Genomic DNA, 240,784 nt, shown 5'->3' on the forward strand with positions numbered 1-240,784 from the left:
GCCGGACGACGTGGTGGACCAGGAGGTCCGCTGTCTCCTGGGCTGTTGGGAGCTTCGGGAGGGCCACGAAGTGGGCCGCCTTGGAGAATCGGTCCACTATCGTGAGGATGGTGGTGTTACCCTGGGACGGCGGGAGGCCCGTGACAAAATCCAGGCCGATGTGGGACCAGGGGCGATGAGGCACAGGCAGCGGCTGGAGTAGTCCCGATGCCCTGCGGTGGTCAGCCTTGCCCCTGGCGCAGGTGGTACAGGCCTGGATATAATCCCGGACGTCGGCCTCTAGGGACGCCCACCAGAAGCGCTGCCGGACAACTGCCATGGTTATTCGCACCCCTGGATGACAGGAGAGCTTGGAGCCATGACAGAAGTCCAGGACTGCAGCCCTAGCTTCTGGTGGGACGTATAGTTTGTTCTTCGGCCCAGTTCCGGGGTCCGGACTTCGTGCCAGGGCCTCCCGGACGGTTCTCTCTACGTCCCAGGTGAGGGTGGCCACGATAGTGGACTCCGGGATGATGGGTTCCGGTGGATCCGACAACTCCGCTTTGACTTCATCTTCATGTACCCGGGACAAGGCATCCGATCTCTGGTTTTTGGTCCCGGGACGGTAGGTGATCCGGAAGTCAAAACGGCCGAAGAACAGTGACCAGCGGGCTTGCCTGGGGTTCAGCCGCTTGGCGGTCCTGATATACTCCAGGTTCCGGTGGTCAGTGAAAACCGTGAATGGCACAGACGTTCCCTCCAACAGATGTCTCCACTCTTCAAGAGCCTCTTTCACCGCAAGGAGTTCTCGATTGCCGACGTCATAGTTCCGTTCGGCCGGGGTCAACCTGCGGGAAAAATAGGCACACGGGTGAAGGACCTTATCGGTCTTCCCGCTCTAGGAAAGCACAGCTCCTATTCCTGAGTCCGAGGTGTCCACTTCAACCACTAACTGGCGACTAGGATCGGGCTGCACCAGAACGGGTGCAGACGAGAAGCGCCGTTTCAACTCCTTGAACGCGGCATCGCAACGATCCGACCAGGTGAAGGGGACTTTTGGTGAGGTCAGGGCTGTCAGGGGGCTAACTACCTGACTGTAGCCCTTAATGAACCTCCTGTAGAAATTTGCAAAGCCGAGGAACTGTTGCAGCTTCCTACGGCTAGTGGGTTGGGGCCAGTCTCTCACCGCCGCAACCTTGGCCGGATCATGAGCGCCGGAGGTGGGGGAGATGATAAACCCCAGGAAGGACAAAGAGGTGCGGTGAAACTCACACTTCTCGCCCTTCACAAACAGCCGGTTCTCCAACAACCGCTGCAGGACCTGACGTACATGCCGGACATGAGTCTCAGGATCCGGAGAAAAGATGAGTATATCGTCTAGATATACGAAGACGAATCGGTGCAGGAAATCCCGCAAGACATCATTAACTAATGCTTGGAACGTCGCGGGGGCGTTTGTGAGGCCGAACGGCATGACCAGGTACTCAAAGTGACCTAAGGGGGTGTTAAATGCCGTCTTCCACTCGTCTCCCTTCCGGATCCGAACCAGGTGATACGCATTTCTAAGATCTAGCTTAGTGAATATTTGGGCTCCATGCAGGGGCGTGAACACTGAATCCAACAAGGGCAACGGGTATCGATTACGAACCGTGATTTCGTTCAGCCCCCTATAATCAATGCATGGACCAAGTCCGCCGTCTTTTTTACCCACAAAAAAGAAACCTGCACCCATCGGGGAGGTGGAATTCCGGATCAACCCGGCGGCTAAAGAGTCCCGGATGTAGGTCTCCATTGATTCGCGCTCAGGTCGTGAGAGGTTGTACAGCCTGCTGGACGGGAACTCGACGCCTGGAACCAAATCAATGGCACAATCGTACGGACGGTGGGGGGGGAAGGGTGAGCGCCAGATCCTTACTGAACACATCCACAAGGTCATGGTACTCCACCGGCACCGTCCCTAGATTGGGCGGGACTCTGACCTCCTCCTTAGCCTGGGAACCGGGAGGAACCGAGGAACCTAAACATACCCGATGGCAGGTCTCGCTCCACTGAACCACTACCCCGGACGGCCAATCGATCCGGGGATTGTATTTTAACATCCAAGGGAAACCGAGAATCACACGGGAGGTGGCAGGAGTCACAAAAAACTCGATCTCCTCCCGGTGATTTCCTGACACCACCAGAGTTACTGGTGGTGTCTTATGTGTGATTAAAGGGAGTAGGGAGCCATCTAGTGCCCGCACCTGCACAGGCGAGGTAAGCGCCACCAGAGGGAGCCCTACCTCCCTGGCCCATCTGCTGTCTAACAGATTCCCTTCAGAGCCGGTGTCCACCAGTGCTGGGGCCTTCAGGGTTAAATCCTCATAAAGGATTGTAACTGGGAGTCGTGTGGCAATATGGGTATGTCCCACGTGAATGTTTTGGCCTACCCCTAACCCAGTTTCTAGGGGCGGGCATTGGTGTTTTAACCGCTCGGGGTAGTCCCTCACTTGATGCTCTATTGAGCCACAAACAAAGCACGCTCCGCGGGCCAGCCTCCTCTGTCTATCTGGTGCCCTAAATGTGGCCCTGCTCGTGTCCATAGCTTCATCAGCAGGGGGAGCTGTAACCACACGGAGCGTAGAGGCCGTGGAGCGTGGGGAGGGCGGAACTCGGTCGGAACTGGAAGGGAGAGGGACGGCGCGTGCCCGGCCATGCCCTTCGTCTCGTTCCCGACGGCGTTCTTCTAACCGATTGTCTAATCATATAACGAGATCAATAAGCCCGTCTAAATCCCGCGGTTCGTCCTTGGCCACCAGGAGCTCCTTCAGGACCAACGACAGTCCGTTTACGAAGGCGGCACAGAGGGCAGTGTTATTCCAGCCGGACCTCGCAGCCGCGATGCGGAAGTCGACTGCATAAGCAGCTGCGCTCCGGCGCCCCTGTCTCATTGACAGCAGCACGGCTGAAGCGGTCTCTCCTCTATTTGGGTGATCGAACACTGTTCTGAACTCCCTCACAAACCCATCATATGTCAGAAGGAGCCATGAATTTTGCTCCCAAAGTGCTGTAGCCCAAGCGCGTGCCTTGCCGTGAAGCAGATTAATTACATAAGCTATCTTACTAGCATCAGTCGCGTACATGACGGGACGTTGTGCGAAGACGAGCAAACACTGCATAAGAAAGTCCGCGCATGTCTCCACACAATCCCCGTACGGCTCTGGAGGGCTTATGTATGCTTCAGGGGAAGGTGGGAGGGGTCGTTGAACGACCTGTGGAACATCACTGTTGCGCACAGGATCGACAGGAGGGGGAGCCGCAGCAGCGCCCTGAGGGTGCGCTTCCACCTGCGCGGCGAAAGCCTCCACCCTGCGGTTAAGGAGGACGTTCTGCTCGGTCATCAGATCCAGCCGAGCCGTAAAAGCGGTGAGGATTCGCTGCAACTCACCGATCATTCCTCCTGCAGACGCCTGTGCGCCCTGCTCTTCCATTGGCCGTTCAACAGCCGGTTGACGCCCCTCGGGGTCCATGACGTTGGCCGAGATATCCTGTTGGGAAAGTGTAGGAACACGGACCCACAACAGGGGGCGCAAATGAACGGACAATGGAGGAAGTCAAATAACAACACTTTACTGTTGTGAATGGGCACAACAAACACAACAGATTACAACAATAGACAAAAAGCCAAATCACAAAAGGTGTCGTGTGAGCAGGCTCGAAGATAGAAGACGTCTGTCCAAAGCAGAACCGGAACCACACGATTTCCTCCGCCACCAGACCCCGGGAATACTGGAGCCGCCAAGTCCCGAACTCCCAGGTGGCCACTGCCTCCGCGTGTCGGACCTGGTACTGCTGGCGAGGAACAAAAAAACAATTAAATGTGGGCGCGTTTGCACCCAGCAATCCGCACGGCGGGAAAACTACCTCCACCTCTCGTTGGAAAAAGAGTCTGCTATACAATGCACAAAAGTAACAAAAGGTTACTGTCGAAAGATCTCACAGTCTGCTGAGAACGTTACCTTCCAGGTAGAGCGATATCTCGGCAAAGAGGTGGAGACATCGTCCTGCTGATGTACCCCTGCTGATCAGATGATTGGTAACAGCTGTTGCAGGTGATGCGTGACAGCTGTCACCCTGGCTGCTCCTGTGAGGCGGCTGCGCCCTCTGGTGCCTGGAGCCCGCACTCCAGACAGGGCGCCCTCTGGTGGTGGGCCAGCAGTACCTCCTCTTCTGGCGGCCCACACAACAGCTGTCCTTGGTTTATTTGAATGGTTCTCCATCCATCCATCCATCCATTTTCTTCCACTTTATTCGCCATCAGTGCTGGGCCATAATTATACATACATGGTGAAAATATGGCCACAGCACATACAAGTGTTGTGGATCTCTGAGCTTTAAATCTTATAGCTATAGTTGTGTTCTCAGCTTTACATACACAAAATCATGGGCATGACTGTCATGGTAATTTTGGGCTTTTAATGATGTCTTTGAACTGTTTTTTGTCAGGGTGGAATGACTGTACAGCATACATCATTAATGACATTAAAGACAAGAATGTGCTGCACAAGTCTGATTTTTTTTTTTTTTTTTTTGGAGGGGGGTCTTCTCTCAACCGTGCAGGGTCAAAATTATACATACAGGCTGAAATATGTACATACACCCCCACTAATACTTGGTTAAATATCCCTTAGCAATCTACACTTCAACTAAATGCTTTTGGTAGCCATCAACAAGCTTCCAGCATAATTCTGGAACATCCAATTGTGGCCAAGTTACAACTGTCTAGCTCTTTAAGGTGACATTGAGGTGATGTGGAGGCTTGGTGCAATGCAACACTACCACTGGCAGCAAAACAGCTCCAGAGCAAAAAATACCGCTGACCACTGGCACAGTGTTCTTAGGTTTGAAAGCGTCACCTTTACTCCTCCAAACATACCTCTTGTCATTGTGGCCAAATATCTCATTCTTTGTCTCTTCTGAACATAAAACCTTTCTCCAAAAGCCATTTGACTCGTCCATGTGGGCAGCAGCATATTTCAGTTTGGCTTGAAGGTGTCGATTTTGGAGCAGGGGTTTCTTCCTTGGTCGGCACCCTCAGTCTATGGTAATCTGGCTTCACTGAGTTTTGGTGATTCATGGGTTGTTCCTGAACATTCAAACCAATTTCCTCTCATCTGAGGGTGATGTTTGGGTCTTCTTCCACACCTTGGAAAGGTGGTAACACATCTGACTAACTTGCACTTACATACAGTTGTGTAATTGATGATCTTGGAATCTGCAGTTCTTTAAAAAATGGGTCCAAGAGCCCTTCCCAACTTATTTAAACCTACAATTCTCCTTATATCTTCACTGAGTTTGTTTGACTTTTCCATTGTTCCAAGTATTGGTCAGTCCAATGAGTGCTGTCTAACACATCCTTTTTTATGCTGGCAAAGAGAAACTACCAGTTGTAGTCAATCATGATCACTAATGAGGAGTTAATAGGCCTTGACTTTGCCATGCTAAAAGACATTGTATAACCTTCAGTGCCACCTATTAAAAGAGTTAAGTGCATGTATGTATACGAGCCTGCATGTATAGTTTGTGTGGATATAAGACGATCTGAAATAAATTCATACTTGTGCATCCAATGTCTTTTTTATGACATTAATGATGTTTGCAGTGCAATAATTTCTCTCTGTCAAAAGAACAGTTCAAAGACATCATTAAAAGCCCAAAATTACCATGATATTAATGCCCGTGATTTGTGTATGTATGTGTATGTGTTACTGTCAAGAAGAATAGTCAATTTGGATTTGTTATGTCTGCACTCAGTCATCAGCTTTCTCATGTCTTGGACGCCCCCTGTTGTCCAAATCCACAACTGCATCTCTCAATCTTGGTCTGCCTCTGTTGGCATATTTCACAACTGCAATTCTGATTATAATAGCCTTTAATAAATCTCACTGTTACTCTTGTCAGTTTTGGCTGGGTGTGTTTTAACCCTATAACTCCACACTTTTTGATCATACATAATCCAAACTATACTTTTTTGGAATCCTAATAATTTGACAAATAATGTGGTATAATTTTTAGTATGATTGCAGTATTTTATATTTTCACCCCATGTCATCCTTCACTGACCCCTACCTGGCTATAGCTATCTTTATTCACCTTTAAAAGGCAAAGTTGGAATGTAGGAGCTACAGAATAATCACTACAATGTGCTTACTGATTAGACATCTCTGTTCATACACAAACACATCAATGACTGACTTCAGAAGTACAGCAAATACACTTCATGTTGGCAATGCCCAAAACAAAATAGTCTTGGTAAATCTTCCTTTGAAACAACATCATCTTATCCAAGTAGAATTTACTACTTGACAAAAGTTTTTTCTTCTTTTTTCAAGTAACTTCAGGATGAGCCACGGTTGCTTTGATGGCAGGTATAACAACCAAAATATTAGGAGTGTGTTAATCTGGTATTTCAGATTGATATCAGTCTCATATTGGCCATAATTACTGAATTTATATCTAGGGGGAACAAACCAAAACAAAAACCAAATCTGATCGTATCCAAGTCTTCTAATGTACATCGGAGTCATGTTGTGGGCTGTGTCGGTTTCCCTTTAGAAGAATAGGGTGCTTAGTTCACAATTTGAGCTGACATTTAGGTTAGCTGTGTTCAAACAACTGTATTAATGAGCAGATGAGTTATTTTAAGATGGGAAAAGGTGTCAGATTGGTAACAGTACTAGCAGATATTGAAGTATCAGTATCATGTGGTATGTGAAAAATTGGTATCATGCCATCCATAGAAAATATCAGATTATCGTCATGAAATTTAGTGTAAAATGTAGGAAATGCACAAAAGATCTTATGTAATCCACAACCGGGAAGCTGTGTCCATGTGACTGAAAAATTATGATTTTTTTTTATTTTTTTTACTGAAACAAAAAGATGGAAATTCACCTGAAACTTACCATGAGTGTTATTGTAGCCATAACCCTAACATGTTTTTGAATGTTAAATGCAAAAAGTGAGTTGTGCATGCCATCCCTGGTTCTCAAGACCAGGCACCTAAGTGGCTCTACTCTACTCTTTTCTACTCTCCTATTTTACGCTTCCTTTTTAGATATTTTTGTATACTGGCATAGTTCCACCTTAGAATTGGAATATAATATATAAGATATACATTACTGAATTTTCATGCATGCAGAATTCATAGGAATATGCACAAAATATCACGCTTAACTTTTTGTATGCTGTCATGCACAATGGCTCATGAGAGTACCCCCCCCCCCCCCCACACACACACACACAAAAAACAAACAAACAAACAAATCTACAAAAGAAAAACAGTAAAATAAATTTATATATGAGCTAAAGTATTTAAATTTTGAATTTGGGCTCAATTGTGACAGAAAATGATCATTATGTATTGAAAGTCAAAATGTAATTATGAGCTAAAAAAAAAAAAAAAAAAATTGAATTTGAAAGCATATTTGAGAGCACATATCTCAGCTAAGGCCACATACTGGATAAAACCTCTGGATTCAAAATATGTTCCAGCTCAAATTCAAAATACTCCCCTCCCCACCCCTTTGTAGATATTATCCATCTGCTCAGTAAATGTCATCAACATCCTCTTACAGCTTTTGCTAAACATTCTTCTCTATCTTGCTTTAAGAAAACAGTTGTGGTAATTTTGGGCTTTTAATGATGTCCTTGAACTGTTCTTTATTCAGGGTAGAATGATTGCACAGCATCATTAATTACTTTAAAAAACAAGAACTGGTTGCAGAAGTTTGAATTTATTTAGGATCTTCTAATCCACACAGGATCAAAATTATACATACAGGCTGAAATATATGCATGCATTCACTTTAATCTTTTAATCAATGGTGCTGAAGGTTCTATAATCTTCTAATGTGACAAGGCCAAGGCCTATTAATTCCTTGTTAGTGATCATGATTGACTACAACTGGTAGTTTCTCTTTGCCATCATAAAAAGGATGTGTTTGACAGCACTCACTGGACTGACCAATATTCAGAACAATGGGAAAGTCCAAGGAACTCAGTAATGCTGCAAGAAGGAGAATTGTAGATTTACACAAGTTGGGAAGGTTTCTTGGAGCCATTTCTAAACAACTGCAGATGCCAAGGTCATCAGTTAAAACAATTATACGCAAGTACAAGTTAGACAGATGTGTCACCACTTTGCCAAGAAGAATCAAACTGTCACCCTCAGATGAGAGGAAACTGGTGAGGATGTTCAGGAACAACCCAGGAACCACCAAGGCTCAGGACAGGTTTAGAACAAAACCATGTACAGAACTGGGTGGATGCGGGGGGCAGTGATGAGTGTAACAATGAAAACACTCAAAATGAAGCTTCAGCTGATGATGATGATGTAGATGTGTGAATAGGTTCATTTTAGTTTTATAACTCGTGAGTAGTGTTCACATCACACTTGGTCTGACATCTACAATACAAGACCTCCCATCTTTTTTCCATAAGATGCAATGGTTCTTCTACATGTATTGCTGTATAAACAGTACATATAATGTACCCAGGCTTTTGATGAGTTTAGCAGCTCCTGAAATACAACTGATAGACGGTTTAAAAAAAAGACTTATAGTGTTTGTATGTTAAACAGAAATTTATACCTTAAGTGTTGCACTGAGGGTACCAGTACCAATATGTGATTCAGAATACAGATGTAATGCACCACATGACAACCACCACAGGCATTTTCTGTTTGTAGAGAGATTTGTAGAGATGATAAGCTTTCATTTAAGGTATGTTGTGGGTGTGTGACTTTTCAGTTGAATTCTTGAAATTCCATCCTTAGCCTCTTGCCAGGTGTGTTTGGAGGAGTATCGGTGAGGCTTTCAAACCTAAGACCACTGTACCAACTGTCAACCATGGTGGTGGTAGCATAATGCCTAATGAAGGGGTAGGGTTTTGCTGCCAGTGATACTGGTGCATTGCACAAAGTCGATGGAACCTCCAAATTCTTCAAGGTTACCTCAAATCAAGAAGCAGACAGCTGAAAGCTTGGCCACAATTGGGTGTTCCAACAAAGCAGTGATCCCAAACACACATCAAAACTGGTTGTGGGTTGGATAAAGCAGGCTAAATTTAAAATCCTGGAATGCTCTTCCCAAAGCTCCCCTCCGGCAGATGGCGCCCTCGGCGACCGCCTATACATATAGCCTATGCTCAACAACTGTTCAAAGAAATCATTAAAGTTCAAAATTACCATGACATTCAAGCCTAATATGTGTGTATGTAAACTTTCAATTGCAAAGTTATGTTCTGGATCACCTCTAGAACTCAATCACATATTTCTGGAAACATTATCTGTCTGTCCACCACATGTAAGTGACAACCATTCATTACTTTTTTTAGTTATCCTGCCAAACGAGGGTCCTGTCTGCCTCCCTGTTGCATCCCTTAGCCACTTTTACATAATGCCTGAATAGATCCTTGTTATTTGATTGGTGGTTTGTGCGTCATGTGACATGGCTTATTCATACCATTTGCCATTGTATAATTTTGGTACTACAGTATATGTTTTGTGCTATTGCACGCCATGACCACCGGTGTGATGGTGCTTAGCTTAAAAACAAACATGGCGAGGTTTGTTTTGGTGACAGACAACAATTTTCACAAGCTTATTATTATTATTATTATCAGCAAGCCATAAACAGTCTGAAGGCATTTGCAGTCTTCACTGGGATGTCTGTAGCTAAAGTACAAGCACTGTCGGATGAAAAGCTCGACAAATTTCTGTCGTGATTTTTCGTTGGACTGAAGAAAGCACACGGCGGCCTGTACACAAAGAAGTCAGCGCACGGCGTCAGATACTGACAACATCGTCAGGATTGTTTTTTAACTATCTGACTGTTTTTGCAAGCTGACTGAGAACAATTTTGGATTGGACTGCTATTTAATGTTTGTTTAGGACTATTTGGAACCTCTTGACCTCAAAGGACCAGTGACGAACACCAAAATGTAAGTGCCTTTTCTATTGTTTATAAATGAATAAAATATCAAATGACAATGATCTATTTGAGGTAGGAAGAAATAATGAATGTTTTTTTCCATGGGCGTAATTTGGTGGGGGATAAGGGGGACATGTCCCTCCCACCTTTTCAACCAGGGGGGGACAGAATATGGTATGTCCCCCCACCTTCTGACATATATGTGTGTACTTGTGCAAACCATGTCAGTCTTACGTGCAAAACCATGTCAGAATAGTATCTTTGTTTCTGCAAGTTTGTATTTTTAGCAGCATTGACTTGTTTACAACACCTGTTTCTTGTTTGTCACATTCGGAATTTTCTGGGACTGCATTTGCCCAGATTTGAAAACCAAAAATAGTTGCCTCTAGGGATTTGTGTCCACACATAAGTATCAATGGACAATATGCTAATTTACTAAATTCTGAAAGTTAGAAAAGGAAATCACAAAAGCTATCTGGGACCTCAGAAAGCCCATCTGCAATTATTGCATGATCTCCAAAATCAGTCTATGCAAGCGAAATTATGTTCAGTATGAGTGTTGTCATTAGTGCCACTTTGAAAATTAAATTCATGATAAGTAATTTATCCTAAACTTATGATCTGTTGTTTTTTCAAACTTATGCAAAAACAAATCTTGAGGAAAAAAATACAGTATGCGATAGTTAATAATTATTAAGAGCCTCTTCTTTATTTATGAATACATTTTACCACATTGCAGTTGTTTTTTTTAATGAAAACTCAACCTATCATTCTTTTTGAGTTCTGCACATGTGGTGATACCTTATTTACACCAGGATGTTAATAAAATCAATGCTGACTATTCTCAGAATAAAGTACTTATATCCAAAGCTTTAAATTGCATAAGTCAAATAGTGTCCACTTTATGGACTTCTCAAAACATTAAAATTACTGTTCTGGATGCTCAGAATGCATCTGAGAGCGCTTCTGGGGGTCTAAAACGGCCCCCAGAAGCTGACGACCCCGGCCTATGGGCTTCGGCTCTGCGGGCCTCGCACTTTGTCCCCCCACCCCCCAATTTCTAGTTCTAAATTGCGCCTTTGTTTTTTTTCATTCGTGTAATTACCACTTCACTCGTTGACATTCATTATTTGTATAATGAAATACTGTCACTTTAAGGACAGTGGTATAGCACTGTCAAGCTACACATTTGCCCACTAGAAATTCTACATCCGGTTATCACCTTCAAAACAAAATATGTTAGCCCTCTTTTTTCCTGTGTACTCCCTGCAGTCCACGCTCTGCTTTCGTTTTGCGCTTTATTAAAAGAAACTTCCGATTTTCTTGCGCTGTCAGGCAGCTGAAGAAAGGAGGCGGCGTGTTATCGAATGTTTTGTCCGAGGGACGGGGTCGGACACGGAAACCTCCCACTACCCGACTGTCTCCGGGTGGATCTGGATCTACACCCCTCCACCCCCTCTGTCCCCCTCAGGCCCCGTCCTATCCTACAATGGACAGCAGCGGGAGATCGGTTCAGAGCCGCTGTTCTGTCCGGTTGCTCAGCCGATGACAGGAGGAAAAACCTCGGAGTGAGTCCATGTGGCCTGTGCGCTTTTTTTGTCCCGGTGCCTCTGCGGGCGCGCAGTGCGTGCATGCGCCGTGAGTAAAGAAGGCGGGAGGCCTCCCCTCAGTTCTATTTTATTTTATTTTTTTCTTCTACCCTCTTTTATTTCTGAGACATGATCGGTGCACCGAGTCGATTTCTTTAAATGTCCGCTGAGCGGATGGAGTGAATTGCGCAAAAACCAAAAAATAAAGGGGGGGTCAGAGACAGAGCGCAGTTTGGGTGCCGTGTGATGATAGGAGACACAATGACGCTCCTGTCTCTTCTGGGTCGGATCATGCGTTATTTTCTCCTCAGGCCAGAGACACTGTTCCTGCTGTGCATCAGCCTGGCGCTGTGGAGCTACTTCTTCCACACGGACGAGGTGAAGACCATCGTCAAGTCGAGCCGGGATGCGGTGAAGATGGTGAAGGGGAAAGTGGCGGAGATGATGCAGAACGATCGGCTGGGAGGCCTCAGCGTGCTGGACGCCGAGTTCTCCAAAACCTGGGAGTTCAAGAATAAGAACGTAGCTGTTTACTCCATCCAGGGCAGGCGGGACCACATGGAGGACCGCTTCGAGGTGCTCACCGACATCACCAACAAGAGCCACCCGTCCATCTTCGGTATATTTGACGGGCACGGCGGAGAGGTAGGAGATATGATTCGGTGTGGTCGGCAAAAAAGAGCGAAAATCTTAAGGTACTTGGTATTTGGTGCACCAGGTTCTGTCCTGAAATAACTGCAAATATTGAATAACTGCAAATATTTACCCAAGTCTGCACCAGTAAATTCTCCTGATCAGCAGGTACCAGCATGCCTCATCTTAGGAGCTCTGGATCCAAGATAGGGTTGGATAAGGGTCAGAGGTCAGAGCGGACCTGACTGAATAATTTTACCAGCTACCAGCCCTATTAATACGAAAACAATTCATATCCATGTGTAATTAGAGCCTCAGCTCTTAATCAGTTATTGAGTTAAATTGACTGACAACTATTTTGACAAATGATTAATCGTTAAATTGACTGACAACTATTTTGACAAATGATTAATCGTTTTGAGTCATTTAAAAATATTCATATTATCTGATTTCAGTTTTTTATGTATATTTTCTGGTTTGTTTTCATTCATTGTTTCTTTAGTGTTCTCTGGCTATGGACAAAACAAGACATTTGAAGGCATTGTCTTAGGCTTTGGAGGTCACTTATCAACATTTTTCACATTTTTATTTTGACATTTTAAGGCTCTAACAACTAATCCATTGATTATTTCCTTGATTTTCATTTTAAATTGAAGAAAAAAGTAAATAACGCAATGCTAAAATATCCTCGGCTGCATGAGCATTGTCTTCTTCATAATTTTCAGTTGTTTAATTGGTATTCCAGTGCAAAGTATTTTATATATATATATATATATATATATATATATATATATATATATATATATATATATATATATATATATATATATGAGGCGGATTGCAGCGTCGGCTCGCAGCCGCTGCGACACTCCGCCACAGGAAAACCACCTCCATTGGAAGCCTTAAGGACAAGTTGGAACATGTCCAGCTGTTAAACAATTTCTCATATACTCACTCCACTGAAAGCCATCAAAAGCCGCCTGGATTTTACCATTGGTTATCAACACGGAGGTGTTGATAACTGTGCCGCCGCACCGCGCCGGCTGCGTCCCGACGCGCGGACCCGTCCGCACGTCTTTCATTAAAAAAATCTCCTTTAACAGTGGAATATTCGGATAAAATGCTGAAACCGACTTCTTCTGAAACTTCTGTTCTCTCACGACGTCCTGGATCAATAGAGACTGAAATGTGGAGGTTTTCAGCTTGAAACAGGCTGACGACGGCACCTGGGAGTGCTGCAAGATATCTCGCTCCGTGGGAAGTCCTTAAAGCGACAGTATCACCTCAAAATCTCTCATCAGCCGTTAAAATTTTCACCGAAAACCAGCTTAATTTTTCGAACCGTGTCCACTTCGATGTGTCTCACAGGTTTAGAAAAAATTTTGATCAAACAAAGCGCCAGTCTCTCAGCAACTTCTCAGACAAAGGAATTCCGACGAGGGGCTGGACGACTCCTCCCACAAGGAGTGCTCACAGGCGAATGACGTCACCGACAGGCGTGGAAAAACTCACGCATGCGCACGAGGGTTCAAGCATGTCTGACGTAAAATCATATGAATGAAATCCATATAGTTTTTGAAAAAAATAAAAAGGACCTATACTTTATTGACAGACCTCGTGTGTGTATATATAATTTACATTTATTATTTACATTAATTATTAAGAGCCTATTGTCTTATGTACAATTTGTACATGTTCAATTTATTGTCACCATTTTAATATTGTTGTGTCTGTCTATTGTTGATTTTATATATTTTATTTTATTTTATTTTTTTCTCCATGAATTAGGAGGTTCAATAAATCAAATCAAATCAATAAAACCCCGCTATTAATCAGTAAATAAATAATATTTATGTTTTAACAGTGTCTGCGGGAGGGTGTGCGTGTGCGCATACATGAGCTTTTGACAAGCGCAGAAGTTAGCTTTGAGTTAGCGGAAGTTAGCGTGCATGCTGACGTCCACGAAATGTCTTGTAAATCACTTCAGATGTGTTATCAGGTTACAAAAACAGCATTTTCAGTTTTAGAAGTGTTTATTTCTTGCTAGCTTTTACATAATATATGACAAAGAGGTTATATGTACAAACAAACAAAATAGAATTTGCAGCTAGCTAGACCAGCCACTGATGTCATGGTGGCGCTCTACTCTGATTGGCTGTCACACCTGACCCTCAAAAAAAGAGGAACAGAATGAAACAGAATGTGTCTTCTTAACCTCTTAAAATAGGTCAAGGTTAGCCATCTCTGAACTTGACCAAGGTCTGTGTCCCAAGAATGTTCCATGTGACTTTGAAGACTCTAGCAGTCATAGGACTGGACTTATGCAGAGCACAGATGGACATACAGATGGATAAACAGACAGACGGTTGAACGCAAAGTCTTCGCAATACTCGATGACCGTATTTGATGGCCTCGGGTACTAATATGTAGTTGAAGCCTTACATGTACTCTGTTCTGAAACTGGAAGTGCCGCAAGTATAACAATGATGTCATAGTAGAGGTCCAGACCCATGTTTTACTCACTGGACATGTCCAACTATAAGTACTAGTTTATAGTCAAACGTTTGTATGTTGTGAAGGTACTCATGCATTGTGGGAGTCATGGGTTGTGTTTTTCCTTATTTGTACAACCTGCTTTGTGTTTATCCTGCACTGGACACAAACTTACAACCTCTGGTATTTGAGGCTGGCCCTCAAACAAAGAGGCCAGGACCGAAGGCCTTACTTTTAAGATTTTTTTTTTTCCCCTGAGATTTCTAGCTCTAAGACTGACTTATTTCACACTGGTGAATTATCTTGCTTGGTCCTTAACAAAAACCAGTATAGGATCATGTCTGGGCCCATTGGTGTCTTTGGTTATCTCCAGATTTTGTGACATCAAACGTCTCTAACTTTCCCCTGGATGGGATGCCAGTCCCATGCAGGTTACGTCTCCAGCCCAGGCCAGTACCCATTTACAGCTGGGTGGACTGAGACATTCATTTTCATTTTCTGCCACTTATATGTCTCTAGGTCATGGTGGCAGTAGACCAAGCAGCTCAACCCACACTTCCCTATCCTCAGCCAAGTTCTTTCACTGTTCCTGGGAAATCCCGATGCATTCCCACTACAGCTGGAAAAAAATAATACTTCCATTGTGTCCTGGATCTTCCCTGGGACCTCCTTCCTGTTGGATGTGCCTGGAAGACCTACCTAGGGATACAATCAGAGGACATCCTCACCAGATGTCCAAACCACCTCAACTGGCTCCTTTTGATGTAAAGAAGCAGCGGCTATACGCCAAGTCCTTCTCGGAGAGTCAAGCTTCTTATCCCTGTCTCACAGTGTAAGCCCAGATAAACGATGGAGGAATCTCATTTCCGGCGCTTGTATCTGCGACTTTGTTCTTTTGGTCATTAACTAAAGTTCATGACCATAGGTGATGATACGAGTGTAAATCCAGTGGTAAACTGAGTCACGCCTGAGACAGAGACCATGTAGATTAATTGTCTTGTCTCAGGACATAGACAGGTAACATGACCAGGATTTGCATCCAGGTTTACATATTGGCATGCCAATATGCTCCCCCCAACACACACACACTGGCAGCTATTCCTACACTGAAGTAATCCTGACATCTATAAGGGCCTACGACTACTTCATTAGTAAAAATGTTTTGAGGAAATGTTCTTCTGAGACCCCTCACATAACAAAGCTGGAAACCCCTAACCCTCAGGCTTCACCCGGCCTCCGGGCAGCCAATTCAACACCCTCCTTTTATGGAGTTGTTACATTATATGATATATAAGGGTAACTTAAATTAATAAAGGGTACAAATAGCAATGAGTGGAATTGCCACAGAGATTTCAGGTTCTCATAGGAACGTAGAGGCACGAACAAACATCCATTGTCTTGCTGATTTCATACTCCCCTCCCCATCCTGCATTGTATTCTTTTGTGTGAACACGGGCACTCGGTAGTTGCATTGGGATTGATCACACAGTCTTTGTGTGTGTGTGTGTGTGTGTGTGTGTGTGTGCATGTGGTATATGTGTGTGCTGGTTTTTGTCTGTCTTCTTTCCAGTGGCTGTGTTGACAGGGGTCAGTGGTTTCTTATGTGCTTGAAGGCCACGTGCTTCTGGGAGCCATCTGTCCCAGGAGCTTTCTCACTTAATAACATTGTGACCTCTGCTTTAGAATACATGCTTCATGTTTCCAATCGTTTATTATCATGGAATTAATACCACCCAGAAGTGTCTTCCAAGGCATTAAAATGTGCCAAAACATGGATAGTAAGTACACTCAGTTTGTCTGCATTATAAAAGAAAAAGTAAGATGGGATGTGGGTCAGAGTTGTTGAATTTAGGCATTTATTATTCTGGAAATCTAAAAGATGTGACTACCAAATCCTTCGTCAATCCAGCATCCACTAACCATCCAGGTAGGCACATACATCTGTGGGGTAGTCAGCAGGCAAAACAAAGTTACTTTTTCAATTGGCCCAGTTCAAATTTCACCAGATGTGGACAGTCTTGACCTTATATTATACTCTTTTAATTCAGTTTAATTCAGTGAATTACAAGATAATAAGATAAGCATTTATTGATTTTGAGTTATTGGGTTATCCAGCGGGAGGGGTCTGTTTGTTGTTTTCTCGATTAGGCTAGTCTTTAGTGTCATTGTACAGTGGGGGGGCGACTGGGTTGATCCATTAATAAAATGAGTTAATACATCAGTCTATCTCATCTGTTCATTCGTTCCCTGGATTTTACAGCGTACATGCTGAGGTTTTTCCAGAGCCGACTAATAAAATATTATTATTCAGACAATTTTGTTTTTGCCTATTTTAGGTTGGGAAAATGGAAATTTCATCACACAGCATGGTTAGCGGGTAAGAATGTAAATGCATCCATCTCAAAAGTTGTTAATAAAATATAATTTAATGATGTGGCTATTTGGGCAGCACGATGACTTAGTGGTTAGCACTGTTGCCTCACAGCAAGAAGGTCATGGGTTTGATTCCCCCCTGTAGCCTTTCTGTGTGGAGTTTGCATGGATTCTCTCCAGATGCTCTGGCTTCCTCCCTCATCCAAAGACATGCATGTTAGGTGAAATGGAAAATTCAAATTGTGCATAGGTATGTGAATGTCTCAGCCGAGTCTCACGCTTTTTTTCTGCCCCATCACGAAAAGCGTCCCATTTTTGTGACACTTTGTTTTTTTTTTATTTTGCTATTTCCCGCCTCACACCCTTTGATCGCTAGGATGGGCTCCACCCCCGGTGACCCTTAATTGGAGGAAGTGGTTGATGGTGGGTGATCTGGCTATTCATATATATATTATACCAACACAACACAGACTTGTTTACCGCCACTTTATCAGTTGAGTTTGAGTTAAGGTTCTTGGTAATTTGATATTTCAAATCAAAGCATATTCTTAATTATACTGTTGTACTTAATCAACTTACTTAAACAAAACTTACAAAATGAGAGATAAACAACAATTTAAAAAAAAAGTAAAGTCTTATTTTGGAAAATCACTACAAATATTTACCTATAATCTCCAGGGAAGGATTTTAGAGACCTTTGAGTTCCAACATGGCGGCTTAGTGGTTAGCACTGTTGCCTCACAGCAAGAAGGTCATGGGTTCGAGGCCCACCTGTGGTCTTTCTGTGTGGAGTTTGCATGTTGTCCCCGTGTTTGCGTGAGTTTCCTCCCATATTTAAAGACATGCAGGTTAGGTGAATTGGAAACTATATAACTGTCCAGTTCTCTCTTGCAAAAGAGGTTTCGATCTCAATGGGACTAACCTGGTTAAATAAAGATTAATTTAAACTATCTGAGGAAATGATTCATCAAGCAATACATTTTCATGCACCATGAAGGTTAATAAATAAACACAATCACTTTGAAGGTCCAGAGCTGCTGTTGTGTTTCTGCTGCTGTATGATGAAATCACACCAGATTAGTTGCATAATTCCTTGTGGATTTTGTACTTCAAAGACAGACACAACAAACAGAGGGTATTTGCCCGTACAACCGCCCTATTTGTTTCCCAAAAACAAATATTTATATATTTATCCTCCTTCTCTGTCCTGGTGCCTCTTTTTCTCCCTCTTTCCTCCCTTTCAGCTGTTTTCCTCACATTTGGTAAAGTGTTCATGTGTGTTTTTAAAATTTCAGGTCAAAGTCACAAAGGTTATTTGGTAATACAATGAGTCACTTTGACATCGGTATCAGCCACATACAGTGTTTAGAATCAATACACACTCATCTGGACATACGGAATTAAATACACCCATTCTCATGAACAGAAATCCAAATAAAAAGTACACGCTGACGGCAACAGTAAATTAGTGGCACTCGGAGCTAATGCTAAGGCTAATTTATGCTATGAAGTGGGCAAGTTTGAGGGAGGGCAAATAGCCCAGAGAGGAAATGGTTACCCAATAATCCAGCATCGGCTTTAAGGAAAAGGGTAAATAACACGCTTATCAAAATTATATCCAGACTGGATCACATGACCTGGTGATTACAAAGGGGTGGTTCATGGGTGATTGTGAGATCAAACTACCAACAAAACTGTGTAATTTACTTGTACTGTCTTGTTCTCCTGTCCGATTAATGATCTACTATCTCATGAAAATGTCATCCACCTGCATGTCCACAGATTGATGGAAGATTAGTGGCTGTTAGTGCTTGCCTGTCTGCTTGTGTACTTTGGATCAAAGATGAATGCCATCAAAACGGAATGTTGATAGGACTAATATTTTTGGAGAAACTACAGATGTTGGGTAACAACAGTGAACAATGAGTGTTGATAATTACATTGGACTCACACGTCACTCCAAATCATTATCGGGGTGAATGTGAGGCATAATTGTAAAGCGCTTTGAGCATCTGATGCAGATGGAGAAGCGCTATATAAATGCAGTCCATTTACCATTATAGAAACTTTGCATAATTTATTATCACCCTTGAAAAATGTCAGCCACTAATTTTATAAACACTACATAATCTCGAGCCCATGGACCCCCACGGGCAATGTGCTAGTGTGTGTGTGTATATATATGTATATATATATATATATATATAGGAGACAACTGTGTGTGTGTGTGTGTGTACGACCCAATCTCATGCCAAGTTTGTGATAGAATCACGAAAAGTGACTTAATCTATTAGTTTGTGATACCATTACAAAATTATGTCCTGATGGTATTGCATTTGGGGTAACAAAGTGGGACGGGGTGACAAGGAGTTATGGTTAGGATTATGGTTAGGATTTTGGGTTAAAAAAAATAGAGGCTGTAACTTGACCACATCATGAAAATGTGATGCATTTCATCACAGAATCACATCAAAGGCACAAGACTTGGCTGGTGTGTATGTTTTTCCTTCTCCTGTCCAAATGACACCTCAGAACTGAGCCAAACTTGGCACACATATACTTTGGCATTCGGGGCATGACATATGCTGTTGGGCACAGTAGTAGTAACAGCACCTGTCTCTTCTTGAGGCAGTTTTATTCGCACTTAATAGTTCTCTGGTATCCGGGATAGGTGGGAGGTGATAGCTTTGTCAGTGAAGATGAAGATTTCATTTCAATCTCTTCATCAAACCCACCCTGGGGCGAATAATCGGCTTTTTATATATATATATATATATATATATATATATATATATATATATATATATATATATATATATATATATATATATATATATATATATACACATTAAGCATTTTCAGGAACTACAAATAAAATGGGAGACCCACTTCTCCTACTGCTATCCTGACTTGTCCCATATCAGGGGGTTTGGCAATGAGGTGCAGCCAAGTCGACTGAGCGGCAACAATGAGAAATGACCAATTTGAGAAGGATTTCCCCTATATATGTATCTTGAATTCATACAGACATTTTTAAAATAATACACTGCATACTTATGTTTTTAAGTGTATAAAGTTGCTGGATTTTAGGCTAAATTTCTTTATTCTTAAATAATAATAATAATAATAACACGAATAATATATTATTCTTACACAAAAGTCACACTTATGTAAACTGCAAATAATCCTCCGCTCACCTGCACCCGATTCGTGGGAGGCGGTCTGTACGGATCACAGATCAGCCAGGAAAGCTCCGAAAGAGTTAACAACACAAAAAATAAATCATTTCACCTCATTAGAAAGAAAAGTTGAACTTGTCCATTTCAGGCAGGGTTATAGGAGGTCTGCGTTGCCCCCCACACACATATATACAGTTATCACTAATAGGGAAATATTAGGTTCTTTTATGTGGTGAGTGATCTCAAAAAGGATTGGACAGGAAACGGACTTCAAAGTTTAGATGTTGTATTGAAAGGTGCCTACACTGAGAGAGTCATCTATCAGTGCTAGGGTCTTTGAACAGATCACATGCAACATCTAGAACAAAGAGCCCAGATTTTCTCTCTACGCTACCTTTTATTTCTGCGCCTAGGCCGGCCCCATGTGGGCGGTCCTTAGCCTGTTGTGAATCAGTGGCTATGTGATTGGTTGCAAAGTGAAGTAAAGTAGGCAGTTATAGGCGGGTGTCTGTTCACGTTGCGTTCAAGGCTGTATGTAAAAAACATATGGTGTTTGTCTGCGTGTCACGCAGCAAATCAGAATGTTCCATCATGTTGTCCAAATAGATGTGAATATTTTGGCTTTATCAATTAGACAGCTGTAAAAAGATCAGATGGTTTCATCAATTAGACGGCTATAGTCAGGGTCAGAATCAGAAAAAGATCTTCAGGCATTTTTGAGTAAAAGTTGGCAAACAACTTTTTCTAAATGTGTTTTTTGTGCTGAATCCATTTTTTATGTTTCCCAAACTGTACCTCCCATGTGGAACCCAGTAGGGGGCGCTTTTTGTAAAAAAATTGAAGTTTTTCCATTATTTTGAGTATAAAACATGTACATCTTCAAAAAGTGAAATTGCAGAAAGTTGCATATATCCCTTAGCTTGATTAGTACCAAATTTGGCTTTAATTGGATGAAAGAAACTCTCAAAAACAGACCTTGAGGTAATGTACAAATTACCAATTTTGATGATACAATAAAGATTGTAGCCAAAATTAATGGTCTCGGTGACTTTACTGGCCACCCCTTAATGTCTGCTTGTCAGAATATATCCCGCATTGTCATCTGGAATAAATAAGTCACTAGACTGTATAGCCCAGGTCAGAATCACCAAAATGTGTACAGGAGGCATGAAGAGCCTCTGGCATTTCTGAGTGGGCACATAGACTTTTGGCAAAAGCTGGCAAGGGAACTTTTGTAAGGATAATTTTTTTGTGCTGAATCCATTTTTGGTGTTTTGCCAAGCAGTAATACTGGATGTGACAATTATAACTGAAATTTAATTTCTCATTGTAGTCATTAAAATATCTTATTTCATCCCCATATTTCAAGCATACTGTTGTGTGGGCCGCTGAAGAGGAGGTACTGCTGGCTCACCACCACCGGATGGCGCCCTGCTTGGAGTGCGGGCTTCAAGCACAAGAGGGCGCCAGAACCACTGGGAGTGACAGCCGTCAATCATCCTCAACACCAGCTGTCACTCATCATCTCATCATCACCATCACCATAAAGGCCGGGTGGCGACTCCACCTCCTCGCCGAGAAATCTCCTACGATACAAGGTAATCTCTCTGCTGACTTATACGTCAAATAATAATCTGATCTGTTTTGCAGCTGTTTTTTCCTGGTGGTATTTCCTTGACTGGATTTTCGGAGCTGCACGTGTGTATGATTGGAGGTGGAGGCTCTCCCTCCACAAGAATCAATAATCAAGGTTGCTGGGTGTGAGGATTCACACTCACTACCTTCTGTTTTTTCTGCCAGCAGTACCAGGGCCGACAACGGAGGACAGAGACCACCTGGGGACTCGGGGCTTGGCGGCTTCAGTGTTCTTCAGGCCGTTGGTGGTAGAAGCGGTGTGGGTCCCGGCTCTTCGTTCATCTGAGGTCTCCTATCTTCGAGCCTGCCCGCAATCCTCTTGTGTGTGATTGGCAGTACCTTTGTTTATTTTACGTTGTGTTCTTGTGCAACATTAAATTGTTACTCCTTCCCTTATCCATTGTCCGTTCATTAGCGCCCCCTGTTGTGGGTCCGTGTTACGACACCTTCCCAACAGGATTTCTCGGCCATTCGTCATGGATCCCGAGGGGCGTCAACCACAGCTTGAACAGCCAATGGGAGAACAGGGAGCGCAGGCGTCAGCAGGAGGCGTGGTAAGTGATCTGCAGCAAATCCTTACCGCTTTCACTGCTCAGTTACAGCTGGTAACTGAGCAAAATGCAAGCCTCAATCAGAGGATGGAGGCTCTCACCGCCAGAGTGGAAGCACGCGAGTCAAGCGTCGCTGCAGTGTCTCCTCCTGCTGGTCCGGGGCCTAATGTAGATGTTCCACTGGCCGTTCAACTACCCCCCCCACCGTCCCCTGAAGCTTACATAAGTCCTCCTGAACCGTACGGAGGCTGTGTGGAGACGTGCGCAGACTTCTTGATGCAGTGTTCGCTCGTTTTTGCACAGCGTCCAGTCATGTACGCGGCAGACGCCACCCGGGTGGCTTATGTAATTAATCTGCTTCGAGGTGAGGCACGCGCTTGGGCTACAGCGCTCTGGGAACAGCAGTCATGGCTTCTGACGTCATACGCTGGGTTTATACGGGAATTCAAACAGGTGTTTGATCATCCCAACAGAGGCGAGACCGCCTCGACCGTGCTGCTGTCACTGAGACAGGGGCGTCGGAGCGCGGCCGATTACGCTGTCGACTTCCGCATCGCGGCTGCGAGGTCGGGTTGGAATGACGTCGCGCTCCGCGCCGCCTTCATAAGCGGACTGTCTCCAGTACTGAAGGAGCATTTATTGGCTAAGGACGAACCGCAGACTTTCGACGGGCTTGTCACTCTGGTTATACGCTTAGACAACCGTTTGAATGAACACCGTCGGGAGCAGGCCGGGGGGCGTGGCCGGGCACAAGCCGTCCCTCTCTCTTCCGGGTCTGACGGGGTGACGTCGTCCTCACGCTCCATTGCCGGTGGGCTCCGTGTGGCTACAGCTCCCCCTGCTGACGAAGCTATGGACACGAGCAGGGCTAAAGTGAGATCAGATATTAAACAAAGGAGACTGGCCCGCGGGGAATGTTTTTACTGTGGCTCATGTGAGCACCTGTTAAAAGACTGCCCCAAACGGTCAAACACCAACGCCCGTCCTTAGACACTGGGCTAAGGGTGGGCCATAACATGTGCACGGGAAGTTCCCGCAAATCAGCACGAATCCCAGTGGTAATCCTGAGTGGGGATTTAACCCTTCACGCCCCAGCACTGGTGGACACGGGGTCCGAAGGGAATCTGTTGGATAGCAGATGGGCAAAGGAAGTGGGGCTCCCCCTAGTGGCTCTGCCTTCGCCCTTGAAGGTACGGGCACTAGATGGCACTCTACTCCCGCTAATCACACACCGGACCCAGCCTGTGACCCTGGTTGTGTCTGGGAATCACCGGGAGGAGATAGTGTTTTACGTGACATCTTCTACCTCCCGAGTGATTTTGGGTTTTCCTTGGATGGTGAAGCACAATCCCCGGATCGATTGGCCGTCTGGGGTCGTGGTGCAGTGGAGCGAAACCTGCCACCGGGAGTGTTTAGGATCCTCGGTTCCCCCCGGAATGACGGCTAAGGAGGAGGTTAAAACCCCTCCCAATCTGACGGCGGTGCCAGGGGAGTACCATGATCTGGCTGACGTCTTCAGCAAAGATCTGGCGCTCGCCCTTCCACCACACCGACCGTACGATTGTGCCATCGATTTGGTTCCGGGCAGTGAGTTCCCGTCCAGTAGGCTGTACAATCTCTCACGTCCGGAACGCGAATCAATGGAAACCTACATCCGGGACTCCTTGGCCGCCGGGTTGATCCGGAACTCCACCTCCCCGATGGGTGCTGGTTTCTTTTTTGTGGGCAAGAAAGACGGCGGACTTCGTCCATGCATCGATTACAGGGGATTGAACGAGATCACGGTTCGCAATCGATACCCATTGCCCCTCTTGGATTCGGTGTTCACACCCCTGCATGGAGCCAAAATATTCACCAAACTCGATCTTAGGAATGCGTACCATCTAGTTCGGATCCGGAAGGGAGATGAATGGAAGACAGCATTTAACACCCCGTTGGGTCATTTTGAGTACCTGGTCATGCCGTTCGGTCTCACTAACGCCCCCGCGACGTTCCAAGCCTTGGTTAATGACGTCCTGCGGGACTTCCTGCACCGGTTTGTCTTCGTGTATCTGGATGATATACTCATCTTTTCCCCGGATCCTGAGACCCATGTCCGGCATGTACGTCAGGTCCTACAGCGGTTGTTAGAAAACCGGCTGTTTGTGAAGGGCGAGAAGTGTGAGTTTCACCGCACGTCTCTGTCCTTCTTAGGGTTTATCATCTCCTCCAACTCCGTCGCCCCGGATCCGGCCAAGGTTGCGGCGGTGAGGGATTGGCCCCAACCAACGAGCCGTAGGAAGCTGCAACAGTTCCTCGGCTTCGCAAACTTCTACAGGAGGTTCATTAAGGGTTACAGTCAGGTCGTTAGCCCCCTGACCGCCCTGACCTCCACCAAAGTCCCCTTCACCTGGTCGGACCGGTGCGAGGCCGCGTTTAGGGAGTTGAAACGCCGGTTTTCATCTGCTCCAGTTCTGGTGCAGCCTGATCCTACTCGCCAGTTTGTAGTAGAGGTGGACGCCTCAGACTCAGGAATAGGAGCCGTGCTGTCCCAGAGCGGGGAGTCCGATAAGGTTCTCCATCCTTGTGCCTACTTTTCCCGCAGGTTGACCCCCGCTGAACGGAACTATGACGTGGGCAATCGAGAACTCCTCGCGGTGAAGGAGGCTGTAGAAGAGTGGAGACACCTGTTGGAGGGGGCTACGGGGCCTTTCACGGTTTTTACGGACCACCGGAACCTGGAGTACATCCGGACCGCCAAGCGGCTGAACCCCAGGCAAGCCCGCTGGTCCCTGTTCTTCGCACGCTTTGACTTCCGGATCACCTACCGCCCCGGGACCAAAAATCAACGATCTGATGCATTGTCCCGGGTGCACGAAGAGGAAGCCAAGGTCGGGTTGTCGGACCCCATCGACACCATCCTTCCCGAGTCCACTGTCGTGGCTACCCTCACCTGGGACGTGGAGGAGATCGTCCGGGAGGCCCAGACTAAGAACCCGGACCCGGGAAACGGTCCGAAGAATAGACTCTACGTTCCACCAGAGGCTAGGGCTGCCGTCTTGGACTTCTGCCACGGATCCAAGCTCTCCTGTCATCCTGGAGTGCGTAGGACCGTGGCAGTAGTCCAGCAGCGCTTCTGGTGGGCGTCACTGGAAGCCGACGTCCGGGACTACGTCCAGGCCTGCACCACCTGTGCCAGGGGCAAGGCGGACCATCGCAAGACCAGGGGTCTCCTCCAACCCCTGCCTGTGCCTCATCGCCCCTGGTCCCACATCGGTCTGGACTTCGTCACGGGCCTCCCGCCGTCCCAGGGCAACACCGCCATACTGACGATAGTGGACCGGTTCTCCAAGGCGGCCCACTTCGTGGCCCTCCCGAAGCTCCCAACGGCCCAGGAGACGGCAGACCTCCTGGTTCACCACGTCGTGCGTCTGCATGGGATACCGTCGGACATCGTCTCGGATCGTGGTCCCCAGTTTTCCTCGCAGGTCTGGAGGAGTTTTTGTAAGGAACTGGGGGCCACCGTGCGTCTCTCGTCCGGGTACCACCCACAGACGAACGGCCAGGCAGAGCGGGCGAACCAGGAACTTGAACAGGCTCTTCGTTGTGTCACCTCCGCTCACCCGGCGGCCTGGAGTAACCATCTGGCCTGGATCGAGTACGCTCACAACAGCCAAGTATCCTCTGCCACCGGCCTCTCCCCCTTTGAAGCGTGTCTGGGCTACCAGCCCCCGTTGTTCCCACTTGTGGAGGGAGAGGTCGGGGTACCCTCGGTCCAGGCCCACCTGCGGAGGTGCCGCCGGGTGTGGCGGGCCGCCCGCTCTGCCCTGTTGCAGGCCCGGACGAGGGCCAAGGCCCATGCAGACCGCCGGCGTTCCCCGGCCCCTACATACCAACCAGGGCAGGAGGTGTGGCTATCCACCAAAGATATCCCGCTCCAGGTGACCTCCCACAAACTCAAGGACCGCTTCATCGGGCCGTTCCCCATCGCCAAGATCCTCAGTCCGGCCGCAGTGAAGCTAACTCTCCCGGCTTCACTGCGGATCCATCCGGTTTTTCATGTTTCCAAACTCAAGCCATACCACACCTCACCGCTCTGCTCCCCCGGACCCGACCCACCTCCTGCCCGGATCATCGACGGGGAGCCGGCATGGACCGTTCGTCGGCTCCTGGACGTCCGTCGGATGGGTCGGGGCTTTCAGTACTTGGTGGACTGGGAGGGTTACGGACCCGAGGAACGCTCCTGGGTGAAGAGGAGCTTCATCCTGGACCCGGCCCTTTTGGTCGATTTCTACCACCGACACCCAGACAGGCCTGGTCGGGCGCCAGGAGGCGCCCGTTGAGGGGGGGGTCCTGTTGTGTGGGCCGCTGAAGAGGAGGTACTGCTGGCTCACCACCACCGGATGGCGCCCTGCTTGGAGTGCGGGCTTCAAGCACAAGAGGGCGCCAGAACCACTGGGAGTGACAGCCGTCAATCATCCTCAACACCAGCTGTCACTCATCATCTCATCATCACCATCACCATAAAGGCCGGGTGGCGACTCCACCTCCTCGCCGAGAAATCTCCTACGATACAAGGTAATCTCTCTGCTGACTTATACGTCAAATAATAATCTGATCTGTTTTGCAGCTGTTTTTTCCTGGTGGTATTTCCTTGACTGGATTTTCGGAGCTGCACGTGTGTATGATTGGAGGTGGAGGCTCTCCCTCCACAAGAATCAATAATCAAGGTTGCTGGGTGTGAGGATTCACACTCACTACCTTCTGTTTTTTCTGCCAGCAGTACCAGGGCCGACAACGGAGGACAGAGACCACCTGGGGACTCGGGGCTTGGCGGCTTCAGTGTTCTTCAGGCCGTTGGTGGTAGAAGCGGTGTGGGTCCCGGCTCTTCGTTCATCTGAGGTCTCCTATCTTCGAGCCTGCCCGCAATCCTCTTGTGTGTGATTGGCAGTACCTTTGTTTATTTTACGTTGTGTTCTTGTGCAACATTAAATTGTTACTCCTTCCCTTATCCATTGTCCGTTCATTAGCGCCCCCTGTTGTGGGTCCGTGTTACGACACCTTCCCAACACATACGAATAGAATATCTAAAATTCCTGAGTCATTTATTTTGGAGCCACTAGCAGACTATTGTCCTCAGATTAAAGTCTTTAAATAAAGTTCAGAGTTATACAAGAAATTTATTTTTTGAATTCAAAAGTAAATTACTTTCGCCCGTTATTTCCATACATCATTTGAATATTGTTCATCAGAATTAAAGACAAATGTGGGTATTCACTTCTACCATTGAGAATGTCTTAAAACTTTGCAGGAAGTTGAAGAAGAGATTTATAAGCCACATTATGAAAAAAATAGGGGGTCATCGCACTTTTTTTAAAAATTATGAGACTTTTTCTATTTACATGTTAAATGAATGGGAAATTGTTAATATGTAGGTTTTTGACTACAAAAAGTGATATAAAAATAATTCTACCATTGATTTTTGGTCTATATTTGTACAATACTAAGATTACATTTTATACTATAAATTAAAGTGAAAAAAATGGGGGTCACCAGCAAAATGAAAATAGTCCCAGACTATTGTTTGGAATTGATCAGCTGCAGTTGTGCTTCAAGATGTACGAGGTCTGTTAGAAAAGTATCTGACCTTTTTATTTTTTTCAAAAACCTGATGGATTTGAATCACGTGTGCTTGCATGAGCCAACCTTGAACCTTCGTGGGCATGCGTGAATTTTTCACGCCTGTCGATTGCGTCATTTGCTTGTAAGCAGCCTTTGTGTAAGGATGGGTGGAGTCTCTCGTCGTTTTTTCTTTGCAAGGTAATGGCGGAACGACTGGAGCAGCGCGACTGCATCAAATTTTGCCAGAAACTGGGCGACAGCCAGGTGGAAACCATTCGGATTATTCAGACGGCTTTCGGTGACGATCCTATGGGCATCACACAGATTAAGGAGAGGTACAACCGGTTTAAAGACGGCCGCACAACGGTGGAGAGCGTGCCGCGCTCCAGTCGGCCATCAACATGCTGAAATGACCAGATCATTTCAAAGTGAACGCTGTGGTGATGTGGGACCGTTGTGTGACTTAAGGCTGCTCGATTATGGAAAAAATCAGTATCACGATTATTTAGGTAATTACTGAAATCACGATTATTCAAACGATTTTTTTTTTGTTACACAATGCATTTATTCAGCATTTCTCTCACTCTAAAAAAAAAAAAATAGTTATAGACAGTGTGCGCAAAGCCTCCAAATTGAAAATGTACTGTACCTTACCTGTATAAACAAACTCTCAGCCGTTATTGTGCCGAACGCACGTAATCTGTTCTTGAGACTTTTGCAGACTTAACTGGTGATTACTCGCAGCTGGAGCTGGGGTTTGCGGATTGTGGAGGAGTTGACGCTCTTCACTCCTCACATGAAACTCGATAAGTAGTCATTCAGGCGCTGCACGTTACTGTGTTACTGTGTTTGAGGTGGAGGTGGAATCTCCACCATTGTTGTTACTGGGTGTACACACACCCACATCTTACTGTTTCTGCTCCTCGCCAGCAGTACCAGATCCGACACTCGGAGACGGTGGCCACCTGGGGACTCGGGACTTGGCGGCTCCAGTATTCTCCAGGTTCGGTGGCGGAGGAAATCGTGTGGTTCCGGTTCTTCTCAGGACAGACGTCTTCTATCCTCGAGCCTGCCCACACATCACCTTTGTGGATTGACTGTTTGCAAAATTCTGTAGTCCTCTGTATTGTGGTTGTGCTCATTCACAACAGTAAAGTGTTCATATTCGACTCTTTCATTGTCCGTTCATTTACGCCCCCTGTTGTGGGTCCGTGTCACTACACTTTCCCAACAGGATATCTCGGCCAGCGTCATGGATCCCGAGGGGCGTCACCCATCTGTTGAACAGCCAATGGAAGAGCAGGGTGCACGGGCGTCTGCAGGAGGCGTGATTGGTGAGTTGCAGCAAATCCTCACCGCCTTTACCGCTCGGTTGGATCTGATGACCGAGCAAAACGTCATCCTTAATCGCAGGATGGAGGCTCTCACCGCACAGGTGGAAGCGCGCGCTCAGGGCGCTGCTGCAGCTCCTCCTCCTGCCGACCCAGTGCAGAATATAGACGTTCCACTGGTCGTTCAACGACCCCCCCCACCATTCCCTGAAGCATACATAAGTCCCCCAGAGCCGTACGGAGGTTGTGTGGAGACGTGCGCGGACTTTCTTATGCAGTGCTCGCTCGTCTTTGCACAACGTCCCGTCATGTACGCGTCTGACGCCAGTAAGGTGGCTTATGTAATTAACTTGCTTCGTGGTGAGGCACGCGCTTGGGCTACAGCGCTTTGGGAGCAAAATTCTCGGCTCCTTACCACTTATACTGGGTTTGTGAGGGAGTTCAGAACGGTTTTTGATCACCCTAACAGAGGAGAGACCGCTTCAACAGTGCTGCTGTCAATGAGACAGGGGCGCCGGAGCGCAGCCGAATATGCAGTCGACTTCCGCATCGCGGCTGCGAGGTCCGGCTGGAATAAGGTTGCGCTCCGCGCCACCTTCATAAACGGACTGTCGTCGGTCCTGAGGGAGCACCTGGTAGCGAAGGACGAACCGCAGGCTTATTGATCTCGTTATACGGTTAGACAATCGGTTTGAGGAACGCCGTCGGGAGTGAGACGAAGGACGTGGCCGAGTACGCGCCGTCCCTCTCCCTTCCGGGTCCGAAAAGGTTCCGCCCTCCCCACGCTCCACAGCCTCAACGCTCCGTGTGGCTACAGCTCCCCCTGCTGACGAAGCTATGGACACGAGCAGGGCCACATTTTACAGACAGAGGAGGCTGGCCTGCGGGGAGTGCTTTGTCTGCGGCTCGAGTGAGCACCAGCAGAGAGACTGCCCCAAGCGGTTTAAACATCAACACCCGCCCCTAGAAACTGGGCTTAGGGTGGGCCAAGACATTCACGTGGGACACACACATATTTCCACACGACTCCCAGTTACAATCCTGAGCGGGGATTTAACCCTTCAAGCCCCAGCACTGGTGGACACGGGGTCAGAAGGGAATCTGCTAGACAGCAGATGGGCTAGGGAGATAGGGCTCCCTCTGGTGGCGCTCCCTTCGCCATTGCAGGTGCGGGCACTAGATGGCACCCTTCTCCCTTTAATCACGCACAAGACACAACCTGTAACTCTGGTGGTGGTGTCTGGAAATCATCGGGAGGAGATCGAGTTTTTTGTGACTCCTTCTACCTCCAGAGTGATTTTGGGCTTCCCGTGGATGTTGAAACACAATCCCCGGATTGATTGGCCGTCTGGGGTGGTGGTTCAGTGGAGCGAAACCTGCCATCGGATGTGTTTAGGTTCCTCGGTTCCTCCCGGTTTACAGGCTAAAGAGGAGGTCAAAGTCCCTCCCAATCTGACGGCGGTGCCGGTTGAATACCACGATCTTGCTGACGTCTTCAGCAAGGATCTGGCACTCACCCTTCCCCCGCACCGTCCGTACGATTGTGCCATTGATTTGATTCCAGGTGTGGAGTTCCCGTCCAGCAGGCTGTACAACCTCTCACGAACTGAGCGCGAATCAATGGAGACCTACATCCGGGACTCATTAGCTGCCGGGCTGATCCGGAATTCCTCCTCCCCGATGGGTGCAGGTTTCTTTTTTGTGGGCAAGAAAGATGGCGGACTCCGTCCATGCATTGATTACAGGGGGCTGAATGAGATTACGGTTCACAATCGATACCCGTTGCCCTTGTTAGATTCCGTGTTCACCCCCCTGCATGGAGCCAAAATCTTTACAAAGTTGGATCTTAGGAATGCGTATCACCTGGTTCGGGTCCGGAAGGGAGACGAGTGGAAGACGGCATTTAACACCCCATTAGGTCATTTTGAGTACCTGGTCATGTCGTTCGGCCTCACTAACGCCCCCGCGACGTTCCAAGCTTTGGTTAATGATGTCTTGCGGGACTTCCTGCACCGATTCGTCTTCGTATATCTGGACGATATACTCATCTTTTCTCCGGACCCTGAGACTCATGTCCAGCATGTACGTCAGGTCCTGCAGCGGTTGTTGGAGAACCGGCTGTTTGTGAAGGGCGAGAAGTGCGAGTTCCACCGCACTTCTTTGTCCTTCCTGGGGTTTATCATCTCCTCCAACTCAGTCGCCCCTGATCCGGCCAAGGTTGCGGCGGTGAGACATTGGCCCCAACCAACAAGCCGTAGGAAGCTGCAACAGTTCCTCGGCTTTGCAAATTTCTACAGGAGGTTCATTAAGGGCTACAGTCAGGTAGTTAGCCCCCTGACAGCCCTGACCTCTCCAAAAGTCCCCTTCACCTGGTCGGATCGGTGCGAAGCCGCATTCAAGGAGTTGAAACGCCGGTTCTCGACTGCACCAGTTCTGGTGCAGCCCGACCCTAGCCGCCAGTTTGTGGTTGAAGTGGACGCCTCTGACTCAGGGATAGGAGCCGTGCTATCCCAGAGCGGAGAGACCGATAAGGTTCTTCACCCGTGTGCCTACTTTTCTCACAGGTTGACCCCGGCTGAACGGAACTATGACGTCGGCAACCGAGAACTCCTTGCGGTGAAAGAGGCTCTTGAGGAGTGGAGACACCTGTTGGAGGGAGCGTCTGTGCCGTTCACGGTTTTCATTGACCATCGGAACCTGGAGTATATCAGGACCGCCAAGCGGCTGAACCCCAGGCAAGCCCGCTGGTCACTGTTCTTCGGACGTTTTGACTTCCGGATTACCTATTGCCCCGGGACCAAGAACCAGAGATCGGATGCCTTGTCCCGGGTACACGAAGACGAAGTCAAAACAGAGCTGTCGGATCCACCGGAGCCCATCATTCCAGAGTCCACTATCATGGCCACCCTCACCTGGGACGTGGAGAAGACCGTCCGGGAGGCCCTGGCACGGAGCCCGGATCCCGGAACTGGGCCGAAGAACCGACTTTACGTCCCACTAGAGGCCAGAGCTGCAGTCTTGGATTTCTGTCACGGGTCCAAGCTCTCCTGTCATCCAGGGGTGCGAAGGACCGTGGCAGTTGTCCGGCAGCGCTTCTGGTGGGCGTCTATGGAGGCCGACGTCTGGGAGTATATCCAGGCCTGCACCACCTGTGCCAGGGGCAAGGCAGACCACCAAAGGTCCCAAGGACTTCTCCGGCCGCTTCCTGTGCCTCATCGCCCCTGGTCCCATATCGGCCTGGATTTCATCACGGGCCTCCCGCCGTCCCAGGGCAACACCACCATCCTCACGATAGTGGACTGATTTTCCAAGGCGGCCCACTTCGTGGCCCTCCCGAAGCTCCCAACGGCCCAGGAGACAGCAGCCCTCCTGGTCCACCACGTCGTCCGTCTGCATGGGATACCTCCTGACGTTGTCTCGGATCATGGTCCCCAGTTTTCCTCTCAAGTCTGGAGGAGTTTCTGCAGGGAACTGGGGACCACCGTGAGTCTCTCGTCCGGGTACCACCCACAGACGAACGGACAGGCAGAACGGGCCAACCAAGAGTTGGAACAGACCCTCCGCTGTGTGACATCCGCGCACCCGACGGCCTGGAGTAACCATCTGGCCTGGATCGAGTATGCACATAACAGCCAGGTGTCTTCTGCCACCGGCCTCTCCCCGTTTGAGGTGTGTTTGCGGTACCAGCCCCCATTGTTTCCCATGGTGGAGGGAGAGGTCGGTGTGCCCTCAGTCCAGGCCCACCTGCGGAGGTGCCGTCGCGTGTGGCGCACCGCCCGTTCTGCCTTGTTGAAGGCCCGGATGAGGGCTAAGGCCCATGCAGACCGCCGGCGGTCCCCGGCCCCTGCATACCAGCCCGGGCAGGAGGTGTGGTTATCAACGAAGGACATCCCCCTCCAAGTGGACTCCCCTAAGTTGAAGGACAGGTACATTGGACCATTCAAAATCCTCAAGATCCTCAGCCCTGCCGCAGTGAAGCTCCAACTCCCAGCTTCACTGCGGATCCATCCTGTTTTCCATGTGTCCAGACTGAAACCACACCACACCTCACCCCTGTGTGCTCCCGGTCCGGCGCCGCCTCCTGCCCGGATCATTGACGGGGAGCCAGCTTGGACAGTGCGCCGGCTCCTGGACGTCCGTCGAATGGGCCGGGGGTTCCAGTATTTGGTGGACTGGGAGGGGTATGGACCCGAAGAACGCTCCTGGGTGAAGAGGAGCTTCATCCTGGACCCGGCCCTCCTGGCCGATTTCTACCGCCGACACCTGGATAAACCTGGTCGGGCGCCAGGAGGCGCCTGTTGAGGGGGGGGTCCTGTTGTGTGGGCCGCCAGAAGAGGAGGTACTGCTGGCCCACCACCAGAGGGTGCCCTGCCTGAAGTGTGGGCTTCAGGCACGAGAAGTCGCTGCCGCCACGGACACAGCCGGGGGTGACAGCTGTCACTCATTATCTCATGACAGCTGTCACCCATCTTCACTTCATCATACTACTTCATAAAACCTGGACGTCATCTCCACCTCGTTGCCGAGATATCATCGACCTGTTCAGGTAAAACTCTCAGCCGTTATTGTGCCGAACGCACGTAATCTGTTCTTGAGACTTTTGCAGACTTACCTGGTGATTACTCGCAGCTGGAGCTGGGGTTTGCGGATTGTGGAGGAGTTGACGCTCTTCACTCCTCACATGAAACTCGATAAGTAGTCATTCAGGCGCTGTACGTTACTGTGTTACTGTGTTTGAGGTGGAGGTGGAATCTCCACCATTGTTGTTACTGGGTGTACACACACCCACATCTTATTGTTTCTGCTCCTCGCCAGCAGTACCAGATCCGACACTCGGAGACGGTGGCCACCTGGGGACTCGGGACTTGGCGGCTCCAGTATTCTCCAGGTTCGGTGGCGGAGGAAATCGTGTGGTTCCGGTTCTTCTCAGGACAGACGTCTTCTATCCTCAAGCCTGCCCACACGTCACCTTTGTGGATTGACTGTTTGCAAAATTCTGTAGTCCTCTGTATTGTGGTTGTGCTCATTCACAACAGTAAAGTGTTCATATTCGACTCTTTCATTGTCCGTTCATTTACGCCCCCTGTTGTGGGTCCGTGTCACTACACTTTCCCAACAACACCTCCCCCAGTTCCTGTAAGGGAAAGACCCCAAGGCGTTAAAAATATCATATTATATATTATTTTTCTGTTTTCCTCTCCCTTCCCTGTTGTCACTGACCAGTTGGTCAGTATCTTTGGGCATCTCCCTGACTTGTGCTACTAGGACATAGTGTGGCTGCATTGTTTTTGTTTCAATTTATGTTCATTAGTTTGTGTTTTTGTCATCATTCCCTTGACCACGTCTCCTTATCTCCTTTTGGAGAAATTTATCTGTTCATATTGTTAAAATATAAAATGAAAAAGCTTTTTTAAAAATAATAAAATAGTTGCTGTTGAAAGAGCCTTTTATTTAGAAGCAGATGATGTTATGCTGGATTCTCTGGACCAGATGAAGGTCTCTTCTGCAGCTTTGAACTCTGGTGGTGTTGCTGAAAAGCAGAGATGTTTTCTTTCGACTGGACTTCGTGGTGTTCAGCTCATCAATGGAAGTTTGGTTGTCTGCACAGCAAATGTTCCTGATTAGGACAAATAAAAATATTTCTTTAAGTATAAAGAAACACTAAATAGTTTATATATAAAAAAAAGGGGGAAAAAAACGGGGAAAAACGATGGGAAAAAAACCACCCAAAAAAATAAGTTATTTAAAGTTGAGCTTTTGTGGTGTCTGAAAAAATCTGTAGCTTTATTTGGTAAAAATAAAAAAGACTGAACCATTTACAAATTAAAGCGTTCACTCAGATCAACTGTGCTAAAAGGCTAAGCTAACGTTAGCCGATCATTAAACCTTCACAGCAGTTCAGTAAATGTCACGTTTTATTGTTACATTATTCTCACCTCGATAGAGCTGCAGAACTAAACTCTGTTGGGCAAACTAGGACTTCGCATATATCCAAAAAGTGGGAGATTTTGGACTGAGTGGGTTTGCTCCATCACCCCGGCTCCCTGCCTCGCTCTGCCCAGCAATGATGCCTGAAGGCCGGCTTCTCCATGTGGATTGGCTCGCTTTCGTGGTTCGATCGATATCCCACCAAGTCGTCAGTCCTCCCTCGGTCGGCGTCACTCTGAAAAGTAGCTGAAAAAAGCTTCTTCCAGCAGGGTGATGGGAGAATCGCTCTACTGCTGTTTATTAAAGCTTTTTTGTGATTCAGGTGACGCAAATTCAAGAAGGCGATCGCTGAACTTTTTTCAGGTTGTGGAAACAGCCAGAGTGTGATGTAGCAATCCCGCCCCCTTGCCGCTTCCGAAGCAAGCCGTCTGACGTCATGCGTCTTGGGACACGTTGACAGATTGGCCTGATGAAAGGCCCTTAAATCGTTTCACTCGATTATACGAGTTTGGAGATCATTTGATACAAATATCGATATCGCGATAAAAATTCAGTTAATTGCACAGCCCCAGTGTGACTGTCTGAGAAATTGCGGAAGAGGTGGACTTCGGCATGAAGCTGATGGTGCAGCAAAAGCGCCTTTGTGTTGAAGCCTCACAGGACATGCTGGGACATGCCCACCTCTTCCACCATTCGGAAGATTCAGATGGCTTTCGGTGGCTTTTCAGTCGTGTGACTATCCCAGTAATTGTGGACGAGGTGAGCATGTCACAACATGTCCTGTGAGACTTCAACACGGAGGCACTTTTGTTCCGCCATCAGCTTCGTGCCGATGAATTTCGCCGCCACTCTTTTCATGGCAAAATCTTCTGTCGCAGTGGAATGTGCCGAAAAAGTGCTGATGTCCACCTCTTCCACAATTTTCGGATAGTCACACGACGGTCCCACATCACCACAGCGTTCACTTTGGAAATGATCCAGTCATTTCAGCATGTTGATGGGCGCCCGGAGCGCGGCTCACTCTCCACCGTTGTGCGGCCGTCTTTAAACTGGTTGTACCGCTCCTTAATCTGTGTGATGCCCAGAGGATCATCACCGAAAGTCGTCTGAATAATCCGAATAGTTTCCACCTGGCTGTCGCCCAGTTTCTGGCAAAATTTGATGCAGTCGCGCTGCTCCAGTCATTCCACTATTTCCTTGCAAAGAAAATCCGATGAGAGACTCCACCCATCCTCACACAAAGACTGCTTACAAGCAAATGACGCAAATGACAGGCGTGAAAAAATTCACGCATGCGCACGAAGGTTCAAGGTTGGCTCATGCAAGCACACGTGATTCAAATCCATCAGGTTTTTGAAAAAAATAAAAAGGTCGGATACTTTTCTAACAGACTTTGTATGACTGCACAATGTAAGTGTAAAAGGTCTCATCTGTGTTGCTCTGCAGCATGTAAGTGCAATTCAAGTGATGCAGAATGTAGCAATTACTGAACTGAATAAGAGAATTTTCCAGGGCATGATATAACATTCTGTTTAGTGTTGTGAATTTTTATTTGGTGATGAGATCATATTTGAGAATCTCGCTCACCATTGTTTACAGTTTTATGTTAATATGTTCAACTATTATCCTAGTTAAATTACATTATTTACATGTCCATGTGGGTATACAACTAGTTTAAAGATTGTAATTTCATCTAACTAAATGTTTCTTTTAGTTTATTTATGCAAAATATTTTCTAAGAAAGATTGGTTGCATATATGGTATATTGCTGCCTCCAGCATGATGTTAATGTTCTTTTGCGTATGTACAAAATAAAAGGTCAGTGTTCACCAGGAATGTTGTAGGATACTGTATGTCTGATGTGTTTTAATTATTATGTTTGTTTCCTGTACCCAATAAATCTTATATCACAATATAAACAGTTTTTTTTAACCAGAACTGAGATATCTGCTGTATAAATACAGTATTAGCCTATTAGGTGGCCGTTCCGTTGAGATACACATAAGAGTTACAGCTTGGCAAACTGCAAAAATTGATTCAGCAGAAAAAAATACACTTAGAAAAGTCCACTTGCTAACTTTTGCCGAAAGTCTATTTGCTCACTCAGAAATGCCTGAAGCCCCTCATGCCTCCTGTACACATTTTGGTGATTCTGACCTGGGCTATACAGTCTAGTGACTTGTTTATTCCAGATGACAGTGTGGGATATATTCTGACAAGTAGACATTAAGGGGTGGCCAGTAAAGTCACCAAGACCATTAATTTTGGCTACAATCTTTATTTTATCATGGAAATTTGTAATTTGTACATTACCTCAAGGCCTGTTTTTGAGAGTTCCTTTCATCCAATTAAAGCCAAATTTGGTACTAATCTAGTTAAGGGATATATGCAACTTTCTACAATTTCAGGTTTTGAATATGTACAGGTTTTATACTCAAAATAATGGAAAAATGTCAATTTTACAAAAAGCGCCCACTACTTGGTTCCACGGGGGAGGTACAGCTTGGCAAACAGCAAAAATGGATTCAGCACAAAAAATACATTTAGAAAAAGTTGTTTGCCAACTTTTACTCAAAAATGCCTGGGGGTGTCACTTTATCTGAAAATCAACCTATATACTACTATAGAAAGATCAGATAGTCATGCCAAATGCAAGGACATTTTGGATGTGCGTCGGCCATTTTGTATTATGCATCATGGAACACTGACAGAAACTAGCCGTAAAGATAAAATGGTTTAAACATTTTTTGTTAATTTGGAGATTTAAACATGAATTGCTTGATGCTGTGACTCTACTGACAAGCAAGAAGGGAAGATGGAAAAACTTACGATTTAATAGCTGCAGCTATAAGCTACAAGTGATGTGTTTATTTTTGTACAAACTATTCTGTAAATCCACTGTATTGTGTACATAGTTGTAAAACAACACTGGGAATTACATGTTCTAATTTCACATGGTTGTTAGTTTATTAGGATCGTGGTTAAGCTAGCTAGCTCAAATATTAGCTTGTTTAATGAGAGGTTTTTATTTCAACGCAGGTAGCACGCATGTCCCTCCACCTCCTCAGTGCTCCAGTTCAAAGTTCGCACTGCTGGAGACGGTAGAGACCCAAAAATGTCAGTTGGGAACTTGTCTGCAGTTGGAAAACAAACCCAGATTACTAGTGTCATAGTCCAACATGCAAACAATGTATTCAACCAGTATTCGTTTCATAGGTAAGATCAGGTTGCTACCCAGTTTGTGACAGTTATAATTAAAATAATAATTATAATTACTATTATCAAGCTTGCAGTTCACAGGTTAAAGGCTTGTGTGTACTTGTTTGTGCACTGCCAACACAAAAGCTGCCAGTCAGACCAGTTTCAGTCAGATGCATTGCATTCTGAACGTCTGTTTCTTGGATTGCTTAAAAAATAGTACTAAAAATCTGTCTACGTACAAATGTGAAACTAGAAGAGCCCTGAGACAAGTGCATATTTATACCATGGTGCAACACTTTCCATTCATTGGAACTGGTAAGTGTGTCCAAACCTTTGACTGAAGGTGTAACTCCAACCCATATACTCAATTTTAGAATTTATGCGTTATTTCTTAACAAACTGTTGAAAATGCTCATTGATGGAAATGAAAACATTTTCTGCCTTTAGTTGAGGAGCTGCACGAAAACATAATCTTCTTAGTCTCCTGATAATAATGGCCCATTTTTAAGGTTCCTCTTCGAGTTCACTTGTTGTCTCTTCTAGGGATAGACCAATTATCGGCTATGCCGATTATTGGCTAAACCGATTATAATAATAATAAATGTTATTTATAAAGTGCTTTCAATCAAATGCTGCACAGGCAGTAAAAACAAAACACAAACAGTAATATACAAACCAAAAATTACTTAAAATGAATCAAAATAACTCAAGAATCATAACAAAGAGTAAATAAGTGGGTCTTTATCTTTGCTTTAAAAACATCCACAGAACCTGCCAGTTGAATGTCCATAGGAAGATCGTTCCACAGCTTTAGTGCCCGAAAAGAAAAAGCTCGCTCACCAATAGCTTTTTTCTTGACCTGTGGAACAACAAAAAGGCCAGTTCCCTGAGAACGGAGGTTGCGGGAATTGGCTGATTATCGGCTAGACCGATTATTGGCTAAAGCGATTATTGACCGATTATCATCTAAATCAGTTATTGACTGATTATCGGCTAGACTGATTATGGACCGATTATTGGCCAGCCGATAATCAGTCGATTAACTGACCGATCGGCCCTGCTGATGGGATAGACCAATTATCGGCCGATGCTGATCAGCCCAGCCGATTATCGGTCTGTCCCTAGTCTCTTCCATATGTGTACTATTCATGTGCACGTTGCACAGCTTAATCATTGTTGGATCAGATTGCTGCAGTTCCAGTGGGGTTCTAGTCTGGTGGTTCTCTTAATGCCTGCTAAGATCTGACCTTCTGTTGAAGCCTTGGAAACAATGTGCTGAATTACACTCAACAAAAATATAAACGCAACACTTTTGGTTTTGCTCCCATTTGTATGAGATGAACTCAAAAATCTAAAACTTTTTCCACATACACAATATCACCATTTCCCTCAAATATTGTTCACAAACCAGTCTAAATCTGTGATAGTGAGCACTTCTCCTTTGCTGAGATAATCCATCCCACCTCACAGGTGTGCCATATCAAGATGCTGATTAGACACCATGATTAGTGCACAGGTGTGCCAAAACCAAAAGTGTTGCGTTTATATTTTTGTTGAGTATATGTGTTGTACTCTACAATCAGAGAATTTTGTTGACTCGAATCTGAAATGACTGACAGCTGGATCACCTCTGCGTCTTCCGCCCCTCTCCCAGGCAGCAGCTGATTATGTGAAGGCCCACCTGCCAGACACCCTGAAGTACCAGCTGCAGGCATTTGAGAGGGAGAAACGAGAAAGCGCACTCTCTTATGCCAACATCCTTGAGCAGCGGATTTTGGCCGTGGATCGTGAGATGCTGGACAAACTGTCAGCCAACCATGATGAAGCAGGTCAGCAGGGACTGGAGGAGGAGTGATAGCATAACCCGTTATCCCACAGACAGGATGGAATTGTCTTTTATGAGAGAAAGTTTAAGCTATTCAGTTATATTTGGAATAGATTTTAACATACACAAAATGGATAATTTGTGTATATTGGGTTAATTGCAAAATAGCTCCAAAGCTGATCACATTTATGAAACATTTGAGAAACGTACTGTTGTTTTGTATTGTAGGTATTGTTGAGTTGAGGGTTAATGTTTGTCCAAATAGATATGCCATGAACAACGGCTCTGTAATCACATTTTTTTCCCTTAAATTCACTTTTGGTTAGGAACAAAATAAATTCACGATGAATTATCCTGCAATTAAAAAGTTTTTTTTTTTATTTTAAACATGCACTTGGTTTCAGTGCAGAAGGTTCCCGGTTCAAACCTCACCCCTGCTGGTTTCTCCATGTAATGTAGAGTTGTGTCAGGAAGGGTGTAAAACTTCTGCAGATCCAACATGCAGATCCACCTTAGATTTGCTGTGGCGACCCCGAGTGCAAACAAGGGAGCAGCCAAAGAGACTTACTTTAAACATACAAAAACGACTTTGAAAGTCACATTGCTTTAATAAGTACATTGGGCCTGATTTACTACGATCCCATATACAGTGGCTTGCAAAAGTATTGGGCCCCTTGGTATTTCACACATTTCAATTTGCTTATGCCATTTCAAATACAAAAGTAAATCAGGCTTCTCAGTATAAAAATTTCTAAATAATTTTTCTTAAACTCAGTCTCAAAGCAAATCTCTACAATTTGATATAAATTAATTAAAAATATAAAAGCCAAGATGATGGGTTGCGGGCAGCACGGTGGATTAGTGGCTAGCACTGTTGCCTCACAGCGAGAAGGTCGTGGGTTCAATTCCCGTGGTCTTTCTGTGTGGAGTTTGCATGTTCTCCCCGTGTTTGCATGGGTTTCCTCTGGGTGCTCCGGTTTCCTCCCACTTCCAAAGACATGCGGGTTAGGTGGATTGGAATCTTTAAAATTTCCCGTAGGTGTGTGTGTAAGTAAGTAAGTAAGCTTTATTTATAAAGCACTTTTCACAGACCAAGGTCACAAAGTGCTTCACACGATATAAATAGACAATAAAAACAACACATACAAATATAGAACAATAAAATAAATTGACACTAAAATGCCAGTTTAAAAAAATGTGTCTTTAGTTGCTGTCTAAAAACATCCACAGAATCCAGTGAGCGAAGAGAACAGAGAAGCTCATTCCAGAGGCGAGGTGCCACAGCTTTAAAAGATCTGTCCCCTCGAGTTTTAAAACAAGTTCGGGGATTGTGTGGGTGTGTCTGTGTTTGTTTGTCTTTTTGTGGACCTGCGACAGACTGGCATCCTGTCCTGGGTGTACCCCGCCTCATGCTCTATGGCTGCTGGGATAGGCCTAAGCGGTAGAAGATGAATGAATGAATGACTGATGGGTTGCATAAGTAATGGGCCCCTTTGGTATAATACCTGTAAATAATCAGTTTAATTGCCAGCATTCGTCAGAAAAGTCAGGAGATGGATACATAAACATGAATATGTCTTGGAATTTATTTACATAAATTATTAAGAAATACAAACAGTATGGTACTCTGTGGTAAATCTGTATGGAGTAGACAGTTCTCAAAAATTGAGTGACTGTGCAAGAAGGGGAAGCGTAGGGAAAGCCACCAAGACACCCAGACAACCCATCCAAAGTTATAGGCTTTTGTAGCTGTGATTGGAGAAATTGTGCATAGAGCATGTTTTGCATTTCTTTTTATCACCAGTTGTACAGCTTCATGATAAAGTGGTATAGAGGAGGATTTACTTTCAAGAAAACATCAAATCTAGGCTTACATCTCAGATGTACCTTCTCGCAAATTGTAGCTGAACTTTCATGTCTTTTTAAGAAAATTATATATATACACACACACACACATCGGGACAAATACAAAATGTGAAATAAAACACCAACACAAATTGTAGCCACAAAACTGTATCTGATTAAAATTAGATCTCAAGCTAATCTTCTTAAAAAATGTAACAAAAATTAAATTTAACCCATATTTTAATAGTTGTAAACTACTCCAGGGTGTGGGGACAGTTAATAATAAACTGATGGTCACATATGTGCTTTAATGGGAATCTCACAACGACAGACCAAACTATCATCCTCTTCACCTGTTTTCTCGTTTTTGTCTCTATTGTCCCCTGTTACAGGTACTACGTGTCTGGTAGCGCTACTGTCTGACAGAGAGCTTACTGTTGCCAACGTTGGGGACTCGCGTGGCGTATTGTGTGACAAAGACGGGAACGCTGTTGCTCTGTCACATGACCATAAGCCGTACCAGCTGAAAGAACGCAAAAGGATCAAGAGGGCAGGTAGGTAACCAGAGCAGGGACACTGTTTCAACGCAGCGCTGTCAACCTGATTGACCGTCTCATGGTTGCAGTGGGTCAGTGAACTTACCTGCTGATGTGGTTGGTAGAAATGAAAACCTGCGCTCTTTTGATCTATTCTGGAACCAGTTTGAAATTTCTGGTCTAAAGAATGCGGGGTAAATTGTGGGGGGTTTTGCCGCCATCTTCTGGTGTGTTCTGGAATAGCATTGTGTCCTGCATAGTGGCTGTACACTCATACATATGCAATGCATACGACCCGATACATGTAAAATACAAATTACAAGAGGAATGTCATACGGTACATATAAATATATATATATATATATATATATATATATATATATATATATATATATATATATATATATATATATATATATATATATATATATAACTGAATCCATATATATTACTGAATCCATCCATGTTTGCAGTGCATCTCCACATCTCACGATATCTTTGATGGCATCTTTGTATCTAAGAAAACGGTGACTTATCTTTCTTGAACCTTCTGCAAGCTCACAAAAGAGTAGTGCAGGAGTGCCCAACCTTTTCTGAAATGAGATCTACTTTTAAAGTTGACAGTATATCGAGATGTACCAAGACATAGTGTAGCCACAATTTATTGGTGCACCAATATAATAACGCAATTTCTGGTAAAAAGATAAAGTTTTAACAATAATAATGCATTATTGAAGTAAGTGTGCATGGTGAAAAGAATAAGCACAAGTAGGCCTAGGACTGGCCTCAAGTTGGAAAAGTTGTTCCCCTCCCTTAGTGGGACTTCTGGCACTGAGAGGAGCAAGATAGTTCAGACAGTAGGAGCTGCAGGCACTCTCTTTCTGCATTAGCTTCCAGAATTGCACAACGATCATCATAATGTGCACTCTCAAGCTCCACAGTCTTTGTCCTGGTGCTTAGGTTCTGTGTCCATGTGTGGAAAGCTTTGCAGCTCACACTGTTCCAACCTGCTTGATAGCACGTCACTTGCTATTAAACTTGCTTTCAAATTCAAAAGCTGTGCATATTCAGCATGGTTTGAACGTTTCTGAAATTCTTTAATTTCGGGCAACGATTCCGAAAACCATTCCATGAATTGACCTCTCCTGTGCAGCAGATGTGTGTTCTGCACGTTTCTTCCAGCTGCGCACAGAATAAATGCATCATCAGACTTCTGGCCCGAACAGAACATGCACTCTTATTCGTCACACTCATCACTCTTCCATATTTATGGACCGTCGTGCTGCTATCCAACTTTTCAATTCCTGGAATTTTCGAGCGAGCAGAGGGGATTTAGCCGGGTTAGTAGTTAGCATTACAAGTTAGCATCCTATTTCTTGTGAGTTGTCTTGAAATGCTGCTCCAAATTCCCTTTTCAGTAAAGCCACATTTACATAAGACAGATGGATTTGCCATTGGAATAAATGAAAAATGAATCCAAGATTAAAATAATCATTTTTTTGGTTTTGCTTCCTCCACCATAGAAGAAGAGCTTTACTTCTTCTCTGGTGTTTAACAGCAGCCAGCATCCTTATTGGTCCATTGCTGCCACCTGCTGCATCAGTCTGTTCTAGCAGCACTAAATCCTCTTGAATCCAGTGACAGATTTTTTTTTTTTTTCCCACACGATCTGCTGGAACTCGGCCCATGATCGATTGGTTGGGCACGCCAGGCCAGGAGTAGTGTTTTGACTGACCAATCATCTGATAAGTGTGCAATGTGTCCCACCCAACACAGTTTGTTCCTGATTACTGTGTTTTAAGTATCTTCAGTCTTAGCACACTCTAGATCTTAAATCTCAATAGACCATCAGTTTGAAACAATCTGTCTAGCCCAACGAGTACCAACGACCACACCACATTTAAAGTCACTTAATTCACTTTTTGTCTCTATCCATTCTGGTGCTTGGTTTGAACCTCAGCAGATCCTTTTCACCGTGCCTACATGCCTATATATATATATATATATATATATATATATATATACATATATATATATATATATATACACACACGCACACACACGTTAATGAGCAACTGACCAGTTTCACAATATGATGCACCACCATAATTTCCTTTTTTGTGTGTTTTATTTCCAGGAGGCTTCATCAGCTTCAATGGTTCCTGGAGAGTCCAGGGAATACTGGCTATGTCCCGCTCACTGGGTGACTACCCACTGAAGAACCTCAATGTAGTCATTCCCGACCCAGACATCATGACCTTTGACCTGGACAAACTACAGCCAGAGTTCATGATCCTGGCATCTGACGGTTTGTGGGACGCCTTCAGCAACGAGGAGGCTGTCCGGTTTGTCCGTGAACGTCTGGACGAACCCCACTTTGGTGCCAAAAGCATTGTCTTGCAGTCGTTTTATCGGGGTTGCCCTGACAACATCACTGTCATGGTGGTGAAGTTCAAGAGTGGGGCCGGGGGAAGCAACAAGGCAGAGGAGTAAGTCTGGGTGAAGACCAGATGTCATACTCAAATCATGAATTTGTTTTCAACACTGCTCAGTGTCGCCACCTTCTGGATGGAGCTCCACAAAGAACAGACTCTTAATACACACAATTAAAAAACTAAATTACATTAATGGATCTGTATTAGGGGTATGTGCATCTAAACAGAATTCAGATCACATTTCCATCAGTAGAGACTCATGTAAACAGGCTAATCTAGCTAAACTGGATGTCTAGCTAATCCAAATAGTTGATTTCTCTTAAAGGAGAACTCTGGGATTGTTCAACCTTGGCTCTATTCCTATATGTTTTGGCAGTTAGGTTTTGTTTTATTGACCAAAGCATTTTTATTGGTGCATTACTGATTTTGAACGCAAACACCGTCGCAGGCTAATTGGCTGTATAATGCTATTGGGCGGGGCAAGCTACAAATGTTCTCAGCAAACCACTACTTGTTGCCACTGAACAGGACAAAATGTCATTAGAAGTGCCCGATATGACGAAGAGGATCCCTGTGAAGGTAAACATGCATGTGTTTACTTCAATAAATGTAAATAAACTTTTTAAAATATCCAATTATGGTGTTACTCGACTGTCAAGGAGGGGCTCATTCTGCAAAACACAATCCTCATCCACAGTCAACATTCAGTGGGCAGCAGTGCCCACTGGGTGGCTTGGAGGCTAAGGTAAGCGGCTAACTTTACAATCAGTCATTTTAAAACGTTTACTGACATTTAGTAAAATGAACACAGACAGTGCTACTGTTCAGGGGCAACAAGAAGCGGATTACCGTGAGTGTATCTGATTACCCTGTGCCATTACATTAATTAGCTGGTTTATGTCCTAAATTAATAGTTCACCAAAAATTCATTTTGGTCCCGAGTGAAAAGATGACACTTTTACTGTAAATGCACACGAGTGGTACTGCTCCACTGGAGGCTTCAGTTAGTACCTACTCAAGAACTACTGTGAGACAACATGAAAGTTTAAAACAAAAACCCTTGCTCACTACATTTTTTGATTCTCTCACACGTGTCTGATCCATTATTAACCAATGAATATTACCCAAATGTTAGAAAACCTTCAGTGGATCTAAACCCTTTGTACAAGGTATTTCCACTGCAGCCAGAATATGTCAAAGTCTCAGCTTTACCTTGACTAGGTTACCATGGATCACTACAGTGACTATTTTTCACAAAGCATCAAATTGTGCCGCATAATCTGCTTCTCGGTCATCAGTGATATATATATAATATACACATTTATTTTCAGTGTTCCAAACACATTTATGACAAAATGTGACTAAAGGCACAACTTCAAGGTAAGAGATTTCTCCACATGAAGTAAACTTCCATGAGCTACACAGAACTGTCTTCGATCTTGTGTTTGTTTGCCTTGAATAAGATTTTATTTTCATATTCAAGGTTTTAGTAGTAATATGCATATGTCACTGACACGAAGAAGTGAAGCTCCTCACCATTTCATTATGTCATTTAGGTCCTTCACACTTTTTTCAGTAAATGGTTCTGGGGAGCATTAGCATGGCTAAAAACCTTCAGCTTCTGGAGGGTTTGACACCCCCCCACTACAGCCCTGTTAACCCACCACCATTCTGAGCATTTTACTTTATTTTCCTCTAACATGCCTGGAAGCTCCTCAAAATCTAATCATGTCATTTAAGTCCTTCACACTTTTTTCAGTAAATGGTTCTGGGGAGCATTAGCATGGCTAAAACCCTTCAGCTTGTGGGGACCTTTGACCCTCAGAGGAAGAACTCAACATTTGACATTTCCGGTTTCAGTGTCGACTTTCCACTGAATTCCCACGAGATCTCTCTTTGTGCAAGATCTCCTTTTTTAATCTCCTTTTAATTGAGACAAACAAAAAGTTACACAATAACCTTACAGAGATTAGGATTACTCAATAACTAATTGACTTATTTTTTATCAGTTTCACTTAAAAAGTTGGGCCTGGCCTGGAATGCACACAGTTACAGGTTATTTATTTAAAAACTTTCTTAAAAGGTAACTTTATATTTTCCACTTAGAGTCATGTTAAAAAGGAACTATGGGATTGCCCAACTTAGACTCTACTTTTAGATGTTTTGGAGGTTATCTTTTCAAGCGGGGCAAAAATAAAGTCAGTCTTCACATTATTCATTTAGAATGCAAACAGTGTCATAGGCTATCTGGGTAATTATTGGTAATGGACAAAGCAATCTAAAAACACTCATTTAACTGCTTATTGTCACCTCTGAACAGGCAAAATGTCATTAAAAGTGTCCAGTTGCACAGAGAAGGTCTCTGTGGAGGTAAACGTGTGCATGCATACCTCACTAAATTCAAAGAAACTTTTTAAGAGAACTAATTGTACAGTTACTCCCTTACCTTAGCCTAGCTGTCCTCCTCCAGAGCTGCTATCCACTGAGGCATTACACATGCCCTAAGTTGGGCATGCACTCCGAGAGTTTAGTCATGTTTCTGTTAAATTTCTACTCTAAATATAAAAGTTAATTGCATGGAATGTAAAGCCAAAGCTCATGTTTCATGTGTTCACTCTGCCCCACGGCTCTGGCGTATGTGGCCATGCTAACTTACAAGCTAACGCAACTTTAACTTCATCTGCTTCATGCTGCAGAATGTGGGGGATAAGCACGACTGGGCGTCAGGGCCTATATAAATGTTTCTTTTTCTTCTTATCCATCATGGATACCAGTTGATCCTGCTCTTTATTAGCTTACATTCCTCCGTATGAAAATTGTTCAACAATACAATCTTTTGTAAATCGCAAAATCAGAAAAAGACCAGACTGCAGCTACGCACTCTGTAAAGTGCACACAAGCTTTAAAACCTCCTAGAGAGTGAAACTCAAATGATGTTTTGTCGATGCTCAGCAAACAAACACCACTCTGAAAAATGCACTTTTCACATGTTTATTTTTCAGATCAGCAAATTCTTATATATCATGCAAATATAAACACTGTTGTCACGTGCATGGAACTCGACCGCACGGTCTTGACATCCATCTCTGTGCGCTGCAGTTTGAAGGAGCAACTGTTCCATTGAAGTGGTTTTACCGTATAAGGGGGCGTGTGCTTTGGCTGATCCACGCTCACGGACAAAGTACATACCTCCAAGGATATGAATGCCTCCCTTTGATGGGAAGGCCATAAACACAGGGCGCAACAGACTTGTGACACCAACCCCTCTGCTATGAGAAAGTGACTAAAAGATGACGCATCTTGTACTGTACAGCCACGGCTGGAACGCTAGTAGCTCGTAATATGATTTGCTTCTGAAGCAATACAATATGAAGTCATGAAACACGTCACAGTATTGATTTACTACTGTTATCATTTTTTACCACTGTTTAAAAAAATTTTTTTTGAACACCTAAGAGAAACACAGATCCTTTTATTTTAATTTTGAGTTTACTGTACCTAATGCCTTATTTATTGTTGAGTTTTTTATGTGTGAACAAAAGTATTTTTTTTATTTTGTTTTATTATTTTTTTTTTTTTTTTGCCTTCTGTACATGAGCAAAAATTGTCATTAAAGTATATGCTGTGACTTTAATTTGAAGAATAGTCCTCGCTCCTTTTTTAAAATTTCTGCTTAATATATATAAAAAAAAAAACATGTCATGCATCTTTGTCCATTGTTGTAGACATTTAAGGTGTTCCATTTTGCACCACAGTAAATGTACAACACAATCACTACATCATCTTACATTTGGTGCACAGTGGACCCAATTTCAAGTGTATCATCTGTACTTAATTTGAAGACATTTTAATTGATTTTATTTTGCATTCTCGAAAACCAAACAAAACTAATGCTGTTGTAAAAGTGGCACATTTCCCTTCCATGTTTCACCAGTTTCTACAAAAACTCTGTGACCCTTAGATAAAATGAATAAAATCATTTGAACAAACACCTGTCAGTCAGTCAAAGCAGGACTGACTGACAGGTGTTTCAACAATGCAGCGGTGTTTAAAACTGTTCTTATGCATTTTGACATCACACCATTGCAGAAATTTTCCTGTGCATTGTTTCAGACAGACAACAGCAAAATAAATGGCTTTTCTTTTCAAACACATCATCCTATATGAGGAAGTGGGTTGACTAATTTAGTATTTGTCCTCATCATTGTGATCCATTTATCATTTTTAGCTGATGTCTTATCTCCCTCCTATCTGCGGAGGAAATTGGGAAAAACTCAATATGAGCATGTAAGCAAAAATGCAGCAACCTGCCACCAGCACACAGCTCGAGACTGCATGGCGAAAGTGTCCGTATCAGTTATTACATCCGCCATTGTCATTATGGGGTGTTGTGAGTTGAATTTTGAAGAAAAATTAATTTCATCTATTTTGGAATAAAGCTGTAACATAAAATGTGAAAAAAGTTATGAATACTTTGCGAATGCACTTTATGGCAACCCCAACATGGGGCCTGCACAATTTACAATCAAATACAGAAGTTTCGCACCAATCTAGATGTCATATCACATTGCACATCTGGCCAATTAACACAAGAATGGTGCAGCTGCTGAAGTATGATGTAGAAAGGAATAAATGTTGTTGAACACGTGCCCATGGTGGAATCTGAGACTCGGTTGTCCAAACATAAAGGCTGGTTGATGAAGTGTGCATCCTTTACACAGGCTCTAAAGCAGTGTGTGTTACAGTTGTCCCGGACTCCCCTACTGTTTGTTGCCTGCGCTGGAGTCCAATCCTTCGTCCTGCAGCCTCAGTGTCACCAACTTCAGTGACGGTCTGTACCAGGTGGAGGACTCAGAATAACTCTGAGTCTGACGTGGACTGGAACACATGCAGAGGAGCCTGTCGCAGCACTCGGGTTTCCAAAAGCTGCATAATCACGTGCGTCATTGTGCAGCTTTACGAGAAGTCCACTCGCTGGATTTGGCACTTTATAAGTGAGATCAGTGCGTGTTGGCACGAGTGTCAGAAACCTGTTCAGCACAGGACGAACAATAAACAGAACAACAAAAAGCGCTGTGCTCTATCAACGCCTTTGGAAGAATGGGTCACCAAGGCTCCAAATCCTCCGTGGAGGCGCGTGTGATTTTCCAGCGTGTCGGTTCATTTGACAGCTGTCAAAAAAGTGCAGCCTCGTTTGTCCGCATTCAAAAGAAAGTGATCGGTAATCCGACCTTTATACGCGCAGCCGGACGCACGCAGGAGAAATCAGCGGCGCGTTCGTGGCCCCAAAGCCGCCGTCAGGCGGGGGGGCTGGTGTACGTGACGGACAATCCGACCGGCGGCGTCTGGGTGAAGCCGAGAGAGAAATGGACCTGATCCTGATACGAGAACCTATTTTTTTGCAATTCTGGAAGAGGCGCGGCAGGATCCCGCTGATTTGGGCCTCTGGTGCGCTGATGGCGCGCCTCCCGTGGCGCGACAGCGCGTGGAATCAAATGGATTGAACTGGTGTGGACGATAAGTAGGGTGAACGTGAGTTTTTGATTTAGTCCGTTTTGGACACATGATCACCGTCAGCACGTGGGACAGAAGCCAAACGTGAGGAGGAACGAGTGCCGCGTCTGCGCTCCTCTGAAACTGGATCGTCTCTGGATTGTTTATGAAAATATTATTTTGGATTTTGTGGAAGTAAATGAAAAAAAATAGGCCTATCAACGGCGCAATTTAGAACTAGAAATTGGGGGTAGGGGAGTGGGAAGCAGAGTGCGAAGCCCGCAGGGCCGAAGCCCATAGGCCGAGCGTCTGGGGCTGCTTTAGGCCCCCAGAAGCCAACGGTTTCTAGATAAGCTCAGATGCATTCTGAGCATCCAGAACAGTAATTTTAATGTTTTGAGAAGACCATAAAGTGGACACCATTTGACTTATGCAATTTGAAACTGTGGATATAAGTACTTTATTCTGAGAATAGCCAACATTGATTTTATTAACATCCTGGTGTAAATAAGGTATCATCACATGTGCAGAACTCAAAAAGAATGACAGGTTGAGTTTTCATTAAAAAACAACTGCAATGTGGTAAAATGTATTCATAAATATGAAAGAACAGGCTCTTAATAATTATTAACTATCGCATACTGTATTTTTTTTCCTCAAGATTTGTTTTTGCATAAGTTTGAAAAAACAACAGATCATAACTTTAGGATAAATTACTTATCATGAATTTAATTTTCAAAGTGGCACTAATAACAACACTCATACTGAACATAATTTCGCTTGCATAGACTGATTTTGGAGATCAAGCAATAATTGCAGATGGGCTTTCTGAGGTCCCAGATAGCTTTTCTGATTTCCTTTTCTAACTTTCAGAATTTAGTAAATTAGCATATGGTCCATTGATACTTATGTGTAGACACTAGTCCCTAGAGGCAACTATTTTTGGTTTCAAATCTGGGCAAATGCAGTCCCAGAAAATTCCGAATGTGACAAACAAGAAACAGGTGTTGTAAACAAGTCAACGCTGCTAAAAATACAAACTTGCAGAAACAAAGATACTATTCTGACATGGTTTGCACATAAGACTGACATAGCATGTTTCAAGTACACACATATATGTCAGAAGGTGGGGGGACATACCATATTCTGTCCCCCCTGGTTGAAAAGGTGGGGGGGGCATGTCCCCCCATCCCCCACCAAATTGCACCCATGAGGCCTATCGGTTACTTGACATGATGTCAACATGTCTTAATTCACTTGAATAATTGTGTGCCTTAATGATTTTTTTTTAAATGTATGATATTTGTGGCTCACCTTTTACTTTGCCCCTTTACACTTGGTCTTCTCCTGTTGTAATTTTTGATAAAATTTGACTCAGAAGATTGTTGGAGGTCGATTTTGGAAGCCTGATGGAAGGTTTTTTTTTTTTGAACACATGTTCGCAGGACATTTCATATTTCTTTCTTTTTACGCGTACGCTCTTTCCTTTGTTTAAATCAAACTTTGAAACACTTAATTTATCCAGCAGTAAACAGACGCTGCTTCACTGAAACGGCATTACATTGTTTGTTAAAGTTCATTAGTATTGTGTGATCAAATAATGACATAACATTTAAAAAGTATGAGGAGTTAAATGTGAAGTATCACTAAAGTACTGTTGAATGGCGCTTTATTGTGCCTTTTGATTTTTGTTTTATTTTTGGTTTTGTTAATTTTGCTCCATAATTTTGTATTGAACTCAATAAAATATTTTTTATATAATCTGTTCAAAGTGTTTTTACTGCCACATATTCCACCCACTGGCCAAACATCATAAACTCTGTGATTCATTTAATTAATTCATGAAAGAATTTCCCAGTGAACATAATTTTGAATGCATTTTATTTTGTCTGTGAAACAAAATGTATTATTTGATTATATTTATTTATTTTAATAACAAATGTTACATACATTTGGAAAGTATTCACAGCAATTCACTTTTTCCACATTTTGTTACAACCTTATTCCAAAATGGAGTAAATTCATTTTCCCCTCAAAATTCTACTCACAACACCCCATAATGTCAACATGATTTTTAAAAATGATTTTTGCAAACTGATTAAAAATAAGAAACCAAGAAATCACATGTACATAAGTATTTACATAATTTGCTCAATACTTTGTTGATGCATGTTTGGTAGCAATTACAGCCTCAAGTCTTCTTGAATATCAATCAATCAATCAATTTTTTTTTTATATAGCGCCAAATCACAACAAACAGTTGCCCCAAGGCGCTTTATATTGTAAGGCAAGGCCATACAATAATGATGTAAAACCCCAACGGTCAAAACGACCCCCTGTGAGCAAGCACTTGGCTACAGTGGGAAGGAAAAACTCCCTTTTAACAGGAAGAAACCTCCAGCAGAACCAGGCTCAGGGAGGGGCAGTCTTCTGCTGGGACTGGTTGGGGCTGAGGGAGAGAACCAGGAAAAAGACATGCTGTGGAGGGGAGCAGAGATCGATCACTAATGATTAAATGCAGAGTGGTGCATACAGAGCAAAAAGAGAAAGAAACAGTGCATCATGGGCATCATGAATATGATGCCACAAGCTTGGTGCACCTATCTTTGGACTGTTTTGCAAATTCCCCTTTGCAGCACCGCTTAAGCTCTATCAGGTTGGATGGGGAGTGTCAGTGCACAGTCATTTTCAGATCTTTCCAGAGATGTTCAGTCAAATTCAGGTCTGGGCTCTGGCTGGCACTCAAGGACAATCACAGAGTTGTCCTGAAGCCATTCCTTTTATATCATGGTTGAGTGCTTAGAGTCATCGTCCTGCTGAAAGATGAACCATTGCCCCAGTCTGAGGTCTGGAGCAGGTTTTCATCCAGCACATCCCCACAGCATGATGCTGCCACCACCATGCTTCAAAGTAGGGATGGTTGCTGGTTTCCTCCAAACATAACCCCTGGCATTCATGCCATAGAGTTCTATCTTTGTCTCATCAGACCAGAGAATTTTGTTTCTCATGATTTGAGAGTCCTTCAGGTGCCTTTTGGCAAACTCCAGGTGTGCTGCCATGGGAGTGGCTCCCGTCTGGCCACTCTAGCATACAGGTCTGATTGGTGGATTGCTGCAGAGATGGTTGTCCTTCTGGAAGGTTCTCCTCTCTCCACAGAGGAATGCTGGAGCAGAAATGTTTCTGTACCCTTCCCCAAATTTGTGCCTCAAGACAGTCCTATCTGAGAGGTCTACAGACAATTCCTTTGACTTCATGACATGCACTGTCAACTGTGGGACCACATATGTAGACAGGTGTGTGTCTTTCCAATTCATGTCCAATCAACTGAATTTACCTCAGGTGGACTCCAGTTAAGCTGTAGAAACATCTCAAGGATGATCAGTGAAAACAGGATGCATCACAGCTAAATTTTGAGCTTCATGGCAAAGGCTGTGAATAGTTACAGTGAGGAAAATAAGTATTTGAACACCCTGCGGTTTTGCAAGTTCTCCCACTTAGAAATCATGGAGGGGTCTGAAATTTTCATCTTATGCTGTCATGTTTAAAATCCCGCAGGGCAGCAAGATCCCCCTGCTCAAGCCAGCACACGTCCAGGTCCGTTTGAAGCAGGGTCGGACTGGGAACAAATTTCGGCCCTGGCATTTTTCCTCTGGACCAGCCCACTATTGGCCTGACGAATCCACCCCCAAACACGCACACCCACCCATCCATACCGAACCCCCAATGAACAAATACTATACACCTAAACACCATGAACACACACCTAAACACACACTTTCATTGTTATTTCACCTTGATCATAGTACAAAACGCGGACCCGGCACCACAAGGGGGTGTCCTGATAACATTAAAGACAATTACATATTTTGACAAAATTACAAGTTTAAATGACATATATATATAAAAAACATCATGAGGTTTATGTCACAGAAATCCTACTTTACAATCACACTGCAGTCATTGTTAAATTATTTCCTTTTGCATTTCTAATAAACATTTGTATTTATTTAGTGTTTGTTTTTCTGGTTGAAATAAGATATAAATAATCTACCAGACTTCAAAAAATATACAAGTTTCCATGTTATTTTATTTGTCTAAAAATAAATGTCTGAGGTTCCTTATATTAAAAAAGAATTTGTCTAATCTGAAATAACAGGTGGTTTTAATTTACAGATGAAAGGTTTCTAAAGAACCATTTATTGATTTATTTACCTGTTTTAATTACAAGTGTTCTAAACTTTTTTTTAACAGTAATCAGAAATTTTGAGGTAACAATAACAAAAAACATTTCCAATGATTTTTCTTCAGAAAACTGCTCTCTAAATGAGCAGTCGTGTCACACGTTAATGTTTTGTACAGATCAGTGGTTTCTGCACCAATCGGATTGGTCCAATCCATTTTGTAGAGATCAGTGGTTTCTGCACCAATCGGATTGGTCCAATCCATTTTGTACAGATCAGTGGTTTCTGCACCAATCGGATTGGTCCAATCCATTTTGTAGAGGTCAGTGGTTTCTGCCATGAGTCTTCCGTGTTTTGGCCCGACGCGTCGTTCCTATTGGACAATGCAAAGGTACGTCACAGTTCAGAGTGTTGAAAGTTGGCGCATCTCATCTCGACAGAACACCGGCTCTGTGGTATGCAGGAGATCACTTGACCGAGGGTCTATACGTTCAAATAATAATTTAAAAAAAATACTGTCATCACTCTTCACTCCGGTGCTATTGCCCAACAGGGTGCCGGTGGAAATTGGGCAACTACTGGGCGAAGACGACGAAGAAGAGGAGGAAAACGTTGCCACGAACAACGGGAGAAGAAGAAAACTAGAAGGGTGGAAATGAGAGTGGGGACTTTGAATGTTGGTAGTATGACTGGTAAAGGGAGAGAGCTGGCTGATATGATGGAGAGGAGAAAGGTAGACATATTGTGTGTGCAAGAGACCAAGTGGAAGGGAAGTAAGAGCAGGAGCATCGGCAGTGGGTACAAGTTGTTGTACCATGGTGAGGACAGGAAGAGAAATGGTGTTGGGGTCATTTTAAAGGAAGAGTATGTTAAAAGTGTGTTGGAGGTTAAGCGAGTGTCTGACGGGGTGATGAGTGTGAAGTTGGAAATTGAAGGGGTGATGATGAATATCATCAGTGCATATGCCCCACAGGTAGGTTGTGAGATGAAGGAGAAAGAAGATTTCTGGAGTGTATTAGATGAGGTGGTGGAGAGTGTGCCCAAGCATGAAAGAGTGGTGATAGGAGCAGACTTCAATGGGCATGTTGGTGGTGGAAGCTGAAGGAGGAAGACTGTTGTGTGAAATTTAGCGAGCAGGTGAGAGAAGCACTAGTTGGAGGGGAAGCAATTTTGGACAACTGGAAAAGTACTGCAGATGTGGTGAGGGAGACAGCTAGGGCAGTACTGGGTGTGACATCTGGACAGTGGAAGGAAGACAAGGAGACTTGGTGGTGGAATGAAGAGGTCCAGGAAAGCATAAAGAGAAAGAGGTTGGCGAAAAAGTTTTGGGATAGTCAGAGAGATGAAGAAAGTAGACAGGAGTACAAGGAGATGCGGCGTAAGGCGAGAAGAGAAGTGGCAAAAGCAAAGGAAAAGGCATATTGCGAGCTGTACAAGAAGTTGAATAGTAAGGAAGGAGAAAAGGACTTGTACCGATTGGCCAGACAAAGGGACAGAGCTGGAAAGGATGTGCAGCAGGTTAGGGTGGTAAAAGATGCACATGGTAATGTGCTGACAAGTGAGGAGTGTGTGCTGAGAAGGTGGAGGGAATATTTTGAAGAGTTGATGAATAAAGAAAATGAGCGAGAGAAAAGGCTGGATGATGTGGCGAGAGTAAATCAGGAAGTAAAAGAGATTAGCAAGGAAGAACTGAGGGCTGCTATGAAGAGGATGAAGAGTGGAAAGGCAGTTGGTCCAGATGACATTCCAATGGAGGGATGGAAATGTCTAGGAGAGATGACAGTACAGTTTCTAACCAGAGTGTTTAATAAAATCTTGGAAAGTGAGAGGATGCCTGAGGAGTGGAGACGAAGTGTGCTGGTTCCTATTTTCAAGAACAAGGGTGATGTGCAGAGCTGCAGTAACTACAGAGGCATAAAGCTGATCAGCCACAGCATGAAGTTATGGGAAAGAGTAGTAGAAACTAGGCTTAGAAAACAGTTGAAGATCTGTGAGCAGCAATATGGTTTCATGCCGAGAAAGAGCACTACAGATGCAATGTTTGCTCTGAGAATACTGTTGGAAAAGTACAGAGAAGGACAGAAAGAGTTACATTGTGTGTTTGTGGACTTAGAAAAAGCTTATGGTAGGGTGCCAAGAGAAGAGTTGTGGCATTGTATGAGGAAGTCTGGAGTGGCAGTATGTTAGGGTAGTGCAGGACATGTACAAGAATAGTGTGACAGCGGTGAGATGCGTAGTCGGAATGACAGACTCATTCAAGGTGGAGGTGGGATTACACCAAGGATCAGCTCTGAGTCCTTTCTTGTTTGCAGTGGTGATGGACAGGTTGGCAGATGAGATCAGACAGGAGTCCCCATGGACTATGATGTTTGCAGATGACATTGTGATCTGTAGTGAGAGTAGAGAGCAAGTTGAGTCTAGTCTGTATTCTGTTGTGCACAATTCGCAACATTAAATTGTTATATTTTGGCTTATCCATTGTCCGTTCATTTACGCCCCCTGTTGTGGGTCAGTGTCACTACACTTTCCCAACAGGATATCTCGGCCAACATCATGGATCCCGAGGGGCGTCAACCATCAGATGAACCACCAATGGAAATGCTAGGTGCACAGGCGCCAGCAGGAGGCGTGTTAGGTAAGCTGCAGCAAATCTTAACCGCCTTCACTGCTCGGTTGGACTTGATAACAGAGCAGAACGTCGTACTCAGATAGAGGCTCTCACCGCTCGGGTGGAAGTGCACGCACAGGGTGCTGCTGCAGCGCCTCCTCCTGCTGACTGAGTGCCAAATACAGACAGACATTCCAGTGGTCGTTCAACGAACCCTCCCCCCCCCCCCCCCGTCCCCTGAAGCATACATAAGCCCTCCGGAGCCGTACGGAGGTTGTGTCGAGACGTGCGCAGACTTCTTAATGCAGTGTTCGCTCGTCTTTTCACAGCGTCCCGTCATGTACGCATCAGATGCAAGCCGGGTGGCTTATGTAATAAATCTGCTTCGAGGAGAGGCACGCGCCTGGGCTATGGCGCTCTGGGAGCAGAATTCACGGCTCCTAACAACATATGCTGGGTTTGTGCGGGAGTTCAAGCAAGTGTTTGATCACCCCAATAGAGGCGAGACTGCTTCGAACGTGCTGCTGTCAATGAGACAGGGGCGTCGGAGTGCAGCTGAGTATGCAGTCGACTTCTGCATCGTGGCAGCGAGGTCCGGCTGGAATACTGTTGTACTCCGCGCCGCCTTTGTAAACGGACTGTCTCCGGTCCTGAAGGAGCATCTGCTGGCTAAGGACGAACCGCGGGATTTTGACGGGCTTATCGACCTGGTTATACGGTTAGACAACCGACTAGAAGAACATCGTCGGGAGCGGGGCGAAGGGCATGGCCGGGCACGAGCCTCCCTCTTCCTTCCGGGTCCGAAAGGGTGCCGCCGTCCCAACGCTCCACAGCCAGAGAGCTCCGTCTGGCAACCGCTATGGACACGAGCAGGGCCAAAGTCAAATCAGATGACAGACAACGGAGGCTGGCCCGCGGGGAGTGTTTTTTCTGTGGCTCGAGTGAGCACATACAGAGGAATTGCCTCAAGCGGTTAAACTACAACGCCCGCCCTTAGAGACTGGGCTAAGGGTGGGTCATAACACTCACGCGGGGAAACCCCATAAATCTGCATGCATCCCAGTCACAATCCTGAGTGGGGATCTAACCCTTCAGGCCCAGCACTGGTGGACACGGGGTCGGAAGGGAATCTGCTGGATAGCAGATGGGCAAAGGAAGTCGGGCTCTCTCTAGTGGCCCTACCTTCACCATTGAAGGTACGGGCACTAGATGGCACCCTTCTCCCGTTAATTACACACCAGACACAGCCTGTAACATTGCTTGTGTCTGGGAATCACAGGGAGGAGATTATGTTTTATGTAACACCTTCTACCTCCCGAGTGATTTTGGGATTTCCATGGATGGTAAAGCACAATCCCCGGATAGATTGGCCGTCTGGGGGTGTGACGCAGTGGAGCGAAACCTGCCACCGGGAATGTTTAGGATCCTCGGTTCCACCCGGTGTGACAGCTAATGAGGAGGTCAAAGTTCTCCCCAATCTGACGGCGGTGCCTGAGGAGTACCACGATCTTGCTGACATCTTCAGAAAAGATCTGGCACTCACTCTCCCCCTGCACCGGCCATACGATTGCGCCATTGATTTGATCCCGGGCGTTGAGTACCCGTCCAGCAGGCTGTACAACCTCTCACGTCCAGAGCGCGAATCAATGGAGACCTACATCTGGGACTCTTTAGCTGCCGGGTTGATCTGGAACTCCACCTCCCCGATGGGTGCAGGTTTCTTTTTTGTGGGCAAGAAGGACGGCGGACTCCGTCCATGCATCGATTACAGAGGGGTGAACGAAATTACGGTTCGCAACCGATACCCATTACCTCTGTTGGCTTCGGTGTTCACACCCCTGCATGGAGCCCAAATATTCTCTAAATTGGATCTTAGGAATGCGTACCACCTGGTTCAGATCCGGAAGGGAGACGAGTGGAAGACGGCATTTAACACCCCCTTAGGTCACTTTGAGTACCTGGTCATGCCGTTCGGCCTCACCAATGCGCCCGCGACGTTCCAAGCCTTGGTTAATGATGTCTTGCGGGACTTCCTGCATCAGTTTGTCTTCGTATATCTGGATGATATACTCATCTTTTCCCCGGATCCTGAGACCCATGTCCAGCATGTACGTCAGGTCCTGCAGCGGTTGTTGGAGAACCGGCTGTTTGTAAAGGGCGAGAAGTGCGAGTTCCACCGCACTTCTTTGTCCTTCCTGGGGTTCATAATCTCCTCCAACTCCGTCGCCCCTGATCCGGCCAAGGTTGCGGCAGTGAGAGACTGGCCCCAACCAACAAGCCGTAGGAAGCTGCAACAGTTCCTCAGCTTTGCAAATTTCTACAGGAGGTTCATTAAGGATTACAGTCAGGTGGTTAGTCCCTTGACAGCCCTGACCTCCTCCAAAGTCCCCTTCACCTGGTCGGATCGGTGCGAAGCCGTGTTTAGGGAGTTGAAACGCCGGTTCTCTACTGCACCAGTTCTGGTGCAGCCCGATCCTAACCGCCAGTTTATAGTTGAAGTGGATGCCTCTGACTCAGGGATAGGAGCCGTGCTGTCCCAGAGCAGGGAGTCCAATAAGGTCCTCCACCCCTGTGCCTATTTTTCCCGCAGGTTGACCCCGGCTGAGCGAAACTATGATGTGGGCAATTGAGAACTCCTTGCGGTGAAAGAGACTCTTGAGGAGTGGAGACACCTGTTGGAGGGAGCTGCGGTTCCATTCACGGTTTTCACGGACCATCGGAACCTGGAGTACATCCGGACTGCTAAGCGTCTGAACCCCAGGCAAGCCCACTGGTCATTGTTCTTCGGATGTTTTCACTTCCAAATCACCTACCACCCCGGGACCAAGAACCAAAGATCTGACGCCTTGTCCTGGGTTCACGAAAAGGAGGTCAAAACTGAGCTGTCAGATCCCACGGAAACCATCATCCCCGAGTCCACTGTCGTGGCCACCCTCACCTGGGACGTGGAGAAGACCGTCCGGGAGGCCCTGGCATGGAACCCGGACCCGGGAACTGGCCCAAAGGACAAGTTATACGTCCCACCAGAGGCCAGAGCTGCGGTCTTGGACTTCTGTCACGGTTCCAAGCTCTCCTGTCACCCAGGGGTGCGAAGAACCGTGGCAGTGGTCCTACAGCGCTTCTGGTGGGCATCTATGGAAGCCAAAGTCCGGGAGTATGTCCAGGCCTGCACCACCTGCGCCAGGAGAAAGCCGACCACCAACGGGCACAGGGACTCCTCCAGCCATTACCTGTGCCTCACCGTCCCTGGTCCCACATCGGCCTGGACGATAGTGGACCGGTTCTCCAAGGCGGCCCACTTCGTGGCCCTCCCAAAGCTCCCAACGGCCCAGGAGACAGCAGACCTCCTGGTCCACCATGTCGTACGTCTGCATAGGATTCCATCTGACGTTGTCACCGACCGTGGTCCCCTCGCAAGTCTGGAGGAGTTTCTGTAGGGAACTGGAGACCACTGTAAGCCTCTCGTCCGGGTACCATCCCCAGATGAACAGACAGGCAGAGCGGACCAACCAGGATTTGGAGCAGGCTCTCCGCTGCGTGACCTCCGCGCACCCGACGGCCTGGAGCAACCATCTGGCCTGGATCAAGTATGCTCACAAAAGCCAAATTTCATCTGCCATCAGCCTCTCCCCATTTGAGGTATGTTTGGGGTACCAGCCCCCATTGTTTCCGTTCGTGGAGGGAGAGGTCGGGGTGCCCTCGGTCCAGGCCCACCTCAGGAGGTGCCGTCGGGTGTGGCATACTGCCCGCTCTGCCCTGCTGAAAGCCCGAATGAGGGCCAAGGCCCATGCAGACCGCCGGCGTTCCCCGGCCCCTGTATACCAGCCCGGGCAGGAGGTTTGGCTATCCACCAAAGACATCCCACTGCAAGTGGAATCCCACAAACTAAAGGACAGATTTATTGGACCGTTTCCCATCCTCAAAGTCCTCAGTCTGGCCGCAGTGAAGCTGAAGCTACCAGCTTCACTGCGGATCCATCCAGTCTTTCATGTGTCACGGATCAAGCCCTACCACACTTCACCACTCTGCACCCCCGGACCGGCGCCGCCTCCTGCCCGGATCATCGACGGAGAGCCGGCATGGACAGTACGCCGGCTCCTGGACGTCCGTTGGAAGGGCCGGGAGTTCCAGTACTTGGTGGACTGGGAGGGGTATGGACCTGAGGAACGCTCCTGGGTGAAGAGGAGCTTCATCCTGGACCCGGCCCTCCTGGCCGACTTCTACACCCGACACCCCGACAAGCCTGGTCGGGCGCCAGGAGGCGCCCGTTGAGGGGGGGTCCTGTTGTGTGGGCCGCTGAAGAGGAGGTACTGCTGGCCCACCACCAGAGGGCGCCCTGCCTGAAGTGCGGGCTTCAGGCACAAGGGCTTCGGAGCAACCGGGAGTGACAGCTGTCACTCATCAACAGCACCAGCTGTCACTCATCACCACATCACCATAAAAGCCGGGCAGCAACTCCACCTCACTGCCGAGATATCATCTACTACTTAGGTAATATTCTCTGCAGTATCTAAACTGTGACTTACGTCTGATCTGTTTGCAGTCATTTTCCTGTGGTGCACTTTCAGCTGGGTTGGCTGTCAGTGAGAGAACCGACGTCTTCGCCTCTCACTCCAACCAGATTAGTGGTTTAACAGGAGCTGCTATTGTGTTTCCTACTGCGGAGGTGGAGGTGCTCCCTCCCAGAGGAACTGTATCTGTGTGTGAGGATTTACTGGGTGTGTATCCACACACCCACCATTAACTGTCTCTGCTTCCTGCCAGCAGTACCAGGTCTGACAGCTGGAGACGGTGGCCACCTGGAGATTCAGGACTTGGCGGCTCCGGTGTTCTTCAGATCCGTTGGCGGTGGAAGCTGCGTGGGACCCGGCTCTTCTCTGGACGGACGTCTTCTATCCTCGAGCCTGCCCACACGTCACTTTTCATATAATTGACTATCATTCTCAAACTGCATTTGTCTGTATTCCGTTGTGCACAATTTGCAACATTAAATTGTTATATTTTGGCTTATCCATTGTCCGTTCATTTATGCCCCCCTGTTGTGGGTCCGTGTCACTACACTTTCCCAACAAGGACGACTGCACCGTATTGAAGGGAGGATGGATGGGGTCATGTATTGCGAGATTTTGGCAAACTACCTCCTTCCCTCAGTAAGAGCATTGAAGATGGGTCATGGCTGGGTCTTCCAGCATGACAGTGACCCCAAACACACAGCCAGGGCAACTAAGGAGGGGCTCCGTAAGAAGCATTTCAAGGTCCTGGAGTAGCCTGGTCTCCACCCCTGAACTCAATAGAAAATCTTTGGAGGGAGGTGTTGAAATACTTATTTGCAGCAGTAACATACAAATAAATTATTTTTTTTTTAAATCATACATTGTGATTTCCTGATTTTTTTTTTTAGATTATGTCTCTCATCGTGGACATGCACCTAAGATGAAAATTTCAGACCCCTCCATGATTTCTAAGTGAGAGAACTTGCAAAATGGTAGGGTGTTCAAATACTTATTTTCCTCACTGTATGTACATGTGATTTTAGTTTATATATATATATATATACACACACACACACACACACACACAAATTTGCGATATAAAAAAAACTTTCTATGGGATATTGTGTGTAGCGTTTTGAGGCAAAAGAAATGAATTTCATCCATTTTGGAATATAAGGCTATAACATAAAATGTGGAAAAAGTGAAGCGCTGTGAATATTTTCCAGATGCGCCGTACATTTTAAAACAAACATATCAATCCTAATTTTAGACTGGTGATTTTAAATAAAAACAACGCGACCCCTTAATTTCTGAAGAGCCAGTTCAGAACACTGAGAAATAAAAAAAAAATCTGTTGATAAATAGTGACACCAACAAACAGCCATTAAAACAACAGCAATGAGCTTGCTTGCCTCAAAACAAGAAGGTTGCTGATTCAAGGCCATCTGGAGCTGCGTTATCTATAGCCACTGGCATAAAACATGTGCCATGTCAATATACAGCTGTGGCAATATATGATTAAAACGAAACCTCTAGCAGACCAGACTCAAAGGGGTGACTAACTGTTTTGGGCATACTAACAATAAGAAAGCTCAAATAAACAAAATACAGCAAAGAACTGTCAAACTGCAAAATGAAGATGATGGAACTATACTCAACAAAAAAATAAATGCAACACTTTTGGTTTTGCTCCCATTTTGTATGAGATGAACTCAAAGATCTAAAACTTTTTCCACATACACAATATCACCATTTCCCTCAAATATTGTTCACAAACTAGTCTAAATCTGTGATAGTGAGCACTTCTCCTTTGCTGAGATAATCCATCCCACCTCACAGGTGTGCCATATCAAGATGCTGATTAGACACCATGATTAGCGCACAGGTGTGCCTTAGACTGTCCACAATAAAATGTCACTCTGAAAGGTGCAGTTTTATCACACAGCACAATGCCACAGATGTTGCAAGATTTGAGGGAGCATGCAATTGGCATGCTGACAGCAGGAATGTCAACCAGAGTTGTTGCTCGTGTATTGAATGTTCATTTCTCTACCATAAGCCGTCTCCAAAGGCATTTCAGAGAATTTGGCAGTACATCCAACCAGCCTCACAACCGCAGACCACGTGTAACCACACCAGCCCAGGACCTCCACATCCAGCATGTTCACCTCCAAGATCGTCTGAGACCAGCCACTCGGACAGCTGCTGAAATAATCTTTTTGCATAACCAAAGAATTTCTGCACAAACTGTCAGAAACCGTCTCAGGGAAGCTCATCTGCATGCTCATCGTCCTCATCGGGGTCTCGACCTGACTCCAGTTCGTCGTCGTAACCGACTTGAGTAGGCAAATGCTCACATTCACTGGCGTTTGGCACATTGGAGAGGTGTTCTCTTAACGGATGAATCCCGGTTCACACTGTCCAGGGCAGATGGCAGACAGCGTGTGTGGCGTTGTGTGGGTGAGCAGTTTTCTGATGTCAGTGTTGTGGATCGAGTGGCCCATGGTGGCGGTGGGGTTATGGTATGGGCAGGCGTCTGTTATGGACGAAGAACACAGGTGCATTTTATTGATGGCATTTTGAATGCACAGAGATACCGTGACGAGATCCTGAGGCCCATTTTTGTGCCATACATCCAAGAACATCACCTCATGTTGCAGCAGGATAATGCACGGCCCCATGTTGCAAGGATCTGTACACAATTCTTGGAAGCTGAAAATGTTCCAGTTCTTGCATGGCCGGCATACTCACCGGACATGTCACCCATTGAGCATGTTTGGGATGCTCTGGACCGACGTATACGACAGCGTGTACCAGTTCCTGCCAATATCCAGCAACTTCGCACAGCCATGGAAGAGGAGTGGACCAACATTCCACAGGCCACAATTGACAACCTGATCAACTCTATGCGAAGGAGATGTGTTGCACTGCATGAGGCAAATGGTGGTCACACCAGATACTGACTGGTATCCCCCCCAATAAAACAAAACTGCACCTTTCAGAGTGGCCTTTTATTGTGGGCAGTCTAAGGCACACCTGTGCACTAATCATGGTGTCTAATCAGCATCTTGATATGGCACACCTGTGAGGTGGGATGGATTATCTAAGCAAAGGAGAAGTGCTCACTATCACAAATTTAGACTGGTTTGTGAACAATATTTGAGGGAAATGGTGATATTGTGTATGTGGAAAAAGTTTTAGATCTTTGAGTTCATCTCATACAAAATGGGAGCAAAACCAAAAGTGTTGCGTTTATATTTTTGTTGAGTGTAAGTGTCCAGATAATAAAGTCCAGTGGGAAACATGATCTATAGTTCACCAGTGACAAAGTTCATCATCGTGTCATGTGGCTTGGGTTCAGATACTACATTTTCAAACAGGGGACCACTGCATGGAAAAAGTAGTGGTCCTCCAATGTTCAACAACTGTCAACATAGATCCCAGCACAGCACATCAGATAAAGAGAAACAGCAAAAATAAATAGCCAGAACATTCAGGAACAATATTTCACAGCACACACACACACAAAAAAACAAAACAAAACAAAACAAAACAAAAAAACGAGCGTGTCAAAGGCCGTGTGGGTTATCAGGCAAGATGGCCATTTTCGACATAAAATATTTTTCAATTTCAATTTATTTTCATTTATATAGCGCCAAATCACAACAGAGTTGCCTCAAAGCGCTTCACACGGGTAAGGTCTAACCTTACCAACCCCCAGAGCAACAGTGGTAAGGAAAAACTCCCTCTGAGGAAGAAACCTCAAGCAGACCAGACTCAAAGGGGTGACCCTCTGCTTGGGCCATGCTACAAACATAACTTATAGAACAATTCACAGAACAATTCACGGATGAATATACAAGAAATGCTATTGGCATACAGGATAGGAGGATCGCCAATACGAATACAACTCCCATCTTTGGATGGAGCTGCACCTTAAACAGAGAGAAAAAACAGAATCAGGCATCAGAAAGACAAAAAATACTCTATAATTTCCCAGCATTAAACAACAAGAAAAACAGAGAAATACTAAAGTAGTCACCGGCCACTAGCCCTAAACTTCATTAAAAGACCCAGAATTTAGGTAAAGTTGAGGCCGTGGCCCGCTCCAATTACTAATAAATGAATTAAAAGAGTAAAAAGCGTAAAACTGTACCAGTATGCTAGCCATATGAAAGGGAAAATAAGTGTGTCTTAAGTCTGGACTTGAAAATCTCTACAGAATCTGTTTTATTGATGCAGGGAGATCATTCCACAGAACAGGGGCATGATAAGAGAAAGCTCTGTGACCGGCAGACTTCTTATTCACCTTAGGGACACAACGTAGTCCTGCACCCTGAGAACGTAAAGCCCGGGCCGGTACGTAAGGTTTAATTAGGTCAGCTAGGTAGGGAGGTGCCAGTCCATGAATAATTTTATAGGTTAGTAGCAGAACCTTAAAATCTGATCTAACTGGGACAGGAAGCCAGTGAAGGGATGCCAAAATGGGTGTAATGTGGTTGAACTTTCTGCTTCGTGTCAAAAGTCTGGCTGCAGCATTTTGAACCAATTGGAGACTCCTAATGCTAGACTGCGGTAAACCAGAAAATAGAACATTGCAGTAGTCCAGTCTAAAAGAGATAAATGCATGGATCAGGGTCTCGGTATCACCCATAGACAGGATGGGATGAATCTTCGCTATATTTCGCAGGTGAAAGAAAGCAGTCCTAGTAATATTTCTAATGTGGAGGCCAAAGCACAACGAAGGATCAGAAATTACCCCAAGGTTCCTCACTTTGTCAGTGTGATGTATGACACATGAGCCGAGGCTGAGCGTTAACTGGTCAAATTGATGCCGATGTCTCACTGGACCAAGAACCATCATTTCAGTCTTATCAGAGTTTAAAAGTAGGAAGTTTCTAGATATCCAACTTCTCACTGCTGCAAGGTAATCTTCTAAGGATTTTATGTGAACGAGATTACCAGCAGTTATCGGCATGTATAACTGAGTATCATCTGCACAGCAGTGAAAGGTAATCCCAAAACGCCACAATATGTGCCTAAGGGGTGCTATATAAAGGGAGAAAAGCAGGGGGCCTAAAACAGACTCCTGTGGAACCCCAAATTTCATGTCACTAAGGTTAGCGGTAGTGTTACTGTACAAAACACAGTAAGAATGACTGGTCAAGTATGACGTCAGCCATCCAAGGGCACTCCCAGTAATCCCAAAATGATTTTCCAGCCTATCAAGTAGAATATGATGATCCACTGTATCAAATGCACTGTATAAAATAGCCACCATTTCCAAATGAATGAATCCACAGAAATAATTTTGGGATGGGAACAATGTCAATGGCCAATATTGTGCCCTTGCCAAATTAAAAGAAAATTTATGGGACAGATTTTGAGAAAACTGGGTCCAAATATCCAAACTGGCTGTTTCAGCATAAAAATGACCACCATTTCCTCATGAAAAAAAATCTTTGACTATAATTTTTTTGTTGTTAAATATGTCAACGACCCATATTACACCCTTGAGAAATTATTAAAAAAAAAAAAAAAAAAAAACACAAGTTGTCACACAGTTTGAGAAAATTTGCTGTTAAGTGCTCAAAATGGCTATTTTCAGCATAAACATGGCCGCCATTTCCAAACAAACAAATCTACGAGTATTTTTTTTATAGGATCAATATCCGTCTTTTTATTACACCTTTGCCAAATTTGGAAAAAAGTTAGACAGTTTTTGAGATATCGCAATACATGATGACGACGCCCATGACTGACGGATGCCATGCCACGATATGGGTTCCTGGCCTGTCAGCCGGTAACCCACCCACCAAAACAAAAAAAGAGAGGATAGTAACGTGAGTGCTGGCAATACCACCCTACAGTTTACCAACAAACCCAGAATTTAGGTATGGTGAGACTCCAGCTCTGCCAATATTAGCATAAAATTTGCGATGGAGGAGAACTCAATAGGAGAGAACAGATTAGTCTTTAATCATTGAATGAACTGATGGAATCAGGCTGTTTTCCCCTTAAGAGGCAGACTGTTCCACAGAACAGGTGTACAATAAATAAAGCTCTGTGACCTGCTGACTTTTTTAACCCTTTGAACACATTGTAATCCGGCATCCTGAGAAAGCAGAGCACCTAGTGTGTGAAGGATTTTCTAAGTTAAAAAACTTCCAAATCCATGCCTGTATATAGAGGGGGTTCAGGGGGTTCAACCGAACCCCCCCCCGGAGAATTCTGCTGATTTTTTTCTGATCTGGTTATCAACATTATGTATTTTCTTTTCATTGATAATAAGCAACAAGCACTAACTGTTACACAGCTATTATCACACACCCTCAAGTTTCAATTTCCTCTGCCAGAGTAATCCCTTAAGTGATGAAAGGGGAAACTGCTAGATAAACTTTTCCCATGGGGGTTGAGAATTTTTGCTCCCTGGTCCCTCTGATATCAAACAGATTAGTAGGCTTGTAAATACCCATGTAGACACACAATTACACTTGTCTGGTTTGTAAAAACATGTTTGTATGTATAAGCTGAGAAATAAAGGGAGCTTCTCCTTCCTGTTGCAAATACTGTAAAGGTGCAAATATTCACATGGGATTTATTATGCGAATTTCGCGAGTTAAACAAGGTCGCCAAATTAAATACTGCTATTTTAATACATAACGTACATATACGTACATATTCATAATGTAAACGCGAATATTAATACCGCTAAATACGAGATCTGTTAGAAAACTATCCGACCTTTTTATTTTTTGCAAAAACTATATGGATTTGAATCATGTGCGCTTGCATCAGCCAAGCTTTAGGTTTAAAGTTTGCATTAATGTTATCTTGGTTCTTCCTGGGTGGTTCTTATGGCAACTGATCCAATCCCAAGCAAGGACTATTTGTATATAAAAATGTATTTCCTAAAATGATACATTTTGGGTTTCAAATGAAATTTATGTAGCTTTTTACCCCTCGAAATCCTCAAAAAGCTTTTGCTTCGGGGGGCTTCGCCCACCTGAGCCCCCCACGAGGGCGTTGCCCCTCGTCCCCACCGGGGGCCCTGCGGCTCACTTGACCCCCAACTCAAGGATTTGAACCCCCCCTTTCACATTCCTATATACGGCCCTGAAATCTGACCTCACATGGACAAGAAACCAGCAGAGGGAAGTCAAAATCAGTCACTATCAGTATTTCAAGTTTTAGTGACCATAAGTGACTTAAGAACGAGGCAGATGGGATTTTTGGGACATGTGCTTTGAAAGGACAGTTAAATTGCCATTGACTATAAACAGCAGAAGAGAAGCAGGTGAAGAAAAAGGATGCTTTGGATGACTTGTTAAAAATTAGGAGAAAGAGGAGGTAAATAACCTGGAGCTGTTGCAGAAAGCTACAAACAGATTTGTGGCATGCCATGATCACCCATGGAAAATAGAGATTAACTATAACTGATTGGCATTGATATATATATATATATATATATATATATATATATATATATATATATATATATATATATATATATATATATATCTTTTTTTTCCATTTACAGTCATGTTTGTATACATACAAAAAAAAAAAATCTACAGGGAAAAGCTGTCGGTTTCTTTGCTATTTTATTTGTATATCACAGGTGCACAGAAAGTAATTTGTAATAAGTGCGTATATACTAAGAGTGCGCGCACCCGGAAAGAACAGCACGTGGAATAAAAAGGTGGATGATTGACTGTCAACTTTGTGAAGTGTATGATACTGTACTTGTGCAAATAATGAGTGCGCCACAAACTTTGCCCAGGTTCTTATCAGTCAGCGACGAGTTACAGCCAGCATGGAGCTAATGGTTCATCTATTAAATTCCGGACAACGCACAAAGCAAACAGTTTTGACTGCTCCAGCAGCGTCTGAGTCGAGTTTCCTCACCACACCATTATGGGCCAGCGAGGATCTAAACAACCAGAGGCCCAAGTCCTCCTCCTGGGTTTGGACAACGCCGGGAAGTCCACTCTCCTCTACAAATTGAAATACAGAGCGTGCGTCAGCACCGTCCCGACCATCGGCTTTAACGTGGAGATGGTGGAGGCCAGAAAGAACAGGACGAACATCGCCCTGACCGTGTGGGATGTCGGAGGTCAGGGCAGGATGCGCAAACACTGGAAGGATTTCCACCAAGACGCCACGGCCATCATGTTTGTCGTGGACAGCTCCGACGTGCGCCGGCTGGAGGAGGCGCGCCGGGAGCTGGCGATCACGCTGAAGAGCGAGCAGCTGCGGGGCCGTCCTGTGGTCGTGCTCGCTAACAAACAGGACGTCAGTGGTGCGCTGACGGTCACCGAACTTAAGGATAGATTCAACCTGAGAAAGATTTGTTCGGACCGGGACTGGTTCGTTCTGCCTTGTTCCGCCGCGACGGGCTACGGGGTTGAAGAAGGTTTCCGGCGAGTGGCGCAAATGGTCAAAGTGTCCCAAGACCCTGCGATGAGAGACAACCTTAAAGAAACGATGCACTACCTCAGATCCAACAGACGAAGTTTTATTTAACAGAAACAGTGATTGGGAAAAGGCTGAACAGTGCCGACGCCTTTTACGCACGAAGTTTGTGCAAATCCTGCAAAACAATGAAATATATATATATATATATATATATATATATATATATATATATATATATATATATATATATATCGATTACAAAATGACAAATGTTATCAGTGAAAAGTTAAAGTATTGTGCAGAACTCGGTTCTCTCACATGGGTGTGTAGTGTGTACATTACAGGTTACAGAGGCGTCTCCCTGACAACATCCTGACAAAAATAGTCTTTCCTTTTTGCCTTCAAAACGTGAGCCCTTTTCGATTCATTTCGAGAAGACTGTGCAGCAGAAGTCCCTCTGCGCAGAGGAAAAGTTCAACCTAACTACAGCAGACGCAGTCCTGGATGTCCCGTCACGATATCAAATCTAGACTCACGTCGTCCGGGCGCTGCGCTCTTCCTCCCTCATGGTCTCTTCATAGGTGGGCAAACGTTTGCATTCTTCGTAGGTGGGCAGCCGAGCAGCTGGAGTCTGATCCGCCAGGTTGTCCGCTGACGCGTGGGTCTCCATAAGATGCTCTTGGGATACGGCGCTCGCTGGGTGCGCATTGTGAGGCGGGACGAGCTGCCTGGTCCTGGAACACAACAGTCTGTGCACGAAGTAGCCCACGGCAAAGAGCAAGAGTAGTATGAGCACCCCGGATAGTTTACGGGTAACCATAGCCATGTTGTAGTAAGTGTTGTACGCGAACTGCCTGCAACAGGTGACGGTGGTGGTGTTTGCTCCCTGGGCGCAACAGACCTGGTCGTCCCGGCAAATATCTTGGCCGCATTTTCGAATGGAATCGACAACAGTGCGGACAAAAAAGCAAAGAATGAACGCCTGTAGCTGATGGACTTTGTAGAGAGACATCACCGCGGTGTACAGCAGGCGATCCTCTGATGGCAAACGGCGCGTAAAAACAAGGAGCAGAGGAGAGGACGCGCTGACGCAGAGCTCGACGCGCCGCAGACTGAGAAACAGCTGGGACACTGCAGCCTGAACGCACCTTGATGTCGAGCCTGAAATGTATTTATTATTAAATGGAAATATTTGGAACTGATTATTTCTTTAATTTCCTTAAAGAACTAGGAAGAAGAAAAAAAATAAAACTTTTGGCAGCAAACAGATGAATTTTAATTAACATTGTTTGTCAGCGCAGAGCGATTACAGTACGAAAATAAAACACACACACACACACACACACACACACACACACACACACACACACACACACACACACACACACACACACACACACACACACACACACACACACACACACACACACACACACACACACACGTCTCGGTGGATTTTCACCAGACTTGGTGGGACTATTACTTTTGTGTCTCCAGATGACTAACTTTTGGAAAAGATTGGTTAAAGGTCATGCAACCCAGTAATATATCTCCACGATAACAATGTAGCTACAGATTTTATCAAAAGCTCATACTGATCAGTAAAATATTTATAATCTATCAGATATATGACTTTATGATGAAGTCTCAAAGAAGTCATAATATTTGCACATGATCAGAGTGTGTTCAAATCATTTGGACACATTCTGATCATCTGCAAAGATATGTAAATCCAGAGTTTATGGTGTATATTGATGCCAGTAAGTACTTATAACTCAAAGATGAGGGCAAAGGGTATGCAGCAGCCCTCTGATTCCTGTCATTGTTTTCGTATTCTAAATCCATTAAAATAATGACCAATAGTGTCATAACTCTGAAATGCAAAGTATAATGCACAAGAAGACCTGATGTCACTCAGGTTAATGTTCTTCTGTATAAATATGCTGGTTAAGTAAAATAGGCTTAAATTTTGATTAGTGTACCTCAACTACATGATTCATGGCACACCAAGTGAACATGTCGATGCCATTAAAAATATATATGGTGGTAATCTTCCATACAATCGCTTTTTCATTAGAGACAAAAGAAAACAGGCGCCGAGGAAATCGACCATTCCTGTAGGAAGCACTGAGAAACTGGCTTTGACTAATGGCCTAGCTGTGAGGCCAGTGGGGGTGGTTGGGGGGGGTGCATCAGCACCACGGACAGCACTCAACACACCCCGGCAGGGAAAGAGAACACAGCCATTGGGTACACGCAAAAGGTGCGCTGTCCAAGATGCTGACACCACTCCAACCCAGGAAATGTGCAAGCTGGCAATAGTACAAATACTGCAGAGTGCATTTACATTAATAATCAACATCTTATGGTCCTGCAGGGTCTTCCCTGGAACACGCCAGACTGATTGAACGGTGTCCGTTTTTCCATCAGTATATCATATTTTCAGTGCCGAACGCTGTTCCTGTTATTTATTTTTGCTACATTTCTCAGTGAAAGATCAAGGCATTGCCCACACTGACCATAATCTTCTACATCTCTATCCCGTTACTAATAACCACTGATGATTAATCAATAATGTGACTACATGATGAGTAGGATGCGGGTGGTAATGGAGGAAAGTGCTCTTTAATAGCATGTCTGCTTTCCTTCCCCAGTCAAAACAACTCCATTATGTTCACTCAGTCTCAGTGTTTGCCTAAATGGTACATTATGCTTGCTGTCGACGCAAAACAATGCCCCTTTTTTTGGAGAGGTTGAGGGGGAGCAAGAGAAATCTGTTTAAGTGCTCATATTGTGCAAATGTTGCATTTCCTTCTACCAGTTAGTTATATGCAGTTTGCTATTCATGTTAATTTAAATATTTCTATTTCAGCCCATGTAATTCAATTCAATTTTATTAATTGAAATAGCGCCATCTCCCGACAGTCGCCTCATTGCGCTTCACACAACACACAATTCAAAGCAGCACAAAGTGAATTAAAATCGAAAAGGGCACAGTAAAAAGGTAAAACAGAATAAAAAGAAATTACAAAGCAAACATAAAAACATAAATTAACAATAAGACAGTCTGAAAAAGTGGGTCTTCAATCTTGATTTAAAAGTATCCACCATGTTGGACTGCCTTCTAGATGCAGGTAGATTGTTTCAGAGAGCAGGGCCATGGTAAGAGAAAGCTCTATACCCTACAGACTTTTTATTCACCCTTGGAACACACAGAAGTCCTGCACCTTGCAAACAAGTGCTGCGCCGGTACGTAGGGCTTGACTAAGTCCGCCAGGTAGGAAGTAGCCAGTCCATGAACAATTTTATAGACAGGAACAGGACTTTTTTTAATCCAATCTGGCAGAAACTGGAAGCCAAAGAAGGGACACCAGAATGGGTGTAACATGGTCAAACTTTCTGCTTTGTGTCAAAAGTCTGGCAGCAGCATTCTGCACTAATTGAAGACCCCTAATGCTGGACTACAGCAGACCAGAAAATAAAGCATTGCAGTAATCCAATCTAGAAGAGATAAATACATGTATCAGAGTCTCAGCATCAGCCATAGACAGGATGGGACGAATCTTCGCTGTTTCACAGATGGAAGAAGGAAGTCCTCATAATATATCAAGTAAAACACGATGATCCACAGTATCAAACGCAGCACTAAGAGCTAAAAGCACCAAAACCGTAGTGGTGTCCGAATCCATTGCATGCAGAAAACCATTCACTACTCTAGTAAATGCTGTCTCTGTGGAGTGATGTTTTTTAAAAGCAAACTACAGTGGTTCAAAAAGATCATTCTCAGTAAGATGGTCCACAAGCTGCTGTGAAATCATTTTTCCAGAATTTTAGAGCAGAATGACAGATTTGATATCGGCCTATAATTATTCAAAATACCAGGGTCAAGACTAGATTTCTTAAGCAATGGTCGAATCACTGCAGATTTAAAACACTTAGGAACAGAACCAGAGGTTAGTGAAAGATTAACCATTTCTAGCACAGTCGGACCAAGAATGGGCCATAGGTCCTTAAACAGCTTGATAGGATCAAATAAGCAGGTTGTGCTTTTTATAGACGTCATGAGCTTCGCCAGCACGTCTATTGAAATAGCATCAAATTCTGTTAATCTAGGTGTCACCTTAGTGATAACAACCACCTCCATAGCAGGGTGCAATGATTGAGCCAAGGTATGCTGAAATATGATCAATCTAATGTCTTCAATTTTCCTCTCGAAATAATCCAAGAAGTCCTCAGCTACAGTAGTGTTCAGAATAATAGTGTTATGTGACTAAAAAGATTAATCCAGGTTTTGAGTATATTTGTTATTGTTACATGGGAAACAAGGTACCAGTAGATTCAGTAGATTCTCACAAATCCAACAAGACCAAAATTCATGATATGCACACTCTTAAGGCTATGAAATTGGGCTATTAGTAAAACAAAGTAGAAAAGGGGGTGTTCACAATAATAGTAGCATCTGCTGTTGACGCTACAAACTCAAAACTATTATGTTCAAACTGCTTTTTTAGCAATCCTGTGAATCACTAAACTAGTATTTAGTTATATAGCCACAGTTTTTCATGATTTCTTCACATCTGTGAGGCATTAATTTTGTTGGTTTGGAACCATGATTTTGCTCGTTTACTAGTGTGCTTGGGGTCATTGTCTTGTTAAAACACCCATTTCAAGGGCATGTCCTCTTCAGCATAAGGCAACATGACCTCTTCATGTATTTTGACAAATCCAAACTGATCCATGATACCTGGTATGCGATATATAGGCCCAACACCATAGTAGGAGAAACATGCCCATATCATGATGCTTGCACCACAATGCTTCACTGTCTTCACTGTGAACTGTGGCTTGAATTCAGAGCTTGGGGGTCATCTCACAAACTGTCTGCGGCCGTTGGACCCCAAAAGAACAATCTTTAGGCCAGTTGATGTGTTCTTTGGCAAATTGTAACCTCTTCTGCACATGTCTCTATTTTAACGGAGGGACTTTGCGGGGGATTCTTGCAAATAAATTAGCTTCACACAGGCGTCTTCTGTCACAGCACTTACAGGTAACTCCAGACTGTCTTTGATCATCCTGGAGTTGATCAGTGGGTGAGCCTTTGCCATTCTGGTTATTCTTCTATCCATTTTGATGGTTGTTTTCCATTTTCTTCCACACATCTGTTTTTTTTGTCCATTTTAAAGCATTGGAGATCATTGTAGATGAACAGCCTATAATGTTTTGCACCTGTGTATAAGTTTTCCCCTCTCCAATCAACTTTTTAATCAAAGTACGCTGTTCTTCTGAACAATGTCTTGAACGTCCCATTTTCCTCAGGCTTTCAAAGAGAAAAGCATGTTCAACAGGTGCTGGCTTCATCCTTAAATAGGGCACACCTGATTCACACCTGTTTGTTCCACAAAATTGATGAACTCACTGACTGAATGCCACACTACTATTATTGTGAACACCCCCTTTTCTACTTTTTTTTTTTTTTACTAATAGCCCAATTTCATAGCCTTAAGAGTGTGCATATCATGAATGCTTGGTCTTGTTGGATTTGTGAGAATCTACTGAATCTACTGGTACCTTGTTTCCCATGTAACAATAAGAAATATACTCAAAACCTGGATTAATCTTTTTAGTCACATAGCACTACTATTATTCTGAACACTACTGTACAAATGGAGAGTGACTAAGAGGTGGCCATCCATGGATAAGAAATGCTACCGTGCCAAGCAAAAATTTTGAGTTGTGCTTGTTTTTATTGATCAAATCAAAATAGTAGGCCCACTTTGTAGTCGATAGTGCATGCTTATACTCTACGATAGCATCATGCCATGCAAGGTGGAACACCTAATTTGGAGCTATGCCATTTCCGTTCCAGACCTCTAGCCTTCTGCCTGAGGTCCTGCAACCAGTGGTGGTCACACTTCCACTAATCTGCTAATTATTGAAGCTAATGTTTTCATTATCAGATTAGCTTTTCAGATAACTTTGAAACCATCATCAGGCCAATTATCTTCCAATAAATTTTGGTCCGATAATTTTTAGATCGCTAACATGTTTTTGTAAGTGAAGTGAATAAATCTTAGTAAAAAAAATTAAGTCTGATATCAAAGATTTTAGCACTTACCTGTTAAATGTTTTGTAGCAGATAAACAGCCCTATTCTCTGTAAACAGAAGAGCGCTGGTTTCAGGAGAAACCACTCTATCCTCTGCAGTCAGAGAAGAGCTGGTCACAAGACAATTTCTCTTGACACCGTAGTAACTCACTGGCAATATCACCCAAGTCATCCAGAGGCATACAGTTTTAGCTTATGGTTAAAATTTTAACAAAACTAATTTCGGACATGTTATTTAAATTAATGTCACTTCTGAAGTTTTATAAAGTGAAAACATCAGCTATATGTTTTAGTTTTAAAGTATTACACTAATTTTGAATGCTTTAGTGTGGACATGCTGTGCGAAAGGTGCATTATGGGTAATCTCAAAACAGTCACGACAGGAGAAATGCATTTGAGATGCTCTGATCGGGCTCCACACGGACAACAGCATTAAACTCTTTGTATATTGTGCATAAAACTCTCGTGAATATATTCTGGGTTTATAGACGTTATTGTGTTTTATGTAAAAATGCCAGAAGCAGCTCAGGTTGCTTCTCCACGCAGATTAAATGTAGCACACGGATAATTTGGAATATTTGTTTTGGCAAGTTTTCACGGTCTCTACTCCCATCTACTGGCTAGTAGTGTTCATGGCAGTATTCACCCTAAGTATTGAGATATCCCATAATCCTTTGCACGACAGTTGTTGCAGCCTCTTAAGAAATAAGTGTACATTTTGTTGTATAATGTTAATTTACAATTATCATGGATTCTGTTGTTTAAACAGCAGCAACTCTAGCGCATGAAAAAAAAAATTGGTAGGCAAAGGATTATGGGAAAGGGTCTGAGTGTCTGGATGCCAGAAAATGGCAGTGTTCTATGCATTTTGACCCCAGTTATATCAGACGGGTGAAAAACCACAAATCGAGTTTTGGCTTTTGCAAATGGCTTTTTTTAAACATATGAATAAAATGGCATATTTTACAAAAGTACATTCATATGTAAATACCAACACGTCACATTAACATGTTGGTTTTTACATAGAATGAATGAGTCATCTAATCAGTGTTAACGGAGGCTCAATCCCTTTGGCATCTGTGTTTATTACAAAACTTCAGAATTAGCGCATTATTTAAAATTAAAAGATGTTATATTTTAAGTTTGTACAAATGACAGAATTGACATTAATGGAGATATTTTTTTTATACCAAAACCACAAGTCAAAACTGCTTTATTTTCCAAGGCCTCTACCTCACGGTGGCTTGGCCGTATCCTGTTAAGGAATAATGGTTTGTTTTGTGTGTGTAGAGTTGAGCTTAGCTCCTCTCAACTGTTCCACTGCTGCGAAATATGTAGTAAACAGGAACTTCCAGCAGTGGGCAGGGTGCACAAAGACAGAAGTTGCTGCAAGTGTACCAGAGACAATACTGGAAGTTATCGGTTATCGATTAGTTGTAGCTTCCGATAAATTTTTGAGTGGTTTATTGGTTTAGCTTTATAAAAGATAACTTTTCAGTTAACTTATTAGCTGTTATCAAAGCCAACTTTTTGGTTAGCTGTGCCCACAAGTAACCTTTGAAACAAGGCGACTACACTTTGGGAAGGCCAGGCCTTAAGAGGTGGCACAATCTTAAGTGTTTTGAGTACTGAATTTAAACTATCCACCAGACTGTCTACTGACTGAGCATTCTGCAAACTTGAAGCTAAAAGATCAGGCAGTCTAGCTTCGAGTTCAGTCCTAGTTGAAGGTTTAATGCGTCGCCACAGTAATAGGCAAGCTTGTTGCTCCACTAAACGCAGCAGTATAAATGTAAACCTAGTAAGTGAGTAGTCAGACCACCGATGCAAGGGGCAAGATGTCAGTATTCATGACAGCAAGAACACATACAAGAACCAAATCCAGAGTATTTCCCCTAATGTGCTTGAACCCTGAATGCATTGCTGGAATCCCAATGCATCCACAATTTCCATAAATGATTTACACAGGATCAGAGAGCTTATTTATATGAATGTTAAAATCACCAATGATCAAAATGTTATCAGCACTAGTTGACAAGTTAGAGATGAATGCACCAAATTTGTTTAAGAATTCAGAATATGGGCCTTGGGGCTTATAAACAATGACAATTTTTTTCCCCATACAATATGTAGCATCATGGGCAGAGAGGAGAATCAGATACTCAAATTATATTTGTGACCCCCAACAGTTAATAAAATAAACCTAGCTTTATAAATAAAAGCAACTCCCCTGTCTTGCCTCGCACCACGGGAAACATGACTAAATGTGTATGCTGGTGGGCAGGCTTCATTTAGGAAGGACAACTGTAACTGTTAGATAAAACTTGTCGGCTACCATAACATGTTCATACGCCAGTGCTGCATCCACCACACCAGAAATACCACAGGGCACCCCGCGCAAACATTGATAAACTTAACTATGTTTTCTTGCAAAAAGCAGATTTGTGAATTTTTTTTTATTTTGCCATTTATAATCTTCCCCTTCCAACTCTAACCATAACCCTGACCCCCGCTCCCACATTTTGTGCTCCTGTCACAAAACTAATTCCTTCCCCATCACAAAAAGTGTCCAATTTTTGCACCCCCGGCACAAACCCATAGATTAATGTACTTTTCCTAACCCAGTCTCACGGCAACACTGAATGGACTGTGCATAATGCGTATACCATGTTTGGTGACAACTGAGCCAAAACAGCTGAACTTCTCAGTCAAGTGAAATATCACAATTGACTGACTCCTCACACAGTGATGTCTAGCACACTGGCTGTACTGTGTGTGTAAGAAGGGGAAAAAAAAAAAAACATGTTGGCTTTGTGTATTATTTATTAGAGGAAAACATGATGCAACCGTCATGACAAAACAGATGTAAGTGGGTGAAAAGTCTCAACTCTCCTTGAGAAAAGTTGTCGGTGTGATTTACTGCAGCAACATTCATCCCAAGAGACATGTTGAATGATGAGAATAATCTCTACCCACAGGGTTCACGCCTTCTGCAGGCTTTAAATGCAGCAGCATGGTCTTTACAATCAAAGCAGTCTCCACTGTGCTGTCTTAAAACTCTGGTGATCAGAACATCCGGAAAAAGATCTTTGACTTGATGGCAATGCTGCTGGATTACAGAACTGCAAGGGGTCCCAGCTGGATGGTCCTTTCTGCAAGACAACCACACCACAATGCCAGTGTTCAAAATATGTGCTCTTGCAGATGCTTTTTGTAATTTGACTACATAAATACATGCATGTTTCATCAACTTTGATGCTTTCAACACTACAATATTTTTGGTTTGCAGAAGGGATATATAGATAAGAAGACTGTGCACTCCAATTACACTAACCTGCTTTAAAAAAAAAAAAAAAAAAAAAAAAAAAACAGTACTTACCTCTCTTCAGCAATCCAGTAGAATGTTGCTCAGTTTTCCCAGACTGGCCAATTGTTGGATGGTAACGCATAAAATGGACCGGGGACTGCCTCGGATTCATCAAGACAATTGATGTTTTGGTGTCCACCTTTGTTGTAGGTGGCTCTGTGGTCCAAAGATTCTCGGCCTGACATGTGATGTCACAGCGTCTACATGCATCGTCATTCCCATCTACTGAACGCCACCTGATAGAGGCAACTTTCAAAGTTAAGAAAGTACAGCAAGGACATGTACATGGCCCATTTGTATTTGAATAATGACATTTTGTAATTTTGCCTTTTCAAGTCTACACTACAACAGACTTGAAGTTAGCCAGTGAATATATGCTTGTTGTGTAGACATCAGATTTAATTTAGGAGTTTTAACAAGTATCATAACTGTTGAAATTAGACTTTATACAATCCTTCCATTTTTAGAGGACACAAGTGATTGGATAAGCTAAATATGAGTATTGTTCAAACAAATCATCTAGTTTTCTTCATGATACTACACAGTAGATCTCTATGGAGTAGGCAGTACTCAATTTGAGTCATGGAGGGAAGTCAACAAGACACCCAACACAATTCTGTAGGTGGTATAGGCTTCTGTGACTGGAGAAACTGCACAGCACGAATTCTGTGCATTATACCACCAGTCACTGCTTCACAGTGGAGTAGGACAGAGGACTTGCATCAAATTTAGGTTCTACTCACCCATCTTATTTATAACAAACTGGCTGAAATGTCACATGTGAGGAAAATCCCCTGTTCCACGCCATCATGAAGTCATAACAGGCAATACAATAGACAAAAGTTGCATTATGCACAGTTTCTCCAATCCCACCCACAAATGCCCACGACTCCAATGTTATCATTGGCATATTTCCTCACTGGTTTCCTTCTTGCAATGTCACAGTTTAAGGACTCCCCATTTCAGAAAGACTTACCATGCAATATTACACAGTATTTCATAATGACTGATAAATTCGATTCCAGACATTCAGCGACTTGGAATGTTTATGTATCATTGCCCGATTTGCCTGAAAAAAACTGGCTGTAAGTTATAATTTGTATTATTGGATGTTGCAACACAAGTTCATGTTTGTTTCATTTCAAAACCCACTGTTGTGGTGTACAGAGGCAAAATTACAGAAATTGGACAAGTGTCTAAATACTTATGGCCCTGATGTACACAGACAGATGTTTCATTCCAAGACTAACTGATACTCCAAGTTAACTTCAAATATTGTCGTGAAAGAACAAATGATAACATATGAAGATGTCAGTTTATCTTTGGTGCAATGATGTACACAGCATGTTTTCTTCCCTCATAGGGGCAACCATGCACTGGATTCCTGTAGACGCTGATGTAAAAACATACTTTAAGCTTTATTCAAGTTATCAAACAATATTAAAGCAAAAATAAGTCATTTCATTTGGTAAAAATTTTGCTGAATATTCTACTTCTGGAAGTCTGGCTTCATCCCTATCATCTTACTCATCTTTGTTGTAATGGACGGACATTTACACAATCTGTGTGGTACATCCATATGCTGAACATGTGTCCTTTGAGGCAGAAAGCCCAAAATGAGACTACTGCCTCTTTCCAAGAAAGTTTGGAAAAATGTGGTAGTCAGCTGCATGGCATCTATGGAGGACTGACTCAAAATTGATCCAATTTAAAAAAAATTAAAAATGCAATATCCAAATGAGATCACAGAGGATGCTGGTGCCATAGTTTGTCCAACAAAGGAAGCAGTCACCTTTTCACAATAATTACACTATGAGCATAGTACCTGTTTTCAATCAGAGAGCATGCTCTGTTTTGAGAGTCGGCTGCCACCCCGACTGGAGCGGCCTTCACGTAGCAGCTGATGTAGATCTGTGGGCAAAATATTCAGTGTGCAATGTGAAAGCAAACAAATCTAAGTAATTCAGGTCTTGGTTGAATTTGATACAATAACTATACAACGCAAGTTTGGAAGGTGCCATTATGGGCCTTTCAGCTATGATTAGCAGCCTAAAGCCTGATTTAAAAAAAAAAAAAAAAAAAAAAAAAAAAAACATTCTTCAGACCACAAGTACACACAACCATATCCACTCTCACTCAAACATCCATTAACCCCTTGGTCACATTAGCTATAAAGAGACCGAGGCAAACAGATCAGCTGCCATTCATTTTCCATCCTAATGGGTGTTTTACAGCCTAGGCGTGGCCAAAATAAATGCTATGTGATGTGACACTGCAACTGCCAATCATCGTGACCGCAGCGGGACATACGTCTGTTGGTTGCTTATATCTATCCATCTCTCACACACAAATAACATCCAAGATGGTAGAACGCACTCCCAAACAGCTGTGTTTCTGTATGAATCCAATGTTTAGCATCCCTCCCCCCTCAGATAATCCTTAATGAAGCAATTTACAAAACACCATACAAAATGAGTTTAGAAAGGCGCAATTATGGTTTATTATCAACCTTTCAGCTATGGTTAGCAGCCTAAGCACTGGTAAAAATTGTTGTTCTTTAGACCACAAGTACATTCAGACTAACTTGCAATACAGGAGTGTCACTGACATTTACTGAAGCAGATCAACTGAACTTTGTTTCCGTGAAGCAGTTAGGAGGGAATGCCCTTGTAAGTGATAACTGGATTAACACACCAGATTGCTCAACTCGTGGTAGAACCTGAAGGCATCTATCTGGAACCTGAGCCGGTCTTCATTAACCCGCGGTAGGAAACGGGCACTAGAGTTTGTCAGGTAAGCATCAATCAGACATCTGTTGGAACAAGAACCTAATCATTAAAAGAGGCAAAATAGAAGATATTTACTTGATTGTGTTTTAAATTTGGTGCATTTTGCATTTGAGTAACTGACCCATGCTCAATAAAGTCATATCTTAAGGCAGCCTCAACATCAGGAGTTGCTGTGGCAACACAGTGGTCAACGTAGACTCTCAATGGAACGTGTTTAGTGACGATGACGGACACTTCAAAATAAACAGGGTCACCCACATAGTAAGCAAGAGAATCCCTCTGCAGCTGCCAATCATCTGCAAAGTCGAAAAACAAACAATGATGTTCCTGCTGTGACGCAGTACATCGCTTTATTTTGAAGAAGCACAAGAACGATAAAATATCAGATCAGCATGGTTACCGGTCATGAGCTGCAGTTCAAACTTCATTTCATTCTCGGCTGCAGCCGTGGAGACCGAATGCACCCAGGTGGGGTGCAGAGGCACTCCATCCACAGCACATTTCCTGTAATCAGAGTGCTTAGAGCAACAATTTAAACATTTCTTAACTGACCACGAAAGCATGACGCACACGTCACCTACTTATCGTAATGGCATTCCACAGGAATAGTTACTCCATCCAGTCTGTCCAAGCCGTCAGCTGATGGTTTGGGTGCATAGATCAGAACATTAGAATAAACCAGCTTCTCCTTGGTTGACTGGAAAAAGGAGACAGACAAAAAATAAATAAATAATTATAATAGTTGTCTTTATTAACATTTTTATTTGTATAGCATGTTTCTTACACAACAAGCAGCTCACTGTACTTTCATGAAGATAAAAGTAGCAAAGCAGTGATTAGGAAGAATACATGTAAAATATAAATTAAAGCTTTGAAGATTGTGTATGATTCACAAATTTCAAGTGTAAAAAACAAAGACAAGGATCAACAGATGAAACTGACAAAAGTCAACTTCAAGAACATAAATGCAATTTCAACATCTGAGGTGCCGTCGACCCATGTCCAGGTTCAGTTTTGGGTAGAATTTTGATCCCGTAATGAGTCTTTGACCCAACTTCAAGAAATTTTTTCAAGCGCTCCCATTAGGCCGCCACAGCAGGTCAACAGTTTCCATCTCACCCTGTCCTCTGTAGCTTCCTCTATCCAGTGGTGGGCACAGATAACCAAAAAATTAACTTCGATAAAGATAAAACAATAAACCACCCAAAAATGTATTGGAAGTTACAGATAAATTCCAATATTATCTCTGGCACATTTACAACTACTAGCAAAACAAATTTAATAGCTTCTAATAATATTAAAAAATAACAGACCCAAACAATAAGACCACACTTTTCTTTCAACAGTCTGCCCCTGCTAGAAGCTCTTGTTTACTACAGCGCTCCAAGCACAGAGGCACCCCGAGACCCAAACAATGAGACCACACTTTTTTCTTTTAACATTCAGCCCCTGCTGGAAGCTCTTGTTTATTACAGCCCTCCAAACACAGAGGCACCCTGAGAGCAGCCGTAAAACCAGCTCTCTATCAATGACAAAGCTCCGGTCATGCGGAGGTCTTGAAAAATAAAGTCATATTGAGTTATGGTGTTGATTTATAAATAACATTAATACCGATAGAATAACTCCATTAATGTCAATTCTGTCATTTGTACAAAGTTAAAATATAACATATCTTTTAATGTTGAATAATGCACTAATTCTGATGTTTTGTAACAAAGAGACAGATCGCAAAGGATTCTGGGTAAACGTGCCTCTGCTAAACACTGATTGGTTCAGTCATTCATTATGTAAACCAACACGTTAATGTGACATCTGTCATGTGTTGGTGTTTAAATGTGCTTTTGTAAAATATTCCATTTTTTTATTTGTAAAAACAGGCATTTTTACAGAGCCCTGGAAGTGTCATCGCAAAATTTTTTGCATGTGGAGAGAATGTGCGCATGTTTGCGCACATTCTCTCCACATTCTCTCTTTACAACATTCATTTGATGTTGTAAAACGTGCTTTACAGTGTGCGAGATGATTTTTCATGCAGGAATTTTTTGGACCAAGTTTCAGGTTAATTGTGCGTCCTGCATCGTGTAGTGTTCATGGAGTATCAAGCTGCGGTCAACATCTGACGACCACCTCCTGATCGACGATCGTATGGTCGAATGAGAAACAAACCTGTTTGATATATTATTGTGGTCAGCCATCGTGAGGTTATCCTGCTGCTGAAAGCTACAAGCAGCATCCAACCAGTCGCACTGTGCCTGTGCAAACACTGCAGAGCTGTCTTGTAATAATGTTATTATTATTATTATTATTATTTTGCAGTTTTGTTTTTAAACTTCATTTGTAAAAAAAAAAAAGCCATTTGCAAAGCAAAAAAGTTGATTTGACAATCATCTGATATAACCGGGGTCAAAATAAATAGAACACTGCCATCTACTGGTTCCCAGACACTGTCATGAACACTACTGGCCAGTAGAGGCTTTCAAAAATTCTAGATAATCCTTGTCTGCTCACATTTAAAATGCGTGGAATTTAACAAACGCAATTAAAAAAAAAAAACAACATCTATAAAGGCAGAGAATATATTCAAGAGAGTTTTAGGCACTAGCGTTTAATGCTGTTGTCCGTGGAGCCTGAACAGTGTCTGAAATGCATTTCTCCTGTCGTGACGTACTGAGATTACATCATCCTACCCATAATGCACTGCGGGGCAGAGCATGTGCTCACAAAACCTTAAAAATTAGCACATTACTTTAAAACTAAAACATATATCTGATATTTTTACTTTATGAAACTTCAGACATGACAGTAATTTTAAATAACGTGTCCAAAATTAGTTTGGTTAAAATTCGAACTATAAGTTAAAAATGTATGCCTCTGGATGACTTAGGTCATATTGCGAACATATCAGTATGGTGTTAAAGGAAATGTTTTTCTCTTTTTCCTTTTGGGGCTGTTTTTTCTTTGTTTGCAGAGGACTGAGATGTTTTTTATACAAGCACTTCTCTTCTGTTTGCAAAGGTTATGCGTCTGTTACAAAACCTAACAGGTGGGTGCTGAACTAATTTTAAAAATGCTTGTCGCTGTTCAGCTTTGTTTATTTTGTTTATCGGTTTAAACATTATCGGATAAAAATTAATAGGAAGATAATTGGTCCAATAATGGTTTTTAAAGTTATCTAAAAAGATAATGTGATATTGAAAACATTATCTTCAATAATTATCTGCTATGGGATTATCGGAAGTGTGCCCACCACTGCCTCTTTCACACCGACCACCGGCATGTCCTCCCTCACCACATCCATAAACCTCCTCTTTGGCCTCCCTCTTCTACCTGCTGGTGCCATCCTCAGCATCCTTCTCCCTATATACCCTGGGTTCCTCCTCTGCACATGTCCAAACCATCTCAGTCTCACCTCTCTGGCTTTGTCTTCAAACCATCCCACCTGAGCTGTCCCTTTGATGTGTTCATTCCTAATCCGGTCCATTCTCATCACTCCCAGCATCTTCAGCTCTGTTTGTCTTCTTGTTGCATTACCGTCTAAGCGGTACAACATAGCTGGTCTCACTACTGTCTTGTAAACCTGCTCCTTCACCCTTGCAGATATCCTGTCACAAATCACTTCTACCTTTCTCCACTCTATCGTCACCTCTAACACACTCTCCATTACTTTGATGTCAATTTAATTTATTTAGCGCCAAATCACAACAGAGTTGCCTCAAAGGGCTTCACGCAGGTAAGGTGAGGTAAGGTACTTTGGATAGTTAACCCACTCATCTGCCTCAACTACCTCAACTCCTAAGTGCAATGTTCCACTCGGCTCCCTCTCATTAATACATAGTCTTGGTCCTACTGACTTTCATTCCTCTTCTCTCCAGAGCATATCTCCAGGCTAGACTTAACCTGGTCTGTACTCATTAAAGATGACAATGTCATCTGCAAACATCATAATCCATGAAGACTCCTATCTGATCTTGTCCATCAACCTCTTCCATCACTATTGTGAACAAGGAAGCAATAAGAGCTGATCCTTTGTGTAATCCCACCTCCACCTTAAATGAATCTGTCATTCCTACTGCACATCTCACTGTTGTAACACTGTCCTTGTACGTATCCTGCACCATCCTCATATACAGTACATCCACAAAATATTCACAGGGCTTACTCCTTCAACATTTTTTTTTACATTACAGCCTTATTCCAAACTCGATTTTTTTTCCTCATCAAAATTTTGCACACAATACCCCATAATGCCCGTGTTTGTTCCAGGATAATCTCTGACAGGTAATGCTTGCCATCTGCCTCTGGGCCCAGGTGTTGCAGCACTGTAGATATTCACTCAAGCAAGATGCAATGGTACTTGTTTTGGTTGTTCCCTTTGATGGCTGCAGTGTGTTTCAAGAGGTATACGTCTAATGGGAGGTGTGTGTGTGTTTTTCTATTAATGCTGTGCAACTACTTTGTTATGTAAGCAATCAGTCACAGCTTTCCCTTTAACCCTCAAGCGATCAAGCTATTTTATTGATGAATATGACAGTACAATTATTTATGACTCCATTGACTTTATATTTGAATACTACTGTATAAATGTTTGTTTTGTGGTTCTTCATATTTATTTCACTGTCTAATGTATTTGTCCATCATCCTTTCCATCCTTACTTTGGGCATCAAGAATCAGTATCAATGCTTGTGCAGCTGCAAATCTCGCTATTCTTATTTTAATCTTTACTTAACCAGGTTAGTCCAATTGAGATCGACACCTCTTTTACAATTGTACAGGTCTCCCTTGCAAAGTTTCCAATTCATCTAACCTGCATGCCTTTAAATGTGGGAGGAAACCGGAGCACCCCACACAAACACAAGGAGTACATGCAAACTCCACATGTGGGAATCGAACCCATGACCTTCTTGCTGTGAGGCAAGAGAGCTAACCACTAATCCACCATGTTGCCATTCTCTGTCTGTTAGCCATGCTTCTCTGCAAAAAGTAACATACAATGATTAGAGTTGGAAAATTACAATACCATCTAAAGCAAAACTGTCAAAAATCTCAGATCTTCCCGGGGTCATAAATGACCCCGCATAACTTTGGATAATACTTATCACACAGATCAGCTAATACTTGCAAAATTCTATGAACAAATGTAGGACAAAGATTTACAAATTCATGGTAGGAAACATTTTTCCAATTAAAATTATTCACAGTACCCCATAATGACGTGATTTTTATTTTTTTTTAGATTTTTTAAAAATTTATATAAAAAAGTCACATGTACATAAATATTCACAGCCTTTGGCATGAAGCTAAAAATTGAGGTTCACTGTATCCTGTTTCCACTTATCATCATTGAGATGTTTCTGCAGCATAACTGGAGTCCACCTGGTGTGAATTCAGTTGACTGGACATGATTTGGAAAGACACACACCACATATAAGATTCCACAGTTAACAATACATGCCAGAGCACAAACCAAGCATGAAGTCAAAGGAATTGTCTGTAGACCTCAGACAGGATTGTCTCGAGGCACACATCTGGAGAAGGGTACAGAAACACTTCTGCTGCTTTGAAGGTCCCAAAGAGCACATTAACTGCCATCATCTGTTAATGGAAGTTCAGATCCACAAGTATTGTCCTAGAGCTGGCCACCCATCTAAACTTAGTGATCAGGGAAGAAGGGTCTTAGTGAGGGAGATGACCAAAAACCTGACAGTCACTCTGTCCAGCATTCCTCTGTGGAGGGTGGAAAACCTTCCAGAAGGACAACCATCTCTGCAGAAATCCACCAATCAGGCATGTATGGTACAATGGCCACACGGAAGCCACTCCTTAGTAAAAGGCATATGGCAGCCCACCTGGAGTTTGCCAAAAGGCACCTGAAGGACTCTCAGACCATGAGAAACAAAATTCTCTGGTCTGATGATAAAGATTGAACTCTTTGGTGTGAATGCCAGGTGTCATGCTTGGAGGAAACCAGGCATCATCCCTACAGTGAAGCATGATGGTGGCAGCATCATCCTGTGGGGATGTTTTTCAGTAGCAGGAACTGGGAGACTAGTTAGGATTTAGGGAAAGATGAATGCAGCAACGTACAGAGACATCCTGGATGAAAACCTGCTCCAGAGCTCTCTTAACCTCAGACTGTGGCGAAGGTTCATCTTTCAGTAGGACAGTGACCCAATGCACACAGCCAAGATATCAACAGTGGCTTTAGGACAACTGTGAATGTCCTTGAGTGACCCAGCCAGAGCCCAGACCTGAATCTGATTGAACAAAATAAATGTCAGGATTATTGTTAATACAAATACTCATTCTTATAGGCATGAGACAAGTCAGGCATGAAACATGAACATGTGGACTTGTACATCATGGCTACACTTACAGTAATTCAGTTTTATGAGCAGTATGGTCCCTATATAGGGCCTGAGGCCTGTTGGTGCTTATCACCGGATTTCGCAGTGTCTAGTGAATGAGACTCCAGTACCCATTTACAGTTGGGTAGACTGACACAATGCAAGTATCTTGTCCAAACACAGACCCGTAGTAAAAACCAGGAATCAAACCCAGGTTTACAGATGTGTAGTCTGACTCCTTATCCCACTCAGCTACCTACTCTGCAACACTGTTAAACCAAACACTCCATTTTAATACAATAATTAAGTTTATGTAACTCAAACTTTGAAAAAAAGTTAGTCACTCATTTCCATTAATTAAACTAACTCAAAAATACATTTTTATAACAACTCAGTTCCTTTAAGTGCATTTAACGTTTTGGGGCATTTAAGTGTTGGTGATGTATCTCCAGTACATTCCATTCACTCATTTTAATTGAGTTTAAATAATGGAGGCCAGCAGGTGTCGCTGTGCATATGTAGTTATTATACCTCACTCCCAACAGCTCAAAAGAATTATCTGGTTACAAGACCAGAGCCCTGGGTTTTAGCCTTCTGGATAGAGAGTCCGACTTCCATGCCCGAGATCATATGGGCGGAGTCATAACAACGCAAAGTCAACAAGTAAACCACAGAATGCATAAAAACAAAAAATTTAATCCAAAATGTAATGCAGGTTTTTTAGGCAGAAATTTGTCACTTTTTTATTGAAAAACATAAACTAGATTTACACAAGTTTAATTAACTATAAATTAAGTTGCTAAAACTTTAACAATTAAATTTTTGAAAATTATTTTATTTAAGTTGGCAAACTCAAATGGTTTAAGGCAATCGGTTTCCTCAGATGGTTTGAGTTCAACTAACGCATTGAGTTTTACAGTGAATGCAAATGAAGTACGAGACACATTTGGTGTCTTGGAATTGGTCATGAATCCAGCTCTTGACTTGTTGAAACAGCGGGATATAAGAGTGCCGATTTCTATTAACAGAAATCATTTTTGTTGCACAATTACATATGGCTCTGCAAATCCAGGGAATGTGTACAAAAAGTTATAATTCATAAATGGTTGTGATTTTACTGTTTTGACTTAAAGTTACAAATCTACACCAATTGCATTGATTGTTTCATTTCAATTCCACTTTGATAAGCAAACTATCTGTAACCAACAAATGGATTTAACCTTTCAAGATACCCCAAAAGCACAGGTGACCAACAGAAAGGCAACACAACTTCATGTGTTTAATATTAACCAAATTTGTCATTCTTCTGTAATCTCTACATTGTAAGCATCAGGCCAAAACTTTGACCTTGTGCTGTGACCTTGAATTTTAAATACATTTCTCTCAAAACTCAAGTCACTTTGTCCTTCACTGACTATCATTCCACCAAGTTTGGTCCATATTGGATCCAACTTCTTTAAAGTTATTCCATTCAGGTTGACACTAAAACCCAAATCCATTTTTTGGTATGTCTACATCTTCTACAATATTACTATTAATTATATATAAAATATTGTAGAAGATGTTTTAAAATGGGGTAATTTTCTGCAATATAGCCAGAAATGTCATAAAAATGACAATCTGCATAATAACGTTTCTGAGAGGTCTCCATGTTTTAGGATCCACACTCCCTTCTGCATTAAGGTAGTAAGACCCTTCAGCTGTTCCCTTATTTTCACTCAAGGTCACCACAGCAGATCCAGTGTGGATTTGCATGTTGAATTGGCACAAGTTTTACACCGGATGCCCTTCCTGACACAAATAAACATTACATGGAAAAACCAGCAGGGGTGGGATTTGAACTGGGAACCTTATGTACTGAAACAAAGTGCACTATAACCACTTGTCCACCAGCCCTGCACACTCCCTTCTGCATGTCTTCTTTCCGCTGCTCCCGTTAGGGGGCGCCACAGCAGATGAGTTGTTCCCATCTCACCCTGTCCTCTGAAACATCCTCTGTCACGTCCTCCTTCAGCACATCCATAAACCTCCTCTTTGGCCTCCCTCTTCTCCTCCTGTCTGGTGGCTGCATCCTCAGCATCCTTCTCCCTGCATACCCTGGGTCCCTCCTCTGCACATGTCCAAACCATCTCAATCTCACCCCTGTGTCTCCAACAGTCCCACCTAAGCTGTCCCTCTGATATGTCCATTCCTCACCCTGCATCCTCGTCACTCCAAAAGCGAATTGCATCTTCAGCTCTGCCACCTCCAACTTTACCTCATGTAACTTAAAAAAAGTTCTGGCAAACTGCTTTTGTGCATCCTGCCTTGGAATTCCATCCTATAATCTGGAGTACGTTGTTGCACCTTTAACACCGCAGTGTGGCGACACAGAGAAGAAAGTACATAGTTATTTCTGCAACATCTTTGCGTGCTGTGATAAAAAGAGACAAAAACACACTTACTGACAGTTTAGTGCCGCACTCCGTCAAACGCGCCTGAATGGTGAACTGCGCCTCTCCGAGTGCGACTGCACCGCACGGACTCCCGTCTGTCAGCAAACCTGAACCGAGGCGCAGATGTGCGCGATCCACGAGTAGGAATGGGTCAAATAGGTCAGCCTGCACCACAACCTGCAGCGAATCCGGGTGACACGTGACCGCCACGGGCCGGGGCCTCCCGGCGCGTGGCTGTTTGACATTTAAAGCCCCGCTCGGGGAGTTTGCGTTAGAACCGCGGAGTGAAGCAAACTGGGTTTGCGCAACAAGCACGACGAACCATCGCCACAGGTTACAGGCCATTATTAAAGATGAATAATCAGGATTTGTAAGGCGTGCAGGAGCGTTCACAAAACGACTGAAGGGATGGGGGAACAAAATCCTCACAGATGTGCGTCATCTCACTGATTAAGAACGCAACACATGGGTGCAAAGGTCAAAGGTCATATCACTGTGAAACGATACATGCACGCATGCTAATTAGTTATTTTAAATGTTTAGTTGATCGGTTTCTAGTTCTTTTTTTTTTTTTTTTTTTTTTGCCAGTTCTATGATAAATAACTTAGGCGCTCTGCATAGTCTGCTCCACTAGGTGGCACTACAAGTGTATATTTTGGCTGCAACGTTTCTGATAACTTTATATTATAATCATTTAGTATTATGTGAGGATAATTTTGCTATATATATATATATATATATATATATATATATATATATATATATATATATATATATATATATATATATATATAAAGTAAGATGCATCTTGCAATGAACTTGTCAGTTTCTTTCATTTCCAAAGCCTAGGTCTGGTGATCACTAAGGTGACCTTTGTGCTTAACCTAAAAGTGCAATATTTCATTTGATAAATCCAAATCTGCAATGCTTAAAAACAGTTAAATGAGAATAAAATAAATTATTATAAATTTTTAGATTTTTAGTCTTTAGATTTATTTCATCATTATATCTGAAATCTAATAATAATCTGCTTTTGTTGTCCTCTTCCTCATAAAAACAAAATAAAAAATACCCATAATGTACTTCCTAATAAAGTATGTGCTCAAGTCCCATAAAAAATGTTACATTTTCTTATTACTAATGACAACTTGGTTATTATTTTTTAAAAAAAAGGGTGACTTTGTTATTGATGTTATTTTTTTAATTTATATATTATATACATCTGCAAGTGGAGCCATGCTTTCACTTGGAGATCTGTTTCAGAAACTGGTTTACTCGAGATTTACTTATTATTATTATTATTATTATTATTATTATTATTATTATTATTATTATTATTATTATTATTATTATTATTATATAAAGGCCCATAGATAAGTATAATCTATAGCGGCCCATGGCCACTTTAATCCAAAACTGATGAGGATTTGTTGACCATATCAGTGGTCAACAAAAGTTGACCACTGTTAAATTATGTAAAAATTTTGGCAGGAATGTCACATGGGACATAATGCAAAATTTGTAAATTTCTGACAAATTATGAAGAAAACATGGGGAGTAGTTAATTCTTGCTTACTTAATTATTTACTTATCAGAGATCAGGTTATTTTAAAACAAATATTTGACACAAATCCAGTATCTGCAATCCATTTGACTGGTGATAAATCACACACTTCCTTCTCAAGTTAGATTTAAAATATATATTTTTTAAATGCACATTTCCTTGTCACTTCACAAAAAGTTGATTATTAAATTGGACTTTCAAAATAAATTCCTAACATTACTGCATTCTGTTGACTTGTTTATTTCTCATTTTTCTGAGTGCTGATGAAAGTACAGGAACCTAAAGTACAAAGAAATGGGTATAAAGCATTTTGGATTATTGTTTAGTGATTCCAGTGATTGGAAGTGAAGCAAATACATAAACACACTTCCTGTTCATTCTGGAAAACTGAACAGCAATGTTTTTTTTGTTGTTGTTTTTTGTTGTTTTTTTTTTTTTTTAGAAGTGGAAAAAATGGACAAATGAGTTTTAACAATGTAAACAATAAAATATTTATTTCAAAATTCTTGCACTGGTCGAAATACATGACAGGATAGTTAACAATAAATAGACTTAAATATAACAAATGCTAATAAATAGTCCATAAATACACAATATAAAAACCTTAAGGTAATATCTGGGTTGTAAACAAACCACATAAAATTTGTAATATTGACATGAGTGTATTGAGTTAGCGTTGTTCAAGATTTAGTTGTTCTATAGCTTTTGGACACAACTATTTTAATCCAGTGGTTCTCAAAACATTTATTTATTTATTTATTTTGCCTATTACACTCCCTTTAGAAGCTTCACAAGAAAAAGGGGAAAAACGAAAAGAAAAAACCTTGACCAACTTAAAATTAATTTGTTACACTTTACTTTACTTGTTTTTCTCAGTGTGTATTTATAATTTGGCTGACACCTTAAATTATAAATATACTTTGAAAGAAACTAATGCACACTGAAAAATAACCAACTTAAAAAGTTGCTGTTTCAGTTGGTAACATGTGAATTAATTAAGTTGTCTGAACTTAAGTTACAACTTAATTCATTTAGATGTTACCAACTGAAACAATTAATTTAAGTCAATTCAACTGTTCTCTTTTTCAGTGCACTTAAAAAGTTGGTCCAAGTTTCACTTTTTTGTCCCCTTACAATTTTTTTATTTAAAAAATGTGCCCAATATTCTTGAAAATTGTAATAAATAAGGGTGCATTTTTATTTTATTGAAACAAGATTAACAATTTTTTTTTTATATTTACCCTCCCTCATACTAAATATCAATCTTTTTAAACATTAAATGTCATAAATCCATCTTATTTCAGTCTCTTCTTCTTTTTCTTATTGTACTGCCAATTGACCTGAGTCCCCAGGGAACCCACAATTTGAGAACCACTGGTTTAATGCGTTACCGCTCAGTGCTAAATTTCATTTAGTGTGTTGTCCGGAGTTGATGTATCTGACAGCTCTGTTGACTGTGATGGTCCGGACCTGAAAGCCCCTCAGCACCTTGCAGAGATTCAGTCTTTCGTCATAGGAGCTTGGACGATCTGCGGTGGCCTTCAGAGAAACACACATCAAAATGAGCAGTTAAACATCTGTCATTTATTTGCACACAAATCTGTTTGGTACAATGCTGTTTCTTTTCCCATGACATACCAGGACAAAAGTACAGTTTTCAAAAATTCAGTTAAAGGGATCGTATTGTGCGAAATTGAGTTTTAATTTATGAATTATTTGTGGCATAACAAATCATTTATATGGGTTGGAAATCGATTTTAAAAGATAAGATCACATGGAAAGATAAACTTGCACGGTATTGAATCATTCCCTCATAAAACGTATCTTTCCTGAATCGTACTGTCGCTCGTGTAGCTAGATACGTATCGGATCATTTTTTTAATGGAGGGATGCATGCGCCTACAAATTCCAAATCAATATAGTTGGGTGTTTGTGTTAAGCAGACCATATGAACTTGTGTGACATATGTCACAGAAATCTAAAAACAAGCTGTTTCAGTCCTAATTTTTAGTTAGAGCATATTTCTCCATACACAGTCACAGACTTGTGGAATCCCAAACATATTTGAGGGTAAAATGTTGATAAAACAAATTTTGCACACTATGATCCCTTTAACTCATAATTAATGTGCCATGCTTTAAGAGATCACTTACCTCCTTCATGGGCACGTCTTGTTTTGGCAGAGCCCAGGCGAAGCAGTGCTGCAGAGAGAAAAGGGTTAATTTTTACTTCAGTCTTGTATTGCTTGATTAAAACAAATTCTAATTACAACCCCAATTCCAATGAAGTGGGGACGTTGTGTAAAATGTAAATAAAAACATAATACAATGATTTGCAAATCCTCTTCAACCTATATTCAATTGAATACACCACAAAGGAAAGATATTTAATGTTCAATCTGATAACCTTTATTGTTTTTGTGCAAATATTTGCTCATTTTGAAATGGATGCCTGCAACACGTTTCAAAAAAGCTGGGACAGTGGTATGTTTACCACTGTGTTACATCACCTTTCCGTCTAACAACACTCAATAAGTGTTTTGGAACTGAGGGCACGCATGATTTGGTATATTAAAGGAGCATCCCAAAAACTCTCAGCTGTTCACAAGCAAAGATGTGGTGAGGATCACCACTTTGTGAACATCTGCATGAAAAAATAGTCCAAAAGTTTAAGAACAATGTTTCTAAACGTTCATTTGCAAGGAATTCAGTGATTCCATCATCTACATAATATTATCCATAATATAATCAGAAGATTCAGAGAATCTGTAAAACTTTCCACACGTAAGTGGCAAGGCTGAAAACCAACATTGAATGCCCGTGACCTTTGAGCCCTCAGGCGGCACTGCATTAAAAACCAACATCATTGTGTAAAGGATCTTACCACGTGGGCTCAGGAACATTTCAGAAACCCACTGGGTGTTAACACAGTTCGTCACTACATCTACAAGTGCAAGTTAAAACTCTACAATGCAATGCGAAAGCCATACATCAACAACATCCAGAAACGCCGCCGTCTTCTCTGTGCCCGAGCTCATTTGAAATAGACAGACGCAAAGTGGAAAAGTGTGCTGTGGTCTGATGAGTCCACATTTCAAATTGTTTTTGGAAAACGTGGACGTCGTGTCCTCCAGACAAAAAAGGAAAAAGACCATCCAGATTGTTACCAGGTCAAAGTTCAAAAGCCAGCATCTGTGATGGTATGGGGGTGTGTTAGTGCCCATGGCATGGGCAACACATCTGTGATGGCACCATCAATGCTGAAAGGTACATCCAGGTTTTTGAGCAACACATGCTGCCATTCAAGCAACGTCTTTTTTCAGGGACGTCCCTGCTTATTTCAGCAAGACAATGCCAAGCCACATTCTGCACGTGTTACAACAGCGTGGCTTCGTAGTAAAAGACTGCGGGTACGAGACTGGTCTGACCCGTCTCCCATTGAAAATGTGTGGCGCATTATGAAGCGCAAAATACGACAACGGAGACCCCAGACTATTGAACAACCAAAGTCGTACATCAAGCAAGAATAGGAAAGAATTCCACCTACAAAGCTTCAGCAGTTAGTGTCCTCAGTTCCCAAACGCTTCATTGGAATTGGGGTTGTACATCATCACTTTGGAGAATTATTCCTTATTAGGTTTACACTGAACACAATAGACATGAGTAAGTTGGTATGTCATATTTCAAACATGTCTATCATGTGTTATGATCAAACATTCAGTATCACAAAAGAAGAACATTTACACAATTAAATAATATACCTTCATGAGTTCCTTCAGACTGAACAGAACAGTGGGACCGAGTAAATGCTCGGGATCTGGCTGGTCTTCAAGAAATGTGGAATAGTGACGCAGATCCTCCCCAATGTTTGTCAAGCAGGACTCCTTAATGGGCAAAGAAATCATAAATCATTTAGACAAAACTCTGCATACACTTTGACTTCAGACTTCAGACAACTTTAGTGATTCCTTCCCACTGTAGCCAAGTGCTTGCTCACAGGGGGTCGTTTTGACCGTTGGGGTTTTACATCATTATTGTATGGCCTTGCCTTACAATATAAAGCGCCTTGGGGCAACTGTTTGTTGTGATTTGGCGCTATATAAAAAAAAAATTGAATTGAATTGAATTGAATTCCAACAAAGGGCAATTACGTTTACACTCCAATTACCTCAGACAAGATACAGCAATTAATCCACAATTATTACTTGTTTACCATAATAATGGCACACATCCAAATTAAAGACAACACAAATACATTTGACATTGTTTATGTGCACTGAACTTGAAGTAGTCCGTCTTCCGAACTGAGGCAAAGTGGGTGAAGGCTGCAGCAGGAGGGGCCCATGCCGCCCAGCCTGGGGGTTGAAGGCTGCAGCAGTAAAAAACCATGCTGCCTTCGAGGTGGCAAGGAGGAAGCCAGGGTGGGGGGAGTGGAGAGACATGGGGGGGGTAATAGGGATGGAGGGAGGGAGACATGCGTCGTGTGCAGATGAGTTAAATTTCTGTCAATTTCTGTCCGTGTGTGTGTAAAGTCTGACAGTTTCTGTCTGTGTGTGTGTAAAGTCTGATGTTGCTAGGCAACAGCAGGCTGGGAGGGGTAGATGAGAAGGGGGGAGCGAATTCCTTCACCAAGGCTGTAGATCCTTCTGGGGGAAGAGCAGGGAATTTGGCCTTCAGGAGCCGATAAGGCTGCCATGTTGATGTTTGGCGGAGAGATACAGAATTCTATTTATTGCACCCCTGACCGTCGAGAGTCCAAATTTATGAAGAATATTCTCTGGTCCTCAGCAGTACATTCTTTGCAATGCAGTGATTTGCTCCGAGATTGAATCCATTTTGCGTTTGAGTTCAAGAGTTCATGCAGTCTGAGATTACACAGCATCGCCCAACTCATTAATTATGACGGACTGATGAGGGGACAAAATTCTGGAAGCAGCCATCTTGCCAATATTCCTGTGGGTCAGGGCAGCGCACAAACCAATCAGCACCAAACCTTCCACCATAAAAGCGAATACAAATGAATCCTCAACGTCTTCCACAGAGAGTGGAGCCACATGTCACACTCCATTCTCTCAGGTGTCGAGAGCAAAGCCCGCTGGGTAGGTTCCATATGAAGCAGCAAAATACATACTTCTGTTATTCCTACGCTTTGGAAAAGCCTAGGCACCTACCATGTCAAATGAAATAAGTGAATAGATAGAGATGTTGACATAAGTTTACATACAGTTTAGCACCCCCCCCCCCCCAAAAAAAAGCAAACTTTCAAACTCAATTTCCCAAATATTCAATTTTATCAAACAGTATGTGTGTTCAGTCAGTTAGAAGGTTAACGATAGTTTTGTGTAAAGTTAATTTCAAATAATAGTTACAAGTAAGTTTTGTTCCAGTTTTTGGGTTACGAGTCGGTAGGCCGCTAACCCTGTGTTGTGGTGTGGCATCCGTCGTACTCATTGGTGTCAGTTTATTGCAGTATCTCAAAAACTGTCTGATAACTTTTTCTAATTTGGCAAGGGTATAACATGTCTCATTGACATTGTTTCCATTTAAAAATTGTATTTGTAGATTAGTTCATTTGGAAATGGCAGCCATTTTTATGCCAAAAACAGCCAATTTGGGTATTTGGACCCAATTTTCTCAAAAGCTGTCTGATAACTTTCTTTCAAGGGCACAATATTGGTCTTTGACATTGTTCCTGTCCCAAAATGATTTGTGTAGATTAGTTTGTTTGGAAATGGTGGACATTTTTTATGCTGAAAATGGCCATATTGCCTTGGGATTTAATTGAGCCGGTAACCCACAAGGTCCTTGGCACTCTAGTTTTTTTTAAACCTCAGATTTTCAGTCCATCAGCAATTTGTATGCACCAAGATGAATGCCTCATTAAACAGCATGCCATATTCTAGAAATTGATGGGATCACTTTTAAATGATTTGGAATGACTAATTTGCACAATTCAGGGTTAATTGGGGGAACCTTTGGCTGTATTTAAAGGCCTACCTGTAAAACCAGGGCTTGATACCTTCAGTGTTTTTAAGATGGCTCCTAAGGACAAACCTGATTTGTGGAGATCCAAAACAGTGCTATGAAACTGTCTCAACCCGCCCCCCATTCTTAAATGAAAGACATATAATTCCATCAGTTACTGGTCTCTTCCATACCATATAAAGTCATCTTAATGAATACCAATAACATTACATGAAAATATAGTGGATGTTCTAACTGGCATTCTCACACACAGTGATTGTTAAAATGGGATACATACCATAGGAAAAACTGAGTTTGACAGTTTATAGCCAAGAAATATGTAAGGTTATGTTTGCATAGATAGACAGACAACCATTATTGTTTTATTATTATTATTTCATTGTGGTTATTTTCTAAAATTCATGATGTAGTCATATGGGATTTTATTATGACTTTGAGCCACTGGAATGTATGTTACAGAAATCAAAAACCAGTTGTCTCAGGCCTGGATGTTACAGAGACACAAATTTGTGGGTCTTTCATCGTTTTTAAAATTAAATCCCAAATATTTTTAATTGTAAACAGTACATTAAACAAGCAATTTGGAATAATGTTACTTATTTTGAAATACTGGATAGATCTATGAAATTGTCACTGCTCACGTGTGAAACATAAACAGATTAAAATTGGGGCTGGACAACTAATTGAATTTTGATTTAAATTGTGATTTTGACTGACAACAATTAAGAAAATCATGTAATCAAAGTAAAACAATTGTTTCCCTGCAATGCATTTTGCAGTGATGCTCTCCTTTTGCCATGTGACAAATCCAAGCAACAACCCTCAGTGTGTGTGTGTGTGTGCGCGTGCTGAGTCAAACAGCAGTGGCTAGCAGCAACTTCTGCTATGCTAGTGTGTGGCAGCTAACTGCTATGGACTTGACTGTGTTTGTATGTTTTGAGTAGTTTATAATGAACATCTGAGATAATATGTGTTGCTGTTGGTTAATTGTACTAACAGGCCATCCAAGAACTTGATGCTTCGGCATTTCTGTTGAGTGAAAGTTAGATATTTTTCATTTGTATGTTTGAGCTAATTAGCAGCTATTGATAGGTTGGAAATGCTAGCTCCACTGATGGTGCCACACTGACTGTGGCAATGTGCCAGTCATAGTTTTAATACCCACACCCAATCCACCCGTTATGAAAACCACTGCCCCAGTCTTTGAAAATATGTGTTACTCAAACACCCTAACTAAAATTAGACAGGTAGCATTAGCTTGCTTGGTAACTCTGAGAGGGAGGTATGTTTGAGCTTCATTTGTTCCGCCCTGACCTCCACCTCTTTACCCAGTTAGGAGCTACCTGGATGTACTTTTTAACTTTTATTTGTTTTTCAGCTCAGTAATATTTAAAAATGAATTCATAGTTACTGAAAATACACTATTAAAATGTAAGTTTTATCAGTGGTTTTTGCATATATATATATATATATATATATATATATATATATATATATATATATATATATTTGAAGTTAAATAAAATCTGGATATTATGATTTTTACCATAATTGAGCAGCCCTGGCTAAAATAAAATAAATACAATGTAACAGCAAAAATACACATGCCGCTTACCTGATCAAATTCTGATTTTGTAAATCCATAGCATGTTGATTCCTAATGGAACAAATATATTTATGTAACAAATAATGTATAAAAACAAATGTATATAAAATTTGTTTCATCAAGGATTCCAACAATTTTCTTTGACCGTATGTGAATACTGCAGTTTTTAATGAGAAATATGAAAAACGTGACCGTTGAGTGAGGACTGTACCTTTGGCGTGCACACAGACTCTGTGAGAGTGTTGTTGTTCAACACTATGCTCTGCTTTGGGCAGTCGATTCCATTGAAGAGACTATTCTGTTGCAAAATGAATTCATAAAACATAATTGTCCCTTACAGACAGATTATACATGACAGCAAATTCATCTTTAAGTTTCCCACCTGCATGAGCGCCCCGATGATGTTCTGCAGTAGTGTCCACGAGTAGGAAACACAGGAATCTGTTACTGGCTGTTTACCCATCATGGGCACCGATTGGCTTAATTTCCACGCAGGGGAGGTGAGCATCAGAAGCAACGGCGCAAAAGTGAAATCTGGCAAAAAGTAAATAAATCCAGACATAAAGTTTTTAAAGTTAAATCCATGTTGCAGTGTAGGCAACAAATATTTGGTGGGCATTGTACTCACAGGAGGTGATGAGCAACATCTTGTGTCAGATTGTTGACTCAGACTTCTTGTTGTCTCTGACTACACTTAGGTGTATGGAAGTGTTTTTATAGTCAGTCCAGCACAGGGACTTCCCTCATGCTGGGACAATATTTTGACACCTAAATAGAAAGTGTGCAGTCAAGAGTGTGTAGTTTCCTGTTTGGGATGGAATAATGACTAAATATTTGGGTGAAACTGGAAATAACACAGATCTGACATATGACAGATTTGTTTATTTACATAGAATTTTGTAAATATATATATATATATATATATATATATATATATATATATATATATATATATATATATATATATATATATATATATAGTACTGTGCAACAATCTTCCATATGATTGCAAAATGAAAAGCTTTTAAATATCAAATAAATTGTGAATTAAAAAAAAATAGGTAAGAACTGAAGACTAAACCAAACAAATATCTCAAGGGATTACCTTTATCCAGTATAATAAAAAACAAATCCTTTTGGGTGAACTATCTCATGGTGTTTTAGGTTTTATATTATGTTGATGAATTAATTATTCATTGATTGTTATTTCTTTACAAACAGTACTTTAACTTTTTTAAAGGAACAACACAACAAGGAGGCACATATTGGTACAGATATATAGCATAGTTAGGATAAACAATAATTAATAAGGAGAAATAATAATAATTATACTCCAGCATTACCATATCGCAATATTATACTTTTATATAAAGTTTGAGAATACTGATATTATGATAATGACATTACATTGAACATCACTGATTTTTCACCTATTAAAAAATTGTGATTTAGCTTATGTTTTCTACAGCAAAATAAAAAGTCTTTGCTTTCAACCATTGTTCATTTACAGTTTTTTTTTCTTTCTTCCATGAGCTGGCTGTACATCATAAATATTTTTTGTTTTTAACAACTCATTAGGCTGTAAACATAGAAAGAAATGAATACTTGTAAATATAGTACATCCTTTAATTCATTTTCTATACACATTTACTCAGATCAAGGGCCACGGAGGGATTGGAGCCTATCTTAACAGACGTAGGGCGAGAGGCAGGGTACACCTTGGACAGGATGCCAGTCTATTTATTCCAGGGCAAATATACAAAATTATTAAATAAAATAGGCCATATTTTCTCTATGTGTTATTATCATAGGAAAAGTTATAATTTGGGCTTTTTTTAACATACTGATGAAGGAGAACATCAAAAACCACCATCATACAGCAACAACGGCTTCTCTAAGTGTTTCTCACGGTACAGGTTCTATTTTTTGGTGGTTGTAGTGGGTGGGGGAGTCTTATATTCGTCCTGGTGCTTGCCCCTGGATTCTGCAGTGTGAAGCAGATGACTGTATGTGACTTCCCCTGAGCTGGGCACCAGTTCATCAGAGGTTACTTCCCCAACTAAGGGCGGTTCCCTTTTACAGCTGGATGGACTAGGACAATGCAGATGAAGTGTGTTATCCAAGTAGCAGGTTGAGATACATATTGGCAAGGTTTTATGTGCTCCACTAACTTTGGAGCTGCTCCTGCTCTCATCCAAAAGAACTAGAGCTGACTCCTCTCCATGCTCTTTTTTTTTTTAAGTCCAGCTTCCCCTCCTTTTATAAAAGGAGCAACGCTTTTTCTCACTCCATCTATCCTTTACATCACCTGTTCAAAAATTCAACAAATTCACAACTATATTTTCAAATAAGTTATACACATCATGATTCCCGAATTAACTATCATAAATTTTTAGATTTTAGATTTTTAGTCTTTAGATTTATTTCATTATTGTATCTGAAATCTAATAATAATCAAAAATCTGCATTTGTTGTCCTCATCCTCATAAAAAAACATGCAAAAATTGCCATAATGTACTTCCTAATAAAGCATGAGCTCACATCCCATTAAAAAACATTAAATTTTCTTATTACTAATGACAACTTGGTTATTATTTAGAAAAAAAGGGGGTGACTGTGTCATTGATTTTATTTTTTATCTGCAAGTGGACCCATGCTTTTGCTTGGAGGCCTGTTTCAGAAACTAGTTTATTCAAGATTTACATTTTTTTTTTTTTTTATTTGAAAAGACCTGGATGAGCCCAACCATCATTATTAAAAAAATAAAAATAAACTTTCTCGTCACATCTTTGATGAATCAAAAAGGCATAAAAATGTCAAAACTTTGAGAAGCTTAATTTAGTGAACTGTACAATAAAGCCAAGATTGATCTGGACTTACTTGATTTTAAGGACATGATTTGATGGGGATGAGAAACAATTTTTTGGATACAATTGTTTCTTGAGTTGATGGTGCACTTGAAAACTGGTCCTGGGGTCCATTTGAACACTGACCTTGATGTTTGGGAGAGACCCAGTGTGTGTTTGGAAGACCTGTAGTGTCACCTCTCATAGCCTTGAAAGTGCACTGACTCATCCATGTGTGTGTGTGTGTGTGTGTGTGTGTGTGTGTGTGTGTGTGTGTGTGTGTGTGTGTGTGTGTGTGTGTGTGTGTGTGTGTGTGTGTGTGTGTGTGTGTGTGTGTGTGTCAGTCAAACCATAATTCTGTTTGATTGTTTGATGTGTATAAAAGGGCTTTGAAGATGTACATAAAAGAAAGCAGATCAAATCTCATCTTCCGTGTGCCTTCTAGCAAATTGAAATATGTCTTTTGTAGAAAATCTTTCTCTGTTCCATTCCACCATGAAGCTGAATAACTGATGATGCAACAGATAAAAGATGCACTGTGCACATTTTTTTTTCCATAGCACAGAAAAGTATAACTGAGTTGTCTTGGTGGCTCCCCTCACTTGTCTCAGTCTTGCACAGTCCCTAGTGCCGGCCCTAACCAATTTGGCACCCTAGGCAAGATTTTTAATGGCGCCCCCGTAAAGAGTTAAACTATAAACACAGACAACATGAACTGAAACACAAATAAACTTACACCTATGTTATAGCATTTTTTAATTGATTACAAGCTTTGCTTAACCACGACATTTCAATAAAAATGTAAACAGCCGCCGACATTGACGATCATTGCTGTCAAAATGACAAAAAGCCTCTACCAACTATCCCCACCCCAACAAAACAGTTTGTTTCATAGGCCAGCTTAGGCGAACCTTACCCAGAAATGCCTTAGGAATTAGCAAACCATGGATGAAGGCTCATTAACACTGCTAACTACCTGATGTAATGCAACAGAAGAAATAATTCATCATATTATTTTGACTGTACCTCTGTCTTGGTCTCATTTTTTCCTCTTCTTTTCTTTATTCCTCCCCTGGACATGAGACAGTTTGGGACATAATGACCCGGAAGGGCTCATCACACACTTTTTTTTTTTTTTTGGGGGGGGGGGGGGGGGGGGGTACAAGAAAACTATTATCATTATTATTAATAGGCTTTGCTATGCAGTTGAATCAATATGGGCTTATATTTATATTTGATAATAAAAGATAAATGGAATTAACTTGTTTTAGTATAAGAATAGTGAAAAATTAAAAATTTTCCGCTCATTTGTGGTGCCCCCTGGATGGACAGTATCCTTAGCAGCTGCCTATACTGCCTATAGGCTGGGTCGGCCCTGATGGTCCCTCACTTTTTGAGAACAGCCTCACACAGACAGATTTACCCAACCCAGTAAAAATTACATCCAAGACATATTTAGTGAGCTGGAAAGTTCTTCTCTAAATAAATGTGGCTTTATAAGTGACAATTTGCATGAAAAATAAGTTAGATTTACATTGTGCAATTTTTTTAAGGGCTTTGGAAACGGAGGCATAATGGACAGTGTGTGTGTGTATGCACGCTTGCACCCCCTCCCCCCCCAACAGCATTGAGTAGCACTGTATTTTGACAGACATAAGTCTGAGTTGTTCCTCTTTTTTTTTTTTTTGCAGTAATCCATTACAAAACTATGAGCATCAGCAGGTGTGAATGAGTGAGAAACTCAACCACGTCCTTAAAGTGCAGCTACGAGCAGAAACTCACTTTCACTTTCTGCCTGTGATAAAGAATAAATAAATCTGCTGCAATTCAGAATTTCCAAAACTCATCTTTGCAGAAAAATCAAAAACAAACAAAACAAACAAAAGTCTCTCACATACGCACAGTGAGATGTGCTCAAACAAAGACAGCTCACATATTTGAAACATTTATTACAGGACTTTTTTTTTTTCAAACAATCATTATACAGTACATTTATCAAAGAATAGTATAATTTCAAATAAAAACGCGATCAATAACATTCTTCAAATGCCAACAGTGAAAACAGTTTCACAACAAATAACCTTCTATATCATTTACCATTAAAGTATCTTAAATATAGTTCCATAAATGATTTGAACACACAAAACATTTTCACGTGGCTGTGACGCATTCATCTCTTATTAGTCTTTTACATTTTTTTTAAATAAACAATCGACAAACAATTCAAAGATGGCACTGCCTATTTTTATCAATCAAATTGTAATTTGGCTATTGTACATAGCAGGTCGCTGCCTTTGACACATAAAAATCAAGTTGAGTAAAGTTAAATATGCTGTCCTGTCTCGTGTGGTACATTTTTAAAGCGTGTGGAAACTGTGCAATAGCTGCTATTGAGTTACTTCAAGTTGAACTTGGGTCAGCTGCAGAGCGTAAAAACACCACTGTGAAGCCAAGATGTGAATCGGCACAGGGATAGACATTAATACTGTGCACTGCACCAGCAGATGGAAGAGGTGAGGCGCTCTTATGGAGATAATGAACGATGGAGGCCAGACGGGGCCGTCTACAGATGACCTGATCCCTCGTGAAGCTGACAGAGAGACATAATGAAAATGAGTGACGGCTGTCACTCAGGCATCACCAGCTTTGAGACACATGAGCAACATGTAGTGTAGCTTTGGCGAGTGCATCGTGCTAAACTGTGATGAGGTATCGGTTAGAAAGTGAATTTATGCAACATTTATGCATTTATCCAACATTCTGCCTCAGTTTTGATAACTGAATGTGAGAAGTCTGCTAGATCTGTGCCATTTCCATGATGATAGCAGCTCTGCCCCCCCACCCCAGTCCTGCAAACGTGGGTGTGTCCTCTAATGACATGGTGCAAAAGATGGCGCGCATGTGTGTGTGTTAACATTAAATTCACTAGAGACAGAACAGATGGAGTTTTATTTGCGACCAGGTGACACATCATGGTGCAGGAGGATTAGACGGCGTGCAGAAGGGGAGTCCACTTAGAGAGGCTTTTTCTCAGCCTGGTGTCGCTGTTGGCTGTGAGCGTGCCTGTTGGAACAGAGAAAATATTAGACTGGGGAGGGTGACAAAAAGTTTGTGTCCTGGGTGAGAGGGATCGGCCACTAGCTTCCTTGCTCGCCTCAGGGCCCTGGAGGTGTACAGGTCCTGTAGGGATGGCAGATTGCAGTCAGTCACCTTCTCTGCTGTGTGGATGACATGCTGCACTCTGCTCCTGTCCTTTGCAGTGGCAGCAGTGTACTGGTTGTGATAACTGGACTCTGTGTCATTTTGCTCAGCTGCAACATTTCTGTCTCTGTTTGTTAATTCCTTGTTGTGCTTTTGTTTTTTTTTTGTTTTTTTTGCTTTGTTTTATTTGTATGGTCAAAGCAGATTGTCACCCCACTGAGTCTGGTCTACTTGAGGTTTCTTCCTATAATCAACTAATCACAAGATGACTTGTGTTGTGATTTGGGGCTGTATAAACTAAACTGAATCTAAATATTAAAGAAAGAAAAGAAAGAAAGAACCTTCCAGCCAGTGCAGCTTTCATTTTTGTTGCCAATCAAATCAAATCAATTTCCTTTATATAGGCCAAATCACAACAAACAGTTGCCCCAAGGCGCTTTATACTGTAAGGCAAAGCCATACAATAATTATGGAAAAACCCCAACGGTCAAAAGGACCCCCTGTGAGCAAGCACTTGGTGACAGTGGGAAGGAAAAACTCCCTTTTAACAGGAAGAAACCTCCAGCAGAACCTGGCTCAGGGAGGGGCAGTCTTTTGCTGGGACTGGGGCTGAGGGGAGAGAATCAGGAAAAACACATGCTGTGGAAGAGAGCAGAGATCAATCACTAATGATTAAATGCAGAGTGGTACATACAGAGGAAAAAGGGGTGAATAAAAAGAAACACTCAGTGCATCATGGGAACCCCCCAGCAGTCTAAGTCTATAGCAGCATAACTAAGGGATGGTTCAGGGTCACCTGATCCAGCCCTAACTATAAGCTTTAGCAAAAAGGAAAGTTTTAAGCCTAATCTTAAAAGTAGAGAGAGTGTCTGTCTCCCTGATCCGAAATGGGAGCTGGTTCCAGAGGAGAGGAGCCTGAAAGCTGAAGGCTCTGCCTCCCATTCTACTCTTACAAACCCTAGGCACTACAAGTAAGCCTGCAGTCTGAGAGCGAAGCGCTCTATTGGGGTGATATGGTACTATGAGGTCCCTAAGATAAGATGGGACCTGATTATTCAAAACCTTATAAGTAAGAAGAATAATTTTAAATTCTATTCTAGAATTAACAGGAAGCCAATGAAGAGAGGCCAATATGGGTGAGATATGCTCTCTCCTTCTAGTCCCCGCCAGTACTCTAGCTGCAGCATTTTGAATTAACTGAAGGCTTTTCAGGGAACTTTTAGGACAACCTGATAATAATGAATTACAATAGTCCAGCCTAGAGGAAATAAATGCATGAATTAGTTTTTCAGCATCACTCTGAGACAAGACCTTTCTAATTTTAGAGATATTGCGCAAATGCAAAAAAGCAGTCCTACATATTTGTTTAATATGCGCACTGAATGACATATCCTGATCAAAAATGACTCCAAGATTTCTCACAGTATTACTAGAGGTCAGGGTAATGCCATCCAGAGTAATGATCTGGTTAGACACCATGTTTCTAAGATTTTTGGGGCCAAGTACAATAACTTCAGTTTTATCTGAGTTTAAAAGCAGGAAATTAGAGGTCATCCATGTCTTTATGTCTGAAAGACAATCCTGCAGTTTAGCTAATTGGTGTGTGTCCTCTGGCTTCATGGATAGATAATGTTATGTGTCGGACGCAGCTCGGAGAACCGACCAGCGTTTGAAGGACCCAGTATGAAATAAGCAGAGCACGGTACAAAGGCTAACTGAATTTAATACATAACAGTGAAAATATAATAACAAAAAGGTGCGGCCTGGCGTGGTGCGCTCCCAGCAGCGCTAACGGTCCGGAGCCAGAAGCTGTTTCGGACCCAAGGACCCCGCCGACACCCCCCAGGTGGCCGCAACAACCGAGTCTGTGAAAGAAGGAACCATTATGTGAGTCCACACTCTACACACAGAACACTTAAAGGTGTACAAACAGCAAACACTTCCTGGCTTGATTACTGATCAGCTTCCTAACCTGCAGGCATGGAACATCCAGTTCACAAAACTCCACCGCAGTGGAAGCTGATACATGACTAACAAACAGCTCAATACAATAAGGTGTGAGGGACACCACATTTACTGACTGTATAACTGTTAGTCACAAAATCTAACGTACCTCAGGAAGTGTGCTGACGAGCGTGAGACCTCACCCCCTCCTCTTTCACAGACTGTGCATCAAACCTGGACGTTCTAAGCATCCGCTGCTGATGAGATGGCTCCCGAGACGACGATCTCACCCGTCTGGTCACAAGGTCGAGTCTCTGGCAAATACACACTGTGCACTCCAGTCTTAAATGCCAACATGTTCCAATCCATCCAGATGCACCACAGCTGTGAGTCCTGACGAGTCGCAGGTGATCAGGGTGAGGTCCTGACAGCCTCAGCAACACAGCCACTCAGTCCCAAATGCACGCCACCTGGGAGGAAACCAAAAGACAAACAAACCGGCAGCCAGGCCCCCCCAGCCATATAACAGATAAAGCTGGGTATTATCTGCGTAACAATGAAAATTTAAGCAATGCTGTCTAATAATACTGCCTAAGGGAAGCATGTATAAAGTGAATAAAATTGGTCCTAGCACAGAACCTTGTGGAACTCCATAATTAACCTTAGTCTGTGAAGAAGATTCCCCATTTACATGAACAAATTGTAATCTATTAGATAAATATGATTCAAACCACCGCAGCGCAGTGCCTTTAATACCTATGGCATGCTCTAATCTCTGTAATAAAATTTTATGGTCAACAGTATCAAAAGCAGCACTGAGGTCTAACAGAACAAGCACAGAGATGAGTCCACTGTCTGAGGCCATAAGAAGATCATTTGTAACCTTCACTAATGCTGTTTCTGTGCTATGATGAATTCTAAACCCTGACTGAAACTCTTCAAATAGACCATTCCTCTGCAGATGATCAGTTAGCTGTTTTACAACTACCCTTTCAAGAATTTTTGAGAGAAAAGGAAGGTTGGCGATTGGCCTATAATTGGCTAAGATAGCTGGGTCAAGTGATGGCTTTTTAAGTAATGGTTTAATTACTGCCACCTTAAAAGCCTGTGGTACATAGCCAACTAATAAAGACAGATTGATCATATTTAAGATCGAAGCATTAATTAATGGTAGGGCTTCCTTGAGCAGCCTGGTAGGAATGGGGTCTAATAGACATGTTGATGGTTTGGAGGAGAGAAAGAGTCTAACCAAATACCGGCATCACTGAAAGCAGCCAAAGAGAACAATATGTCTTTGGGATGGTTATGAGTAATTTTTTCTCTAATAGTTAAAATTTTATTAGCAAAGAAAGTCATGAAGTCATTACTAGTTAAATTTAAAGGAATACTTGGCTCAATAGAGCTCTGACTCTGTCAGCCTGGCTACAGTGCTGAAAAGAAACCTGGGGTTGTTCTTATTTTCTTCAATTAGTGATGAGTAGTAAGATGTCCTAGCTTTACGGAGGGCTTTTTTATAGAGCAACAGACTCTTTTTCCAGGCTAAGTGAAGATCTTCTAAATTAGTGTTGACGCCATTTCCTCTCCAACTTACGGGTTATCTGCTTTAAGCTGCGAGTTTGTGAGTTATACCACGGAGTCAGGCACTTCTGATTTAAGGCTCTCTTTTTCAGAGGAGCTACAGCATCCAAAGTTGTCCTCAATGAGGACATAAAACTATTGACGAGATAATCTATCTCACTCACAGAGTTTAGGTAGCTACTCTGCCCTGTGTTGGTATATGGCATTGGAGAACATAAAGAATGAATCATATCCTTAAACCTAGTTACAGCGCTTTCTGAAAGACTTCTGCTGTAATGAAACTTATTCCCCACTGCTGGGTAGTCCATCAGAGTAAATGTAAATGTTATTAAGAAATGACAATGCTCATGCCAATGCACATAAGTATATTTACACTCATCATGGGTGTGTGGGTCCTAAAATGAGGTGTGGTCAGGTGCAGTGTTGGTGCATCACTATGAAAATCTGGACAAATTCGAGTGCAGATTTCCTGGTATTTATACAAAGTAGCGGTCAGATATGCCTGATCTTACACAGAAAAACAAAAGTAACAATTCTGTTTTGTGCCATATTTTTACTTCAGCCAACAAAGTTGGAGGAAATTATGTTTTTGCCCCTGTTTGTTTGTGAACAGCCTGGAGCCCACAATTTTTCATATATCGTGATGACATTTTTACTTTAGAGTCATATCCTGATAGGCAACAATTGTTACAATTTTCAAGGTCAAAGTCAGGTAAAATGCCCATCTTTAACATTGAACAAATTTTCAAAAAATTATACCTCTGTCAAAAAAGATCAAATTTCTTTCATATTTGAGCATATTATGTAGGATGGTATCCTTTATTGACTGATAAAGGATAACATTGAATTGAACATTGAAAACCCTATTTAATGTATATTTTACATTATATCTTAATCAAACGTGCCCCAGTCACTCTCATATTTGAACATGAAGTGCACACTGGCACTCACTATCACCTGACACAGTCTGATCTGGATCTGATCTGGATTGTGGATTTTGTGGATATTTGAGTTTAATATTGAAAAGCCCATTTGGTGTACATTTTGCATTATATCTCAATCTTAAGTGCCTCAGTCATTCTCATTCTTCTTTTATGGATTTACTTACAACCACCAAAATTGGATGGAGGTTCCAGTTTTATGCCTGTTTGTCTATCTTCCACGTATCAGTCAGGAAACCAAGTGCCAAAAAGCAATGACAAATTGTGCATAGCAGAGATAACCAATGTTCTGTGAAAATGATCTGAAAAAGAATTCATAAAAAACTGACACCACCACCACAAAAAACAAACAAACAAACAAACAAACATGGGTTCAAGTGCATTAACTAAATAGATACTCCTTACATTTGATCACATCTAATTTAACTTATGAAAAGCCACTTCAAACAGGACTTTGACCTTGAAATTTTTTTCAAAGATAAAATTTTGTATAATTGGAAACTAGTGTTGGTGGAGGTTTGTGTTCTATGAGCGCTGTGCTCTCGTTACACTTGTTTTCTTACTCCCCAGGTCTGTAGATGGGGAGGGTCACCTAAACGATCTGCTGTATGATGTAAACCTTTGCACATGGATCCGTTGCCTCGCCAGAAAACCCCTCACTTCTGTCAGTTACTCTGTCTGCCATCTAACTGAAAAAAGGAAGCCTGACTTAAATACACACATTTTCAGAATGTGTCCAAATAACATAATTTTCTTGTATGTCTAATTGAGATACACAAGAAATTAATGCTATTTGGACACATTGTGCTCAAGTCCTAACAATGTACATATTTAAATCATAAATGCAACAGTCTCTTTTTTTTTTTTCCATGTGCCAGGTTCAAGCACGCACAACTCTTAAAAGGCAGTGACAGGTGGAAAACTCATCTAAGATTTAATTCAACCCCTTTGCACTCCGCACTGACATAACGTGCTGTGTAAAAAACAAAGCAGAATTAGACAAAAACTATGCACTTTGAATCGTGTGCCATGAAGTGAGCCCCTTCAGCTACTCCCTTGTATTCACTTGGGGTTGCCACAACATATCTGCATGTTGATTTGGCAGTTTTATGCCAGATGCCCTTCCTGATGCAACTCCACATTACATGGAGATTTGTGACAGCGATGGGATTTGAACTGGGAACTTTCTGCAATGAAGCCAAGCGCACTAACCACTTGCCAGACTGTGTACCATAGATCATTGAAATAGGGGCAAATGTGCAAATTTTTTCTGAAATCATGCAGTGGACTGAGAAAGTTCACCTGGTGAGGTCTTCTATGTCCACCAGCATGGCGTCCTGCTCCACATGCAGCTCATCTCTCAGTAGCAGAAGCTGCACCAACTCCTCATTTAAACCTGCATTATATCACAAAACAAATGCAATGTACAGGAGTTAATGCAAAAAAAAAAAAAAAAAAAATTAGGACAGCTGGAAAGGAAAATAGAAGTACTGGGACATTTGTCCCATGTCAAACAGGTTTTTGCTGGATTTCCCCAAATAATATTCCAGTGTACCTTACACTCCAGTCTGTTATAACTGTCCTTTTTGTGGCACTATGTATCATGCATTCCTGACAGACTGAACTGCTACCCTTACATAGTGGAATTCAGCATTACCACCTGAAAACAACCAAATTACAATGGTCTTGGAGGAGATATGTTTCAAACAAACAAGAATATAAACCAAACTGTGGTAGTATGTAATGCCATCTCATAGTTTTCATCAAAAATCTATATTATAATAGCCAAGTGGCATCTGTGAGCATGTGCATTATAGCTTTGATCACGGAGAAACTGGGGAGAGCTGGCAACCCTAACCCTAACAACGGCAGTTGATAGGACTAACATTATCGGAGAAACTATGGAGACTAGTAGCTAACAACATTGAACCATGGATGTTGATATTTACATTCAGGACTCACACGCCAATCCAGCATGGGATGGTAAATCACCTATATATTAAAAGCGTGCGTGATTTTATTTAGTAAGTTCAATGTAAGTACATAATATTGTAAACTGTAAATACATGGATGACACAAGAAAGTGAAAACACTTTGCCATTGTGGTCCATTTAAAATTCAAATGACAAAATAATATAAAGAATAATTAAATAATAATAATGATAATAGTGTGTATATGATAACAACAACCTAAACAATTTATAAATACATTAAGACAGTAAATTAACATTAAAACATTTCAGAATTAACAGTTTTTCTAAAAACTGTTGAGGGCTAAGGTTCTAAAAACATTCTGGACTCACACGCCAGTCCAGCATGGGGCGGTAAATCATCTACTATATATTAAAAGCGTGCGTGATTTTATTTAGTAAGTTCAATGTAAGTACATAATATTGTAAACTGTAAATACATGGATGACACAAGAAAGTGAAAACACTTTTTTCCATTGTGGTCCATTTAAAATTCAAATGACAAAAATAATATAAATAATAAATAAATAAACAATAATAATACTGATAATAATACTGTGTATGTGATAATAATAATCTAAACAATTTATAAATGCATTAAACTACCATTAAAAGGTTACCGAATTAACAGGAAATAAAAGGGCTGAGTTCTTCTAAAAACTGTTGAGGTCTAAGCTTCTACAAACGTTCTGGATCCAAATGCCATTGCAACTAACTTTAGAAACTTTGCATAATTTATTACCACCCTTGAAAAATGTCAGCTACCAATTTTATAAACACTACCCAATCTAGAGCCTGTGAATCCCCACGAGCAACACACTAGTGGATATATAAATCATAATTTATCTCGGCTGAATACTATCTGTCTGTTTATAACATGCCATGTCAAATTATATATAACCATAAATTCTGCATAAAGAATGAGCCCAAAATGAACTGTGCTGTACAGATCAGTTCTATTGATTATCACTGCATATGCACAATAGAGGATTACTGTAAAGAGTACATAAAAATGTAAAAAGTATGCATTAGTATTTGCATATTTGTCTGCAATACTCACTTTGTACTTGTGAGTGTAAGTCGTTAGTGATAACTTGCAGCTGTCCGAGGCTCATGTCCCTGATGTCTGCTCGCCTTAGATTCCTCTTCATCAAGCCCTCGCTGATGTGGGGCAGATGGGGAAGCTGCATATGAACAAACATGGAATTAATGCATGTAAAAATATTACTGGGCTTTGGCAAAAGCCTGGGTGTGTACTTTGTAAAGTGCAGTGAGGGAATAAATAGTGAAATAAATGAATGATTCCATACTCTCAAGTTTGTGAATACAAGAACAAAAAACATTAAATGCTATTAGTGTTATCATGAAGGGTCAAACCGTCAATGCCAAGGCTGGCGCCAACGCATGCACGAAACAGCTGTGTGATGGGAATCGGATATAATCTGTGTCTGCAATATTCAGCTATGCCCGTATTTAAACAGATAGAAAACAGTAAGTAATATGAATTTTGCAAAACTAAATTGGTCTGATTCCATCAATTTTGAAATCGGCAAAGAAATTGGGGCCAAAATCGGCAACGGGAGACGGCTCTTAAGCATATTAACTGGTAATGTCAGCCCAGTCTCACGTTTTTTTATCGTCCTCCCATCATGAAATGATTAAAATTTTCGTGACTTTTTTTTTTAAACTTACTATTACTAACCCTACTCCTTCCCCTAACCCTAACCCCCCCACCTCCCCGCCGCTGCACTTTTAATTACGTGCACTCGTCAAGGAATGAATTAGAATGAATTTGTGCTCTCATGATGAGAATTTTGCACTTTTCGTGACAATATGACAAACCAATAGATTAATGTATATTTCATGCTGCTGAATCACGACAATCCGTGAGACTGGGTTGGGTAACGTATACCACATACCTGTCTGCCACTTACTGGGCATGCCTGGGATTGTTGCAGGCCAAAATCTGATCAGGAGCAGGTGTGGTTGTGCTTACATGTAGGAGCTTGAAATGAGCTTATTTGTCATTTTCTTTCATTTTCAATGCCTCGTTCTGCCGGGCAACAAAGCCACTCCTTGTTCAAACAGACGTGATCAGTCCTCCGTTACCCATCAGCAGTAGAAAAACCTAATAGTTGCTGACTAACAGTTAGGGGTTTTCTCTTTGTTAAGACACAGAAACTATTTATAAACCTGGTGGAACCTTTTCTTGAGGTCATGTTAAGTCCCTTATGTAGCCTGGATTGTGTTACTGTAACATCAATCATTTGCTTCTGTTTTCACTTTGTTTCACCTCTTCCCTGTCCTGAATTATTTTCTAAAATGTAATCACTTTGAGGAGCCACACACACACACCGACTAACCAAATCAGCCACAGGTGAGCGTCTGTGCTGTTGGATTTGCCTCTCCACCTCCACCTGCATGCGGGCCATAGGTCGCGCCAGGGCCAGAGCCACCCGGGCCTCCTCCTGGAGCCTCCGTTGTACCCTCCAGAAGCCTCCACAGTCATCTAACGGGTCCGAGTCCTCCTCTGTGGTGTCTCGATCTGATAAGGATGAGCTCTGCTTACTCTGCAGAAGATGCATAATGATAAAACACACAATTTATGAGACAACAGCCCCCAAGGATCAAAGCATAAAGACAAAAACACACAAAGTGCATACCACAGGGGACAGAGGTGTGTCCAGGCTGGTCTCTGTTCTGCTGTCTTCGGCGTCACTGTCTTTGTCGCTGCTGCTGTCATTAACAAAACACACCTGCAGGTTCACCCCATTCTGCAGTCTGAGGAGCAAAACGGAGACACGACAAAAACAAAGAATGAGAACCTTCATCGTCAGTCAAAGAATCCGGAGCAGATCAGCGGTTTAAATACAGAGGCTTTAGATAAAGGAAGGAGATCTTTGGAAGACATTTGATTAACTTATTAAGTTTCACAGAGCTTATACAATTAAATTTAAGAGGAGAGTAAAACAGAGACAATATAGGAAGCATAGTTCAAATATACTTTGTAATAGTACCTGTGGGCATGAAAACAGTAGTGGCTATGGTGGCTGACATTTGACCTCAGTCAGCTTGACCTTAACCCAAATGATAGGCCTCTGTCTGCCCTTGACAGGGCAATTCTGGAATCCACCCAAGTGTGCCACATTTTGCCCAAATCGAGTTGTAAATTAAATTTGTTGACGTTTGCCAAATTGATTTTTTAACAGCAGTTTTGAGGTTAACATTCATTGACAAACCATGTTTGGTAGAAGTCAGCAAAAGGGCAGGCATGACCTTTGGTAACTTTGACATCAAATGGGCAATTCCAGAATCTGCCTGCATGCATGTGTGCTACATTCGGTGTAAACTGGAGTGAAAAACATTGGCTTTGATTTTGACCCCAATCACCTTAACTCCAGTGATTGACCGTTGGTAAATTTGATGCCAAGGGAAATTCCAAAAGCCCCTTACATAAGTGTGCCATGTTTGATGGACATTGGAGTAAAATAAATAAATTTGCCATTTGAACCCATTATCCTTATCCTTTGTCAAAACAAACCCTTTAAGGCCAGTTCTGGAGTTGACTGTCATCCACATAGTGTATCAAGATTGGTGGGAGTTGGCCAAAGGACAAGAAAGGAGTGAGGGGAACAAATACAGATGGACCAAAATTTGACCTTTGACCCCAATGACCTTGAACTTTGCCAAAACACACCCTTTCAGGGCAATTCTGGGGTCACTCTAAATGCATACAGCAAGTGTGGTGGAAACTGCAGTGTGTGTGTGTATACGTATATAGGATAAGGAGCATCCATGAAATACAGAAAGAAAGCCAAATAAAAATGTGAAATTCAATTTTAGATGTACTCTTTCAGAATAATTTTTAAAAAGTTGTTCAACATGCACATGGAATACAGTGTGGCACAAAAATCTGAAATAATCATTTCTGTGTAGACCGTATGTGTGTGTGTGTGTGTGTGTATGTGACAAGAACCAGTAAACCTTGAATATGTGATGTAATCAAGTGGCGATCTCAAGAAGGAACAACAGCGACCTAAAGCTCTAATGACACAAAATAACGAATGTGAAATCAATGTGTAGTCGTCATGGAAATGCCAACCTCAGGGTTTTGTTTTTGTTTATTTTAAAAGAACACCTTTATTGAATGCAAGGATAAGAACAATAACTTCTTTGTGATGTCACAAATGAAACTAAGGGGCCACGGAATTTCCTCCCTTAAGTAAACCTCAGAATGCACCGTTATCTCAAATGAAAGTCATGTGACCAATTACTCTGATCAGAGCCTCACTTAGACCAAGCATCACTTCTTCTTTAGGAGCACGTGGAACACAGAAATACACTTCCTCTGACAGTAACACTTGGAAAGCGCCTCCCTCCAATCAATGAAAAGACAAAGGTCCTCACAGTTACCAAAAATTATCTCATTGATGAAATGAAAACATGCTGTAGGTGCAATAGCTGTGGTTAACCATCTTTTCAGACAATGTAATCTTTGTACTTGTATAATGAAACTTTGTGTCTTCCCCACTATAACAGAAAACCTTCTCATTCATATCAGCTCTGATTTATCTCATGTGCAATGCTTTTTAGTAAGATCTATTTTATTTTGTCAATTCTGAGCCATCCTTCCACTATCCTCACAGAGATCCTTCTCCTCAGCCATGACCTGCTGTTCCTCCTATGAACTCCAAAGGGGGCCCCAGGCCAGATCATCCCTCCAGCATGATCTGTTCAGTGCTATTACAAGAAGGTTTTCAGTTTTTGCATTCTACAGTATTAGGGAAGGGCATTTCAGTTGCGGTTCAATATGAGAATATCCAGCATTAGAAATATATCATGTGTAGTGTTATGCAAAGTAAAACAAAAACATTTTTCAGAATGGACTGGAAGGTACATTGGAATCTCATTAAGGGGAAGGAAAACAACAAAAAAAAACCATGTACAGCACATCATGAATGTATTATTATTATTATTATTAGAGAGCATGTGGAGATATGCTCTGGAGAGAACGTGAATGAAAATCAGTAGGAACAAGATGGAGCATGTGTGTGAATGAGGGAGAGCATGGTACAACTGTGCAGTTGAAAGGAGTGCAGTTGGTGAAGGTAGATGAAAGACCTTACCTGTGTGAAGCGCCTTGAGGGAGCTTTGTTGTGATTTGGCGCTATATAAACTAAATACGCGTACATTGAAATTGAAATTTAAAAAATGAAGTGAAAGATTTTCTTTCACCAAAGCATCAAATCTAGGCTTGCATCTCAAATGTACTTTCTGGCAAACTTTAGCTGAACTTTCAGGTCTTTTTAAGAAAATCCTCCTCTATACCATTTCATCATTAAGCTGTATAACTGGTGATAAAAATAAATTCAAAACATCCGCTATGTGCAATTTCTCCAATCACAGTCACATAGGCCTATAACTACTTCTGGGTTGTCTGGGTGTCTTGGTGGCTTTCCTCACTCTTCTCCTTCTTGGATAGTCACTCACTTTTTGAGAACTGTCTACTCCGCACAGATTTACCATAGTGTTTCATACTGTTTGTATTTCTTCACAGCTGATGTAAATAAAGTTCAGGACATATTCAGTGACTTGGAAATGTTCATGTATCCATCCCTTGACTTGTCTGAAGAAGACTGGCAATAAAACTGATTATTTACAGGTATTATACCAAAGCCTTCTACTACTTATGCAATGCATCATCTTGGCTTTTATATTTTTAATTAATTTATATCAAATTGCTTTGAGTTTGAGTTTAAGGAAGATAATTTTAGAAATTTTTATATTGAGAAGCCTGATTTATTTGTCCAGATATGAACCGGTTCAAATATTTATACAAACAAATGGTATTCTCCAGATATGTATTAGATGAAAGTGGTTGATTTGTGTTGTATGAAGGTGTTATACTTGAACCTTTTCTACTGAAATATGTAGGTGGTAACCAGCTTGTATTGGGAGCTCTTTGGGAAATATTTGTTTTCTTTTAATTGTAATCGTGAGCTGCTGTTGTTCAGATTTTGTTTAGAAATTAGCATTTATGAACAGGCACATACGAGTATTCCTTGTTTGATTTGACTTCATGGAGGTGTGTAGGTGTTGATGAGCTTAGACACCGTGTACGTTGTTAATTTTTTTCTTACTGTCTCTTTTTTTCTTTGACTACTTTATGAGTTTTGTTGTTGTATGTGAGTGAAATTTTGTTCCATGGGTGTCTTATAAATTCAATTCAATTCAATTTACTTTACTTTTTGTATTTGAAATGGCATAAACAATTTAAAATGCAGGAAATTCCAAGGGGCTGTGTTGGGAAGGTGTCGTAGCACGGACCCACAACAGGGGGTGCAAATGAACGGACAATGAATAAGCCAAAAAGGTAACAATTTAATGTTGCGATAATACACAACGAAACGTACTGTAATCTGCACAGTCAATTTAACACCAGGTGACGTGTGGGCAGGCTCGAAGATAGAAGACCCCCGACGAGAGAGAAGCTGCGTCTCACACGGCTTCCACCACCAACGGTCTGAAGAACACCGGAGCCGCCAAGTCCCGAGTCCCCAGGTGGCCTCTGTCTTCGGCTGTCGACCCTGGTACTGCTGGCAGAAAGCAGAAATATGATGAGTGAGTGTGAGTCCGCACACTCAGTAAATCCACAGTTAACGAGGGAGGAAGCGCCTCCACCTCCAAGCACACACTCATGCAGCTCCTGTTTGAGCACTTATCTGGGTGGGAGGTGTTGCGAAGCCGTCGCTGAACACCTCAAACGCCACCTCCACAGACGAGTCTCACCGACAGGAAAACGGCTGCAAAAAAGAGTTTAGACAGATATACAGTCTTAAGTTCACAGAGAAATTACCTTGGTAATGGTAGTCGATTTCTCGGCGGGCAGGTGGAGTTGCAGTCCGGCTTTTATGGTGGTGATGATGAACGAGTGACAGCTGGTGCAGAGGATGAGTGACAGCTGTCACTTCTTCTGGGTCTGGCGCCCTCTCGTGCTTGGAGCCCGCACTCCAAGCAGGGCGCCCTCTGGTGGTGGTGGGCCAGTAGTACCTCCTCTTCAGCGGCCCACACAACAAGACCCCCCCCTCAACGGGCGCCTCCTGGCGTCCGACCAGGCTTGTCCGGATGTCTTGCGTAGAACTCGGCCAGGAGGGCCGGGTCCAGGATGAAGCTCCTCTTCACCCAGGAGCGTTCTTCAGGTCCATACCCCTCCCAGTCCACCAGATATTGGAAACCCCGGCCCTTACGACGGACGTCCAGGAGCCTGCGGACTGTCCAGGCAGGCTCCCCGTCAATGAGCCGGGCAGGAGGCGGCGTAGGTCCCGGAGTACAGAGGTGCGAGGTGCGGTGTGGTTTGAGACGGGAAACATGAAAGACAGGGTGAATCCGCAGTGAAGCCGGGAGTTGAAGCTTCACTGTGGCCGGGTTGATGATCTTGAGGATCTTAAAGGGTCCAATGAATCTGTCTTTCAACTTTGGGCAGTCGACACACAAAGGGATGTCCTTGGTCGAGAGCCACACCTCCTGCCCGGGCTGGTATGTGGGGGCCGGGGAACGCCGGCGGTCCGCATGGGCCTTGGCCCTCGTCCGGGCCTTTAACAGGGCAGAGCGGGCGGCCCGCCACACCCGGCGGCACCTCCTGAGGTGGGCCTGGACCGAGGTCACACCGACCTCTCCCTCCACCAGCGGGAACAATGGGGGCTGGTACCCCAAACATGCCTCAAAAGGGGAGAGGCCAGTAGCAGACGAAACTTGGCTGTTGTGGGCATACTCGATCCAGGCCAGATGGTGACTCCAGGCCGCCGGATGCACGGAGGTGACACACCGAAGGGCCTGCTCCAACTCCTGGTTGGCCCGCTCTGCCTGGCCATTGGTCTGGGGGTGGTACCACGATCTGATACAACGTCCGATGGTATCCCATGCAGCCGCATGACGTGGTGGACCAGGAGGTCTGCCGTCTCCTGGGCCGTCGGGAGCTTCGGGAGGGCCACGAAGTGGGCCGCCTTGGAGAACCGGTCCACTATTGTGAGAATCACGGTGTTGCCCTGGGACGGCGGGAGGCCCGTGATGAAATCCAGGCCGATGTGAGACCAGGGGCGATGAGGCACTGGCAGGGGTTGGAGGAGGCCCGTCGTCCTCCGATGGTCTGCCTTGCCCCTGGCGCAGATGGTACAGGCCTGGACGTAGTCCCGGACGTCGGTTTCCAGGGACGCCCACCAGAAGCGCTGCTGGACTACTGCCATGGTCCTACGCACTCCGGGATGACAGGACAACTTGGACCCGTGACAGAAGTCCAATACGGCAGCTCTTGCCTCTGGTGGGACGTACAGTCAGTTCTTGGGGCCAGTCCCCGGGTCCGGGCTCCTTGTCAGGGCCTCCCGGACAGTCTTCTCCACGTCCCAGGTGAGGGTGGCCACGACAGTGGACTCGGGGATGATGGTTTCGGTGGGGTTCGACAGCCCCGCTTTGGCTTCTTCTTCGTGCACCCGGGACAATGCATCTGGTTTTTGGTTCTTGGTCCCGGGGCGATACATGATCTGGAAGTCAAAGCGCCCGAAGAACAGAGACCAGCGGGCTTTCCTGGGGTTCAGCCGCTTGGCGGTCCGGATGTACTCCAGGTTCCGATGGTCCGTGAAAACCGTGAAGGGCAACGATGCCCCCTCCAGCAGGTGTCTCCACTCTTCAAGAGCCTCCTTCACCGCAAGAAGTTCCCGATTGCCGACGTCATAGTTCCGTTCAGCGGGGGTCAACCTCCGGGAATAAAAGGCACAAGGATGGAGAACCTTATCAGCCTCCACGCTCTGGGACAGCACGGCTCCTATCCCTGAGTCAGAGGCGTCCACTTCTACTATGTACTGGTGATCAGGATCAGGCTGCACCAGAACTGGTGCAGTCGAGAACCGGCGTTTCAACTCCTGGAACGCGGCTTCGCACCGATCCGACCAGGCGAAGGGGACCTTGGTGGAGGTCAGGGCAGTCAGGGGGCTAACTACCTGACTGTAACCTTTAATGAACCTCCTGTAGAAATTTGCAAAGCCTAGGAACTGCTGTAGTTTCCTGCGGCTTGTTGGTTGGGGCCAATCTCTCACCGCCGCAACCTTAGCCGGATCAGGGGCGACGGAGTTGGAGGAGATGATGAACCCCAGGAAGGACAAAGACGTGCGGTGGAACTCGCACTTCTCGCCCTTCACAAACAGCCGGTTCTCCAACAACCGCTGTAGGACCTGACGTACATGCTGGACATGGGTCTCAGGGTCCGGGGAAAAGATGAGTATATCGTCCAGATATACGAAGACGAACCGATGCAGGAAGTCCCGCAAGGCGTCATTTACCAAAGCTTGGAACGTCGCGGGGGCGTTAGTGAGGCCGAACAGCATGACCAGGTACTCAAAATGACCTAACGGGGTGTTGAATGCCGTCTTCCATTCATCTCCCTTCCGGATCCGAACCAGGTGGTACGCGTTTCTAAGATCCAATTTAGTGAAAATTTGGGCTCCATGCAGGGGCGTGAACACTGAATCCAACAGAGGTAACGGGTATCGGTTGCGAACTGTGATCTCGTTCAGCCCTCTGTAATCAATGCATGGACGGAGTCCGCCGTCTTTTTTACCCACAAAAAAGAAACCAGCACCCATCGGGGAGGTGGAGTTCCGGATCAGCCCGGCAGCTAAGGAGTCCCGGATGTAGGTCTCCATTGATTCGCGTTCCGGACGTGAGAGGTTGTACAACCTACTGGACGGGTACTCAGCGCCCGGGACCAAATCGATGGCACAATCATACGGTCGGTGCGGGGGAAGAGTGAGCGCCAGATCTTTGCTGAAAATGTCAGCAAGATCATGGTACTCCTTTGGCACCGCCGATAGATTGGGGGGGACTTTGACCTCCTCATTAGCCGTAGTGCCGGGAGGGACCGAGGATCCTAAACACTCCCGGTGGCAGGTTTCGCTCCACTGCGTGACTACCCCGCACGGCCAATCTATCCGGGGATTGTGCTTCACCATCCATGGAAAGCCCAAAATCACTCGGGAGGTAGAAGGTGTTACATGGAACACTATCTCCTCCCTGTGATTCCCAGACACAACCAAAGTCACTGGTTGTGTCTGATGTGTGATTAATGGAAGCAGGGTGCCATCTAGTGCTCGCACCCGCAATGCTGTCGGCAGAGCCACCAGAGGGAGCCCTACTTCCTTTACCCATCTGCTGTCCAGCAGATTCCCTTCAGACCCCGTGTCTACCAGTGCTGGGGCGTGAAGGGTTAAATCCCCACAAAGGATTGTTACTGGGATTTGTGCAGATTTGCGGGGTTTTTCCCGCGTACGTGTTATGGCCCACCCTTATCCCAGTTTCTAAGGACGGGCGTTGTAGTTTGACCGTTTTGGGGCAGTCCCTCTGCATGTGCTCGCAAGAGCCGCAGACAAAACACTCCCCGCGGGCCAGCCTCCTTTGTCTGACATTTGTTTTCACTTTGGCCCTGCTCGTGTTCCTAGCCTCCTCAGCAGGGGGAGCTGTAGCCACACGGAGCTCTCTGGCAGTGAAGCATGGGGACGACGTCACCTTGTCGGAACCGGAAGGGGGAGGGACGGCTCGTGCCCGGTCACGCCCCCCGGCCTGCTCCCGACGATGCTCGTTTAAATGGTTGTCTAAGCGTATAACTAAATCGACAAGCCCGTCAAAATCCCGCGGTTCCTCCTTAGCTAGCAGGTGCTCCTTAAGGACCGGGGACAGTCCATTTACAAAGGCGGCGCGGAGCGCAACGTTATTCCAGCCGGACCTCGCCGCCACGATGCGGAAGTCGACTGCATACTCGGCTGCGCTACGGCGCCCCTGTCTCATCGACAGCAGCACATTCGAAGCGGTCTCGCCTCTGTTGGGATGATCAAACACTTGTTTGAACTCCCGTACAAACCCAGTATAAGACGTTAGGAGCCGTGAATCCTGCTCCCAAAGCGCCGTAGCCCATGCGCGTGCCTCTCCTCGAAGCAAATTAACAACATAAGCCACCCGGCTAGCATCTGATGCGTACATGACAGGGCGCTGTGAAAAGACGAGCGAACACTGCATGAGGAAGTCCGCGCACGTCTCGACACAGCCCCCGTACAGTTCCGGAGGGCTTATGTATGCTTCAGGGGACGGTGGGGGGGTTCGTTGAATGACCAGTGGAACGTCTGATACAGGCCCAGGACCAGCCAGAGGAGTGGCTGCAGCAGCGCCCTGATCGCGCGCTTCCACCCTGGCGGTGAGAGCCTCCACCCTCCGATTAAGGAGGACACTCTGCTCGGTCACTAAATCTAACCGAGCCGTGAAGGCGGTTAGATTCACTCACGCCTCCCGCTGACGCCTGCGCTCCTGGCTCTTCCATTGGCCGTTCAAGCTCGGGTTGACGCCCCTCGGAATCCATGACGATGGCCGAGAAATCCTGTTGGGAAGGTGTCGTAGCACGGACCCACAACAGGGGGCGCAAATGAACGGACAATGAATAAGCCAAAAAGGTAACAATTTAATGTTGCGATAATACACAACGAAACGTACTGTAATCTGCACAGTCAATTTAACACCAGGTGACGTGTGGGCAGGCTCGAAGATAGAAGACCCCCGACGAGAGAGAAGCTGCGTCTCACACGGCTTCCACCACCAACGGTCTGAAGAACACCGGAGCCGCCAAGTCCCGAGTCCCCAGGTGGCCTCTGTCTTCGGCTGTCGACCCTGGTACTGCTGGCAGAAAGCAGAAATATGATGAGTGAGTGTGAGTCCGCACACTCAGTAAATCCACAGTTAACGAGGGAGGAAGCGCCTCCACCTCCAAGCACACACTCATGCAGCTCCTATTTGAGCACTTATCTGGGTGGGAGGTGTTGCGAAGCCGTCGCTGAACACCTCAAACGCCACCTCCACAGACGAGTCTCACCGACAGGAAAACGGCTGCAAAAAAGAGTTTAGACAGATATACAGTCTTAAGTTCACAGAGAAATTACCTTGGTAATGGTAGTCGATTTCTCGGCGGGGAGGTGGAGTTGCAGTCCGGCTTTTATGGTGGTGATGATGAACGAGTGACAGCTGGTGCAGAGGATGAGTGACAGCTGTCACTTCTTCTGGGTCTGGCGCCCTCTCGTGCTTGGAGCCCGCACTCCAAGCAGGGCGCCCTCTGGTGGTGGTGGGCCAGCAGTACCTCCTCTTCAGCAGCCCACACAACAGGCTGAATACTTTTGCAAGGCACTGTGTGTGTGTATTGATAATTACAACCACATTTTCTGATAAATTGCAGGAATTTTTTTTCTTTTTTGCAGTTTTATCACCTCAGAAAAATCATGCATGTTGGATAGTCTAAAATGGATACTTGTTTCTCTTTACATTTATTTCAAAATACTGGATATTTGTCATCCTAAAACCTTTTTGCAGTACAAGTTTAATTTGCAGTTTAAAATATAGTCTGTCATACATTTGCTACCACTGTGAAAATTAAGACTTTAACTTACAAAGAAAAATGTCAGCTACCTATTTTATAAACACTACCCATTTTAACTTACAAAGTTCATTTCAAAAATGAGTGTTTTTTTGAAAGTCAGTTGCATATTTTTCAAATGCATTGCATTGTTTTTTTTGTTTGTTTGTTTTTTTTATGTTTTCAAAGTGCGACCTTTAGCACGCTGTGTCAAATTCTTCAAAATGTCATTTAGCTGCAGGATCAAACACTTCCTGTTTCAGCCAGGCATCATGAAAAAGCAGGAAACCACTGCAGCACATCCGCCGTGCCTGTTGGTGGTTTGTAGATTCACATCTGTTCTGCTCATAGCTCACTGGCTGACCACTTGGACTGACTGTAAACAGCCTGATGGTATTCCAGGAGGTCTTTCACTTTCCATCTATGTGTGTCATACACATGTATGTGTCTCATACAAACACACACATCTACTGACCCGCCCTCTACTGTCTGCATGGCTCACTGTCATCAGAAAACCTTTTTATATGTTATTTAAACCTGACCTTTAAGGAAATAAGACAATACACTCAAATGAGTTTCACTTTCATCATTCCACTCCATTGACAAAAGCAGCTTCTGAGTAGCTCCCTCTGCTGGCTGTGAAAATGCTCAATTTTGCTAATGGATGAATTTCATGACTTTTGCCATTTCCTCAAAAACTATAGTGCTGCACTTGTAGAACACCAGGAAAAAAAAAAAAGAAAAAAAAATGTTACAAGCTGTCTATCCCAAAGAAATTCATGGACTGAGCGTATCATCTAGATTTTGGTGTCACATTCTGCAGTGCACCAAGAATGTGGATCATTTATCTGGTGTCAAAGGTTAAAGCAAGAATCCTCTTCATTTGTGATACAAATGTTCAACTGGATTAAATAGAAGCTTGTGGTCCTTAAGTCACTGATGTCCACATGTTAAGTGAATTGGAAACTATAATTGCCCAATGCCCAGGTCTCCCTTGCAAAAGAGATCTTGATCTCAATGTGACGAAGCTGGTTAAATAAAAAGATTTTAAAAAAATTCTCATCTCGAACCTCAGGTGTTCATAATGCTTCCAGTCATTTTCACATGAAAATGTTTAATGCTACCAATGCAATGTCCACAATGCTACAAAACTGCATTGGGTTCTTAGTTCTGAGGCCTCTGCCTTCTGTAACATGTCCAGAGAACAGCGACACATAGCTATAATGTCATAGTTGTCCCCATGACACAAGTAGTACACTTCATGTAAGTCTCACTACTGCTGGAATTACTTCATGTGAACATGAAGTACCCATGGATCCTCTGTAAAGACCTGATACCAAAGATATTTAGTCATCACCTTAAGTCACTGGTTAGCATCCAAGTCTAACAACCATCCAGTAAGACATGAAGAACCAGTCCCTTCAGTCCCTTCCAAAGGTAATGGCATTGCCAGGCACCTCTGTCCAGTGACCTCAGGGCTCCATAAACTCTTCTCAGACATCTCCCAATCTCAAAAACAGAGAATACAAAAACATGAATGCCACTGCAGCCAGTAGAGCCTCTACTGATTCCATAAAGATTTGGTTTAAGAGAAATGTTCAGTTGGAGCAAATAGAATCATGGAGTTTGAATAATTTACAGTGTGGCCAAAAAGTATTTAGTCAGTCCCTGATTGTGCAAGTTCTCCTACTTAGAAAGATGAGAGGTCTAATTTTCATCACAGGTACACTTCAACTATGAGAGACAAAATGAGAAAAAAAAATTCCAGGAAATCACATTGTAGGGTTTTTAAAGAATTTATTTGTAAATTATGGTGGAAAATAAGTATTTGGTCAATAACAAAAGTTCAACTCAGTACTTTGTAACATAATCTTTGTTGGCAATGACAGAAGTAAAACGTTTTCTGTAAGTCTTCACCAGGTTTGCACACACTGTAGCTGGTATTTTGGCCGATTCCTCCATGCAGATCTCCTCTAGAGCAGTGATGTTTTGGGGCTGTTGCTGGGCAATATGGACTTTCAACTCCCTCCACAAACTGTCTATGGGTTTGAGGTCTGGAGACTGGTTTGGCCACTCCAGGACCTTGAAATGCTTTTTACGGAGCCACTCCATTGCCCGAGCAGTGTGACTTAGACAACTTTATTCATCCCACCAGGGGCAATTAATTTCAGCAGCCTGCATACCGGCACATCACAAAAAAAAAAAAAAAAAAGACATACTACATCCACATAAAACGTGCAACATACTACATCCACATACCCATACATCTACGCCTTACAAGGAATTTAAAAGACGGATAGCAGAAGGAATAAAAGATTTTAACAACCGATTTGTCCTGCAGACAGGTGAAACATAACGACGGCCCAAAGGCAACAAAGAAAATTCACCTGCCAGCACATGTCCGGGAGAAGACAAAATACAATTTGCCTTCCTCACCATTTGTTGTTCACAAAAACTAGCTAGGTCTCTGGTTTCCACTCCAATGATCTTTGAACATGTCTTTGTGATACTATGCAAGCTACTTTTATCTTTCAGTGTCAGGCTAGGAAACCAGCAGATGAAAGAAAAACATAAAAGACTTTCAATAAAAGACTGATAAAAACGACCCATAATAACAGAACTGACAGAGAAGGACTTCAATTTGCGAAGGAGGTACACTCTCTGTTGCCCTCGCTTCACAATGTCTGCCGTATTCACGTCGAATCTCAACTTCTCATCAAAAAAAGTGCCCAGATATTTATATGCAGGAACTTTTTCTACAGCTTTCCCATGAATAATGCTGTCTATAGCAAACCCTTTGTTACGTCTAAAATCAATTATAAGCTCCTTCGTTTTAGATACATTTAGCTCCAAGTGATTTGTATCGCACCATGAAACAAAATCAGCAAGGGCCTCCCCATGTCCTGACTCCTCTCCCTGAAGAAGGGACAGCAAAGCAGTATCATCAGAGAACTTAACTAAATAGCTGCGTTGCCTGACACTTCTGCATTCATCTGTATATAAGATGAAAAGCAAGGGGGAAAGAACACAGCCCTGTGGTGAGCCTGTGGACAAAACTAAGGAGTCTGAAACGCATCCATTTACCAAAACTCTGTCTCCTATTCGTTAAAAAGTCCGCCAACCATTCAACCATCTGGTGAGGCAATTTAAAATCACACCTTAACCTCTTAATTAAAAGGCAAGGCTGCATCAAGTTAAAAGCTGAAGAGAAATCAGCAAATAAAAGCCGAGCATGAGCTTGAGGCTTTTCCAAATGTCTGTAAAGACAGTTGAGAATAAAAAGCTTAGCATCTTCTACTCCTTTACCCGCCTGATATGCAAATTGAAGTGGATCAATATTCCCTTTCATATTTGACATTATCATATTCTTCATAATTTTCTGTGTTTGGGATCATTGTCATGCTGGAAGACCCAGCCACGTTGCATCTTCAATGCTCTCATTGAAGGAAGGAGGTTTTGTCTTAAAATCTCACGATTAGGGGTGGGCAAAAATAAAAAAATCTTAATCGCATTAACTTAGTGACTTTCTGTGATTAATCATGATTAATCGCATGGTATATGTGAAACCCAAAAATGAATTCAAAAGCCGCTTAAAAGCACAGTTTTATTTGAAAATGTAACTGAACATTGCATAAATTTGAAAATGTAAATTTCAACTGAAACACACTAATGAAATCAAATACAAAACCACTGGCAGGTCATTTGTTATCCTGTTTCATATCATGACTAAATGTACTAAAACAAATACGAGGTCTGTCCATAAAGTATAGGTCCTTTTAATTTTTTTCAAAAACTATATGGATTTCATTCATATGTTTTTACGTCAGACATGCTTGACGTCATTCGCCTGTGAGCACTCCTTGTGGGAGGAGTCGTCCAGCCCCTCGTCGGAATTCCTTTGTCTGAGAAATTGCTGAGAGACTGGTGCTTTGTTTGATCAAAATTTTTTCTAAACCTGTGAGACACATCGAAGTGGCCACGGTTCGAAAAATTAAGCTGGTTTTCGGTGAAAATTTTAACGACTGATGAGAGATTTTGAGGTGATACTGTCGCTTTAAGGACTTCCCGCGGAGCGAGACGTCGTGCAGCGCTCTCAGGTGCCGCCGTCAGCCTGTTTCAAGCTGAAAACCTCCACATTTCAGGCTCTATTGATCCAGGATGTCGTGAGAGAACAGAGAAGTTTCAGAAGAAGTCGGTTTCAGCATTTTATCCGGATATTCCACTGTTAAAGGAGATTTTTTTTAATGAAAGATGTGCGGTCGGGACGCAGCCGGCGCAGTGCAGCGGCACAGGAAAATCACCTCCGTGTTGATAACCATTTGCAAAATCCAGGCGGCTTTTGATGGCTTTCAGTGGAGTGAGTATATGAGAAATTGTTTAACAGCTGGACGTGTTCCAACTTGTCCTTAAGGCTTCCAAGAGAGGTGTTTTTCCTGTGGCGGAGCGTCGCGGCGGCTGCGAGCCATCGCTGCAAGCCGCCTGCACGTCTTTCATTAAAAAAAAAATCTCCTTTAACAGTGGAATATCTGGATAAAATACTGAAACCGACTTCTTCTGAAACTTCTGTTCTCTCACGACGTCCTGGATCAATAGAGCCTGAAATGTGGTTTTCATCTTGAAACAGGCTGATGACGGCACCTGAGAGCGCTGCGCGACGTCTCGCTCCGTGGGAAGTCCTTAAAGTGACAGTATCACCTCAAAATCTCTCATCAGCCGTTAAAATTTTCACTGAAAACCAGCTTAATTTTTCGAACCGTGTCCACTTCGATGTGTCTCACAGGTTTAGAAAAAATTTTGATCAAACAAAGCGCCAGTCTCTCAGCAACTTCTCAGACAAAGGAATTCCGACGAGGGGCTGGACGACTCCTCCCACAAGGAGTGCTCACAGGCGAATGACGTCACCGACAGGCGTGGAAAAACTCACACATGCGCACGAGGGTTCAAGCATGTCTGACGTAAAAACATATGAATGAAATCCATATAGTTTTTGAAGAAAAAAAAAAAAAGGACCTATACTTTATGGACAGACCTCGTACGTCACAATTGTACACATACCACAATTTGATATGTGTACAATTGTGATGCATTTGTTTTAGTATATTTAGATTTTGTTGTGATTTGGCACTTTATAAGCTGATTAAATTGAACTGAAAATTTTATTGAGTCTTAAAGTAAATAAATATGAATTTGGTCACTGGATCCTTAAACTTTGTACATAATGAACTCTACATGGTGAATCCTTGATCTCTGGACATAAATAGGAATAAACAAAATCTGTAGTTTTTGTCAAAAGCATTTCCTTTCAGACATTATTGGCATGAATGTCTTTCCATATATCTGAGCTGAGCTTACAGCTGCTGTGCTTCACTTCAGGATGTAATTTGAAAAGAAAATACAGCACGTTTCATTTTGGGAGGGAAAAAAAAACGTTTTAGTCGATTGTAGTTTCTTGTCTGTATTACATTTGGAAAGAGGTGTCATTTTATTCATTTTGAAGTTATTAATTCCGACCGGACTCTGTCTCAGCCGCGCAGCGTTTCGAGCTGTGTCAACGGAGGACGATTCTCGTTTCTTGACAGCAACAAGACAATAGTCCCAGTTAGTGACTTTAATCCACACAAAAGTGACTGACGATATTTTAATGGCTTTGCGAGGGGTTAAGAAGCAGCTTGCCGTTTCTGAAGAGCAGTGAATCAAAGAACCAACGAGCTACTGGATCGAAGCATTGCTTCAATGGTTCATGGCTTCAAAGTGGAGCCGCGCTGCATAAAGAGTTTATTACAGACCAAACCCTGAATATCCGACTTTATTTGTACATCCGTATGACTCAAACTCGGAAAAATCCGTATAATTTACGGACTATAGGATGACATGAAAACCACCGAAAAGCTGTGTTCACCGCGGGGACACGTTCGGCTTTTCGAGATTATTCAAGATTTTTTTTTTTTTTTAACCAATGACGAACGATGCGTAAAAAAAAAAAATTGCATCGGTCCAAACCGGTCTGGATCCGGGCCTGATCCTGTAGAACTTTGTACCGAAAATGTCCATTCAAAAGTTCGGCGTCTTTCTGCATTTTGTTTTGTTGTGCATCGCATAGCCTGTACTTTTCTCGATCCTCGTGTCGTTTCTGTGTGAACTCAGCTATCAGCAGGAAGCAGCAGCATAAGCTCGCCCCCGACTGACGCTTTCAAAATAAAAGGCAACGAGCAACAGTCATAAAAGGCTAAAAAAAACAAAAAACAAAAAAAAAAAACCGCAGCGTTAAGGGGAGGAACAAAATTGTCGGCGATAATGACCTCAATAATTAACGCAACGTTAGCGCGTTAACGTTGCCCAGCCCTACTCACGATACATGGCCACGTTCATTCTTCCCTGAACACGGATCAGTCGTCCTGTCCCCTTTGCAAAAAAAACAGCCCCAAAGCATGTTTCCACCCCCATGCTTCACAGTAGATATGGTGTTCTTGGAATGCAACTCAGCATTCTTCTTCCTCCAAACACAACGCGTTGAGTTTTTACCAAAAAGTTCTATTTTGGTTTCATCTGGCCACATGACTTTCTCCAAATCCTCTTCTGGTTCATCCATATGTTCTCTGGCAAACTTCAGATGGGCCTGGACATGTACTGACTTAAGCAGGGGGACACGCCTGGCACTGCAGGATTTGAGTCCCTCTGTACGTAGTGTGTAGCCTTTGTTACTTTGGTCCCAGCTCTCTGCAGATCATTCATCAGGTCCCTCTGTGTAGTTCTGGGATTTCTGTTCACTGTTCTCATGATCATTTTGACCCCATGCAATGAGATCTTGCGTGGAGCCCCAGATCGAGGGAGATTATCAATGGTCTTGTATGTCTTCCATTTTCTTACAATTGCTCCCACAGTTGATTTATTCACACAAACCTGCTAGACTATTGTAGATTCACTCTTCCCAGCCTGGTGCAGGTCTACAATTTTCATCCTGGTGTCCTTCAACAGCTTTTTGGTCTTGGCCATGGTTGAGTTTGGAGTCTGACTGTTTGAGGCTGTGGACAGGTGTCTTTTATCCAGATGAGTTCCAACAGGTGCCGTTAATAGAGGTAACAGGTGGAGGACAGAAGAGCTTCTTAAAGAAGAAGTTACAGGTCTGTGAGAGCCAGAAATCATGCTTGTTTTTGGGTGACCAAATACTTATTTTCCACCATAATTTACAAATAAATTCTTTAAAAATCCTACAATGTGATTTCCTGGATTTTTTTTTTTTTCCTCATTTTGTCTCTCATAGTTGAAGTGTACCTATGTTGGAAATTACAGACCTCTCTCATCTTTCTAAGTAGGAGAACTTGCACAATCAGGGACTGACTAAATACTTTTTTTGCCCCACTGTAAGCCCAAAAATTGCTCTCTGAATTTTGAATTAGGTTCCCCCCAGTGGTTTCTGATAATACCTCAGGTATGACATAGAGCCTATAAAAGCAGGTATCATGCAAATAATTTGACACTGACATTGACTGCATGGCCAGTGGGTCCTCAGAAATGACATAATACAACAAAGGTTTCTACAAGGAAGTGAAAATATCACCTTTCAACCATGATGTTATGTAGCACCGTTGTCATGACGTAATTGCGTAGATTCTGAGCTACATTATGTTGTGACCATTACAGGCTTTACACCAGATGCAACACCACCTTATATGGAGAATGGATATGTGTGGTCTTGAAGCAGGAACCTTATGGTTGTGAAGCACTAATCACCTGGCCGTCACGCTGGCCACATGACCTCAAGACAGTGCCCTGATGTAACTGTGTAGACTCCCAGATACGTGACAATTACACAGCCTTCTCACAACCAAAATAAATAAATAAATAAAAGTGTCTAGATCACTATTAGTTGACATTTTCTGACACAAATGATGCACTGCAGACTTGCCCTGCCCTGTTTATTGAAAAAATACAACTCACCAATCTGGCAACATCTGCCAGATGTCTACTGGATGCCAAAGCATGATCTACAAAATGACACAAAAATTATATCCTATCATGATGCCATTACAAGACATGATTAAATCCCGACATCATGCATTTGCTTGGATGCCCACAGACACGGATGACAAATGGATATAAAAATATATCAACACTGTGAGTGTAACAACAAAAAAAATAAATAAAGGTTTAATCATCAGGAGCACTGCTGCAAGAAGGATAATAATTTTAAACTCTTCAGGGCAGAAAAACAAAAATATTGTTGCAAGACATTCCAAAGCCATAGCGCTCAAAGCCATCACACAGTGAAACACGCACTCGGTCCAAACCCACCGGGAGGATAGGCCGTTCCTGCTGCAGCTGGTGTAGATGACTGGTTCGTCGTCATAGAAACTGCCAAGAGCAAGTTTCTGCCTGATGGATTCTCTCTCATTCCTCTGAGCCTGCAAAAAATAAATGAATATTTTAAAAAACTTGAACATAAAGACTGAAAAATACTGCTTCTGGTGTCAACTGATGTCTGATGAATGGTATGTAGAAAAAAAAAGCAATCTAAATTTTAATGGGAGGTTTATAAATAGTAAATGGGCTGCAGTGTTTTTCCATCTGAATCTGAAGCTCAAACCAGTTTACAATGATGCCTCACATTCACCCATTCTCCCTCTCTCTCTCTCTCACACACACACTGATGTCAGGGTGCTGCCATGCAAAGTGTTGAATTGCACAAGGGGAAGAAGTGGGGGATTAAGGACCTTAGTGACTTTTCGGTCTGGCTGGGGTTTGGACTGAGGGTCCTTTGGTCTTAAGCCTGATGTGTAACCACAACACCATCACCTCTTGATATAGCCCCTGAGGCCCATTGGTGCCAGTGCTGATCTCCATATTCATAATATCAAGTGGATAAGAGTGTATGACCCCCCCCTGGCTGGGATACCAATCCAACACAGGTTACTTCTCCAGCTGAGGGCGGTACCCTTTTACAGTTGGGTGGGCAGAGACAATGTAGATTGTCTTGTCTAAGGACAGACACTATAACATATATACACACACACACACACATACATATATATATATATATATATATATATATATATATATATATATATATATATATATATATATATATATATATATATATATATTAGGGCTGGGCAACGTTAACGCGCTAACGTTGCGTTAATTATTGAGGTCATTATCGCCGACAATTTTGTTCCTCCCCTTAACGCTGCGGTTTATTTATTTTTATTTTTTTTTAAGCCTTTTATGACTGTTGCTCGTTGCCTTTTATTTTGAAAACGTCAGTCGGGGGCGAGCTTATGCTGCTGCTTCCTGCTGATAGCTGAGTTCACACAGAAAACGACACGAGAATCGAGAAAAGTACAGGCTATGCGATGCACAACAAAACAAAATGCAGAAAGACGCCGAACTTTTTAATGGACATTTTCGGTACAAAGTTCTACAGGATCAGGCCCGGATCCAGACCGGTTTGGACCGATGCAGTTTTTTTTTTACGCATCGTTCGTCATTGGTAAAAAAAAAATAAATCTTGAATAATCTCGAAAAGCCGAACGTGTCCCCGCGGTGAACACAGCTTTTCGGTGGTTTTCATGTCATCCTATAGTCCGTAAATTATACGGATTTTCCGAGTTTCAGAGTCATACGGATGTACAAATAAAGTCGGATATTCAGGGTTTGGACTGTAATAAACTCTTTCCACTTTGAAGCCATGAACCATTGAAGCAATGCTTCGATCCAGTAGCTCGTTGGTTCTTTGATTCACTGCTCTTCAGAAACGGCAAGCTGCTTCTTAACCCCTCGCAAAGCCATTAAAATATCGTCAGTCACTTTTGTGTGGATTAAAGTCACTAACTGGGACTATTGTCTTGTTGCTGTCAAGAAACGAGAATCGTCCTCCGTTGACACAGCTCGAAACGCTGCGCGGCTGAGACAGAGTCCGGCCGGAATTAATAACTTCAAAATGAATAAAATGACGCCTCTTTCCAAATGTAATACAGACAAGAAACTACAATCGACTAACGTTTTTTTTTCCTCCCAAAATGAAACGTGCTGTATTTTCTTTTCAAATTACATCCTGAAGTGAAGCACAGCAGCTGTAAGCTCAGCTCAGATATATGGAAAGACATTCATGCCAATAATGTCTGAAAGGAAATGCTTTTGACAAAAACTACAGATTTTGTTTATTCCTATTTATGTCCAGAGATCAAGGATTCACCATGTAGAATTCATTATGTATAAAGTTTAAGGATCCCGTGACCAAATTCATATTTATTTACTTTAAGACTCAATAAAATGTTCAATTTCAATTCAATTTAATCGGCTTATAAAGTGCCAAATCACAACAAAATCTAAATATACTAAAATAAATACATCACAATTGTACACATATCAAATTGTGGTATGTGTACAATTGTGACATATTTGTTTTAGTACATTTAGTCATGGACATGAATATTGTTATTTTGATATGAAACAGGATAACAAATGACCTGCCAGTGGTTTTGTATTTGATTTCATTAGTGTGTTTCAGTTGAAATTTACATTTTAAAATTTTTGCAATGTTCATTTACATTTTCAAATAAAACTGTGCTTTTAAGTGGCTTTTGAATTCATTTTTGGGTTTCACATATACCATGCGATTAATCATGATTAATCGCAGAAAGTCACTGAGTTAATGCGATTAAGATTTTTTATGTTTGCCCACCCCTAATATATATATATATATATATATATATATATATATATATATATATATATATATATATATATATATATATATATATATATATACATATTCAGAGTTTGGGAGTCGTCTCACAAACTGTCTGTGGCCCTTGGATCCAAAAAGAACAATTTTACTCTCATTAGTCCACAAAATATTCCTCCATTTCTCTTTAGGCCAGTTGATGTGTTCTTTGGCAAATTGTAACCTCTTCTGCACATGTCTTTTATTTAACAGAGGGACTTTGTGGGGGATTCTTGCAAATAAATTAGCTTCACACAGGCGTGTTCTAAGTGTCACAGCACTTACAGGTAACTCCAGACTGTCTTTGATCATCCTGGAGCTGATCAATGGGTGAGCCTTTGCCATTCCTGGTTATTCTTCTATCCATTTTGATGGTTGTTTTCCGTTTTCTTCCACGCGTCTGGTTTTATGTCCATTTTAAAGCATTGGAGATCATTGTAGATGAACAGCCTATAAGTTTTTGCACCTGCGTATAAGTTTTCCCCTCTCCAATCAACTTTATAATCAAACTACGCTGTTCTTCTGAACAATGTCTTGAACGTCCCATTTTCCTCGAGCTTTCAAAGAGAAAAGCATGTTCAACAGGTGCTGGCTTCATCCTTAAATAGGGGACACCTGATTCACACCTGTTTGTTCCACAAAATTGACGAACTCACTGACTGAATGCCACACTACTATTATTGTGAACACCCCCTTTTCTACTTTTTTTTTTTTTTTGCTAATAGCCCAGTTTCATAGCCTTAAGAGTGTGCATATCATGAATGCTTGGTCTTGTTGGATTTGTGAGAATCTACTGAATCTACTGGTACCTTGTTTCCCATGTAACAATAAGAAATATACTCAAAACCTGGATTAATCTTTTTAGTCACATAGCACTGCTATTATTCTGAACACTACTGTAACTACATGCGGTCTGTATCCTGCTTCTCTCTCCCAGTGCATGCTGGGATGGGCTCCAGTCATCCACACATATAAGCCAATTACCCGATCCAGCTTGGTTTATATTTCTACAGCATTGGAGTATTAATTAATTAATTTATTTGTGTTAAATTCACCTCCAACTCCAAAACCTGGTCAGGTCCATGTCAGCAATCCTGATGTGCAAATCAGTCATCTGACCTGTGACTAACCAAATCATCTATCCTGGTTTAAAATACTAAAGTGTCATTTGTTGTGTCATCAGTTAAATTAGTCCAAACCTCTGAGCTCTGTCATATTTCTCAGGGATTTTACTCCGAGTACTAGTACCTTTACCAGGGGTGGTGGCCAAGTGGTTAATGCGCTTGGTTTCAGTTCAGAAGGTTCCGGGTTCAAATCCCACCCCTACCACATTTCTCCATGTAATGTGGAGTTGCGTCAGGAAGGGCATCCGGCGTAAAACTTGTGCCAATTCAACATGCAGATCCACCTTGGATTTGCTGTGGGGACCCCAAGTGCAAACAAGGGAGCAGCCGAAGGGACTTACTACTAAAGTACCTTTACCATTAAAGCTGTTCTAAATGCTTCACCATTCTTCTCTTCAGCTCAGCTCTGTTTTATCTCCTCCCAGTCGTCTTTATTCCACTACATCAAGCATGTTGTTTCACTTTGTTGCCTCAGATCCAAATATAACTGACCTGATTTTGATTTCTGCTTTTCCTCCATTTTCTCACCCTCCTCTGCTGAGTTTTCCACCTTGTTCCCATAATATTTATTTTGGCTTTCATTTCTGAGTAAACATTTTGTTGCCAGCTCCTTTGAGCTCAAGTCTCACAGTTCTTGTTGTGACGCAGTGAATTACTGAATTAAATGCTTTTGCATGTTCTGGTCATATTTATAGTGTGGGAATGAGCCAAGTGTTCATATTCTTGATCAGGCCTCAGTGCTGTCTGTGTCAAACACCCATCAAAGCCCTCTTTTCACTAATGATTGTTGAATAAAACCTCCAAATTTGCTGTTTGAGTCTGCATGTGATTTTCAAATACACCCAGTGCATGCATGTGCTCTTGTGGTGACGCACGAATGAGGGTGTGACGTAAATTGATGAATCACTCAACCAACGCGCTGCTTCCTGGTCATCCACTTCACCCGGATGTCCTTGCTTTTTTTTTTATCTTCGAAGAACAAAGTGAAACGTGCAGCTAAAGAACCTAATAGTAACTGTCAGTGGGCAAGTAGGGGAGACCAGTACAGCTGTAACACTGGGCAAACTGCAACATGCAGCACACTGCATGCTCAAATCTCTCCTCATTCATCACAATTTCATGCCAGAGAATCTTACAGCAGGAAAATTAATTCCGAAGTTCTGGTTTATTTCTTGACGTGATGGTGTTGAAATTAAAAATCACAGAACTTGTTTTATATTTACTCTCAATCATCAACCCAGTGATTATGTACACGTGGTTTTTGAGGTTTTGTCCTTCATTAATGCAGTAAGTCAGTAAAAATGTAAATAAATTTGCAAAAAATCTCAAAAAACAAATTTCACATTGACATTATGGGGTATTGTGTGTAGAATTTTGAGGACAAAATGAATTTCATCCATTTTGGAATAAAGCTGTAGCATAATGTGAAAAAAGTGCAGCACTGAATACTTTCCAGATACACTGTAGGGGAAACCAGGGCAGGGTGAATCACGGGGCACTGAATAAGTAGCTATATCTGCAAAACTACATATATATTTGAGCAGTTATGCCATATTTTTATGCATAAAGACATTCCCCTTATAAATTAGTGTTTTGTTTTTGGATACATTAAGGGTAAAACTAAGTGGCAAGTGAAGTCAGAGGAAAGGTGGCCCAAAAAAATGGTCATTAGTTAGAAGACTACCCCGTCCAAATAATGAGCATGTGTTATTTCTTCTCCAGTCTATCAGCTATTTGATAACATGACTCGTGTGTCACATGCACCCGGGGCACAGTGAATCGGGGCACAGTGAATCAGTCTAGAAAGTGATTTACTAAGCCCCAGTATCAACTGGATGACAGTTATTACTTGTTGAAGTTTATACATTTATTTTTCCATGAATTATTTCTATCATTTGCATCTATAAACAACTGCTTTCACGTTTGAACAGAAATTATGACCGTTGTATTTATAATAGTTTCTAAAGGATTTATATCATGATATAAGACACACACATAGCTGGTTTGCTGGATTATAGTTTCTATATGCATCAGCATATATTTAATAATTTTGAAGAAATCTTTACAATGTGTTTTTTCATTATATTCTAAGCTGATTCACTGTGCCCCATGAATTAGTGTCTGGGGCACAGCGAATCAAAAATTTTAAAATAGATTTTAAACACCTGTAAATTACACTTGGGGAGAGATAAATAACACAGCCTCATAAACAATAACTTGCTGTATTAAATCCACAATAGAATGACCTAAACCTATGCATAATGTATTTATGCTGCCACAAAAGAACATTTCTGATCCACTGTGCCCCGGCTTCCCCTAATTAAACCTTACATACCAGCCCATACTCTGCATTCACAGGATTAACATGTGTCCCCAAGTTTAAAAATAAGTGAGCAGACCACAGAACATTCTCTTATTAGAGATTCTGCAGGATGATCTGCCTGCACAGATAAAAGTTAGATTCTCTTGAGCCATTTAAATCTTGATTAAAGATTCATAGAAATCATAGAACTTGTTTTATATTTACCTCAGTCGACAACACAGTGATTTTGTATAAATGTGGTTTTTGAGGTTTTGTCCTTCATTACTGCAGTATGTCAGCAAAAGACCACATTTGAAACAGAATAGCAACAACAATAAATTAATGCCATTTTTTAAAAATGTGACAAAATTGGGCAAATTTCAATAAATACAACATAAAGCAGACTTTTTCTTAAGACAATTATTTAAAATGTGATTAAACTTACAACAACAAAACACTGGATAATAGCCAGTGATTTGATCCACATGACATTTCTGTAAAACACATTCACGCAAAATAATTCAGCCTTAAAGATAAATGGTAGTGTGACAAGATCTTTATTTTATATTATTTTTATGATCAGGGCTATCTAACAAATAATTTGGAAGTTTGTATTAATTTTATAATTATTTGGTTGTTTTTTTAATGTGCCTAAGGTTTTTGCACAATACTAGATATAACTTCTATATGAGATACGATATATGCTGTGACTTTAATTAAATTTTTTTTATTATAATTTCTAACTTATTTCTTCTCATGTGAAAATAACTAAACTTGTACCTGAATCGATTTCAGGTAGACTACAAACCTGTTTTCTATACTTATAACATGAACTAACTCATATTATTAAAATTTATGCATTTATTTTCTGTGCGGCTTTTTGTCTTATCCAATTCCTTAAATTCATATTTAGAATAATTACTTGAAATTATGAAAACGGGCAATACTTGCAGCTGTAATTTTAACTTATTTCTTTGAATAAATTAATACACATTTTTAAGGTCTTGATTCACTAAAAATATTAAACTGTGGGCTTAATTTTTTCATTTTGCCATCAAATATGGCCATCAGGTATTGCAAAGACTTTGTATCTGTCCATCTGTCTGTCTGTCTTCAGCACAAGTCCAGTCCTATTACTGCCAAAGTCTTCAAATTCACAGGGAACATTCTCTAGTCTAGGGCTTGGACAAGTTCAAAGATGGTTAACCTTGTCTTATTTCAGTGTTTTAAGAGGTTTAAAAAGTTACAGTCTGTTTCAGTCTGTTCAGTTTTGTTTTGTTTTTTGAATGGCCGAGGTGACAGCCAATCAGAGGAGAGCGGCACCGTGAGGTCAGTGGCAGGTCTCTCTAATAATGCTTAATTTATGTGTTTATATAACGTTTCTCATATATTTAGTAAAAGCTAGTGAGAAATAAACACTTCTAAAACTAATAATAACACCTCTGAAGTCATTTACAAGACATTTTGCGGGCAACAGCATGGTGACATCACAGGCTAGCTGCAAACCGTTTTGTTTGTTTGTAAATATATAACCTCTTTGTCATATATTATATAAAAGGTAGGGAAAAATAAACACTTCTAAAACTGAAAATACTGTTTTTGTAACCCAATAACACCTCTGGAGTAATTTACAGGCCATTTTGTGTAATTCAGCGTGCGCGCTAACTTCTGCTAACTCAACGCTAACTCCTCCTCATCAAAAGCTCATAAATGTAAATATTGTTTATGATTGAGGGGCTTAATTGCACATGTACAAATTGTAAGTAGGATCTTAACAATTAATGTAAACAAGAATTGTATTATATATATATATATATATATATATATATATATACACACACACACACATACACTTTGCCCCGAGATACCAATTAAACAACTTCATATTATAAAGAAGACAATGCTCATATGGCCAAGGGTATTTTCGCATCGTGTTATATTTATCATTACAATTTACCATAACCATGTATCACAGCATAAAATGTGTATTAATGGGACAGTTAAACACACACACACTGTGTGTGTAGTACACTAATTTAATTAGTTTGTCAATCGACAGCTGCTCAGGCAAAATGTGTAACAATTGACCCCAGTCTCCCATTCTAGTTCATTTCCACACAGAAACTCTACTACACGATTAAAAAAAGATGCCATAGGTGGTCATACATGAAACTGTTGACATGAAAACAGATAAAGAGACATCACCGATAGTCACACGCTCATCCAGTATGGCTGATTCATCCACACCAGCATACCCATATTAGATAACAACACACACCAACCATCTCAACATGCTGCACCTCACAACATGTACACACAAATCCACACACCTGGTAAACACGTTTCTCCTGGTGCACCATCTTTCAGCGCATCGCCTGGAAAACAGCCGCCCTGCCCTTCTCTATGCTGCAGTGATGCCAGACCCAGGAGACCCTCAGACAAACTGCAGCTCCATGCAGGGGAGGAGGGAGAGACAGCACAGAGGCAGGGAGGGGGAGGATGGGAGCAGGAGAGGAGATGGTGGGAAGGAAGCAGAGCAGGAGAGAGAAATGGAGGTGGGAGAGAAGGATGTGCCTTCTTTTCCTTATTTGCTTTCCTTGTCATCATCTTCGTGGAAGGAAAAGTGTAGTTATAAGATGCTGCAGGAGACACATTTGATAGATTTACAGAGATGGACGATGGCCGCTGAGGGATGTCTGCTGAAAGGCCGGCGCTGATAACGCCTCATTAATACACATCTCACATATCATTTTTAAGTGAGCTTTATTATGTGTTTTGTCTCCTAAAGGGATCTCCTACCGCTTTCATTCTACATCACCGATTCAAGTGTGATGAGCCGAAAGAGATCACAGGCTGCGTTTCGTGCCAAAATGTGTGCACAAACACGTAAAGCTACAGCGTACAGGTTTTTGGTGTTATAAGTAGAAATGGAGTATGACATTCATAGTGATCTGTTCATTCGTGTATAATTAATTACCTGCAACAATGAACTGATGTGATTTCATGAATGAGCATTTCACAGCTACATGGGAGCACACAGGTGTAACCAGTCTAAGGTACACCTGTGCAATAATCATGGTGTCTAATCAGCATCTTGACATGCCACACCTATGAGGTGGGATGGATTATTTCTGCAAAGGAGAAGTGCTCACGAACAGATTTAGACAAGTTTGTGAGCAATATTTGAGAGAAATGAGTCCTTTGTGTGTATTGAAAAGGTTTTAGATCTGAGGTCAGTTCATGAAAAATGGGAGAAAAACAGTGTTGCATTTATATTATTGTTCCGTGTAGACAAGTTCGTGCCTTTCCAAATCATGTCCACGCAACTGAATTTAGCCCAAGTGGACTTCAATTAAGCAGACAGCTCAAAGATTATCAGTGGAAACAGGATGCACCTGAGCTTAACTTTGAGCTTCATGGTTAAGTTTGTGAATACTTCATGTATGTGATTTCTTAGTTTCTTTTACATATTTGATAAATTTGCAAAAACTTAACTTTTCCCCAGCCATTATGGAGTATTGTGTATAGAATTAAGAAAAAAATTAATTTCATCTATTTTACAACACTAACATATGGAAAAAGTCAAGCTGAATACTTTCTCGGATACCAGCCTGTACTCTGCATTCTCAGGATTATCATGCGTCTCTAACGTTAAAGATATCAGCAGACTACAGAGCATTCACTTAGACAGTGGAATGATCCGACTGTGGAAATGCAGATTCGAGTCATTAAAATCTAGATTAAAGACTCCTCTGGGAATGCGACCTGCACCAACCAGATCAATGATGGCTAGGAGTGTCGCTGCTGGAGGTGGGGATACAAGACCGGCGAGGGTGACGCTATGCTTAAAATCTGATCAAGAATAGCTTTTTACCCTGCAGATTACTCCTGAAACATCCCATCCAAGATCTCAGACTCAGTGGGCTTAGTTTTGAGAGATTTTGCACCATTACATACTCTTGTACTAATATGCTTGTAACTCTAAGCAGTGGGTTACTACTCTGGTCTGCTTCAGGATTTCCCCCCCCCCCCCCCCTCTTAGCGCTGTTACCTCTGTGCTTGCTCAGTAGGTTTGGTAAGGTTAGACCTTACCCACGTGAACCACCTTGAGGCAGCTTTGTCGCGATATAAACTGAAAGTCAGTCTAGGAATTTGAGATTCCCAAGAGGCTGGACATATAGCCAGCCAATATTGCTTTTATTTCTGAAGTATAATGCTTTAAATGACAGCCAAATGGAGAAAGACAGAAAGCCTGCATCATGTGAAACTGCGTTACAGGGAAACCCGCATTAAATATTCCAGTGACAACACCTGTCATCTGATGCTTTCACTGTCCAGTCATTTTGATGACTGACAGGATCACATGTTGCCATTTAACTAACCATTACAAAATTTCACAGCAGACCAACTTTGGTTTCAACCTTGTCACCTCCAACCCATTACTCTGGACTAAGTTACTAATGGCTGCTTTTGGAAGCATGCTGAAAAAGTAAATTTAATTTGCATTTATGAAATTGGACTCAATTTCCCCATACTATTCATATCATGAACATGACCAGTTGGATTCAACAAAAGTCTTCCAAGTTCTATTCAGTTTTGACTTTTGCCCCCTTTCTAACCTCTCACTCAACCATTTGCGAAGTTAAAGCATTAACACTGAAGCACAGTACACCAGCTTTAAAGCAAAGCCCATTTATTGGATATCATCAGCACACCAAACTGAAATTGCACAGGAATTGAAGGCTGACATTCCATTGCCTTTGTTCTTACAACAGTTTAAGACTGTTCTTCCTACATCCCCTCTCAAACTAGTCATGGTCTTTGCTTGTCAAGTGGCGAAACCAAGACAAGGATTGCCAGTTGTCTATGCCTAGATCAGGCCGTTTCTCTGATAGAAATCCAGATGTGTAGCCAACTGGAGGCAAAAACTCCCGTCCATCTGGCAGTCTGCTACTCCCACTTTGAACAACATGTGGGATGAAGGAATCACGATGGTATTGGATAAAGGGACTTGCTGGGCTTTGGGAGGTGGATGTTCCTGAACTGAGACACTGCTTGTCTGGTTCACTGCCAGAATGAGCAACATCGGGTGGTGGATACAGTCCCACTGGTTTGGGATTTTGGCTGTGAGGAGGCCTCCCATGCGATGGTTGGAAGATTTGGTTATAATAAGCCTCATAATCAGCAGTAGGTCCTTGTGGGGGCAGTGGAAGATAAGGATGATATGGGAGATGCGGCTTGCTGAATGAGGCTGAAGGAGATCCACTGGATGGCCTCGAATTGGACACTGGGACCTGAGGGTAATAGTTGTACCAGTTATAAGGATGCACATGTTGTTCCTGAGTGTGAGTCACTGTAGGCTGCTTTTGTGGAGGACTTGGCTTTGGCGCCAACAGAGACATGTAGTAATGATAATATCGATAGGGATCGTACAGGCTGTGTACACTTCTGGGGCTGTTCAAATACTGCTGGTGAGAAGTGCTCTGAAGAGATGGTAGTTTCTCGGGCTTCTGAGACTGTGACATTGAAGGTGATTTTCCAGAACTCAATATGGGGCAGGTGAGTTTTACTGGTGTCTGCAACCAAGTCATTGGCAACACATACTTCCCATTCTGAAAGAAGATTGGAAATACAAATGAGCCACAATATAGCAACAACTGGACACCCCCCCCCCCCAACAAAAAACCCCTTCCAGAATCCAACTTTACAGGAGTCGCATCTGTCAAGATTGTGGGATAACCTTCAAATAAACCTTGTACTGGGACCTAGACTAGTATCTCAACCCTGCACCACACTTTGGGACCCTGTTATATAAATGCAGCCACCTCACCCCCCCCCCCCAACCATGAAGTCTACAAGGCAGACAGCTACTAGGAAACAAACCTAGGTGAGCTTGAAAGGTACCACCACAGACATTGCCCAAGCTCATGATTTGTCTTACATGACCTTTGAATGAACCATCAAATTCTTGAAGCGTTTATCCCATAGTAATCATGTCATTTTCATAGACTACTTAATCAAGACTCAAGGAGGACCTAGCCCACATTTGTAAAGCTATGAATTTGTTCAACATACATTGATGACAGTTTTGAAGCCAACATGTGTTCATAACAGCATGGCCATATACATTTGCCTGTACAGTATGTGAGAAACTTTACAGAATTATCCCATAATTGGAATTCTGAAAGTGCTCAAGAGTTCCAGAAGAATAAGAGGCATGGCCAGGAAGTGGAAAGCTGAACATTCTAAGAACTTAATGCATTTTTGGAATTTTACTTCAATGCAGCAGGAGGAATTTCAATGTCACTGCAGTTTGAATTCATTATCATCAATAATAAATATTGGTCATTGTGGAAATGAGACTGCATGTTTGTCTAAGTGTCAGCCCTGTGATTGGCTGGGTACACCTTAGACAGGCTGCCAGCCTCTCTCCCAATGACTGCTGGGATAAGCTCCAGCCAGCCAGCAGCCTTAACTGGAATAAGTGGGTTGGGGAAAATAATGGCTGCAAAGAAATATGAAAACTTTATAATATTGCACCAATAAAGCATTAGACTGTAGAATGGACCATATCACAAATGTGCTACTGCACAAACTCCCAGAAAGAAAAAAAAAAAAAACATGGTTCAGAACACCAAGTATTGTTCAAATTTCCATTTTTTTCCACTTACAAAAACTATACCCCAAACCAACTATTTAAGATAAACTACCTTAAAAGATCAATCTTTTACAAAGTTACTAAGCCACCAAGATACATTTACAACCTTGTTTCATACTGGAAGCACTTCCAAAAATGGCAGTTTGAGGGTGAAGGGAAGAGAACTTTGCCTCAATCCAGACTGCACAGAAAATATACATACCTTTGTGTACTCATTAGTAGATGCAGGTAAGAGCCATAATTTGCAAGGTTGCTAGGCAACTGAAACAGTTTTAAAGCCTCATTCCACCGGAAGCATGCATGCATAATATATCTACACCCAGAGATTGTTCCAATTTGCATACAGCACAAAACATTAACCACAGTTTGCCATTTTTTGCACTTGCATGTGTCTGATTACTCATTAAGCTGTAATGTCAACAACCACACCTGTCAAATAGTTATCCCAACCCCAGAAACTGAAAGGTCCGTTCTTAAACATATGCTGGAGCACACTGCTGGGCTATTGTTTAAAGGGAAAGCTGTGGTAGATTGTTTACATTACAGAGGAAGAGTTACATAGCCTTAACAAAAAAAAAAAAACCACCATTAGATGCATACCTCTTGGAACACACTGCAGCCATTAAAGGGAACAACCAAAACAAGTACCATTCCATTCTGCTGGAGTGAATATCTGCAGTGCGGAGGCACCTGGGCCAGAAGCAGATATCGAGCATTACCTGTCAGAAAGAGAAGATTATCCAGGAACAAACACTGGCAGATACCTCAGACAGACAAAGCCACAAGAGTTTCTTACCCATGTCCCATTGCAGGTGAGCAGCTCCAGGTGCTGCAGCAGTCAGCTTCATCCTGTCTGCACCACAGTGAAGTGATGGCTGCAGACTCCTCCAGGCTGCTTCAACAGCTGCCTGATCCAGGTTTGACTTCCACTCCACCTCCCCTGTAGAGAAAAATTAGTTATATCAGCAGAGGATTGCAAGCAGTTTACCACATTAACAGCTTTGCCAGCCAAGTCTTACCAGCTCCATTTGACTGATACAAATCAACATCCAGGATGCCGCCGTCGTCTCCTGTGTCAGAAACAGAGGCTGATTCAAACGCAGAGTCAAACTCTGCCCCGTTAAAGAAAATCCTTCCTGCAGTTACATCCTTCCCCGTGGCCTCACTCACTACCTCTCCATTGATAACGTCTTCACTAAAACACAGGGCCAAATAACACAAGAGCAGAGTAACTCCTGCATGACAATGGCTTTTACTCCTTTTTTCCAGTTCACCTGCCATACAGAACACACACACAGCCAGACAGAGACCATATCACACAAATGGATCACAGATAATAATACTGAGCACATTTGGTGCTCGGTCATCAACCAATCAGATGCAGCTTCAACTACAGGTGGCACCTGCGTTAAACGACTTGGCAACAGGTGCATCTGTAGCACCTGATTGAATATTTGTCCTTGCCACTGTTGTGTGACTCATACAGTATTAAATATGTGCAGTAAGCACTTTTTGTTTGTATATGGTAGGAGGGGAACAACTGAAATAAAACTGTTTGTGGACAGTCATTGTTTGCAGCTTAGGTTTTCAGTTATTTACCAAAATTACAAGAAAAAAAAACAGTTTAAGTAGATCAATGTCTAGATAGAGTTCTTCGATTGGTCAAATGGAGTCTAGTGCAGCAGATTAGAGAATATTTACAGAGAAATCCTTCAAATTGTGATGTAAGCACCAAATTTGGCACATATACACCTTAGACATTACTCTTTTGAAAACGCAGTGTCCACTTGAATTTTCAATAGGTGGCCAGGTAGGGGTTAATTGAAGAATTACACAGGGGTCAAAATTTAAAAATGCTCCAATCATATTCAAAGTTATTTCAAATTATTTGTCTGATCATAAAGATTTCAAAAAGGTATAGTTTGGACTATCTGTGAGTGAATGTTATGGAGTTATGCGGTAAAGAAAACAGCAGAAATGGTACCAAAGGTCAATTTCAGTTTGTACAGGGGTCAAAAGTTAAAGTTGCTCCAATTTTGGTAAAGAGTGATGCAAATTATTGGTTGAACTAACAGGATTCATAAATGGAATAGTTTTGACTGTGTTGAATGCCTGGTCTGCAAAGTAAAGGTTGAACAATGTCGATGTCCATTGGATTCTGACATGTTACCCCATAACATGATCACTAAGCATGACACATAATGCATTAATGCAACCAATAATTTGCATTATTTTTTCCAAAATTAGAACAACTTTAACTTTTGACCCCTGTACAAACTGAAATTGACCTTTGTCACCATTCTTGCTGTTTTTACCCCATAACTCCGTAACATTCATTCACAGACAGTCCAAACTATACCTTTTTGGAATCTCTGTCATCAGACAAATAAGGTGGTTTAGTTTTCAATATGACTGGAGCATCTTAATTTTGACCCCTACCTGGCTGCCTATTGAAGAGTCAAGTGGACACCCTGCCTTTTCAAAAGTATATGTGCCAAATTTTGTGCTTGCATCATCATTTGAAAGACTTTTTTCAGTTATCCGCTGCATGAGTCTGGGTTGTCCAACATTCCCCTACAAGCTGTGCTTTGGTTGAATTCATGAAATTGAAATTTCATGTACTTTATGTTTCAATATCGGTTTCAAATAAAAAAAACTCACTTTACTACAAACTCTAAATGGATTTGTTTGCATCTGTAGTTTTTGTAAAAGTATTCAAAATGGGCAAAGTTTTATTTTTTAATTCAGATTTCTCTATCAATATAAAGCCATATATACCTGAAAATTTAGGTCTGGCTGCAGAGCAAGGGGATTTATGGTTAGTCTGCTGAATCAAAGTATGATCACAGTAGCTGCTTTTACATGGACAGTAAAGTAAGTCCCTTCTCTCTTGATTCACTTGAGCTCACCACAGCAGATCCAAGGTGGAGTTGGATGTTGATTTGGCACATTTTACATCAGCTGCCCTTCCTGGTGCAACTCCATGTTACATGGAGAACAGGCAAGCCTTGAACCAGGAACCTTCTACACTGGAAAAAAGTGCACCAACCCCTACATGGACAGTAATATTAATCCGATTAACTGAATAAGACCCAGCCATGTAAACAGCATTTTCTCATTGCCTTAACTTAAATAAGGTCATAAAAGAAATAATCTAAGACAACGTATTCTAGTGGTACTTTGAAGTGCATTGTAGACATGTATAGACTTCAAGACACCCAAGTGTTAATACAGCATTTTTTTAATGCAAAACTTGGAGACATAATACAAACATGAGTGAACCTCTAACAGGAATGGAACACTATCCCACATAAACCAAACGGTAAATAAATGGACTGCATTTATATAGCGCTTTTCCATCTACATCAGGCGCTCAAAGGCCTTTACATAGCAATGCCTCACTTTCACCCCAAAGTCAGGCTGCTGCCATGCAAGGCACCTACTACACACCAGGAGCAACTAGGGGATTAAGGACCTTGCCCAAGAACCCTTAGTGATTTTCTGGTCAGGCTGGAATTTGAACAGAGGATCCTCTGGTCTCAAGCCCAACACTTAAATCACCTCTCCTGGTCCATCACCTCAATGGTCATTTCAAATAATATCAATAGTCAAGATTATTGCTGTCTGAATATAGCATCGATACAAATGTATCTGTTCTGGCCCAATCCACCCAGGGGTAAAGGTTTGAGCAAGATAGAAACATGCAATGTAATTTCATTCTCCAGAAACCAAAAGCCAATTGACCTGGTAAAGAGTTAATCCTGGGTCTAAATGCCTCTTAAAGACAGTTTGCCCTCAAATAGTGGTTGCGACAGGTCTTTCATTTCAGAAAAGTCAGTCAAGGGGTAAGAAGCACTTTATTCCATGTATTGAGCTTGTGGGGTGACTAAACTATTGATCAGTGTTGTGGGACCCAGATAAAATTCTCTGGTCATTAGTGCATCATCCTCATCTTTAACGCTGACCATTTAAAGTATGCATTAATTGCCTTGTAGTCCAGATGAACTACTTGTCATTCTAGATGTTTAGCTTCATTGCCACACTTATAGGTAGGCAAGTTACTGCATTCCTGTTGTGCTGTGTAAATTTTGCAGATGGCAAGTTTCATTTTAGATGACTAATGCAATGTTACCCCACAGAAGAGATGAAAAGCATAATTATTCAAGCCTTTTATTAGACTTTTCAGAACTACAGCAAGCTCAGTTGAAAGAAACACCCTAAAAATGGAGAACTGTCATGTGGATCGTTGTCCAGTTCTGCGGGGGAACATTTCAGTCATAGCTTTCATCTGGTTTAGAGGCTGGTACTTGCTCAATGGGATAAAAATCAGGCCAATAAGAAAAGTAAGAGCCATGTTTAAATTGTGGTGACTCCCAAAATTCTGGCTGGACAGGTTCTTCAGTTGCAGCTCTTGTAGTTGTGGATTCAGTAGGTTTGGCAGTGGTTGACATCTGGTCAAGCATTCTTGGCTGGTAGAAGTGAGGAGAAAAGTAAGGTATGGGGTGGAAGTAGTGCTGGTATTGTTGACTAGAAGGGACTTTGGGATTCTTGACAGGTGGCTGCTTCAGTTCTGTGGCTGAAGATTGATGAAAATAAGGTGAATATTGTGTAAAGTAGTAAGGTAGGTAGACGTTGGGATGTGAAGCTGATGGGTTCTGGCTTTTGTAGGGGCAAGGAGCTTTTGAATCAGAGCCATGCAAGGGCACACACGGCAGAGTTGGAAGGCTGGGCAAATGTGGCAGTGACCGCAACTGTGGTACATAAGGCTGACGTGGCACCGGAGGCAGCTTGGGCACATAAGGCTGACGTGGCACCGGAGGCAGCTTGGGCACATAAGGCTGACGTGGCACCGGAGGCAGCTTGGGCACATAAGGCTGACGTGGCACCGGAGGCAGCTGCAGCACTGGAGGCAGGATAGGCACCGGATGCTGCTGCAGCACTGGAGGCAGGATAGGCACCGGATGCTGCTGCAGCACTGGAGGCAGGATAGGCACCGGAGGCAGGATAGGCACCGGATGCTGCTGCAGCACCGGAGGCAGGATAGGCACCGGAGGCAGGATAGGCACCGGAGGCAGGATAGGCACCGGAGGCAGGATAGGCACCGGAGGCTGCTGCAGCACCGGAGGCAGGATAGGCACCGGAGGCTGCTGCAGCACCGGAGGCAGGATAGGCACCGGAGGCTGCTGCAGCACCGGAGGCAGGATAGGCACCGGAGGCTGCTGCAGCACTGGAGGCTGGGTAGCCACTGGCGGTAGTTTGGGCACATAAGGCTGGCGCAGCATTGGGGGCTGAATAGGCATGTGAGACTGGTATGGGAATCGCAGATGTTGGTTTGGTGGCGGGGGCAGGTAAGACAAATGAGGTGGATGAGGCAGCGGCGATGCATAAGGTAACTTGGGGTATGCAGAATACCTTGGTTTCTGAGGGGCAGAGTGATCAGGACTATGTTTGGGACACCACAGAGAGACTGGGTAGTCATGCCAACGCATTGGCAGCACATAACTTCCACCCTGAAAAGAAGAAAAATGTTTATAGATCTGATTGCTGTGAATGATAGCAATAACAACCATTAATACTCTTGGCAAGAGTCATACCTGTTGCAACATATGACAGCCACCATATGGAACAATTAATACCAGTATAAGGGCATTCCTATGCATGTAGTAGCCACAGACTTTGGGTACTTGAGACAAAGGCAGTGGAGACTCATTTCCTGTAGAATATTTAGACAGTTAACACAGACTACATACTTAGGAATGCGTAGAGGGGTGCAACTAAAGGCACCAAGAGACGGGCTATATATATATATATATATATATATATATATATATATATATATATATATATATATATATATATATATATAGAGAGAGAGAGAGAGAGAGAGCGCGAGAGAGAGAGAGAGAGCGAGAGAGAGCGAGAGAGAGAGAGTAAAGGTTATGTCATTCACAACATCAAAAGCAGGTCAACACAAAGTTGTGACCTTGTCACTTCTAAGCACAAGCTGCTTTATAGGAAACATTACATCCAGCACTGCAAAACTACCGTTACAGCATCGGAGGGACACATTCTTAGTTCTGTGTGTAATGCATTTTATTTAGGAAGGTTTTTAATTGGATGAAAAGTCATTTACCTTAACCCGATTTGAAATCAAGCAACCCAACTTAATTACACCATAAACAAGTTTGTTCAGTATAGATCCACATACATGTCATGACCTGGATTGTTATGGTTCCTTATTAAGTCACCCATTTGCATTCTTCAAACTACACATCCCCTAAAATAACTGGCACCCTCCTGTAGCCTTTTTAATTGAGCCTACTAACAGTCATATTGGTCTACAGTGAAAATGGAGCTATACCTTGATCCAGTGCAAAATGCAATGCTTCTGGGCCCACTGCTTGGAACTTCATCTGGTCTTCACCACAGAAGAGTGTGTGGCCCATGTGGTTCCAAGCATTCCTGAGATTGGCATCTGGTAGGCCTTTAAAGGTTTAAAAAAAAAAAACAGACATGATACTTAGTTAATTTATAAAGACCCATCCTAGCCTCCAATCCTACCCAGTGAAAAACATGGAAGCAGAAAATGTTGCAGTTCCTTGGGTAGCCATATAAGGCTGGTTCCACAACTGAGTCAACACCTTGAGAAGCCCATGTTGAAACCCAAAATTTCAGCCTAAACTTGCTTACATAGCAGTACAAATAACTACTTTTTATAGCTGCTTTACCAGTTAACAGCAATGGTATAGGCATTGTTAAGAACCCCATTAGCTGTTGTGTACTCTACAGCATCAGCCCTTGAGCATTAATACAAGTGAGAGGTCTTAAGCAGTTGTACTTCTAAAGTAGGCTCTACACCAAGTTCCATCAAGTGAAACTTTCACATTTAACTTATATACCAATGTCTTGTAGCAGCATGGTTTTGTGGGTCTGCAAGCCAGACAATTAAATACCTGTACCCAAAACCACTAAAGAAAACCTATAGGTGGCATCACAGCACAACATATTTTATATATATTTAATTGAAGTACTGCTAGTCCACCTTCACCAGAGTTTACCTGCAGAATCTGCTTGATAGACCGCTCTATCTTCTACAGAGACATTTGAAGACATTTTTGTGGTCCGGGCCACAACCTCTGGTTTGTTTGATCCATTCTCAAAGACTTCCCCAAACACAACCTTAGCATGTTGAGCATCAAGCTTCTCGCCCACATTAGCATGTTGTCGCCCAGGTCGTTTGGTTTTAGTCAGGCGGTTACAGTCTACCATATGTGCCAAATAACACAACAAAAGTATCCCTGCAACAAAGTAAGCATGAGTATGCGCCCCTTTACACATTTTGCCTCTTATGCATGAAAATGTTAGAGAAAGACACCGGCTTGTCTTTCTTATTTATGGGGTAGCCGTCTGCCAACAGGTGGAAGGTGGGAGCCAATCAGAAGCTGCAGTGGGTTGGACAACTTGGTGCCTCCATTATTAGTTCCACCTGGGACGTTGATTATCTCAAACACTATCAGGTTGTGATGAAGCCTCCTAAAGGGTTCAGAGACATTCTTCTTTGTGCCAAACTGTGTGTTGGGGCTTTGAACCCTTTTAAGCAAGGGCGCCACCTATCAGTTTTTAAAAGTACAGCAATGGCTTAAACTTCATAGATTGAAGAGACCATAACTGGAGGTAAAGTGCTGAATAAACCATTCACAGATACAAAGGGTGCCAGAGAGCAATGTTACCACAAATTCTGCCATAAATAACAATAAAACACCTCTGTCTCATGCACATGCTGGATTTATCTTAAAATCATATTCACAAAATTACAACTTTCTCTGATGTGAGCCCTTCCAAAAAAGAAATTATCAGATACGTAATTATCAGATACATATTTAATAGATTATTTTTAAAGTATACTTAATTTATACTGTCAAGTATGCCAAAAAGCTTAGGTGTATTCAGGTTATACTGCCAGTACACAAGAAATTGTAAATATACTCTGGTCTTTTTTTTTTTTTATAAGCATGTCATCCAACAAATTGAAGCAATGTCGCTATGAAGAAGCTACGATCTTGTTACATTGCTACATTTATTCTGGAAATATTGCTCCCCCCCCACACGTTACTTTCAAATGAGCCCAAATTTCTTCCAACTGTCCATTTTTCCTGAAAACCTGCCTAACTGGACTGAAATGAGCCCAATCTGGCATAATCTTGCCCAATCTGGCAACACAGTCGAGAGGCCGCTCGGGACAAACCGCTTCAGTCACGTGACCCCGTCTTAAATGAAAGAAGTTCCGACTCCTAAAGTTTCGATTGTGCTTCGCTTTCGGTGACACGAGCTTCGACCTTTCGGTGGACCATCAAACGCAGGTTTTAGTGCACCAAACGTGTGACTTAGTTAGAAATGTTACCCGTTTCAACTGACAAATATTCGTTGCAGTTACATACTTTGCACTCGTACTAGTAGTACAAGTTACCACCAGAAACGATGCCTTCTGGTTTTGGAGCAAATCTCATGAAGAACCAGACTTATTATATATTTCACATTGATGTCGCAGAAACTGGGGTTAATTAAATATTACCCTTTTCTAACTTCTTCAGGGTTGTCTTGGTAGTTTTCCTCACTCTTCTTGTACTGTCCCTTATTTTTGAGAACTGTCTGCTCCAGGTTTACCATGGAGCGCCAAACTTTGTCTTTCTACATAATTGATGTAAATAAAGTCCATGACATAAACAGTGTCTTTGAAATGTTCATGTATCCATCCCCTGACTTGTCTGAAGAAGACTGGATGTAAATGTGATGGTTCATATGTGTTATATGTTAAAGGGTACACTTAACTTACGCACGCTATCGTTTTAGCTTTTTATTTATTTTAATTCATGTTGCAGAGATTACTTTTCACTAAGAGTTTAAAGGGCATAATATTAGAATTTTTTAATAAAATTCATTCAATATTTTATGTTTTTATTGTAAAAATTATATATATATATGCATGTAGTCTGAATAGGCTAAATTTACTATTTTTTTCCTGTGTGTGTGTGTGTGTGTCAGTCAGTAAAAATTGGTTGTGGTATTATCTTGACCCTTTGCAGGAAGCCTTTTCATCTCCAAGGTTTCCGTCAACACCAGTGCAGCATGGCTGAGGGTTGGCCGAGCGCTGAAGTGAGTGTGTGCACATTGTCCCTTTGCCTGCCAGTGTGATTGTTATTTCATGGTGTGCTATTTTACCACTTTTGTTCTCTTATTTCTGCAAAGTTTATGTAGACATTTTGAGACTATCAAGTCCAAATCTTCACGATTTGTCACTTCAGCTGCTGTTCCGTCACTTCGCCCTTTGTCTGGGCCTCTGCTTGGTGAATTATTGGCAGATTTATTGTGGAAGTTGTGTATTTGACGGGACACTGTGACCAGCAATACAAAGAGAAACACGTTGAAGTAGTTCTATTCAGGACGATTGTGTAATTCCAAAGTGATTCTTTATCCACAGATACTCTTGTGCAGAACCTGGTGAGGTCTGTTTAAATATTCAGAAAGGACACCACAAATGGACATCTAGACATCTAGAGATAATTTGCAGGGATTACATCACAGGCTGTACTTGATAATAAATAAACACTAATTTAAACCACATAATTCTCTAGTGTTCTTAATGACTTGCCATTTATTTGCTTTCAAAGAGGACACAGGATGGCAGCTCACCTACTGAGTTTTTGAGAAATGCAGGAATTTTGAAGTACGGTCGGGAATCTAGCAGGCTGTGGCAGAGCATCCCTCAAGAGGTACGTACGGTCCGACCTACTACACGGTAAGTTGTCTGCAGCCATATTATTGTACTTATTACTCCATATCACCCACCCTCATATGGTCAGCCTCCTGAAGAGTGCACGGCAAAATGTGAGTTCTGTGGAGAAAAGGCAAGTCCCCTTTCCCCTTTTCAAACAAAGGAAGAGAAGACTGAGGTGAGGCAGACAGTGAAAGTAGGGGAGATTGGTGTCAGGTGTATGTTTTTGATTTCATAAACACAACTTCTCCTAAACCATGTGGTGGATTTTAATGAAACTTCACACGATGATACAATTCTACATGGAGATGTGCATGAAAGAAAATAATCCTGGTCTGACAACTTGAAGCAAAATTAGAATTATTTGTTTGGCTCCAGGTCTAATGTCTTCAAAGGATGATAACTGGACTTCTTTTTTTGTTGTTTTCAACTATCATATTTGTGAATTACATGTATACAGGTTGACCTGTTTGTTCATTCAGATACACAAAATAATTACTACTGCCATTATACAATTCACATAAGTATGATGGAGTTTGCATTTCATGAGCTTGTCCAGAGATCTCCTGTCCCCCATCTCCCCCAGTCAAGCAAACACACTAACATCTAGCAGGTGTGTTGTGGACCACTTTCTATCTTCTCCATTGCTGATGTCTTTTTGTGGGTCTCAGGCCGTGTTCTGTTGTGCTCAACGCCAGCAGCTGTGCCTCAGCTGTTTGGAAACATGTGACTCTGGCACTGGCAGGCTGAGATCAGTAACACGGAATCAGCTATACTGCCAAACCAAGGAGCATGAGGATTTCAAATTAATTATGGACTCACCAAATCTAATGAGGTAAAATATACAAATTTGTTTTTTTTTCTTTCATTGTTTTCAGTTTTTAATCCAGCATATTGATCATATGGTGGTTCAGTGGTTCAGTTGCCAGGATAGGACCCACCCAGTGCACATGAAACACTATTACGTGGTGATGAATAAGTTTGGGGAAACATTTTGAACCTGCTGATGATGAGCCAACAATATTTGGCTTAGACTTCGTATAGTGCAGGAGCAACATGGACAAAAAGTCATTTATTGAGTCTGTATGCAACTCAATTTTTTGTGTGTGTGTGTGGTGTCATTGGAAAGAGGACATTCCCAAAGGTTAATTTTTTGCCACATGTTAAGTTGGCAACTGGGTACATCACCATTACAATGCCACCCAAACATACCCCCAAATTATGGTTTATGTTAGTATTCTTATAGGTGACCTAGAACCCAGACCCCTGAGCCAATCAAATTAAAGCCTGCCATGAATAACCACCAGCAGTCCCTCATGCCACAGTATCATCTATAGGTCATGGAGTCACGTGTCAAGGTCCTTGACATCACTGCATGGATGGTTGGGCTTCTGATCAACACCTTTCGGCTTATGCAATACTATAGTGAAGTTATCATAGATTACCACCTGCTTAAAGGATAATAATGGTTTGGTACCATTGTGAACAGGTCCTTCATAGGCTTTCAGGTAAACCCTATTTACATTCAGGGGAGTGTTCATTGCCATGTTAACAGCTGTCATATTAACACCCTATACACTGGAAAAAGAAAATAGTTGAACCAACTTAAATTGTTTCAACTGGCAATATGAAATTAATTAAGTTTGTAAGTTAGAGTTGATCTAACTTACTAACTTAAGTTCAAACAACTTACAAACAAGTTCAAACAACTTAATTCATTCAGGTGTTACCAATAGAAACAACTTTTTTAGTTGGTTCTTTTTTCAGTGTACAAATAAACACTTGTGCATAAAATGTGACTTCTTGCATATGTTGCTGGGTTGGTGGTTATTTTCAGCGAGCCTCTACACCAGTTAGTTACCAGTTTCAAAAATAAATTCAAGTGAATGTATTTTGAACAAGGTCATCATTCAAGGTCATTACTCAGCTACGCTGCAAAAACTATCAGAGTGATTCAACTTAAAAACTTAAGTTCAATTGCTGCCTTTAAAGCATATCTTAACTCAACTTAAAGAAAAGCTTTGATTCAACTCAGGAAAGTAAGTTATAAGTTGGTAACTTATATAACTTACTTTCCTGAGTTGAATCAAAGTTTTTCTTTAAGTTGAAAGTTAAAGTGGCTTATAGGGCGGCAGCTATAGCCAGGCAGGAGTCAATGAAGGATTACACACAAGGGTCAACATTTAAAAATGCTCCAGTCATAATGAAAAGTATACCACACTATTAGTCTGAACATAATATTTCGAGAAAGGTATAGTTTGCACTATGTGTGACTGAATTTTATGGAGTTATGGGGTAAAAACAGCAAAAATGTGGCAAAGGTCAATTTCAGTTTGTTCAGGGGCCAAACATTAAAGTTGCTCCAGTTTTGGAAAAAAAAGTGACGTAATGATGAATTAATAAATCAAATAGTTTGCACCATCTGTTATGCTTGGTTATCACATTGCAGAGTAACATACGTCATAGAATCTAATGGACTTTGACCTTGTTTGACCATCAAGTTCGAGAACATTAAACTCAAGCAAAACTATTCTATATGCAGATTTGTTAGCGATACGACAAATTTGCAAATTCCGTTTTGGTTAGCATGCTAGTCCCCAAAATAGAAGATGTCCGTGTTGAAGGCCTTCCAAACCCACATCTCCGAGTATGTCAGGGGTTACGTCAGGAAGGGCTTCCGGTGCCAAATCCAACATGCTTGATCCACTGTGAATCCCAAGCGAAAAGCGAGGGAAACCTAAAGAAGAATGGTCACAAGGAAAAACACAATATTCGTTGAAGCAGAAATGCAATGCCAGTGTTTGTTTGTTTTAGACCAAAGCCAAAAAAGACAGCCAGTGAGGATTATTCAACCCAGGTCTCAGCAGTAACACGTGAGTAACGTCTGTCATTAAAAGTTCTGCAGAATCTCAAAAGAATAACCTCATTTTAAAAAGTTATTTTGTGTTGCTGTTTAGATTCTCGGGCAGCAAAAGTCCTCAGATTCTCCTGTGCTTCAGAACACACACGGTGGATATTGTGCCATCGTAATACAAGTGAGATGAAAACAAATGAAGATGCAGTAGAGAAGCAGGAGCAGCCGGAGGAGGAGGCCTCAGTGTGTGACCATAACTTGACTCACTTTGGCAAATGTTATCCACAGGTAACTAAAAATAAAATTCATGTCCTATTAATAATCAAGATCTGTGCAGAACATTCCTGTTTTTATGATACAGCATGTGTATGCTGCCTCCGTGTGGTCACGTTTTATATGTACAATGCATAGGTCACAAAAGCTTCTCAAAACAGGATAAATATGTTGCAGCTCCCACAAGATGTGTTAATTATGTTATTATGTTAATTATGTTATTATCATTGTGCTTTTATATAATGTGTTTGTTCACAGGCTGCGGCGGGAAGATTACTTCAGAAGTTTTATTCAAATGGCAACAAGTTTCTGACTGTATCCCAGATGGTTCTGCTTCAAGTCTTGTATCATTTGAAGGCATTTAAAAAAAAAAAAAAAAAAATCATTTTCACTTCCACCTAGTAGGTTTGGTTTTCATCCACATCTGCTTGTTCATTTTGTTTGGTTGTTTGTTTGCAGGATGGTGCTAAAATTAATGTCAGTTTTCATTCAATTTGATGGATGGAGGGGCATGGGCCAAAATTAATGCATGAAATTGGGGTGTGGATCCAGATCAAGGGAGGGGTGAGATGATCAAAGATCAAGATTAGGATCAAATCTTTGTCATAAGTAACAAAAGGTGAGTGATTAGGATCAAAGATTAGTATCATAGAGTAACAATCAGCAACAAAGATTGGGATTAGGATCAAAGTTTAGTCTTCTGGAACACAGTTGAGCATTTGTGATCAAGGTCAGAATGAGGATCAAAGGGAAGTCCTCAAAATAAAGGATCAGGATCAAAGATCAGTGATCAGGAACAGTGATCAGAATTAGGATCAAAGGTTAATCAGGAACAATCATGAGTGATCAGGGTCACATTGTATGTAAACAGTGAGTCATCAGGATCAAAGATTAGTGATCCAGAACCAAGATCAGGATTAGGGTCAGAGCTTAGACTAAGAATTTGAATTTGGTGTAATTTAAAAGGAATTCTAGGGTCTTGGCAGAGTTGTGCACCCTAGAGTGCCATTCTTTTTTGGGGGGGTGGGGGGGGAGTTGTTTTAGACACAAAGGCAGCAGCCTACAAACCTAACCTATAACAAAATGTCAGGTGTTTTATACTGTACAGCATGTGCAACACACTCCTGTACTCTTCTTTCATTCTTATCGTCATGGTAACAGTTATCCATCCGGCTGCCTGGCCGTCATCATTGCAGTCGATGATGGAAAGGGGAGGGTCTGCATTGTTTTTGATGATGCTGTGCGGTCCAGTCAGCGAATCAGGGCCATGTTCCTGTCAAACGGCAAAGCAACATGTTATCACACCAATGGAAACATATGGTAATTAAAACAGTATTTCTTAAATTTAATTTTTTATGCTTATCCATGTTTTATTTCTATATTCGCATTTATAAAGTGACTAGTGTAAGCTGGGATGATAAAGAGCAACTTGCAGATTAATTCATGTTTTTGAAAAATAATTTGAAAATGATAGTGTAAAAAAAAAAAGAGAAAAAAGTCATTGTATTTCTATATGACATTACTATCATGTATGATCGTTCTTTAGGATGTGGTAATTTATGAACTGTTTTTGTGTGCACTCATGTCTGCATACAAAATCCAGATTTTGTTTTAAAAATCAAAGTAGCACACTTCTTCAGATTTAAAAAAAGAAATACTTTGTACATTTACACTTGATTCTGCAAATACAACAAATAGGGACTAATCAATAATACAAATGAAGTGATAAACTGTCAATTTTTATAAAAAAGTTGGCCAAAGGAATTCAGCTTCAATTATAAAATGTCACAATATTTGGTTTAGTGTTACGCTTAGTATTTTTTGTTGTACAGTGTTTTGGTGCTTTTCATTATTTTTGAATGTTTCAACTTTTTTGTCTGTCTTATGGATTTAAAATTTTTCAGATTTTTCATTCCTCCAAAATATAATTTTAGAGAGAGAAAAAAAACCCCCCGAGCAATTTAGTCTTGACATACATTTTTGACAAAAATGTGTCTAAAGATAGTGTGTGTGTGTTGTAGGCTGAACATGCACAACTCTGGCTGTCAGTGTTTGAATGAAGAGGGTGCCAGGGTACACCAGTGGACATGGAGCAGTCCCAGTCCTCTGAAGCCTGTCTTTCTGTCTCTGAACAAAGCCATAGGGGTTCGAGTCCTGAGCAGGAAAGAAATATTTGTCTCCTTCCTTGCAAGTGGCCAACAGGCAAAGTTCCGTGTGGGTTCCTGTTCTGCTCAGGTAACAGTCAAAATGTCTACAGGCATTTTGAATTTTAAGGAAAAATAAGAGTAAAACAAAATGTGTCTGCATGAAGAGTGACCAACTTGTGGAAAAATAATTTTTATTTTAACTTCCAGGTTGTTCGTAAATCAGCTGGACCTGCATTATTGGAGGAGGAGGTTTTTTTGACAGAAGCCAAAATTAGGATCAACCAGGTCATACAGACCCTTCACCAGTGCCTGAAGACGCCTTCCAGCCCACATCTACCCAAGACTGGACCGGTTCCTCGTTACCACGCTGCTTCCAAAAAGACTGCTGAACTCGTCGCTGAGTGACGGCAAGAGACTTTATCCAGATCTTTGCTCAAGTCTCTGAATTAATAAAGTACGAGAAGTTTCTAGACGTACGAGTAGTTTCTGATGACTTCAGCGCCCCAGCCAAAGGTCTTCTTCCCCTTTAGTTTCAGTTACCTAAACTACACATTGACAGGACATCTAGTGAGTACAGCTGAATGTTATCACCTTCCTTTGGCAGAAGCACACCTCCTGAACACAACACAGAGGTCATACTGTATGGATGGAGATCATCATTAGTCATGACTCATTACTAACAGGTTTGCCTGTTGACCTGTACTATATTAGGGAGGTGGCCAAGCATGCCCATTTTCATTTACTGTGTATCATATTGCAATGACTGAATCCATAATTAAAATGGGTCTCATCACTGGTCTGGTTCATTTGTATGGAAGTAAATCTATGCCAGTTTGAATATTTTTTTAGCATCAAAATCGGAGTTTGAAGTTGAATTTGTTTAGCATCAAAATATTCAGCCTCAAAAACTTGTAACTTTTAAGGTTGAATATTTTTTAGCATCAAAATCAGTTTGAAGTCAAATCTGAGGTTGAATTTGTTTAGCATCAAAATATTCAGCCTCAAAACTTAATATTCAAACTCAAATAAATTCAGCTTAAAAAAAAAAAAAAAAAAAAAAAAAAAAAAATTCAACCTCAAAAAAAAAAATAGGAAAGCATGGAGAAGCAATCGATCCCTGGCTCAATCATCCAGGAATTTATCACGTTGTCTTCTCTTTCGATTTGTTCTGTCACATGACCAATGGAGTAAAACGTGATTGGCTGAACTTTGGATGATTGAGACAGGGTCGATTGCTTCTCCCGCTTTTCTATTTTTGAGGTTGAGTTTTTTTGAAGCTGAATTTTTTCTTTGAGTTTGAATATTTAAGTTTTGAGGCTGAATATTTTGATGCTAAACAAATTCAACTTCAAACTGATTTTGATGCCTGATATATATATATATATATATATATATATATATATATATATATATATATACACACATACATACACACACACATATATTCAACCTTAATTAAAATTCAAACTCTGATGGCACAGATTTACTTCCATACATTTGTGTCCTTTAGACTGAGTGACTAGATTATTGCATTAAAGGCTTCTGGGAACATGAAATACTGATGCACACCAGCTACTGTGGCTGAGCTTCTGGAGCCTTGTTCCCCAGCCTGCTTCTGTATTGTGAAATCAGTTGTCTGGCAATATTGATCTAATCTACCACGTGTGTTAAACCCAAACTCACTTTTCATGTCATAACTTGTTTTATTTGTAGAATTGGCTTTTTTCCCCCCATCCACAAATTCCAACAGTTGTGTGATCATTTTAATAATTTGAAATTCAAACTGATGGTTAACACTTTTTTGTTGTTTAAGTGCTGTATAAGTAAATTACATACAGTCAGGTCCATAAGTCTCGAGAAAGACAGTTTTTGTGGAGGGAACAGAAAAGAGACTCAAGCCTCAAATTGATCATTTTTTTTTCCTCTTCTATGAACGTAGAGATTAGAAAGCGGATGGGACATTACAGATATGGCACCTGTCGCACACTAACTGCACCGACAGGTCAAATATTATCTCTGTTCAATATTTACAGCAACAGACAAAACACCTGTCACTTAAATAGTTATAATCATTTATTAACCTTTCTTAGCTTCAAAGATTTGTAAATATAAAAAATTACTCACAAATCAGACAAAAAAGAAGAAAGAAAACCCTGCAATGTTAACGATGCTGAAATATTGTGCGTTACATTTTGTACTATTTTTGGAAATAAATTTCTACATATGGTTCAGTGATACACGTGAAAACAACTGTAAGACTACAAGGTTCACTGTTAGATCTCTCCAATACGGGACCGAGGACGTCCACGGGACTGCTTCAAATCAAACGTCGCACCAGGAAACTCTGCAGGATTACGGATAGTACAGGAAGATGACAGAACAGCCGGTGCTGATGCTGAGGATCCCGCTCTGGCGTGAGGGGTGGGAAGTCTCTAAGGGGCATGGTGAAGAAAGATGGGGACATCCAGTCTGTGCTAGCGGTCTCGCTGCTTTCAGCACAGACCTTCATAAACATCACTTCACAGCCCGGTGAGAAACCCACCTCAAACCTACACAAGAAGAGCAACAACATGAACATGCTCACCACCCAAAACTTTTTTTTTCCCAAGATACTTTTGGAAAATTTAATACCTACATTGAGGGGCGTTCAGCTCCAGTCAGAAGTGCACAGCAGCGTTACGAATGGTGGTGTGGCATCGTGTTCATCTTCATTTCGTTGTCCAGGATCTGAACAAGCTGCTGCATGGAGGGCAGGTGACCAGACTCCAGTTTTGACCACACTGGTACATCTACATGGAGTGGGGGGAGGAAAGCAGCGCAATCACTACATACCAAAGAACAGTAAGCAATCACCAGCTCGCTAAAATATAACTAATTCTTCAGGCTACTGAATGAGCAATGACAGAAGAAAGGTCCACTGAATCAGCTCGTACTGTGGGCCTCACCGTTTAATGTGATTTCAAAAGCTCCAGTCGACATTAACTGGTTTTCAATCATATTGCTGAAGAAAAACACCATCATACAGGCGTATATCTGCAAGAAAGACATTTAAGTTTCATTTTCTGTTCACACAATTCTTACTTGTGACAAAATAAGAGCTCTCGCAAGTCTTAAATCAACAGTGGAAATATGCCAATCACAGTAATTATGCACAGCTTGTTGAAGTAGTCCATCCTTCTTTTGCTTTTCATTTACAGAATGTGGTCATGTTCGTTTACTTATTACACACACAAAAAGAACTGGATCAGCAACCTTGAAGCTGCTGGAGGGAACACCAGTAAATCTCAATGCACTGTACAATTCTAAATGCAAGTTGCAATATATATATATATATATAAAATTATTATTATTATTATTTATTTATTTTTTAAACACACACACACGAAATTCACCAGGAAATGCAGCAGGATTCATGTTATTCTGGTTTTCACTGATATTTGTTGAGAAAGCACTGCTAATTTTAGTCTTCTTCCCAATTAAAATGTGTTCCATTTGACTTTTTTTGTCAGAATAACCATCCATCATCTAATCAGAGGTGGTAGCCTTGATGGCTCGAGAGAAGTCTTGTGTTGGTCCTTTCAGGCAGAGCTATATTACTTCTGGATATGTGTCGGCTCATGGGGCCTGTGCCCCAACTCAAAAGACCGCTGAGATCCCAACAGTGAACAAGCATTTAAGTCCAACTCCTAGGGTGAAAAATTGCATTGCACACATCCTATATTTTCTGAATGAACCAAAAATAAAATATCATCATGATGTATTTTTTTGTGCAAAATTTACTTTATTCTTTTAAGTATGATGGCTGGGAGGCGGCTCAGCCTTTCTTGGATACTAATTCCAAGTCTAACTGTTCCTGTCAGTCATTCAAGAATTTGCAGAATTACAGTTGCATACATAACCTCCACTATAATGTGTACAACTCATGTTGCCATTTCTCGTGATTTCCCTGCTAATATTCCAGCCCAAGTGTTACAGTCTTTATTTTGGAGGACTATAAAAACATCGATATCAAAGCATTATAAGCTGATAGTTTAAAAAACAGAAGGTTTTATTTGCAAACTTAAAATGCTAGCCATCAATGCCCATTCCCACTCTCAAGCTTTCGGGCCTGTACCCTGAGCATAAAGGAACCCAGACAAACAATACTTAAGACACAACAAAAAAAAGACTGTACAAAGTACTCATGCTAAGCAGTTACATCATCCTGAACTCTCTCCCTCCCTCCAACTCCTACCTCTCATAATCTGTTAGAGCTGAAAACCACAACAGAACCCTCACACAGGCTCAGAGCAGTAACAGCTATTCCAGGAAACTTTACCTTATTTCCCTGGCCGCCATTTCCCAGATGCCAGGGGCTTGCATACCAAAGAGGGCGAACGGGTCCCTGCCGACAATAATGAGCCCAATCACCAGCAGTTTTAACATAGAAAAGGAAAGAAGCAATGTGTCTGCGGGAAGAAGAAAACAAGAAACTAGTTTATTTATACGTATTCATTAATTATATATATTAATTCTTATATTTTATTGTTTATTTTATTATTACTTTATACTCATTATATTAATTCTTTAGTTCTTTGAGGCTTCAGGCAACAACAGGTCAACATATTTGGACCATACAGTTTCTGTTACTCTTAAAAGGCTACAAAAGCATGAAAAACTGTCTCAACCAAGACACCTGATTTGAGTGACTGAATCTGGGATTAAAGCAGGTAACAATTAAAGAAGAACCCGATCTGAGAATTTGAGGCTCATAGTGTATCCATCATGTGGCAGCCTAATCTCTCGTGTGCTTATTAAACGTTAGACTCGTGACAACCAAAGGGCATTGTAAAGCACACCTTTAACAGCATCACTAGGGAATGCTGCATAAAAAATAAATAACACCCTTCAGATTTTCTAATATAAATACTGCTGTTGTTATCACAGCTATATTACCAGAATTTACAATTAAAAAACAAACAAACAAACCAACACCACACACCTCAGCAGTTAAAAGTATTTGAACTGACAATTTTGCTTCTGTATATCACTACAGTGGGCCTAAAATCACAATCAAGATAACTAATAAATGGAATAGCTCAGACAGCGCTGAATGTTTACTGTCCAAAGTAAAGGTCAAAATGTTGATATCCATTGGATTCTATGACATGTTACCCTTTAACATGATAATAAAGCATGATAAATGGTGAAAACTATTCCTTTTTAAACCCCATTAATTCAACCAGCAATTTGGATCCCTTTTTGCTAAAATTGGAGCAACTTTAACTTCTGGCCTCTGTACAAACTGAAACTGACCTTTGCCACCATTTTTCGATTTTTACCATAGCATACATGTCAACCTATACGGATTGTCCGTAAATTATAAGGATTTTTCCGAGTTTCAGAGTCATACGGACGTACAAATAAAGTCTTACAGATATTCAGGGTTTTCTGTTGTAAATTTGTTTTACTGTTGTTTTTCTTAACTCCAAGGACTTTCGGCCAGCCATCCACCATCTTTGTACTCCTCATAAGCTGTGTGATGTGTGCAATGTGAGCGTCCAATCAGAACTGGTTCACCGTCACATGGTTTTCCAATATCCAATCGTAGGGAAGAGCAGATGGTGGGGCCAAAGATTTTTAGGAGCAGTGATCTGTTACTCTGTGAGTTCTTGTTTCTGTAAAACTAGAACAGCTGTATGACACTATATTCACGGGAAATATATTGAGTTTGTACAAAATGCCTACAATGTACTTGTAGACATTGATTTTATTGACAGCAAGCAATTTTACTGTGGAGCAGAGGATTTAACTGTGGAGGACTTCCACCATAAAAGAGCCCATGGAGATCCTGGTGTTAGTTATTAATATAAGGACAAAACCCCAGTTATGTGATACTACTATGCGGGTGTGTGTACTGTAATAAAACTGATTTTGGTGCGATGTGGAGGCTATAAGGATTTTGTGTTGATTTTATCACTTGGTTGTACAGGTGGACCCTCAAGGGGGTTGAAATGTATGCCATAGAACTCACTCATAGGTAGACCTTTTTGGAATCTTTATGATCACACCAATAATGTGGTATAGTTTTCAATATGATTGGAGCATTTTTAAATTTTGGCCCCTGTGTAATTCTTCACAGAACCATATCTGGCGATTCAAGGAAAAGCAGGTAGTGGTACTTCCTTGCTAAATAAATTTTTTCAGGATTTGAGGTTGCCACTTAAGTCCAACATACACATTGCACAACATCCCAAAACACAACTCTGGGTGGTGAGTGGGGTTGAATTTTGATGTTTACTCAAGGAAAGATAAATAAATAATATAATATAATAATAATAATAATACAAAGCAAATGCAGTAAGAGACATCACATTTGTTCCAGTGGCATGTTAAAAATCTGTGGAGATTTTTGTGTCAAGACAACGATTTGAAATCTGAAGCTTTGTTATGCCAATGTTAGCACTTCTAGGCATATGGTCAAAAGAAAGTGAGACAGACTGCAACTGGGAGACCAAGCAGAAGTGGTGTATCTTTGGGAGACCTTGCATAAGCAAAGGAGAAGGAAAAAAAAAAAGCATGAATCTCATGGCTGGCCTACAACCATGAAACATTAATTTGTAAACCTAATGATTCCTCAACTAAACAACTAAGGAGGAAAACTTACTTTTATCAACATCGTTACTGAGCAAGAAATAAAATTATGTTTTTCACCTTAGTGTCACCAAATTTACACTAAGTAAATTTTAAAAAGGCAGACAATCCTACCGGTAGATGGGCAGAGGAAGATAATTCTCCCCTTCAATGCGGATGTCTGGGTACCGCTGGTACAAGGCCTGCGTGTACTCCTCAAACACCCGCTTGTACCCTCAGGAAATGCTGCAAAGAAAATACATTTATATACATACATAGATTATACATTACACAATCAGGAAGAAAGTGGATCCACCACAAAACAGAGAACTTGGTGTGAGTTGGAATCTTATCTTTGAAGTCTGGCATGTGAATTCCAATGTTATCTGCAAATCATTTGTTGAACTTCTTGGTAGAAAGGTTTCGTTGAAGACGAAACATTCAGTTAGCAAATAGGTGAACACTAACAGGTCAGAAATAATCCTTTCCTTGACAGAAATTAACTGATACCATAATCCTATTAACTAGTGCCTACGTGATTCAAGGCTCAGGCCCAAGGCTTCAGACGCACCACTGACGGAGGCAGAAGTGCAGGAGACCCCTGTGCTATACTGTCCCCGATAAGGAGCAAGACATGATTTTCACTACTTTAGACAAAAAAATAAACAAGATATACCCCGCTGGCAAATGCTGCTTTGGTACAAGTGCTTGCTACATTCAGATAACTTTTCAAGGTATGTGATATTTTATTTCAGAATGCAGGCACCAACTCATGAAACTGGCAGTATCTAGGTTGTTAATCAAGGGCCATAACTCGGCCAAAATGTGTCAATCTTGTACAATATGACCATATGCATATTATCAATCTATAACAAGGAATTGTACCAGGTTTCCCCAAAATGACTACTAAAGACGTGGGAGGATTTGGATGGATGGATGGATGAGATTTATTGTCATTGTCATTACAAGTGCAACAACAATGAGATTACGTCCACACTCACATTTTCACAGACAGCAATTAATCCACAATTATTACTTGTTTACCATAATAATGGAATACATCAGAATTAAGACAACACATATACATTTGACATTGTTTATGTGCACTAAAATTGAAACAGTCCGTTATCCAAATTGAGGCTATGTGAGTGTGTGGTAGCCGCTGCAACTGGAGTCGCGCTGCCGCCGAGTGCCGCAGCAGCACTCTGCAAGACTGGTAAGAAAGTATTTCAAATTACTTTTGCCAAGCGGTACTCTCTCAGTGAGTGACTCACTTTTCGTCACTCACTGAGAGTGACTCACTTTTCGTCACTCACTGAGAGTGACTCACTTTTCGTCACTCACTGAGAGTGACTCACTTTTCGTCACTCACTGAGTGTGACTCACTTTTCGTCACTCACTGAGTGTGACTCACTTTTCGTCACTCACTGAGTGTGACTCACTTTTCGTCACTCACTGAGTGTGACTCACTTTTCGTCACTCACTGAGTGTGACTCACTTTTCGTCACTCACTGAGTGAGACTCACTTTTCGTCACTCACTGAGTGACTTTTTACTGTTCAGTGTATTGTTTCAGTTTTGACAGTGTGATCAAACAGGTTCCAAATATGACAGAACTGATTCCTGATCCTTAATGTTGCATCTGGTAAGTTTGCTGCTTATAAGGAGTAAAACAAATGCTCTGCCTCTAGTACAATCAGAAGAAGAAGAAGAATACCATAGAACCATACTGAATAGCAGCATTGTATGTTGTATTTAAATTTTTGGTATGATTTCTTTTATGATGTTGAACTGCATCTTATTCCACCAAATCGCATTGTGAAGAACTGAATCACCATCAAATATATATCAAATCGGGAACAAGGGTGAATCGTATAACATCGTAGGTATTGTCATGTATCGCAAGATGTATTGTATCGCTGGTAGTGTATCGAATTGTTGTCAGTGATGAGATTCACATCCCTAGTGTGTATGTGAGGAATCATTCTAAAGCCTGATTCACACGACAAGATAATTAGGCCGATATCGGACCCGACCTTCCCCTTCCGACAATCTTAAGGACGTCCCAACAATTGTGATGATGCTAAAGAAAATATTATCAGATATTCCTGCCGTGTGTGGTGTGTTAAGAGTGCTCTGATCTGCTCGGAAGGATGTCAGGAGTGCTCTGATTGCTAATCGGGGATATTCAACATGTTGGATTTTCTTGGCCCAATATCGCAGTATGTGTGGTGTCCCTCTGACCACAAACCACAGATCTCTGGATAACTCATTGGCCAATAGTTTTGAAGCAACCCAGCCACCATATTACCACTCCGATGTTCTGTTCCTAAAGACTCTTTTCTATTAATCTTTAATGAAGCACATGCAACTTTATTCTTTGTAATTTTGTTAAAAAAATACCTTCATGTGCAGCTATAACCTGCGCAAATAGCCAGATCAAACGCTGTTGACAAACATTTCACCTGTGAGTGTGATTGAAATGGGAAGCAATGATCCATAATTTGAAGAGTTCTCTCTATTATTCCAGCATATAGGCAAAGATGATGATAATAATAATAAGTGGTTTATTAACACAACATGTGTAGCCACATGTTTTGTGTTGGACAAACTATTTTAAGACATTAGGTCTACTTGTGCATAGTTTTGGAGCTTTAGGCGTATTGAGTATTTGTCCCTGTGAGATATGAGTAACTGAGAATAGAAGGATAGAAGTGTCAAAGTAATAAAAGAAAGAAGGAAAATAAATCAAATAGCTAATCATGGCAGACATAGATTAGGTGGGATCAATCTTACATTATCTGAAGAACAAAAAAAAATTAAGTGAGAGAATATGCTCAATTATTACTTGAAATTGTTGACGTTCTACTAAGCTGTCTATGCAGGGTCTGCATAAGTTGGGAGTGGCAAGATGGCCCCCACTTTGCTTCAGCAGATTTTATGGAGTGTGTGGACCAATGAGCTATCCAGTAATATATACAGATCAGTGCCACAGACGAGCACGCAGCCAGCTGAATGTGACGTGTAGCCAATCAGAAAGCGAGACGACGGACATACGGAGGGGAATCTACATCAAAACAGCTGTTATGGCTTATCAGAAAGTTCAGTGGTCACGCCGTCTCTCCACTCCTTTAAAGAACTTTTTCTTTTTGTATAGTCGCACCCCCCGCCCCCCCACCCACCCTGTTGTAAATAGTCCACAAAGTATCTCCGTCTGTTTACTCTGAAGTCACGTTTAATCTTGAGAGATTTTGCAAGATTTTCTGTCTGACCTGGGAATGTTCGTGTGTGAAATCTGTGGTGTGGTGTGTTGACTTCACCGTGTGGCTGAACACCACAGAGTGTACAACCAAACCTGTTACATCTATGATTTTTTTTTTCTTAATCTCCACGTGTATGGTCTCAAGTTTTGAAAACCTAAAGATACTTTTAAAATCCTGCCGTGTGAACCAGGCATAAAACAGCTGGACTGAAAGGCGCAGGACGCGCAGGAGCCGAAAATATCGCAGGAGTGCGCAGGACGCCCCAAAAAAATGCTGGTCTGCCTTGGTGGCTGCTATTTCACTGCATTATGTTACTAAACCATATATACTGATTTATAACACAAAACTGTCTCTGAGCATGAAAATGTTCATGCTGTTCACTTAATGAAGACCATTAGTTGATTTTAAAAAAATGGATCAAAGTGCAAAGACACCAACTTTTCAGGTTTTATTTGTCACTTTCGAGGTGGGTCGAGAACTCCAGAAACCAAAAATAAAATGTCTATATTATCAACCTCAAGACTCAAACAGTCAAGACACACGACGCTGGAGCTGATGTTTTCAAAAAGACATTCATGAACCCTACCCAAAAAGAAGACCAGTGTCAAAATATGTTCTCCTCACATCTTCAGTAGCTGTTTTACAAGTCTAACATTAGTAACAACATATAAACCTGTTTCTGCTTTAGCTACTGTTAGCCGCTTCTGACGTCCGGCCTGCTAGCTAGTCTTCAATGGTTCACCTGATTTTCGTAAATACTCACCAAATTTGAAATTTAAGCAAGGGCCCCGTAGCAAACTGCATCTTCATCTTCTTTACACCGCTGTCGCCAGCCGTAACGCGATGTAGCGAAAAAATCCACAAGAAAAAGAACGAAAGACGCAACCACTTCATCGCCATTCGCTCCGGTAGTTTGAAACGTGTGTCGAAACGTTATATGCCGTTTCCGCTGAAGCCTTGCTTCTTCTTCTTCTTCTTTTTATTTCCGGCAGACTAGGCACGGCTAGTGCATTGCTGCCCCCGACTTGTCAGAAAGTGCACCTAGAAAACGCAATGCATTATCTACCCTATACTTTATTGTAACACCCTGTGCTCCTCAGAAAATTTATGACTGCCATTGCCCTCTCTTTAGGGGACGCTCCTTGACCTAGAATGGTCCTTAGGGAAAAGGTGAACATTGCTTCGTTTCAGGTGCCGCAGCCCAAGTAACCAGCAATACTTCCGGTTTCCATCTTACTACACCCACATCCTGTAGTTCAATATTAAACAGTATTTTATAAAAGATTATAATCACGTTTTGCTTTTAGACGATAAAGGAATATTTTTTTTTCAGCTAAAGGTAAATGTTGGCTCTTTGCATTTATGGGAAGGTAAGATTTGATTTTAAACTGATCAAGGCTCATTTCTGTTATATTTTTTTGCATAATAAATTGGAAGCACGTTTTTAGACTCAAATAAATAAATAAATAAATTGAACCCTGAAAACGTGCTGCATTTTGGTGAATATTGCCCTCATCCCCACACATACATGAGAAATGTATGCGGAGAAAGATTAAAAAAAAAAGCTTTTGTGAATTTAACCATGTATTCCAATACATTTATACATCAAAGCAAGTGACAGTGATTATTTGATCATCCAAAACTATTCACAAAAGAATTACCACCAATTATTGGCAATTTCTGGATTATATCAACATATCTAAATAAATGTGACTGAGGTCCAGTTAAATAACATTGAGGTGGGACTTCGGGCCACATGTTTTTGTTCCACTTGGGGTTTTATAGGTGAAGACCAAATTTGAACTCAGATAAGATTTAAAAGGTCCTCCAGAGTGACATTTTCCTCTACCTCCACTAGCAAGGCAACATCACCCTAACGGGAGAAGACCAATTCCATTTTTTCTTTTACAGGTACATGTGATGGCTTCTAATCACAAAAAGTGGTGGTTGATTGGTCACCCAGAGAACATTACTGGAATTACTATATTGCTTGTTTGGAGAAAATTGTTGCTTTGTGAGGGACCCATAAACAATGTCAGATTACAATAAAATTTGGCACAGATCTTTTATTTTATTAGTGGAACAAGAACATGTGGCCCAAAAGATTTTGTAACATCTGACATTTTGAACAAGTCTAATATAGATATATATATAGGGCCTTTCTGGATATAAAGTTAAAGCTTTTGTTGCTTAAACGCATTAAATAAAGAGCTCTTCTCATATGTATATACACATATATAGCAATTAGTTGAAAAATAGGACTGCCAATGGTTGTGGTCCTCTTAAAAATACTCACAAAACAAAATAATTCCATCTTCCATGTAGTTGTGACAACTGAAGGAGGCACAGTAGGGATTGTACACAACCCAAGAAATACACTGACCAAAAGTCAATGCACATTAGGTTTGAGTCATGCTCTGTTGGTATATGGTCACAAGTCCACACAGTGCTCCACAGAAGATAAATACATAATCCATCGCCAGTTTTATTCCTAGTTAGTCATTTTACTTCAGCAGTATTTGCTGTCTGTAGTCCATGATAATCATACTCATTTGAGAGAAAAAACAACAAAAAAAAAAACCAAAACACAGATTCTGCATATTTATTGACATTTGACAACATTTTGACATGGTGCAGTAAAATAATGAAAAATCTTTTAAACAATGTCAGATTTTATTAATGTAAGCCTCACTTTAAAATCTGCAGCAACTGTATACAGCTCAAAGAACAGCAAAACACAGCTCAGATGACAACAACCCTACGGCATTATCGTGCCACACAAAACATAGTGAACACCAAGTTACGAGACATCATATTAAACATACACTAATTTATGGGACACCGGCTGTATTTGTATCTCAAATGAAACAATGAAGTGAAACATTAAGCTTTCAAAACAACTGTAGTGTCGTCCCCACAGGGAACCAGCATTGAGCAACCCCTGCTAATGATTGTGGTTCATCCTCGCCACTTTCTCTTGATTCACTGCATTCTGCAAAGCCGTTACGGTGTCTGTGGAAGATAGTGATAACATACAAATCAAAACAGCAGTTAGTCATTCATAATTTCATAAAATTTCAGCACATGCAGCAGGACTAGTACAAACCAACTCCAATCAATCTCTGTTGGACTTTCCTTTATGAAAACAAATATGCAGAAATAGAGGACAGCAATTTCAAATCCATTCCGCTACTGATTTGACTACAATTTAAAGCGATTTTTTTTCCATGACTGAAATTGGCTGTTTTAAGTGATGGGTGACACCTCTAACAAAGCAAAAAATAAATATCTTAGCTGCACATCTGTCCTAATCTCTGTCCCTGTATACTGATGAGAACTTCGCCATTTCCTGACAAACTTTTCTGAATCGGATTTTTTTTTTTTTGCCAAGTGAGTTTTAATTTACAAGGAATTTGTTTTGCTCAGATTGAAAAATATCTGTTTTTGACATCTGTATGTTCATCAGGCATAAGAAAAAAAAAAAAGAAGCAATCAGAGATGTCTGACATCTGCCAAGGGTCGACAAGGAATCAAAATAAAAGATAATGCGATTTACATTGTGACCTGGACTTTACCTGGATACGAATTTCACAACACAATGCAATAATTGCATATTGATCCAGAATGATCAAGATGTTGCAATCTGGTATTTAATTCAGAAACTGAAACAATAGTGTCTTCCTGATCTTGGCTGATGTCGTATCCATGAGGTCGTTTTGACATAATCCTTAAAAGTTTACAAAGTGAAATCCTGATCCAGATCACCTCGATCAAGAGATCTATTTTTCATTGAAGCTAGCTCAGTCTGTTGACTGACATTCAACTTCAGCACTAATAGACATTGCAATAAATAAGTAAAATCAACTTCTACTGAACGCAATCCTGGAGAAATGCATTGCATGTATGTAGCAACTGATAATCTAGATCAAAGTCAGAAAATAAGCTTCCTTCCACGTCTTAAAAAAAAAAAAATTCTCGTCAACAAGCACTCATGGAAAAGAAACATGCAACAGAAAAGGAACCCAATTCAGCAACAACACCATATGTAAATTTACTGCACCCAAACTTGGGCATTAAAAAGCCCCGTCACTGAGTGGTCTGCACCTTTTGGACTCTCGTTCTGGATGTAATCCATATATGCAAGGCTCTTTGCTGGCCACATTAGCTCCAGGGAATGCATAATTTGTTAGTTTTCATACTGTTCATGTGTTATTTGTTTTGGCAGTGATTAAGCAGGCACTGAATATACAATAAACAATAAGTTTGCACATTTTATCCAACATATCAGTGTAGATCCAGCTGTTAGACTGGTTTAACTTTACATACACCTAATAAAGTGTATCCTGCTTTAAGACATGTAAATATAAATAGCTCCCCCACAGTTTCATTTGAAGTTGTGTTTTCATGTGGATTTTTTATTTATACTCATATGTATACCGTCTAATATATGAAACAAGCTGTATGTTGTACAAACCCATTAATTTCTTTGCATGAAGCATCAGGTGAGGCAGCCCCTCCTCAATGTCATATGATGTTTGCTCCATGTCCTTGATGAGTCCAACTCCTGCCTGGAAAAACATAAGACAGGAAAATGTAAGACAAATGTATTAAAATGGTATATAAATGGTATGTTGTCACAGCAAATAAATAAAGACAGGGAAATTGGTACCTGCAGAACTTCATGCACATTCTCTTCCAGCTCCGCCACTTGAGATATAGCATCATACACACTGGTATCTCCCTCAGATTCCTACAGTAGAGAAAAGCAGCCTTTAATTACATTATATGCCCGAAAAAAACATTTAGTACTTATGTTATGCAGTCTGACCTCTTCTGAAGAGCCATCTACAGGCTGTTGCACCTTAGCTGTTCCATTTGCTTTGGCTGGTCTCCTCAGTTCCTTCACTCTGCCAGAACGGACAAGCACCAAATAGTGTTTAAAGGTTTTAGACATTTTCTTCCCTCATAATGTGATAATCAGAGGATTCTCGCCAAAAGCAAAAATAAAAGTCAAATTCAAAAAAGGGGGTTGACCCCCTGCCAATGACTGTGCTCATGTCAAAATTGGACTTTGATTTGATGCTATTCTGGTTTTTCTGTTTCTTCAGCTTGGCAAAACATTGTAAAAACCTTGTAATGTTGGAATGGCTTAAGCAGTGGGACACCCCTCTGAGCCTGGTCTGCTTGAGGTTTCTTCCTCAACATCAGAGGGAGTTTTTCCTTACCACTGTTGCCTGTGTGCTTGCTCTAGGGGCTAGTAAATTTAGACCTTACTCATGTGAAGTGCCTTGAGGAACTTTGTTGTTATTTGGCACTGGAGCATGACACTCTTTTGTATTCTGACAATATGAAGTTGTAAGTTTTCAAGAAAAGCCTTAGAAATTTTCAAAATGTGGTCACACAAATGTTTACACTCCTGACAAACTTTGATCTCCAATTCCATAAAATACATGCTTGAAACTAGGCACAGATGTAGCATCACACTACTTATATCCAACAGCTTTTCCAATTGAAAAATAAGCAAGAAGCCATTACAATAAAATTGATCAAAAATTTTAGGGCATAGCCACCCTTTCCCTCACACACAAAATAATTGCTATGACTTTGTCACTGAGGTGTACACACACACACACACACCAAAAATATAAACACAACACTTTTAGTTTTGCTCCCATTTTGTATGAGATGAACTCAAAGAACTAAAACTTTTTCCACATACACAATATCACCATTTCCCTCAAATATTGTTCACAAACCAGTCTAAATCTGTGATAGTGAGCACTTCATTGCTGAGATAATCCATCCCACCTCTCAGGTGTGCCATATCACGATGCTGATTAGACACCATGATTAGTGCACAGGTGTGCCTTAGACTGCCCACAATAAAAGGCCACTCTGAAAGGTGCAGTTTTATCACACAGCACAATGCCACAGATGTCGCAAGATTTGAGGGAGCGTGCAATTGGCATGCTGACAGCAGGAATGTCAACCAGAGCTGTTGCTCGTGTATTGAATGTTCATTTCTCTACCATAAGCCGTCTCCAAAGGCATTTCAGAGAATTTGGCAGTACATCCAACCAGCCTCACAACCGCAGGCCACGTGTAACCACACCAGCCCAGGACCTCCACATCCAGCATGTTCACCTCCAAGATCGTCTGAGACCAGCCACTCGGACAGCTGCTGAAACAATCGGTTTGCATAACCAAAGAATTTCTGCACAAACTGTCAGAAACCGTCTCAGGGAAGCTCATCTGCATGCTCGTTGTCCTCATCGGGGTCTCGACCTGACTCCAGTTCATCGTCATAACCGACTTGAGTGGGCAAATGCTCACATTCGCTGGCGTTTGGCACGTTGGAGAGGTGTTCTCTTCACGGATGAATCCCGGTTCACACTGTCCAGGGCAGATGGCAGACAGCCATCGGTTTTCTGATGTCAATGTTGTGGATCGAGTGGCCCATGGTGGCGGTGGGGTTATGGTATGGGCAGGCGTCTGTTATGGACGAAGAACACAGGTGCATTTTATGATGGCATTTTGAATGCACAGAGATACCGTGACGAGATCCTGAGGCCCATTGTTGTGCCATACATCCAAGAACATCACCTCATGTTGCAGCAGGATAATGCACGGCCCCATGTTGCAAGGATCTGTACACAATTCTTGGAAGCTGAAAATGTCCCAGTTCTTGCATGGCCGGCATACTCACCGGACATGTCACCCATTGAGCATGTTTTGGATGCTCTGGACCGGCGTATACGACAGCGTATACCAGTTCCTGCCAATATCCAGCAACTTCGCACAGCCATTGAAGAGGAGTGGACCAACATTCCACAGGCCACAATTGATGATCAACTCTATGCGAAGGAGATGTATTGCACTGCATGAGGCAAATGGTGGTCACACCAGATACTGACTGGTACCCCCCCCCCCCCCCCCAATAAAACGGCACCTTTCAGAGTGGCCTTTTATTGTGGACAGTCTAAGGCACACCTGTGCATTAATCATGGTGTCTAATCAGCATCTTGATATGGCACACCTGTGAGGTGGGATGGATTATCTCAGCAAAGGAGAAGTGCTCACTATCACAGATTTAGACTGGTTTGTGAACAATATTTGAGGGAAATGGTGATATTGTGTATGTGGAAAAAGTTTTAGATCTTTGAGTTCATCTCATACAAAATGGGAGCAAAACCAAAAGTGTTGTGTTTATATTTTTGTTGTGTGTATATACATATATATACATATATATACATATACACACACACACACACACACATACATATACACACACACTTCTCATGTATTGGAATTTTCTTACTGTCAATTCATACTAATCTTAGTAAAAAAGTACTTTTAGTTTCCTCAGAGTACAAACTCCTCTGTACTTTTAAGCCGACAATGGCCCTAATGTACCATCATAAAATACAACAATTCCAGTAAGAACAATCTGCATTTCCTTCAATGAGTATAACACAAAGTTGAGTGGCACCAGTGCCCTCAGTGACTCAGAAATGAAAATAATTACATACCTGTCAGCATAACGCAGCGTGTTCATTGTATATTCACACGAAGCCATGCCGGGAGACACCATAGCAATCTGTGAAGGGAGAGGGGAGCGGCATTTGTACATGCACTAATTATACACAGTTTGTCTCGTGTTTAACTTAATTTATTACAGTGAATCCTTAAACTGTGCTAGTGAGAGGAAAACAAATTTGGCAACATACCATGCACGTCCTGGATTTCTCCCCAATGAAGGAGTCTCTGAGGACCTTTGTCAAAGTGCTCATCCTGAAAGGAATGTGATCACTATTCATTCCCAGTGAACGAATGCATTCCTAAATGACAAGAATGGAGGCATGCATAGTTACTTTTCACACACATACATGAACAAGTAGTGTAGATGTCAGTTATTAGCTCAAAGAAAGGGGGGGGGGATGGGGATAGTGGCATAGTTGCATGTCCTTTTTAAGCACTCCTGGTATTCCGTACACATGCTTCACACTTAGATGGAGTTCTGAAGACATGGAAGTATAAGAGGCAGGCCTGTCAGACAGTCATCAGGTCTCCCAGGGTGGAGGGAGGCCTACGGTGTCCTTAATGGCGAATTTACACCCAGTGTGTGAAAGGGTGAATGTGAGGGTTTCTATATGTGACATACTACAGGAAACCATTGTGATGTCCTTGGATCCCACATATTGTCTAAACCAGCCATTCCTAAAATTGAGAATGCCAGGGCCCAAATTTCAAATCTTAAAGTCATCTGGGGCCCATCCAAACAATCACAACTTGAACTGTGAAATGAGACCAAGATTAAGTATTTCCATATATAAAATATTAAACTAGGTCAGAAAAATGAATACAACCCCTGGCAAAAATTATGGAATCACCGGCCTCGGAGGATGTTCATTCAGTTGTTTAATTTTGTAGAAAAAAAAGCAGATCACAGACATGACACAAAACTAAAGTCATTTCAAATGGCAACTTTCTGGCTTTAAGAAACACTATAAGAAATCAGGAAAAAAAAATTGTGGCAGTCAGTAACAGTTACTTTTTTAGACCAAGCAGAGGGGAAAAAAAACAAAAATATGGAATCACTCAATTCTGAGGAAAAATTATGGAATCATGAAAAACAAAAGAACGCTCCAACACATCACTAGTATTTTGTTGCACCACCTCTGGCTTTTATAACAGCTTGCAGTCTCTGAGGCATGGACTTAGTGAGTGACAAACAGTACTCTTCATCAATCTGGCTCCAACTTTCTCTGATTGCTGTTGCCAGATCAGCTTTGCAGGTTGGAGCCTTGTCATGGGCCAACTTCCAAAGATTTTCAATTGGATTAAGATCTGGACTATTTGCAGGCCATGACATTGACCCTATGTGTTTTTTGCAAGGAATGTTTTCACAGTTTTTGCTCTATGGCAAGATGCATTATCATATTGAAAAATGATTTCATCATCCCCAAACATCCTTTCAATTGATGGGATAAGAAAAGTGTCCAAAATATCAATGTAAACTTGTGCATTTATTGATGATGTAATGACAGCCATCTCCCCAGTGCCTTTACCTGACATGCAGCCCCATATCGTCAATGACTGTGGAAATTTACATGTTCTCTTCAGGCAGTCATCTTTATAAATCTCACTGGAACGGCACCAAACAAAAGTTCCAGCATCATCACCTTGCCCAATGCAGATTCGAGATTCATCACTGAATATGACTTTCATCCAGTCATCCACAGTCCACGATTGCTTTTCCTTAGCCTATTGTAACCTTATTTTTTTCTGTTTAGGTGTTAATGATGGCTTTCGTTTAGCTTTTCTGTATGTAAATCCCATTTCCTTTAGGCGGTTTCTTACAGTTCGGTCAAAGACATTGACTGCAGTTTCCTCCCATTCGTTCCTCATTTGTTTTGTTGTGCATTTTTTAGACATATTGCTTTAAGTTTTCTGTCTTGACGCTTTGATGTCTTCCTTGGTCTACCAGTATGTTTGCCTTTAACAACCTTCCCATGTTTGTATTTGGTCCAGAGTTTAGACACAGCTGACTGAACAATCAGCATCTTTTGCATCATTGCGTGATGATTTACCCTCTTTTAAGAGTTTGATAATCCTCTCCTTTGTTTCAATTGACATCTCTCGTGTTGGAGCCATGATTCATGTCAGTCCACTTGGTGCAACAGCTCTCCAAGGTGTGATCACTCCTTTTTAGATGCAGAGTAATGAGCAGATCTGATTTGATGCAGGTGTTAGTTTTGGGGATGAAAATTTACAGGGTGATTCCATAATTTATTCCTCAGAATTGAGTGAGTCCATATTTTTTTCCCTCTGCTTGGTCTAAAAAGTAACCGTTACTGACTGCCACAATTATTTTTCCTGATTTCTTATAGTGTTTCTTAAAGCAGAAAGTTGCCGTTTGAAATGACTTTAGTTTTGTGTCATGTCTGTGATGTGCTTTTTTTTCTATAAAATTAAACAACTGAATGAACATCCTCCGAGGCCGGTGATTCCATAATTACTGCCAGGGGTTGTAGTATCATAAATCCTGTGTTTTGTTTCTTAACCCACACTTTGGGAACCATTGGTATAACCATTATGGCAAAGCTGCACATAATATGGATCCTAAACTACTTGATCCTGTGCCTGCAGTGCAGCTTTTCGAACTCAAATTTTTGGTGACCATGTTTTTCTGGGCTTCCCCGCCAAGCCTGTCCAGTCATTCATATTTACAACTGACAGACATGACTGCAACCAGGGCAGTCAGGATTACTTGTTACTATAAACAGGGATTGTAAAGTGAATAAATTTGCAAATTACTGCTTGAAATAAAATTGAAACAAATTTAACGTGTTAAATTTTTTTCCTGTCCTCCCACCATATGCAGGGAGGAAGTTTAAAATTCCAGCATGGCTGAGAATGAAAGTGATACGTGTCATGTCAAGCCTCACTACAGTCGGCACAAAGCCATAATTTGGAAAGTGTATGGATTTGTATTTAAGTAGAAAAGTTATTTAAAAATAAAATTGAGGGTTTTTTTTATAAATAAAACTGCAGTCATTTAAAAGACAAACTGCAATTAAATGTTTAAAAATAAATTATATATATATATATATATATATATATAATTTTTTTTTTTTTCTTTCTAGCTTCTTCAGTCTACCTTGAGAGCCAGGAGGCTGCGGTTGATCTCAGCCGTCTCCACCAGTGTGCTGCGATCGTTGCTGCTGACATCTGTGCCGCGCTCATTGCCGGCCAAATCGACCAGTGAAAATTTGCCATGCAGTGTTGCGGCACGGTCATTCCGCCGTAGAACTATCTGGAGAACAGCGTGAGAGCGGGAAGAGTTGGCGTTGGCTGAAGTCTGGCCAGATGTTCTGAGGAGAGATGGCAATACAAAAAAAAAAAAAAAAGGTAGACATTAGCCATGTTAATGAATAATTATAATGCAGTGGTTGTGTGGAATTTCTAAATAACTTAATACACAAGTACCGACCTGCATGCACTGGCCACTTGTATCATCTTAATAACCTCTTCTGCCGTGGAGACACAGACCTCCTCCAGACCCACCACCTGCACCTGCTGTCTGTCATCTTCCAGGACACGGAGCTTTGCCTTCTTGTTTAGCAGGTCATACACCTAAAATCAATACAGGCCCATACACTTGAAGGAAAATGTATTAACAGTCAGCCTTTTTGTCCACCCCCCCCAAAAAATACTACAGTCTAAATGTTTTACAAAGAGTGTGATTGAGATGAATAATCCAGCCTTACTTTGCCATTGTAAATCTCAAAGAAGCTGATGTTAGCAGAAAGATCCAAGCTAGTGTATCGCCTGTGGTTGAGGCAGATGAAAACATCCTGCGCTGAATAGGAAGGGTAGGGAGAGAGGATCAAACAGTTTCAAGATCTTGAAGGCAGTATAAATCTGAAGAATTGAGCGACAGGATTAAGTGAGATCTCTACTAACATGAATGGGACAAAGTAGATAAAATTGAACAAATTTTTTTGTAACTGGTTACATAATCCAAAAGCAACTGTGCTGTACTAGCATACTTACTAAAATTTTACATACATTATAGGCGCCTGCTGAAAATCCACTAAATACAAATTTGTCAGATATTTCACTGCTTTTTAATTCTTAATAATGCAAATTTTGGTGATGAAAATATATATTTGCCTTTAGGTGATCTCCTACATGTTATAAGAAAATTTGGTTGTGCTTAATAATTTTACAACTGTGTAGTTTATTATTAGCAGGTGTGTCATACATTGAGGCAGTGCACCTACGAAGAAAAACAGTTTTGGCTACGTGAAGCATAAAACCGAATTCCACTTCTCCATGTGTAGTTTTGGAAAAATGTGAAGTTAAAGAAGGCCCTGCCAGTCACAGATGATTCTCAATCCACATAGAACAATCACAGCATATTTAAATGAAATAACTGTCTGCATAGGTGTCGCCCCAATGATCTATTCAGCAGGAACAAACAGGTGAAATTTTGTTTGCCCACATTTCTCTTGTTGCATAATCTGAACTCGTGAGAGTCATTCATGAAACCAGTCCATTAGCAAAGTATCATTTAGCTCTTACCTGCCAAAGCGTAGATGCCTTTACCACTGTTCTGCTGCTTCCCTATGAAGTCACCTCCCATTGTCTAGGTAGTAAATTATGCCAAATCAGAAATGCAAGACAATGTATGGAGCAGTCAATACACTTGTTAAATTCCTGAGCAAGATTAAGCTCATATACAGTGGGTAAAATAAGTATTTAACGTGTCACCATTTTTCTCAGTAAATATATTTCTAAAAAGGTGCTACTGACATAAAATTTTCACTAGATGACACACATAAAGAAACAAACAAATAAGCACAGAAATTAAGTTTTGTGTAAAAGTAAAATAACAGGAATAAAGTATTGAACACATGGAGAGGGAGGTGGAAAAAGGCATGGAAAGCCAAGGCACCAGCTGAACTCAGTAAAAAAGAAAGCAGTCCTACCCCTTGTCAGTGCAAATTAATATCAACTGGTTCTGTCCCAATTGATGGTCTACGGAAGGCGTCTCATTATCAAGATGTCACAAAAAACATCTCTTGATGGGTTAAAGCAAAAAGCTATCAAGATTTTCGCAACCTTATGGTTGCAAAACATTAATGACATTGGTTACGGAAGGATTTTTGAACTTCTGAATGTTCTATTGAGCACTGTGGGGCCATATTCCGGAAGTGGAAACATAATTTGACCATAAACCAGCCACGACCAGGTGCTCCTCACAAGATTTCTAACAGAGGAATGACAAGAATTATCAGAAGAGTTGTCCAAGAGCCAAGGACCACTTGTGGAGAGCAGCTGAACAACAAAGAAAACAAGTTTTGCACCACCATGGCCTGTGTGCACACTTACGACAAGACTCCACTGCTGAAGAAAAAGCATGTTGAAAATCAATTAAAGTTTGCTGTAGATTTTAACAAGCTTGCAAAATACTGAGAATGTCATATTTGCCTCTTGGTGGATCTGGGGCCAAGAATCAGCCCACCCCCTTTTTTGAAAAAAGGCAGTTAAACACCCACCTAAAATTTAATTACATGGAATAGATTTACTGAATAAGAAAATGACAATAAGTTGAGTTATTTGTGATAAAATTAGACATTTTATTGAAATTGACATTTGGTCTGCTCTGTGTGAGCCTGATCCTGTCAAATCCCAGAAGGTAAGCAGTGCAGGATCTGGTTAGTACTTGGATGGGAGACCTCTTTGGAACACCAGCAGTTGTGTGTGTTTCTCCAGGTAAAACTGGAATTGCATCAGGAAGGGCATCTGGTGTAAAACGTGTGCCAAATACCAATGCGGATCTGGCTGTATCCGCTGTGGCAACCCCAATTAAAACGAGAGCAGCCGAATGGACAAAAACATTGAAATTGCCATTCCAATGTACAGGATATTGGCCATGCTCGTGCATCGGCCCCACCCCCTCTTCAGGCAGAATACTGCATGGAAAGCCCTGGGCCTTCTGATGGAGACAGGGTAGTCTGGTCAGATGAGGCCAAAATTCAACTCTTTGTATACTATTTGGATCTCAATACAAGAGGTGTCTTGAAGCTGTCATTACCAATAAAGGCTTTTGTACAAAGGTTTCAATAAATTTCAGTAAGCGTGTTCAATACTTTTTCCTTGCGTCATTCCATTTTATAACATAACTTATGTAGTTATTTGTTTTGGTTTCTTTGCATGTGTGGATTACTTGGGTTGTTACTGACATCTGGTGAAATTTTCATGTCAGTAGAGCCTTTAGAAATATACTTACTGAGAAATTGGTAACATGTTCTATTCTTATTTCACCTACTATACATTTGGACACTGACCATGTTTTTTTGTCATTGTAACTATCAGATATTGTGGCACCGATGGCAAATACAGCTAGATCAGGCCATTATTTTTGGCTTCCTCATCCTAAAGGTGCCGTGACACTTGCACAAATTTGATTCCCGCACTGGCACACAATCTGGTATACCAGTAAGTAAACTCCTTGTAAATTGTGTGTGAACTGTGCACGGTTACGAGTCAGTGTGCAAAGAAAATTTAGAAATGTTCAAAACTTCTGGCACACATTAATTTTGTGAACTTGTGGTGAACATTGCCCAACCTATTCGAAAACACCATATCACTGCATGACAATGCATCTCATTGCTGCAGCACATCTGAATGATTACAGAGGAGATGTTCCATCTATAATAAACATAATTTTACAGATATATTATCAAACTCATAAGAAGGAATGAAAATGCAACCGTTTTACCAATCCATTATATTATATATATTCTAAATAATTACCTTTCAGATGATTCCAAATGTGTTTTCCACTGTTTTATAAAACGTGATGTCAAATGGGACAAAGCGCGGCGTCCAGTAGAACAAACGAGTTGTATTAGCATGATGAAATGTGCAGCAGTGCGAGGATCAAATTTGTGCAAGTGTCAAGTTGGCTTAAGTGACCTGATTTTAAAGCTGGAACCCCAAACAGATCCAGTTATGCACGAGCTTAGACATTACATTAAAAAAGGATATTGCTCCACATCCCACTTTAATGCTGCAGAAAAGTTGAATTAAACTTATTTTCATATGGGTCATCGGTTAAACAGCATCAGCTCATATTCCCAGACATGACACAACAGTGCTGTATTTCATAAAGTGTTCAGCTGATATGGATACAATTACTTATAATGTCAGTTTGAAGCTGACAGTCTGCAATTAATATATATTTTTTTTTTTCTTTCTTTCAACTCCAAGAATGAACAGATAAAACAAAGTTTGCCAACAACCAATACCCATACACAAAATATGGATAGGGTGTCAAAATAAACAAACACACACATAGAAACTGTTTCCCAATACCGTACACATATTGAGACTTACATGAGACTTCCCACTTCCGGTTTGACCATAGGCAAAGCATGTTGCCATGGCACCTTCAAAAATGGACTGAACCAGAGGTTTGGCCGTGAATCTGGAAAGCCATCAGAAATTGCACACCCTCAAAGCAGACAAATTTCATCAAACATCCTGAACTATAACTTTAGTTAACCCTGCTGTCGATATCTACCTACAGAAAGAACACATCCACTTTTCTTTTTTAATTTTATTAATAGTAATCAGAAGCGTATGGCATATCCATTTTGTTATTCAAAAAAAGTAATGAAATCACTTACTTGTAGACCAACTCAGTGGTGGCAGTCTCATCAAAGGAGTAATCAAACTGAAAGGTTTGGGTATCCAAGTATTTTGTGAGATCCACCTTCTGCTTTGGTTCATGAACTAGCAGAGAACCTTTCCCTGGTACAGAGATCACATCTATGTCCTTCTTATTAATCTCTAGAACAGACAGATATGAATGAGTCAATGTAGAGCTTTAATAAACTCTAAAGACTGTACACTCACTTTCTTACAAATGTGTACAGAACACCAGACATTCTTCATCTACCTTGCCTGTTTAGGGGTCGCTTGCGAACACACACACAAATCTTGTGAGGTTCAATCTGTGTGGTGCAGGGAAAGAGAAAAAAATTATGTCTAAATACATAGCATGCCATGTACACCTTCGCAAGCGTCAGCTCCAATCTTACCAGGTCAGATGCCGATATAGGGACAATTTCCAGAGTGGCTCTGAAATCTTGGATCATGTCATAGAATTTCTGGTTTGGCTGAGTAACCCCTCCAAACTGAAAGGGAACAAAGGACAAGCACATGTAGCATTTAGAAAACATAAAAACATTTCTCAAGTCTTTGTAATAATACAGGCCTTCAATCACATGACAAGATCCAAAGAGTCACACCCAAGCCAAACCAAAAAACACACATCTTACCTTTCCCTTCTTGCTTATTATTTCAGGGGGCTTAACAGCACAAGATTGCCTTTTGTTGGCCTTGTTAATCTCTTGAGGGGCCACAGACTTCCTACCGACTGATAGTTTGAGCAATTGGGGGAGTAAGACAGGAAGTGGGAAAAAATAAATAAATAAAAGATTTTACATAACAGTAGCACAATATTCATAGTATATAATACTTAGTTTTGCAAGGTTTTCTCCCATATGTCATGTTGATGCACAAACAACATTTCTAAAGCCATCTCAGTGTTTGTTTGAGGAATCTGGAACACAGCAGCGTCCTTTTTAAGTAAGCCTGTCAGCTCTGATGCCACTGATGAGTAAGTTTGATTAAAATCTATCTACAGTTTTCCTCATAACTCAACATTTCTGCTTTATCACTTCTAAAATAAAATAAATCCACAATCAAAGTAAAACTCTGACATTCAATTACTAAGCTTATTGTATGGTATTAACGAGTCCTTTTCAGGCAGTTTTCATTAAATATTAACAAACATCTCTTAAAACACCACAAGTTTGGATGACACCTGTCGCTCAGAATAATAAAGGTAAACCTGACACCATATTTGCTTTTCATGGCTCAACAGGCATGTGGACCCTGTCCACAGTGTTTCCATAGTGTGTTAAAGTGTTTTTTCCACTACCCTGGTAGAAAAGTGTGGCAACGGTGCAACAAAATGCTCCATCCCAGCCCCTTCTTAAAAATAAAGGTGTTCCTCATAAAATTTGCTTTTAATGGCAATAAACAGCAAACAACTAGCTAATAATGTACAGGGAAACAAAGAATTTTGGTCCAACAAATCAGCTGACTTCAGACAGAGAAAATAAATAAATAAAAGTCTCCTCCCATGAAGCTTTGAGGTTTTGCTCCACTTACTCATTTTTGTTCATAGGTGTGAATGTCATGTGATATGCCAGAAAGTCCATGTTTTACTTGGTTAATATAATCATGGTGTTGACTGTTATTACTACAACAGAGCAACATTTCTAATTTATCTGGCATGAAAGGAAAACAGCAACTCTGCATCTCATACTGCTACTGACATTCAATTAATTCCACCCAATTAATGCAAACCAAATTCCAAATACTTTTGCATCTGGATAATACAAGTACTTCAGTGCAAACGATATTAATACGACAGTCTGAATGGACTGACCTTTTCCTGCAGAGTGAGGAGGAAGCCTTTCAAATGCATCGTTTTCCTTCATGGCCTCAGAGGCAAAACATTTATTGGATGCTGGTTTGATCTCGTTCTTTTTACGCTGCTTATGAGGAAGTGCTAAAAGAGATTGGAGAATATGTTCAGGTTTATCAAGATAATACTTCAAAATTACGGAAAATAGCAGTGGGGAAGCACTAAGTTTCAAATAGAGTCAGGTCCATAAGTGGTAGGTGGTGACATTTTTCAGAATTTTGCCTATGTACAGCACGACAATGGAGTTGTATTGCTGTACAGACTGCTTTAATTCAAGTACTTTAACAAAAATGCATTAACCATGTAGAAAATACAGCTTTAATAATTAAATTTGCAAACACACATGCAGCATATGGAAATTATTCATAGTGCTTCACTTTTTTTCCCCCACATTTTATGTTAAAGCCTTATTCCAAAATGGAGTAAAGTCATTTTCCCCCTCAAAATTCTACTCACAACACCCCATAATGACAACATTAAAAAGTTAGAAATTTTTTGCAAATTTATTAAAACACAAAAACCTTCATGCTTAGTTTGTGCTCTAACATGCACTGTCAACTGTGGGGCCTAATATGTAGACAGGTATGTGCCTTTCTAAATCATATCCAATCAACTAAGTGACCCCAGGTGGACTCCAATTAAGCTGTTTAAACATCTCAGAGATCAGCGGAAACAGGATGCACGTGAGGTCAATTTTGAGCTTCATGGGAAATGCTGTGAATACTTATACACATGAGATTTCTAATCTTGCAAAAAAAAAAAAAAAAAAAAACACCTTTTCACATTGTCATTATGGGGTGTTTTGAGTCGAAGAGAGAAAAGAAGGCTGTAACATAAAATGTGGATAAAGTGTAGCAGTGTGAATACTTTCTGGATGCACTGTGTCTGTGAGTGTATATATATATATATATATATATATATACACACTTTTCAGAGCCTATAAGAAGAGCTATTGTCATTTGCACAAAGTAATTTGTCCAATACATTTAACCCATCCTGATTTATACTTTGTACAACCAAATCACCAGTGCAGTGGGCATCACAGTCAAAGACAACTGGACAAACTAACCGCAGGTATTATTTTAAACACAAATCACGGTCTATCAAGTACTTCCTGCAATGATGTGGTGAAAGTCTGTTTTAAATGAAAGTTATCCTCTTCAAGTTGAACATGAAAAGGTGGCCTCAAAGTTACAGAATATGTCTTGTAACAAACTAGTTACAGGTTCAAACCCCTGGAAAAGCATTATGGCTGAGTTAGTGCAAAAACAGCACTCATCTCAGTCATTACTAAAGACCAACATTCTTAATTCCCAGGCTGGCACTGCCATGCAGTTGTTCGACAGACACCTGGCAGCAGTTCCTTTGTGAATGTTATCCATTACTGAAGTGCTTTGAGCTTCAGACAGAAAAGGAGTTTTACATTGTACTACATAGATATATGCATCATTTGATTTTCTGGCAGTACTTTAGATGTTGTTCTACCTCGCTGCACTTTCCAACAGCCTTTATGCAAAACATTTAAAAACAAGTATACAAGGTTCTCTGCTCATGACCACAGTACTTGCTGCAGGAAGGAAGTTGGTTCCCAAGTACTAGACTGAGGCTGTCCACTGCCACTAGTGGTTGGCTTGTGTCAAACTACAAGGATGGGTTGAATACAGATAGCAAAATTTCATTGCACTGATAATGCAAATCATAGTGCTTCTCTTCTTTCTTAGGGGTGCACTCACACTTACGATTAGCTCGGCATTTGCCAAAGCAGAGTGAACGTTGCTTAACGACAGCCAGGGAAGAGGTCCCCCAGACTCAGCAGAAGCTAAGTTGATGGCAGTTGGGAAACGCAGATGTTTGTTGTGGTCCCACAAATATTTTCAACACGCTTAAAATATTCTACGTTCATGCTACAACACTGGCAAGAGTTGATCTCCGCTATGCCACCTCTGGTAGTACACCCTGTTAATCCCCTGTTCTCCGCCGCCGGCCACGGCAAACATCAGCGTTGCCGACTGATGTTGACTTGTCTCCTGCGGAGTCTGAGATCTCAGCACTTGTTGATGTTAATCAACCTTTCACTCTGTGTTGGCAAATCATCTGCATGCCAATGGAGCAAGTCTTGCCCAGCATGGCAGCGACTTGAGAATCTGCTACATCAGCCAGTGCCAGCTACTTCAAGTCATAGTGTTAATGGGCCCTTAAGAACCATACAAACCAGAGAGTGCCAGGACCGATGAAGGCAGGGATTCAGGTTGGATCATCCCTGGGCTTGCCTGAGAAGACCCGGTGGTAGACATGGCTGCTGGGTTGGTTGGGGCTTGGAAAAAACATGTTTGCCTGGTCTGAATTCTCCCGCTCCCTGAAAGCAAATCGGTGTACAGCCATAATTCCAAAATGAAACAAAAACTAATGCCTGGATACATATTTGAAAGGCCCTTGTTCTTGTAGCTGAGGTAGGACCATGTATGATGTAAAACAGGACTGACTGTTAATTCAGTCATTTTCTGAGCTTGATTATTCCTGTTAAACGGTAATGGGGGGGAGAACCTATCCCAGCATCACTGGGCAAAAGACAGGGAACACCCTGGACAGACCACCAGTCTATGAGAGGTCCAAAACGTATCTCATTTCAGCATACTGGAGGTTTTGGAACTAACTGCCCTAAATGCTGCACTGCAGCAGCCGTTGCAGCCGACGTCTCACTCCATTTGGAGTTTCAAGATGGGAAATAGCACCAGGTCTCAGCCTGCACAAATTGTGTGCTGCCAGATTGGGCAGTTGTCAGCTGCATCGCTTTGCGCGATACAGTATTCTAAACAACCAGGACAGTAAAAATACTGAAATGAACACACACAAGGAGGTGTGTTCAAGGATCCTCGGTTCAAATCCCGGCCTGACCGGAAAATCACTATGGGCCTTTGGGCAAGGTCCTTAACCCCCTAGTTGCTCCTGATGTGTAGTGCGTGCCTTGCATGGCAGCAACCTCACATTGGGGTAAATGTGAGGCATTACGTAAAGCGCTTTGAGTGTCTGATGCAGATGGAAAAGTGCTACATAAAGGCAGTCCGTTTACACACACACACTTGGTGTGCAGGTAGCTCAGTGGATGAGGCTTACCAATGTGAAGTCAAGAATTTTCTCCTTTTTTGGTTGGGCAAGCATGATAATGCCACAACCCAAAGTTTTTTTTCGTAAGTGTACAATTCATTATTGATATTGTGGTGCTTGCCAAGTTTTTCCTTTTCATTTTTTGTAACTATGGCAAAAATAATCATCTGTCAAGTCAATGAATAAGTAGTGAAGTCTAGTCACTTTAGTAAACAAACATTCCGAGAGTCACATGAAGGAAGAGACCAGCATGTTTCAGTAAAATCACTGAACAGGACCATAGCTTCATTAGTAAAGGGTATTCCAGTTTGTAAGGCACAGTGGAAAAGTGAGCACTACGCTGCAGCTCAAATAAAGCAATTGGCAGTATGGGGTAAATTGTACTATGCTTGCAGTGTTTTTCCAAGACATCTGCTCCAAACTCCAGTGCATTGACAAGATTAACTTTACAACCCTGTAATCTGCTAAATCACCAGTGGACAAAGCAACAGCTTTACTGTTATAAGAAGAAAGATTTATATTCACCACTCCATAAAGATGAGCAGAGACTGAATAACAAGTCAAGTGCAGAAAGGTGGCAGTTCAAGTGCTTTTGTCAAATAATTGTGATAAGACGGAAACTAAATCAAAGTCAGCTTTCAGGGGCCATATTTAGAAAACATATCACATTTATAGCAGCGCCCACCAATGAGGATATATGTGATGCAGCTGCAATCCGGACATCTCCCATCACTAAGACCTGCTCATAATCCATCATATTTACAGCCACTTTATCCTGTCAGTTTTGCAGAAGTGAAGAGAAAAGTTTCTGAAAATCCTTTTAAAGAGGTCAGATTGTAACTTAAATGCCAACAGTGATGAAAACCAAGTGGCACCAACCCTGCTGCTGGCGATCACCTGCATGTTTTCTGACGATCCCTGCTGTACCCACTGCTAATTAACCAAGTTAGGTGTGTTCAGTCAATCAACAGCTCAGAAACAACAGACTTGACTAACCTACTGTGGTTGCAGCAGGTACACATGGAAAACAGGGGCCATCAGTGTAATGGAAGAGAAGCAGTCATTATATGTCATATCAGTTACCAACAAAAAGTATAGTGGTACTGGTAACATACAGCTTACACCTGCGTGCTGGTATATAGTCACATGTGTCAAACTTTTATAAGTGGCAAGTTTCTGTGATTTGACAAAACAAATTTTTAATTTGCTATACAGTGCCCTCCAAAAATATTGGGCCACTTGATATTCACACTTTAATTTGTTTATGACATTTCAAATACAAAAAGTAAATCAGGCTTCTCAAAATAAAAAGTTTAAAAAAATTATCTTCCTTGAACTCAAAGTGAAAGTAAATCTGTACAACTTGATATAAATTAATTAAAAATATAAAAGCCAAGATGATGAGTTGCATATGTAATGGGCACCTTTGGTATAATACCTATAAATAAACAGTTTTATTGTCAGTTTTCTTCAGACAAGTCAGGAGATGGATACATGAACATTTCCAAGTAACTGAATATGTCTTGAACTTTATTTACATCAGTTATGAAGAAATACAAACAGTATGGCACTCTATGGTAAATCTGTAAGGAGTAGATAGTTCTCAAAAACTGAGTGACTGTGCAAGAAGGAGAAGAGTGAGGAAAGCCACCAAGACACCCAGACAACCCTGTAGTTCTGGGCTTCTCTGGCTGTAATTGGAGAAATTGTGCATATTTTGCATTTTATATGATGAGTGAGTTACACAGCGTCATGACGAAGTGGTATAGAGGAGGATTTTCTTAAAAAGACCTGAAAGTTCAGTTACAAGTTGCCAGAAAGTACATCTGAGATACAAGCCTAGAATTGATGTTTTGGTGAAAGAAAATCCTCATCTGTACCACTTCCATCACAAAGCTGTATAACTGGGGATACAAAATGCAAAGCTTGCACTATACGCACAACTTCTGTAATCACAGCCACAGAAGCCTGTAACTTCTTCTGGGTTGTCTGGGTGTCTTGGTGGCTTTCCTCACTCTTCACCTTCTTGCACAGTCACTCAGTTTTTGGGAACCGACAACTCCACACAGATTTACCATAGAGTGCCATACTGTTTGCATTTCATCGATGTAAATAAAGTCCGAGAAACTTTCAGTGGCTTGGTAATGTTCATGTATCCATCCCCTGACAATTCTCAAGAAAAAATGATTAATTAATTCTTACAGTTAGAATAAACTGCCCTGTCCCAAGTTTTTGTTTTTAATATATATTGCAGGCCTTAAATATAGGAATAGATATATACTAAATAAAATTAAGCTGATCACACAAAACCTGAAAATATGGCGTTTCATACTGTCTGCAGTTACTATTAGAAGTCAAAAGAAAATGTGAGGATAATTATGGGTCCCCCACCACCACATTTTTATATCATCCAAGCTTTTCTGATTTGGAGTTGTAAAACACACAGAAAAGAAAAAGACAGACAGGCAGACAAACTATGCATTCATTCTAAAGGTCAAATATATTTTTCTCCAACTCCAGGAGAATTTTATTTGTGGAAGATAGGACAAAAATAGCTGTTTTGACAGTCAAGGTTGCAGACTCCTGGCTCAGAGTTTTCCCTTTTAATAGAGAAAAGGTACTCTCACCAGCTTTGAGGAAAGTCTTCAGAGAGAAAATTCTGCTCTCATATGTACTACAAACAACAAGGACCGCCTCTGGTAAAATGAAATCTTTCATGAATATAGCCCGGGTTTGATCTTACTTCAGTCCTCCCATGATTCCCCCCTCACTCACACCCTGATCCAATAAGGTGATTTAAAAAATGCCACAACTAATTTGCTTTACACATAGGAACATGCTGCTTTGCTGACCTGTTTCTTCAGCCTGGGTTACTGCTGGAGCAGTGGCTTTTGGAGGATAACAAACAGTTAGAGGACAGACAAGCTGACATGGCAGCATAGCAGAAAAAGTAAATTCAATTACATACAGGAAGGAAGGCCAGGAATTCTGGATGACCGCAGGCGGCCCTCATACTCCTGTGGAAAGAAAATTAGAAAGGCAACTGTCACTTGGTGCATTAGTCTCTTCACTCAACAAGCCACTGATGTTTTCACTAAACACCTTAAAGCTAAAAGTGTCAACCCCAAACAAATATGAGCAGGCACTCATTGGTAAGATTTTTCTGAAGGAAACTTTTTCAGCTGTTACAAATAATTTTAAAGCTTCTAAACATTTGCCCTCAGATAACATGTTTAGACTTCCAGAACTTTTAACAGTCCAGAGTAGAAGGCAGAGGTCCACGGGTGGCACCAAAGCAGTAGAAATCCATCCAGATACCTTTGTGACATTTCATTAAGTGCAAGTTACATGATTATGGCCAAGCTGCCGAAAGTCAAAGACAAACCAGCTGGGGCTCTTGTACCAAGCATAACTTTACCCACAGAGGCCATAGTCTTCAGTGAAGAACCTTCAAACTTAAATCCTGACGAAGCGCCAGCTGCAGAAACGAGGCTGCGCAAAGGTTAAACGATGCCAACGACAGTCAACGAAAGTCCAGATTTCTTATTTCGTCAGGGCTTCGTCACCCTTCGTTAAGTGCCGTGTGACTGGGCCTTAATGGCCGTCTGAACTCTGCTGCTTTTGAATGCAATACGTTTGAAACATACATCTTTAACCGCTTATCTGGAATTGGATCGCAGGGGAAACAGATCCAGCAGAGGACCCCAAACTTCCCTTTCCAGGCCACATTAACCACCTCTGACTGAGGGATATTGAGGCGTTCCCAGGCCAGTGTGGCGAGATATAATCTCAGTCTAGTCCTGGGTCTTCCCCGTAGTCTCCTCCCAGTTGGACGTGCCCTGGAACACCTCCACAGGGAGGCGCCCAGGGGACATCCTTACCAAATGCCCGAACCACCTCAGCTGGCTCCTTTCAATATGAAAGAGCAGCGGCTCTACTCCGAGCTCCCCACAAATGACTGCGCTTCTCCCCCTATCACTAAGGGATACAGCAGCCACCCCCTGAGGAAACCCATTTTGGCCACTCATACCCATGATCTAGTTCTTTTGGACATAACCCAACCTTCGTGATCATCAGCAAGCAGGAACGAAGATCCCAGACCAGGATCCCATTTAACATCTCTGGAGAGATCTGACAATGACTGTGCACAGGTGCTCCCCATCCAACCTGATGGAGCTTGAGAGGGGCTACATTTGAAACAGGTTCAGGTTGAGTTGTGGGGAGGGGCAGATTAAATTAGTCCCCGCCGTACACTTCTGTGTGGGAGTAGGTAAATAGTGCTGGCTTAATGTATTGCAAACAGCACAACCTACGATTTTAACTCCGTTCAAATACATGAAAATACTATCCAAATTTAATACAATGTGTTTATTTAATAAACTTAATACTGTAGCAGCATCCAGTGACGCATTCCCATTTGGAAATGAGACTGTTCTGCTCACAATTGTCACTCCGAGTTGCTAGTGACAGCATTTATTATTTTCTGCTATACTGTGCATCACTAGGAGTGTGTTCTCCACAGATTTTATAATGGACAATCTGGAGCCACACATGGCATTGATCCCCGGTCTTTAGCCTAGACAAGACCATGCATTAATGCACCGATTCTGGTTATCAAATCGACCAGAGGTGCCATACTGTTTGGTTGCCAAGGGCAATATTTTATTTTATATTGTAAGGCAATTTTATTGCCTTACAATATAAAGCGCCTTGGGGCAACTGTTTGTTGTGATTTGGCGCTATATAAATAAAATTGATTGATTGAATAAATTAATATTGAATGGTCAAGACTCAAAAATGGTGTTCAATTACACTATAACAAAATGTATTACATTTCATACAAAAATTAACATTGTAGATTCAAGGTGAACTTCACTAAATACATACAATGTTTAAAAGGACTGTGGCCATCTTAAGAAGCAGAACAAGCATACCCGCTCTCACAAAAGTGAGGTTTACAAAACAGGACCGGACAAAAAAAAACAAGAACAAAACAAAAAAAAAAAAAAAAAACTTGTACAAAATTTAATGTATGCACCATGGTTATGCAACAGGGGTGGTGGCCAAGTGGTTAATGTGCTTGGTTTCAATTCAGAAGGCTCCGGGTTCAAATCCCACCCCTGCCACATTTCTCCATGTAATGTGGAGTTGCGTCAGGAAGGGCATCCGGCGTAAAACCTGTGCCAATTCAACATGCAGATCCACCTTGGATCTGCTGTGGCGACCCCGAGTGCAAACAAGGGAGCAGCCGAAGGGACTTACTTTACCATGGTTATGCAACAGATATTATGAAAGTTAATGTTCCACATACAGCAGTTTTAAATATAGTTGGATGTTAAATTTTGCCCAAATAACTTATTTAACCAAGTGCTTAGCAAAACAGCTAATCCAAGTAGTTGCAATTTAACCAAAATGTAATCGAGAATCACACAAACTCAAGATGTGTTACTTTTAAACAGACAGTTTTATTATCATCACCAACAATAATAAGCCAACCTAAAGGAGAGATATCCAAATTCATTGGAAAAGCAATACTAGATAAAAGTGACCATCTACAGTAAAGTTGCCATTTAATACTTTTAATCATATTAGGAAAGTGGGTTAAGCTGCCAGTGTGGAAAAAAAAAAAAAAAAAAACACACACACACAAAAAACACTCTGGTTGTATTGGATACTTGATTGAAATAGTATAGCAAAACATGAATTAATTTGGTTGGTGCTGGCAATGGCTGTTCCAAATCCTTTTACATTTGTGTCTACAAGACATCACCTACCTTTTCCACAACAGGATGGAGTCGGGTGGCAACTTTACTGGCAGGAGAATTGATACACTTCAATAGTTTTGGATTGAGGGAATAAAGATCACTAATTTCAACCTAAAACACAAACAAACCACCATGAACAGAGGGGAGAAAACACACAACAACAATACAGGTACTTGTGGAAACAAACATGTTGCCTTTTTGTTTTTTAGCACAGGAAACTCACAAAAAAAAAATGTTTCTTCCAAATGTGACATGACCACTGAAGACCCCCATAGATATGAGGAATCCAAATGTTACATTGGCAGGTGCTTGTGTCTGACACGAAGCCACGATGGGCAACTCGCGCTTCTTATAGCCTACATTATTGCCTACATATATACAAATTACCTTGCTGGAGACAGACATTTACTGTGCAAGGTTTTCAATTTTCAGTAAAAGCATTAATGCTGTATCATAATTGAATAAAAATATGTAGTTTCACTTAATCAGTTGGCAGGGTGGAGGACATTTCATTATGTCACAAGTTCACAACCAACTCAAAGTATAAACATTTTAAGGAAAAAAGAAATCAGTAGTGCCCTCTCTGGTCATTTCCAAGTAGTTGCATCACCGTATGTAGTTATATTCCAATTGAAAGATGCAGAGTTCAAGTCCAAATCTCTCCAAATTTGCAAGTAGGCTGCCTCCTGATGATTTTTATTTTTTGCACTTTTATGTTGCTTTTCATCACTGCATGCATACTTTAGATTGTGGTTAGGGTAAGAGAACAGACTAGAAGAGCCATTTGATCTTGGTGGAACAGTATTTGGTATGCAGCAAAAAACCCTTTACTAAAACAGTAATTTAGCTTTAAAATAACAATTAAAGAGGCAATAAATGTATGGTATATCAACAACCAAATGTTTCTTAAATTACTGATTACACTAACTGACTGAAATACTTTCGAAAAATTTTAATCTGTTAATATAAAACTTACAGCTGCAACTGCAGATCTCAACTTGTAAAATACTATACCTAAAAATATATTTGAGAAGTAGCTTTCTCATGAGGCGTTTACAGTTCAGTCAACAAGTATGGAGACAGTGACAATGTGTCACTTCACTTTGCCTTTGTACACCACCACAACAGAGCTGAAATGAAAGTCAAGATGTGTTTGTAATGTAGATTTTCAGCTTTATTTCAAGGAGTTTACACAGAAATAGAACAGTATCCACTTAGGAATTACATGTTTTTTTCATACACAACTCTTATTTTAAGAAGAAACATAACCAAGTCTTACAGAGGCTCATTAGTATTGTGCTTATCTGTGGATTCCATGTTAAGTGGATGCCAATCTATGACTCTCACCATGAAAAGATGCCAGCCAATCACAGGTTACTTCAACAAAAGCTGGTACCCTGCATATACAGCATATGCTTTATGCTTATAGAAGATCAAGGATGAAAATAAGAGTGTAGTCTTATGCAGGAATTTATGTATAGCATAGACAAGCCTCCCAGCCTTATTAGATCTGATCAAAGATCAGTAGTTTAGCAGGGAAAGTCATTAGTGTTGGCCTGGTCAAAGATCAGTAGGGATTTATTTAAAGTCTCATAGACAAGGACCAGACCCATCAAACTCGGCAAGAGGCCAAGGTGGCCTGAGAGGAGACAGCTATGCTATGTTATATAAAACCTGGACAGTCAGTGAGATCCAATCTGAATCAGATTTGCAATGAATCCAGTTTGGACTGGCAGTGTAAACTAAGCCTTAGATACGTTCATGTATGCATCCAGACTTGCCCAAAGACAGCAGTCTTTGAAAGTTAAAATGTAAAGAGTCAAGAAAACTATTGGTATCATGGTTAATGCAATGTTTTTGTCAAACCCCTTGAATTAAGTATGAAATTCCAGCTGCAATGACTCATCTACTACACAAAATCAACAGCGACTTCGATAATCATTCAGACAAGTTTTTTTAAAAACATCAAAATTCTTTGATTTCAGTCTCTTAAATGTGAATAATTTCTGGTTTAAATTGAATATATTTGAGCTGTGGATTATGGAAAAAAGACATTTGAAGGAGTCATCTTCGGCTCTGGGTGACACAATCGACATTTTTCATAATATTTGACGTCTTATGGACATAACTAATCAACAGAAAATAACTGCTGAAGAAAGTGATAGATGTAGTCGTAAGTATACATTTGAAGCAGATCTTGATTGATGACAGTAATTACTCGTAAAAATATCTAGAAAACAATCTTAACCCTGTTGTGTCCGAGTCCAGAAGCAAAGTTACAAAAATTAAATAACGTTTTGCAATTTCCACTGACCTCTTTTCCTCGACAAATGTTCTTCTCTTGCCACTCCACCATCGCCACGGATTTGACCTCATCCACGGACTTCACGGCGGCCAAATGAACACGACCTGTTCAGAGTCGTCACGAAAACAAAACATCAAATTTTAACCAAATTACGCGGTCCCACCGTTTTAAAGAGAGACGTACCATCACTGCGACAAATGTTGACGGATGTTCCGATAAGACGTCTGGCTTCCATCGTAACTCGGTCTGTGGTCGGACGGAGAATTCAGTTTAGCTAACAAGCTAAAAACTAAAGCGTTAACTCAAGCTTTGCCACCAAAATTCAGCGCTGCAAGAAACATAACGTATTTTCATCGGAAAGCAAATTAATAAGTGAAACACTTCCCGTTTAAGTCTTCTTACTTGTTTTGCGTTTCGCCTAACAACTCAACAAAACTTACCTGCCAAAAAATAAATCACCAACGCCTGAAAATTTAAATTGGCGCTATTTCCGGATGATAAATATCTGATTGGTCATTGTGTTGAAGCTCTTCGTCGTTGACCTTTTCCGGTGAGGTCTAATTTTGCATTATATCGCCACCCATGGGCTTACTTAAGAATTGCACGTAACTCTTGTTTTTGAACGGGAATATGTTTGTGCACTTCTGGCATTTTTTGCTTGCAAATTCATGAGGAACACACACACACACACACAAATGTGAAATGCACATTTTTACCTAATTCTAAGGTGTCTAAATCTTTTGCATAGTACTTTTCAGATGACTAAAATTAGATTAGATTAGATACAAATTTATTGATCCCTTGGGACGACTTCCTCAGGGAAATTGAGGTTCCAGCAGCATTGTATAGCAGCACACAGGGTAAGAAGCACAGAGTATTAAAAGTGAAAGTAAAAAAAAGTTTGATATATATATATATATATATATATATATATATATATATATATATATATATATATATATATATATATATATATATATATATATATGCACAATATAAATACCAGACATACTGATCATTATTATCACTTACTGAGCTGTTGCTGGGCCGGTAGCGTAGATTTACATTTATGCTACCTGGCTATACCCGCCCGCAGCTGCCCACAGCGGGCGGGTATCCGGATACCCGCCCGCTGTGGGCAAACTGATGACGTCATAGCGCACGTGCGCAGCCCAAGAACAGTCCGCAGAGGAAAAGATGAAAAGGTGAGAAGTGTGTGTTGGTCCCAATATGGATATTCCAGATGATGTTCTCATGGATAGTATGACAATGAACAGCAGCCAAAGCAGCCAGCTTGATGAGGACACACTGCCGAATTTGGAGAGCAGCGCGCGCCAGCTGACACGAAAAAAGTTAAAGTGAGCCAACTTTTTATGTACGCGTTACGTGTTGTATATCTCAGTAAGTGAAAATAATGCAAATAACTTGCATTTGTCATGCGGTATGCATTTTATTATTATTTTTTTTCTTATTATTGTTATTTTTATTATGTGCCCTCATCTAACTCCGGTGAATATCTGTCATCTTAGGTGACGGCATAGACGTCGGGCCTCTGAAAATGCATACCACCCTCCAAAAGCATGTTATTGTGTTAGTACTGGTTTATTGGCTACTACTGCTCTCATTCATGTCCCCTGTATTCCTGTTTTTCCTCCTCCCCCTGAGTGAGGAGTTGTACAGTCTGATGGCCTGAGGGACAAAGGAGTTTTTCAGTCTGTTGGTCCTGCACTTGGGAAGGAGCAGTCTGTGGCTGAAGAGGCTCCTCTGGTTGCTGATGAAGGTGTGCAGAGAGTGACTGGCATCGTCCATAATGTCCAGCAGTTTGTCCAGTGTTTTCTTCTCTTCCACTGTCACCAGTACGCATTGAACACTTGAATGGATATCAATGCTTCCTTGACTAGTGGTTGACTAGTTAATTTGGCCAGTTAATGCCATTTTTTTCATAATCAGCACCAGCCAATTAAAATGCTATGTATGCAGACACCATAGACAGACAGGCATCCTACTTGTAGTTAATGTGGCTGTGGAACGCTGTTGGGGCTTCTCCCTGCATCCCTTACTTCAATTTTGTCATTCTATGAGCAGATGCCAGATAACTACATTACTACAGGAAAACAGTAAACTCCTAGATTTCAAAACTCAATAGTTAATTCGGACTATAGGGCACCGCAGTCTCGTTTGAACCTTGCATGATATCGCAGATTTGATCACTTATGGGGACCTCTGCTTCCGTTGTGCAATATATACACAATATAACGTCACACGAACAAATGATGTACTGTTTTGTTTTTCGGCTGCAATCACTGAACCAGCTGGAAGAAGTGTTTTTTATCGGTTCCCAGTGGAGAAGGGAAGATGAAGCGAGCGGGAGACGTCGTGTCAGTAAGTGTTAGCCTACACAGCTAATCAGAGTAGCTGTGTAGGCTAACCGCCTCCACATGTTTGTGCTCCGGGTCATAAACAAACATTTTTCCACCACATCTTCACTTTTTCTTTTCATTTTCGCCTTGTTTGCATGTAATATGCCAAAAATCTCTGAGAAAGTGTTGTGTTTCTGTTCCTGGAAGTAGAGAAATTACATCATATGCATCATATTTTAAACCCTTTAGCACCCACCCTCAAACGAGACTGCGGTGCCCTATTGGTGCCAGTGCTTATCTCCAGACTCTGTAGCGTCAAGCGAATGAGAGTCTTCAACTCATCCTGGACAGGACACCAGTCCAACACAGGTTACTTCCCCAAGCAAGGCTGGTACCCATTTACAGGTGAGTGGACTGATTCAAACCCAGGTCTACATATTGGCCCGCAAACTCCTTATCCACTCAGCTACCTGCGCTACAGTATCAACATTGGGCAATGAAAAACCCATAGTGGTCAATCACAAGCCTCGAAGGCCAAACACAACATCAACAACGCAACTATCGACATTGCAGTGATATCCACAATTCCACGTCAACTTGACAAGCTTAATTGAATATTGATATGTGGTGAACAGGCCAATATATCCCAAAAGACATTACGTAAGTCGACCTTTTTACAAAGGGCACATGTTGTTCAAAACATAAGAAATTCACAAATATCTACAGTCAAGTATCACCACATAATAGAGTATGTAAATTTAAATATGAAATGCTTATTGATGGTTTAATGTAAACATTTGTAAACAGTCGGTCTGTAATATTACAACTTACAGGTGTATCTTGGCAGCATGGTCATCCATCAGTGTAAGACTCTACCAACATAATATAACCCCAATTCCAATGAAGTTGGGACGTTGTGTAAAATGTAAATAAAAACAGAATACAATGATTTGCAAATCCTCTTCAGCCTATATTCAATGGAATACACCACAAAGACAAGATATTTAATGTTCAAACTGATAAACTATTGTTTTTGTGCAAATATTTGCTCATTTTGAAATGGATGCCTGCAACACGTTTCAAATAAGCTGGGACAGTGGTATGTTTACCACTGTGTTACATCACCTTTCCTTCTAACAACACTCAATCTCCAATGGCCCAATACCCCATCGGGTATTGCGAAGGATTTCGTCTGTCCATCCATCTGTCCATCTGTCTGTGCTCAGCATAAGTCCAGTCCTATTACTGCCAGAATTTTCAAATCGACAAGGAACATTCTTGGTTCACAGACCTTGGACAAGTTCAAAGATGGCTAACCTTGAGCTATTTTAAGAGGTATTTTAAGACGTTAAAATGTCAGATTCTGTTTGTCTCTTCTAGATTGGACTACTGCAATGTTCTATTTTCTGGTTTACTGCAGTCCAGCATTAAGCAGGGGTGGTGGCCAAGTGGTTAATGCGCTTAGTTTCAGTGCAGAAGGTTCTGGGTCCAAATCCCACCCCCTGCTACATTTCTCCATGTAATGTGGAGTTGCGTCAGGAAGGGCATCCGGCGTAAAACCTGTGCCAATTCAACATGCAGATCCACCTTGGATTTGCTGTGGCGACCCCGAGTGCAAACAAGGGAGCAGCCGAAGGGACTTACTTTTTACTGCAGTCCAGCATTAGGGATCTCCAATTGGTTCAAAATGCTGCTGCCAGACTTTTGACATGAAGCAGAAAGTTTGACCACATTACACCCATTTTGGAATCTCTTCACTGGCTTCCTGTCCCTGTGAGATCAGATTTTAAGGTTCTGCTGCTAGTCTATAAAATTGTTCACGGACTGACACCTCCCTACCTAGCTGACCTAATTAAGCCCTATGTACCGGCCCGGGCTCTGCATTCTCAGGGTGCAGGACTACTTTGTGTCCCTAGAGTGAATAAAAAGTCTGCGGGTCACAGAACGTTCTCTTATCATGACCCTGTTCTGTGGAATGATCTCCCTGCGTGAATTAAACAGTCAGATTCTGTGGAGACTTTCAAGTCCAGACTTAAGACGCACTTATTTTCCTTTCGTATGGCTAGCATACTGGCGTAGTATGTTACTATGCTTTTTGCTCTTTTAATTCATTTGATTAAGAAACAGAGCGGGCTATGGCCTCAACTTTATCTAAATTCTGGATCTTTTAGTGAAGCTTAGGGCTAGTGGCTGGTGATCACCTTAGTATTTCTTTTGGGGTTTTTTTTTGTTACTAAATGCTGATAAATTACACTGTATTTGTTGTCTTTCTGATGCCTGATTCTTATTTTTTTTTCTCTGTTTGAGGTGCAGCTCCATGCAGAGATGGGTGTGGTGTCTGCTTTGGAAACCCTCCTGTCCTGTGCAGTGGCAAATTTTAATCTATATTGTTTTGTGAATTGTTCTGTAATTTATGTCTGTAGCATGGCCCAAGCAGAGGGTCACTTCTTTGAGTCTGGTCTGCTTGAGGTTTCTTCCTCAGAGGGAGTTTTTCTTACCACTGTCTTGCTCTGGGGTTAGACCTTGCTTGTGTGAAGCACCTTGAGGCAACTTGTTTGTGATTTGGCGCTATATAAATGAAAATAAATTGAAATAGAAATTTTTGAGTGGCACGTGTGACAGCCAATCAGAGTAGAGCTGTACTGTGACGTCAGTAGTTGCTCTCTCCAAAACCGCTTCATTTTGCATGTTTATACTAGAGGTGGGCAATACTGGGAATTTTGGTATTGATCCAATACCAAGTAAATACAGGCCCAGTATCGCTGATATCGATACCGATACGATACTTTGTCTTATTTAAGCTTCATAGATCCAAAGGATCCAAAAGACCTAGATTAGAATTTCACCAAACATTGTACGTGACAACGAAATACTTTATTATCACAATTAACATGTTGGTTTTAAAAACAAAAATCACTCAACACAACTTAAAACGAAATCTCCTGAGGTAGAGGGCTGACAAACCTCAATACAAGGGTGCGCTGCTCCGTGTTGTGTGACACAGTGCAGCGCTGCTCTTACAGACAGAGAGTAGACTTTGATGAATCTACGTGGGCAGCAGTCAGTGCGTGCGGGAGAGAAAAAAAAGCTTGAGTATCGATCTTTTGACACGAGGATTGTTCACTATCAATACCAGCGTTGGTATTGATATTATCAATATTAGGATCGATCCGCCCACCTCTAGTTTTTATATGTTTCTCATATATTATGTAAAAGCTAGTGAGAAATAAACACTTCTAAAAACTGAAAATACTGTTTTTGGAACCTAATAATACCTTTGAACTTACAACCCCTGGCAAAAATTATGGAATCACCTGCCTCAGAGGATGTTCATTCAGTTGTTTAATTTTATAGAAAAAAAGCAGCTCACAGACATGACACAAAACTAAAGTCATTTCAAATGGCAACTTTCTGGCTTTAAGAAACACTATAAGAAATCAAGAAAAAAAATTGTGGCAGTCAATAACAGTTACTTTTTAGACCAAGCAGAGGGAAAAAAATATGGACTCACTCAATTCTGAGGAATAAATTATGGAATCACCCTGTAAATTTTCATCCCCAAAACTAACACCTGCATCAAATCAGATCTGCTCGTTAGTCTGCATCTAAAAAGGAGTGATCACACCTTGGAGAGCTGTTGCACCAAGTGGACTGACATGAATCATGGCTCCAACATGAGAGATGTCACTTGAAACAAAGGAGAGGATTATCAAACTCTTAAAAGAGGGTAAATCATCACGCAATGTTGCAAAAGATGTTGGTTGTTCACAGTCAGCTGTGTCTAAACTCTGGACCAAATACAAACAACATGGGAAGGTTGTTAAAGGCAAACATACTGGTAGACCAAGGAAGACATCAAAGCGTCAAGACAGAAAACTTAAAGCAATATGTCTCAAAAATCGAAAATGCACAACAAAACAAATGAGGAACGGATGGGAGGAAACTGGAGTCAACGTCTGTGACCGAACTGTAAGAAACCGCCTAAAGGAAATGGGATTTACATACAAAAAAGCTAAACGAAAGCCATCATTAACACCTAAACAGAAAAAACAAGGTTACAATGGGCTAAGGAAAAGCAATCGTGGACTGTGGATTACTGGATGAAAGTCATATTCAGTGATGAATCTCGAATCTGCATTGGGCAAGGTGATGATGCTGGAACTTTTGTTTGGTGCCGTTCCAATGAGATTTATAAAGATGACTGCCTGAAGAGAACATGTAAATTTCCACAGTCATTGATGATATGGGGCTGCATGTCAGGTAAAGGCACTGGGGAGATGGCTGTCATTACATCATCAATAAATGCACAAGTTTACATTGATATTTTGGATACTTTTCTTATCCCATCAATTGAAAGGATGTTTGGGGATGATGAAATCATTTTTCAAGATGATAATGCATCTTGCCATAGAGCAAACACTGTGAAAACATTCCTTGCAAAAAGACACATAGAGTCAATGTCATGGCCTGCAAATAGTCCGGATCTTAATCCAATTGAAAATCTTTGGTGGAAGTTGAAGAAAATGGTCCATGATAAGGCTGCAACCTGCAAAGCTGATCTGGCAACAGCAATCAGAGAAAGTTGGAGCCAGATTGATGAAGAGTACTGTTTGTCACTCATTAAGTCCATGCCTCAGAGACTGCAAGCTGTTATAAAAGCCAGAGGTGGTGCAACAAAATACTAGTGATGTGTTGGAGCGTTCTTTTGTTTTTCATGATTCCATAATTTATTCCTCAGAATTGAGTGAGTCCATTTTTTTTCCCTCTGCTTGGTCTAAAAAAGTAACCGTTACTGACTGCCACAATTTTTTTTCCTGATTTCTTATAGTTTCTAAAGCCAGAAAGTTGCCATTTGAAATGACTTTAGTTTTGTGTCATGTCTGTGATCTGCTTTTTTTTCTACAAAATTAAACAACTGAATGAACATCCTCCAAGGCCAGTGATTCCATAATTTTTGCCAGGGGTTGTATTATATCGTGGATGTTAGCATGGTGATGCCACAGGCTGGTAGCTAGCTGCAAAACTCCATCTTTTTTGTGTGTAAATATAACCTCTTTGTCATATATTATGTAAAAGCTAGTGAGAAATGTAATCACTTCTAAAATGGAAGTGCTGTTTTTGTAACCTGATAACACCTCTGGAGTTATTTCCAAGACATTTTCTGGACATTAGCATGCTTGCTAACTTCTGCTAACTCAAAGCTAACTTCCTAGGGAGTTAAATTTGTCTCATTAATACCTCCAAATGCACAGAGGGTGATCTACAAACACACACGCAAGGCCTCCTGCAGATGCCATTAAAATGTAAATATTGTTTTGATTGACTGAATGATTGATTGATTGATTGATAGAGGGGCTTTATTGAACATGTACAAATTGTATGTAAGACAATAGGATCTTAAACATTAATTAAACAACTGCAAATTACAAAGAACACATTGCTCATACGGCCGAGGGTATATTTTAGCATTGTGTTATATTTTAAACTGTTGGAGTTTGTGCATCTGTCCACACTTGTGCGCTTGTTCATCTCAGAGCTGATCTATGTTGCCTTCGTATTTCATTCACAAGACCACAGGAATCCTGTGTTTGGCCACACGCTGCTTCTCTCGTCACACCCTTGCAAACGAGGCACAACATCTCAGTCCCCCGTTACATCAACAAGCACGGACAGCTGGAGAATGACCCATAATGCCATTCAGCCTTGCCTTCAGTGTGGGAGGCTTACATTTTCCTCTTTTTCTTTTTGTCCCCCCTCCAGTCTGGCCACTCCTTTGTGCCCACACCCTCCAAACCTCCCGACTGTACACAAACTGGATTTATGTATACACATTCCCCGCAAGCAAACGCTGACACAAGACAAATCAAAGGTCTAATAAACAGGTTGTGCAGAACAATTTCCCCCACCACCGAAGGACAAAAATAAACAAATCCCTGCTGGCTGGCCCGACCAGGCCATTTGGTGGGTCTGTCTGTCGATGACTGGGTGGCCCAGGGCTGCTCGGTGTGAGGCCTGGGATGGAGCCACAACTGTTTCCTGTGAGCGGCCCAACCCCCAGAACTTCTGGCTTAGTGGGTGGTATCCCACTCCCACTTCTTTCAAAATCCTGCAGTCGTCTCCTCTCTCAAGCCCTCAACCCTCCTCTTCGGCGTTCTCTAGTCCAAGCACTCCTTCTCAGTCAATCCATCCTTTTTCACAGACTTAAACGTTCCGTAGATGGGAAATGTCCAGTATATATGAAACTGGAGTGTCTATTTTGTGCATGTATGGATTTTTTTCTACTGTAAAATCTCTTTGAAATGAAGACAAATTTGTTAGAATGCTGTCATAAAAAAGTGGACTTGTTTAAATTATAAAGGATTTGAGGAAATTATTGAAAAAGAACTGTTATGTTTTATGTGGACAACATTTTAAGTTTTAATGCTAAAACCTACGGTGGATTAATGGTTAGCACTGTTGCCTCACAGCAATAAGGTTGTGGGTTCGATTCCCACCTGTGGCCTTTCTGTGTGGAATTTGCATGTTCTCCTTGTGTTTGCGTTGGGTTACCTCTGGGTGCTCCAGTTTCCTCCCACATCTGAAGACATGCGGGTTAGGTGGATTGGAATCTTTAAATTGTCCATAGGTGTGCGAGTGGGTGTGAATGTGTTTGTTTGTCCGTTTGTGGCCCTGTGACAGACTGGCGTCCTGTCCTAGGTGTACCCCGCTTTATGCTCTATGACTGCTGGGATAGGCTCCAGCCTCCGCGACCCTTAATTGGGCTAAGCGGTAGAAGATGAGTGTGTGTGTGTGTGTGTGTGCTAAAACCTATGATGCATTATCTTCAAGCCATACACAGTAAAATCAGCAGTGTTAATACTGGCAGTATACATATGGTCCCATTCTGAACAGAATAGGACCATATAGGACCATGTTGTGAAGCAATAAATGAACCACTTGCTTCAGAAAATGGTTGAATGTCTGAAAATCCTTGACGCAAGAAATGAACTAATTGATTCAGAAATGGATCACCTATTTCAAATGTTGTGAAGGAATAAATGAACCACTTGCTTCAGAAAATGGTTGAATGTCTGAAAATCCTTGAAGTAAGAAATTTTAACTAATTGATTCAGAAATGGATCACCTGTTTCAAAGGTTGTGAAGCAATAAATAAACCACTTGCTTCAGAAAATGGTTGAATGTCTGATAATCCTTGCAGCAAGAAATTAACTAATTGATTCAGAAATGGATCACCTGTTTCAAATGTTGTGAAGCAATAAATGAACCAAGTGCTTCAGAAAATGGTTGAATGTTTCAAAATCCTTGATGCAAGAAATTAACTAATTGATTCAGAAATGGATCACCTATTTCAAATGTTGTGAAGCAATAAATGAACCACTTGTTTCAGAAAATGGTTGAATGTCTGAAAATCTTTGAAGCAAGAAATGAACTAATTGATTCAGAAATGGATCACCTATTTCAAATGTTGTGAAGCAATAAATTAACCACTTGCTTCAGAAAATGGTTGAATGTTTCAAAATCCTTGATGCAAGAAATGAACTAATTGATTCAGAAATGGATCACCTATTTAAAATGTTGTGAAGCAATAAATGAACCACTTGTTTCAGAAAATGGTTGAATGTCTGAAAATCTTTGAAGCAAGAAATGAACTAATTGATTCAGAAATGGATCACCTATTTCAAATGTTGTGAAGCAATAAATGAACCACTTGCTTCAGAAAATGGTTGAATGTCTGAAAATCCTTGAAGCAAGAAATGAACTAATTGATTCAGAAATGGATCACCTGTTTCAAATGTTGTGAAGCAATAAATAAACCACTTGCTTCAGAAAATGGTTGAATGTCTGAAAATCCTTGAAGCAAGAAATGAACTAATTGATTCAGAAATGGATCACCTATTTCAAATGTTGTGAAGCAATAAATTAACCACTTGCTTCAGAAAATGGTTGAATGTCTGATAATCCTTGAAATAATAAATTAACTAATTGATTCGGAAATGGGTTGCCTGTTTCAAATGTTGTGAAGCAATAAATTAACCAAGTGCTTCAGAAAATGGTTGAATGTTTCAAAATCCTTGATGCAAGAAATGAACTAACTGATTCAGAAATGGATCACCTATTTCAAATGTTGCGAAGGAATAAATGAACCACTTTCTTCAGAAAATGGTTGAATGTCTGAAAATCCTTGAAGTAAGAAATTAACTAATTGATTCAGAAATGGATCACCTGTTTCAAATGTTGTGAAGCAATAAATACACCACTTGCTTCAGAAAATGGTTGAATGTCTGATAATCCTTGAAATAAGAAATTAACTAACTGATTCAGAAATGGATCACCTGTTTCAAATGTTGTGAAGCAATAAATACACCACTTGCTTCAGAAAATGGTTGAATGTCTAAAAATCCTTGAAGCAAGAAATCAACGAATTGATTCAGAAATGGATCACCTGTTTCAAATGTTGTGAAGCAATAAATAAACCACTTGCTTCAGAAAATGGTTGAATGTCTGAAAATCCTTGAAGCAAGAAATGAACTAATTGATTCAGAAATGGATCACCTGTTTCAAAAGTTGCGAAGCAATAAATAAACCACTTGCTTCAGGAAATGGTTGAATGTCTGAAAATCCTTGAAGCAAGAAATGAACTAATTGATTCAGAAATGGATCACCTATTTCAAATGTTGTGAAGCAATAAATAAACCACTTGCTTCAGAAAATGGTTGAATGTCTGATAATCCTTGAAATAATAAATTAACTAATTGATTCAGAAATGGATTGCCTGTTTCAAATGTTGTGAAGCAATAAATGAACCAAGTGCTTCAGAAAATGGTTGAATGTTTCAAAATCCTTGATGCAAGAAATGAACTAACTGATTCATAAATGGATCACCTATTTCAAATGTTGTGAAGGAATAAATGAACCACTTGCTTCAGAAAATGGTTGAATGTCTGAAAATCCTTGAAGTAAGAAATTAACTAATTGATTCAGAAATGGATCACCTGTTTCAAATGTTGTGAAGCAATAAATAAACCACTTGCTTCAGAAAATGGTTGAATGTCTGAAAATCCTTGAAGCAAGAAATGAACTAATTGATTCAGAAATGGATCACCTGTTTCCAATGTTGTGAAGCAATAAATGAACCACTTGCTTCAGAAAATGGTTGAATGTCTGAAAATCCTTGAAGCAAGAAATTAACTAATTGATTCAGAAATGGATCACCTATTTCAAATGTTGTGAAGCAATAAATGAACCACTTGCTTCAGAAAATGGTTGAATGTCTGATAATCCTTGAAATAAGAAATTAACTAACTGATTCAGAAATGGATCACCTGTTTCAAATGTTGTGAAGCAATAAATTAACCACTTGCTTCAGAAAATGGTTGAATGTTTCAAAATCCTTGATGCAAGAAATGAACTAATTGATTCAGAAATGGATCACCTATTTCAAATGTTGTGAAGCAATAAATGAACCACTTGCTTCAGAAAATGTTTGAATGTCTGATAATCCTTGAAATAAGAAATTAACTAACTGATTCAGAAATGGATCACCTGTTTCAAATGTTGTGAAGCAATAAATTAACCACTTGCTTCAGAAAATGGTTGAATGTTTCAAAATCCTTGATGCAAGAAATGAACTAATTGATTCAGAAATGGATCACCTATTTCAAATGTTGTGAAGCAATAAATGAACCACTTGTTTCAGAAAATGGTTGAATGTCTGAAAATCTTTGAAGCAAGAAATGAACTAATTGATTCAGAAATGGATCACCTATTTCAAATGTTGTGAAGCAATAAATGAACCACTTGCTTCAGAAAATGGTTGAATGTCTGAAAATCCTTGAAGCAAGAAATGAACTAATTGATTCAGAAATGGATCACCTGTTTCAAATGTTGTGAAGCAATAAATAAACCACTTGCTTCAGAAAATGGTTGAATGTCTGAAAATCCTTGAAGCAAGAAATGAACTAATTGATTCAGAAATGGATCACCTATTTCAAATGTTGTGAAGCAATAAATTAACCACTTGCTTCAGAAAATGGTTGAATGTCTGATAATCCTTGAAATAATAAATTAACTAATTGATTCAGAAATGGGTTGCCTGTTTCAAATGTTGTGAAGCAATAAATTAACCAAGTGCTTCAGAAAATGGTTGAATGTTTCAAAATCCTTGATGCAAGAAATGAACTAACTGATTCAGAAATGGATCACCTATTTCAAATGTTGTGAAGGAATAAATGAACCACTTTCTTCAGAAAATGGTTGAATGTCTGAAAATCCTTGAAGTAAGAAATTAACTAATTGATTCAGAAATGGATCACCTGTTTCAAATGTTGTGAAGCAATAAATACACCACTTGCTTCAGAAAATGGTTGAATGTCTGAAAATCCTTGAAGCAAGAAATCAACTAATTGATTCAGAAATGGATCACCTGTTTCAAATGTTGTGGAGCAATAAATAAACCACTTGCTTCAGAAAATGGTTGAATGTCTGAAAATCCTTGAAGCAAGAAATGAACTAATTGATTCAGAAATGGATCACCTATTTCAAATGTTGTGAAGCAATAAATGAACCACTTGCTTCAGAAAATGGTTGAATGTCTGAAAATCCTTGAAGCAAGAAATGAACTAATTGATTCAGAAATGGATCACCTGTTTCAAATGTTGTGAAGCAATAAATAAACCACTTGCTTCAGAAAATGGTTGAATGTCTGAAAATCCTTGAAGCAAGAAATGAACTAATTGATTCAGAAATGGATCACCTATTTCAAATGTTGTGAAGCAATAAATGAACCACTTGCTTCAGAAAATGGTTGAATGTCTGATAATCCTTGAAATAAGAAATTAACTAACTGATTCAGAAATGGATCACCTGTTTCAAATGTTGTGAAGCAATAAATAAACCACTTGCTTCAGAAAATGGTTGAATGTCTGAAAATCCTTGAAGCAAGAAATGAACTAATTGATTCAGAAATGGATCACCTGTTTCAAATGTTGTGAAGCAATAAATAAACCACTTGCTTCAGAAAATGGTTGAATGTCTGAAAATTCTTGAAGCAAGAAATCAACTAATTGATTCAGAAATGGATGACCTGTTTCAAATTTGAAGCAATAAATGAACCAATTGCTTCAGAAAACAATTGAATGTCTCCAAATCCTTGAAGTAAGAAAATAACTAATTGATTCAGAAATGTATCTCCTGTTTCAAATGTTGTGAAACAATAAATGAACCAAATGGCTGAATGTTTCAAAATCCTTGATGTAAGAAATGAACTAACTGATTCAGAAAAGTATTGGCTGTTTCAAATACTTGAAGTAGTAAATAAACTAGCTGATTCAGAAAATGATTTGAAATGTTTGGAAGAGTGAAAGTCACAATTGCTGCAGAAAATAATTCAGTGCTTCGGCGCATTAAAAAGAAAAATAAAGAAAGAGTTGCTTCATGAAATAAATGCAGGGTGTCAAAATGCACAACACACTATAATGCAACATGTAGATAACAGCCTCCTCACTAACCCTGCTGTCCATGACAACACAGAAATATGTACTATTCTTTTGTTTTGTTTTTTTAATCATGATGACAAAACCACCCTTCCATGATAGAAGTTTACTTCTTGGAACCCATGTTTTCCTTTTTAAATGAATCCTGTATTATCATTACGTCACCGAACAATGTGAACTTCACAGTCATAGAAAAAGAAGAAAAAATAATCCCTGTTCAATTTCAAGGCGAGCTTCTCAGTCTGGGGAGCTGGTTGATTTGGGGTGAGAGTGCGTTTTGTGTCTATTGGCTGTAATTCTGTTCTAATGTTTGCCTTTTTCCAGCTGTCCAAAGAAATAGATCCTCAATGTAAAGAAAATTGGCAGAGGCCTGACGTTCCTGTCTGACCCTAACGCTATACAGACGTCGGAAAACATATGGTATACGGGAAGACGTGAACAAACCACCCAGCCAGGAAAGTTGGCAGACAAGGTGCAAATTAAGAAGAAGAGAGGGATTATATTCTGTTAAAGAAACCCACCCATTAAACAATATTATAATACAGTATGCAGTAATGTAGTTTGATGAACCTCTCATTGTGTCCTTCTCTTGTAATTGTGTTTTTATGTATGAGTGGAGACCTCCACAAAACAGAGCATTTGTTCATTTATGTTGTCGGAATTACTTTGCTTTTATGGTGTTGTGTAAATGAAGTCTGAAAACATTTAATTTGATTTAACTCAGTAATCAGGATGAAATGCCAGTAATCAGGATTAAGGGTCAGTGGTAAAGTACAAAGATCAGCAATCAGGATGAAAGGCCAGCAATCAAGATCAAAGTCCATTTGTAAGGGCCCATTCACACTATGACATGAAGTGGCTGACATTCTCACAAATCTCTGTGAAACACCAGAGAATGCTGACCAGAGGGTGACGTTGTACTGGCGGCAATCGAAATTTTGCAATGGTCCACTGACTTACACTGAAAAAAAAAAGTTACAATTGGTGAAACCTGAATGAATTAAGTTGTTTGAACTTAAGTTTGTAAATTACAGTTGAGTTAACTTACAAACTTAAGTTCAAACAACTTAATTCATTCAGGTTTTACCAATTGTAACGCTTTTTAAAGTTGGTTCAACTATTCTCTTTTTCAATATATTGCAGGACGTAGTTCAATTTTGCAATCGGAGGGCGGGTGTATTAGTAGCGGTCTCCGCAGTGGAGTCGCATAGTTGGTGTCAACTCTGCGATTTCACTGGTGGATCATCGAGACAGGTTCTCGATACTCCTTCGCATTTCTTCATATGTCTACATATTTCTTCATGGCCAAGAGATCAAGAGGAGGCGGCGCATCCAGTCAAGCCTGACATTGACCAGCGAAGGCATGTAGAAGGGAACGGAGCAGTAACAGTGTACCTGAGGCAACGTAACACTAGTGTTGCTCAACTCTTGCCAGCCTTTTAGCATGAACATCAAAGATTTTAAGCATGTTGAAAAATTTTTCCGGGACCACGACGAACATCAGCATTTCCAGATTGACGTCCGCTTAGCTTCTGTGCACTCTGCTGGACCTCAAGTTAATTAACTTGTCACTCTTCATTGGCAAAAGGCTGGCTAATCATCAGCGTATGACTAGGCCCTAAGGTACAAAGGTCAACAATCAGAATGAAAGGTCAGCAATCAGGATCAAAGCTTATTGGTTAGATACAAAAGTCAGGAATCAGAATGAAAGGTCAAGAATCAGGATCAAACCTTATTGGTTAGATACAAAAGTCAGGAATCAGAATGAAAGTCCAGCAAGCAAGATCAAAGCTCATTCACCAGGTGTAAAGATCAGCAATCAGGATGAAAGTTCAGTAAGAAGTATCAAAGTTCAGACCATGTTTAATAGTAGGCCAGAACACAATCAAAGAAGAGTAATCAAGATCAAAGACCAGCATTAGGACAAACAGTCAACAATAAGAAGCAAAAGTGAGTGACCAGGATCACGGTCACCAAGATCATAATTAGGCATGAAAACGAATCATCAGGCCTCGCTCTCACGTTTCAGTCTAAATTTGATTTTGACACCTGTTGGCGCATTATGCAATATGGCCACCAGAGGGTGCTGTACTCACTCACAGAATGTCAGACTTTTAACATTTACTTCTGCTTACTTTACTTTTCTACTGTCTTGACAAATTCAGAATTCAACATATTTATTTGTTCAAAAGAGATGCAGCAGGGCTTAAAAACTTTCTCTGTCAGTAAGCCAGTTTTAACAGATACTAAAGTGTGGAACAGTCACTCATTAAAATAGATCTGTTGTCCTGCTGGCACATTGTGTTTATTTACTCAGCCATAAACACCACTTATAGTCAATCGGTTTGTATTTGTCCATACACAATTTTTTTTATAAATACGTAAATAACTAAATAAAAACAGGTTTATTTCCTAAATTCTGTAAGGACAAGAAAGAAAGAAAGAAAGAAAGAAAGAAAGAAAGAAAGAAAGACAAATCATTTATCTTGGACCAGTTGAAATTATTTTTTCTATTTTAAACATTTTTGTACCTTCTTTAATCATTTTTTTAGATTTAAAAAAATATGCCAAATTAATGTAATTACAGAGAGGTCCATAAATAGTGCAGCATGGTGACTTGGTGGTTAGCACTGTTGTCTGACAGCAAGAAGGTCATGGGTTCAATTCCCATCCATGACGTTTCTGTGTGGCGTTTGTCTGGGTTTCCTCCCACATTTAAACACATGCAGGTTAGGTGAACTGGAAACTTTATAATTGTCTAGATCTCCCTTGCAAAACAAGTCTTGATCTCAATGGGTCTAACCTGGTTAAATTAAAAAAAAAAAAATGGAGAGTGACTTTTTTGCTCTCTTTTTTGTGGAAGAAAATGGAGTCAAAGTTAAACAGAAATTACAATAAAGATGTGTTTGTAGTGCAAATTTTCACATTTAATTCAAGAGGTTTAACAACAATACCACATGCAGGATTTACTGTCATGTTTCTCCACAGTCCATTTTCAGAGGTCATAAGTAATTGGACAAACTGCGCCAGTTATTGCTCATACAAATCATCACTTTTACAGCCAGTTTTCTCTAGACAAGTTATGGGATGGATATACGAATACTTCAAATTCATTGAATATGTTGCTTGGACTTAATTTACATTAATGATGAAGAAATACAAACAGTGTGGTACTGCAGGGTACAGTAGTGAGGGAAAAGACTAGTGAGAGAAGTTATTAAGACAGCAAGATAAAGCTGAAGGAGTTACAGGCATCTGTGGATGTGACTGGAAAAACTGCATTGTTTAATTTTTGTCTCTTGTATCACCTCCTACACAGTTTCAAGGAGGAGTGGAACAGGAACTGACTTTGCCAGAAGGCACAGGGGAGACTCGAGCCTAGATTTGCTCTGTTTTCTTGCATGAAAATCCATCTTTGCCTTAGGGATGAGTTACCAAGGCGTGTTGGCAGCACTTGATTTGCAAGGGATTATGTGAATAAAAGGTAATTAATGAGGATATTTGGACAGTGCTTCAATAGATGCAACATACTTCACATATTAATCCATTTTTATATCTGCTTATTTCATAGAGGGCTAGAGCCTATCTCAGCGTTCACTTGGAAAAAAGGAAGAGTACACCATGGACAGGACACCAGTCTATCATAGGGCCACACTCTCACCTACGGTCAATTTAAAGTTACCAATTCACCTAACATGCATGTCTGTGATGTGGGAGGAAGTCAGAATACCTGGAAGGAACCTATGCAAACTCCACAGAGAAAGGCACAGGTGGGAAGCGATCCTAGGACCTTCTTGCTGTGAGGCAATAGTGCGAACCACTAAGCCACTGTGTCACCCACATATTAATCAATCACCTTGAAATGTTGAATTGAACATTTAAATGTTACATATGCACTAACATTTCAATATAAAATATAATGCAATGCTAAAATATGCTTGGCCACATGAGCCTTGTGTTCTTTATAATTTACAGTTGTTTAATTAATTATTAAAATCCTTTTGTCTTAGATACAATTTGTACATGTTCAATAAAGCCTACGAATAATTGTAGCTCACCCTCTGTTGAGTTAGCAGAAATTAGCGTGCACGCTAATGCTGCAAAATGTGTTATCAGGTTACAAAAACAGCATTTTCAGTTTTAAAAGTGTTTATTTCTTGCTATCTTTTACATAATATATGACAAAGAGGATCTATTTACACACAAACGAAACACAGTTTTGCAGCTAGCTGCCAGCCTGTGATGTCACAACACTCATGTCCGCAAAATAAGTTCAGAGGCGTTATTAGGTTTCGAAAATTGTGTTTTCGGTTTTAGAAGTGTTTATTTCTCGCTACCTTTTACATAATTTATGACAAAGAGGCTACATTTACACACAAATGAAACAGAATTTTGCAGCTAGCTGCCAGCCTGTGACGTCACAATACTAATGTCCGCAAAATAAGTTCAGAGGTGTTATTAGGTTCCAGAAACTGTGTTTTCGGTTTTAGAAGTATTTATTTCTTGCTATCTTTTACATAATATATGACAAAGAGGATATATTTACACACAAACGAAACACAGTTTTGCAGCTAGCTGCCAGCCTGTGACGTCATGATACTAATGTCCGCAAAATAAGTTCAGAGGTGTTATTAGATTCCAAAAACTGTGTTTTCGGTTTTAGAAGTGTTTATTTCTCGCTAGCTTTTACATAATATATGACAAAGAGGATATATTTACACACAAACGAAACAGAATTTTGCAGTTAGCTGCCAGCCTGTGGCGTCACCACGCTAATGTCTGCGAAATAAGTTCAGAGATGTTATTAGGTTCCAAAAACTGTGTTTTTGGTTTTAGAAGTGTTTATTTCTCGTTATCGTTTACATAATTTATGAGAGACATGAATATAAACACAAAGTAAAGCGGTTTTGAAGAGACCAGCCACTGACGTCATGGTGCAGCTCTATTCTGGTTGGCTGTCATCCCCCGCAACTCAAAAACAAAGCAGAACAGATTCAAACAGAATGTGACTTTTTTAACCTCTTAAAATATGTAAAGGTTAGCTATCTTTGAACTTGTCCAAGGTGTCCCAAGAAAGAAGAGAAAGAAGAAGGAAAAGAAGTGATATTCCCAAAAGCTTCAAGTCAGCTATATCACTTTGTTATCAAGTTTTTAAAGCTATCCAATTACTGAAGAGGATACTGTTTTTATTTATTTATTTTTTTTAATCCAGTATCACCTGTTCCACACTCCAGCCCAGTCAGTTGTGGTAATGCACCTATAAGTTATTTTGCAATCTGCCATAAAACTCTAAAGAAGGAGAAAACAGTTTTTCTCGATTGCTTTACAGCCTTTGTCATCTCTGAAATAACTTTTTCAAAACAGCTCTGAATTCAACACTGAGACACTGAAGCCAATACTGTATATTTGGATGCCAAAAGGCTCTTACCACATCAAGACATTTAAAACATGCACCAAAAACAAACAACTCAACTTGTGGCCAAATGAATACATTTCCCCAATCAATCATTAAGCAATTGACTATAACATACAAAATGCAGCTTTCACTTTGAACTGGTGCATCCTTGCTTGTATTTTCTGTTGCATGCCTGTGTGCATGTACTAAATTACACTATGACCAAAATGATGGAGACTCTGAATTACAGTAAGACAAACAAAATTTATTGAAGCCATTATTTTCAAATGCTTTGGCTGTAAACAGAAATATTCTCCATACTCAATACAGAAAACAAATGAAACTATACCCCAATTCCAATGAAGTTGGGACGTTGTGTGAAATGTAAATACAAAGAGAATACAATGATTTGCAAATCCTCTTCAACCTATATTCAGTTGAATACACCACAAAGACAAGATATTTAATGTTTAAACTTTTTTGTTTTTGTGCAAATATTTGCTCATTTTGAAAAGGATGCCTGCAACACATTCCAAAAAAGCTGGGACAGTGGCAACAAAAGACTGGGAAAGTTGATGAATGGTCAAAGAACACCTTTTTGGAACATTCCACAGGTGAACAGGTTAATTGGAAACAGGTGAGTGCCATGATTGGCATAAAAGCAGCATCCCCAAAAGGCTCAGCCATTCACAAACAAAGATGGGGTGAGAATCACCACTTTGTGAACAACTGCGTGAAAAAATAGTCCAGTAGTTTAAGAACAATGTTTCTCAACATTCAATTGCAAGGAATTTAGGGATTCCATCATCTACAGTCCATAATATAATCAGAAGATTCAGAGAATCTGGAGAACTTTCTACACATAAGCGGCAAGGCTGAAAACCAACATTGAATGCCCGTGACCTTGGACCCCTCAGGCGGCACTGCATTAAAAACCAACATCATTGTGTAAAGGATCTTACCACGTGGCCTCAGGAACACTTCAGAAAACCATTGTCAGTTAACACAGTTCGTCGCTACATCTACAAGTACAAGTTAAAACTCTACCATGCAAAGCTAAAGCCATATATCAAAAACATCCAGAAACGCCACCGCCCGAGCTTATTTGAAATGGACAGACGCAAAGTGGAAAAGTGTGCTGTGGTCTGATGAGTCCACATTTCAAATTGTTTTTGGAAATCATGGACGTCATGTCTTTCGGACAAAAGAGGAAAAAGACCACCCAGATTGTTACCAGCGCAAAGTTCAAAAGCCAGCATCTGTGATGGTATGGGGGTGTGTTAGTGCCCATGGCATGGGCAACTTACACATCTGTGATGGCACCACCAGTGCTGAAATGTACATTCAGGTTTTGGAGCAACACATGCTGCCATCCAAGCAATGTCTTTTTCAGGGATGTCCCTGCTTATTTCAGCAAGACAATGCCAAGCCACATTCTGCACGTGTTACAACAGCGTGACTTTGTAGTAAAAGAGTCCGAGTACTAGACTGGCCTGCCTGCAGTCCAGACCTGTCATCCACTGAAAATGTGTGCCACATTATGAAGCGCAAAATATTACAATGGAGACCCCAAACTGTTGAACAACTGAAGTCGTACATCAAGCAAGAATGGAAAAAAATTCCACCTACAAAGCTTCAATAATTAGTGTCCTCAGTTCCCAAACGCTTACTGAGTGTTATTAGAAGGAAAGGTGATGTAACACAGTGGTAAACATACCACTGCTTAAATTTTCATTGTTACGCAGATGATACCCAGCTTTATCTATCCATGAAGCCAGAGGACACACACCAATTAGCTAAACTGCAGGATTGTCTTACAGACATAAAGACATGGATGACCTCTAATTTCCTGCTTTTAAACTCAGATAAAACTGAAGTTATTGTACTTGGCCCCACAAATCTTAGAAACATGGTGTCTAACCAGATCCTTACTCTGGATGGCATTACCCTGACCTCTAGTAATACTGTGAGAAATCTTGGAGTCATTTTTGATCAGGATATGTCATTCAAAGCGCATATTAAACAAATATGTAGGACTGCCTTTTTGCATTTACGCAATATCTCTAAAATTAGAAAGGTCTTGTCTCAGAGTGATGCTGAAAAAGTAATTCATGCATTTATTTCCTCTAGGCTGGACTATTGTAATTCATTATTATCAGGTTGTCCTAAAAGTTCCCTAAAAAGCCTTCAGTTAATTCAAAATACTGCAGCTAGAGTACTAACGGGGACTAGAAGGAGAGAGCATATCTCACCCATATTGGCCTCTCTTCAGTTGGCTTCCTGTTAATTCTAGAATAGAATTTAAAATTCTTCTTCTTACTTATAAGGTTTTGAATAATCAGGTCCCATCTTATCTTAGGGACCTCGTAGTACCATATCACCCCAATAGAGTGCTTCGCTCTCAGACTGCAGGCTTACTTGTAGTTCCTAGGGTTTGTAAGAGTAGAATGGGAGGCAGAGCCTTCAGCTTTCAGGCTCCTCTCCTGTGGAACCAGATCAGGGAGACAGACACCCTCTCTACTTTTAAGATTAGGCTTAAAACTTTCCTTTTTGCTAAAGCTTATAGTTAGGGCTGGATCAGGTGACCCTGAACCATCCCTTAGTTATGCTGCTATAGACTTAGACTGCTGGGGGGTTCCCATGATGCACTGTTTCTTTCTCTTTTTGCTCTGTATGCACCACTCTGCATTTAATCATTAGTGATCGATCTCTGCTCCCCTCCACAGCATGTCTTTTTCCTGGTTCTCTCCCTCAGCCCCAACCAGTCCCAGCAGAAGACTGCCCCTCCCTGAGCCTGGTTCTGCTGGAGGTTTCTTCCTGTTAAAAGGGAGTTTTTCCTTCCCACTGTAGCCAAGTGCTTGCTCACAGGGGGTCGTTTTGACCGTTGGGGTTTTACATAATTATTGTATGGCCTTGCCTTACAATATAAGGTGCCTTGGGGCAACTGTTTGTTGTGATTTGGCGCTATATAAAAAAAAAATTGATTGATTGATTGATTGACTGTCCCAACTTTTTTGAAATGTGTTGCAGGCATCCATTTCCAAATGAGCAAAGATTTGCAGAAAAACAATAAAGTTTATCAGTTTGAACATTAAATGTCTTTGTGGTGTATTCAATTGAATATAGGTTGAAGAGGATTTGCAAATCATTGTATTCTGTTTTAATGTACATTTTACACAATGTCCCAACTTCACTGGAATTGGGGTTGGACGTCCCTGTTCTCTCTCTCTCTGAAAAGTTGTGATAATGGAGGCAACAGTGCTCTTACTCAAAACTGGTTGGACCTCACTAAATGACAAACCATAGTTGATGACATGATCAAATATATTTGCCTGGCTTTCATTTGAAAAAATGTACTCTTCCTACTACACCCCCCCAACACACGCACACCTCTTCCTCCACAGGCACCTCTGTCTCTTATCCTCATCTGCTTGCAACCTCTTGCTTGCTCTTGATCCATGCTTGCAAAGAGCAATGCAAATATAGCGTTGCTCTTATGGTTAGATACAGGCTGATTGCAGGTTGAAAGATTGTGGCTCGGCGTGTCCTTTGTGCGTGTCATGCCAAATCTGTCCCACTGCCAAATTGGATCGGATCTACTGCGGTGACCCTGAGGAAAAAGGAAGAAGCCAGAAGAACTTGCTAGTGCACTGTCGTAGACTGTCTCTGTTAAAAAATATATTTTTATTACGTAGGTCTGGATCATTCTGTGGATGTAACACATACCAATCGATCAACAATTATGGAATCCTAAAGACCCACGCTTGATCCTGAACATGAGTAGAATCAAAGTCAGGATCTGCACCTTGATCTGAACTGCATCAAAATTTAACAGGTTCTTCGGTGGCCAATGCATCACCTCACCACCAGGTTTCATTATAATGAGTAAATTTGTTTTTGCATACTCTTACTAAAAAACAACATACTGACCTGTACCTACCTACCTACCTACCTACCTAACTAACTAACTAATTAGCTAACAGATGTGGGTGGTCACATTATGTCCTAATCTATATACATAAAGGGCTAGGTCTGTCTGTCTGTCTGGGATAAACTCCCAAACTATAATATATAGCCCCAAAAACTATATATATTCTGAACCATGATATGGGGAACAAACTGGTACCATTTCTTTTACAAGATGAACTGAAAATTACCCCAAAATAGCCATTTATGTAAGACCATACAGTGTTGTACCATGTGCTTTTCATGCTGTCACTTCTGTCTATCTTTCTGTCTGTCCAAGATAAACTCACAACCTATAATATGTAGCCCTAAAAACTATATATATTCTGAATCCTCATGACATGGGGAACAAACTGGTACCATTTTTTTAAAAAGCTGAACTGAAAATTACCCCAAAATAGATGGCTGTGTGTATGACCAGGCAGATTCAAATTCCCAGCCCTGTACGTATATACAGTAGTGTTCAGAATAATAGTAGTGCTATGTGACTAAAAAGATTAATCCAGGTTTTGAGTATATTTCTTATTGTTACATGGGAAACAAGGTACCAGTAGATTCTCACAAATCTAACAAAACCAAGCATTCATGATATGCACACTCTTAAGCCTATGAAATTGGGCTATTAGTAAAAAAAAAAAAGTAGAAAAGGGGGTGTTCACAATAATAGTAGTGTGGCATTCAGTCAGTTTTGTGGAACAAACAGGTGTGAATCAGGTGTCCCCTATTTAAGGATGAAGGCAGCACCTGTTGAACATGCTTTTCTCTTTGAAAGCCTGAGGAAAACGGGACGTTCAAGACATTGTTCAGAAGAACAGCGTAGTTTGATTAAAAAGTTGATTGGAGAGGGGAAAACTTATACGCAGGTGCAAAAACATATAGGCTGTTCATCTACAATGATCTCCAATGCTTTAAAATGGACAATAAAAACAGATGCATGGAAGAAAACAGAAAACAACCATCAAAATGGATAGAAGAATAACCAGAATGGCAAAGGCTCACCCATTGATCAGCTCCAGGATGATCAAAGACAGTCTGGAGTGTAAGTGCTGTAAGTGCTGTAAGTGCTGTGACAGTTAGAAGACGCGTGTGTGAAGCTAATTTATTTGCAAGAATCCCCCACAAAGTCCCTCTGTTAAATAAAAGACATGTGCAGAAGAGGTTACAATTTATTATTTCAACAGTTCTTTTAGTCAGACAGGAAAGATTGTTTTACCTGCTTTACATGTTTCGGCTACTTCCCGTAGCCTTCCTCAGAAGCGTCACAAGATGGGGAAGTGACGTGTCTTATAGGCTGCTACTTCTTGATTTGGCCAGACAGCAGGGGGAACTTATGCCCCCTACTGTCTGACGTCTTCTCCAGGACGGCATCCCATGTATGTGATAGGGTGACAGGTGATAGGTTAGACGTCAGACAGTAGGGGGCGTAAGTTCCCCCTGCTGTCTGGCCAAATCAAGAAGTAGCAGCCTATAAGACACGTCACTTTCCCATCTTGTGACGCTTCTGAGGAAGGCTACGGGAAGTAGCCGAAACATGTAAAGCAGGTGCGGTACAAGAACCACCTACGTTTCCATCTGAGGTGCCGGGACGAGGGAATAATTCCGAGGAGTTTATACATCAGAAACCCGATAAAGACCAAGAACTCTGAGGACATCGTACACAAAGCACGTAAGACCCTGGTTAAAGAACGGATACGGATTATTACACACAACATGACGCAAATCAACGCAGACATCGAGGAAAAAAGGCAGGATTTTAAACGCATCTACAATCCACAACCTGAAATAAACGCGGACATGATGGAGCATTTACACTCAACAAAAATATAAACGCAACACTTTTGGTTTTGCTCCCATTTTGTATGAGATGAACTTAAAGATCTAAAACTTCTTCCACATACACAATATCACCATTTCCCTCAAATATTGTTCACAAACCAGTCTAAATCTGTGATAGTGAGCACTTCTCCTTTGCTGAGGTAATCCATCCCACCTCACAGGTGTGCCATACCAAGATGCTGATTAGACACCATGATTAGTGCACAGGTGTGCCTTAGACTGCCCACAATAAAAGGCCACTCTGAAAGGTGCAGTTTTATCACACAGCACAATGCCACAGATGTCGCAAGATTTGAGGGAGCGTGCAATTGGCATGCTGACAGCAGGAATGTCAACCAGAGCTGTTGTTCGTGTATTGAATGTTCATGTCTCTACCATAAGCCGTCTCCAAAGGCGTTTCAGAGAATTTGGCAGTACATCCAACCAGCCTCACAACCGCAGACCACGTGTAACCACACCAGCCCAGGACCTCCACATCCAGCATGTTCACCTCCAAGATCGTCTGAGACCAGCCAGTCGGACAGCTGCTGGAACAATCGGTTTGCATAACCAAAGAATTTCTGCACAAACTGTCAGAAACCATCTCAGGGAAGCTCATCTGCATGCTCGTCGTCCTCATCGGGGTCTCGACCTGACTCCAGTTCATCGTCGTAACCCACTTGAGTGGGCAAATGCTCACATTCGCTGGCACGTTGGAGAGGTGTTCTCTTCACGGATGATGCGAAGGAGATGTGTTGCACTGCATGAGGCAAATGGTGGTCCCACCAGATACTGACTGGTATCCCCCCCAATAAAACAAAACTGCACCTTTCAGAGTGGCCTTTTATTGTGGACAGTCTAAGGCACACCTGTGCACTAATCATGGTGTCTAATCAGCATCTTGATATGGCACATGGTATAAAACAGCAATACGAAAAGGAATTCATAAAAACCAAGAAGAGACACATCGAAAAACTGGACAAACTCTTAACCAAAACAAAAGCTAACAGGGACACAACAAAACACGCAGCTGTGCCGGACAATTGGGTAAAAAACTACTCACAACATCGGCTCTCACACACAGAAACACAAGTATTAGCAAAAGGACTCAACTACGCAATAACACCGGACACAATACCATACGAGGATTTCATTTTAGCGACGGAATTAGCTTGTTAATCCATACACGATCAGGGAAAGAAATCAGCATTACGCAATGAGGTAGCAGGCATTCTCAAAACCGTACATTTACCACCCAGTAACATCACCAAGGAAGAAAGGAGAGCCATACATACACTAGGTAAACAGGACAACATCATTATACTACCAGCAGACAAAGGTCGCACCACAGTAGTTATGGATAGGGACAGTTACAACAACAAAATGGACATCTTGCTTAAGGACCACAACACATACCACACGCAAAAAGACCCAACAGAACAACTAAAAAGGACTCTTAAATCATTACTCAAACCCATGTTAGCTGAAAACAAAATAACTCAGGACTCATACAACCACCTGGTGCCCACAGCCACCATCACCCCCCCGGATATATGGTTTGCCGAAAATACACAAGCCTGACACACCACTTCGCCCCATTGTTGATAGCATAGGATCCATCACTTATAAGCTTTCCAAATCTCTTGTAGAAATCATAAAACCTCTCCTCGGACTCACTGAACAGCGCTGCAGGAACTCACAACAATTGGCAAAGGACTTACAACAAATCACCATAGGACAGGATGAAATATTCATATCACACAATGTCATATCACTTTTCACAAAAACCCCAGTAGAAGCCACACTCAACATCATACACAGTAGACTCAGTAAGGACAAATCGCTCCGGAAACGAACCAAACTCACAGTTGAAGACATCATGTCATTACTCAGTTTCGTTGCCACATCCACATACTTTCAATACAACACTATATACAAACAGACTGAAGGCTTCGCCATGGGAGACCCGTTATCAGCCATTATGAGCGGGTTTTTCATGGAGCATCTGGAACAACAAGCTATTTCCACAGCACCAGCAGATTGTAGCATATCGTTTTGGAAAAGGTACGTCGATGACATTTTAGAAAAAATAAAAACCGGACACACACAACAGCTCACAGATCACCTCAACACCACAGACCATACAGGCAGCATCAAATTCACGTACGAAGAGGAAACAAACAATGAAATAGCTTTTTTGGATTTAAAAATACACCACAACATAGACGGCAGTATCAAACTTAAAATACACAGGAAACCCACACACACGGACCAATATTTGCTTTGGACATCAGAACACCCCACAGAATACAAGCTGTCAGTAGTCAGAACACTGTACAACCGGGCCACTATAGTCACAGATACACAGGACAGGGAAGAGGAGGAGACACACATACACAATTCACTCACAAACTGCCAGTATCCACAATGGGCAATTGAAAAAGGTAAAAAAACAGGTACAAAACACAGAAAAACACGTACAAAAGAAGAAAAAGAACACTTTCAATAAAAACAAACCGACCATAGTCACACTGCCATATATCAGGGGGGTCACTGAACACATCCAAAGAGTCATGAAAAAATACAATATCAATACACCGGTCAAACCACACACCAAACTCATACAGCTTTTAGTTAGGCCCAAGGACAAAATAAAACCAGAACACAAATGCGATGTAATATATGAAATACCATGCTTATCATGCAACAACACATACATTGGGGAGACAGGGAGACAATTTGGAACAAGAAAAAATGAACATCAAAAAGAATGTGAAAAAGAGACAGCCAATAGACAAACAAGAGCAATAAAAGAACAAGCCGAGCAGGAAAATCTCAAATCAGCCATATCCGACCATTGCAAGAGGAAAATTTACATCATGGACTGGACCAATGCCAGGGTCATATGTGCTGAAAGCAACAAATACTACCGCTGGATCAGAGAGGCCATCGAGATCCGCAAGCGAGGTCCAAGAAGCATGAATCGGGATGAGGGGGCCTACACCCTATCACATACATGGGATGCCGTCCTGGAGAAGACGTCAGACAGTAGGGGGCGTAAATTCCCCCTGCTGTCTGGCCAAATCAAGAAGTAGCAGCCTATAAGACACGTCACTTCCCCATATTGTGACGCTTCTGAGGAAGGCTACGGGAAGTAGCTGAAACATGTAAAGCAGGTAAAACAATCTTTCCTGTCTGACTAAAAGAACTGTTGAAATAGTTAACTTAAGAAGACAGTATGAAATTTCACAAATCAATCAATCAATCAATTTTTTTTTTATATAGCGCCAAATCACAACAAACAGTTGCCCCAAGGCACTTTATATTGTAAGGCAAGGCCATACAATAATTATGTAAAACCCCAACGGTCAAAACGACCCCCTGTGAGCAAGCACTTGGCTACAGTGGGAAGGAAAAACTCCCTTTTAACAGGAAGAAACCTCCAGCAGAACCAGGCTCAGGGAGGGGTTACAATTTGCCAAAGAACACATCAACTGGCCTAAAGAGAAATGGAGGAATATTTTGTGGACTAATGAGAGTAAAATTGTTCTTTTTTGGGTCCAAGGGCCGCAGACAGTTTGTGAGATGACCCCCAAACTCTGAATCCAAGCCACAGTTCACAGTGAAGACAGTGAAGCATGGTGGTGCAAGCATCATGATATGGGCATGTTTCTCCTACTATGGTGCTGGGCCTATATATCGCATACCAGGTATTATGGATCAGTTTGGATATGTCAAAATACTTGAAGAGGTCATGTTGCCTTATGCTGAAGAGGACATGCCCTTGAAATGGGTGTTTCAACAAGACAATGACCCCAAGCACACTAGTAAAAGAGCAAAATCTTGGTTCCAAACCAACAAAATTAATGCCTCACAGATGTGAAGAAATCATGAAAAACTGTGGTTATACAACTAAATACTAGTTTAATGATTCACAGGATTGCTAAAAAAGCAGTTTGAACATAACAGGTTTGAGTTTGTAGCGTCAACAGCAGATGCTACTATTATTGTGAACACCCCCTTTTCTACTTTTCTTTTTTACTAATAGCCCAGTTTCATAGCCTTAAGAGTGTGCATATCATGAATACTTGGTGTTGTTGGATTTGTGAGAATCTACTGAATCTACTGGTACCTTGTTTCCCATGTAACAATAAGAAATATACTCAAAACCTGGATTAATCTTTTTAGTCACATAGCACTACTATTATTCTGAACACTACTGTATGTTTATTTGTTTATTTATTTGGATCCCCATTAGCATCTGCAGTATAACTGCATCAGCTACTCTTCCTGGGGTCCATTCATGTTTTAATCACATTTTCAGTACAATAACATAATAGATTTCCATTAAGGCCTGTAAATCATAATGAAAATTCATAATACATTCAGAATAAATTCATTCATAATCAATTCATAATACATCACAATACTTCAACCATTTGCCTCAGATAATACTTTTTAAGTTCCTTTTTAAAACCCAGTCCACTGCTCAATTCCCTTAACTTTAGTGGTAAATGATTCCATTCTCTCATGGCTTGAAACATCACTGTCTGTTGACTTTGGTTTGTTTTACATTTAGGCAAAATGAAACACAGTCCTTTGGCATGCCTGGTTGGATAAAAATGAGTATCCTTACTAAAAGGCAGTTGTTGGTAAAGGACAGACAGTATCTGAGTTGTAATAATATTTCTTAAAAAGTTTGCTTTTGCATATAGCCACCTGTCCCTCACCAAAAGTCAAGAGAGGCGCTTATGCATTGTATCCACACTTGTCCTAAAGCCACATTTTAACACCACACATGCAGCTTTATTTTGCACAAGCTGTAATTTTTTTACATTATTTACTGAAGTATTTGACCAGACAACTGCACAATAATCCAACTGAGACAACACCAAACTGTGAATGACATATGGTATCACTGGTTTAGTTAAATATCTTGAACATCTTCTTATCACTGCCAAAGTCCGTCCCATTTTAGAGACTACATTATTTATTTGTTTGTCCCAGGACAGTTGGCTGTCAATACAGACTGTATGTTGGCCATCTCTGTATATTTAATCCCTTTCTACAGCATACTCAGCACAGCACATCCACAGCACACTTGGCAAAACAACAACATGCTTAGGCTGAGGCTGTGGGTATGACCAGGAAGATTCAAATTTCCAGTCCTGTATATGTGTTGGCCATCTCTGTTTATTTAATCCCTTTCTACAGCATACTCAGCACAGCACATCCACAGCACACTCAGCAAAACAACAACATGCTTAGGCTGAGGCTGTGGGTATGACCAGGAAGATTCAAATTTCCAGTCCTGTATATGTGTTGGCCATCTCTGTTTATTTAATCCCTTTCTACAGCACACTCAGCACAGCACAGCCACAGCACACTCAGCAAAACAACAACATGCTTAGGCTGAGGCTGTGGGTATGACCAGGCAGATTCAAATTTCCAGCCCTGTATATGTGTTGGCCATCTCTTTTTATTTAATCCCTTCCTTCAGCTACTTTATGTTCTCAACTGTTAAGCACCTGACTGTCCTGTACAACCCAGTTTGCCTTCTTGTCTGAATACATTCATTTTATGTTTGTAAAATTGCAATGTAAAAACAGTGAAATACACCAGTACCTCAATTTTGATTCATTGATATTTACATTTACTGTTACCTACCTTTTGTGTATAATTTTGTTATAAATTTGATTGCAAAACAAAGTCTGCATGGACTTCAAATGTATTTGTCTTTTAACCAAGTGTTTCCACTTAGTTTGGGGAGTCAACCGCTTATAGTTCTGCTGGACAAACTTTAGCCCATTAACTATTATATTTATAAGACATCAGCATGACAAAAACAAATGTTGAGCAGTTGTTTTAATTAAAATGATTGGCATTTGGCTTATGTCTAAAACAGGTTAACCCGGGCAGCGCAGAGTATCCCAACTACTAGTAAATAAATAAATAAACACCTGATGATAATGACTCCATAATATAATTATGGTAAAAACCTGATTGCATTCAGCCTGACTTTCTCATAAAATGCAGGAGACCAAAGAAAAATGTTGGCACTTTGAAATTAAAAATAAAAGGCCCCACAATGTGAACACACACAAAACAGGAACATGAAACGTGCCTAAAACCTGGGTATATATTTTTATCCACGATTTAAAAGTAGCCCATAAAATCTATTCTTGACTTCAATCACTTTATGAACTCTTAAACATGTTAGCTTGAGATGCTCTGTGTTGACCTCTTTCATGGAACACCAATCAAAACCACAGACCATGAATAGCACCCAAATGTGTCAGTGTGCTTTTGAAATTCATCATTAACCCCCCATCAGAGTTTCTTCTGTTTTTATTTTTTACTGGGCTCATGTGTTTGCATCAGCCCAGTCTTGTGCTTTTTTTCATGCCCCCATCAAGAAATGAGTTTTTTTAGCCAAGGTCATTAAATATGGCCGTCGGATATTGAGATTTGCGTCCATCCGTCCATCCATCTGTCTGTGCTCAGCATAAGTCCAGTCTTATTACTGCCAGAGTCTTCAAATTCACAGGGAACATTCTTGGGACACAGACCTTGGACAAGTTCAAAGATGGCTAACCTTGATCTATTTTAAGAGGTATTTTAAGAGGTTAAAATGTCACAATCTGTTTAAATCTATCCGTTTCTTTTTTCTTTTTCTTTTTTTTTTTTTGAGTGGGGGGATCCAATCATAGTAGAGCTGCACCGTGATGGCAGTGGCAGGTCTCTCTAAATCACTTCATTTATGCATTTACTGGGTACCCGGCGCTGCCCGGGTTAACCTGTTTTAGACATAAGCCAAATGCCAATCATTTGAATCAAAACAATTGCCCAACATTTGTTTTTGTAATGCTGGTGTCTTATAAATATAATAGTTAATGGGCTAAAGTTTGTCCAGCAGGACTATAAGAGGTGGACTCTCCAAACTAAGTGGAAATACTTGGTTAAAAGACAAACACATTTGAAGTCCTTCATGTAGACTTTGTTTTGCAATCAATTTTGTAACAAAATTACACACAAAAGGTAGGTAACAGTAAAGGTAGATATCAATGAATCAAGATTGAGGTAGTGGTGTATTTCACTGTTTTTACATTGCAATTTTACAAACATAAAATTAATGTATTCAGACAGGAAGGCAAACTGGGTTGTACAGGACAGTCAAGGAAGGGATTAAATAAACAGAGATGGCCAACACATACAACACTGTATGGTCTTACATAAAAGGCCATTTTGGGGGGTAAGTTTCAATTCAACTTTTAAAAAAATGGTACCAGTTTGTTTCCCATGTCATGAGGATTCAGAATATATATCGTTTTTAGGGCTACATATTATAGTTTGGGAGTTTACCGCACATGATACAACACTGTATGGTCTTACATAAATGGCTATTTTGGGGGGTAATTTTCAGTTCAACTTTTTAAAAAATGGTACCAGTTTGTTCCCCATGTCATGATTCAGAATATATATATATATACATTTTTTTTTTTAGGGCTACATATTATAGTTTGGGAGTTTATCCCGGACAGACAGACAGACAGACAGACAGATGTAGCCCTTTCTGTATATAGATATAACAAGTTTCTCATATATTATGTAAAAGTTAGCAAGAAATAAACACTGTATTTGGAACCTATACACCTCTGCAGTGATCTCGAAGACATTTCGCAGACGCTAGCATGATGATGTTACAGGCTGTTTTAGCTAGCTACAAAACTCCATTTTATTTGTGTGTCAGTATAACCTCTTTGTCATTTATTATGTAAAAGCTAGTGAGAAATAAACACTGTATTTGGAACCTATACACCTCTGTAGTGATTTCGAAGACATTTCGCAGACGCTAGCATGATGATGTTACAGGCTGTTTTAGCTAGCTGCAAAACTCTAATTTGTGTGTCAGTATAACCTCTTTGTCATTTATCATGTAAAAGCTAGTGAGAAATAAACACTTCTACTCCACACAGATTTACCAGAGTGGTATACTGTTTGTATTTCTTCCTAATTCATGTAAATAATGTCCAAGACATAGTCAGTGTCTTGGGAATGTTCACGTATCCATCCCCTGACTTGTCTGAGGAAAACTGTATATAAAAGTGATGGTTTATATGTGCTATACTAAAGGGGGCACTTACTTATTCACACCATCATTTTAGCTTTTAGATTTTTAATTAATTTATATCAGACTGTAGAGATTTACTTTCACTGTGAGTTTAAAGAGCCTGATTTTGGAAATTCTAATATACAAGGCCTGAATTTTTGTTTTGTTTTTTGATGTCCTAATAAAAATCTAACATGTAAAAGGTCAAGGGGGCAAACACTTTTTCACAGCACTGTAGGTAAAGGTTAGCCATCTTTGAATTTGTCCAAGGTCTGTGTCCCAAGAATGTTTCCTGTGAATTTGAAGACCCTGGCAGTACAAGGACTAGACTTATGCTGAGCACAGACAGATGGACAGACGAAAATCCTTCGCATTACCTGATGTCCATATTTGATGGCCTCAGGTAAAAATAAGCTCCATTTGGCTCAGAGAGGCATTAACTGACTCCTACCTATGTTTAAATTTAGCTTAAAACCTGTTAATATCTTTATTTGCCCCTTTTCTCTTCGTTGATTAAATGATTTGGCCGACCTCTGAGATGGAAGATATTAAAAAGCCACAATCATGCATGTTGTCAATTCTAGTTTATCCTCTGGTTTGCCTCACTTACTGCAGAGTGAGGCTCAACCCTTTTGCTCCAGTCCTCCTCCTTCTCCTCCTCACCACATTAAATGGCCGTCTCTGCCAGCCTAGTACTGAGCCTTCATTAGCTTTTACTACCCTTCTTGGATGTGTTTAGCTTTGCTCTCTCTCTCTCTCTCTTTCTTGCTAACTGCGTGTGTGCCTCTCTTGTGTCTGCATATGTTTAATTACCGGCCCCCACCCTCCGCTTTGAGGGCCCCTCAATGCCATGCCACCATATCATTACACTGTGGCTGCAATTTAAACCTCGACTGGCCTACAAATTGTAGAGAGGAGACGGTGGGATAGCTGCTCTCGCCCCTTTATCCTCCACCGAGAGTGAGGCCTCCAATGGAATTGCACATGCACATGAAAATGCAAACAACAACAAAAAAAAGCAACGAAACAGAAGACCATGACACATCGTGACTCAATCGCAATTGCATCTGGCGTTCAAACTGTTATTGTTTGAACTAAACAAACCCTTTTTTTAAACACGAGGCCTCTGCCTTACGAGGCTCATATTTAGGCCCTTCTGTAAACACAAACGCACAGAATGAATCAATTAAAAGGGCATTACGCTGGTTCCTGTTTATTTAAAACATGTTTACACCATAGGGGCCCTCCCGCCAGTCTGCATGATTGCCTGGAACTTTGTATTCCTCCTACCCCCTCCAACCGCCACCTCTCAATAGACTCGGTCACGGCCAAGGTATATCAAACACACGACACACAGATTACAAACACAAGTAAATGTTGATGTACTTCTTCCTCTGTTTCTGTGAGAGATGATTAGAAGAACTCAGTTAGAGCAACAATCCGGTGCCCTGTGCGATCGTGGCATGAATACGCACAACGTTGTTCTAAGAAGGGCGCTTCTTTTCACAGAATGATGAGAAAGCAAATAACTGATGGATCGGTCAAAAGGTAAAACTTAAGAAAAACAAAGAATAAACAGAAAATATTGCTGTTAGAATCCAAAAATTAAGCCATGAGTGGTAACTAAAAGGGAATTATGCCTATGACTGGGAAAGCAACAGGACGGGAATGGGAACCTCTTTCCACCAGATGTCGAAGAGTTCCAAGCATTTTGAAAACAATTGTTTCATTTATGATTTCAAAATAGTGTTTATCAAAGCAGTTATTTAAGTAGATTAAGAGTGGAAAGGCGGTTGGACCAGATGACATACCAGTAGAGCAGTGGAGATGTTTTGGAGAGATGAATGTAAAGATTGTTTTTTAACTTTGGATTGTTAGATTATTACATTCTTGGACTGATACAATCTTGAAATGTGAGCTCACATTTAGTCTTAAAATAAGGGTGATGTGCAGAACTGTGGTAATACTGGATTAAACAGGGGATTAAAGTTGACCAACCACAGGATAGCGTTCTGGGAAAGAATTGTGAAAGCTAGGCCTAGAGGATAAATGAAGATCTGTGAACATCAATATGGTTTCATGCCAAGAAAGAGCACTATGCAGTGCTTGTTTTGAGAATAATGGTGAAGACATATCGTGAAAACCAGGAGGAATTGCATTGTGTATTTGTGTATTTAGAGAAAACTTACAATAGGGTGCTTAAAGAGAAATTGTGGAGATGTATGTGATTGTGGTGCAGGTTCAGTCATGATGGATGTCTCTCTTGTCCCATTGAGCCAGCAAGTTTGAGTAGTTGTATAGAGCTGATCTTTCTACTGGGATGTTGGACATCTCCAGTTCCAGGTTTCTTGTGGATGATTCGCCAGTCAACTGTGAACCACAAACTGCTGGTGACATTGCAAAGGCAGTGAAACAGTTAGGGGTGGGGAAAGCTCCAGGGATCTGCGGTACTGGAGCTGAGCTTCTTCAAGCAAGGGGAGATATTTTTCTCCTGTAACTGCAAAAAAAAAAAAAAAAACTTATCTCTCTGGACTGGAAGAGAAAATTTGTTGTATCCCTCTGCAAAGGAACAGGAAAGCTGCTTGCAATGATTAATCCAATCACGAGCCAGTTTAGCTTCACACCCAAGAAGTCAACCATCAGTTACTCATTGAATGCAAGCACAAATATCAGCAGTGCTTCATTGTTTTGATTTCAGCAAAGCATCAGATTTGGTTGGCTGGGCTGCTCTCCTTGACATTGTGGGATTTCACAGGATCCCCACGAAGTTGCTGGACATCATAGCTAGCCTATACAAAGGTACTGTGAGTGCTGTGCAGATTGGGGGCAGAATCTCTGACTTTTTCCCATGAATACTGGTGTACATCACGGACTGGGTTTTACATAGGGTTGTGAAAACCAGCGGTTTAGGTGCTTTTGTTGGCAGGAAAGGTTTACTTATCTTGACCTCGCAGGTGGTGATGTGATCTTTGCTGGGTTTGTCCTGGATCAAGACTAAGATCTAGGCTTTCAGTGACTTCCTGAACTCAGCCATCAGAAGTGTACCTGTATGTGTTGAAAATGCCAAATTTGTAGAGACATGCACTTATCTTAGCAGCAGTGGTGGACACAGCTAACCGAAAAGTTAAACCGCTAACTGAAAAGCTAACTTTTATAAAGCTAAACTACTAACAAATTAGCAGAAGTTACTGCTAACCGCTAACTTTTAGTATTGACTCGGTACACTGTTGGCTACTGATAAGCAGTGTTGCAAAATAACTTTGAAAAGTTGCTTTATTAGTTACTTTTTTAGTTGCTTTGAACAGTTACTTCATTAGCAGCTTTATGCAGTTACTTCATTAGAAGCTGCTGACAACTTGCAACTAATAAGTAATGTAACTAATAAGGTAACTAGCACAACAACAGCACGACCTGCATTGTGATGTGTCATGCTGGAGAGTAAACTCGTCTTTATCGGGTGCAGACAGGACACCAGAGGGGCACCGGTGCGCGCTATACTGCGCACAGAGAATTTTGAAATGTTCAAAAAAATCTTTCACGCATAAATGTCATGCAGTGTGGCACGATCTAATCTCCAACACGACGTGCAGCTCGTCAAGTGGAGTAAAGAAGAAGTGAACAGAGCAAGTGGTGACGTCAGCGTATCGCATCAGAGCGCAGCTCGTCTGAAGGATTATAACAAGAAGTTAAACCTGTTATAAACATAAAAATAAATACTTTAACAGCTGCAGACAAGAAGGAAAAACATGCAACTGTTTTATCAAGCCATGACAATGTAAACAAGACAAATAATTACCTTTTTAGACAGTTCAAAATGCTTTCTGCAGCTTGTTAGGCGCCCACGAACAGCTCCGGCTGCAGCCTCCTCTGTGATTCAGGAAGAGATTAGAGCGGTTTTCAATGGCCAATTTGCAGAAAAAAATTATTAATCCACCACGAAATAATTATTTTATATACGCAGTGTCCAGCGCAGAGCATGTGGCAGCTGATAGAACAAAGAACGGCTGTGAACACAGCGGGTGGAGATCATCACGACACAGGTCGTGCTGTTGCATGAATCAAAAACATGCTCGTGTCAGGGGGCCTTTACTGTTAAGATTGAGTAATCAGCAAAGTAACTAATAGTCGTAGTGCTCAGTCTTAAAAATAACCAAGTTAGATTGTGAGTTACTTTAATACATTCAGCAGCTGCCGACAAGTTGTCCTCAGCTGCTAATGAAGGAACTGTATGAAGTAAGTGTAAAATATAACTGTATAAAGTAACTAATAAAGTAACTTTTCAAAGTTACTTTGGCAACACTGCTGATAAGCCAGTTTCTTGGGTCCTCTGCCTTTGAGATCGAGAGATGCCTGGGAAGAGCTTTTGGAATCATGAGGCTGCTGGACAGAAGTGTATGGCGATGCCAATATCTTTGAAGTGGAATGAAGGTCCAAGCCATTTGGTTCATGGTGCTTCCTGTCTTACTTTATGGTTGTGAGACTTGAATACTAACCAGTGACAGAAGGTGATGATGAGATTTCTTTGGAGGATCCTTGTGTACCATTGGAATGCCTGTATGTCAGCTGACTGGTTGTTTATGCAGACTAAGATAAGGACTATCACTTGCATTGTGAGGGAATGTCAGCTATAACATTTTGTCCATGTGGCATGTTTGTCTGGACATGATGAGGATTCCAGTCATTGGACAACGTCAACGTTTCACCTGGCTGCAACAGAATGTTTGCTTTCAGGAGATGTGGAGGGTTGTCTTCATGGGTAGCTACCATACAGGACCCACGATGGTTCTGTAGTGCCGTGGGCGCACAGCACCAGCACACGCTCCCACAGCTGACCTGACCTTACCAGTGTTACTTAATGACATAATGACTACAGCTTTCATGGAGATTTCTCTTGTTTTTATAGCTAATTCCCTTATTTTTCTGCTTTTCAGTGCACAAGTACAAATACAAACACCATCTGCACTCCCCACAGCACATGCATCCCAGTGCATGTTTATGCAAGCATGCACTAATGCACATTTCTTTCCTAATCAGCTCTACTGAATTTCAGCAACAATGGCTGCTCATCCCTGGGCCACCCAGGCAGCACACAGACACACAGCAGCACCAGGAGATCACAGGTTTGGTCTTTCTTTCTTTCATTCTGTTTTCTTTTCCTCCATTGATCTCACCTTTACACTCAGTTCAGGAGCCGGCACTGAGCTCGTGTTATCTGAACTATCACAGCCATCTGAGCCCACACACAGAAACTGCTGAGCTTCTTCGCATCCATTGTAACAGCAGTACTGCACAGAAAAAAAAAAAAAAAAAAAAAAAAAACAGCGCTTGGGAAACATGAAAATTCAGTAAGGTATATCTTATATATTATATTCCAATTCTAGGGTGGAACTATGCTAGTATACTAAGTTATATCTAAATATCTAAAAAGGAAGAGTAAAATAGAAGAGTAGAAAAGAGTAGAGTAGAGCCACTTAGGTGCCTGGTGGTTACTCATGCTGTGGTGGTGACTAGAACATACAATATGATACAACTACCACCCAACCCCTGCATTGTTCATTATGAGGCATTTTTGAGGGCTGCATTTTTGTCTTATTACCCTGCGTGTTGGGAAAGCAGCAAGAGCAAGCCAATAGGCTTCATGTAGTTAACAGTAATATACAACCCAGTCTCACGGCATGTCGTGATTCAGCAGCACAAAATGTACATTAATCTATTGGTTCGTGATATTGTCATGAAAGCGCCTCATTTTCATCACGGCAGCACAAATTCATTCTAATACATTCCGTGAGGGCTGCACGAAATTAAAAGTGAAGCGGGGGGGGGGGGGGGGGGGTCAGGGGTAGTTATGGTTAGGGTTGGGGGAAGGAGTAGGGTTAAGTTATGGTTAACGTTAGGGTTGGGACTAGGAGTGGGGTTAGTAATAGTGAGTAACCCCGTCATGAAAATTTGAATCACTTCGTGATGGGAGCACGAAAAAAAAAACATGAGAAAAACGAGAGACTGGGCTGTAATATACATACCTAGCACATATAGCAAGTTTGGTGACAATTGGGCAGTTTAAAAAAATGTATTGCACTCACAAGATCTTTTACAGAGTATGCCACAATGACCTTTACTTTTAACATTTGACCCCATAATTAATAGGCGTCTTGAGGTGACTATGTGTAATATCTCAAGTTTGGTGACAATCGGACATTTACAAACGAAGTTATTTAGCTTGCAATTTAATGTCCCATGATTGACTGATTGACTGACTGACTGAGTGACTGGCTCGCTGATCATAGTGATGTCTAGCCCACTGGATGTGACGTGGTAAAAACACAGGGAATATGACTTGCAGAGAGTCTTTTACAGTTAACATTTGACCCCATAATTAATAGGGGTTTTGGGGTGACCATGTGTAATGCATATCTCAAGTTTGGTGACAATCGTTCATTTACAAACAGTTATTTAGCGTGCAATTGAAATGTCCCATGATTGACTGATTGGTAGGTCTCTTGGGGTGACTATGTATAATATCTCAAGTTTGGTGACAATCGGTCATTTACAAAAAAAAGTTATTTAGCTTGCAATTGAAATGTCCCATGATTGACTGATTGATAGGTCTCTTGGGGTGACTATGTGTAATATGTCAAGTTTGGTGACAATCGGGCATTTACAAACAAAGTTATTTAGCTCGCAGTTGAAATGTGCCATGATTGACTGATTGACTAACTGATTGATTGACTCCCTGATCATAGTGATGTCTAGCCCACTGGATGTGACATGGTAAAAACACAGGGAATATGACTTACAGAGAGTCCTTTACAGTTAACATTTGACCCCATAATTAATAGGGGTTTTGGGGTGACCATGTGTCATTCATATCTCAAGTTTGGTGACAATCAGTCATTTACAAACAAAGTTATTTAGCTTGCAATTGAAATGTCCCATGGTTGACTGATTGGTAGGTCTCTTGGGGTGACTATGTATATTATCTCAAGTTTGGTGACAATCAGACATTTATAAACAAATTTATTTAGCTCGCAACTGAAATGCCCCATGATTGACTGATTGATAGGTCTCTTGGGGTGACTAGGTATAATATCTCAAGTTTGGTGACAATCGGACATTTATAAACAAAGTTATTTAGCTCGCAATTGAAATGTCCCATGATTGACTGATTGATAGATGTCTTGGGGTGACTATGTGTAATATCTCGAGTATGGTGACAATCGGGCATTTACAAACAAAGTTATTTAGCTCGCAATTGAAATGTCCCATGATTGACTGATTGACAGACTGATTGACTGACTCTCTGATCATAGTGATGTCTGGCCCACTGGCTGTGACATGGTAAAAACACAGGGAGTAGTCGTCACATAGATGCCTGTGACAAAGATTTGTGGACATTAGTTTATATATGCTCTATTGGAGCTTCAATGATTTCCTTGAACTGCTCATTTTCTGTGACAGAACGATTGGGCAACATATATCTTAGGTCAGGGTCAGGTCTGGGAGCATGCACTGGTGCCAATTGCTGAGGTATCAGATTTGGATGGGGGCTGTTTTTCTGGGGCTTCCAGATGAGGAGCTGTTGCGTGGGAAGCAAAGGAATTTACAGCGTCTACCTTTCATCTGCACAGGTGGGCCTGCTATTTGTGTGCACAGTGTGCATGAAGGTGGTGGACTATATGTCTGAGTGATTAGGACCTGTATTTGTGTTTGAGTGTGGTCGTGGCTCAGTGGTTGACACAGGTAGGTGAGTCGCAAAAATGCTCTAGGAAACTAGTGACCAAGGCTGGTTTTCAGTGTCACATCATTTTTTCATGAAGTGAGAACTGTTATACAAAAGTGTTACATACAGCGCCCTCTGAAAATATTGGGCCCCTTGGTATTCCACACATTAATTTGTTCATGGCAATTTCAAATGCAAAAAGTAAAACAGGCTTCTCAATATAACAAAAAATTCTTTAAAAGAAGACCTAAAAGTTCAGGTGCAATTTGCCAGAAGGTACATCTGAGATGCAAGCCCAGATTTGATGTTTTAGTGAAAGAAAATCTGGAGCCCTTCTCAGCGATTTTAGTCAGGGAGGTGACCAAGAACTCGATGGTCACTCTGTCAGAGCTTCAGCATTCCTCTGTGGAGAGAGGAGAACCTTCCAGAAGGACATTTCTGCTGCAATCCACCAATCAGGCCTGTATGGTAAAGTGGCCAGGCAGAAGCCACTCCTTAGTAAAAGGTACATGGCAGCCCACTTGGAGTTTCCCAAAAGGCACCT

General features: G+C 41.3%; 9 protein-coding genes and 1 long non-coding RNA gene across 11 annotated transcripts; 3 read left to right on the top strand and 7 right to left on the bottom strand.

Annotated features, from left to right (window-relative positions):
• Positions 1-11,247: 11,247 nt before the first annotated feature.
• Positions 11,248-45,278, top strand: ppm1la (protein phosphatase, Mg2+/Mn2+ dependent, 1La). The gene is made up of 4 exons (XM_034183023.1): positions 11,248-12,184; positions 40,119-40,293; positions 42,527-42,688; positions 44,808-45,278. Exons 1-4 carry the CDS (start codon positions 11,786-11,788, stop codon positions 45,161-45,163), a joined length of 1,092 nt encoding a protein of 363 aa, XP_034038914.1. The 5' UTR covers positions 11,248-11,785; the 3' UTR covers positions 45,164-45,278.
• Positions 45,279-46,184: 906 nt separating this feature from the next.
• On the bottom strand, positions 46,185-46,580 carry LOC117521691. The gene is made up of 2 exons (XR_004564022.1): positions 46,324-46,580; positions 46,185-46,263 (listed from the first exon to the last, which is right to left on the bottom strand). It is a non-coding gene; the product is annotated as an uncharacterized LOC117521691 (long non-coding RNA).
• A 23,083-nt stretch (positions 46,581-69,663) lies between these two features.
• Positions 69,664-70,487, top strand: arl14 (ADP-ribosylation factor-like 14). Its single transcript, XM_034183253.1, has one exon. The coding sequence runs from the start codon at positions 69,798-69,800 to the stop codon at positions 70,404-70,406; it is 609 nt and encodes a 202-aa protein (XP_034039144.1). The 5' UTR covers positions 69,664-69,797; the 3' UTR covers positions 70,407-70,487.
• Positions 70,488-79,208: 8,721 nt separating this feature from the next.
• LOC117521905 (zona pellucida sperm-binding protein 3-like) lies at positions 79,209-91,731 on the bottom strand. The gene is made up of 8 exons (XM_034183268.1): positions 91,349-91,731; positions 83,141-83,256; positions 82,960-83,063; positions 82,681-82,855; positions 82,465-82,582; positions 81,596-81,681; positions 79,783-80,006; positions 79,209-79,555 (listed from the first exon to the last, which is right to left on the bottom strand). Exons 1-8 carry the CDS (start codon positions 91,682-91,684, stop codon positions 79,518-79,520), a joined length of 1,197 nt encoding a protein of 398 aa, XP_034039159.1. The 5' UTR covers positions 91,685-91,731; the 3' UTR covers positions 79,209-79,517.
• A 2,524-nt stretch (positions 91,732-94,255) lies between these two features.
• On the bottom strand, positions 94,256-101,252 carry LOC117521930. The gene is made up of 7 exons (XM_034183296.1): positions 101,122-101,252; positions 100,876-101,027; positions 100,705-100,791; positions 100,503-100,544; positions 96,664-96,786; positions 95,057-95,104; positions 94,256-94,442 (listed from the first exon to the last, which is right to left on the bottom strand). The coding sequence occupies exons 1-7, from the start codon at positions 101,138-101,140 to the stop codon at positions 94,311-94,313; spliced, it is 603 nt and encodes a 200-aa protein (XP_034039187.1). The 5' UTR covers positions 101,141-101,252; the 3' UTR covers positions 94,256-94,310.
• Positions 101,253-106,290: 5,038 nt separating this feature from the next.
• On the bottom strand, positions 106,291-142,059 carry zgc:153615 (uncharacterized protein LOC777747 homolog). Its single transcript, XM_034183295.1, has 7 exons — positions 141,892-142,059; positions 133,705-133,814; positions 115,637-115,754; positions 115,337-115,543; positions 114,034-114,157; positions 112,306-112,399; positions 106,291-106,402 (listed from the first exon to the last, which is right to left on the bottom strand). Exons 1-7 carry the CDS (start codon positions 141,919-141,921, stop codon positions 106,354-106,356), a joined length of 732 nt encoding a protein of 243 aa, XP_034039186.1. The 5' UTR covers positions 141,922-142,059; the 3' UTR covers positions 106,291-106,353.
• A 2,310-nt stretch (positions 142,060-144,369) lies between these two features.
• LOC117521270 lies at positions 144,370-153,488 on the bottom strand. The gene is made up of 8 exons (XM_034182597.1): positions 153,278-153,488; positions 152,581-152,703; positions 151,814-151,932; positions 150,669-151,729; positions 147,239-147,414; positions 147,016-147,159; positions 146,820-146,938; positions 144,370-145,173 (listed from the first exon to the last, which is right to left on the bottom strand). The coding sequence occupies exons 1-8, from the start codon at positions 153,486-153,488 to the stop codon at positions 144,370-144,372; spliced, it is 2,757 nt and encodes a 918-aa protein (XP_034038488.1).
• A 994-nt stretch (positions 153,489-154,482) lies between these two features.
• Positions 154,483-163,088, top strand: LOC117521272 (glutamate-rich protein 6). The gene is made up of 12 exons (XM_034182598.1): positions 154,483-154,579; positions 155,303-155,372; positions 155,888-155,989; positions 156,080-156,169; positions 156,663-156,826; positions 158,806-158,864; positions 158,949-159,133; positions 159,377-159,462; positions 160,280-160,438; positions 161,140-161,353; positions 161,473-161,666; positions 163,079-163,088. The coding sequence occupies exons 2-12, from the start codon at positions 155,346-155,348 to the stop codon at positions 163,086-163,088; spliced, it is 1,290 nt and encodes a 429-aa protein (XP_034038489.1). The 5' UTR covers positions 154,483-154,579; positions 155,303-155,345.
• A 232-nt stretch (positions 163,089-163,320) lies between these two features.
• On the bottom strand, positions 163,321-172,088 carry selenot1a (selenoprotein T, 1a). Its single transcript, XM_034182856.1, is given in 8 exon segments — positions 163,321-163,814; positions 163,901-164,054; positions 164,211-164,298; positions 165,584-165,598; positions 165,601-165,693; positions 165,695-165,713; positions 168,013-168,123; positions 171,903-172,088. Coding segments are annotated over 7 exon segments (576 nt in total). The 5' UTR covers positions 172,040-172,088; the 3' UTR covers positions 163,321-163,814; positions 163,901-163,941.
• Positions 172,089-173,734: 1,646 nt separating this feature from the next.
• kif2c (kinesin family member 2C) lies at positions 173,735-199,667 on the bottom strand. Of its 2 annotated transcripts, XM_034182854.1 has the most exons (22): positions 199,569-199,667; positions 199,395-199,489; positions 197,090-197,191; positions 194,284-194,332; positions 194,168-194,203; positions 190,423-190,566; positions 188,172-188,294; positions 186,994-187,091; positions 186,754-186,849; positions 186,612-186,666; positions 186,340-186,502; positions 186,047-186,137; positions 183,227-183,290; positions 182,410-182,501; positions 182,133-182,275; positions 181,800-182,013; positions 178,867-178,977; positions 178,669-178,736; positions 175,968-176,046; positions 175,809-175,889; positions 175,614-175,707; positions 173,735-174,151 (listed from the first exon to the last, which is right to left on the bottom strand). In XM_034182854.1, the coding sequence occupies exons 1-22, from the start codon at positions 199,618-199,620 to the stop codon at positions 174,084-174,086; spliced, it is 2,118 nt and encodes a 705-aa protein (XP_034038745.1). In that variant the 5' UTR covers positions 199,621-199,667; the 3' UTR covers positions 173,735-174,083. The 2 variants fall into 2 exon arrangements, with proteins under 2 accessions (XP_034038745.1, XP_034038746.1); XM_034182855.1 differs by lacking the exon at positions 194,168-194,203.
• Between the last annotated feature and the right edge of the window lie 41,117 nt (positions 199,668-240,784).

This window comes from Thalassophryne amazonica, chromosome 12 (assembly GCF_902500255.1).
Source record: "Thalassophryne amazonica chromosome 12, fThaAma1.1, whole genome shotgun sequence".
Classification (NCBI taxonomy): domain Eukaryota; kingdom Metazoa; phylum Chordata; class Actinopteri; order Batrachoidiformes; family Batrachoididae; genus Thalassophryne; species Thalassophryne amazonica.

Bases quoted from the DNA above. Each gene is read 5' to 3' on its own strand.
- zgc:153615 (XM_034183295.1), bottom strand. From the start codon at position 141,921: ATGGTGCACCAGGAGAAACGTGTTTACCAG. The intron at 115,755-133,704 runs GTGGGTTTGGAC...TTTGCTCCTCAG, and splicing joins AGGAACGGCCTATCCTCCCG to ACTGCAGAATGGGGTGAACC. The intron at 106,403-112,305 runs GTGAACTTTCTC...CTGTTCCAACAG, and splicing joins GACATAGAAGACCTCACCAG to GCACGCTCACAGCCAACAGC.
- kif2c (XM_034182854.1), bottom strand. From the start codon at position 199,620: ATGGAAGCCAGACGTCTTATCGGAACATCCGTCAACATTTGTCGCAGT. The intron at 182,014-182,132 runs GTCGGTACTTGT...ATCTCTCCTCAG, and splicing joins CAAGTGGCCAGTGCATGCAG to AACATCTGGCCAGACTTCAG. The intron at 178,978-181,799 runs GTAGACTGAAGA...CTTGTCATTTAG, and splicing joins GCAGCCTCCTGGCTCTCAAG to GAATGCATTCGTTCACTGGG.
- LOC117521905 (XM_034183268.1), bottom strand. From the start codon at position 91,684: ATGGCCTGTAACCTGTGGCGATGGTTCGTCGTGCTTGTTGCGCAAACC. The intron at 83,064-83,140 runs GTAGGTGACGTG...CTCTGATTACAG, and splicing joins GTGGAATGCCATTACGATAA to GAAATGTGCTGTGGATGGAG. The intron at 82,583-82,680 runs GTCAGTTACTCA...TTGTTCCAACAG, and splicing joins TATGACTTTATTGAGCATGG to ATGTCTGATTGATGCTTACC.
- LOC117521930 (XM_034183296.1), bottom strand. The intron at 100,545-100,704 runs GTACAGTCCTCA...TTGTTCCATTAG, and splicing joins AGTCTGTGTGCACGCCAAAG to GAATCAACATGCTATGGATT. The intron at 96,787-100,502 runs GTAAGCGGCATG...TTGCCCATTAAG, and splicing joins CAAAATCAGAATTTGATCAG to GAGTCCTGCTTGACAAACAT.
- arl14 (XM_034183253.1), top strand. From the start codon at position 69,798: ATGGGCCAGCGAGGATCTAAACAACCAGAGGCCCAAGTCCTCCTCCTG.
- ppm1la (XM_034183023.1), top strand. From the start codon at position 11,786: ATGATAGGAGACACAATGACGCTCCTGTCTCTTCTGGGTCGGATCATG. The intron at 12,185-40,118 runs GTAGGAGATATG...CCCCTCTCCCAG, and splicing joins TTGACGGGCACGGCGGAGAG to GCAGCAGCTGATTATGTGAA. The intron at 40,294-42,526 runs GTCAGCAGGGAC...CCCCTGTTACAG, and splicing joins AGCCAACCATGATGAAGCAG to GTACTACGTGTCTGGTAGCG.
- LOC117521270 (XM_034182597.1), bottom strand. From the start codon at position 153,488: ATGGTAGACTGTAACCGCCTGACTAAAACCAAACGACCTGGGCGACAA. The intron at 152,704-153,277 runs GTAAACTCTGGT...AAACCTTTAAAG, and splicing joins CTATCAAGCAGATTCTGCAG to GCCTACCAGATGCCAATCTC. The intron at 151,933-152,580 runs GTATAGCTCCAT...AATATTCTACAG, and splicing joins GCATTTTGCACTGGATCAAG to GAAATGAGTCTCCACTGCCT.
- LOC117521272 (XM_034182598.1), top strand. From the start codon at position 155,346: ATGGCTGAGGGTTGGCCGAGCGCTGAA. The intron at 156,170-156,662 runs GTGAGGCAGACA...TGTGGGTCTCAG, and splicing joins CAAAGGAAGAGAAGACTGAG to GCCGTGTTCTGTTGTGCTCA. The intron at 159,134-159,376 runs GTAACTAAAAAT...GTTTGTTCACAG, and splicing joins TTGGCAAATGTTATCCACAG to GCTGCGGCGGGAAGATTACT.